The sequence below is a fragment of the Heptranchias perlo genome, chromosome 2 (assembly GCF_035084215.1).
Source record: "Heptranchias perlo isolate sHepPer1 chromosome 2, sHepPer1.hap1, whole genome shotgun sequence".
Classification (NCBI taxonomy): Eukaryota; Metazoa; Chordata; class Chondrichthyes; order Hexanchiformes; family Hexanchidae; genus Heptranchias; species Heptranchias perlo.
In genome coordinates this window covers 72,783,852-73,072,209 of record NC_090326.1, presented here as the reverse complement: position 1 = coordinate 73,072,209, position 288,358 = coordinate 72,783,852, and the positions used below count along the sequence as shown (strand labels likewise).

At 43.4% G+C, this 288,358-nt stretch overlaps 1 protein-coding gene across 2 annotated transcripts; it reads right to left on the bottom strand.

Annotated features, from left to right (window-relative positions):
- Positions 1–64,562: 64,562 nt before the first annotated feature.
- Positions 64,563–276,294, bottom strand: nek10 (NIMA-related kinase 10). Of its 2 annotated transcripts, XM_068002825.1 has the most exons (38): positions 276,209–276,294; positions 269,662–269,773; positions 264,910–264,970; positions 253,795–253,940; positions 250,071–250,169; positions 238,390–238,474; positions 232,092–232,133; positions 231,916–231,994; positions 228,956–229,023; positions 219,288–219,367; positions 219,115–219,201; positions 218,100–218,324; positions 217,180–217,319; positions 216,431–216,492; positions 209,663–209,740; positions 208,946–209,010; positions 202,816–202,918; positions 202,596–202,724; positions 202,369–202,506; positions 192,476–192,521; positions 191,089–191,210; positions 186,216–186,318; positions 164,439–164,514; positions 161,802–161,931; positions 154,770–154,840; positions 151,163–151,376; positions 130,104–130,287; positions 129,547–129,633; positions 124,933–125,064; positions 123,174–123,218; positions 113,163–113,217; positions 108,101–108,144; positions 94,730–94,830; positions 74,795–74,905; positions 74,237–74,345; positions 73,450–73,502; positions 73,088–73,149; positions 64,563–66,495 (listed from the first exon to the last, which is right to left on the bottom strand). In XM_068002825.1, exons 2-38 carry the CDS (start codon positions 269,733–269,735, stop codon positions 66,444–66,446), a joined length of 3,558 nt encoding a protein of 1,185 aa, XP_067858926.1. In that variant the 5' UTR covers positions 269,736–269,773; positions 276,209–276,294; the 3' UTR covers positions 64,563–66,443. The 2 variants fall into 2 exon arrangements, with proteins under 2 accessions (XP_067858926.1, XP_067858918.1); XM_068002817.1 differs by lacking the exon at positions 73,088–73,149.
- Between the last annotated feature and the right edge of the window lie 12,064 nt (positions 276,295–288,358).

Below are 288,358 nucleotides of genomic sequence, written 5' to 3'. Positions count from 1 at the left end.
GGCAATCGGGAGGGGGGCGAGCGCAGGCATTAGAGATGAACTGAGTGTAAAGAATGGCCTGATATTCAAGGAAGTTTGAGTCGTTACACCACATCATATGAGAGATGAATTAAAGAGTTCATTCAAGCAACACTGCAATCCAATGTTATCTTGGAGATCTAGTGTGTGATTTATTGTTATCTGATAAGCAAAAACATCAAGACGTACATATCAAAGAGTGATTATATATAAGCAGTTTCAAGATAGCTACCAAATACCTGAAAGGCTCTGGAAGAAAATAGGATATCTGTTGGAAGCTGATGGAAACAATTATCTCAGATGTTCTCACTACTACTTTGATCTCTTTGAAATTGGCAGACTGAGAAAAAGGGGAAAGAAGTCATTGCTAAGATGAATGTTTATTTTGCTCACTATGGCATTTCAAACGAGGTCACGTCAGTCAATGGACCACTATTTAACTCAAGGGAATTCCAATTGTTCAGTCAGCAATATGAGTTCACCAAGGTGCCACCATAAACACTGTTAAAATTACAACAGCACTTCTGGCAAAAGTTGGCATACTTCACTCTTCTTGACTGGTACAATACACCAAGTGAGATACTGGACAATTCACCAGCTCAAAGATGATTTGACAGAGAGACCAAGATACTCCTCTCTACACCAAGATGATTTCTGAAACCAAGGCTAGCAAGTAATGTAAAAGAAAAAACTTTAGCTGAGAAAAATCTTAACAGGCTCAGTTCTACAATATGATGCTAAAGAACTTGATAAACTTGGAGGAAAAGAGGTTGTTAAAATTCAGCCAACGGGAAAATGGAAAAGTACAACAGCAAGTGGATATCAGTTACTACCTTGCCGGAACCAAGAATAGAAAAATGTTAAAGAGGAACCAGACACTTTTAGAAAACAGTAGAGTCGAGATTTGTGGCGAGACCTCAGAATCAGGCTACACACCCCATAATACAAGCAGATCGATCCAGACAGTCCACAGTCAAGAAACCACAACAATTGAGCACAGCAGAAGAAAAGATCGTGGCTGGTCATCAGCAAAACAGTGAGGCAGAACTGAAACCAGCATAACAACAAACCCCAGAGGGTAGAGGCTCACGTCAGCACCACAAAGAATAGGTCCCTACCATAACGGATTGTCGTAAAAACCCATCTGGTTCACTAATGTCCTTTAGGGAAGGAAACCTGCCGCCCTTACCCGGTCTGGCCTAGATGTGACTCCAGACCCACAGCAATGTGGTTGATTCTTAATTGCCCTCTGAAATGGCCTAGCAAGCCACTCAGTTGTAAAATCTCGCTACGAAAAGTCATAATAAGAATAAAACCGGACGGACCACCCGGCATCGGACCACTAGGCACCGGACACAACAACGGCAAAACACCAAGCCCAGTCGACCCTGCAAGGTCCTCCTTACTAACATCTGGGGACTTGTTCCAAAATTGGGAGAGCTGTCCCACAGACTAGTCAAGCAACAGCCTGACATAGCCATACTCACAGAATCATATCTTTCAGCCAACGTCCCAGACTCTTCCATCACCATCCCTGGGTATGTCCTGTCCCACCGGCAGGACAGACCCACCAGAGGTGGCAGTACAATGATATACAGTCAGGAGGGAGTGGCCCTGGGAGTCCTCAACATTGACTCTGGATCCCATGAAATCTCATGGCATCAGGTCAAACATGGGCAAGGAAACCTCCTGCTGATTACCACCTACCGTCCTCCCTCAGCTGATGAATCAGTCCTCCTCCATGTTGAGCACCACTTGGAGGAAGCACTGAGGGTAGCAAGGGCACAAAATGTACTCTGGGTGGGGGACTTCAATGTCCATCACCAAGAGTGGCTCGGTAGCACCACTACTGACCGAGCTGGCCGAGTCCTGAAGGACATAGCTGCTAGACTGGGCCTGCGGCAGGTGGTGAGCGAACCAACACGAGGGAAAAACTTACTTGACCTCGTCCTCACCAATCTACCTGTCGCAAATGCATCTGTCCATGACAGTATTGGTAGGAGTGACCACCGCACAGTCCTCGTGGAGATGAAGTCCCGTCTTCGCACTGAGGACACCATCCAACGTGTTGTGTGGCACTACCACCGTGCTAAATGGGATAGATTCAGAATGGATCTAGCAGCTCAAAACTGGGCATCCATGAGGCGCTGTGGGCCATCAGCAGCAGCAGAATTGTATTCCAGCACAATCTGTAACCTCATGGCCCGGCATATTCCTCACTATACCATTACCAACAAGCCAGGGGATCAACCCTGGTTCAATGAGGAGTGTAGAAGAGCATGCCAGGAGCAGCACCAGGCGTACCTAAAAATGAGGTGCCAACCTGGTGCATGCTAAACAGCGGAAGCAACATGCTATAGACAGAGCTAAGCGATTCCACAACCAACGGATCAGATCAAAGCTCTGCAGTCCTGCCACATCCAGTTGTGAACGGTGGTGGACAATTAAACAACTAACGGGAGGAGGAGGCGCTGCAAACATCCCCATTCTCAATGATGGCGGAGTCCAGCACGTGAGTGCAAAAGACAAGGCTGAAGCGTTTGCAACCATCTTCAGCCAGAAGTGCCGAGTGGATGATCCATCTCAGCCTCCTCCCGATATCCCCACCTTCACGGAAGCCAGTCTTCGGCCAATTCGATTCACTCCACGTGATATCAAGAAACGGCTGAGTGCACTGGATACAGCAAAGGCGATGGGCCCCGACAACATCCCAGCTGTAGTGCTGAAGACTTGTGCTCCAGAACTAGCTGCGCCTCTAGCCAAGCTGTTCCAGTACAGCTACAACACTGGCATCTACCCGACAATGTGGAAAATTGCCCAGGTATGTCCTGTCCACAAAAAGCAGGACAAATCCAATCCGGCCAGTTACCGCCCCATCTGTCTACTCTCAATCATCAGCAAAGTGATGGAAGGTGTCGTCGACAGTGCTATCAAGCGGCACTTACTCACCAATAACCTGCTCACCGATACTCAGTTTGGGTTCCGCCAGGACCACTCGGCTCTAGACCTCATTACAGCCTTGGTCCAAACATGGACAAAAGAGCTGAATTCCTGAGGTGAGGTGAGAGTGACTGCCCTTGACATCAAGGCAGCATTTGACTGAGTGTGGCACCAAGGAGCCCTAGTAAAATTGAAGTCAATGGGAATCAGGAGGAAAACTCTCCAGTGGCTGGAGTCATACCTAGCACAAAGGAAGATGGTAGTGGTTGTTGGAGGCCAATCATCTCAGCCCCTGGGCATTGCTGCAGGAGTTCCTCAGGGCAGTGTCCCAGGCCCAACCATCTTCAGCTGCTTCATCAATGACCTTCCCTCCATCATAAGGTCAGAAATGGTGATGTTCGCTGATGACTGCACAGTGTTCAGTTCCATTCGCAACCCCTCAGATAATGAAGCAGTCCGAGCCCGCATGCAGCAAGACCTGGACAACATCCAGGCTTGGGCTGATAAGTGGCAAGTAACATTCGCGCCAGATAAGTGCCAGGCAATGATCATCTCCAACAAGAGAGAGTCTAACCACCTCCCCTTGACATTCAACGGCATTACCATCGCCGAATCCCCCACCATCAACATCCTGGGGGTCACCATTGACCAGAAACTTAACTGGACCAGCCATATAAATACTGTGGCTACGAGAGCAGGTCAGAGGCTGGGTATTCTGTGGCGAGTGACTCACCTCCTAACTCCCCAAAGCCTTTCCACCATCTACAAGGCACAAGTCAGGAGTGTGATGGAATACTCTCCACTTGCCTGGATGAGTGCAGCTCCAACAACACTCAAGAAGCTCGACACCATCCAAGATAAAGCAGCCCGCTTGATTGGCACCCCATCCACCACCCTAAACATTCACTCCCTTCACCACCGGCGCACTGTGGCTGCAGTGAGCACTATCCACAGGATGCACTGCAGCAACTCGCCAAGGCTTCTTCGACAGCACCTCCCAAACCCTCGACCTCTACCACCTAGAAGGACAAGAGCAGCAGGCGCATGGGAACAACACCACCTGCACGTTCCCCTCCAAGTCACACACCATCCTGACTTGGAAATATATCGCCGTTCCTTCATTGTCGCTTGGTCAAAATCCTGGAACTCCCTTCCTAACAGCACTGTGGGAGAACCATCACCACACGGACTGCAGCAGTTCAAGAAGGCGGCTCACCACCACCTTCTCGAGGGCAAGTAGGGATGGGCAATAAATGCCGGCCTTGCCAGCGACGCCCACATCCCGTGAACGAATAAAAAAAACAACCACAGTAGTCCAAAAGCACTTAACAATGGTTTCATGTACCAGTAACTTAGTGATTGTTTGAACTGTTCACACTAGAATTGTTAGACTGTTGAAATGTTATCATTTAATGTTAATTAAATGCTCTTCTGTGAAGGTTTATTTTCTTTTGAGGAGGGAGATGTATTGATATTGAATTGAAATTTTGTTTCAAAAGTGAAGCACAGGCAGTTCCCTGATTGTTCCTTCTGATCTGGAAGTTGTCGGTATGACTGACAGCTGCAGTGTAGAATTATGATCTGTGCACACTAAAGAGCACATTTATTTAGCTGTTACATCTTTGTTGATTATTACTGACTGGTATGTTACAACAAATGCTATAGACCATGAACCATTCCTTCTTGGCACAATGCTCTGTGCCATGATGCAACCTCATAATATTCTGAGAATTAATTTTCACTCTTTATTCCTTTTTAATGCAGAGGAGCCCAGTCTTTAATACTCTAATACTTTATTGTTTGTGATTTGCTTCTTACTTTCCTCCACTACCATAAACATGAATCTCAGCCAAAAAAAACATTTTCCACCACTACATTGCAGAGTAAGGATGGGGTTTTAGCAGTGACTCAATACAATTTCTTGAAAATTGCAGTATACTTTTTTTAAGCCTGAATTTGACAAGTAAAGCGAATCAAAATGTACCATTGCTGTATCGATTCCGTGGTTATGAAGACTATTTTTCTTTACATTCAGCCATTGTGCAAAAACTCAGGCTTTCTCACTTAAAAAATCTAAAGATTAAAGAGAGGCAAATGCTGTTGAAGCAATAGACCAGTGAATGAAGAAATAGATCAACTGCAGTGCATAGCTATAGAGAGAACACCTACACAGCAGTGTCAAACTCTGCTTTAACAGAAAAATATAAATGTACTTCCTAGGGTAAACCTTAATAGAGAAATCTGCTAATGGACAACTCTGGCATTGTGGCAATGCACCAAAAATATTCAGATGCCTGGCCATTAGACTTTATGTATTGAAGCAGCCAATTTCATCCATCACTGCCAAAGTGTAATGGCCAGTGTAGATACCCAAGAGGTTTGCAGTCCTTGTTACTCTTTCAAATATTTCTGTCATCTTGTGTTGGACAAAAGCAAAGTCATAGCAGTAGAGCTGGAATCTCACACCACTAAGGACAGAATGACATTAATGGTTGGAGTTTGTCCGCCATTCAAGGAATTTATTCTCATTTCCATGGCACAGAAACAACCATCTTCTAACTGGCTTCTAACTAGTAGTCCAAACAGTACAAGGTGCAAAACCAAGTGGTGTTTTGGTTGACCTGTTCCCTCGGAAACGGGTCTGTTCATCGCATTCAGGCTCTCGCAGTAGTCCTCTGTTGGTGTCAGTCACAAGAGGGGGAATAATGTACATTTGTTCTTGGTGGTGTTATGCCGCTATTGCATGTCATGAAATCAGGATATCACATGTAGCATCCCCGATCCTTGCCATCACACACTACTTATAGAGTGGCTCACAGTACTTCTGAAATATAAGGGATGATTCTGCACTCCCATGCTCCCAGTTACAATATTATAGCCCTATCTCTGACCTGGGCTAATAGGGTGTGTATCAGAGACAGGACTACAACATTGTAACCCCACTTCTCTCCCTGCGCTCCCTGTGCATGTAGCTCCCTGTTGAGAGTGTCAGTTTACAGAATCACAGCTCCAGTTATAATTTAATGTCAGCTTAAATTATGCTGAGGTAATATCTGCGTACAATCCATGTATGAGGAAGTAGTTCTAGTGTTCTATTAGTTTGAAGCACTGAAAATATATTGTCAACACGTGGTGATCTGGATCAATAGGGGTATTGTTCAACTTACCGCTGGAGCATAAAACCAGCGGGTCAGGTGCCCGTTATAGAAACTGCCTGATTTTCCTTTCCACTGATTTTAATGAAAATCATCCTCAACATTTCTAAAACTTGCACCTTAAGAATATCATAAAACATTGAATAAGCAGAGTTAATTCATCTCAACTAATTTGTTTCTTCCACAGACTATGTTCAATTTGCACTATTATGGACTCTATTCAATTATTTAACCTCCTGAATAAAGCACCAGCCTTAGGAAAGACAGTTATGTGAAATTTCTCTCTGACCCCTTAAATCTAGTAAAACTCTAGCAAGTTAACAATTTAAATAGTACATATTGAACTCTAACCAGTGGCATTCCATACTTAACAGCTTTAACAGTAATGCAGGAACCATCAAGTTTCATCTTTCTCTATATTTATTCTTATAACCTTTAATCCCACCTGTAACCTAAAGTTGATCCATTGTATCACAAAATTTTAAAGCACAGAAAGAGGCTATTCATTCCAATCTGTCTGTGTTGGCTCTCTGAAAAAGCTATCCATTTAGTCCTATTTGCCTGCCTTTCCCCAAACCCTTTTAAAATGTTCTTTTTTCAAATATTTATCCACTTCCCTTTTAAAAGTTATTGTGGATTCTGCTTCAGACTGTTTCTGGGAACGAATTCCATGGTTCTAACAATCCCTGATGTAAAATAAATTCTCCTAACCACTCTCTTCATTCTTTTGATGATGATCTTAAACTTATTCCCTTTAGTTATCGACTCACCGACCAGTGGAAATAATCTTTTCCTACTTACCTTGTCAAAACCTCTTATAATGTTGAACAGTTCTATCCAATCTCCTCTTAACCTTCTTTGATCTAATGACAAGAGCTCCAGTTTCTCTAGTCTCTCCTCATAACTAAAGCCACTCATCTCTAGTATCATCATAGTGAGTCTCTTCTGCACTCTCTTCGTGGCCTTAATAGCTTTCCTAAAGTAAGGCACCGAAAACTGTACATGATTGATATAGGTTGAACATTACCTCTTCGCTTTGGTACTTGTGGCAAATTGAATTTTGTCCGAGCTGGATTTTTTAAACCTATAATATTTTGGTAATACTAGATTCAGTACTTTTTCTCAACAATAAACCAACAGCCTGAAACTTTGTTTAGGCTCATGTTGTATTTTGAAGCGTTAATTCGCTATATGGAGGTAGGATCATTATCTACAATCTCAAACATATCAGCCTGTTATGAGAAGATCATTCCTGAGGGTCCAGGTGTCATTCCATTCCATTCTCACAGTGGGAGCTTAGCTAAGACAGGTACTGGCAGCCTCCTACTGCCCCACTGAAGGGGAGGTATTCTCTTTAGGGTATTAACTGTGATTGATAGCTCAGTGGACTATGCCCCCATCTCATCAACAAGGGGGACAGTTCCTAGAGGACTATCTCTTTCTCCCCCCAAGACACAGGGGTAAATTTATATCCTCACCGCATGGGCAGTAATCTGGCGGAGCGGCTCGCCCAGCTGTTATAGAATCTGACAGATTATCATTCCATTGTTTTCTATAATGGGCGAGAAACCACTCTGCCAGATTACCGCCCATGCAGCGAGGATGAAAATCTACCTCACAGAGTGATCTGTGTTTTTGTAGCAGTAGCAAGAAGCTGTCTGTATTTTAAAACTTTGACCTAGCTAAGATTTGAAAGACTAAGCTAGAGGAGGTAAGTTACATCTTTATCATTTTTCATAACTGATGAGCATAGGGAAATAGATTGTAGTGATTTTCAGTCCACCTTCCATAAAGAAGGGAATTCGGGGGAAAAAGCATGATCCGCTATTAACTCGCCCTCAATGGCCCCTGCGCAAGCCGGACGAGAACTCCGTCTGGCCTCAGCACTCACCGTCAAGCTGCGTTGAAACCCAGGCCTTGCACGTCGATTCAATGCAATTCGCACTTTCCACCAGCAGGGGAAGCTCTACCCTCTTAAAGGCAGGCTGTCCCTTACAATCTCTTAAAGGTAGTCGGTACCTGTTATTTGCTAGGAGATCAGATATCGCACACGTAAAATACAGATGCAGGTTCCATCCCTATGTTTACACACTGATGAGTTATGTTAAAATATTGAATAAAGATTGCGCACTACTAAATCACACATCCTCCAATCTGCACACCAGACCTCACCAATCTGCCGATCTGAGTTGGTACCAGGCCTGCGAGTGTGCGTGCACCAAGGTTCTCAGCTGATGCACTAGAGGCCTTGGTGCAAGAGCTGGACAGAAGGAGGGGCATCCTATATCCGCAGGGTGGTGAGGGGTGGGGGGGTGTGGGCAAGAGGCTCTCCAGACATATAGCCAAAAGGCAGTGGGAGGCAGTAGGGGACGAAGTCAATGCCAGGCCACGAACATGGATGCAGTGCAGGAAGAAGTTCAATGCTTTGACACGAGTGGTCAAGGTGAGTGAGGTCAACTGTCAAGTGGCGTCTCCTACCAATTATACCACTAGCCGCATCCACTGCTCCACACACCACACCCCCCATCACCCACACACCAACAAACTCTTTCCATCAGTATTCAATTCTTCCAATCAGAAGCTTCCTCTCGCCCTTACACATTACCACTATTGCAAGCTGTCCATCCGCAACTCACAGACCACACACACTGGCAGCTATTCAACCATGACAGGCACATCACTCAGACACACGTTCCGCTTTCTTGCAGAAGGTGGCGCATATCAGGAGGCAGCAAGTGGCAATGGCATTTAGCCCCTCGAGCCTGTTCCACCAATCAATGAGATCATAGTGGACCTGTGACCGAACTCCATAGACCCACATTAGCCCCATATCCCTTAATACCCTTGGTTCACAGAAATCTATCAATCTTAAATTTAGAATTCACAATTGAGCTAGCATCAGCTGCCATTGAAGAAGAGGGTTCCAAACTTCTCCACCCATTGCGTGTAGAAGCATTTCCTAACTTCACTCCTGCACGTCCTGGCTCTAAATGTTAGGCTATGTCCACGCGTCCTAATATTGAAGTCTAGGAAACCTCCAAAAACAGTTACAAATGTCTCGGCAGCCAAAAGCAATAATCCAACCACTAACCTGTAAATCCTGCATGGTCCCTTTAAATAGTCCTGGTGGGGGGGTCCTCCAGGCACTCTAAGACACGTTCAGATGGTCGTGGTTAAGACTGTGCGTTGAGTCAAGCGTTAAGTGCCAAAATGGTGTCTATCACTTTAAATCAGCGTTGCAGACTGATTGTATCCATTTTCTCCTTACTTTACATGCTTCTGGCGTTCGGTATTTGTGCATGCGCTAACTCATATACCAAGATGGTGTCCAGCGCACGTCACGCTGGAAACATGCGTGCGCAGCCAAGACACCATCTTGGATGTTCGAGGGGCCGCGTAGCGCCTACACAACGCCCTTCATTTGGTAGGACATGCAATATTTCAGTTGCGGTATAGGGAGTAAGATTTTTCTGTTACAATCAGCGGGTCATTGTTTGTTAACTAGATATTGGGCAGGAAAAGGTGCATGCTGAATCATAGGGATACCAGGTCCATTTGCAAGAGTGACCAGTGATTCTGAACCCAAGAGAATATCTAGTGTAATAACTCAAAAACTGTCACTCTAAACGCTTATTTATAAAGCCTAAGATCCCATATGCTATTTTATTATTTTGTCAGATTAAGTGATAGGCACTTCATTTAAAGGAGTAAATAATAAAGAAATAACTGCATCCATGTATTTCCTTAGCGAGAAAAAAATTTCTTCCAATTGTAACAGGAGACAATATGGGTGATTCCATGTTCCAGCCCGCCCAGCAGGGAGTATCAGTGGCAGGGAGCACATCTCAAGAAATCACAGGCCCATTACTTTTTTTCCATTCATTTTAAGGTATTTCAGATCACAGAACCTCTCAACCCAAATCTCTCAGGGCACACCATGACCTCTAATTACCAAGTCTGGATTTAGCGTTGGACATGGCTGAGTAAAGCAAAATCAGTTTACAAACAGCAGCAGAGGAGTGGATATCATTTTGGTTGCACTCCTCCTTACCTTCTCCAGGCTCTCATTATTGCTGGTCATGTATGGGGACCAAAATTGGACACAATACTTCAATTGCAGTGGTACCAAAGCCTTGGGTAACCTAAATTTAGCATTCTTAGGTTTGTCCTAGTAATTCTACCGAAACCCCTATTTGCCTTCCCAATGGCGTGCTGTGGACCTTCAATGATCCAGCAACAATGTCCGTCTCCCATTCCATGACCTGTAGTTGGTACCTTTGCATTGCATACACAGGTTTTTGAGATCCAAATGCATAATACTGCACTTACCCACATTGAAGGCCATCTGCCACACATAGGCCCATTTCCCAAAATCAGCCTGCAACCTATTTATTTGGTCTAAATTCCCAACTCCTGTGCACATTTTTGTGTCACCTGCAAATTTATGAAAGGTCACATTGGTGCCCTCAGCTAAATCATTTACAAAGATGATGAATAGCAGTGGTTCAAAGAGTTATTAAACATTTGAGCCAGTGGCTTACATAATACATCTCCCATTCCCTTCAGCACTCTGGAGTAAATGGCATCAGTGCCAGCAGCCAGATCAGCCTTGAGTGCTTTATTCCTAGTTAAGACCACTTCATAGAATCTTACAGTGCAGAAGGAGGCCATTCGGCCCGTTGTGTCTGTGGCGGCTCTTTGAAAGAGCTGTCCAATTTAGTCCCACACCCCAGCTTTTTCCCCATAACCCTGCAAATTATTCCTCTTCAAATACATGTCTAATTGCCTTTTGAAAGTTCCTATGGAATCTGCTTCCACCATCCTTTCAGGTCGTGCGTTCCAGATCTTAACAACCCTCTCTGTGAAAAAATTTCTCCTCATTTCCCTCTAGTTCTTTTGCCAATTATTTTAAATCTATGACCTCTGGTTACCGACCCACTTGCCAGAGGAAAAATTCTTGCTGTACCAAAACCCCTCATAATTTTGAATACCTCTATTAATAACATAAAAACATACAAAATAGGAGCAGGAGTAGGCCATATGGCCCCTCGAGCCGGCTCCACCATTCAATAAGATCGTGGCTGACCTTCGACCTCTATATCACTTTCCCGCCAGATCCCCATAGCCCTTGATTCCCTTAGAGTCCAAAAATCTATTGATCTCAGCCTTGAATATACTCAACAACTGAGCATCCACAGCCCTCTGGAGTAGAGAATTCCAAGGATTCACAACCCTCTGAGTGAAGAAATTTCTCATCTCAATCCTAAATGGCCGACCCCTCATCCTGAAGCTATGCCCCTAGTTCTAGACTCTCCAGCCAGGGGGAAACAGCCTCTCAGCATCTACCCTGTCAAGCCCTCTAAGAATCTCATTTGTTTCAATGAGATCACCTCTCATTCTTTTAAACCCCAGAGAGTATAGGCCCATTCTACACAATCTCTCCTCATAGGAATCAATCTAATGAACCTTCGTTGCACTGCCTCTAAGTCAAGTATATCCTTTCTTAGGTAAGCAGACCAAAACTGTACACAGTACTCCAGGTGTGGTCTCACCAAAGCCCAGTACAATTGCAGCAAGACTTTCTTACTCTTGTACTCTAACCCCCTTGCAATAAATAGCATTTGGCTTCCTAATTGCTAGCTGTACCTTTTTGTTAACTTTCTGTGCTTCATGTACAAGGACACTCAAATCTTTCTGAACATCAACATTTAATAATATTCTGTTTTTTTATTCCTCCTACCAAAGTGAATAACCTCACATTTCCCCGCATCTGCCACCTTCTTGCCCACTCACTTAATCTGTCGGTATCCCTTTGCAGACTCCTTGTGTCCTCCTCACAGTTTACTTTGCCACCTGGCTTTGTATCGTCAGCAAACTTGGATACATTACACTCGGTCCCTTCATTTAGGTCATTAATATAGATTGTAAATAGCTGAGGCCCAAGGCATGACTTGTTTTTGTATGCAGTGCCCCTTAAGTGTCCCATATGCATTCTTCACCGGCTTATCAACTTGCCCTGCCACCTTTAAAGGTTTGTGAATACGCACCCCTAGGTCCCTCTGCTCTTGCACCCCCTCAAAATAGTACCGTTTAGATTATACTGCCTCTTCATGTTGTTCCTCCCAAAGTGCTTCACCACACTTATCCACATTAAATTGTATTTTTTTTTATTAATTCATGGGATCTGCCATGTGTCTGCCCATTTCACCAGTCTGTCTATGTCCTCCTGATGTCTGCTACTCTCCTGCTCACTATTTACTACATTGTCAAGTTTTGTATCATCCACAAACTTCGAAATTGTACTCCCTAAACCCAAGTGTAGGTCATTTATATATAACAAGAAAAGCAGTGGTCCTAATACCGATCCCTGGGGGACCCCACTGCATACTTCTCCCCAGTCAGCAAAGCATCCGTTCACCGCTACTCCCTGCTACCTATCCCTTAGCCAGTTACGTCCCCAAGTTACCACCGTCCCTTTGATACCATGTGCTTCTATTTTCCGAATAAGTCTGTTTTGTGGTACTTTATCAAATGTCTTGTGAAAGTCCATATATTCAACATCTACTGCACTACCTTCATCAACCAACAACAGCAACAACAACTTGCATTTATATAGCGCCTTTAATGTTGTAAAATGTCCCAAGGCGCTTCACAGGAGCTATTATCAAATAAAATTTGACACCAAGCCACATAAGGAGATATTAGGACAGACGACCAAAAGCTTGGTCAAAGAGGTAGGTTTTAAGGAGCGTCTTAAAGGAGGAGAGAGAGGTAGAGAGGCAGAGAGGTTTAGGTAGGGAACCCTCATCAAAGAACTCAATCAGGTTAGTCAGACACGATTTGTCTGTAACAAATCCGTGCTGGCTGTCCCTTATTAACCCATGCTTCTCCAGTGAGAATTAATTTTGTCCTTGACAATGGTCTCTGACATTAGATTGTTTGGCCTGTAATTGCCGAGTTTATCCCTCTCCCCTTTTATGAACAGAGATGTAACATTTGCAATCCTCCAGTCCTCTGGCACCACTCCCATATCCAAGGAGGATTGAAAGATTGTGGTCAGAGCTTCTGCTATCTCCACCCTAATTTCCCTCAGCAACCTAGGATCCATTCCATCTGGACCGGGTGATTTGTTACCTTTGAGTGATGCCAACCTGTTTAGCACCTCCTTTCCATCTATTTTTATCCAATCCAATATCTCTACTCCCTCAAACCCCACCCCCCCCCAACTACTGTGACATTAACTTCATCCTCTTCTTTTGTGAAGACAGATACAAAATACTCATTCAGTACCTCCGTCATGCTCTCTGCCTTCACAAGAAGATTTCCTTTTTTGTCCATAATCGGCCCCTCCATTCCTTTAACTATCGTTTTATTTTTTATACGTTTATAAAAGATTTTTGGGTTCCCTTTTGCACTTCTGCAGTTACTTCTATGGAATCATGTTTTGAAACTACACTATCTGGCACCACAGGGACCTTAACATCATCTTCAGTAGCGAAAACAGATCAAAGTATCCATTTAGCACTTCAGTCAGATCCTGGTCCTCAAACCTAACCTCCTCGCTAATATCACTCAAAGGACCTATGTGGTGCTTAATAATTTTTTAGCTTCAGACATAAATGGAAAAGTTTTAGCCTAACTACCACACCTGCCTCCAAGCATTTTTTCTAATGCCTTTTTGGTATTTCTAATGGTGACTTCAGTTATCCTCAAATGTATTGTACATCCGTCTCTTGATAAAAATAGATAGAAAGCTATGGGACTACATATGGGACTATGGTTGGCATCACTCAAAGGTAACAAGTCCTCTGGTCCAGATGGAATGGATCCTAGGTTGCTGAGGGAAACTAGGGTGGAGATAGCAGAAGCTCTGACCACAATCTTTCAATCCTCCTTGGATATGGGAGTGGTGCCAGAGGATTGGAGGATTGCAAATGTTACACCTCTGTTCATAAAAGAGGAGAGGGATAAACTCGGCAATTACTCGGCAATCCTAATCTCTTGAAAGTTAATCACTTTATACCACTCTTGGAGGCACAGCACTAGGACTGTATTATCTGCCTTTCAGGTTCAGGCCTTACAGTGACATCCAACAAAACAGATAAGGTAGATGACAGTGGACAATGTTGCCTCACTCCTCTTTCAAGAGAAATCAGGGTGGTAAACTGGAGTTGATTGGCCACCCGTTGTAGAAGCCATCTGGTTTTCATTCGGGTTCTATAAGGGCAGGCGATCCACTCCAGATTACCAGCCAGGCAGCGAAGACTAACATTGCCCCATAGTTTCTTATCTATCCTTATATGGATCTTGAAGCTGAAGTGCATCCAGATAAAATCCAAGGTTTGGCTTTGTAGTCTCATAGCTTTCAGTTTCTTCGTAAGAGCTGCATGAGGCACTGGGTTGAAAGCCTTTGGAATATCAAAAGTAATGCAAGTGGGTTTTCTCTGACTGACAACATGCTGCAATCTCAAATAAAACCACAATCTGTGCTACAGATTCTTCACTGGAGCAGAACCCAGCCTGTTCCTTTCTGATTACTTTGTGGGCCACCACAGCATCCAATATAAATGCTATGGCAACCCACTTTAACATTCATTGATATCAGTAGTTTCTGGGCTCACAAGGATCATGAATGATAGAAACCACAACTGCGGTTTAGAACATTGAGGGTGTGTGCCTCAAAATGAATCCAATTTAGTAGACTCAGGAGAGCACTTCAATGTGAATTTACAAGACTATTACTGTTCTTCCACCTTTCACCTAAAGCAGCTTTTAGAAATTCAGAATAAATATTGTCCAGGCCTGCTGTCCTCCCATTAGCTGAGCGATGCAGTGTGGAGTCTACTTCCTCCCATCAAACATGTTCACTAAGGCATCCCGTCTCTGCAGCACACCCTCACAGGTTTCTTTGACCTCGTGGAGAAGGTCCTTACTACAATCTTATGGGTCAGAGGCCAACTTAATATAGTGCTCTTTCCAGATCCTAAAGATACCCTCACACATCTGTTGAAGAGAGGAATTATTTTGATCATGATTGACAACAGACCTTAGCCAAAAGAAAAACAATTTTGGATAATTTTTGTGGAATTGTGAGTCTTTGTGGATGAATGCACCCCACTGATCCCACTTCAAAGGGGTGATTTTAAACCCCAAGAACGGATGGGTTGGGGGTGGGTGGGAGCTGAAAATAGTTGTTTTTTGGGTCACAACCGCAACCCGGCGTTATTACCGGATTTAACGTCGGCGCGGAAATGTACAGGCTTCCCACTGGGAATGCCAAGTCCGAAAATTTTGCGGTCGCGACCCAAAAAAACAACCATTTTCAACTCCCACCCACCCCCAACCCACCCGTTCTTGGGGTTTAAAATCACCCCCTATATCCCTATTGACTCCTGGCCTCACAATGTATTATATCATAATCTTTTTTAAAATTCATTTTTGGGATGTGGGCAACATTTATTGCCCATCCCTAGTTGCCCTGGGTATAACTGAAAGGCTTGCTATGTCACTTCAGAAGGCAGTTAAGAGTTAACCACGTTGGAGTCACACATAGGCCAGACCAGGGTAAGGATCACAGGTTTCCTTCCCTAAAGGACATTAGTGAATCTGTTGAGTTTTTAGGACAATCTCTCAGCATCATAGTGACTTTTACTGATACCAGCTTTTTATTTCCAGATTTTTTTTAAACTGTCATAGTGGGATTTGATCTCACATTCTCTGGATTATTAGTTCAGGCCTTTCGATAACTAATCCAGTAACATAACCACTACGCCATTGTACTTTTACGGCAGCTCTCGATTGCAGTGAAGCCTCTTTGATTATACAACTATAGCATGTGTTATAATTCCACAGGCCTGCAACAACAATTTATCAAGCTCTGTGTTGTATGGTATAACAGCATAGTGGTAAATACTTGCTCATGTTCCCTTAAAACGTTACCAAACTTTATAGGTGAAATGTAGTTGATCTCATCAGAGCTTTGCTGTAATCAGAATCTGCTGCAAAGTCTCTCAAGATGCCGGTTTCACTTTCTCTTGTTCCTGACAATGCAAAATTGAGTAGTCACTTAATAGTAGGCTCACACTCCATCACAGAAGGCAACTAGTGAAGGTACTGTCAGCATTACACAATGGTTATTTATAGCACATACTTCTGCCATTTTCCATTTACCTATGATTTCTATCCAGCTCAGTTGAAACACAAAGATTAGGAATGTCACCTATTACTTAATCTGTTTGATTTTTGTATATGCATGGACCTCTGCTGAAACCAGAGTAGACACACATTGAAAATGCATTCTCCAACAATATTAGGGGGAAAATTAGAAAGACTATTCTGTTAAACTAAATGGATTATCTCAAGATTCATACTGAAGAGTGTAGTTTGTGTGGAGCTTAAGTATATGAATTTTTGGGAAATTGTCCATAATGCAGCTCACGTAAGCATTCACAAACCCTTTCTATAGGGAGAAAAAGGACATGAAAGATGGAACAGTTTAGAGGCTAATCCTGTGGGAATTCCTTCAGTGAATCTGATTCATCAAGTTATAAATCTAGCACTATCTAAGTATTATTTACGTCTATAAATTGGTTGTTTAATCATTAATATTTTAACTTATTTGCAGTGACTATTTTACTTTTTAACAATTTTAAAAAATCATTATTTTGCATCACTTCTGCACTGAGGCCTTTTTTCCTCAATACTGATTACTAGCACTTTCAAAATGTTCCGGTATATGTAGCAACCTTTCATCTTTTTCACCCTAAATTCTTTAATATCTGCATCTAGAAATTGTTTTGCTTGTGTCAGGTAAGTTACCATTGAATATATTATTGTTGTATTTGATATTGTCTCTTTAGCCCTTAGTATTCCATGGTCTAGTTTACTCACCTGGACAGGCTGTTGCTCTGGGGGCTACAGATGAGTTAACCATTTGGCAGACATCATTCCTAGTTTGACAAATTATATCTTTTTGGCATTTGGTGCTCAAAACCCATGTTTTTGAAAGTTGTTCTTAACTCCAAAATTGGAAGAAACAAGAGGTTTGAACAGATTAAATATATGTAATGTTGACATATGTTTGTATGAAATTTGTTTGGTACTTTTACAATGCCCAATAAACCTGTTGATTTTAATTTAATTTTAAACAGGTTAATGCCTTTGTTAAAATAACTGTCAGGAATTTAATATGAGCAGTTTAACACATTTGTTACTAATATTGCACTGTGTGATTTCAACCCTTACGTAAGTAAAGATTTTAAAATTGTTAGAAATCCAGGTCTATAAATACCTTCTTGGGTACAGTGGTGTCGGTCGCTTCTGTAAGCATTCTGAGCATTTTACTTTTATGGGAATTGATTCAAACTGCCCTATATCTACTTGCACACGATAGTGTAACCCAGGGGTGCAACAATAGTATCCTCTTGTAATCTGGACTGGATAATTGTGTCTTTTGCACAAGTGCCTCTTCAACCTCTCCAAATGTGACCTGAGCAAATACTTGGTGAGTTGAGGCCTGACACGAATTGATGAGCTGCTTTATTTTATAGTAAGATGAACATACAGACTTGTAGTTGTGATTAATCTTACTTAATTCAAATTGTACAACTTATCTGCAAGTACTGATACAAAGAAAAGAACATCCATGCTTTTCCACATCAGTGGATTATCTTACTTGACTTAAGCAAGATGACTCAAACTATTCCCCCAACATTTCTGACCTCTTAGTCTCTGTGAAACATTTTGAGGCATTCTCCTTAAAAACCAGACTGCCTGCGTCTATCTCTTGCTGCTCACAGCCATAATAAGGGATCAAAGACTTACCAATACAAAGGGTGTGAGGTATATTTTGAGTGCCGAAACTCAACAAATTACTTATTATTTAAGGAAACAGCATCAAATCTAGTTCATTGGTATCTTAGCTACCTATCGCCTCTTCCATTTTCAACGTCTCGGTGTACACTATTCTTTTAAAAACCCAACATTAAAAGTAACATTAAAATATAACTTTTTTTCCAGATCCTTCCTCTGGAAAAATGGCCAAAAATACTGAAATGTGACAGTTATTTTTAAAGTTAGGGAAAAAATTAAGCTAATATGAAATAAATGAAAAAAGGGAAAATAGAGAATGCATGAGTTGAAAACTTACAAAAATGTCTGACCTAGTATAAGGGTTAGGACAGTTCTATGATATAGGCCCAGAACTGCTGTAATAGGGCAATGAACGGCACCTGCCGTCAGTTAGGCTTGCCCTTCCCCGTTTAATCTCGGTGACATTTTGTGCCACAAGTTGCTGGAAGTGGGAGACGGAAACGGCATGCGCCCTCTACAGGGCATCTGGGACCTGAGTGAACAGGACAAGGAACTGTGTAACTTCTTAACCAATCAGATTGAAGGATTGCGAAATTAACAGTGCAAGTGAGAATGGTAAGTTAGAATGGTGAATTCAACTTCAAATCAGGTACAGAGAGAGAAATAAAGAGGGAAAGAAAGATTGGATTAAGAGAGAAAGAAAAGAGACGGAAAGGAAAAGTTAACAAAAAGCTATTTTAAATTTTTCTTAAAAACTTCAACAAAACCTGAAGGAATGAGACTCCGCATTTGTAATAGTTAATTTTCAGTGCTAGAGAGGTTGACTGGCAGTAATTAACACTTATCAAATCGTTAAAAGGGTACTTAGATTTGAAATGATTTGACTTAATTTTCTATGGCGAGTTTAGTTTGTATCTACTGCTCAAATACAGGAACTTCAAGCAATTGAATGTATTTCAGTGGTGAGGCAGACTGCGAGATGCCATTGTCGGAAAGCTAACGGTGGAGTGGCGCATCTAGAAAAGCCACATTTAGATTTTCGGGTTTAACCGCGCATCTGCCCTCGCCTGAAGATGCTGTACGATTTGCGCATATATAACGGTGAGTGCTATTAGCCGCACTGTTATTTTGGCAGCAAATTCTGGGCCATTATAATGGCAGATAGTTTTATTTATTGTTCTGTATTGCTCCATAATTCTGTGATTAGATCATAGGGTTTGTACTTGTAAGACCCTTATCAAGCTGAACATAGCAGAAAATAGGAATATTTCAAGATATTGAATATCTATTGAGGGTGAAAAATATTAAACCCTACTTCTTATGTAATTAATATTTCCCATATTTAGCCCACAAACAACTTTCTAATACTTGGTGTAACTGCATTTTTTTCTAATGCATTTTCTGTATTCCATTCCAGCCTGGTTTAAAAGTATACAGAATGATCCAAGAATATATCTTTTTGTAAGTAAAACTGAACTGATTTCATTGTTGCTTTATACGATGAATGAACTGCTTCCTGGAATTTACAATCCATAGATTTATTTATAGCCCCAGATTTTGCATATGCACAAATCAATTTTAAATGCATCAATTACTTTAACTTGTCTTGAATTTTAAGCATTGAAGCCAATTAAGCTGCTTCTCATCAAGAAGCTTTGATGACATTGTAAAAAATGTTTTGTTGATACTTTCACAATAAAATACAGGTTATAACAAATTTATCCCCTAACATTTATTCCCAAATCTGTAGTAAAACAAAATCTATTGCAAAAGAAACAGGGGCCTATCTTTCACTTAATTTGGTTATCCTGACATGTTCTTGATTACAAACTTTCGCCTGTGTTAAATTTAGATCATTGATGGAAAATTGAAAGGTTGTTTGCTGAATAACATGAACTGAAGCAATAAGATTTTGGTATCTTTCTTGCGATGAGATATTTTTACCTCCTAACTAGAGAATCTATGAAAATTAGATATTCTCAAAGGGATGTCCTTATATCCCTTGTACGGTGATGAAATGAACTATAGTATTTTCTTGAGGTAGAGGCATAAAGCTAAAATTTTCAAGGTCATTCAGCAGAATCATGTTGCAGTTTGTAACCTTGTTCATTAAATTCCCCAATGTCGTATATAATGCTTTCCATTAAACTCCTGCAAACAGATTTAATCCCAGTGAAATCATTAGAAGCATCCAATAAACTATGATTTCTAATGACCGAATTAAATCGTGAAATCGTGCATGTCATTGTTAAATAAGATTAATATGAAAACTAATTTTAAATGGATCCTCGAGGCATTTGAAAATCATTTGAGATATACTGATGTTCTAAATAGAAATGCCAGCCTTTTCTGTTAACAAGTGCTTGTTTACTTAACCTTTTGTGGACTGCAGCATTATTTTGGAACAATAGAGATTGTTTTTTTTCCCTAAATGCCCACACTCAGAAATTGTTACAATTATTCTATATAATTTTAACTTCTGAGCCTTAAAATTATACAGTGCCATACTAACATGCAAATGCTTTTTTTTATTCGTTCATGGGATGTGGGCGTCGCTGGCGAGGCCAGCATTTATTGCCCATCCCTAATTGCCCTTGAGAAGGTGGTGGTGAGCCGCCTTCTTGAACTGCTGCAGTCCTTGTGGTGACGGTTCTCCCACAATGCTGTTAGGAAGGGAGTTCCAGGATTTTGACCCAGCGACGATGAAGGAACGGCGATATATTTCCAAGTCAGGATGGTGTGTGACTTGGAGGGGAACGTGCAGGTGGTGTTGTTCCCATGTGCCTGCTGCCCTTGTCCTTCTAGGTGGTAGAGGTCGCGGGTTTGGGAGGTGCTGTCGAAGAAGCCTTGGCGAGTTGCTGCAGTGCATCCTGTGGATGGTACACACTGCAGCCACTGTGCGCCGGTGGTGAAGGGAGTGAACGTTTAGGGTGGTGGATGGGGTGCCAATCAAGCGAGCTGCTTTATCTTGGATGGTGTCGAGCTTCTTGAGTGTTGTTGGAGCTGCACTCATCCAAGCAAGTGGAGAGTATTCCATCACACTCCTGACTTGTGCCTTGTAGATGGTGGAAAGGCTTTGGGGAGTCAGGAGGTGAGTCACTCGCTGCAGAATACCCAGCCTCTGACCTGCTCTCATAGCCACAGTATTTATATGGCTGGTCCAGTTAAGTTTCTGGTCAATGGTGACCCCCAGGATGTTGATGGTGGGGGATTCGGCGATGGTAATGCCGTTGAATGTCAAGGGGAGGTGGTTAGACTCTCTCTTGTTGGAGATGGTTATTGCCTGGCACTTATCTGGTGCGAATGTTACTTGCCACTTACAAGCCCAAGCCTGGATGTTGTCCAGGTCTTGCTGCATGCGGGCTCGGACTGCTTCATTATTTGAGGGGTTGTGAATGGAACTGAACACTGTGCAATCATCAGCGAACATCCCTATTTCTGACCTTATGATGGAGGAAAGGTCATTGATGTAGCAGCTGAAGATGGTTGGGCCTAGGACACTGCCCCGAGGAACTCCTGCAGCAATGCCCAGGGGCTGAGATGATTGGCCTCCAACAACCACTACCATCTTCCTTTGTGCTAGGTATGACTCCAGCCACTGGGGAGTTTTCCCCCTGATTCCCATTGACTTCAATTTTACTAGGGCTCCTTGGCGCCACACTCGGTCAAATGCTGCCTTGATGTCAAGGGCAGTCACTCTCACCTCACCTCTGGAATTCAGCTCTTTTGTCCATGTTTGGACCAAGGTTGTAATAAGGTCTGGAGCCGAGTGGTCCTGGCGGAACCCAAACTGAGCATCGGTGAGCAGGTTATTGTTGAGTAAGTGCTGCTTGATAGCACTGTCGATGACACCTTCCATCACTTTGCTGATGATTGAGAGTAGACTGATAGGGCGGTAATTGTCCGGATTGGATTTGTCCTGCTTTTTGTGGACAGGACAGGCAATTTTCCACATTGTCGGGTAGATGCCAGTGTTGTAGCTGTACTGGAACAACTTGGCTGGAGGCGCAGCTAGTTCTGGAGCACAATTCTTCAGCACTGCAGCTGGGATGTTGTTGGGGCCCATAGCCTTTGCTGTATCATGTGGAGTGCATGTATGTGAAGTTCCTCTGCTATTTTAACAAAGAATTAACCCAATTAAAATAAACAGCTTAATACCGGTGTTAAAATATTGAACAAAGGAATTTCCTACATATACGTTCAGCATTAGTATGCTAATGTCACACAGTGTAATTTCAAGGCTATGGTGTAAGTACAAAATTTCATGGCAAGCCAGTAACATGTAATTTTCCGAGTTTGTGTTCCCAGTGCAGAGCCCGGCCCACCAGGAGTAAATATCAGGCATGCCCTCCCTGATTCTCCATAATTTTAATGGATGGAACATCATGGTGGGGAGTGTTTGATGCCCCAATTCACAAAATTTGCTCCAGGTGGGTAAGGCGCACAGCAGAAGCACAAACTCTTGAAATTAGCCCTAATATCTATGACTGGTAAAATGATGGAATTAGTCATTCGGAACCACTTTGAGGATTACTTATGTGTAAAGTACCTAGTAAATGGCAACTAACACAGTTTCAGAAGGGCAGACAATGCCTGAAAACCTCAGTGGGTATTGGAAAGCTCTATGCCGTAATGTACCTAAACTTCCAGAAAACCTTTGATAAAGTTCGACATGAAAGATGAGAGAACTTGAATTTATATTGTGCCTTGTCACATCTTCAGGGCATCCCAAAACGCTTCACAAGCAATAGATTACTTTTGAAGTATAGTCACTATTGTTATGCAGACAATTACAGCAGCCAATGTGCACACAGCAAGGTCCCACAAACAATAAACAAATGACTACATAATCTGTTTTTAGTAGCATTGATTGAGAGAAGAATGTTGGTCTAGGATTCTGGCAGAACTTTCTGCTTTTTTCAAATAATGCCATGGGAGCTTTAATATTTGTCTGGGCAAGCATACAAGCCTCAGTTTAACATCTCACCTCGCAGTACTGCAGTGATTATGTGCGCAACTCTGCATTGTGCCTTGAACCCACAGCCTTCTGACTCAGAGGCAAAAGTGCTAACAATTCAACCAAGCTAGCTGCTACACAGGTCTTTGATAAAACTTGGAGATGAATAAGAAATCGTCTGAAAGAGAAGCAGTAGGAACTGGGAAGGTGGCTGATGAGTGGCAAATGGCATTTAATGTGAACAATGCAATATAATGAGACTCGGGAAGGGAAACAAACAGTGGGAATATAAATGGCTATACACTACAGGACAGAGCACAGGAATCCAGGCCACACATAGCAGAAAATAGGGACATTTCAACTTAGTGAAAGATATTAAACTCTTCTTCATATGTAACTAATATTTCCAGTATTTAGCCCACAAAAAATCCCATCCTTGAATAATTGGTATAACTGCATTTTTGCTAATGTGCAGTATTCCATTACAGCTTGATATAAAAGTATACAAGAAATGTGAAGAATTAGTAATTACTATTTGTGTTGCATTAGTAATGATGGTAATATGCTACAAAATGTGGTAAACGCCCAGTAATATTACCACAGACAGAATGATCAGGAATATATCTTTTGGTAAATACAGTGACTAAAACTGACAACTATACTCCATATGTGACATCATTGTTAATTTATAGGATAATAGAACTGCTTCCTGGAACTTACAATCCATAGATCTATTTATAGCCCCAGATTCTGCATGTACACAAACCAATTTTAAATTAATCAATTTCTATAACTTGTCTTGAACTTTAAGCATTGAAGCCAATTAAGCCGCCGAGAGGTGGCGAGGTCATTTAAACCAATAGCTCAGTATGCCACAGCAGTAAGCAAAGTTAATGAGGTCATGGGATAGAGCACAACTCTTGGGAAGGGATAATGAATTTGTGCAAGGCACTGGCACAAGGATATCCAGGCATTGGAGGAAGAGTAGAAGAGGGCAACCAAATTGACACCTAGCTTAAGGCAGCTAAGTTGTGAGGAGAATTTGAAGAACTTGGGATTGTTTACTCTGAAGAGAAAGCTCAGGGGAGATATTGGCCCAGATTTTGCTGGGAACTTGCACCATTGTAATGGCACATCTACACTGTAGAGACCCTTGAAAGGAGCAAAAGAAAGAGGAAATTATGTGGTAAGTGACTTACGCCATTAATTATGCCAGTCCATATTGTCCGGGACTTTTGCACTGCTCCGCCATTACCTTTACCAAAAACAGTTAGAAGCTAATTATCATAGTTCTGCCCTCAATGGTGATTGCGATTTTCCTGCAGTTAAGCCAGTTTTCATGCTGCTGTCACTTAGACCTAAAAATAATAGTGCTGGCAGCGATGTGACTTATTGCTCCAATAATGGGCTTAAATATTAAAAATATATTACTGTTACAGACATTAAACAAATAGGATCTTTGAATATCCACTTCCTGCACCTGGGAGTTTCAATTTTAATATTGCCACACCATACATCAGGAGCCCATTCAATTTATGAGATTGTTTTCAGAATTTAAATGGCCTCTCCTCTATGTTCCCCCAGTCCTCAACCTCACTAAAGCTAATAACGCACCATACATATCTTTTCCAATAACTCTAATTTGCTTATTAATCACTATGTTTCAATCAGTTATGAGTAAATTGATGTACATATACCTCAAAAACATTTTAAGCCCATATACTCAAGAGGAAAGTCAGCATTTTATGCAAATTTTTGCTGTCCACAAAGATTTGCGATCTCCAGTCTCATTCAAACCGAACTTTTCAATAAGTTAATAATTCAAGGATAACTTATTCATGGATTATTAGGGCATAAAATGGGCATCAAAGTCAATAATTATTTTATTCTTAACTTATCAATTTATAATGTAGCGACTTGGAGTGGCCTTAACTCATTGATCACACACAGCAGTTAAACTGATAATAATCTCGAAACTCGAAAAGGGACATTGCAGCGCAAAATAATTGTCGATGAAAGTTTATTTAAGAAGTTACACCCATTCACTTAAACCCTCTGCAGCTCTGGATGGTGAATATGCTGTCACTCAGCTCTTAGGTCGGCGCTGAGTGCCTGATTTGCCACAATGCTCGCTGTAAAAGATCAGCAAAATCAGGAGCAAGTTAGCAACAGCGAGACTGTGTACTAGACGGTGAGATTAACGATATACATTGCCAAACTCACCATTGCAGGAAAATCGGTGTCATTATTCAAGATCCTTAAAAGTACAGATAAACTGAACCCCGATCATATGTTCGAGATTGTAACATTCTGGAACCAGTGAACATCGGCTCAAATTTAGAAGAGGACAGGTGCAGAAACAGTTCGGCCTGGAAATTCCTTGGGGGTACAATCTCGGCAGGTGTACGGGATTGCGCCAACTGGTGAACTCTGCTGAAGTTCGTGGGGTTGGTGGGAAGGGCCAAGGAAAGTAGAGCTTTGGCGGGTTGGGGTGGGGGGGCGCATCTGCGGTGCCCTTCTGCCAGATAGGCCGTAAATGCCAGCCAAAACTTGCTGGAACGGGGTAGAGATATGCAGATTCCTCCCAAAGAGGTACTCATCCTCTCCCTAGAAGCCCCCAGTCAGAGTTTGCTTTAAAAATAATTTTTAAAAACAATGCCAAGGAGGACCATGATGGTGATTCCTAATAGTCCAAAATTTTACACTCTTCCACCTCAAAAGGAGGCAAATGAGAGGGGATCTTAAACAGGTATATAAGATACTAAGTAGATTAGAAAAGATTAATCCTAAGCACTATTTCAAGTTAGCACCATAACTGTAGAACAAGAGGGCGTAGGTATAAACTCATAAAAGGCAAGTTCAGGGCTAATGTCAGGAAGCACATCTTTCAAGTGTTCCTTGATATCAGGAATGATTTCTGGGTAAATTAGTAAATTCTAAAATCATTCACAAGGCAGTTGAATGTTGTGATGGGGGGGCGGGGGCTATAGGTTTCTACGGAAGGATAAGCTAGATGGGTGAATGGTCTCATTGTATTGAAACAGGATAACTATCTCTTTGATGTTGACTATAACCTCCTCATGACTATCATTTTTGAGTTCTCTGCTGAAACTTAGTTGTGAGGATATTTATCTTATCAAATTGCCAGACATAATATATTCTCTGAGGACTATATCAACATTAATAAACAAGGTAATAAGTTATTATAAACCAGAGTCCTTTTTTAAAATTTACCCTATTTACTGAACTTGTTAACATTGATTTATCAACTAGTTTAACCCCGCAGTGACCTGGGCCCAAGTTCCTCTGGGAGGGCTTGGGCAAGATATCTGCCACCAAGAGTCTACTGTTGTGAAGGAGGAAATGCAGAGGAGGAGGCCATGATAAGTTAAAGAGGGAGAAGCGATCCTGAGAGACGGCTACGGAAAGGGGGGCATCGTGGGGGTGATTTTAAAAAGTTTCTTACCTTTTTTGAGTGGTCTCCAGCGTTACCTTTAATTACCAATGGGTAAACCATGCGTGGTTCACACTCCCCCCCACTGGTACCTAAAAATTGCATCAGGATCCTATTGATGTCATAGGACTCTGATTTGCATGGCTAATGAGGTGCCTGCCTGTTTGCAACAGACACCTGGGCTATTTCAAGGACCCCACCAAGATAGCAGCAGCCTGTACATGAGCAGGAACGGGGAACTATGTTTTGCACTCCAATTTTCCTTGTGTTACTGCCCCGAAAAAAGTTGCCCCATGAGATGCCAACACAGTCTGATTGGAGGGAGAGGGTCATTTCATCTAAGACAAAGGCCCTGATATTACCGGGGAGGTGGGATGGCAGCTGGGGGTGGGGGGGCGATTGGGCGGGTGAGTAACCCGCCCAGTAAAATCTGTCCATTCCCCACTTAACGTGGCTTCCGGGTTTCCCATCGGAAACCTGCGCAGTGGGCGGACTGCGCACCCGCATCACAGGCTGTCAGCTGGGGGAGCCCTATTTAAAGGGGCAGTCCACCTATGGCTGCTCCTGGAGCAAACACCCAAATTACACAATGGAGCAGCCCAGGGGAAAGGCTGCTCCGAGATTCAGTGATGCCTCACTCCAGTTGCTACTGGATGGGGTGACGAGGAGGAGGGATGTCTTTTACCTGGCGGACGGGAGGAAGTGGCCTGCCTCTGCCACCAAGACGGCCTGGCTCAAGGTGGCAGAGAGGGTCACCAGCAGCAACATCTCCTGCACCTGGATACAGTGCAGGAAGTACTTCAATGACCTAACTACGTCAGCCAAAGTGAGTACACTTACTCATTCTCCTACAATTTGTCTTCCACATCACCACCCCTACCCCACAACTCCTTCTGCACTGCCAAAACTACTCTATCATATCACTCCTCACACCCACTCAAAGCTCATCCTCAACTTACCTGCACTTACTCACCTCCCCAGTACTCATCCCACCACTACCACTCAATCCAATCCTCATACAATGTCATGGCTCTGTCTCATGCTCACCTTCTCATGCATCTCTTTCACGGTCAGCCTCACCCAAACCAATGCATTCAGCGGTTGGCCACATCATCATCATCACTCACTCACGTCTATCTACTTTCTCCCCTTATAGGAGAAGAGAGCCCAGAATGCACGGGAGAGGGTGAGGACCAGAGGGGGGCGCTAGAGCTAGTCGTCCTCACAGTCTGAGCCGCACCCTCGAGTGCCTGTCCGTCGGGGACGCCGAGACTGGCACCCAACAGATGGCTGGTGACAGAACTTTAACATTCAGCACACACAATATCAATTGATTTGAACATGCCTTGCCATCTTCAGCACCTCAACATCTGTCATCGTGCTTAATATTGCCTTCTGTTCTCTTACAGGGCCTTCAGCGACTGCTGTGACGGCGGAGGGCGATTCCTCAGAGGACACCTCGGTGGTTCCCCGTCCTATGTTAGTTGGGGTCGCATATGGTGAGTCACCACACAAGTGAGCACGAGCAGATACTGGTGGCAAGGGCAGCTGTGGAGAGTCCACGTCGGTGGGAGCACTCTTCTCCAGGCTCTGCTCAGCTGGACACAGATGCTGAACCCTGGGGGCCATCCATGAAAAGGAGAATGATCGAGGGGCAGCAGCGCATTTGCGAGGTGCTGGAACAGGTGCCTCGTGCACTCTCCACAATCGCGCAGAGGATGGAGGAGTCCAACTCCTGCATGAGTGGAATGGTGTCACAGGTACAGGAGGGAATCTCTGAGATACTGTCACAGGGACGTGAGGTAATCTCTGAGATAGTGTCGCGGGTAAGTGCGGGAAAGTCTGCAATGGAGGGAAGGCTAACCTCCATGGAGCTTCAAGCACGGCTCACAAATGAGTCCATTCAGGCCCTGACAACCGCCCTTCGAACTCAGGGTGAGCAACATTCTGCCGCCTTAAACAGGCTGACAAATACTCTGGCACTGGCCTTACAACACTTCACACATGTCCTCCAAACTGTCATCTAGCAGAGTGGTAGGAGTGGTGTGGGCCTGGCCCAGGGGAGGGATGATGGCGAAAGGGGACATGGAAGTGGGGACGCCACTCAAAGCGCCCCCATTCTCACCTGTTGCCCCCCTCTGAACCAGTACCCGCAATGCTGCCTCCTCTCCAGGTGGCCGAGTCTGCCCCTGCACAGGTGCAGGTGGAGCAGCATTGGAGGGGCCCTCACGGGCACCAAAACCCAGAGGGCGTCGGCCCAAAGCATCTAATCGGTCAGGGCATGAATAAGAGCAACCTGCCACTTCCTAATGCAGCCACAGGGGAGGCACCACGTAGAAGTAGTCTGAGGCAAAAGGCAAAGGTTTTGTGAGCACAAAAGGGATGCACAAGGTGTTCGACGGTTGGTCATGTTTTTTATTTATATTTGCTTTTTGTTAAATGCACATTAAATATTATTATTGTCACCACTACTGCCATGTCTTGGCCATTCTTGACTGGCTTCTGTAATAAGACCCTTTCATGAGGTTCACCATGAACGCCCACACTTGATGCCACCCATTGGGTCACTCTACAGTGGGTGTATGTGTAGTTGCAGGACTGTTTCGTGCAGGGGGCAAGGGGCTGGTGTGGCCGCTGCTCTGTCCAGGTGGTGAGGATTGGACTCTTCACACTGTCTGATGTTAGGAGAACCATTCACATATCAGTGACTCCATGGCCTCACGAGCAGCCAGGTGAGCCACTGTTCTGCCCATGGGTTGCCCCTCCTCTTCCGCCTCCTCCTCCTCAATGTGGGTGGCAGCTGTGGATGGGACCTCCTCCAGCGGCACCCTCTCTGTTGTGCCATGTTGTGCAGGGCACAACACACGACTATAATGCGCCCCACTCTGTCTGGTGTGTAATGAAGTGCTCCCCCAGAACGATCAAGGCACCTGAAGCGCATCTTGAGCAGCCCTATAGCATGCTCAATTGTAGACCTGGTAGATGTGGCTGTTGTTATATCAATGCTGTTGCTCGGAGGTGGGGTTCCTCAGAGGTGTCATGAGACACGTGCAGAGGGTATCCCTTGTCCCTAAGGAGCCAGCCCTTGTGGGTGTTCGGTGCGTGGAAGAGGGGCAGGATGTTGGACTCCCAGAGGATGAAGGAATTGTGGCAGTTGCCAGGATATCTGGTGCACACGTGAAGGAATCTCTTGCGGTGGTCACAGATGAGCTGAATGTTGATGGAGTGATAGCCCTTTCTGTTGATGAACAGTCCTGGCTCGTGTGGAGGTGCTCGTATTGCTATATGGGTGCAATCGATTACACCCTGCATCCATGGGAAGCCAGCCACAGCGTGGAATCCCACTGCCCTCTCCCTCTGGCTGAGGTTATGCATGGGGAAGTTGACGTAATGCGAGGCCCTGCGAAACAAGCCATCGGTGATCTGCCTCATGCACTTGTGTGCAGACGACTGAGAAACCCTGACGATATCCCCAGTGGCACCCTGCAACGATCCGGAGGTGAAGAAGTTGAGGATGGTGGTGACTTTGACAGCAACAGGTAAGGAGATGCTGCTCGGGCCAGCCGGGAGCAGCTCGGCATGAAGGAGGCTGCAGATGTCTGCGACAACCTGGCGACTGACTCTGAGCCTTCGTATTCACTGCTCTTCAGAGAGATCCAGGAAGCTGAGCCTCGGTCTGTAGACCCTGTGGCGAGGGTAGTGCCTCCTGCGACATCGCCCTCTCTGTTGTTGCCCTCCGTGCTCTCGTGCAGGTGCCTGTGGCGCAGCACTGTGTTGTGGAGCTCCATGTTGCGGAGGTGGACGTGTGCCTAGCGAGGCTGGTGATGTTGCTCATCCTCGGATGAAGTGATGAATGCAGCTATGGCGCACCCTCATCCTGACGGTGTGAGTTTGAGGGGGTCCGCAAAGTAGGTAAATGTATTTGCACGGCAGAGTTTTGGGTGGAAAGTAAGAATTTTGAGTGAAAATACAAAGGTCTTGCAGCCAAAACTTTGTCTGAAGTGACAGAGTGTCCTGCTGCAATAAATGAGGCTTTTCCCCCTACCTGTCAAATAATCCTTTGCATCTCTCACTGGGCTGCTGGCTGAAACACGTCTGCTCCAACAGGGAGTGTTACCCACAGCAGGGGAAACACGCTGAGGATCCGTCAAAATTGCACCCCTCCCAAAATGTCCACTCAATGAGGTCTTTCAAGTCCCTCAACTATCTGACTAACTATGTCTGTAGACCCTGTGGCGAGGGTAGTGCCAGTGGGAGTCCCGCATTCGGGAGGTGCGTGCGCACCCGAACGTGTCACTGGGGAACCTGGAAGTCAGCGGGTTGGAGCCGGGCTCCGAACCCGCTCTGGATTTCTGCCATTTTACAAGCCCTCCCCACCCCCAACGCACCCACTCAGCCATCTGAAAATTGGCCCCAAAGAGAGGGCCCTGGAGCCTCTGGCCCTAGAATTAAGAAAGGGAGTGGGTGAAGGAGTGATTGAAGGCCTCTCTCTGATTCATGACTAGTATCATCCTTCGTTTTTCTTTCTCTCTTTACTCATTCACTCGTTGCTGCTTTACACAGACATACAGTGCACCAGTGCAGCATAACACATTGGAATGTCGTACTGTAAGCTCTGTTTCAAGTGGTGATTTATTGCCATCATTCTAAAGTATGTTCTCCTGCTCTCTAAGCGTCGAAGAATAGAAGGTAGCTGAGCTCAATGACCAGCTACATCCGGTCACCTCACAGCACCACGTTCCCCACACCTGCACGGGCCAAGCATCAGCACAGATACATCCGTGGGAGACAGTTAGTGAATTGCAGTTGGTGAATCAGAGAGCACAAGTGAGAAAGTGCAATTTCAGGTGGCACAACCTGCCAGTTGTAGGGCCAGCTTGAGGGGACAGATTGGGGATAGCTATGGAGGAATCAGAACCTGTATTGTACAGTACCTGACTGAGTTGCAGACTACGAGGGAAAGTGTGGCCATTCCAGGGCCCTCTACAGCCTCAGCCGCGATCCTAAGCTCAGGCATTGTCTCAATTACTGAGCTCGAGACCTTGGGCTGTAAGCTACAAAGTTTGTCTCGTCTGCATTCATCATGTTGAGGAATCAGATTCAGACAGCCATCAACATAAGGCTTCAACAATCTCATTTTGCTCAATCCTCTGCTCCCACACAGACCTCTGGTTATACTGAAATGGCTAGCAGCAAGGGAATAGTAGGACCTAGCACTGATGATATGTCTCTCAGAACAATGCAACATTGATACTATTGGGAGGGTCTCAGTTACCTTTGATGGTGCCATATATGGCAGACTTTCCACTGTGCTTCCCCCTCCTCCTCTTCGTTGTCTTCTTCCTCCAGCAGAGGTATTACGTACCGTGGTATTCCCATGGGGAAAGCCCATGTTGCAGCTTCTCCAGGTGGAATACAAAGTACTCTAGTGGTACACTCACTCCAAAATTAACACAAAATCCAAAGCCTCAGATCTCCAGTAAAAAAAAATTAGACCAGTAATTATCAAGTTATGAGCAAAAGTTTCCAAAGTAAATCCGGTCTTCAATCCTGCCCCTTTAAGAAACCATTTCCATCTTGATCAGCTGGTCCTGAAAAGCACACCTGCCTTGTACATCCATAATTTGCAAGGGCAGAAATGGGGAGAGTTTTTGAACAATTACATCATTGCTTCACAATACAATCATTTCCATAAATCTGCTGGGAGGGGCATGGATGGTTCTTCCCCTGCTTCCGGTGGAATTTCTCCAAGATTTAAACCAAGGCAGAAAGCCAGCAGATCCTGGTTCCACCCAATTTCCTGCCCCTTCCACTCCAAATGCACTGCAACTGTACCCTCAAAAAGACAGGATTTTTTGGGCCACACTGCGTGCAGACACCAAGGGCATGATTTTACCATAGGGCCGGGTACTGAGTGGATGGGTAGATTATCACATGGGAAACCTGGAAGTCAAATGAGTGCACAGGACTCTGTGATCTCAACTCAACTGAAGGCAACTGATTTCATTTCCAGGTTTCTCTCACGACAGCCAGCCAGATTGACAGGCTGACTGTCAGGAGGGAAAGCAGCTGGGATTCGGGGAGGGAGAGAGGGAGGGAGAGATCATGGGTCGTGGAGGACATGTGGTGGGGGTGGGGGGGGGAGATCTGATGCCGGAGGTGACCATCGGGGGTGGGGGGGGTCTCAGCATGAACGCTGGTTTGATATCCTAACCAGCAATTTCTGAGATGGGGTGAATGAGAGATTGTGATCCTTTGCCAGAATTCCTGCTCAGTGGTGGGGAGGAGAAGGTTTGTTGTACTAAACTGGGCTTATAGTCATTTTTTCGGGGTTCCCAACCTTTGCTCTGTGGGGTGGGTTTTGTATTTTTTTTTGCTCAGTTGAGTGGGAGCCATGTTTATTATTCTACCGGGGGATGTAGAAAGTGATGCAATGGTGGTGGCGCGGGGGAGAGATTTCTTTTCATTGGTTGCAGTATTTGCTACTTGATCTCCCATGGCATTGAACATGGAGAGTCAAAACCAATGCAACATTTCAGGTCAACCAAGGGAGATATTTGAACCAAGGCAGGGAGGGGAGGGGAGGGGTAAGAGAAAGGGAGAGGGTGAGAACAGTGAAGGCAGACTGAGTGAGGGGGAGAGGAAGGGTAGGGAAGGGAAAGGCAAGGGGGGAGCAATGGGGAGGAGAAAGATGGCAGATAGAGGGTGAGGACCAGGGACGGTGGGTGAGGGAGAGATGAGGGGAGAGGAGGGTGGTAAGGGAGAAGAGAGAGGGAAAATGAAAGAGATGGGGAGGAATACAAAGGGAGCAGAAGGAGGGGAGAGGGAGAGCAGGTGAGATGGAGAAGGAGAGAAGTGATTTCATGATCAGTGCAATATAAATAACCATCATTTTTTGAACTTCCTAACAGCACAAGCACAAACATTAACAAGATGAAAACCATAACGGATGTCCCTGGCAGGTATATTCCGCTGCATATGGAAAATGTGGTGGATTCAATCAAAGGGTCACTGCTGAGGGAAGTCTCAGCTGAAGAAAAAGAAAGACCTTTAGGAGCTCTGGTATGGAAACTAGATTTATTAGAGCAGATATAACAGAGAAGGAGAAAATTAGAGAAAGGGATGAAGTATTTATTGGAAGTGAGGTGGGAAGAAACACAATCCATATAGATGTGGGAGTCCGAGCTTGTAATAAATATCTATGGAAAGCCTATTGCCAAAGATGGAGAGAGAGAAAGCCAGAAAAAGGGAAGAGGTGGATCACACAAAGGCAAATAATAGATGAGACCTGGAAACACATTTGGAGTTCTATAATTTTTTTATTAGCAAAACAGCCAAGTTCTTATAAAATGTTATGATTCTTTCAAGTAACTTGAATATTCCAATATTTCAGATGTTGACATCATTCTTAAAAATATAAGTTTGTGCACACACTCAATATTGATTCAGGATGTTAACAATTGATTATTTTCAGTTTATTTAATTTAATTGAGTGATGGCTGGAAGAGTGAATAGAGACCCAACACAAACAATTCTCAGCCAAATGTTTGCCTGAGAGAACTGAGAGACCAGCTGCAATTCCTAAGCTTTTCTTGAGATGTGTCGATCACAGATTTAAAGGGCCAAATCAACCTCAGCCTGAATCTCGCCTTTGTTTCACTGGCGAGTTTGAGAAGCCATGGGAAACCCGTACAGGTAAGGTACAATTAGTTTCAGGTTCAGAATCCACAAAAAATTATCTATCTTAAGTATCTGAAGTAGGTAAATTGCCCTTTTAATGATCTGCTCACCAGCATTAACAGGGGACGCAACTTCTGGGTTTTGAATGCATCTGCTCATCCAAACGCTCCCGCGTTAAACCCGGAAGTGGGTGCGTTGGAGCCGGGTTGCAGTCCCGCTGATGAAATCAACAATTTTTACTGCCCACCCATTCTTGGGAGTTAAAATTACCCCCTAAGTAGTTGCTTTCATATGAATACTCCTCATGTTTTGCAAGACTTATATAAATTAAGGAATTGTTTATATGAAAGCACACAAAACATTAACAGCTGATAACAGTGCTGCAGTACCAGCAGCAGTTTGACTTTAAGTCAAAGAAAAAGCATGATATTTTCATACTCAACACTAAATATTAAAAGAAAAATGAATCACTAAAATAATTTGTCATTCTGCAGTTCACTGATTTATCTTCTATCCTTGGCCTTTTTACTTGCTTCCCTTACACCAATATCATCATCTTGGCAGCCTGTTCAGGTTTTCTTATTGTCTGTGTACATCAGTTTATCAAAACATGCACAACGCAAACCAGTAATTGCCCCCAGGTGGGTTAGCATTCAGAAGCAAATAGTTTGAGAAACATTTGCGTCTCAGTTAAATTTAACAGCAAAGTGCTGGCTGTTGCCTTCTTCCAGGTCAAACACAAAGATCAGGATAGCAGCTTCTAGCCTTTGGAACTTTCAGAGAATGTCAAACCATTGACTTTACATTTTATAAAGCTCAAGAAGGAAGCAGCCATGGTAAAAACTATGCAATTTGTCTAAAATAATGTAGAGCTTCAGCTGCAGGGATTTTAGAACACATCATTCAATTGTAACATCTTTTCTAGGCTTTGCGTAAACGTGTCTGACACTTGCAGAAACCCGTCACCATGTTTAAGAGTTTCCAAATCAAGCTATTAAGAAATGCATGCAGATAGAGTTTCTGTTTACCCAAAATAGACTGCACAGTCTCTCCCCATAGTGACACATCCCACTTACTTAAGTCCAAAGATCTTTGGAACAATTTGCCCTGAGCCAAAGCTTAAGAACCCCCCAAGGCTGCTAGAGTTTAATCAGCTACAACCATGCTGCTTACCAACACAGAGCTTGTCCAACCAGGGTCACTCTACCCATTAGGGCATTAGTGTACAAGGTTATCTGTAGCTAACTGGAATGGGTCCCAACCTCCAGTGACAGGTCTACGCTTCCAGGTCCCATTAGCAAGCTAAGCTGCCTGGTCAATCATCAATAATGCATTAGAGTTTGGTGGACATGTGGTGCTCAGGTATCAGATTACCAAGTCTGCTACACAGCTTCCAATCTCCCATCATCAAAGATACCATCTTGTCATCTGAACCTCAAAGAGACACACTTAACTCCTTCCCAAAGAGGAGAGTCACTAGTGGGTCATTAGGCAACCACAAGTGTGATTTTGAGCCCCCAGTAGGCAGACAGCAGGCAACAGAAGCTCCTCATGATGGGAATGGTGAGCATGATATGTTGACGGTGTGAGACGAAGTAGGGAGGGAGGACGCTCGTATGTAGCATAAACACCGGCATAAACCCGTTGGGCCGAATGGCCTGTTTCTGTGCTATAAAATTCTATGTAATTTTATGTAACGAGAGGATGTATAATGGAAACCTTGGGACAGGCTGCCTATTCCACAAGTATAAGAAGCTACAAGTTATTCCTCATTTTTTCAATGTGATTTTGTTACCATTTCCCCCTTTTGGCCTAACCTCACAATGCATTGTCCCATTTTAAGTAGATGGGTAGGAAATCTTCTTCTAGGCCCAGCCAATATCTAACAACAACCACCCTCTGGGAGTTATGCAGAGCAGCCTCAGGTGTCACTTCCTGTGATTTTCGTTGCGTCCCTGTGAGGATGCACCTAACCAATTTTTAACATATTCTCACAATGGCACGACTGAGTTTGGGACCTGGATGTGCTTAGAGTCATGGGTATGGAACCATTTTTTTTTTCATTGCACATTCAGTTTACACAGCATTCATTTTAGACACATGCATCTGTAATACACTTATTAAAATGTTACCTATAATCATGTGAAGGCATAGGCATTGAGACTAATTGAGCTTCTTTTGGATTGTAATTACAGGGTCATTTTTCACATCTCACCACAAAAGCAGAGGGGCAGGAGCACAAAAAATCACAAGCTACATATCTTGTAGAGAATTATATTTGGTTGCAATTTACTTCAACTGTATCGGTGAGTTTTCTAGTGAGGGTGTACCATATGAAATCATTGGTACACATAGTCATTGAGTTAGTGCAGGGACCAATATTACTGAAGCTGTTTAAGACCATTGCATTGTGCACATATGCAGAGAGGACTGTTAACGCATTGGGCAGAAGGTCGCCTCTATCAGACCTTGCTGTATGCATCTTTCTCCTGCAATGTTGTTTCAACAAAGATATATTCTATCCGATCATCAGTGTCTTGCTCTGCCCTTGGTAGCAGGTGGGCCTCCTCCTCCACCTGCTTCATCGTTAAGCCTCTTTGACAAGCAAAGTTGCACAGAATGCAGCAGACTGTAATAAGCTCGGAAAGCCTGGCTTGGCTGCATTGCAGGACACCTATGGATGGTCCAGAAATCTGAACACTGGTTCAAGATACCTATAATGTGTTTGATAATGAAGCTGGTGGCTGTATGAGACTAATTGTTTTTTTATTATTCGTTCATGGGATGTGGACGTCACTGGCAAGGCCAGCATTTATTGCCCATCCCTAACTGCCCTTGAGAAGGTGGTGGTGAGCCGCCTTCTTGAACTGTTGCAGTCTGTCTGGTGAAGGTTCTCCCACAGTGCTCCAGGGAGTTCCAGGATTTTGACCCAGCGACGATGAAGGAACGGCGATATATTTCCAAGTCAGGATGATGTGTGACTTGGAGGGGAACGTGCAGATGGTGTTGTTCCCATGTGCCTGCTGCCCTTGTCCTTCTAAGTGGTAGAGGTCACGGGTTTGGGAGTGCTGTCGAAGAAGCCTTAGCGAGTTGCTGCAGTGCATCCTGTGGATGGTACACACTGCAGCCACAGTGCGCCGGTGGTGAAGGGAGTGAATGTTTAGGGTGATGGATGGGGTGCCAATCAAGCGGGCTGCTTTGTCCTGGATGGTGTCGAGCTTCTTGAGTGTTGCTGGAGCTGCACTCATCCAGGCAAGTGGGGAGTATTCCATCACACTCCTGACTTGTGCCTTGTAGATGGTGGAAAGGCTTTGGGAGTCAGGAGGTGAGTCACTCGTCACAGAATACCCAGCCTCTGACCTACTCTTGTAGCTACAGTATTTATGTGGCTGGTCCAGTTAAGATTGTACCTTAGCTCCACTGTTGCTCCTAGCTGTTTCACAGTGTCATAGACCAGGGTCACAGCCTTGGTCTCCTACAAGTGATCCTTACTGGCTGCCTACTTTCTCCTTCCAATAGCACAAGCACAGAGGCTAATCTTAAGATATAGGTATCATAACTGCTGCCTGGGAAGTGGGCAGGAATCTGTGCTACTGATCACTGACAGCCTGGACATTAATGGAGTGGAACCCCTTGTAGTTCATGAAGACCATGGGATTTCTGTCTTTCGGATGAGGCGTTAAACTGAAGCCCTGTCTGCCCTCTCAGGTGGTTGTAAAAGATCCCATGGCACTATTTCGAAGAAGAGCGGGGGAGTTCTCCCCAGTGTCCTGGCCAATATTTATCCCTCAACCAACATCACGAAAACAGATTATCTGGTCACTATCACATTGCTGTTTGTGGGACCTTGCTGTGCGCAAATTGGCTGCTACATTTCCTACATTACAACAGTGACTACACTTCAAAAGTACTTAATTGGCTGCAAAGCACTTTGGGGCATCCTGAAGTTGTGAAAGGCATTATATAAATGCAAGTCTTTCTTTCTTTTGTGTATACAAGGGCCTGGATAGCAACATGTAATGAACCTGTGGTATAAATGTTCTGGGCTTTGGTGATTTTGACTGCCACTGGCATTGCCATCCCTCTGGTAGAGGTTGTCTGCAGGTCAACTTTGGCCAGAGGTTTATCACCACTGCCAAAGTTGAATTTTGCCCCCCACAACTCTAACTAATGCTGCCCCCCTGCTGAAGTACAGCCGGAAAAGGTGGTTTTCCTAATGTCCCTCCTACAAATATTCTAACCTGATATGTTTATTTTCCACTGCTGCTCAGTAAGTGCATGTCCAAGGTCTTAGTGACAGTAGTCACAGCGTTTGTGAAAGCTCACTGTTCCGTAATTGATCTCTCACTATTTTGGGGGTCCCCTGTGGAAGTCGAGGGGCCTGGGTCTGTAGACATGATGCATGAGCGGGTGGGGACAGTCAGTCTGTGGAGAAATTTATTCTGCCTCGTACCCCTACTTTTATCCTCTTATTTATCCTTAAATAACACAAAACGGAATCACTACTGGAATTCCCATATCCAGTTTACTACAGCAAAGGTAAAAATCTAGGCAAAACCCTCCAAGAATGAACAAAATATCAAAAAAGAGTAATTCAACTGTCAGAAATCGAGATCAAGTCCAATTTCACATATGGTCTTGATAAGCTTCTGCCTTTTAAGCAGTGATTTCCTCAGCCGTGAAGGTGCCTGATCTGATTGCCCATTTTATAGCAGCAATCATTTTCCATGAGAACATTAGGAAATCACCCTGCATTCATTTCAATATAATTTGCATTGATTGTAATATTAAAATGAGGCTTTTACTGCTGGGCAAGAGCCCTGTAAGTCGGTTGATTCAGAAGCACACGGCATTAGCTTCAGCCTTAGTGTCCGCCAAGAGCAGGACACAGCACTTGTCTGAGAATGTGTAGCATAGCGCCTCGGGCATCAGTACTGCTGCAACAGGGACATGCTCAAATGCAGTTTTATGGAAAGAGCGACACCTTCACAGGGGAGCCCCAAAACAGTGAGGGGTCAAGTACAGAACAGTGAGTTTTCACAAGCGCTGTAACTGCCGTTATTGTGACCTAGGACATGCGCTTACTGAGCAGCAGTGGAAAATAAACATATCAGGTTATTACATTTTTAGGAGCAACAGAATAGGAAAACCACCTTTGCCAGCTGTACTTCAGCAGGGAGGCAGTGGTAGAGTTGTGGGGGAGATATTGGGGAGGGGGTAAATCATTAGGATTTTGCCTGGTATGAGGAAATACAAACACAATAAAAGACTTGAAAAACCGGGGCTGTTTCCACTAGAAGAGAAGATTATGGGGATAATTTGTTAGATTTGGGGGCGATTGGATAGAGGTGTTCAAAATTATGAAGGGATGGGATAGATAGATAGAAACAGGCTGTTTTTAGTGATTGAGGTATCCAGAATGAGGGGACACAGATATAAGATTAAATGTAAGAGGTTTAGGATAGGAAGCAGAATATATATATATATATATATACACACTTTTAAACACAAAGGGTTGTGAAGCTGTTGAATGCATTATCAGAGTTGGCGATTGAAGCAGACACCATGTCAACTTTTAAGAATAAGTTTGATTGGTGGTTGAAGGAAAGGGGGATAAAGGGATATTGGAATAGGATGGACATATAGGATTAGGACTGCTGCTTGTGTAAAGGATAAACACCAATATAAGCGGTTTGATCTGAATGGCCTGTTTCCATGTTGTAAATTCTACATAACTTACAACAATCGACACCTGAGTGCACAGATTTAGAGATAGTTTGGAAACAGCACTGACAGCAGGCTTGACTCACATTGTAGGAACCCTACCACTGTTCGTGTACAGATACCAGGCCTCCAACTACAATGCCCGGCATCAGTGGCACGGCCGCAAGGCCACTGAGGTTGCTTCATCTTAAGGTGGCTGCACATCCTCCCACTCTAGCCTGGCTCCACAAGTGCCCAAGAACAGGCGGATGCAGACAGGAACTGAATTTTCACATTAGGCTCCAGCTGTGGCAGGGACATCCCTCTTTTGGTCCTCAGAATTATTTACATTTGACACCACCTGCACACTGATGAAATGAAAGCATTTCCTATTCATGTACACCATGGGATTGTTGTTAGGGGCCTTGAAGGCCACATGTGTACCATCAATGAGGCCCTGAACTTTTGGAATGCCTGTCACCCGGATAAAAGTGTTACCCATGCTCTTGCTATTGCCTCCTTTACATGGGAAAGTGATGACTGCATTTTTGTTTTCATTTGTTTTATGCGTTGGTCAACTAAAGACTGACTGATGTAATAAATGTCACCACTGGTGGCTTAAAAGATTGTTGGATGAAATGAAAGTTGCATGAAATTTAAATGCTGTGGTAAACTTTCACAGCCATGTGCAGGGCTGTCCCCATCTGGAGATTGGTCACAAGGAGATAAAATCATAGAAATTTACGGCACAGAAGGAGACCATTCAGCCCATTGTGTCTGTGCTGGCTGAAAAAGAGCTATCCAGCGTAATTCCATTTTCCAGCTCTTGGTTCATAGCCTTGTGGGTTACAGTGCTTCAGGTGCATATCCAAGTACTTTTTAAAATGGGTGAGGGTTTCTGCCTCTACCATCCTTTCAGGCAGTGAGTTTCAGACCCCCACTATCCTCTGGGTGAAAAAAATTCTCCTCAACTCCCCTCTAATCCTTCTACAAATTACTTTAAATCTATGCCTCTATGACCTCTCTGCTAAGGGAAATAGGTCTTTCCTATCCACTCTATCTAGGCCCCTCAAAATTTTGTACATCTCAATTAAATCACCCCTCAGCCTCCTCCGTTCCAAAGAAAACAACCCCAGCCTATCCAATCTTTCCTCATAGCTAAAATTCTCCAGTCCTGGCAACATCCTCGTAAATCTCCTCTGCACCCTTTCTAGCGTAATCACATCTTTCCTGTAATGTGGTGACCAGATCTGTATGCAGTACTCAAGCTGTGGCCTAACCAGTGATTTATACAGTTCTAGCATAACATCCCTGCACTTATATTCTATGCCTCGGCTAATAAAGGAAAGTATTCCGTATGCCTTCTTAACCACCTTATCTACCTGTCCTGCTACCTTCAGGGATCTGTGGACATGCACTCCAAGGTCCCTCTGTTCCTCTGCACATCTCAGTATCCTACCATTTATTGTGTATTCCCTTGCCTTATTTGCCCTACCCAAATGCATTACCTCAAACTTCTCTGGATTGAATTCCATTTGCCACTTTTCTGCCCACCTGACCAGTCCATTGATATCTTCCTGCAGTCTACAGCTTTCCTCCTCACCATCAACCACACAGCCAACTTTTGTATCATCTGCAAACTTCTTAATCATGCCCCCTACATTTAAGTTTAAATCATTGCTATATACCACAAAAAACAAGGGACTTAGTACTGAGCCCTGCAGAACTCCACTGGAAACAGCCTTCCAGTCAGAAAAACACCATTGACCATTACCCTTTGCTTCCTGCCACTGTGCCAATTCTGGATCCAACTTGCCATTTTCCCTTGGATCCCATGGACTTTTACTTTTTTGACCAGTCTGCCATGTGGGACCTTGTCAAAAGCCTTGCTAAAATCTATGTAGACCATATCAAATGCGTTATCCGCATCAACCCTCCTTGTTATCTCCTCAAAAAATTCAATCAAGTCAGTCAGACATGACCTTCCCTTAACAAATCCATGCTGACTGCCCTTGATTAATCCATTCCTTTCTAAATGATGATTAATACTGTCCCTCAGAATTTTTTCCAATAATTTGCCTACCACCGAGGTTAGGCTGACTGGCCTGTAATTATTCGGTCTATTCCTTTCTCCCTTTTTAAACGAGATAGCATAACTCCATGACTGAGTCCCTCATAAAGCATAGAAGGCAAAGGCAAGTCTCTTCAAATATATTTGCCTAGGTCTGAAGATGGGATGATGCCAAGTAGGATCCCACACCTAGTCGCACCTGCCTTTCTTCCTCTGCGTGAGCTCCTCCAAATCAATCACTGATATTGGAATGACCAATGGAATTCCCATTCTGAACACTATAGTTGCTGCTAATGAAACAACTGCTGGCAGCAACAGTGGTATGGGAAAATGTAACTGCAAAAATAGCATTGTAACTCAAAAGTGCAGCAGCAATTTATACACCAAGGATAATACAGCTACAGATAAAGCAACAAAAAAATTAAATGCCACAGTAAACTGTCAATCATACCTTTTAGAAACAAATTTCTGAAGGCCAAAGAGAAGAAATCCCAGCAGTGTTTGTTTTATACAGACGAGCTACATTGAAAAAACAAACAGGTGAAAAAGATGGTGGATTTCAGCATGGGACCAAGTTAAATACAATTAACGAAATGAACTCTATTAACTAAAATGGAAGCTAATGAGGCTCACACACATTTTGTACGAGGCCTCAAAAAAGTTGGAAAATTTTTACTTCATAGAATTTGAAACATCGTAAATCAGGTGCTAAGACCTAGTGGCCCAATTTAGCAAGGCACCTTCCTGGACTGCATTCACATAGTGAACTATCACTGAATTGGCCCTTTAACGAAGACATTTGTGATAGTAGTTGGCATCACCTACACTGGCATCCTCACAAGTTAGTCCTGTTTCCATTTTGTATCCTTGAACAATTTATCATAAATATGATCTGGAGGGATCAGTGCTTGCGCCCCAGCTATTCACAACATATATCAATGAATTGGAAGAGGGAACTAAATGTAACATTTCCAAGTTTGCAGACGACACAAAGCTGGGGTGGAATGTGAGCTGTGAGGAGGATGCAAAGAGGCTCCAATGTGAATTAGACAAGTTGGGTGAGTGGGCAAGAACATGGCAGATGCAGTATAACGTGGATAAATGTGTGGTTATCCACTTTGGTTGTAAAAACAGAAAGGCAGATTGGGAAAAGGGAAGGTGCAGCGAGACCTGGGTGTCCTTGTACACCAGTCGCTGAAAGCGAGCATTCAGGTGCAGCAAGCAGTTAGGAAGGCGAATGGTATGTTGGCCTTCATTGCAAGAGGATTTGAGTACAGGAGCAAGGATGTCTTACTGCAGTTATACAGGGCCTTGGTGAGACCACATCTGGAGTATTGAGTGCAGTTTTGGGCTCCTTATCTGAGGAAGGATGTCCTTGCCATGGAGATAGTGCAACGAAGGTTTACCAGACTGATTCCTGGGATGGCAGGACTGATGTATGAGGAGAGATTCGGTCGACTAGGCCTATATTCACTAGAGTTCAGAAGAATGAGAGGTGATCTCATCGAAACATATAAAATTCTAACAGGACTAGACAGACTAGATGCAGGGAGGATGTTCCCGAATGGCTGGGGAGTCCAGAACCAGGGGTCACAGTCTCAGGATACGGGGTATGCCATTTAGAACCGAGATGAGGAGAAATTTCTTCACTCAGAGGGTGGTGAACTTGTGGAATTCTCTACCACAGAAGGCAGTGGTAGCCTAGTCATTAGATGTATTCAAGAAGGAGATAGATATATTTCTTAATGCTCAAGGGATCAAGGGATATGGAGAAAAAGCGGGAACAGGGTACTGAGTTAGACAATCAGCCATGATCATTTTGAATGGCAGAGCAGGCCCGAAGGGCTGAATGGCCTACTCTTGCTCCTATTTTCTATGTTTCTATTTTTCTATATAAGTGAATGTACAGTCTACTGTTTCAAGGACATTAAGGAATTCTGCAAGGGCACAGTACTTCTATTTAGTATGATGTTTTTACAACTTAGGTCAGCAATTCCCTATTTATAAAGGGAGTATTTTACTGGCATGTCTGACTGATGCAGAGTGTCACTGTGGGACAGCAGACTCTCAGGCTAGTAATTCTGCTGCCGCCTTCTCTTCAAAAGCGCCAACTTTTGCAACAATTTCTGAAAGGCACTGTCCTGTAATCTGCTCTCTGCCCTTTAATCCACCTGTCGTATACGTAGAATAGTTTGTAACGGCTGCAAGTCATTTTATTCTGGTTCCAGAAAAGTACATTGATTTGAAAATAGCATGTAGGGTGTAGATGCACAGGATTTGCATGAAAATATCTCCAAAACCCTAAAAACAATAGCATTTACTTTTGACACAGAGCTTTGCAAAATTGTATATTTAGCGACTGAAAATACATTGCAAATGCAAATTCGTAAGAGATGCGTGAATGTATCTGTCACCTGTAAGAATGTTAATCACCCCATTACGAGATTAATCATCACCTAATACTGATAATTGAATCTGATTTAAATATTTGGACCTGTTCAGTCTATTAGCTAACAATACAGTGTTTTAAACATAACCATTCTTACCTTTTCTGATCTCAGTTATAGTTCTCTGTTCAGATAGTCCTATTCTGTTCTTCAGGAGCACCCACAGTTCCAGCTCACACATTTTTAACCTCAGTCTTTATCATGAAAGAAATTAAATAATTGTAAAAGATATCGGTCCATTTTAATAGTAGGAGTCAAATTTCCAACCAGTGTCAACATTCCCACCAGTGTGATATGGAACTCTAGGGACTGGGAAGTTGAACATCCAGCAGTCTCATCAGTCTCTGCAGGAACACTCCATCCCATCCTCTGCATGTATGATTTCTCTTTTGGGCTTAATATCTGTAACATATTGATGTTTTAGCCACCCTTCCATTGACCATCGAATGTTTAGACCAAGCAGATAGCTCTTACACCCAGCGTTCTAACAGTGCAAATGGCAGGAAACAAAATGGAGGCTGCGTTTCCTTCATTTGCATGTGGGTAACATATATCCACTCAGATATGGGTGGTCTCGGTTGCATGTAGTTAACCTACCCTGAGTGGCTTTCCCCCCCTGCCTGCCCCAGATCCATTGAACAATCATGGGGGCAGGAATGCCTAGCCAATCAAGTCTAAGCCCCGGCTTTTGGGAGAGATTGAGGCCTTCAAGTAAAATATTAATAAAGGCATTACAAGATCCAAAAGACAATTCAGTGGATACTTTAATCATGTTATTGTGCAATTCATCATTTTTTGAATTTTTATTTTGTTTCAAACCTTGTTTTGGACATCAAGGGGTAGAAGTTGGTACACTTTGTGCCAGTTTTTTGGGTGTAAAATGGGCACAAAGCATACCAATTTAGTAGTGGGACGTCCTGCGCCCAATCTGCGCAGGCGTTGCTCTCTACTGAATACATAGTGATTTTTTTTTAGGCGTCCCAGGCGTCTGTTTAAGGATCCCTTTATAAAGCTGGTTATCGATGAGCAGGGCAGCACTCAGGATTCTTCAGCGGCCCGTGCAGCCACCAGCACAAGGTATGCGTTAGGTGTTTTTTTTTATAATTATATTTTCTGTGAAGCCAAGAAAAGCAGGTGTGCTCCACCTGACTCCACAGTCCTGACCATCGGCCCCCTCCATTGCCCGATTCAGCCCCCTCCCGGAACTTACCCGAGGGCCGCTGCCAGCTGCCTGAAATTTATTTGTCCTCGAGGGTTAAGCTGCCTGTGGAGGCGCAACAGGCCCCGAAAATGTAGGTAAGGCCCGATGCCTGATTTGGGCCGGCCTTGGGCCCAGTCAAATTTCTACCCCATGGAATTTCAGTTACTGAGAAAAAAGCATCACTCAAATATTTTTTCAGAAAGCATTTTTAGTGATTTGTGGACATCTCATCTTGTTCCATCCTTTTGCCTCTCCTTTATAATCCTCATTGTCTACTGTTCCCACAAGCTCCACATCGAGTTTTCTCCACGAGATTATCCTCCCTCCTTTCCTCCCTCAGCCCCTGCACTGAGCAACTCCTCATCCTCAAAGACTTCAATCTCCATATCTGTTCCCCTCTGAATTCATCACCCGCCTCTCCTTCCTGAATCTCTCCCTCCATACAAACTCTCCTACTTATATTTAATATTATTTCTTCAATCTTGCCATCTTCCATGGCTTCTCTTCTCCCATGGTCACAGTCATTGACGAGGTATTTCCAACTACTTCCCTTGTATCCCTCACCACCCACATCCTCCACCACCTTCCTTCTGTGTTCACTCCTAGAAACAAGCTCTTTCCCCCATGCCACTTAGAACTGCACTTTTAAGCTCCCAACTGCATATTCTTTGGCCATGATACCACTGCAGCTGCCAATTTGTTCAACCACTCCCACACAAATCCACCTTTGATGCCCTTGTTATGGTCTCCCATCCTGGTCTTTCCCCTGGTATGGCCCTCATCTTTGCTCCCAGGATGTGCAGAATGGTACATATCTGATGCACAACAAGCTTGGCTACCCATCACCAGATCTGGCTGGAACACATCAAGCTGTACCATGCCTTGATCTCCTCTGTCAGAACCTCCCATTGATCTAGGATTGTTTTGGAGAGCAAAGATAACCTCCAGGTCATAAATCCTTTCTTAATCTATTTATCCCCATCATTTCATATTCCAAGAAACACCTAGGAACTTCAGAACATTCTTCATCCAAGTTTCAGGATGCAAAACAAGTTGTTCATAATGTACTGGTAAACACTCATTAAACCAAGTTTCCAAACACTGGTTATACATGGTCTCAATGGCACAGTTCATCTCATCTCCCCTGCCTCCTCCACCCTCACCTCTAACATAGAAACATAGAAAATAGGAGCAGGAGTAGGCCATTCAGCCCTTTGAGCCTGCTCCACCATTCAATATCATGGCTGATCCTCTTTCTCAATACCATATTCCCGCTCTCTCCCCATACTCCTTGATGCCTTTTGTGTCTAGAAATCTATCTATCTACTTCTTAAATATATTCAGTGACTTGGCCTCCACAGCTCCTGTGGTAGAGAATTACACAGGTTCACCCCCTCTGAGTGAAGAAATTTCTCCTCATCTGAGTCCTAAATGTCCTACACCATATCCTGAGACTGTGACCCCTCATTCTGGACCCCCCAGCCAGGGGAAACATCCTCCCTGCATCCAGTCTGTCTAACCCTGTCAGAATTTTATATATTTCAATGAGATCCCCTCTCATTCTTCTAAACTCGAATGGATACAGGCCGAGTCAACCCAATCTCTCCTCTTATGACAGTCCTGCCATCCCAGGAATCAGTCTGGTGAACCTTCGCTGCACTCCCTCTATGGCAAGTATATCCTTTCTTAGGTAAGGAGACCAAAACTGCGCACAATACTCCAGGTGTGGTCTCACCAAGGCCCTGTATAATTGCAGTAAGACATCCTTGCTCCAATACTTAAATCCTCTTGCAATGAAGGCCAACCTACCATTTCCCTTCCTAACTGCTTGCTGCACCTGCATGTTTGCCTTCAGTGACTGGTTTACAAGGACATCCAGGTCCCTTTGTACACCAACATTTCCCAATCTATCACCATTTAAATAATACTCTGCCTTTCTGTTTCTCCTTCCGAAGTGGATAACTTCACATTTATCCACATTATACTGCATCTGCCATGTATTTGCCCACTCACTCAACTTGTCTAAATCGCCCTGAAGCCTCTTTGCATCCTCCTCACAACTCACGATCCCACCTAGTTTTGTGTCGTCAGCAAACTTGGAAATATTACATTTGGTTCCCACATCCAAATCATTGATATATATTGTGAATAGCTGGGGCCCAAGCACTGATCCCTGCGGTGCCCCACTAGTCACTGCCTGCCACTCCAAAAAAGACCCATTTATTCCTACTCTATGTTTCCTGTCTGTCAACCAATTTTCAATCCATGCCAGTATATTACCACCAATCCCATGTGCTTTAATTTTACATACTAACCTCTTATGTGGGACTTTATCAAAGGCCTTCTGAAAATCCAAATATACCACATCCACTGGTTCTCCCTTATCTATTCTACTAGTTACATCCTCGAGGATGTAACATGCGAGGAATCATGGATTTCTTTGTCACCAAGATAGAGACCATCCGTTCAGCTGCCTCTGCTACTTCATCCCCTTCCCACTAAGCCAAACCTCCCTCAAGCCCTTTAGCTCTAGTCCTGAATCCCCATATCTGTCTAGTTTCTCTCCCATTCCCCCCTCCCCCAAAACCCTGTGATTTCTCTGAGCTCATTTTGTCCATGAGACTTGCCACTTGCTCCCTTAATAAAATAACGGCAACCCAACTTCTATTCCTGACCCCCATGCTTTCTGACATTGTAAATGGTTCTCTCTCCTCCTCCCTTTCCAAACCTCCATCATCAGCCCCACTCTTCAAAAAATATCGGCAATCCCTCTTTCCCTGCAAACTACTGCTCCATCCTCAACCTCTCCTTGAACATATTGTTGCCTCCTAAATCTGCATCCCAACTCTTCCAAAACTCCTTGCTTGAATCTCTCCAATCAGGTTTCCACCAGAAATGGCCCGAACCAAAATAACAAACAACATTTTATGTGACTGTGAATATGGTACATTATACTTCTTCAGCCTATCCAGCCTTTGACACGGTTGGCTATACCATTCTCCTCCATCTCCTCTCCTTCATTATTCAGCTTAGTGGGACTGACCTTCCTTGGTTCCATAATTACCTATCCGATCGTAGACAGAGCATCTCCACAAATGGCTTCTCTTGCACCTCCCGTATCTTTACCTACTGCATCCCCAAGGATCTATCTTTGGCCCCTCCTCTTCCTCATCATCATGCTGTCCCTTGCAACATCATCCTCAGTCATGGAGTCAGCTTCCACATGTACATTGATGACACCCAGCTCTACTTCTCCACCACCTCTCTCAACCCCTCCACTGCCTCTGTGCTGTCAGACTGCTTTGCCACATCCAGTATTGGATGATGCATCATTTCCTCCTGACAAACATTGGGAAGGTCTAAGCTATCATCTTCAGCCCCGCCACCAATTCTGTACCCTTGCTAACAACTCCATCCTCCTCCATGGCCACCATATCAGCCTGAACCAGACTGTTTGCAACCTTGGCACCCTATCTAACCCCAAGTGAGTTTCCCACCCCTTATCCTCTCCATCACAAAGATCATCTACTTCTGTAACATCACCCGCTGTTGTCCCTACTTCAGCCCATCTGCCACTGAAATCCTCATCTATGCCTTTGACATCTCCAGATTTGACTATTCCAATGCTCTCCTGGCTGGCCTCCCATCCTCAACCCTCTATAAACTTCTGCTTATCTACAACTCTGCTGTCCGTATTCCATCCTGTACCAAGTCCTGCCTGTCCCATCACCCCTGTCCTTGCTGAGTTACATTGGCTCCGATTCTCCAAATGCCTCAAATTTAAAGTAGTAATCCTCATGTTTAAATCCATCATGGCTTTGACCCTTCCTATCTCTGTAACCTCCTGCTACCCTACAATCTCACCCCCCCCACCCCCACAAACTCTCTGCTCCTCTGACTCTGGCCTTTTGAGCATCCCAACTTTTGCCCAACCATTGGTCACAAGCTCTGGAATTCACTCCCTAAGCTCCTTGGTCTATCAAACTCTCTTTTCTTTCTTTTAAGGCCCCCCTATACTCACCTCTTTGACCTTCCTAATATCTCCTTCTTTGGCTCGGTGTCTGTTTTTTGATTACACCTCTGTGAAGCACATTTATGCAACTGGAACGTATTACCTCCCTATAGTGGATAAAGAAAACAGTATTTACGTTCCAGTAATCAATCAAAAAAACATTTACTTAATTTTCTCCGAGGTCATCTCTTAAAACCCTCCTTCCGAATTCTTTCATTGGAAATGTGCATCTGACTCCCATTCCATACCCACACCCACACAACTTCCGACTCACATGAGTAGCACCACAGATCTGCTTTGGACAAACAATGGAATCTGCTTAATGGAATAATTGAATCAAGGGAACATACTGTTCACTACAGGGTGATCCCATTAAAAGACTTGCACTGAGAAACATCAGCAGCCTTTGACAGCCACAAGAGAAAACTCTTAACATTGTTTTTCTGTTCAATTTTTTCTTTTGTTTGTGTGTGTCTGAATCAGAATTCCAGGAAATCATTTCCTGGAAATGCTTTTTATGATGAAAAATGACAGTAGGTCATATGGGCAAAAGGACTGACCTAAGAAAAATGATACACTGCATCCAGGCCTCGGGCCATGCTTGTCTCCGATGTAGCTGATACTGCCTAAATTGTTAAAAGTCTTAGAGTTTTTAAATGCGTGATCTCTGTCAAAACCATTTGCTCATACACATTTAATGTAAGCATTCAACTCCATTAAAAATATGAACAAAATATCTGCATGCTGCTAAATATCAAACAGACACCAGTCATTCTTACCCATCTTCATTGGAGAGGTTTTTTTTTCAATCTGGTTGCAGCAAATTATTATCGAACATATCGAATCTGTCATATTGAATCTGTCAGCATTTATAGAGAGAAAAGATTGGTTAACGTTTCGGGTAGCAACACTTAAGTCAGATCTGTGTATTTCCAGCATTTTTGTTTTCATTTCACATTTTCAGCATTGGCAGTTTTTATTATCTTGGATTATTATTTTATTTTAAATAACATCTAATCCCATGAGTTTACCTTTTTTCTTGTCTTAAAATAACAACTTGACAGTCAGTGAATAGAGTTTAGTTTGTGGCAATGCTTAGTTTTAATGAGTGCATTGGTGAATAGTGTTACTATGGCAGCTTCTTGATTAATAACCACTCAGAAAAAAATATTGACTGTGAATCTCCAGCCTTTTCCTTTCTTAATTACAGAACAGTGAGGTCAGAAGTCAGTAAGCTGATAAACACTAAGTCACATATCAGTGTAGGTGATTAACTCTTTTCTGTGAGTAATCCTTTCATGAGTGCTTAGAGTGCTATCAATAAGCATTTTTAAGTCAACGCCTTTCATCTGCCCTCCGTTAATAGTATCAAAATATTTTGTAAATTGCAATATATCTATTTAATTTGTACTCGTATCTGAAAAGACAGGAAGTCAATATAATCAGCATTAGATTAGCCTAAATCTCTGGTTATAAATGCTCAATTAACCATTTTAAAAAGCACTAGGTTTGGATGCTAATGGACATTAACGTCAATAATTTTAAGTAGAGTATTTTACAATCATTCAGCTTTTATATTTTAATAATAAGCATTATAATTAGTTTGGGGTCTTTGGAAGGTAAGATTTCCATTTTTTTCAATCATTTGATACAAAAGGTGGGTTATTTGTACTTTCAGCTTCTGAACATCACAAGATGGAAAATTTCAATAATTATTCTTATGTTTTAGACTGACTGCTTGTTTGCTAATGGAAATGCCAATTTTAATCACTATATAAAAAAAACTTTGCTGTTTTCCCAGAACTAGTATCAATTCAAAACTGTGACTTTGACATCAAAACATTTGAATTGTATCCCAGCAGACTTCCTGTGGTGTTATTCAAGGGTTTGGAGCAAGTTTGTGATGTTTAGCTGTAAACATCTTGTACAAATGTAAATAGGTAAATCCATCCAAAAGTTAAATATATACACACAAACACCGCTGAGATCAATCAGAGGGCATTTGTAAATGATTGTAAATTTCAGGCTCCAGGTCAGTAACTGGCTTTCTTTTTAACAAATTATGACACTTTGAATAGTCTGATATAGATGGATGCTTTTGTGGTTATGTATTATGTTTAGTTACTAAATTATATTAATGATGTAATCAGTCATTTGATTTAAGGAATGGTCAGATGTCAATTAGTTACAATAGAAATGATATGATTTAGAGGCAAATATTTAATGTGATATCATTTAACATTGGAATTGCACACAAGCATATTCACTTAAGAGTAGTTAAGGCCAGACACTCAACTGATTAAAAAACAACTAGATTATTTAATTGGTAGATGATAGAGTTGTTATTCTGGAAGGATGAAATCAAATGGGCAAATCACATTCTTCATCCAAATCTATCTTATGATCATTTAAGACCCATGATACGATGACTGGATAGATGAGTTAAAATGGGACAAGGAGGCTCTATCATCTTCATTTATCTTATTGTTTTGTTATCACTCAGAGGGTGGTGAACCTTTGGAATTCTTTACCCCAGAGGGCTGTGGAGGCTCAGACATTGAGTACATTAAAAACAGAAATCGATAGATTTCTAGATATTAAAGGCATTGAGGGATATGGGGATGGTGCAGGAAAATGGTGTTGAGGTAGAAGATCAGCCATGGTCTTGATGAATGGCAGAGCAGGCTCGAGGGGCCGGACGGCCTACTCCTGCTCGTATTTCTTATGTTCTTATCTGACTATATAATTAAAAGACTTGCATCCTGCATGTATCTATAGCATCACACCTCTTTAAGGTATCACATCTCAAAGGCATTACACATGCCTAGGAAAGAAATTCTGATTGGCTCAAATAACCACTATTTGTTAAATTAACCATGCTGACTGGCTCAAATATAAAATTGACTAAATATGAACCAATCAAAATCTAGCTTGATTCACTAGCCAGGTAGGAAAAGCTACCAATAAATATCCAACCACCATATAATCAACAAACCAAATTATTCAGGCTTTTTTTCAAAGCTACCATACACAAACTACCAAGTATTACAAAACCATCCCATCAAATGGTGCAAACAACTTTGCTTTGGCTTTTTTTGATGGCCATGTTGCTTTATTGAGCCATTATATATAAATATATATAAAAATTAAATTTACAACAAAATAACCAAAGTAGTCAGTAAACTTAGCCGCAAACTTATTTTACATAGAAATTAATGTAACATCTTTCCTCCACATTGACTTGGCCTTTAATCTAGAGGCTGGGCTAGAGGTCTAACAGGTTTTCAGTACACAGTGTTTATCTGAAATTGCTACCAATATTTCTGGGCTCTGAGCATATTCCATCTCAGTTTCCAGCCTGGATTTGCAGCTTGTGGCAATTAGGTGGCTGACGTTTTCATGTCTGCCAAAATTCTCACCCTCCACTGCTGCAACAAATAAATAAAGTAGGGAGTTTGTGCAACCCAACTTTCTTTGATCCAACTGTGGATGCTTCAAAAATAAGTAAATAAAGACAGGAGCTAACACAGCCTGACCGTATTTCTGAAACCTCCATTGCTGAAGGAAATAAAAGAGAAGTAGCTCAAACTCCTACCTTTATTTGTTTAAGGATCACTTTCATTTAACCAGCACATTATAGAAGAGGAGATGTCATACAGGCCCATGCATCCGCTCTTGAGTACTGTCAGACCTCCCCGCTCTGAGTGCTCCTAGGGCCTTTTTTCACTGCTCCAAGTGCTGAAAGATTCCAGAATACCACCGGATTGCTTCTAGCTTCCCTTTCCCTGACTACTCTACTGTCCTAGCCCCTGTCCTCAAGTGATCCATGGCCATTGCCCTCTTGTCGCCAGAGTGATCTTGGACCCGCAATACTATTAGGCACCAACCTTTCTCTGAAAGTTGCTGTCCAACTCCAGGCATTACTGCTGAGTGCTGCTCGGCCCCAGATTCCCCCTCTCCCCCCAAAAGTGGTGCAAGCCACAATCTCTCTCAGGCGGTGGAAGGTCCCACGCCCAAATTTTGCCAGGCCACAGGCTGTCCAATTCGCTACTAAACTCTAGTCTGAGCTCAGGCTGATCACTACCTCCCAGTCTCCCACAGTCTCTATAAGTTCCATCTCTGGTACCAACTCTAGGCCATTGGTGCCCCATTCCTTCTCACCTACAAAGAGTAGCCATGCCCAATCAATAACCTACTATGCAATACTGTTGGAGACTTTTTAGAATTCTAATATACAACATCAACAGGACTGCCATTGTCTACTATTCTGGTCACTTCCTCAAAGAACTCAATCTGGTTAATGAAGCAAGACCTACATTTCTGGTAATCATACTGGGAATCCCTATTAACTGTTGAACTCTAAGTGACCATAAATAATATCCCGTATGACGCTTTCCAGCATTTTCTCTACAACCAGTGTTAAACTGACAGATCTATTATTCCCAGGGTTTGATTTCTTCCATTTAAAAAAAAATTGTACCATGTGACCCTCCTTCCAATCCAAACCTCAATAAGCCATTGAATTGATGAAACAGTGGCACACATACAAATTTCCCCACTTCCTTAAGCACTTTGCAGCAAATCAAATTAGGTCGACAACACAATCAGCTTTTATGTGCCTTAATCTTAGCTAAGGTTTCTGAAGTTACTTCTATTGAAGCAACTCCAGCTGCACACCTATGTAGTATTACTGGACTGTAGCATCATCCTCACAAGTGAAAACTGATGAAAAGTATCTATTTAGCCATATCTTTATCTTCATAGCTAGCCTGTCCTGATAAATCGCTCGATGGGCCAATGAGATCTTTAATTGTTCCCTAACTTCTAATCTAATTGGAAAAAAGCCTTCCTGGCACTATCATAATTGTCTTATACTACCTTTAATGGCATTTTAGCATTCCTAATGCAGACTTTAGTTATCCTCAGCTATGTTTTAATATTTGCCCCTACTTTCTTGCTGTTGTTCCTTTTATACCTAGTGAAATACTTTTTAAGTTAATGTTTCCATAAACTTCTCTGTTTAGCCATTTAGGTTTCATTTTACCATGAATCCTCCTTTTAATCCTGGATATATACAAGGTTACCTTGTCCATCAGCATAGATTTAAATAAACAAAATGTTTCTTCATTATTAGAGTCGTTTTTGCCTAGCAGCATACTCCAGTGTACCTTTCCCAAATCGTTTCTCATAAGTAAAATCAGGTACTAACATTAAGTTAACAATGGCATTAATTTGCTTTTGACAAGGTCCCACATGGCAGACTGGTCAGAAAAGTAAAAGTCCATGGGATCCAAGGGAAAGTAGCAAGTTGGATCCAAAATTGGCTCAGTGGCAGGAAGCAAAGGGTAATGGTCGATGGGTGTTTCTGTAACTGGAAGGGTGTTTTCAGTGGGGGTCCACAGGGTTCAGCACTAGGTCCCTTGCTTTTTGTGGTATATATTAATGATTTAGACCTAAATGTAGGGGGTATGATTAAGAAATTTGCAGATGACATAAAAATTGGCCGTGTGGTTGATAGTGAGGAGGAAAGCTGTAGAACTGCAGGAAAATATCAATGGACTGGTCAGGTGGGCAGGAAAGTGGCAAATGGAATTCAATCCAGAGAAGTGTTGGGTAATGCATTTGGGGAGGGCAAACAAGGCAAGGGAGTACACAATAAATGGGAGGTGTAGAGGAACAGAGGGACCTTGGAGTACAAGTCCACAGATCCCTGAAGGTAGCAGGATAGGTAGATAAGGTAAGATGGCATACGGGATACTTTCCTTTATTAGCCGAGGCTTAGAATACAAGAGCAGGGAGGTTATGCTGGAACTGTATAAAACACTAGTTAGACCACAGCTTGAGTACTGCATGCAGTTCTGGTCACCACATTATAGGAAAGATGTGATTGCACTAGAGAGGAGATTTACGAGGATGTTGCTAGGACTGGAGAATTTTAGCTACGAGGAAAGATTGGATAGGCTGGGGTTGTTTTCTTTGGAACAGAGGAAGCTATGGGGTGATTTAATTTAGGTGTACAAAATTATGAGGGGCCTAGATAGAGTGGATAGGAAGGACCTATTTCTTTTAGAAGAGGGGTCAGTGACCAGGGAGCATAGATTTAAAGTAAGAGTAAGTAAGAGGGTGATCGAGGTCTGGAACTCACTGCCTGACAGGATAGTAGAGGCAGAAACCTGCAACTCATTTAAAAAGTACTTGGATGTGCACTTAAAGTGCCTTAACCTGCAGGGCTAAGGACCAAGTGCTGGAAAGTGGGATTAAGCTGGATAGTTCTTTTTCAGCCAGCACAGACACGATGGATTGAATGGCCTCCCTTCTGTGCCATTATTTTCTATGATTCTATGAATTTGCCCATATCCTAACTCACACCAAGTCCAGTTCATCCATCACCCCAATGTTCACTGACCCTACAATGGCTCCTGGTTCAGCAATGCCTCGACTTTACAATTCACATCCTTGTGTTCAAATCCCTCCATGGCCTCATCCCTACCTATCTCTGTAACCTCCTCCAGCCCTACATCCCTCCGAGATCTCTGCACTCCTCCAATTCTGGCCTCTTGCGCATCTTCAATTTCCATCGCCCCATCATTGGCGGTTTGTGCCTTCAGCTGCTTAGGCCCTAAGTTCTGGAATCCCCCCCATAACCTCACTTCCTGTAAGATCCTCCATAAAACCTACCTCTTTGACCAAGCTTTTGGCCACCTGTCCTAATATCTCTTTATGTGGCTTGGTGTCAAATTTTGTTTGGTAACGCTCCTGTGAAGCACCTTGGGACATTTTACTACGTTAAAGGTGCTATATAAATGTTGTTGTTGTTGTTGTTGTTGTTGTTGTTGTTTGTCTAACCAACTGAAATCTAAAGATGCAGTAACTGCGCCATTGTACGTTTAAGTTATACTCCTCCATAACCTTCTGCAATCTGTAAATCCCCTTTTTGAAAGAATCTACTAAATCATGCACTATATTATGAAGTAGCATTCTACAAGTCAATAATCTTTGAAAAAAATGACTTCTCAATAATCAGTTTGTTTGTAGCTTCCTAATTTTCTGTGTTAGATATCAGATTAAGTTCAAAATATCCAATAGTTTATTTACTGATTCCCCTCATTATTCTTGAATTACATCTCTTTGAAACTCAAAAACCCTTTGGGCAGTAAAAATTACAGGGTGAGGCCAATTTACAGAGAGATTGGTTTACTGACTAAATCAAAAAAACATTAAGTTAATATAGGTAGCTCATCTGGATCTCAATGAATCACTCCCACCAGATACCAGGGACAAACAATACATTAAAATATTAATTCCATACAACTAATCATATAAGCTCATAATGCACATCTCAACTTTAAAGGCCATGTAGTGCCTTTGGATCTTCTTGGTTCAGCTGTGAGCAGACTGGTAGCAGAGCAGATTTTAATCCTTAACCTGAAAATGTTCCCAACTGAGTATTTTTTGTACTTGGTCTTTACATGGTTGTGTCTCTGTGATGAGGTGCTCTACCTTGGACACAATGGTGTGTTTCCTTGGAGTACTAATCTTATTGACTTAAGGATGAGGTTAGAAGAGAGGCTGGCCTCCTTGCAGCATTTTTTTTTGAAAGTACACAAACAGGGTTTCTAAGGGTGTGGAGCCTATTCTTATGAATGTTATGATGAGGAATACGCCAAACCAGTAACTTGGCCTGAGACAGCTCAGGCTTATGGCCATTCTAGCTTGTTAGCATTTCCTTAAGACTGAAGTCCTCTCTTTACCATTAATTATCTGTATGAGGTATTATTTACTATTGTCTGCTGGCACAGTTCAGGATATTTTATTTTTATAAGTCTGTGAGGTCAATTACATCTTGCCACTAGTTTTCTAAAGAGGGCAACTGTAGTTAGTTTAGGTTATCCAGAGAACACATTAATTTTAACAGGAGACATAATCAACCAAATACAAACTGGGAAACCCCCAGTTGTTTAGAGTCAGATATGGTTGATGTAGTGCATAACTACTTCTCAACCTAGTGTATCAAGGAAGCCATGAGAGACAATGCTCATCTTGATACATACGAACAATGATAGACAGGAAAAGATCCTCTTGTCCATCCAGCCTGACCCACACAATTGTGATGCCTTGTGTGTCACAATATATACACTCCCCACCCTACACTGCCGAAAAACCAGATTAAAACCCAGGCCAATTTGGGGGGAAAAAATCTGGGAAATTCCTCTCCGACCCCTTTGGCAATCGAAATTAGTCCAGAAGATCACACTGGCCCTCATAATTCTATGCATTACATTACCTACCTTTTGTAAGAGGTGATTTCTGCCCCAGACAGAAACAGGACCAGCTCTCGCTTGAAGGAATTCAGTGAATCGGCGTCCGCCGCACGAGCTGGCAGCCTGTTCCAGAGGTCCAATATTCTCTGGGAAATGAACCATCTCCTGACATCTAACCTAGATCGGGCCTTGTACCACTTAAAATTGTGACCCCTGGTCCTCCCTAATCTATTTAATTGGAACAAACTGTCAATTGGAACACAATCTATTCCTTTCATCATCTTATAATCCTCATCAGATCGCCCCTAAGTCTACACTTCTCTAAAGTGTAGAGGACCCATCTCTTTTAGCCTATCTTGATAACTAAGATGTTTTAAGCTGAGAATTAGTCTAGTGGTCCTCCTCTGCACCCTTTCCAAACCCTCAATATCACCCACCATTTGAGGAGACCAAAACTGGACACAGTATTCTAAATAAGGCCTGACCAAGGTCTTGAACAAGGACAAAATAGTAAGTTTTGTCTTATCGTCAATTGTCCTATAAATGCACCAAATCTCTTTCTTTCTCCACCTGCTTTAATTCTTTTCCCTGAAGGGATGTCTACTGGGCTTCCCTCATCCACCATCTTGGTGACTTCTTCAAAAAATGTAATCAAATTTGTTAGATATGACCTCTTTTTTTTGAAGCCATGTTGAGTGTCCCCAATATGTCCCTCTCTAATGATACCCTCAAGCATCTTTCCTATTACTGATGTCAAACTAATGGGCTTATAGTTACCCAGGTCAGTCTTGTCTCCTTTTTTTAAAGATAGGGACTACATTAGCCTCCTTCCAGTCTACGCGAGCTGTCCCAGAGTGCAGTGAGTTATTAAAAATACAGGTAAGGGGCTTGCAAAGCACGTGTCCCATCTCCCTGAGGACCGACCCAGCTGCTTTATCTATTTTCACTTTCTTAATTCTATCTAAAACAATATGTTCCTCTATGTTAACATTACTAGTTTTATTATCATTAAATTGTAACAGTCGAGCATTGTCTTCAAGAGTGAAGACCGATGCAAAGTACTCATTTAATATTTCTGCCATACCCAGTGAGTCCTTCGTAACCTGTCCTTGAGCGTCCTTCAATGGCCCCATTCAGTCTTTGATCTGACCTACAAATGTACAGGAAATGGAAGTCTTAGGAACCCTGGGTATAGTGACCATATAACGATAGTATGATCTGGGAATCGGAAATACCCAAGACCAGGAGCCAGATATATAATTTTAAAAGGGTCAAATTCAATGAAATGAGGGAATAACTAAAGCAAATAGATTGGGGAAATTGTTCAACAACACTTCAATAAAAATATGGAACACATTTAAAAGGTATGAGCATGCAGAATAAATACATTCCCAAAATCAACGAGTTCAGACTAAACAAACGTAACCCTAAATAGATCAGCAAATAAATTAAAAGTAAGATAAGGAGTAAAAATTTTATGTATAAATCCTACAGGAAGAAGAAGGGACTCACCAGGATGAGTACAACAAATTGCAGAAACAGGTTAGAAAGTTGACCAGAGATGCAGAGAGACCTGGAAAAAAGCACAGCAGCTGTGACTAAGCATAAAAGTAAAAAAAAATTATTTCAGTACCACAACAGGAAGAAGTTAGTCAGAGAAAAGATGAAAACCGTAAATGGTCTTGAAATTGAGGACAAGCACAAAATAGTAAATACTCTGAATGACTACTTCCTCCAAATATTCTCAAGGGAAGAAATGATCAACATGCCCTTTCCAAACAAAGATATCCCAAACAAAATCAATGACATTCTTATAAATGAGATGGAAGTCTCATGAGGGGTTTTGATTGAGTAGATTGGGACAAACTGTTTCCAAAGGCAGGAAGGTCAGTAACCAGAGGACGCAGAGTTAAGATAATTGGCAAAAAATTCATGGGGGAAATATTTTTATGCAGTGAGTTGTAACGATCTGGAATGCACTACCTGAAAGGGTGGTGGAAGCAGATTCAATCGTAACTTTCAAAAGGGAATTGGCTATATATTTGAAAAGAAGAATTTTGCAGGGCTATAGGGAAAAAGCAGGGGAATGGGATTAATTGGATAGAGCCGGCTCAGATATGATGGGCCAAATGGCCTCCTTCTGTGCTGTATGATTCTATAATTTTAAATCCTAAACAGGCAAATTGGGCTCAAAACAAATAAATCCTCATGGATAGGTGGTATTTATTGCTGAAAGAGACTAGGAAAGATATTTGTGAAGCACTGACAATCATTATGAGTCTTTGGATATTGGAGAGGTACTAGAAGATTGGCTATCGTGACCCTGGGCCCAATACCAGTGGCATGGCAGGAGTTTACTGAAATAATACCAGTGTAGCAGTGCACGCCAGCCCTCCCACCAAAGCCCTTCAGGGAGCTAATCAAATAGCACATAGGAGGTAGGCCGCCCAAGCAGCTTAAAGGATGTGGCCCATAGCAGGTCCTTCCAATATTAAGCTGCCATGAAGTGATACCTCTCTCAGTCCCAAGAGGCTCCTGGTCTATGTGTGCAGTCAATTACCTCTTGTAGCACTGGCCCATAGGTTGCACTTGTAAGAAGCACTATGCTTGGTCATAGGAGCAGCCATGGATTCTGGGAGATATCTACCTCTAACTGGTACATCTTGCATACAATCTTACTGCGGATCTTCAGCTTTAAAATTGGTACGGGATATAAACTAACTACGCAGCTAAAGGATTATATATAAAGTAAAGGTCATTCATTTATGGTTTTCATAGAACAATCACACAGCCACATTGACTGGTTGGTAAAATTGATGTCTGCATCAGGGCAACCATTGAGAAAATGATGTTAGGGACACCAGAGGCCTGTGCAAACCAATGCCCTACCCACACCCATTCCTCTCACAGATGCCTTTGCTCAAATCTTGCTACAGCCAATTGTCCTTTACAAAAATGTAAGCAAAGCTATCATCTTCGGTGGTTCTCAAAACTTTTTCCTGTTGGGGCCCTGCCAAAATAATTCTCAGGGGGGCCATTGTCATCTACCCATTTATGGTAATGGGACCAAAATCGCATGGAGGATTGGCACGCCGACTTGCCGTTGGACATCCACCTGTTCCAATTTGCAAGACGACCTTCATTTCGGCAGCCATAGCTCCTGTTGGAAACAGATGGAGAGCCTCATTAATGTAAGCCGGTGCAGTTATGACCCCAATGCCATTTACACCTCAATCCTGCTCACAGGCAAAATGCTGGAAAGTTCTGGGAGACATTTTGCTGATATTACAGTCTACTTAGACTATGTAGTGTCTGATAATTTCTGAATTTTAAGAGGTTACTGGCAATGCACATTTTTTCTTCACAAGGTCCTCTGGCAATTCCATTCTGGCTAGAGGATGAGAAGGATCAGCAACAAGACGAAGTAGCAAACAGAGCTGCAGTAGAAGGGAGACCAAATAGAAGGAGGCATGCTTGCAGGAATAGGAACATAGGAACAGGAGTAGGCCATTCAGCCCCTCATGCCTGCTCCGCCATTTGATAAGATCATGGCTGATCTGTGATTTAATTCCATATACCCGCCTTTGGCCCATATCCCTTAATACCTTCGATTGCCAAAAAGCTATCTCAGATTTAAATTTAGCAATTGAGCTAGTATCAATTGCTGTTTGCGGAAGAGAGTTCCAAACTTCTACCACCCTTTGTGTGTAGAAATGTTTTCTAATCTCACTCCTGAAAGGTCTGGCTCTAATTTTTAGACTGTGCCCCCTACTCCTAGAATCCCCAACCAGCGGAAATAGTTTCTCTCTATCTACCCTATCCGTTCCCCTTAATATCTTATAAACTTCGATCAGATCACCCCTCAACCTTTGAAACTCCAGAGAATACAACCCCAATTTGTGTAATGTCTCCTCGTAACTTAACCCTTGTAGTCCGGGTATCATTCTAGTAAACCTACGCCGCACTCCCTCCAAAGCCAATATGTCCTTCCGAAGGTGCGGTGCCCAGAACTGCTCACAATACTCCAGGTGTGGTCTAACCAGGGTTTTGTATAGCTGCAGCATAACTTCTGCCCCCTTGTACTCTAGTCCTCTAGATATAAAGGTCAGCATTCCATTAGCCTTATTGATTATTTTCTGCACCTGTGCATGACATTTCAATGATCTATGTACCTGAACCCCTAAGTCCCTTTGGACAGCCATTGTTTTTAACTTTTTACCATTTAGAAAGTATCCTGTTCTATCCTTTTTTGATCCAAAGTGGATGACTTCACATTTGTCTACATTGAATTCCATTTGCCACAGTTTTGCCCATTCACCTAATCTATCAATATCGCTTTGTAATTTTATGTTTTCATCTACACTGCTTACAATGCAACCAATCTTTGTGTCATCGGCAAACTTAGATATGAGATTTTCTATGCCTTCATCTAAGTCGTTAATAAATATTGTGAATAATTGAGGCCTCAAGACAGATCCCTGCAGGACTCCACTAGTCACATCCTGCCAATGTGAGTACCTACCCATTGTCTCTACTCTCTGTCGCCTTTCGCTCAGCCAACTTCCTAACCAAGTCCGTACTTTTCCCTCGATTCCATGGGCTTCTATCTTAGCTAACAGTCTCTTATGTGGGACCTTATCAAATGCCTTCTGGAAGTCCGTATAAATAACATCCATTGACATTCCCCTGTCCACTACTTTAGTCACCTCTTCAAAAAATTCAATCAGGTTTGTCAGGCACGACCTACCTTTCACAAATCCATGCTGGCTCTCTCTGATTAATTGAAAGTTCTCGAGGTGTTCAGTCACTCTATCCTTAATTATAGACTCCAGCAATTTCCCCACAACAGATGTTAGGCTAACTGGTCTATAATTCCCTGGTTTCCCTCTCTCTCCCTTCTTAAAAAGCGGAGTGACATGTGCAATTTTCCAATCCAGAGGGACAGTTCCTGAATCTAGAGAACTTTGAAAGATTATAGTTAGGGCATCTGCAATGTGCTCACCCACTCAACAGAATGTATAGACCCAGGCCAACACACTTACAGTTCTCGGAGCAGCAGTGCATAAGGAGGCTGTCCTTCTATAGGGAACTGTCACATAGTTGTGTCACCTCCTCCACTTCTTTTCCTTTGGCTCCTTCCAGGCTCCTTGCCACAGGGGAATTAGTAACATAAGTCAATCTGCAGTTCATACTTGCATCAAGCAGGTGACTAATGCCGTGTTTTTCTTCGAGCGAACACTTTCATCACTTTCCCCATGGACAATTGGAAGCAGCAAGATGGTGCTCTGGGGTTCGCACAGATTGCTGTTTCTCCCGAAGTCCATAGCCTCATTAACTGCACCCATGTCCCCCTGTAAGCTCCTTCACACGACCTGCAAATCCTACAGGTATATCTACTGGCATTTTTAAATATAGTTTGCGTTTTCTAAAGAGTCCAGCAACTCTGGATGTCTCTTTAATACAGACAAGAGCATAAATTAGTGCAATTGAGACAGAAATGACAGAAAATGGGACATATGGCGCACGATTTTAAAAGGGAAAAACAGGCGGGTGGGGCGGGGCCTAACCCACACATTTTTGAATGCGACTCATGCAAATCTGTGTGCATGCATACAGCAGTCACCAGGAAGTCCCACCCCCACTTAAATCCGGCGGGCTGATAATTAAAGGAGCAAATGTACCTCATTAAGGTACTTAAGGTAATTTGTTTTTTGTGTATTGGATAGTTAAAAAGATTTTAATGTTACCTGGTGGCTTTCCCAAGGCCTTTCATTCACACCTGGTGAAACCAGATCAATGAAAAATAAACTAAATAAATTAAATAAAATTACATTTCCCATTGTAAACAAATTAAATAAACATACCTTAAAAACGATGTTGTCTATACCCCCCCGCCTCACTCTGATCCCGATGTCCGCTCTCTGATCTTTGTTGCACCCCCCCCCCCCCAATCTCTATCCTAACTACCGATGAGGGGTCTCTCTTTCTGCCCCTCCCCCCGGGATGTGCAGCTCCTGTTGGCAGCCAGCGTGTCAACCAGGCTGGCTGCTGAGCGCAAAACCCGTTAGAGGCTTTGATTGGCCTCATTAATCGCAACCCACCTACTTCCCTTCTGAGTTTGGCGCCCACAAATCACGCCCCCACCCCCCCAGTCTCTTCCCACCGGCATATTAAAATTGTGCTCATGATGTCACTATGTCATTATTGCCTGATTTGCCGAAATGGTCAAGTGCTTCTCCTAGTCATTGAAAATCATAGAGGAAAATTGGGCAGGCGCTAAAATGAACAAAGCTCCATTTGAACACAACTCCGGCCATTTTCCTATCCAGGCACCCAGCTTTACATTGGTAAAGTGGGTGGTTCTGATCGGAAAATCCAGGCTCGTCATGTAGATGACCACATCGGGTGTTGATGAAGATCATAAATATGTATTGGTAGGGTTTGCCCTTTCAACACAAATTAAACACATTCAATTTACCTGATTCTTGAACTTAATTGATTTCTGATCAAAAGCAAGCAACCATGTGCCCATAGCTAAGATTACACCAGCTGTCATAATGAAGTATTGAAAATGCAGATTCCTTTTTGAAAAAATTAGTTATTTCTTTTAAAGCTGTTTTATGTCACACTTCCTTCTGCATGAACAGACACGGGAGCAAAGTGGTTCTGGTTAATATAAATCACAGAACTCTTAATTTGATATTTTACAACTTAAATGGTAACTTGACCAACTGATAACTATTAGTTTTAATCAATCTTTTAATTAAAAATGGAAATTACGCTAAACAGGGAAATGTTCATTATAGATTTTATTTTTAACCATTCAGTACAATATAGAGAATTTTCAGGTATAACAAAAATAAAACATACCAACTTTTGTAAATGTCTCTTAACATATTGCTGTACAAGTTACAAACATGAACAAAAACTTATTTTTAAATACACTATTCACTCAATTTGCACAGCATAGGTGAGTAATATTTAAATTTCCTTAAAGATCTATTTAAATGCAATACCATACCATTATTGTTACATTAACAATCAAAAAGTTAATAAATGGGTGACACTTTTCCAACTCTTTTTTGTTGCTTAAAATTATGTGCCTGAGTCACAATTAAGTGACCGGTTTTCTATGTGGACTATCAAATCCGAGAAGCCATTAGACTTTGAAGAATTAGTGAAAACTGTAAATGATGATCGAGTCACAGAGATCAGAGGTCTAGGAAGCTACTTGAGTCTTTTGGGCTCTAATAATACTGGTACATTCACAATGAGGTACAGCTTAAATCAGAAAGTAAGTCACATATGAGCAGCTATTACTAATGAACATTCAGTAACATTAGTGCATCTTATGATGTGAGCTCAATCCTTTTAGCTTTATTCTGAAGCAGCAAAGTATTTTGAAACTAAGAGTTCTACTTTTGTGTTTGAAGTACATTAGTGGTACTAAAATGAGGAAAGAGAAAGCCATCACCTATAGCTACATTCTTTATGGGTGCAGGTATAGCCACAGCCAGTACTGGTGTTGCATCTGAATCAACACTTACAGCTACATTACATTGAGTAATATAGTAATAACATGCTAGCAAAAATATGAAAGTAACCCCTTTCCCCCATGTCATTTTCTACTTCAGTTTGATTAATATACTGTCACTTTTAGATAAACTCTAATGAAGAAATGGTTGATGCTTCTGCACATTGAAACCAATTATATATGCTATTGCAGATACACATCAGGCAGCAGAGGTATAAGATTTTAATAACACAAGTAAATCAGACTAGATAACCTACAGATAGAGGAGATAAATAGTATTAATTGAAAACAATCAATATTTTTAATTTTCAATTGAAATTTTCTGTAGCTGGTTTTCTTTTTTCTCCTAGTTGAATTAGAAAGCAATATAATGATAGTGTTACAATATCTGCTCAGCCCATATGGATCTATTACACTGATTATCTAATCATACCTGTGGAGAATTCTGTATTCTAATGGGTTCACAACTATCCTTTCACTCTTCACTGAGAACACCTCAATGCAGCTGAAATTGTCTCATGAAATAAGCTGCTACTGTGCTTTATGCTGTTTGCACTGGAAGGGAAACTGTTACTGCTTTTAAACACAAGATAGGACTAGTTTCTTCACCAAAAAGTCATTATCTTCAAAATTTTGAAGGTGTGATTGAAAAGCATCTGTATTATATAGATGTTGTATGTTACTAAACATGATGATAATCAGTCCTTTAAGATGATTCCTCATAGTTTATCAGGTTGTCTCATTTACAGACAACCAGATAATATAGAGAATGCATTTTTATAGGTTGAGTCTATTGTACCAATTCAAGCAAAAAGCCATGAGAAGAAAACAACATTGTTATTTAGCTGTGACATCAGTGGTAGTCTGAGCCCACATTCACAATACTTTGTTGCATACCAATCTTAAACCTTTACCATTTTGAATAAACAAGAACTCCACACAAGTAACACAATAATAAATGAATCAACTTATTTTGCATTTTAAGCAATAAATGCAGAAATCCCTTTGAAGTAATTCAGTTCTTCCTATAAAGAATACATTGGATAGGAAATATTTATGGTATACACTGCATAGTAATATAGTTCAATTTGCATTTCAAGCAATAAATGTGTATCCAATAACCCCTTCCTATAATCCTGTGTGAAGGTAGTTCTGTTGTGCATTTCTTGATGATTTCTTATGAAACTCTGAAAGGAAGGCTATCGCCTTACAGTCATGTGGTTCTTGATTGCCCATGGGTAAGTGTGATTCCTGAAACAGAAAAATTGAGAGAATTACTGTATTGTGGGTCTAGCAAAAAGGAAAATGGAATTATTGGTAATGGTCTTTGAAAGAAGAAACCAGGCACTATTTCTGGTTAAGATTGTACAAACTCATTCCTTTACAATTGAAGACATTTCTTTGAAACTGCTGAACACAAATAAATAATTCTATTTCTTTAACAAAAATAGAAAATGCTGGAAATGCACAACAGGTCAGTCAGCATCTGAAAGAAAAAGAAGATGGGGTAATGGATATAAACTCAGATTTACATCCATTCCTCTGAAAGACCTGTTGTGTATTTCCAGCATTTTCTGTTTTTGTTACAGATTTCTAGCATTTACAATTTTAAACATTTTTTGATTCTACTTTAATATTTAATCTCTTTTTTTTTAAAAAGTGTATTTTTTCTTATGCTCTTCAATGCTGGGGGAAAAACATCTTTTCCATTCCGCTGCCCAGCAACAAGTGCTCCCAGGTCAACTATAGTACAATCTGCTGGAACACTTTGGTTCCTGTCTATTTGTTTCATTCTACACTGTTGAATCAAAAGTAGTTCCTGATAATGATACTCAACTCACGTGGCCTCGTTTGGGGCCAGCCTGCTGAGATCCAGTTAGTCCTGTGCTGTTTAATCTTTCTAGATTTCCCTGATTAATTGTATTCTGGGAGGTCTTGCGCAACAAATCTGGAGTCTCTTTGCATGCTCTCATAAGATATAGGTCCTCCTCCCTATGTAGCCTTGTCACAGATCCTGGTTTGGATTGCAGAACCCCTTGTTCCAGCACAATGCAGAGAGAGTCTGTTACCAGCTGTACTGAAACTGTCTTGGCTTGGCTATCCCATATGATTTAAATTGTTGCCCAGCATTATGTTCAAAATTAGTGGGGCTGATTTTACTGCTTTAAAGCCCACCTGAATCTCAAGTGCAAATAGCACACTTGCATAATTATTCATAACTCCAAGTGTAAACTCAGACAGGTCCAGAGAGAGAAAAAATGTTTATAAGTCAAAGTTAAAGAGATGTGGACAATTAAAGGGGGCTGTTGCAAGGATGGAGATAAAAATTCTGGAAGCATCTGAAGAGCATTAAAAGGTATCTCAAGCCATTAGTAGTCCTTGCCGATGTTGAAGGGGCAAGGAATTAAGATGCAACAGACCAAGATGAAAGGAAAGGGACTCAGAGCTGCAGGTATGAGTCTGAGGACAAGTGATGCCACAGCCCAGCAACCAGTCTCCTCTTTAATGGCTGAAGTAGAAGTGGTGCTGCATGGGATGTTTGCCCTTTGTGCCAACTCCACAGCACCATCCCACAAGTCAGCTCTGCAGTATACCTGCAAGAAGATGCAGCCAAGTTTCAGGCCACAGTTGACCGTTACTGTCCCTGCACATGTGCAAATTGATGCTGCATGTTAGTCACAGGTGTCCTAATAGCAGAAGGCATAGCTTGGTATCTACCTCTCTGCTGACCCAGACCCTGAAAAGGCAGGTTCCCATGGTCATTCCCAGGTAGGTTTTCCAGGGCTTGTAGAAACAGTTGGTGGTACCTTGGCAGGTATAACCAAATAGGTAGCGCTGATTCCTAATCACTCTGGCATGCTTTCTTTCATTTGGTAACATATATTGGATGGCATGCTATGATTGGGATGCTTCTGAAGCACCTTCCAGCATAACAGTTACACAGGCATGCACATCTTGAAGTGATATGATTGGGTGTCTGCTAGCGCATTCGCCATCGGGTAGAGGAGCCCCGACCAGCACAATGTCTGCCAATGTATAGACCATTTGAGTTAAACAGAAAATCTCTGTTCTTGCTAATTCAATTTGCATATGTAAATGAGGGCTTATTCAAATAATTTATTAGATGTCCAACTCTAATAGCATTCTGAATATATCCTTCAAGTCTTGTAAAAATAGATTTGTTTTTTTTGTTCCAGGCAGAAGTAAACATTCTATTGGACCTATTTCAATCAACTCTAATTAATATAATTAAATTGTATCACTCAAATCACAATCGTATTTATATTTAAAATGAAAATAAATGTACATAAGAGTTTTAAAACAACACTGTATTGAATAACTTCTGCGTGCTCAGGGGGTTGTAGTTTGATTATATAAGATTGGCAGCTTGCCATGAACCACAACAACCTATTCATTCAACAATCACAATTCAAACACCAATATCTTTTCTAGAAAAAGGTCTTATTTTGTAAAGAATGGAAGTTCACTGTGTAATCATTTTCCAAAAGGAACACAGAGAGCCTTCAACAAATTTCAGGTTGGTCTTGGATATTCTCTCGGGTTCAGCTGGTCCTTCCTGTAAGCTGATTCTGTGTCTCTTATATACAAGAGTTTGTCAGTACTGTCTAATATCTGATTATACAACAGTGTAACCCAGAAGTGTAACAATAGGTCCCCATTGTCATCTCAACTGGTATCGTGTCCTTCACATTAGACCTCACAGGCACTTCTCCAGTCTTTTGGTAAGAGGCCTGATTAATACTTAAGTGAAGAGAGACTGATACGAACTGTTAAGCTGCTTTATTTACAGCCAGCAAGTGAATATACAGAGCACCAGCTGTAACAAAATCTCAGTTACTTCAACTAACTTCAGATCCATCTTCACAAACAAGAAAAATAACAAACCTCACCGGATGTTTTTTTTTTGTTTGTTCTCATTATGTGGCCGATGCTGGCAAGGCCACATTTGTTGCCTATCCCTCGTTGCCCTAAGAAAGTCTTGAATCGCTGCAGCCCAGTGGTGCTAAGTAGGAAAACCAAGGCTTTTGATCTATGATGATGGAACAAGGGTATATGTCCAAGTCAGCATGGTGTGTGACCTGGAGGGGAACAGGGAGGTGATGGTGTTCCCACAACATTGTTGTTCTTGTCCTTTTCAATGGTAGAGGTCACAGGAGAGGGAGTTGCTGTCATAGACACCTTGGTGAGTTGCTGCAGTGCATCATTATGTAGACTGCAGCCACAGTGTGCTTGCAGTAGAGGATGTGAATATTGGGTCCAATGGCAGGGGCACTGATCAAGCAAACTGCTGTGTCCTGGATGGTGTCAGCCTTCTTCAGCGTTGTTGCAGTTGCACCCATCTAGGTGAGTGCTAAGCATTTAATCATCCTCCTGATGAGCTTTGTAAATAGTGGAGAGGCTTTGAGAGGTAAGAAGTTGAGGCACTCATTGCAGAGTAACCAGTCTCTACCCAGCATTTGTAGCCATGGTGTTGATATGGCTGGTCTAGTTAATTTTCTGGTCAATGATGACCCTCAAGATGTTGTTGATGGGGGACTTGGACATGGTGGTACCATTGAAGATCAAGGAGATAGCTGGGCTGCTTGTTTGAGATGGGCATTTCACTTACGTGGTGCAAATATTATTTGCTACTTGTCAACCCAGGCTAGATGTTATTCAGGTGCTGTTGTAGACCAGCATGGGCTGCTTCATTATCAGAGGAGTTGTGGAATCATCAGTGAACAGCTCCATTCCTGACCTTATGGTAAAGGGGACAGGACACTAGAAGTCCCTTGCTCTTCTTCAAATAGTGTCATGGGATTTTTTTACATCTTGACCATCTCATCCTCAGACAATGCATCAATCCCTCAGAATCCCTTGATTCTGTGTTTAAGTCTATGGAGTGGGGCTTGAACTCATGACCTTATGACTCAGAGGCAAGAGTGCTACCACTGAGCGAAACCTGATGCCTTAAATTTAAAAGCACCTCCTGTAATGTTATCCAAATCCGTTCCATGGAAAAAGGTGAAAATTCCCAAAATACAACAGTGCTCAAAATCTAGCTTCATGATAAGTTCTGTACATTGTACGGGTTAATTTATGAAATCACGCTCCCAGTATGGAGCCTTATTTTCTGGGAGTGCTTTTCAGGAATTCAGGTGCATGCTTCCCACAATTTTCTATTCATAATGGATGGCTGAATTCCTGGTATGCACACAGAATGAGTGCACCAGGACCACAATTTCATAGAATTACCCCTAATATGTCAGTTGTTTTTTTAGTTGAGCAAGTTTAATTGATGACCATTCCCAAGGAAAAGCAGTTCAGGGATACTGCTAAATAAGACAACAGTGCAAATGTGGCTGAAACGTGTCATGATTACAGAGCAAGAAAACAAAAATATAATAGAGTAGTCAGCACGGATTTCAGAAGGGAATGTCATGCTTGACCAACCTCGTTGAATTCTTCGAAGAAGTAACAGGAAGAGTAGACAAGGATAATGCAGTAGATGTAATATATTTGGACTTTCAAAATGCCTTCGAAAAGGTGCCGCATTGTAGACTCATGACTAAGGTCAGAGCATGTGGAGATAGAGGACAGGTAGTAGAGTGGATAGCAAACTGGCTACAAAACAGAAAACAGAGACCAGGGGTTAAGGATAGCTGCACAGACAGGCAAAAGGAAGTGGTTTGTCACAGGAATTGATGCTGGGATCACTGTTGTTCACAATTTACATTAACAATTTGGACTCGGGAATTGGAAGTACAATTTCATAATTTTTGGAGGGTGGGGGGGGGGGGGGGGGGAGTTAACACAAAGGAAGATTGCATCAAAATGCAAGAAGACATTAATAAACTTACAGAATGGGTGTGTAATTGGCAAATTAATTTCAATATAGATAGGTGTGAGATGGTGTATTTTGGTAGGAAGAATAAGGAGGCCACATTCTGCTTGGATAATAAGAGTTTAAATGTGATGGTGGAGCAAAGGGACCTCGGGGTACAGATACATAAATCACTAAAAGTAGGTCATGCAGGTTAATAAGGCCATAAAAAAGGCAATCCAAGCATTGGAGTTCATATCTAGGAGGGATAGAATTGAAAAGCAGAGAAGTTATGCTAAACTTGTACAGAACCTTAGTTAGACCACACTTGGAGTACTGTGAACAGTTCTGGTCTCCATATTATAAAGAGGATATAGAGGCATTGGAGAAGGTGCAAAAAAGATTGCCAAGGATGATACCAGAATGGAGAGGATATCCTTATCAGGAAAGGCTCAACCGGCTGGGGCTCTTTTCTGTAGAAAAGAGAAGGCTGAGGGGTGACCTGATAGAGGATTTTAAGATAATACAAGAGTTTGATTGGGAAAATGTAGAGAAAATGTTTCCACTTGTGGGGGAGTCCAAAACTAGAGGTCATCAATATTAGATAGTCACTAATAAATCCAATAGGGAATTCAGGAGAAATTCTTTACCCAAACAGTGGTAAGAATGTGGAACATGCTACCACAAGGAATAGTTGAGGCAAATAGCATAGATACATTTAAAGGGAAACTAGATAATCACATGAAGGAGAATGGAATAGAAGGGTATGCTGATACGTTTAGATGAAGTAGGGAGGGAGGAGGCTCGTGTGGAGCATTAACGCTGGCATAGACCAGTTGGGTTGAATGGCCTGTTTCTGTGCTGTAGTCTCGATGTAACTAACACAACAAATAATGGTTCATGGTTTTGTTACATTGTCTGTAAATAAGAGTGGTCAAAGTTGGATTTTTTTTTATTAGTCTATTTCCACCACCCTTACTATGGAGAGGCCTGCTTGACCGATATCCAGTACCGGATGAGCAAAAATTTTCTCCAACTAAATATTGGTAAGACCGAAGCCATTGTCTTCGGTCCCTACCACAAACTCCGTTCCCTAGCCACCATCCCTCTCCTTGTCCACTAACTGAGGTTGAACCAAACCGTTCGTAACATTGCGTCCTATTAGACCCTGAGATGAGCTTCCGACCACATATCCGCTCCATCACCAAGACCGCCTACTTCCACCTCCGTAACATCGTCCATCTTCACACCTGCCTCAGCTCATCTGCTGCTGAAACCCTTTGTTACCTCTAGACTTGACTATTCCAATTCTCTCCTGGCCGGCCTCCCATCTTCCACCCTCCATAAATTTGAGTTCATTCAAAACTCTGCTTCCTGTATCCTAACTCGCATCAAGTCCCGTTCACCCATCACCCCTGTGCTCGCTGACCTACATTGGCTCCCGGTCCAGGAACGCCTCAATTTTAAAATTCTCATCCTTGTTTTTAAATTCCTCCATGGCCTCACTCCTCCCTATCTCGATAGCCTCCTCCAGCTCTACAACCCTCCGAGATCCCTGCGCTCCTCCAATTCTTGCCTGTGCCTCCTCAGTTTTAATTGCTCCAGCATTGGCGGCCATGCCTCCAGCTGCCTTGGCCCTAAACTCTGGGATTCCCTCCCTAAACCTCTCCGCCTCGCTACCTCTTTTAAGATGCTCCTTAAAACCTACCTCTTTGACCAAGCTTTTGGTCACCTGTCCTTATATATCCTTATGTGGCTCGGTGTCATATTTTGTTTGAGAACACTCCTGTGAAGCGCCTTGGGATGTTTTACTATGCTAAAGGCGCTATATAAATGCAAGTTGTTGTTGTATTGCTGTAGCTTTAACTTTAACTAAATGGATATCATTGTGATTGAAATAAAATGTGTTTCTTTATAGCAGTTGCTCTAATAATTACTGTAAACCAAAGTGAAACAGCAACAAAACAGTGTCTTCAAAACCATTAGTGAACAATAGTGGAACTCTGTGTATAAACTCGCCTGTTAACAGTGTTCAGGATATCGTAATAACCACTTTCAATTAGAACTTCTTCAATCATGGTCTATATATGAATCAAACAGAAAAAGTGTAAATAAACAAAAATAGTATTTTTTAACTCCGTGTCTTTCAAAAATATAAATGTTTTTAAATTAAATATTTGTAAAAATATTTTTTTTACTTAAATTTGTACTGAACATTGTACAACTAGGAGAATTAGACAGAATCCAACATTTTTGCTAGATCAAGTTTTTGAAACAAAACAAATAAAATGCGGTGTCGCTAAATTTTTCAAATTAATTAAAAGTTAAACCATTGTTAAAAAGTCAAGTATAGTTCAACAGGCATATGGTGAAACACTAACCTGCATTTGCTCGTATGTTATTCCTTCCTCATATTCATAGCTGTAGGTATTCACTGGAGTTTGTTGAGGAGGAATAATAATAATCAAAAATAACACAGCAGCAAATAAATTCACAGGTTCATGTAACAGATGTGCAAGGGACTGGCCCACTACTACATGACTATTTGGCATTCCATTTAAAACATTATGGCATTACTTACGGGAAAGGAACGGGGTTGGGGGGGGTCATAGCAGCTGGGAAACCCGGAAATGCAGGTAATGCAGAAGTCCTGCCGAATTTAACGAACATTTAATGGTCTATATTCTCACATCATTACAACATAAGTTCATTTTGCAACAAACATTTTAGTTGGTAGGGGTCTTGCATTATTATTAAGAGTCATCTCAGCCCTATTCTCCGGACCTCCCTCCCTAAACCCCTGTGCTTTGCTGCTTCTCTCCCCACCTTTAAAAGCTTCCTCAAAATTTATCTCCTCAACCATACTTTCAGTTATTATGTTAAAGGTGCTACATATAAATGCAAGTACTTCTTGTTTTTACACCTCACAAGCAAAATATTTTGGTTGTTTTTGTAATTAGGCAATTTGTAATCATTGTGTATACAAGATATTTTATTTAAAATAAACAGTTGCTTGATCAGAGTAGTTCCAAAGTATAGACAATGCATTACAAGTAAAATGACAGGGCATTTGATCACAAGTTGTTTGGTTTTCCTCACTCATAAATAACACTGCAGAGTTCAATAAGCTTTGTGAGATAGGCCAGGTTTCTATTAAATGATTATTACCTGCCCGGTCTCCAGGGAACGCTGCATTCTCTCTTGATGTCTGACGCATTAAATTACAATCCGCTGTCACGAAGTTCAGTTCAATCAGTTCAGGAGACCCTTGAAAGAGCTATCGGAAAAATACTATTAGGATATGTTATACATCTGCTAACAGCATGATTTAGGCAGTCAAATCTGCTGCACAGAACCAAGGTATGTAAGAATGCACTAGTGAAGAAGTACATTTTGTTTGATATTTGTAATCTATACTCATTTGGTCATCTTTCCACAATATATTAATCCAATTTGGAATTAGTTATTAAGAAAAGTCACTGAATATTTAAATACATTAACTCATTATACAAATGATTCAGATTCCAGGTTATATGTGGATTTAATCTCTTGCACATCAGTAATTTGGGCAGATGCTTTCTGTGATTTTTGACATGTGAAATTACCCCATTATAATCCGTTCACGTTGAAGATCTCTGTGGTTTAGAAGTATATCTTTGAAATGACTGAATATTGAACTTTCAGATATTTGCATCTGATCATTTTATCTGTGTTATAACAACAAACCTTTTTAAGCTCTGCCTTCAAGTTGCAGGGGTTGCTCTGTGGACTGAATAATGACTTTTTAAATCTTTCAATAACACTTTTTCGAAAGTTGTGATGTAAAGTAGGTGGAAGCTGTGAGGAAAGAGGAGAAAAATTCTTAAAATGTGAGAGCTTTTCACTAATTCATACTTAGAGAAAAATCAATATAGTTTCTCAATATTGGAGTCTGGAGATACTGCATTCAACAATTTTTATACATCATAATGCACAGTATGTATTGTGATCTCATTAAACAATCCAAAAGCGCCAAACATGCATTACGAAATGTAACCTAAGTTTCAAAACAAAACATGAATGCAGGAATGTCAAAGCGGCATCACTTCATGCATGTGATGTGAAAAGTATAGCAGTATCACTCATTCTGTATTTATTTCCATTTATAACTGCCATTGGGGAACATCAGGAACAATACAATCACCATACTGTTCTTACGATCACTTACCTCTTTGTACAAAATTTTTTTTAAAGTTTAAAAAAAAATGAATTGTCCTCAACTGGGTGATGCAATGAGGTTAGCTTACTGCTCTTTTCACCTCTGGGGCCTGGGTTTGAATCCAAATCAGACATAAAATGAAGGTCTCCTCTCTCTGCTAATGATTTAGTGAAATGTGTTTGAGTCGCCTCAAATGAGGTTCTACTGGTTCAGCTGCAAAGATGCCCCTATTGAACCCTAATTGTCAATCTCACACTCAGAGAGGCCATAGAATTGCTGGTGTGAATTGGAAATGTCACGCTGGTGCACTAGAAGATGTTGTTCAGAGATTGGATTTGAAGTGGTGTAGAGAGTTTGACTCGCAGCTGGCTGACCTGAGAATGGTTGATGCTAACATTTGCTTGAAATGAAAGCACCTTTTACTTTAATGAGCATGAAACCTGTCTTTTCACTTGATAACTTCCTCTTGCATTCTTTCTAGTAGTTTATATTTTCAAGAAAAGATTACAATTTCTTAATAAAATGAATTGTTTCTCTTCTTAGAAACTATGATGAAAAATTAAGTTTTTGCCTTGCAGGAGTGATAATTTAACACGGGCAGTCCAGCTTCCCTTGGGATACTTCAAATGTATTTAACTTATGAAATTACAATGAAAATAAAATACCTAAACTAAAATTTACTAGAATTGTTAGAGTACTAGCTTTTGTATTTTGACAAATTAAAAATTACATTATGTTAGATGCTCATTGTGAGAGATTTTAGGATTGCTAAAGATTTTAATTTTTGTCAAAAGTTTCAGCCTATGCAAATAATTTAAGAAAATTAATCTCCAATGCAAATCCTATCATACTATGGTTCAAGCAACAATTTATGAAAAGACATTCCCAGACTCTATTATTAATCTGTACTGTATATTAAATGAACAATAATTTACTTCTTTATTCAATAAAAAACAACAGGGAGTGGCACAACATTGAGGTGCGTCAGAAAAGATAAATTTACCATTGCAGGCCTTTACTTTGCATTCATGCCGAATCCATAATTTATAATCATTTTAAAATTAGATATTTTGTTCCTTTTTAAAATAAAACCTCCAGCCACTGTGGAGAGTTAAAGGGGTAGTAATTGGTTACGCCTCGTTCTTGGGCGCATAACCAATACCGCATCCCTACTGGGAGGCCCGAGACCAGCCCGAAATTGGGTCTTGGGCCTCATTATTACTTGCGCGATCTGCTTGTGCCTGGCAGCACACGCATTTGAAGGCAATGAATGTAGGGCTCCATCCCTTGTTGGCAGCGGCCCAAAGAGAAGTTGCGGGAGGGCGGGTAGTGCGGCATCGGGGACGGGGTGTGGAGTCCGAACGCAAAGACTGTGGAATATATAAAAATATGTAAAATAAAAGCAAAATATTGCAGATGCTGGAAATCTGAAATAAAAACAGAAAAGCGGGAAACGCTCAACAGATCAGGCAGCATCTGTGGAGAGAGGAACAGAGTTAATGGGCCCGATATTAGGAGGGCGGCGGGTTCACAGCGGGGGGTTGACTGGGCGCGTGGGTAATGCGCCCGGTGAAATGGGGGTGCTCTGCATGCAATCGCAGCTTGATTGAAGGTACTTACCTTTGCTTCCGGGTTTCACGCTGGAAAGCTGCGCAGTGGGCGGACTGCGCATGCGCAGCATAGGCTGTCAGCTGGAGGAGCTCTATTTAAAGGGGTAGGCCACCAATGCTCCTCCTGCAGCAAACAACCAATTTTGAACCATGGAGCAGGCCAGAGGAAAGGCTGCCCCAAGGTTTTCAGACTCCTCACTCCAGGTTCTGCTCGAGGGGTGAGGAGGAGGAGGGAAATCCTTTTCCCATCTGATGGGAGGAAGTGCCCTCCCTCCACTACCAAGAAGGCCTGGCTGGAGGTGGCCGAGGAGGTCACCAGCAGCGGCAATGTGCCACGAACCTGGGTGCAGTGCAGGAAGAGATTTAATGACCTAACCAGGTCAGCCAAAGTGAGTATACTTACGCATTCTCCCACACTCCGTCTTCCACATCACCTCCACGACCACACAACCCCTTCTGCACTGCCACCACAACGCTCTCGCATCACTCCTCACATCCACTCAACTATCATCCTCACCTTGCCTGCACATACTCACTGCCCCTGTTCCCATTCGAACACTACCACGCATACAATATCATGGCTATGTTGCACACGCACCCTCCCATGCATCTCTCTCACGCTCAACCCTACCCACCCAATGCATGCAGCGGGTCACCATGCAACCATCACTCAATCACGCCTCTGTGTTTTGCCTTGATAGGAGAAGAGATGCCAGAATGCCCGGGATAGGGCAAGGACCGGAGGGGGCCCGCTACACCAGCTGGCACTAACAGACACGGAGCAGCAGGCACTGGAGATAAGCCGCACGCTGGAGTGCCTGTCTGTGGCGGATGCCGAGACTGGGATTGCACAAGCAGCTGGTGACAGAAAGCTAACACTCAGCACTCATGATAGCGAATGATCTTAACATCACTTGGCATCTGCAGCATCTCAACATCTGTCCACATGCTTAATATCGCTTTCTGTTCTCTTGCAGGCCCATCTGCGACCGCCATGACCGTGGAGGGCGACTCCTCAGAGGACCTGCCGGCCTCTGAGGGTCCATCGTCACATCTGAGCCATCCATCCACCAGCGCAGATACATACACCTCGGTGGGTCCTCTTCCACACTTAGTTAGGCTTGCACATGGTGAGTTACCACGCACGTGAGCACGAGAAGACCTTGGTGGCAGGGGCAGCCGTGGAGAGTCCGCGTCGGTGGGAGCACTCTTCTCAGCTGGACCCAGATGCTGAACCCTGGGGGCCAGCTGTGAAAAGGAGAATCATCGAGCGGCAGCAGCACATTGCCGAGGTACTGGAATAGATGCCACGCGCACTCTCCACAATCGCGCAGAGGATGGAAGAGTCCAACTCCTGCATGAGTGGAATGGTGGCACAGGTACAGGAGGGTATCTCCGAGATAGTGTCACGGGTAGGTGCGGGAATGTCTGCGATGGAGGAAAGGCTAGCCTCCATCGAGTGTGAAGCACGGCTCAACAATGAGTCCATTCAGGCCCTGACAACGGCCGTTCGGATTCAGGGTGAGCAACATTCTGCCGCCTTAAACAGGCTGACAGATACTTTACAACTGGCCTGCCAAGGCTTCACACAAGTCCTCCAAACTGTCATCCAGCAGGGTGGAAGGAGTGATGTGGGCCTGGGCCAGGAGAGGGATGATGATGAAAGGGGACATGGAAGTGGGGATGCCACTCAAAACGCTCCCACGTCTCACCCGTTGCCCCCCCCTCAACCAGTACCCGCAATGCTGCCCCCTCTCCAGGTGGCCGAGTCTGCCCCTGCACAGGTGTAGGTGGAGCAGTCTTTGGAGGGGCCCTCACTGGCACCGAAACCCAGAGGGCGTCCGTGCAAAGCATCTAATCGGTCAGGGCATGGACAACAGCAACCTGCCACTACCTCTGCTGAAGCCACAGGGGTAGCACCACGTAGGGGTTCCCGTAAACGCAAGGCGAAGGTTTCGTGAGCACAAGGGTGTTTGACGATTTGTCATGTTTTTTATTTATATTTGTTTTCTGCCACATGCACAATAAATCCTATTATTATCACCACTACTGCCACATCTTGCCCATTCTTGACTGGCTTGTGGAACAGGTCCAATTCATGGGGTTCACCATGAACACGCACACTTGATGCCACCCATTGGTCATTCTACAGTGGGTGTAGGTGTAGTTGCACCACTGTTTCGTGCAGGGGGCAGGGGAGGGGGCTGGTATGGCCGCTCCTCTGTCCAGGTGATGAGGACTGGACTCTTCACATAGTCTGATGTTAGGCGAACCGTTCACATATCAGTGACTCCTTGGCCTCACAAGCAGCCAGGTGAGCCGCAGTTCTGCCCATGGGTCGTTCCTCCTCCTCGTCCTCCTCCTCCTCCTCCTCAATACGGGTGGCAGATGTGGATGGGGCCTCCTCCAGCAGCACCCCTCTCTGTTGTGCCATGTTGTGCAGGGCACAACAGACGACTATAATGCATCCCACTCTGTGTGGCGCGTATTGAAGCGCTCCCCCAGAATGATCAAGACACCTGAAGTGCATCTTGAGCAGCCCTATAGCATGCTCAATTGTAGACCTGGTAGCGATGCGGCTGTCGTTATATCGACGCTGTGGCTCGGTGGTGGGGTTGCTCAGAGGTGCAATAAGCCACGTGTGCAGGGGATATGCCTTGTCCACGATGAGCCAGCCCTTGCGGGTGTTGGGTGAGTGGAAGAGGGGCGGCACGGTGGACTCCGAGGCTGAAGGAATCGTGGCAGCTGCCAGGGTATCTGGCGCACACGTGAAGGAATCTCTTGCGGTGGTCACAGATGAGCTGAATGTTCATGGAGTGATAGCCCTTCCTGTTGATGAACAGTCCTGGCTCATGTGGAGGTGCTCGTATTGCTATACGGGTGCAATCGATTACACCCTGCACCCGTGGGAAGCCAGCCATAGCGTGGAATCCCACTGCCCTCTTCATCTGGCTGAAGTCATCCATGGGGAAGTTGATAGAGTGCAAGGCCCCTCGAAACAAGCAGTCAGTGTCCTGCCTTATGCACTTGTGTGCAGACGACTGAGCGACCCCGGTGATGTCCCCGGTGGCACCCTGGAAGGATCCAGAGGCGAAGACGTTGAGGGCAGTGGTAACTTTGACAGCGACAGGTAAGAAGATGCTGCTCGGTCCATCCGGGAGCAGCTCGACATTAAGGAGGCTGCAGATGTCCGCGACTACCTGGTGACTGACTCTGAGCCTCCGTATGCACTGCTCCTCAGAGGTCCAGGAAGCTGAGCCTCGCTCTGTAGACCCTGTGGCGAGGGTAGTGCCTTCTGCGACGCATCTCTCTCTGCGGTTGCTCTCCCTCCTGCTGTGCAGGTGGATGTGTCACAGCACTGTGTTGTGGAGCTCCACGTGTCAGAGGTGGACGACGTGGCCGGCGAGGCTGGTGATGCTGTTCGTCCTCCGAGGAGGTCATGACTGCAACTACGGCGGCCCCCATCCGGAAGATGTACGTTTGAGGGGGTCCGCAAGCTAGGTAAATGTGTCCGCACACCGGGGTTGAGGTTCCAAGTTGGTGAATTGTAACGTTAGGAGGAGGGTGGTGGAGGCCAAACTTTGTCCAAAGTGACAAAGTGGCCTCCTGCAATGAGTGAGGGTCTCCACCCCCACTCCACCTGTCAAATGGACCTTTGCAGCTGCCACAGGCTGATGGCTGCAACAAGTCCGTTTCAACTGGGAGTGTTTCCCCCAGTATGGTAAACAGTCTCAGTTCATTTCAAAATCCCAACCCTCCTAAAATATCAGGTCAATCATGTCTGTAAACGACCTGAAGTACCTGGTTAATTACCTTAAGTGGCATCCTGCCGCCTTTAATTGCTGGCGGGAGTCCCACATGCGGGGGCTGCGCGCGCATGTCAGCGCCTCACTGGGGAACCCAGAAGTGGGCGGGTTGGAGCCGGGCTCCGTACCCGCCCCGGGAATCCCCGATTTTCGCAGCCCCCCGCCACGAATGCACCCGCTCGGGGGTGCGAAAATCGAGCCCAATGTTTCAGGTCAATGACCTTTCATTAAAACTGGATGAAGTAAAGCTTTAACAGTTTTTAAGCAAGTGCAGAACCCCTCCCCCCTTTGCCTGGCTTTGTAATGCTTATAAACTGTTAAATCTTTAACTTCTTCCAGTTCTGATGAAAGGTCATCGACCGGAAACGTTAACTCTGTTTCTTTTTCCACAGATGCTGCCTGACCTGCTGAGTATTTCTAGCATTTTCTGTATATATATTTTCATGGCAGCTGCTGCTTAGGTTGCAGTGACTGACGAAGAATCCTCAGTGGAGCAGGCCTGGGACCTGACAAATTTAGCAGTGGCCCAAATCCATGCGCAGATCAGGTATGGACCATGCCACAGCCTAATTTGTCATCATTGTGCCCGTTTTACGCCTGAAAAATGGGTGCAAGGCATACCAATTTCTACCCCAAACTCTCTTTCCAGCCTTTAAATGTAGAGGATGGACATTCCATTGGGAATTCCTCTAGCTCTCAGGGAGCTGGAGGATGAGGAGGAGTTCCACAGGAACAAGGCGACAGGTTCACCTGCTGCTTATGTACTCTGCTCTAAGCTAGTGAGTCTACAGACCCTGTCATAATTGTTTGGGCAATCTAGGCTTAACCAGGGAGACAACCTCAGAGCTTTGTGATCTTCTGTTGCCCAACTTAAAAACTTCATCTGGGACTGGAGCAGCCTATGGCTTTAATAGTCACTCCTGCTTTGAACAGTACGGTAGCATAGTGGTTATGTTACTGAACTAGTAATCCAGAGGCCTGGACCAATAACTCAGAGACATAAGTTGAAATCCCACCACGGCAGCTGGGGAATTTCAATTCAGCTAATTAAAATAAATTTTTAAAAATGCTAGTATCAGTAATGGTGACCATGAAACTACCGGATTGTTGTAAAAATCCATCAGGTTCACTAATGTCCTTAAGGAAAGAAACCTGCCATCTTTACCTGGTCTGGCCTATATGTGACTCCAGACCAACAGCAATGTGGTTGATTCTTAACTGCCTTCTGAAATGGCCGAGCAAGCCTCTCAGTTTTACAATCCCGCGACAAGAGGACATAATAAGAATAAAACCGGACAGACCTCCCGGCATTGGACCACTGGGCACCGGACATGACAAAGGCAAACCAAGCCCTCCTCACTAACATCTGGGGACTTGTACCAAAATTGGGAGTGTTGTCCCACAGACTAGTCAAGCAACAGCCTGACAGAGCCATACTCACAGAATCATATCTTTCAGCCAATGTCCCAGACTCCTCCATCACCAGGCCTGGATATGTCCTGTCACACCACAGGATAGACCCACCAGAGGTGGCGGCACAGTGGTATACAGACAGGAGGGAGTGGCCCTGGGAGTTCTCAACATTGACTCCGGACCCCATGAAGTCTTGTGGCATCAGATCAAACATGGGCAAGAAAACCTCCTGCTGATTACCACCTACCGCCCTTCCTCAACTGATGAGTCAGTACCCCTCCATTTTGAGCACTACCTGGAGGAAGCACTGAGGGTAGCAAGGGCACACAATGTACTCTGGGTGGGGAACTTCAATGTCCATCACCAAGAGTGGCTCGATAGCACCACTACTGACCGAGCTGGCCGAGTCCTGAAGGACATAGCTGCCAGACTGGGCCTGCGGCTAGTGGTGAGCGAACCAACACGAGGGAAAAACCTACTTGTCTTCGTCCTCCCCAATCTACCTGTCGCAGATCCATCTGTCCATGACAGTATTGGTGCGAGTGACCACCGCACAGTCCTTGTGGAGACGAAGTCCCGTCTTCACACTGAGGACACCGTCCATAGTGTTGCATAGCATAGTTTCAAATTCGAATAGATTCAGAACAGACCTAGCAGCTCAAAACTGGGCATCCATGAGGCACTGTGGGCCATCAGCAGCGGCAGAATTGAATTCCACCACAATCTGTAACATTATGGCCCGGCATATTCCTCACTCTACCATTACCATCAAGCCAGGAGATCAACCCTGGTTCAACGAGGAGTGAAGAAGAGCATGCCAGGAGCAGCACCAGGTGTACCTAAAAATGAGGTGCCAACCTGGTGAAGCTACAACCCAGGAGTACATGCATGCTAAACAGTGGAAGCAACGTGCTATACACAGAGCTAAGCCATCCCACAACCAATGGATCAGATCAAAGCTCTGCAGTCCTGCCACATCAAGTCGTGAATGGTGGTGGACAATTAAACAACGAACAGGAGGAGAAGGTTCTGTAAACATCCCCATAGTCAATGACGGGACAGCCCAGCACGTGAGTGCAAAATTCAAGGCTGAAGTGTTTGCAACCATCTTCAGCCAGAAGTGCCGAGTGGATGATCCATCTCGGCCTCCTCTCGAGATCTCCACCATCACAGAAGCCAGTCTTCAGCCAATTCGATTCACTCCTCATGATATCAAGGAACAGCTGAGTGCACTGGATACAGCAAAGGCGATGGGCCCCGATGACAACCCAGTTGTCGTGCTGAAAACTTGTGATCCAGAACTAGCCGCGCCTCTAGCCAAGCTGTTCCAGTACAGCTACAACACTGGCATCTACCAGACAATGTGGAAAATTGCCCAGGTATGTCTTATCCACAAAAAGCAGGACAAATACAATCTGGCCAATTACCACCCTACCAGTCTACTCTCAATCATCAGCAAAGTGATGGAAGGTGTAGTCGACAGTGCTGTCAAGCGGCACTTACTCACCAATAACCTGCTCGCCGATGCTCAGTTTGGGTTCCGCCAGGACCACTCAGCTCCAGACCTCATTATAGCCTTGGTCCAAACATGGACAAAAGAGCTAAATTCCAGAGGTGAGGTGAGAGTGACTGCCCTTGACATCAAGGCAACATTTGACCGAGTGTGGCACCGAGGAGCCCAAGTAAAATTGAAGTCAATGTAAATCAGGGGGAAAAATCTCAAATGGCTGGAGTTGTACCTAGCACAAAGGAAGATGGTAGTGGTTGTTGGAGGCCAATCATCTCAGCCCCAGGACATTGCAGCAGGAGTTCCTGAGGGCAGTGACCTAGGCCCAACCATCTTCAGCTGCTTCATCAATGACCTTCCCTCCATCATAAAGTCAGAAATGGGGATGTTCGCTGATGATTGCACAGTGTTCAATTCCATTCGCAACCCCTCAGATATTGAAGCAGTCCGTGCCCGCATGCAGAAAGACCTGGACAACAACCAGGCTTGGGCTGATAAGTGGCAAGTAACATTCACGCCAGACAAGTGTCAGGCAATGACCATCTCCAACAAGAGAGAATCTAACCACCACCCCTTGACATTCAACGACATTAGCATCATTGAATCCCCCCACCATCAACATCCTGGGAGTCACCACTGACCAAAAACTTAACCAGCCATATAAATACTGTGGCTATGAGAGCAGGTCAGAGGCTGGGTATTCTGCGGCGAGTGACTCACCTCCTGACTCCCCAAAATCTTTCCACCATCGACAAGGCACAAGTCAGGAGTGTGATGCAATACTCTCCACTTGCCTGGATGAGTGCAGCTCCAACAACACTCAAGAAGCTCGACACCATCCAGGACAAAGCAGCCCGCTTGATTGGCACCCCAACCACCACCCTAAACATTCACTCCCTTCACCACCGGTGCACCGTGGCTGCAGTGTGTACCATCCACAGGATGCACTGCAGCAACTCGCCAAGGCATCTTCGACAGCACCTCCCAAACCCGCGGCCTCTACCACCTAGAAGGACAAGGGCAGGAGGCGCATGGGAACACCACCACCTGCACATTCCCCTCCAAGTCACACACCATCCCGACTTGGAAATATATCGCCGTTCCTTCATCGTCGCCGGGTCGAAATCCTGGATCTCCCTACCTAACAGCACTCTGGGAGAACCTTCACCACATGGACTGCAGCGGTTCAAGAAGGCAGCTCACCACCACCTTCTCAAGGGCAATTTGGGATAGGCAATACATGCTGGCCTTGTCAGAGATGCTCACATCCTATGAATGTGTTTAAAAATAAACTTCTATTTAAAGAGCTTCTTTCAAGCTACCTCAGGGACATTTCATAGTATCATAGTAGACACAGCACAGGAGGATATTCGGCCCATAATGCCTGTGCCGGCACTTTGAAAGAGCTATCCAATTAGTCCCATTCCCCTGCTCTTTCCCCATAGCCCTGTAATTTTTACTATCCAATATTGCTACTACCTCTTCCTTTACTGATCCTTTGGCAGCATCCTCTTCTGTAAGACAGACGCGAAGTATTCATCCAGTACCTCAGCCATGCCTTCTGCCTCCACAAGAAGTTCCCCTTTTTTGTCCCTAATCGGTCCCAGGCTTCTTTTGTCTACCCTTTTACTATTTATATGTTTATAAAGACTATTGGGTTCCATTTTATGTTAGCCGGTAATCTATTCTCATACTCTCTCTTTGCCCCTTTTATTCCCGTTTTTAGATCTCCTCTGTACTTTCTGTATTCAGTCTGGTTCTCTACTGTATTATGAAGCATACATTCATCATAAACCTCCTTTTTCTCTGTATCTTTAGTCATCTAGGGAGCTCTAGCTTTGAATGCCCTTCCTTTCTCCCTCGTAGGAATGTGTATACTTTGTACCCAAACCAACTCCTCCTTGAAGGCCTCCCTTTGTTCAATTAATGTTTTGCCTGCCAATATTTGATTCCAATCCACCTGGGCAAGATTCCTTTTTAACTCAATGAAATTAGCCTTCCTCTAGTTAAATATTTTCACATTTGTTTGTTCCTTGTCCTTTTCCATAAATATTCTAAACCTAATGATATTAGGTCTGCAGTATATTACCGCTTGCATCAGGTTACTGATGACTTGGTTAGGGTAAATGACTTGATCACTTTTGTAACCAATATTCACCAGCAACAGGGAAGGATTCTGCAGTTTTTCAGGATAGCTGGGTTATTAAGAGTGCAGGGTCTCAATGATGAACCCCATCTAGCCATATGGGCTCCTTTTACCAATGCTACATCATTTAGCAATAAAAAGTTCTATTTAATCAATGTAGAGGCTGTGTGTGATCAACCGTATGCATCATATCATGCAGGTGGATGACAAGGACCCTGGAAGCTACTATGATACTTACATTCTACATCACCATTATGTAATATCTAGACTGGATGGATCCTGGAAACCAGGGATATCCTTTTCACTCATGGCTCATGACATCAGTCCAAAACCCACAAACTGTGGCTGAACTCAAATATAATGAGGCACATGCCTCCACAACAATACAAATAGAGGATACCACAGATATACTGCAGTAAAATTTCCACTGTCTGGAAATGTGCAATTGCAAAGCTTGGCAAAAGTATCCAAAATGATAATGATGTGCTATGTGTTGCACAATTTTGCTATCAGAGGAGGAGTCACTGCACAACAAGTGTAAGGAGGCTCAGGCCATCCCTGAGGAGGATAACAATACGTCTGAGGCTGAAGAGATGCTTCCTGCACTGGCAGCAGCCAGGAAGACAAATCGAATAAACAACAATTTTTATTAAACATCCAAGTCGCACCAGAAAAAGCATTCTGAATACATGTCCCCAATGAACTGTCCCTGCAAGAACTAAATGCCCACTATTATTCTCCATTTGACCTCATCTACCTTGCATGCTCCTCCATTCACATCCTGCTGCAGAAATCCGCCCCAGTAAAAATGAACTCTGAGAACAAAGTGGAAATGTAAATCAAATAATTTATTTGCCTAACAGTGAATTTGTTCTGCAAGTTATTTAACATTTCGGAAGGATAGGAAAATAAGTAAAGGTGGTGGGATAGCTCTGTTAGTAAAGGATGAAATTGGTATAATAGTGAGAAGTGATCTTGGCTCAGAAGATCAAGATGTCGAATCAATTTGGGTGGAGGTAGGAAATAGCAAGGGAAAGAAATCACTGATGGGAGTAGTATATAGGCCCCCCAACAGTAGCTACACTGTAGGGCAAAATATTAATAAGGAAATAAGGGGGGCTTGTAAAAAAGGTAATGCAATAATCATGGGCGATTTTAACTTTCACATAGATTGGACAAATCAAATTGGCAAAAATAGCCCTGAGGAGGAGTTCATAGAGTGGATTAGGGACTGTTTCTTAGACCAATACGTCAGGGAACAGGCCATTTTGAATCTGGCAATGGGTAATGAAACAGGATTAATTAATGATCTCAAAGTAAAGGATCCCTTGGGAAGCAGTGATCATAACATGATAGAATTTCGCATCCAGTTTGAGAGCGAGGATCTTGGGTCTGAAACTACTGTATTAAACTTAAATAAGGGCAATTATAAAGGAATGAGGGTGGAATTGGCTAAAGCAGACTGGGTAAACAGATTAGATGGTATGATGGTGGATAAGCAGTGGCAAACAATTAAAAAGCTATTTTATGACTCGCAACAAAAATATATCCCTGTTAGGAGGAAAGACTCCACAAAAGGGATGAACCAACCATGGCTAACTAAGGAAGTAAAGGATGGTATCAGGTTAAAAGAAAAAGCATACAACATGGCAAAGATTACAGGTAAGCCCGAAGATTGAGAAAACTATAAAAAACAGCAAAGGATGACTAAAAGAATAATAAAGAGGGAGAACATAAATTACGAGAGTAAACTAGCAAGAAATATAAAAACTGACTGTAAAAGCTTCTACAAGTATATAAAAAGAGGTTAGCTAAAGTAAACATTGGTCCCTTAGAGGATGAGACTGGGGAAATAATAATGGAAAACAAGGAAACGGCAGAGGAATTGAACAGATATTTTGTATGTCTTCACAGTAGAAAACACTAATAATATACCAATAATAGTAGAAAATCAAGGGGCAAAGGGGAGAGAGGAACTAAAAACAGTTATTATCACTAGAGAAAAAGTACTAGGTAAACCAATGGGTCTAAAGGCTGACAAGTCCCCTGGACCTGATGGCTTGCATCCGACGGTCTTCAAAGAAGTGGCTACAGAGATAGTGGATGCATTGGTTGTAATCTACCAGAATTCACTAGATTCTGGAAAGGTCCCAGTGGATTGGAAAACTGCAAACATAACACCCCTATTCAAGAGGGAGTGAGACAGAAAGCAGGTAACTATAGACCAGTTAGCCTAACATCTGTCATTGGGAAAATGCTAGAATCCATTATTAAGGAAGTAGTAGCAGGACATTTGGAGACTCATAATACAATCAAGGAGAGTCAACATGGTTTTATAAAGGGGAAATTGTGTCTGACAAATTTATTAGAGTTCTTTGAGGGAGTAACGGGCTGGGTGGATAAAAGGGAACCAATGGATGCAGTATATTTGGTTCCAAAAGGCATTCAATTAGGTGCCACATAAAAGATTACTGCATAAGATAAGAGCTCATGGTGTTGGCATGGATGGAGGATTGGCTAACTAACAGAAAACAAAGAGTCGGGATAAAAGGGTCATTTTCAAAATGGCAATCTATAACTAGTGGGGTGCCGCAGGGCTCAGTGCTGGGGCCTCAACTATTTACAATATATATCAATGACTTGGATGAAGGAACAGAGTGTCTTGTGGCCAAATTTGCTGATGATACAAAGTTGGTGGAAAAGCAAGTTGCGATGAGGACACAAAGTATCTGCAAAGGGATATTGACAGGTTAAGCGAATGGGCAAAAATTTGGCAGATGGAATATAACGTGGGAAAATGTGAAGTCATCCACTTTGGGAGGAAAAATAAAAAAGCAAAATATTTGAATGGAGAAATACTACAAAATGCTGTGGTACAGAGGGATCTGGGTGTCCTCATACATGAAACACAAAAAGTCAACATACAGGTGCAGCAAGTAATCTGGAAGGCAAACAGAATATTGGCCTTTATTTCTAGAGGGATGGAGTATAAAAGCAGGGAAGTCATGCTACAACTGTACAGGGTGCTGGTGAGACCACGCCTGGAGTACTGTGTACAGTTCTGGTGCCCTTATTTAAGGAAGGACATACTTGCATTGGAGGCAATTCAAAGAAGGTTCACTAGGTTGATTCCGGGTATGGAAGGGTTGTCTTATGAGGAAAGATTGAACAGGTTGGGTCTATACTCATTGGAGTTTAGAAGAATGAGGAGATCTTATTGAAACATACAAGATTCTGAGGGGACTCGATAGGGTAGACGCTGAGAGGATGTTACCCCTCATGGAGGAATCTAAAACTGGGGGGGGGGGGGGGGGGGGCGCATAGTCTCAGAATAAGGGGCCGCCCGTTCAAGACGGAAATGAGGAGGAATTTCTTCTCCCAGAGGGTTGTGAATATTTGGAATTCTTTACCCCAAAAAGCTGTGGAGGCTGAGTCATTGAATACGTTCAAGGCTGAATTAGACAAATTTTTGATCAGCAAGGGAGTCAAAGGATATGGGAAAAGGTGGGAAAGTGGAGTTGAGGTAAAAATCAGATCAGCCATGATCTCATTGAATGGCGGAGCAGGCTCGTGGGGCCGAACGGCCTACTCCTGCTCCCATCTCTTATGGTCTAAGTTAATAGGGGTTAAATTGGGTCACGTAGCACCCGTTGTGTAGGCGCTACATGGACTCCTAAGCCCTGAAAATGGCATCAGAGATGCGCGTGCACACTTCCGACGTAACGTGTGCAGGACGCTATCTTGGTCTTGGTCAAGGTGGCTGCGCGTGCGCACCTAACGAACGGCGGCAGCATGTAAAATAGGGAGATTATGACATAGATCAGTGTGCAACGCTAATTTGAAGCAGCCGATGCCACTTTCGAACTCCCCGCTCCAGCCAACGAACTGTCCTAACCTTCCACACCTGAACAGGAGTTAAAGGGCATGAAGGACCACCCCCTGCCCCAACCAGTGCTATTTAAAGGGATCATGCAGGATGAGTTATTCTGGCTGCTGGCAATTGTAGGTGTTTGTGGAAGTTTCCTTTTCTTGGATAAAGTTGCAATACTATATAGACAGTGGTCTGGGTCATTTTGCAGTACTGTTAGTAGCATTTAAAATAGTGTGCTGACCAAAGTTGCTTCCAGACATGGGTGGCCTGCTAGGGCTTCCTCTGGGAATTGAACAATGACTGCGAGCATGCAGAGAGGCCACGCAGAGCAGGACAAGCTGCTAGAAGAGGGAGGAAGAGACGGAGGAGGAAAAGATGGAGGAGGACAAGGAAGAGGCAGGGAGGCAACAAGGTCGACAGGCCCTGTCTGCCAAGGCTCTACGTGATCAGTTTATGAATGAGAGCTATCAGCAACCTCAAGGACACCTCCCCATTCACCAAAAGTCCCACACTCCTTACCTTTCCGCTCCCACATGACCATTAAATTGTCCTCCTTATGATTACACATTGCTTCCTCCCTTAGTTCATTGCAGAAATGAAAGCCAACACCAAATGCAAATCCAAATCCAAATTTATCAATTAAATATGCAATAAAGCAAACAAAATGAGACTATTCACCGTTGTGCATTCCCTTAGTGCCCGTCGTTCGTGTGCCTTTTCCTTTCCTGGTGCTCCTATGAGGTGCATTCCCAGAGGCTGGAGCATGGGTGGTAGAAGGCTGCTGACCTTCAATGGAGGTGAGGGCAGATGGTCATGGAGGACGACCTCGAGCAGCTCCGGGTCGGGAGGGCCTGGCTGCAGACAGCGTTCTCTCGTTCTGAGCTGCAGCAGTCTAGCTTGGCTGGCTGACAGCCAACAGCAAAGGCAAGTGGAGTGGCAGGGGTGGGAGCAGGAATGCTGTCATCCTGAGAGAGGACAGAAGATTCAACTGCCATGGCATCACTGCCACTCTCCCGGGACGGCGCCTCAGTAATCCTGGTGATCTGCTGGAGAACAGATTGCTGGAGTGCTGTGAAGCCCTGGAAGCCCCATTCCACAGCGGCACCCAGAGCCACGACAGCAGCAGTCTGAGCCTGTAATGAAGCATTCTGAACTTCCAAATGAAGCATGCAGACCTTTGATGGCAGCTGTTTGTGCTGCGATGGAAGCTGTGACATCAGTCATCAGACACTGCATCATGGTGGATTCTACAGGTGTGCCGATGGAGGTGACCACCCGTTCCACATGGGAAAGGTTGGGCTCCAAGCTCTGCGCAAAGCCCTGTGCCAAGTTGGAGCTGGACTTCTCCATGCCCCTTGACATGGTGCGCAGGCTTTCTACTGCACCAAGTATTTGGCTGTGTACACCATCAGCCGTCATCTGTAGCCTGGCCCATCGAAGTCATCATCTGATTCCTCAGCAGCAGAACTAGTGTGCAATCTCGGCCTCTGACAAGCTGGCACCTGTGGTATCCACTCCCCCCGCCCCAGCTCCTGCGCACTTGTGCCTGGTGTCTCACCACGTGCAGATCCCTCCTCTATCCTAGCCTCTAAAGTACATGCAGTGGCAGTATCTAAACTGGTGGATGGGAGTGTAAGATCGAGTGACGATGTACTAGCATCATCACTGTTATCTTCCCCTGCCTCCTCTGACGGTGCCGGTCCCAGTTCTTGGGTATCTAAAATGACAAAGGGACACAGGTTATGTTGTGATGAAGGGAGAGGAATGAGTAAGGCATGTTTGCTGACACCATCTGCAGCATGCGAGTCAAAAAAGATTGTGGGCTGAGGGAGAAGTGGGAAGTGAGAAGGAGGATTAGGTATGCAGAGACCCTCATCATCGATCCCTCCAGCACCGCTAGTGGCCACAACGACGGCCCACCCAATGATCGCCAGCACAGTCTCCTCCGTGGGGGTGAGGACATGTAGGCGCACCTGTCCTCCCCCAGGTCTTTCCTGCTGCCTGTCGTTATGCGCCACCTTCTCTTGCAAGAAAGAGGGAAGTGTGTCAGTGAGTATCCTGCAAGATGTTTGGGTGATGTGGCTGCCATGGTTGAATAGCTGCCAGTGTGTGTGAGCTGTGAGTTGTGGGTGTGCAGCTTGCAAGAATGGTAATGTGAGAGGGTGAGATGCAGCATCTGATTCGTGGGGTTGCGTACTGATTGAAAGAGTTTGTTGGTAGGTGGGTGATGGGGGGAGCAGTGGATGAGGCTAGTGGTGCAGCTGGTAGGATATGCCACGGCATATGGCAGGTTAGTATCCATCACTGATGTTTATTCTCCATCCCCTAATTTTTCACACGTACAAGCCCTCTGTCTTTCACGAATTTAGCATGCACCCCAGCATCATGTCACACCATGTGTTGGCTGGTCACATTTGTTACAAGGACTGTGTTGCTAATTTTGTTGTAATACTTATTCCTCTTCTGTTTCTACAGGTGTCTGCAAGAAGAGGCAGCAACTGTCACCCCAAGAATACTAACCTGAAGGTGCACAATATCCCCCAGCATGACCCCTGATGATTTTGTTTAACACATTCCAGCTCCATTATTTCTCTGAACCTAGCTAGAGTTAGAGGCTTCAGGTAAAATGGGCCGTGTCTGGCTGCTGGCATCACTCATCTGTTATGGGCTTCTTTTTCTTGCAATGAGAATCAATTTAATGAAATGCTGTATGGTTGAAGAGCTCTGACATAGTAATGCATGTGGCCACCCTGCCTCCAAAACAGGTGTGTGATCCTGAGTATGTACAATACAAGCTGCTATTGGTGAAAATATTAGCAGATCTCAATTTACAAATGAATGAGTTACAACATAAGATTTCTGTGAACATGGGATATCTTGATAATGTGAGTACAGTTAGGTTTCCCAAATTAAGAACAGCGCTCTTACATTGGGAGATCCTCTGCCAGTGCATCCTCTGCTCATGGCAATTGAGAGCACTGGAAGCACACAGAAGACATCCAGAAATTAAAAGTAATCACCACACACAGACGGCTATCCCTGCAGCCAGTCCACATCCCTCCTGTGTGAGCACGTTCCAATACAATTTTGATGTTGAAATTTGTAGGTGATATGAAATTGGGGGTATAGCTAATAACGTGCACCAAAATACAGGAAGACAAACAGGCTTGCAGAGTGGGCGGATAATGGCAAATGAAATTCAATATATTAAAGTGTGAGGTGGTTCATTTTGGTAGGAGGAATAAGGAGGCCACTTATCCTTTGGAAGGTAAGAAACTAAATGGAGTAGAGGAGCAAAGATAACTGAGAATACAGATAAATAAATCAATGCCATGCTCAAGAACCCCACACAAGTTGATAGTGGACTCCTTCACAATCTCTGACGTGTTGCGGAAGCTCCTTAGAAGGCAGTCCAATACATTTAGTAATTGCGGTGGATAGAAGTTACTTTTCTTTTAAAGATTTGGCCCCTAAAGTCTGCATCTCTGTCCTCTTCAGCTGAGCTAGAAAATGAGCTGGCCCTCTGATGAGCCGTTTCCTGGACTGTCCTTTCCACTTGCACCAGCTCACTTGAGCTTGTGAATCACCAAGTGCGGACCCCTCTAACTCACTGTCTATACCACGCAGGGTGCTGATTTCTGTCCTGACAGGTGAATGAAAAAGAATGCTATTACAATTAAAACAATAAAATTAATTAAATTATATTTTCATAATAGCGTACAAATACTTACATAAAGCAAAATTCTATATCATGGTATCATAGTAGGTACAGCACAGGAAGCAGCCATTTGGCCCATCATGCTTGTGCCAGCTCTTTGAAAGAGCTATCCAATTAGTCCCATTTCCCTGCTCTTTCCCCATAGCCCTGTAATTTTTTTCCCTTCAAGTATTTATCCAATTCCCTTTTGAAAGTTACGATTGAATCTCTTCCACCACCTTTTCAGGCAGTGCATTCCTGAGCATTACAACTCGCTGCATAAAAAAAATGTTTCCTCATGTTGCTTCTGGCTCTTTTGCCGATCACCTTAAATCTGTGTTGTCTGGTTACCAACCCTTCTGCCACTAGAAATGGTTTCTCCTTGTTTACTCTGTCAAAACCATTCATAATTTTGAACACCTCTATCAAATCTCCCCTTAACTTTCTCTGTTCTAGGGAGAACAACCCCAGCTTCTCCAGTCTCTCCACATAACTGAAGTCCCTCATCCCTGACACCATTCTAGTAAATCTCTTCTGCACCCTCTCTAAGGCCTTGACATCCTTCCTAAAGTGTGGTGCCCTGAATTGAACACAATACTCCAGCTGAGGCCTAATCAGTGTTTTATAAAGATCTCAATCAAGATGGTCAAACACAATTTTCTTTTAACAAATCCATCCTGACTTTCATTTATTAGTCCATATTTTTCCAAGTGCCAATTTATTTTGTTCTGCATTATTGTCTCTAAAAGTTTCCCCACCACTGACATTAGGGTGACTGGCCTGTAATTTTCAGGTTTATCCTTCTCCCCTTTTTTGAACAGGAATGTGACATTTGCAAACCTCCAGTCCTCTGGCACCATTCCCATATCTAAGGAGGATTGAAAGATTGTAATCAGAGCCTCCACAATTTCCATCCTTACTTCCCTTAGTAATCTAGGATGCATTCCATCTGGACTGGGTGACCTTTCTACTTTGAGTGCTGCCAATCTTTTAAGTACGTCCCATTTATCTATTTTTATCCTATCTAATATCACTACTACCTCCTCCTTTACTGCTTAATATGTTCTCTCTTCTGGTACAATGATCCACAAGGAGAATATTGCTTTCTTTAGAAACTTACTGCCATGAATCATGTGGTTATTAACCTTCACCACACAGACTGCAGCGGTTCAAGAAGGCGGCTCACCACCACCTTCTCAAAGGCAATTAGGGATGGGCAATAAATGCTGGCCTCGCCAGCGACGCCCACATCCCATGAACGAATAAAAAAAAATTAAGTGAAGGTTGTGCTTTTTAAAAAATAAATCCATTGTTTAAACAGCATTTATTTAAAATGAAAGCTGAACAGATGTAAATATAACAAGAACCAATAATAAAAGAAACGCAATGGATCAAATTAATTGGAACACATACCTGTGTAATATAAATAATTTTGTGCAGCTGAATGAGAATCTGTTGGATTGGGTCACTGATTTGACGTACTTTCCTTTGAGACACTGCTATTCCTGCAGATGCTATAGATGAGAATGTCATAATCAGATAAACTGTCCACTTGGATTTCCTATTATAAATATATGATGGCAATACTATCAGAGTAGTGCCCAGATATAACTGCATTTGAGGATAGAACAGAAGAGGTGATGTGGTTACAGAGACACTTAGTTTAATTTAAAAAGAAGGAAATCAAGTTGCTGTAAATTTCTAGGAGGACTTGTTTTACACTGTAATACCAGCACAGCATCACATTAAAACAGTAAACTCTATCAATGAACCTGCCGATGGGTTATGAGTAATTTTCCTACAACTACTGGCATGAATAAATTGCCACAGAAAATTACAAAAACATGTCAGCTAGCACCCAAAGGACTTACATGTCAGGGATGGTATGTTGCCTCCCTGGTGCTAGGGTCAAGGATGTCACGGAGCGGCTGCAGGGCATCCTGGAGGGGGAGGGTGAACAGCCAGTAGTCGTGGTCCATATTGGTACCAACGACATAGGTAAAAAAGGGATGAGGTCCTGCAAGGCGAACTTAAGGAGTTAGGAGATAAATTAAAAAGCAGGACTTCAAAGATAGTGATCTCAGGATTACTACCGGTGCCAATAATATTGGGACAAAGGATCAGGATAATGAAACAGTTTGGGTAGAGATAAGGAATAATAAGGGGAAAAAAACACTAGTGGGCGTAGTATATAGGCCTCCTAATAGTTGCAACTCTGCTGGAAGAAGTATTAATCAGGAAATAGTCAGGGCATGTAATAAGGGAACAGCTATAATTATGGGGGATTTTAACTATCATATTAACTGGACAAATCAAATTGGGCAGGGCAGCCTTGAGGAAGAGTACTAGTGAGTATAGGAACAGGAGAATAGACAGGATGAATGCGTGGCTCCAGGGATGGTGTAGGAGGGAGGGATTTAGATTCCACGGACATTGGGACCGGTTCTGGGGAAGGTGGGACCTGTACAAGCGTGACGGGTTACACCCGAGCAGGACCGGGACCAATGTCCTCGCGGGGGTGTTTGCTAGTGCTGTTGGGGAAGGTTTAAACTAGAGTGGCAGGGGGATGGGAACCTGAGCGGGGAGTCAGAAGGGAATAAAATTGAGAGCAGCAAGAGAGGGGAGGACCCAGGGGAAATCTACAATACAAATAGTACAAACAGTTGTTCAAGAACAAGTGAAAGGGAAAAGCGTAGATCAGCGGAAAGAAAGTGTACTTTAGGCACGACAGATAAAATAAAAACTAGAAGGCATAAGGCGATTAACCCAGCATCAAAGCTGTGGCAGGGGGTTGGGAACCTGAGCAGGGAGACAGAGGAAAGCGTGTCAGGAAGGGACAGAAGGGATGGAGTAAAAGGTAAAGTGTTAAAAAAGGAAAAAGCAGGAACTAAGTGTCACAAAGCATATTTGAAAGTTCTTTATCTGAATGCACGTAGCATTCGTAACAAAATGGACAAGTTAACGGCACAAATAAGTACGTCTGGGTATGATCTTGTGGCCATTACAGAAACATGGCTGCAGGGTGACAACGACTGGGAATTAAATATGCCAGAGTATTTAACAATCAGGAAGGACAGGCAGGAAGGAAGGGGAGGTGGGGTGGCTATGTTAATAAATGAAGGAATCACTAATACAGAGAAATGATATTGGGACAAAGGATCAGGATAATGAAACAGTTTGGGTAGAGATAAGGAATAATAAGGGGAAAAAAACACTAGTGGGCATAGTATATAGGCCTCCTAATAGTTGCAACTCTGCTGGAAGAAGTATTAATCAGGAAATAGTCAGGGCATGTAATAAGGGAACAGCTATAATTATGGGGGATTTTAACTATCATATTAACTGGACAAATCAAATTGGGCAGGGCAGCCTTGAGGAAGAGTTTATTGAGTGTATTAGGGATGGATTTCTTGAGCAGTATGTAACTGATCCTACAAGGGGGCAAGCAACCTTGGACCTGGTCCTGTGTAATGAGCCAGGATTAATTAATAATGTCCTAGTTAAGGATCCCCTTGGAATGAGTGACCATAACATGATTACATTCCATATCCAATTAGAGGGTGAGAAGGTTGGTTCTCAAACAAGCGTACTGAGCTTGAATAAAGGAGACTATGATGGTATGAGAGCGGAATTGATTAAAGTGGACTGAGAAAATAGATTAAAGGGTAAGACGGTACATGAGCAGTGGTGTTCATTCAAGGAGGTATTTTACAACTTTCAAAAAAATTATTCCACTGAGGAAAAAAGGGTGTAAAAGAAATGACAGCCATCCGTGGCTAAGTAACGAAATTAAGGACAGTATCCGACTAAAAACAAGGACATATAAGGTAGCCAAACTTAGTGGGAGGATAGAAGATTGGGAAGTCTTCAAAAGACAGCAAAAACTAACTAAAGGATTGATTAAGAAAGGGAAGATAGATTATGAAAAGAAATTAGCAAAAAATATAAAAACAGATAGCAAGAGTTTCTACAGTTATATAAAAAGAAAAAGGGTGGCTAAGGCAAACGTAGGTCCCTTAGAGGATGAGACCGGGAAATTAATGGTGGGAAACATGGAGATGGCAAAAATGCTGAACAAATATTTTGTTTCAGTCTTTACGGTAGAGGACACTAAGAATATCCCAACACTGGACAAACAGGGGGCTCGAGGGGGGGGGAGGAGCTAAATACAATTAAAATCACTAAGGAATTGGTACTCAGTAAATTAATGGGACTCAAGGCGGATAAATCCCCTGGACCTGATGGCTTACATCCAAGGGTCTTGAGGGAAGTGGCAGTAGGGATTGTGGATGCTTTGGTAATAATTTTCCAAAATTCTCTGGACTCGGCAAAGGTCCCGGCAGATTGGAAAACTGCTAATGTAACACCCTTATTTAAAAAGGGTAGTAGGCAGAAGGCTGGAAATTATAGACCAGTTCGCCGAACATCTGTGGTGGGTAAAATTTTGGAATCTATTATTGAGACAGTAGCGGAACATTTGGATAAACATAATTTAATAGGACAAAATCAGCATGGCTTTATGAAGGGGAAGTCATGTCTGACAAATTTGCTCGAGTTCTTTGAGGACATAACATACAGGGTGGATAAAGGGGAACCAGTGGACGTAGTGTATTTAGATTTCCAGAAGGCATTCGACAAGGTGCCACATAAAAGATTATTGCTCAAGATAAAGAATCACTGGATTGGGGGTAATATTCTGGCATGGGTGGAGGATTGGTTATCTAACAGGAAGCAGAGAGTTGGGATAAATGGTTCATTCTCGGACTGGCAACCAGTAGCCAGTGGTGTTCCGCAGGGGTCGGTGCTGGGTCCCCAACTCTTTACAATCTATATTAACGATTTGGAGGAGGAGACCGAGTGTAACGTATCAAAGTTTGCAGATGATACAAAGATGGGAGGGAAAGTGGAGAGTGAGGAGGACATAAAAAACCTACAGGGGGATATAGACAGGCTGGGTGAGTGGGCAGAGATTTGGCAGATGCAATATAATATTGGAAAATGTGAGGTTATGCACTTTGGCAGGAAAAATCAGAGAGCAAGTTATTATCTTAAAAGGCGAGAAACTGGCAAGTACTGCAGTACAAAGGGATCTGGGGGTCCTAGTGCAAGAAGATCAAAAAGTTTGTATGCAGGTGCAGCAGGTGATCAAGAAGGCCAATGGAATGTTGGCTTTTATTGCTCGGGGGATAGAATATAAAAACAGGGAGGTATTGCTGCAGTTATATAAGGTATTGGTGAGACCGCACCTGGAATACTGCATACAGTTTTGGTCTCCATACTTAAGAAAAGACATACTTGCTCTCGAGGCAGTACAAAGAAGGTTCACTCGGTTAATCCCGGGGATGAGGGGGTGGACATATGAGGAGAGGTTGAGTAGATTGGGACTCTACTCATTGGAGTTCAGAAGAATGAGAGGCGATCTTATTGAAACATATAAGATTGTGAAGGGGCTTGATCGGGTGGATGCGGTAAGGATGTTCCCAAGGATGGGTGAAACTAGGGGGCATAATCTTAGAATAAGGGGCTGCTCTTTCAAAACTGAGATGAGGAGAAACTTCTTCACTCAGAGGGTAGTAGGTCTGTGGAATTTGCTGCCCCAAGAAGCTGTGGAAGCTACATCATTAAATAAATTTAAAACAGAAATCGACAGTTTCCTAGAAGTAAAGGGAATTAGGGGTTACGGGGAGCGGGCAGGAAATTGGACATGAATTTAGATTTGAGATTAGGATCAGATCAGCCATGATCTTATTGAATGGCGCAGCAGGCTCGAGGGGCGATTGGCCTACTCCTGCTCCTATTTCTTATGTAGTTTGAGATTGTGATTGGAGGCTACTGCCCACCAAAAAATATCAGAAGTGTACCACAAACAACATTTTACCTGTGACAGTTTCCCACAGTCTGATTTTTTAACAGCACTGCATTATTAGAATCATTCCACTATGAATTACATCTATGGAATAACTAATTATATTTCTGGGCATACCTAATCTAATCTGAATATACATCAGCTCTCCATTTCCAACAGTGAACCTTTGTTATATTCCATCTCAGCTGGAATAAAGCCTGACACAAACTAAAACATAGTTATCTCAAAATGATTTAAATATGAAAATTTACTTCATATCGCATTAATGATTTCTAATCTGTTATCTATGTTTCTATGTTATGTCTTACATCCTTTATATATCTTGAATACAATTGTAGATTACTTATTATAGTTATAGCATTCATCATTTTTAGACTGAGGTTCAACCCCAACATACAATCAGGAATTCTGATTCTTGTCATCTGACTGGGGGAGGGAGGGAAGGCAACAACACTGACCTTTTACAAAAGCTGTCCCATTGGTGCAAAGTGATCTTCACTCTCGACCCACCCCCGCCCCCCAGTTGCATTGCATCACAGCCTCTCTGATGCAATTCCTCAGTTCTTTGCCCAGAAGAGGCAGCAGTGATGTTTTTGAGACCAGCAACCACACAAAAACATGTGTTAACAAGTCCCAGTAAAATTGTGGTAATCACCAACAATGATAGTAAATTTCTGATAAAACTAGCGCAACAGTAAAACACAGTAAGATACACCTCCAAACCACAGCATATTACAAGGAAAGAGAGAGGTATACCTGGAAGGAACTTTCTATGTAAAGGATGAACTTCAGTGAAAATATGAGGAAGATTGTACACATATGGTAAGGAGTCTTCCATATTTATTCAACTTCTACATACAATCACCATAGGACAGGGTATACAGGAAGAAATAATAGGGGCTTGTGAGAAAGGAACAGCGATAATCACGGGTGATTTTAATTTACATATAGATTGGAAGAATCCGATTGGCAAAGGTAGCCTGGAAGATGAGTTCATAGAGTGCTTTCGAGACAGTTTCTTAGAGCAGCACGTTCTACAGCCAACCAAAGAGCAGGCTATTCTAGATCTGGTAATGTGTAATGAGACAGGATTAATTAATGACCTCATTGTAAAGGAGTCTCTAGGTAGCAGTGATCACAATATGATTGAATTTCGCATCCAGTTTGAGGGAGAGAAGAGTAAGTCTAAGACTAGTGTTTTAAACTTAAAGAAGGGCAATTATGAGGGCATGAAGACAGAGCTGGCTAAACGGAACTGGGAAATTTGGTTAAGGGATAGGTCAGTAGAGATGCAGTGGCAGACATTTAATGAGATATTTCATAACACTCAGCAAAGATTCATTCCAGTGAGAAAGACAGACTCTAGGGGAAGGATGTACCATCCGTGGCTAACTAAGGAAGTTAAAGATAGTATCAAATTGAAAGAAAAAGCATACATTTCTGAGAAGATTAGTGGCAGGTTAGAATATAAAAAACAGCAAAGAATGACTAAAAGAATAATAAGGAGGGAGAAATTAGAGTACGAGAGAAAGCTAGCTAGAAATATAAAAACAGATAGTAAGAGTTTCTACAAAGTTTCTTTAAAAAGGAAAAGAGTAAGTAAAGTGAGCATTGGACCTCCAGAGAGTGATTCTGGGGAATTAATAATGGAGAATAAGGAAATGGCAGATGAATTGAACAGATATTTTGCATCCATCTTCACTGTAGAGGATACAAATAAAATGCCAGAAATAATTGTGAATCAAGAGGTGAAAGGGAGGGAGGAACTTAAAACATTTACAATCACCAGGGAAAGGGTTTTGAAAAAATTATTAGAACTAAAAGCTGATAAGTCCCCAAGTCCTGACGGACTTCATCCTCGGGTCTTAAAAGAAGTGGCTGCAGAGATAGCAGATGCATTGGTATTAATTTTCCAAAATTCCCTAGATTCTGGAAGGGTCCCATCAGATTGGAAAATAGCAAATGTAACTCCTCTATTCAAGAAAGGAGGGAGACAGAAAGCAGGAAACTACAGGCCCAGTTAGCTTATTATTATTAAGGAGATTATAGCAGGGCACTTAAAAAATCTCAATACAATCAGGCAGAATCAACACGGCTTTGTGAAAGGGAAATCGTGTTTGACTAATTTATTAGAATTCTTTGAGGAAGTAACAAGCAACGTGGATAAAGGGGATCCTGTGGATGTGGTGTACTTGGATTTCCAGGAGGCTTTTGACAAGGTGCCACATCAAAGGCTACTACACAAAATAAGGGCTCATGGTGTAGGGGGTAACATATTAGCATGGATAAAGGATTGGTTAGCTAACAGGAAACAGAGAGTAGGCATAAATGGGTCATTTTCAGGTTGGCGAGATGTAATGAGTGGAGTGCCACAGGGATCAGTGCTTGGGCTTCAACTATTTACAATCTCTATCAATGACTTGGATGAAGGGACCGAATGTATGGTTGCTAAATTTGCTGACGACACAAAGGTAGGTAGGAAAGTAAGTTGTGAAGAGGACATGAGTCTGCAAAGGGATATAGATAGGTTGTGAGTGGGTAAAAATTTGGCAGATGGAGTATGTGGGAAAATGTGAACTTGTCCACTTTGGCAGGAGGAATAGAAAAGCAGTATATTATTTAAATGGAGAGGGATTGCAGAACTCTGAGGTACAGAGGGATCTGGGTGTCCTAGTACATGAATTACAAAAATTTAGTATGCAGGTACAGCAAGTGATTAGGAAGACAAATGGAATGTTGTCATTTATTGCAAGGGGAATGGAATATAAAAGTAGAGATGTTTTGCTACAGTTGTACAGGGCATTGGTGAGACCACATCTAAAATGTATAGTTTTGGTCTTCTTATTTAAGAAAGGGCATAATTGCTTTAGAGGCGGTTCAGAGAAGGTTCACGCGACTGATTTCTGGGATGAGGGGGTTATCTTGTGAGGAAAGATTGGACAAGTTGGAGTTTAGAAGAATGAGAGGTGATCTTATTGGAACATACAAGATCCTGAGGGGACTAGAAGGGGTAGATGCCGACAGGATGTTTCCCCTTGTGGGAGAGACTAGAACCAGGGGCCACAGTTTAAAAATAAGGGGTCTCCCATTTAAGACAGAGATGAGGAGAATTTTTTTCTCTCAGAGGGGCATGAGTCTGTGGAACTCCCTTCCCCAGAGAGCAGTGGAGGCAGGGTCATTGAATATTTTTAAGGCTGAGTTAGATAGATTCCTGATTAACAAGGGAGTCAAAGGTTATAAGTAGGTAGACGGGAAAGTAGAGTTGAGGTCGCAATCAGATCAGCCATGATCTTATCAAATGGCAGAGCAGGCTCGAGGGGCCGAATGGCCTGCTCCTGCTCTTAATTCGTATGTTCGTAATCAGGAAGAATATCACTTTAGTACAAAAACATTAGAGGTACGGGCTGTTAGGATTTCTTCCAATAGATTGCATATCTCAGACATCCTACAGGTCTAGCAAGCTTTGGAGAAACTCTCACAATAAGGATTCTGTGGAGTCATTTCTATCTCAATGAGGCAGCCATCAATTAACGGCATTTTGTTAAGGTGAAGTCAAATGGCAGCTAGTTGTACTGGTACTTGACCCTGCTGATGTGGGACCTGTAGATTTGCTTGACTTCATTGTGGAAGTGTACTTCAACTTGACTGCAGCCAGCCAGGTCCCAGGCCTCACTTGTTGGATGATCAGGGTGACAATTTTGAACACCTCCTTCATATTGAAAGCAATCAACATGCAGAAGTACAAGATGGTTGAAACCCTTCATGCTTTTCAGGATTACAAATAGTTTTCCTGACCACGGAGGAACTCTTTGATATTCCAGCCAACAAAAGCATTGTAAATTCATTTTGGAAAATCTTCCTGAATCTGAGAAAGGAGCTGGAGAAATAGAGAGCATTGCCCTTCTTACCATTCCTGCCAGTTATGCATCAAATGAAATGAACATTTGGTGGGAGGGACAGCAACAAAATTCTCCTATCGAGGTCATTGCTGGCCTCTGCCAGGATGTATAGTTCCCAGCCAAATTCTTTACAGGAGCAAAAGGACAACTGTTTTTTTTTTTGGTTGGGGGACAAACTCACCCTTCTGGACCTAGACTTAAGTTGACATTATTGGGACCATACTGATGATTGCACAGTGTTCAGTTCCATTCGCAACCCCTCAAATAATGAAGCAGTCTGAGCCTGCATGCAGCAAGACCTGGACAACATCCAGGCTTGGGCTCATAAGTGGCAAGTAACATTCGCGCCAGATAAGTGCCAGGCAATGACCATCTCCAACAGGAAAGAGTCTAACCACCTCCCCTTGACATTCAACGGCATTACCATCGCCGAATCCTCCACCATCAACATCCTGGGGGTCACCACTGACCAGAAACTTAACTGGACTAGCCATATAAATACTGTGGCTACAAGAGCAGGTCAGAGGCTGGGTATTCTGCGGCGAGTGACTCACCTCCTGACTCCCCAAAGCCTTTCCACCATCTACAAGGCACAAGTCAAGAGTGTGATGGAATACTCTCCACTTGCTTGGATGAGTGCAGCTCCAACAACACTCAAGAAGCTCGACACCATCCAAGACAAAGCAGCCCACTTGATTAGCACCCCATCCAGCACCCTAAACATTCACCACCGGCGCACTGCAGCTGCAGTGTGTACCATCCTCAGGATGCACTGCAGCAACTCGCCAAGGCTTCTCCAACAGCACCTCTCAAACCTGCGAACTCTACCACTTAGAAGGACAAGAGCAGTAGGTACATGGGAACAACACCACCTGCACGTTCCCCTCCAAGTCACACGCCATCCCGACTTGGAAATATATCGCCGTTCCTTCATCGTCGCTGGGTCAAAATCCTGGAACTCCCTTCCCAACAGCACTGTGGGAGAACCTTTACCACACGGACGGCAGCGGTTCAAGAAGGTGGCTCACCGCCACCTTCTCGAAGGCAATTAGGAATGGGCAATAAATGCCAGCCTCGCCAGCGATGCCCACATCCCATGAACGAATAAAGAAAAAATGAATATTTTGTTGGCTCTTTTTTAATCTTTCCAGCATAACTTTGACATGCTTTACAAAGAGGTTCCTATCCATCTGACAATGCTGGAAATGTTTAGCCACACAAAAAGCCATTCCCTGCCTGGGACTTGTATTTAAGGTATCCATAGTGGTCTGCTGCAGGAAGTTTCAATGTGGCCAATGTTCAGAGACTTGTGGGATGCAATGCACATGATACTTATGGATGAGGAAGACCATTTGGTCCATTTTAGCTCATCAATAAAAAATAACCCTATACTTCCCTCATTTTTGCATCTAATTGTTTCTTAAATGATTCCAGGGTTTCACCTCCACTCCTCTGCCTGGAAGCACATTCCAAGTGTTGATCACTCTCTGTGTGAAGAAAAACCTGCTGATATCAGTCCTAAAATTACCTTTCACTAGTTTGAGCCTATGTCCTGTTGTTCAACTCCTACGGTTTAATTTAAAGTAATATTCTCGATTAACCTTTTCCATACCATTTACTATCTTATAAGATCAGCTTTCAGGCACCTTTCTTCCAGGCTGAAAAGCCCAAGTGTCATCAGTCTTTTCTCTGACACTAGGGATCAGCCTTTTTTCTGCACTGCGCTTGAATATCACATTTGTTTCTTAGTGCCCAGAACTGGTCACAGTACTGAAGGTCCCGTTTGACCAGAGCACTGTACAGTTTGACCACAACTTCCTCTGATTTGTATTCTCTTGTTTTGTTTATGTAGGTCAACATTCTATTTTGCTTTGTTGATTGTGGCTTTGCATTGTTTGAACATGTTGAGCATTTAGTCTACTGAGGCTCCCAGAGCTCTTTTATCCTTTGCTATTTCAACAGCATTTACTGCAGTCATATGATGCCCATTTTCCTTCCTATGTGCAATATTTACACTTGTCTGTATTAAATTTCATCTGCCATTGTTTATCCCATTCACATACTTCGCTTAACTCATTCTGTAATTTCTGAGCTGCCTCCTTCGATTCCACTGCCCCTATTAATTTGATATCGCTTGCAAATTTGACCACTTTGCATTGAGTTTCTGAATTCAAGTAATAGATGTAAATTAGAAACAGTACATAGGAACATAGAAACAGGAGTAGGCCATTCAGCCCCTCGAGCCCGCTCCGCCATTTGATAAGATCATGGCTGATCTGTGATCTAACTCCATATACCTGCCTTTGGCCCATATCCCTTAATATCTTTGGTTGCCAAAAAGCTATCTATCTCAGATTTAAATTTAGCAATTGAGCTAGCATCAATCGCCTTTTGCGGAAGAAAGTTCCAAACTTCTACCACCCTTTGTGTGTAGAAATGTTTTCTAATCTCACTCCTGAAAGGTCCGGCTCTAATTTTTAGACTGTGCCCCCTACTCCTAGAATCCTCAACCAGCGGAAATAGTTTCTCTCTATCCACCCTATCTGTTCACCTTACTATCTTATAAACTTCGATCAGATCACCCCTTAACCTTCGAAACTCCAGAGAATACAACCCCAATTTGTGTAATCTCTCCTCGTAACTTAATCCTTGAAGTCCAGGTATCATTCTAGTAAACCTACGCCGCACTCCCTCCAAGGCCAATATGTCCTTCCGAAGGTGCGGTGCCCAGAACTGCTCACAGTACTCCAGGTGCGGTCTAACCAGGGTTCTGTATAGCTGCAGCATAACTTCTGCCCCCTTGTACTCCAGTCCTCTAGATATAAAGGCCAGCATTCCATTCGCCTTATTGATGATTTTCAGCACCTGTTCATGACATTTCAATGATCTATGTACCTGAACCCCTAAGTCCCTTTGGACATCCACTGTTTTTAACTTTTTACCATTTAGAAAGTACCCTGTTCTATCCTTTTTTGGTCCAAAGTGGATGACCTCACATTTGTCTGCATTGAATTCCATTTGCCACAGTTTTGCCCATTCACCTAATCTATCAATATCACTTTGTAATTTTATGTTTTCATTTACACTGATTACAATGCCACCAATCTTAGTGTCATCGGCAAACTTAGATATGAGAGTTTCTATGCCTTCATCTAAGTCGTTAATAAATATTGTGAATAATTGAGGCCCCAAGACAGATCCCTGCAGGACTGCATTAGTCACATCCTGCCAATGTGAGTACCTACCCATTGTCTCTACTCTCTGTCGCCTTTCGCTCAGCCAACTTCCTAACCAAGTCCGTACTTTTCCCTCGATTCCATGGGCTTGTATCTTAGCTAACAGTCTCTTATGTGGGACCATATCAAATGCCTTCTGGAAGTCCATATAAATAACATCCATTGACATTCCCCTGTCCATTACTTTAGTCACCTCTTCAAAAAATTCAATCAGGTTTGTCAGGCATGACCTACCTTTCACAAATCCATGCTGGCTCTCTCTGATTAACTGAAAATTCTCGAGGTGTTCAGTCACCCTATCCTTAATTATAGACTCCAGCATTTTCCCCACAACAGATGTTAGACTAACTGATCTATAATTCCCTGGTTTCCCTCTCTCTTCTTTCTTAAAAAGCAGAGTGACATGTGCAATTTTCCAATCTAAAGGGACAGTTCCTGAATCTAGAGAACTTTGAAAGATTATAGTTAGGGCATCCGCAATGTGCTCACCTACTTCCTTTAAAACCCTGGGATGGAAACCATCTGGTCCTGGGGATTTGTCACTCTTTAGTGCTATTATTTTCTTCATTACTGTTGCTTTCTTATGTTAATTTTATTGAGTCCCTGTCCCCGATTCAATACTAGTTTTCTTGGGATTTCCGGCATGCTATCCTCTTTTTCTACTGTAAATACTGATGCAAAGTAATTATTTAACATGTCTGCCATTTTCCCAATGTCAATGACAATATTCCCACTTTCAGTTTTTAAGTGGCCAACACTGCTCCTGACCACCCTCTTTTTCCTAATGTAAATGACTATAATAGCTTTTCCCAATCTATGTGAAGGTTAAAGTCCCCCATTAAGACCACTATGCCTTTGTTACATGCTTGTCTAATCTCTGCATTCATACAATCTAGCACTTCTGAGCTGCTGCCAGGGGACCTATACACAATTCCCACTATAGTCTTAGATCCTTTCCTATTTCTCAATTCAACCAATAAGGTCTCTGTTGGCTGCTTACCTCTCGTTATATCCTCCTTTATCATTGAAGTGATTTCACCTCTAATCACTAAGGCTACTCCTCCCCCTCTTCCATTTTCCCTGTCTCTCCTGTAGACCTTATAACCTGGTTCTAGCTCCAACATTGAGCCTTGGGACACCCCACTCAGTACTTCTCCCACCCCAACATTACCCCACTAACCAGTACCCACTGTTATCTATCCTTAAGCCAATTTCTTATCCATTCCCATGATTTGCGCTGAATGCCCACATTTTTAAGCTCAACTAATAACCTTTCATATGGAACTTTATTAAATCTTTCTAATCCTTCCACATTATGTCTATGGTTTTAATAAACTAGGAATAGAAACTAAAAGTAGTAATTGCCTTCAAAAGATTCAAACTGTTTCTTGATAGCTACCTTCATTTTTACAAAGATAAATTTTTCTCCAGAATGTAATAATGCTTGGACTCTATCATTTTTTTTGTTTTCGCTGTATATTTTCCCCTAACTTCAGTTTCCCTTGATTATAATTTTACATAACTACCATGATCCTTAAGCCTTCGAAGTACTATATCTGGTAGACTATGGCACTGCCACCCTGAACTTATGGAATTTCCTGTTCTTTTCGGGCAAGCTCTGATCCCAACTGAAGGTAATGGCAGAAGTAAGCCTAGTTGTAGGAGATCTAAACAAGCAAGACAAAGAAAAGACTAAGACATCATCTCAACAAGTGAGTATTTACAAATCGAATATTAAAAATTTGCATTACAGTAATTATGGTTTCAAACGATGCTTAATTACCTGGTCTAGATTTGGTGTTTGATCGCCTTGGCTTTCCCCCAGGTCTGCAAAATAAAATTGCAGTCAACATATTTTCTAGTTTATAATCTTATACATAAGCTGATGCTGTGTTTGCAAGTACAAGTGGGATTCATTGTCACACTGCTGAACAATACCTGAAGAACTGTAGCACAATCTCACTGATAGAATGCCAATGGAGACAGCGGACAAATCAATGGCTACATTTACCTGAAGAGGTAATTTGGCAAGAAGGAAATAATAATGATATTGTCCAGCACTCAAATCAATTTAAGAATTGTACAATGTATAATTCCATACACATGCTCTTCCTATGTCAATAGCCTATTCAAATTAGGAGAGAGAATCCCTTCGAAAATTCAGTGCAGTCCACCTGGATCCTGATAAAAGATCGTTCCATATGAAAACGGAGCTCAAGCAGAATTAAAATTTCCTTTGGCATAAGGGAGTAATTCAGAGGATCTTTACATTTCCTACTGTGAACTTCTGCAAAACTCCAGAAACAAATGGGATTAAAAGAAAAGTATATTTTAACTTCACAGCACTGAGAAAATTAAAAACACACCCACTGTCCAAATTCAAGTGGAAAGTATCTTCATCAGAGACCTCAGAATCTTCAGGAGACTCAAACATAACTGCAACAAAAACCATTGTCCAGTTCCTGTCTCCCTAGAAAAATGTCCTGACAGTTGAAACAATCAGTTTGCACTTTGAATACCCTCTCTTTGTTGGACACAGATAGAAACTTATGCCTTGATCATGAACTTCTGGCATTTCCTAGCTCACTTACATAAGTTGCACTGAGCAAATAACCAGTATATTTGGACAGCCTACATAAGCCTTTCACCAGAAGTGAAGACCCAGCTTCGTTATGCTGAGTTCCTAAGGATTAGAACCTTCACTTCTCAGCCAACTAGCAAGCCTAAACATATAGAATGAAATGGAGTCTCAATGTAGATCCACCAAGACTGTGCAATGATATAGTCAACTGATGCTGTAATCAGAGGCATCCCTTTGAGACAGTTTGTACTTTTTCACCATGATGGATGAGATCACATACTGGCCTTATAAGGCTTGAATGAAGGATGAAAGCAAACATGCAGATGCAGCAAGCAGTCAGGAAGGCAAATGGTATGTTGGCCTAGTTGTAAGAGGATTTGAGTACAGGAGCAAGGATGTCTTACTGCAGTTATACGGAGCCTTCGTGAGACCACTCCTGGAATAGTGTGTGCAGTTTTGGTCTCCTTACCTAAGAAAGGATATACTTGCCATAGAGGGAATGCAACGAAGGTTCACCAGACTGATTCCTGGGATGGCAGGACTGTCGTATGAGGAGAGATTGGGTCGACTCGGCCTTTATTCACTCGAGTTTAGAAGAATGGGAGGGGATCTCATTGAAACATATAAAATTCTGACAGGGCTAGACAGACTGGATGCAGGGAGGATGTTTCCCCTGACTGGGGGGTCCAGAACGAGGGGTCACAGTCTCAGGATACTGAGGGGTAGGACATTTAGGACTGGGATGAGGAGAAATTTCTTCACTCAGAGGGTGGTGAACCTGTGGAATTCTCTACCGCAGAAGGCTGTGGAGGCCAAGTCACTGAATATATTTAAGAAGGAGCTAGATAGATTTCTGGACACAAAAGGCATCAAGGGGTTTGGGGAGATAGCAGGAATATGATATTGAGATAGAGGATCAGCCATGATCATATTGAATGGCGGCGCAGGCTCGAAAGGCCGAATGGCCTACTCCTGCTCCTATTTTCTATGTTTCTATGATCTAGCAATAGGTGAGGTATTACTGTATTAGCAAAGATAATGGAAGTCTTAGAATCCAAAATCAACAAAGCACATCAGGATGCCTAACAAACATATAAACACCTATGTAAGACAGGTGGCCCTGGAAATATCATCGCATCAGGGCTCATACCACCCTCAGCTAAAACTTCCTTTTTCAAATATGGTGATTAGAAGTCACCCTTGTTGATATTGGACTGCAAGAATTCAAAACTTTAGGAAGTTGAGAAATCTGTGAAGCATGAGATTCTTTAATCACTGCAGCGTTAAACTCCACCACTTGAAAACAAACTGGAGTAGGCACTGAAATCTCTCTAGGCAGTTATACAACAATTATCATCAATAATTTATCAAAAGGCTTGGGGTTCAGACCAGATCAAAGAATAGGATTGGTATTAATCTGAGTAGTCAAGAATTCTCATGCTGCTGGGTCAACCTGGATTCACACACTAAAGGTTCACAAACACTGGACATTTTCTAGGAGGACAGACCTGATGAAGGTGGCTACATTTTCATCTAAGCCCTTAAGGACCATGATAGATCTAATAATCTTCCTGTCCACTTTCTGACAGGAAGTATCTGGAGTAGTAACCTCTGCCTTGGTTGAGTGCCATTGCTGTAGATCAGAAAACCCCAGACTCTTGGTCAACAAGGTATCATGTAAACCTGCACCTCAGACTCGTGAGATTTAGGCTAAATTTTCTAGGACCCCACACCACTTACAGGGCCTCATGGGCACTTGGCGGCCTACTGGAACATCATAGTGCACTGCTCGCAGTTTTTTGCCTGTTGAAATCAATGGATAAATTGCTCGCTGCATGTGAGGCCTCAAAATTTAGTCCTAAAATAAAGCTCTAGGCTATTGCCTCTTATGCTATCGGACATCCAGTGCCTTTGTTCCACTAACAATGTAGAAGCCTTTCCTACTTTTAGAGCGCATTATTGCTTAGCTGCAATCAATGGAATTGAAAGGCACTTCACATAAGAAAAAGGGTGGCTGTCCTCATCCTGTAGCAAAAACAAATATGCCCTTCAGTTAACCCAATTCTTCTCCAGCATCTTGCTCAGTTGCTTCAGTAAAAATGTAGAGTTGAGAACAATCCTTAAAGACAATGTAGGTTATTAGAAGCTTTTCCAAGGAAATATTTAACAATTCTATTCAAGAGCTAACCCAGCATCCATCAGCAATGGGATACCATTGAGAGACTATCCCAGCATCCATCAGCAACGGGATACTAACTAAATATCCATCAGCAATGGGATGCTAACCTAACATCCATCAGCATTGGGATGAATTCCAGCATCCATCAGAAATGGGCTGTCTTTGGGATACTATCCCACCATCCAATGGAGCAGGGAAGGCTAAGAGGAAATTCAATAAAGGTTTTTAAAATTATGAATAGCTTTGATAGAGTGAAGAGAGAATGACTATTTCCTCTGGTTGGGGAGTCAGTGACGGGGGGTCATCAATGTAAAATTGCAGGTATTTCTTTATACATAGGGCTGTTGGAGCATGGAATTCTTTGCTACAGGAAGTGGTTCAGGCAGACTATTGTATTTTTAGAAGGTTATACTGATAGGGTTCAATGAAATAGGGTGGGAGGAGGCTCGTGTGCAGCATAAATGCCAGCATAGACCAGCAGGGCCAAATGGCCTGTTTCTGTGCTGTAAATTCAATGTAATTCTATGTAATTTCCAAATGGGATGGTAGCCTTGTAAGAAATGGAGGTAATGACTGTATAAAACTGATAGGTGACTTTCCAATCTTTTCAAGACCATTGGACCAAAGAGCCATACAACTCCTTGGAGAAATCCTTTGAGGAATTGTTGATCTTAGCTCAATTCTTGAATCCAGATTATGATGACTGAGATTCCCGTTAGATTGGTGGTATTGCAGCTTTCGTACCTTCTGTCTCTAAGTACCCTGATCCCAGTGGATGAACCTCATTTGCATGCAATTGGTGGGCTCTCGAAGCGAGCTGCTGGGTCACTCGTCTCGTCTCCAGGTTTGGTGGGGGGGAATGGTTGCACCAACTGTCGGACTGTGGCATGGCTAGTGACACTAGCTGAAGTGCAAAAATGCTTTCTCATTTATTTTGAATCTCCCACATTACCTAACGCAATCAACTGCAGAGCAGTCATTTACACTAAGCATTATGGCCCTTTAAATTTTAACCTCCTCACCACCACCACCACCACCACCACCCCCCCATCTTAGTAACACTGAATGTCAGGACTGCAATGAGTTGCTGACATCTGATAGTACTAAGATATTAACAATAGGAAATACATGATGTATTCCTGTCATTAACCTATTATTTACATACAACTGACCAAATACCGGTGGCCATATTTAATGTCCATTGTCGTTATGGCAGGAAATCTTAAAAATGGTGATAGAATGACTCCTCATCACACTTCCTGCTGCAATCCGCTGAGAAGCTGCTTGAAAATGGGCAGCAAATCATAGGAAAATCTAGCTCCACATTTCTATTCTCTGAAACTAATGGGTTAAGAGCTGACTGACTTTGCTTCAGTTCTAATTGGTTGTCTTTCAATCTACAACAACAAATTTGCATTTATGTAGGGCCGTTAACGTCCTAATATGCTTTACAGAAGTGTATTCAGACAAAAATGGACAGCAAGCCAAAGAAGGAAATATTAGGAGGAGTGACTAAAAGCTTGGTCAAAGAGGTGGGTTTTATGGAGAACAGGGAGGTGGAGACCTAGATGGCTGAAGGTACGGCTGCTAATGATAGGGTGAAAAGAGTGGGGGATGCACAAGGGGCCAGATTGGAGGAATGCAAAGTTCTCAGAGGGTTGTAGGGGTGAAGGAGGTTACAGAGATAGGGTGGGGCGAGGCCATGATGCGATTTAAACAAGAGGATGAGAATTTTAAATTTGAGGCACTGGGGACCAGGAGCCAATAAATATCCTGCAATTTTTGATTAATCATCAAGTTAAGGTTATATTTCTTTTACCCGAGATGACATAACAATTTAACTTCTGCTTCCACAGGAAACCTAAGTTTATTGTATTTTTTGTTTTGATGTAAAATGTGGAAAATTATTATGGCTCTGCTAGAAGCTTTCACTGTATCCAACATAATTTTACTAGGTGTTTAAGGAATGTAGTTGATCTTGACAAATTCACAAATCATCTCTTCGAGGCCAAGAGAAACACTTGCTAGTGATACATCTCACATTCTTCCGTCTGAGCACCAACATCTTAAAAAGTGAATACTTACTCAGCCTGATGTTGACTCTCTGTACCAATAGAACTGACACTTCTTGGTAAAGTAGCTGCAAGAAGAAAAAAGAACAGAACAATTTTGCTTCTTCACACTAACATTATCCATTCTTTTACAGAATTAACTTACCTTACCCGGAAAGTGTTTTAACATATGCAAGGAAGAATTGCTCTAGTCACTATGTGTAGCTAAATCATAAATCATATTTTATGAACATGCATGATTTCATGAAAACCCAATGCTCTTCTTCATAAAAATAAACAGTACAAAAATAATCCCCTAAATGATGAGTTTTCATAAAACATCTTATAGCGACCTCAATGTGTAAAGATCCCAACCGAATGTAACTGCAAGTTGAATTTGTCCAGTTTCATTTGTAAAAGAATGAAGTGCTCAATTGATTTTAGCATGCCTGCAGTCAAGCTGGTCTCGAACTCTCTCCACATATACCTTCACATCTCCTGTGGAACGGTTCATGGTAAACCAGAAGAAAGGCTAAGGGTGTTATCAAAATAAATGTGACAGGGGACGTATTAGAAAGTAAGTATAATACTTACAGGAAGTGTGTGTTATATGCAAGGCCTTAACATATTACTAGTTGATCTCCTGTGGCATTGTTAATGGCAGTCAGAGGTTTTAAAGGAACAGGGGTGTTATGCCAAGTAGTAATAACTGGAGCACTAATTTATCAGCATTGAAGAGACACTGGAATCTGAAAGCACCAGGAAGGAAACCTGGGGTCTGGTAGTACTGGGATGGGGTCTCGGTCAAGCAATATTTTGAGAGTTGCCTCAGGTCCTAGGAAGGAGTCAAAGAATCATACGGCATAGAAGGCCGCCATTTGGCCTGTCGTGCCTGCTCTTTGAAAAAGCTGTCCAATTTAGTCCCACACCCCAGCTTTTTCCCCATAACCCTGCAAATTAGTCCTCTTCATGTATATGTCCAATTGCCCTTTGAAAGTTCCTTTGGAATCTGCTTCCACCACCCTTTCAGGTCGTGCGTTCCAGATCTTAACAACCCTCTGTGTGAAAAAATTTCTCCTCATTTTCCTTCTCGTTCTTTTGTCAATTATTTTAAATCTGTGACCTTTGTTTACTGACCCACTTGCCGGAGGAAACAGTTTCTCCCCACTTGCTCTATCAAAACTCCTCATAATTTTGAATACCTCTATTAGATCTCCCCTTAACCTTCTCTGTTCTAGGGAGAACAATCCCAGCTTTTCCAATCTCTCGGCATAACTGAAGTCCCTCAACTGTGGTATCATCCTGGTAAACCACCTCTGTGCCCTCTCCAAAGTGTGATGCCCAGAATTGTACACAATACTCCAGCTGAGGCCAAACCAGTGATTCGTAAAGGTTTAGCTGTCATCACCTGCAACCCACACTCAAGTTGTGATAATGGCCACGATTTTATCTTTGAAGTCCGAGTGCATTGGGGTGGGGGGCAAACAAAATCAGGGATTTCCGGAGCGCGAGGGAATCCCAGCTCCAACCTGCTGAAAAACGCGCACGACCCAGACCCATCTGGGTGCGCGCGTGCTTCAGGAAGCCGGAAGTCCTGCCGGCTTTATTTAAAGCAGGAATTAAGCTATTTAATCTTGTTGAAATGGTGATTAATCCCGTTATTGATGCAGGGAAATGATTTCAACGCTGGCTCAACGTGTTTCCCATGCTGTGTGAAGCATGCCATGGGAAACTAGGCAGTTGCAGCCAGCAGCCATTTGGCCATTTAAGTCCCTGTTTGACAGATGGAGATAAAAGGTGAGTTATTGCAGCAGGGCACTCAGTTCTCTCAGACAAACTTTTGACTGGGAGTTCTTAGTGTTTAGACTGAGAATTCTTGGTTCACACTCAGAATTGTTCTGTTTACACATATTTACCTACTTTTTGGACCCCCTCAAACTGACATCAGGATGGGGGGCACAATGGCTGCAGTCACCAGTACATCTGAGAAGCAGGCACGGCGTACAGTTCTGCCACTTGCAGTTCCACAAGACAGAGGTACGCCACAGGACCTGCTCAAGAGCAGAAAGGGGAACAACAGAGGGCCCGACATTGCAGGAGGCACTACCCTCATGAGTGTGTCTACAGACCAAGGCTAAGCTTCCTGGATCTCTCTGAGGAGCAGTGCCTACGAAGGCTCAGAGTGAGTCGTCAGGTGGTCGCAAACGTCTGCGTGCTCCTTCATGCAGAGCTGGTCCTGGCTGGGCCTGGTGGCATCGCATTGCTCGTGGCTGTTAAAGTGACCACTGCCCTCAACTTCTTTGCCTCCGAATCTTTCCAGGGCGCCACCGGTGACATTGCTGGGGTCTCTCAGTCGTCTGCCCACAAGTGCATATGACAGGTCATCGATGGTTTGTTTCACAGGGCATCCCCTACATTAACTTCCTCATAGGCGACCTCAGCCAGATGGAGAGGGCAGAGGGTTTCCACTCTCTGGCTGGGTTCCCACGGGTACAGGGTGCAACTGATTGCAAACACACGTAGCAATCTGAGCACCTTCACATGAGCCAGGACTGTTCATCAACAAAAAGGGATATCACTCCATCAACGCGCAGCTCGTTTACAACCACTGGAAAAGATTTCTTCGTGTGTGCGCCAGATTTTCTGGCAGCTGCAATCTCATCTCAATTCAATCTCATTGAAAAGTATAAAATTCTGACAGGGCTAGACAGACTGGAGGCAGGGAGGATGTTTCCCCTGGCTGGGGGGTCTAGAACGAGGGGTCACAGTCTCAGGATATGGGGCAGGACATTTAGGACTGGGATGAGGAGAAATTTCTTCACTCAGAGGGTGGTGAACCTGTGGAATTCTCTACCACAGAAGGCTGTGGAGGCCAAGTCACTGAATATATTTAAGAAGAAGCTAGATAGATTTCTAGACACAAAAGGCATCAAGGGTAGAGCGCGGGAATATGGTATTGAGATAGAGGATCAGCCATGATCATATTGAATGGCGGAGCAGGGTCGACGGGCCGAATGGCCCACTCCTGCTCCTATTTTCTACGTTTCTGCCAGGATTGCTTCATTCTGCGGGAATCCAACATCCCGGCCCTCTTCCATGCACTAAACAGACTTAAGGGATGGCTCCTCGGAGACAAGGGATACCCCTGTAGACGTGGCTCATAACACCTGTGAGAAACCCCATCAGCGAGACACAATGTTGATACGATAGTCACATCACCACCAAGTCTGTCACTGAACACGCGATAGGACTGCCCAAGATGCGATTTCGGTACCTGGATCAGTTTGGGGGAGGGCTTCAATATGCGCCAGCGGGCGTGGGTAGAATTATAGTAATATGTTGTGTCCTGCATAATATCGCGCAATAGTGAGGGCTACCGGTGGATGAGGCCCCATGCCATCATCCATCATCCAGCATCCACATCTGCCATCAACATTGAGGAGGAGGATGGGCAAACCATCGGCAGAGCAGCGGCATACCTGGCTGCTCGTGAGGCCAGGGAGTCACTAATATTTGACCAATTCTCTTAAGGACATCTGCCAAATGAGGATAGTGCAGTCATCAGACCACCTGGAACAAGCACCACCAACACCAGCACAAAACAGTCCTACAATTACACATACACCCACTGTAAACGCACCCACTGGGTGGCATCAAGTCTCACCGTTCATGAAGAAGCACATGAAAGGACACTATCACAAAAGGCACTCAACAACAGGCAAGATGTGGCAGTAGTGGTGAGAACGCTAACATTTAATGTGAATTTAACAAAAAACAAACATAAATGAAAAACATGACAGTTTGTCAGACCCTTGTGCATACCCTTTGTGATCACAAAACCTTAGCCTTTCGCTTCCTACTACTTCTACGTGGCGCATCCCCTGTAGCTGTAGCAGAGGTAGCGGCAGGTTCATGCCCTGACTGGGCCTACGCTTTTGGGTTTTGTAGTCCATGAGGGCGCCGCCAAAGACTGCTCTGCCTGCACCTGTGCAGGGGCAGACTCAGCCACTTGGAAAGGAGGCAATACTGTGGGGACTGGTTGAGGGGGGGGCAACGGGTGAGACGTGGGAGCGCTGTGAAGGGCGTCCTCACTTCCATGTCCCCTTTTGCCATCATCCCTCTCCTGGGCCAGGGCCACAACACTCCTACCACCCTGCTGGACAACAGGTTGGAGGACACTTGTGAGGCCTTGTAAGCCCACTTGTAAAGTATCTGTCTGCCTGTTTAAGATGGCAGAATGTTGTTCACCCTGAGTCCGCACGGCCGTTGTCAGGGCCTGAATGGACTCATTTGTGAGCCGTGCTTGAAGCTCAATGGAGGCTAGCCTTCCCTCCATCGCAGACATTCCCGCTCTTACCTGTGCCACCAGTTCACTAATGCAGGAGGTGGACTCCTCCATCCTCTCCCCTATTGTGGAGAGTGTGTGTGGCACCTGTTCCAGTACTTCGCAAATGTGCTGCTGTCTCTCGATCATTCTCCTTTTAAAGGATGGCCCCTGGAGTTCAGCATCTGCGTCCAGCTGAGCAGAGTTTGGACTCTCCACAGCTGCTCCTGCCACCAGTGTCTGCTCGTGCTTACTTGTGTGTGGTGACTCACCAGGTGCCACCCCAACTAACTAACTACTAGGATCCACCAAGGTGTGAGTATCTGCGCTGGTGTATGGCTCACTAAGATGTGACGGTGCGTCCTCAGAGGCCAAGAGCTCTTCTGAGGAATCGTCCTCTTCTGTCACTTTGGTTGCTGAAGGGCCTGGAAGAGAACAGAAGGCAATATTAAGAATCATTTTTAAAAATATTCGTTCATGGGATGTGGGCGTCGCTGTCAAGGCAAGCATTTATTGCCCATCCCAAATTGCCCTTGAGAAGGTGGTTATGAGCCATCTTCTTGAACCGCTACAATCCGTGTGGTGATGGTTCTCCCACAGTGCTGTTAGGTAGGGAGCTCCAGGATTTTGACCCAGTGACGATGAAGGAACGGCGATATATTTCCAAGTCGGGATGGTGTGTGACTTGGAGGGGAACGTGCAGGTGGTGTTGTTCCCATGTGCCTGCTGCCCTTGTTCTTCTAGGTGGTAGAGGTTGCGGGTCTGGGATATGCTATCAAAGAAGCCTTGGTGAGATGCTGCAGTGCATCCTGTAGATGGTACACACTGCTACACTGGTACACACAAGCAGGGAACATAAAAACTGACTGTAAAAGCTTCCATAAACATGTCAAGAGAAAAAGATTAGTGAAGACAAATGTAGGTCCCTTACAGTCAGAAATGGGGGAAATTATAATGGGGAACAAAGAAATGGCAGAACAATTAAACACATACTTTGGTTCTGTCTTCACAAAGGAGGACACAAATAACCTCCCAGAAATGTTAGGGAACCAAGGGTCTAGTGAGAGGTAGGAACTGAAGGAAACCAGTATTAGTAAAAAGAAAGTGCTAGGGAAATTAATGGGGCTAAAGGCTGACAAATCCCCAGGGCCTGATAATCTACATCCCAGCGTACTAAAGGAAGTGGCTCTGAAAATAGTGGATGCATTGGTGGTCATCTTCCAAAATTCTACAGACTCTGGAACAGTTCCTACAGATTGGAGGATGGCAAATGTAACCCCACTATTTAAAAAAGGAGGGAGAAAAAACAGGGAATTATAGACCAGTGAGCCGAACATCAGTAGTGGGGAAATGCTAGAGTCCATTATAAAAGATGTGATAACAGAACACTTGGAAGGCATTAATGGGATTGGACAAAGTCAGCATGGGTTTATGAAAGGGAAATCATGCTTAACAAATCCACTGGAGTTTTTTGAGGATGTAACTAGTAGAATAGATAGGGGAGAACCAGTGGATGTGGTGTATTTGGATTTTCAGAAGGCTTTTGATAAGGCTCCACACAAGAGGTTAGTGTGCAAAATTAAAGCACATGGGATTGGGGGGAATATACTGGCACAGAATGAGAATTAGTTGACAGGCAGGAAACAGGGATTAGGAATAAATGGGTCTTTTTCCGAGTGGCAGGCAGTGACTATATATATATAAAAATGATTTGGATGAGGGAACTGAATGTAACATTTCCAAGTTTGCAGATGACACAAACTGGGGTGGAATGTGAGCTGTGAGGAGGATGCAAAGAGGCTCCAATGTGATTTAGACAAGTTGGGTGAGTGGGCAAGAACATGGCAGATGCAGTATGACGTGGATAAATGTGTGAGGTTATCCACTTTGGTTGCAAAAACAGAAAGGCAGGTTATTATCTGAATGGTGATAGATTGGTAAAAGGGGAGGTGCAACGAGACCTGGGTGTCCTTGTACACCAGTCGCTGAAAGCGAGCATTCAGGTGCAGCAAGCAGTTAGGAAGGCGAATGGTATGTTGGCCTTCATTGCAAGAGGATTCGAGTACAGGAGCAGGGATGTCTTACTGCAGTTTTGCGGGGCCTTGGTGAGACCACATCTGGAGTGCTGTGTGCAGTTTTGGTCTCCTTATCTGAGGAAGGATGTCCTTGCCATGGAGGGAGTGCAACGAAGGTTTACCAGACTGATTCCTGGGATGGCAGGACTGATGTATGAGGAGAGATTGGGTCGACTAGGCCTATATTCACTAGAGTTTAGAAGGATGGGAGGTGATCTCATTGAAACATATAAAATTCTAATAGGACTAGACAGACTAGATGCAGGGAGGATGTTCCCGATGGCTGGGGAGTCCAGAACCAGGGGTCACAGTCTCAGGATACGGGGTATACCATTTAGAACAGAGATGAGGAGAAATTTCTTCACTCAGAGGGTGGTGAACCTGTGGCATTCTCTACCACAGAAGGCAGTGGAGGCCAAGTCATTATATGTATTCAAGGAGGAGACAAATATATTTCTTAATGCTCAAGGGATCAAGGAATATGAGGAAAAAGCGGAACAGGGTACTGAGTTAGACGATCAGCCATGATCATTTTGAATGGCGGAGCAGGCCGGAAGGGCCGAATGGCCTACTCTTGCTGCTATTTTCTATGTTTCTATGCATCCATGGTGTGCCGGTGGTGAAGGGAGTGAATGTTTGGGTGGTGGATGGGGTGCCAATCAAGCGGGCTGCTTTGTCCTGGAAGGTGTCGAGCTGCTTGAGTGTTGTTGGAGCTGCGCTCATCCAGGCATGTGGACAGTATTCCATCACACTCCTGACTTGTGCCTTGTAGATGGTGGAAAGGCTCTGGGGAGTCAGGAGGTGAGTCACTCACTGCAGAATACCCAGCCTCTGACCTGCTCTTGTAGCCACAGTATTTATGTGGCTGGTCCAGTTAAGTTTCTGGTCAACGGTGACCACCAGGATGGTGATGGTGGGGGATTCAGCGATGGTAATGCTGTTTAATGTCAAGGGGAGGTGGTTCGATTCTTTGTTGTTGGAGATAGTCATTGCCTGGCACCTTGGTGCAGGGGAGGTGGTTAGACTCTCCCTTGTTGGACATAGTCATTGCCTGGCACTTGTCTGGCACGAATGTTACTTGCCACTTATCAGCCCAAGCCTGGATGTTGTCCAGGTCTTGCTGCATACAGGCACGGACTGCTTCATTATCTGAGGGGTTGCGAATGCAACTGAACACTGTGCAATCATCGGCGAACATCCCCATTTCTGACTTTATGATGGGGGGAAGGTCATTGATGAAGCAGCTGAAGATGATTGGGCCTAGGTCATTGCCCTGGGGAACTCCTGCAGCAATGCCCTGGGGCTGAGATGATTGGCCTCCAACAAACATTATCACCTTCCTTTGTGCTCGGTATGACTCCAACCACTGGAGAGTTTTCCCCCCGATTCCCATTGACTTCAATTTTACTAGGGCTCCTTGGTGCCACACTTGGTCAAATGCTGCCTTGATGTCAAGGGCAGTCATTCTCATCTCACCTCTGGAATTCAGCTCTTTTGTCCATGTTTGGACCAAGGCTGTAATGAGGTCTGGAGCAGAGTGGTCCTGGCAGAACCCAAACTGAGCACTGGTGAGCAGGTTATTGGTGAGTAAGTGCTGCTTGATAGCACTGTCGACGACACCTTCCATCACTTTGCTGATGATTGAGAGTAGACTGATGGGGCGGTAATTGGCCGGATTGGATTTGTCCTGCTTTTTGTGGACAGGACATAACTGGGCAATTTTCCACGTTGTCGGTTAGATTCCAGTGTTGTAGCTATACTGGAACAGTTTGGCTAGAGGCGCGGCTAATTTCGGATCACATGTCTTCAGCACTACATCCGGGATGTTGTCGTGGCCCATAGCCTTTGCTGTATCCAATGCACTCAGCCATTTCTTGATATAACGTGGAGTGAATTGAATTGGCTGAAGACCGGCTTCTGTGATGGTGGGGATATGGCGAGAAGGCCAAGATGGATCATCCACTCAGCACGTCTGGTTGAAGATGATTGCAAACGCTTCACCCTTGTCTTTTGCACTCATGTGCTGGGCTCTGCCATCATTGAGGATGGGGATGTTCACGGAGCCTCCTCCTCCCATCAGTTGTGTAATTGTCCACCACCATTCACGACTGGATGTAGCAGGACTGCAGAACTTTGATCTGATCCATTAGTTGTGGAATCGCTTCGCTCTGACATCATAGCTGTCATGTTGCGATGAGCATACTGAGGTGTTCAACATGCCAATCATTATTAACATCAAATCATGTTGCGTGTGATGAATGTTAAAGTTGTGTCACCGGACGTTTGTGGGGTGCCAGTCTTGGCATCCCTGACGGACAGGCCCTCGAAGGTGCGGCTGATCTGCAGGGCCTCCTCCTCTGCCTCTGAGAGGACCACTATTTGTTGTGGTCCCCCTTCAGTCCTCGCCCTCTCCCATGCATTTTGTGCTGTCTTCTCCTACAGGGGAGATAGTACAGATGTGTGAGTGAGGGTGAAGTAGTCAGCCGATGAATGCATTTCTTTGGGTGAGGCTGACCATAAAAGAGATCCATCAGAGGGTGACTACCAGACAGAGACATCAGGACTGGGGTGAGTGGTCGTGGTGGGTTCACAAATGGAGAGGTGAGGAAGTGCTCAGGAAGTGAAGGTAAGTTGACGATGAGCTTTAAGTGGATGTGAGGAGCGATGCGATGGGGTAATCTGGTCAGTGCAGAATGTGAGGGAGTGGTGATGATGTGCACCACAGAATGCAGGAGAATCAGTCAGTGTACTTACTTTTGCTGACCTAGTTAGGTCATTGAAGCACTTCCTGCACTGCACCCAATTGTGGGATATGCTGCTCCTGCTGGTGACCTCCTCTGCCAATTTGAGGCAGGCCTTCTTGGTGGCAGAGGCAGGGCACTTCCTCCTGTCCACCGGGTACAATATTTCCCTCCTCTCACCCCAGCCAGCAGCAGTAAGGCATCACCAAATCTTGGAGCTGGCTTGCCCCTCTGCTGCTCCATTCTGCCCAGTTCCTCCTTTGTCCAGCAAAAGCCATTGATGCAATGGCCTATAAATGGCGCAGCTTTCGGACAACAAACCCGGAACCAACGTTAAGGGCCATCAATTAAGTCTCGATCGCGTGGGGATAGGTAGGGATTTATTTTTAGGGTTTCCCACATGCCCATTGACCCCCCCCCCTCACCCGCTGCCATATTAAAATCATGCCCCCTGTCCCTCTTAGAATCCCTTGACATTCAAACACTGATTCTTGGAATTGCTCCAAATGGCACATGAGAACATGAAAAACTTGTTGGGTGATGTTATTACGGGATTCCCTGACATTTCCCAGAAGTTAAGGATTTTACAGGACCATTATTTTTGTGTCACAAACTCAGGACACCCCAAAGCAGTTTACAGCCAATGAAGTACTTTTGAGGGTAGTCACTGTTGTAATGTAGGAAACCGTTTACCCTACCTCTTTGCCAGTCAACCAACTTTCTATCCATGCTACAACATTTCTTCTTATACCATGTGCCTGATTTTTTTCCAACAAACCTCTTGTAAGAAACCTTACTGAACGCCTTTGGAAGATCTCTATATACTACATCTACTACAATCCCGTTCTCTATCACATTGGTCACTTCTACGAAAAATTCTATTAAATTTGTCAAACATATCTTACCTTTACTAAATCCATGCTGGCTGTCCTTGATTAACCCATGCATTTCTAAATATATATATAAATATAATTACAGCACAAAGCATCAAAACACATTTTCTATTACAGGAAATAATACATCTCCTCTTATAAAACAGTGGTCCTGATATTTATAGGGAGGCAGGAAGGGAGTGGGAAAGCATGTTTGCAGGGGGAGCACCCAGAAATCCAAGGAAGGCAGACCTCATTATCATTTTTTTACTCCGTTACCCGCCTGGTAGCCAGCCAGATTGTCAGACTGGCCGGCTGCCGTGGGGGAAAGCCTACGATAGAAGGCTGCAGTCGAGGAGTGTTGGGGACAGTCCTCAACAACCGGGAAAGATCTGGGGTTGGTGGGTTGGTGGGGGGGGTCGGACCATCAATCGGGAAAGAGGGGGAACCGGGAGAATTCGCAGGGGAAGGGGGTTGGCCGATCGCGGCAGAAGATTTGCTTGGTGGGGTGGGGGGGAAGCACTCCTGCTCCTCCTGGCCTACAAGCAGTGCTCTAGAAAGCACTTAACTGCTTGATCCGGCTGCTCCCATCTCCACCTTGCTGCCGGGTTTCCCAGGTCCTAGGAAACCCGGCCCGCAGCTGTTAAATTTAAATCAGGCTCCTACCTGCACTGTGGGAGCCTTTTTAAATTTTATAATGAGGCATCCCACCTCTCGAGAGCGGGACACAGATATGGCTCGCAACCCACCACCGTAAAAATGGCGGCTGGCGCTTACGTGGCGGGTGGGGGTCGGGTTACACAATTTTTTGATTATAACCCCCACCCCCGGTTAAAATTTACCCCAGTGTGTCCTGTAACTATACAGGAAAAAATGTAATAACAAAAAGGCATACCTCTTTTGCCAGAACAAAGCTTAGTATGAATAGTATAAGAAACATCAAAAGAATTTTCTAATGGTTGGATTTATGATGTAACTGTTCTTTATCTTAACATTGTCATTTCTTCAAGATTTATTTTTAAAAGAACTTTCCACATCATTATAGCTCCCGAAGAAGCCATATTCCGATTTTCCATGCCAAATGGCTTCAGTCCCCTGGGCTGGAGAAAGGAAATTTCCAGGGTTCCCACTACTAATTATTGTTCAGCAATGCCTGCTGAAAAGTGCACAGTGTATGGACTTCAGTGGCTTGACTATGAGACCAGTCACTGTCTACGCTCACACATAAAGAATGGCTATTTAGGTGAAGGAACAGAGGGCTGTAGACATCTGTGTAATCATAACCCTTCTCCTCTGAAGTGTCAGTACCTTCAAGAAAGGAGGGAAGAAAATGGGCAAAGAAAACCACGATAACCAGTTGAATTATTTTCAAGCACAATTGTAAACACAAGCAATCTTTAAATAATTAAGTATTAGGTTGTAAATTAAATTATTTACAGCATCTGAGGCTATGGCATAAGTTTTATAAATGGCTCTTGTATGATGGAAATATCAACTATATAACTATATCTGGTGAACTAGCTAGATTTGGTGAACTATTACTTTAAGGCTAAGAAAATGACAGTGGGGTAAACTGGCTTCCCTGCCTGGGTGGTGAAGACCCAGTGTATGTAATAATGGGCAAAAGCCAAATCTCACTTTGTAACTCCCAAGATAAAAGTTGGTTGGAAATATTTTTTCTTTCTTTGAACACAACAAAAGACTTGGTCCTCAAAGGGACAAATTAAGTTCAAACACTTTAGTCATCACTGCAATAGATAGTTGTGAAAACGATACTACAAAAGAATTGCACCTGTTATATCAAGGCAGTCAGAGCTTCCAAGGGAATAAGATTGAAGACTGTTGCTAAGGTGTGCTGTTTCTGCTCTGGATGGTGATTGAGGCAATCGTCCCTGACTAATCAAATTAGAGGAAGAACTATGACCTGTAAAAAAAAATTAAAACATCACACAAGATTGTGGATTTGATTAACAATTCGTAACTGAACTGATCAGGTAACTGATAAGATATTTTCAGGCTATTCAAGGATTGATATATATATAGTTATATATTTAATTGAGGAGAATATTATACAGAACTACTGATGCCATATGCTCCAGTACCGTACCCATGCGGCGACTCTTAAATTTGCTGACTGTTGTTATTTTAATGCTGATGTTGACTCATTCATTTTAAAATAAAACTGATGGGAAAATCTAGGCCTGATCGTCAGCAGGACACAGCCATGGAAGGCATCAAAACTGAACCTGATCCTGTCCTTAACTAATGTTTCACACACGAACACTTTTTAGCAGGAGTCTCTGCATATCAAATACAATGATAATTCCAAGGCATGTGTAGCCTTGGAACAGGGAAGAGTGTGAAGATACGATAAGACAACTGCAATAGTGATCAAGATTGGGAATGTTAGCTAATTTTTCCCTCTCTACAGTGCAAGGGCTCCAAGGCTAATGTTTTTGACCCCTCTGCCAAACTGGCCAAAGTCAACTAACATCACAGACTAGGAATCAAACCTGGGAACTTCTTGTCTGTATAGCTTGGTACTACATTGCTTTTAACCACTAGGTCGTCAGTGGGGCTTAGTTCTTCCCAATTGTACATTCAACACAACAGCTTACATTTCACTCCAGGTCAGCTGGAGTTACAGACCCAATGGTGAGCTTACCGAGGTTGTGACTTTTCCAAGGGCAGGCTGCTGAATGTACTGAGGTTGTAAGTGTGCAACAGTATGTAACTGTAGTTAGCTCACAACACTTAGAGTGAAAAAAATCACACTGATCCAGAACAGTAGACTCCAGAGAATGAAAAAGCAATTTAAGGGACTGCTCTGATAGCTCAGCCAGTTTATTCAGTGAGTAGCTGGACCATACAAACAAGGAAGATCCTTGGTTTGTTACATAGTGTATGAGAGCTAGTTCATCTCAGTGGGGGCAGCAGTAGTGGAATTCCAATTAGCTTAATGCCTCTGGGTGAGAGAGGGGCAAACAAGGCTCATGATCTCCTATCCAGCATCCCCTGCTGAAAGTGTAGATGTATGAACATTAGGTGACAACAGGCTTGGCTCCTCTGTTCCATCCACCCATAATCAAATAGCCTGCCAAACTTACTACCAATGCCCAGACATGAATAATAGTCATTTGGGTGAGCTACTAGAGGGGAACTGACATCATGGAAACATACATCAAAGTTTTCTGGACAGAAGGAAAAGGAAAATATTGACAAGAAAAATGTTTTAAAAATATTTCTCATTAGCTAGTTCACCACCAACAATGCAACTAAGGAAAATAACTCCTTTTAGGTTGACATTTAAGGTAGATTGTTATTAATTCCCAGTTTACATGCATCAAATCATTTTATTGAAAAAATATTTACTTTGTCCTCTTTTACCTAATTATTCAACATTGCTTCTAACTGTCACTTTTCACTGTATTCTTTGATGTCTGTCAAATATATACAATATGCTGAAGCTGAAGAATTGATTTTAAAGAGAACAACTTTCAAATAGTGCACTCATTGGCATCATCAGAAAATAATGTAAATAAGATTGTTACTTCTTCTGTTTCAATTTTTGTCAAGATGTTAGTCAGGTATGTCAAAATTGAGTTACACTGTGCTCCAAGATTTTAAAAATATTGGAAATCCTTGGATAGAATGCACTAATAACTCAACAAAAATTGACTGCTAACACAGTGTTGTTCAGCAGCACCATGTATACAGCCCATTAATAGTGATGGATTACAAAAATAGCAAATAAGTGATCCAATGCCACCTCTATTACATTTGAGCCTCTAGGGTCATAGAGTACTTGAAAGAAAATCTATTAGAAAGAGCTACATTTTTAAAGAAAATAATGCATTTGGTTAGACTAGTAAACTAATTTGGCAGGGGGTTGGGCACCAGAATGAAATATTAGAAAGGAGAAACAAGGTGCACGGAGGGCTGGGAGAGACAAATAGCACTAGAGTAAAGAATAGTTCAGAAATAGGAGAGATCAAACATGGGGCAAATGCGAGGCAGTCCAAGATGAGTTTGGCGTGCATGTGCGAAAATGCACGTAGCGTGGTAAAGAAGTTTGGTGAGCTGTAGGCACAAGTCGACACATGGGACTATGGTATAGTGCCAATAACAGAGACCTGGCTCAAAGAAGGGGAGGATTGGGTACTTAATATTCTTGCTACAAGGTATTCAGGAAAGACAGGGAAGGAAAGAAAAAAAGGGAGGGGGGTAACAGTATTGAACAAAGAAACTATTATAACTCTGGAAAGGGATGATGTAGTTGTTTGGTTAGAATTAAGGAACAATAGAGGAGCTATTAGGCAACTGGGTGTATACTATAGACCACCAAATAGTGGCAGAAGGGTCAGTAACCAGAGGACACAGATTTAGGAGCCAGAGGCGACATGAGGGAACAGCGAGCAGTTATGATCCGGAATGCACTGCCTGAAAGGGTGATGGAAGCAAATTCAATAATAACTTTCAAAAGGGAATTGGATAAATACTTGCAGGGAAAAAATGTACACAGCTATGGGGAAAGAGCAGGGGAATGGGGCTAATTGGATAGCCCTTTCAAAAAGCTGGCACAGGCATGATGGGCCAAATGGCCTCCTTCTATGCTGTAACATACTATGATACCACGATAGTGGAGTCAACATTCGATTAAACCCTTTTATACCAACAACAGCTGTCACTTCTAGACTTGACTATTCCAATGCTCTCCTGGTCGGCCTCCCATCTTCCACCCTCCATAAACTTGAGTTCATCCAAAACTGTGCTGCGCACATCCTAACTCGCACCAAGTCCCATTCACCCATCACCTCTGTGCTCGCTGACCTACATTGGCTCCCAGTCCGGCAATGCCTCGATTTTAAAAGTCTCATCCTGGTTTTCAATTCCCTTCATGGCCTCACCCCTCCCCACCTCTGTAACTTCCGCAAGCCCTCGAACCTTCCGAGATCCCTGCGCTCCTCCTATTCTGGCCTATCGTGCATCCCCGATTTTAATCGCTCCACCAATGGTGGCCATGCCTCCGGCTGCCTAGACCCTAAGCTCTGGAATTACCTCTCTAAACATCTCCGCCTCTCTATTCTTCTTTAAGACACTCCTTAAAACCTACCTCTTTGACCAAGCTTTTGGTCACCTTTCCTAATACCTCCTTAAGTGGCTCAGATTCAAATTGTGTTTGTTAACACTCCTGTGAAGCAACGTGGGATGATGTACTATGTTAATGGCGCTATATAAATGCAATTGTTGTTATTGTGCCTTAAGCATAGCAAATGCCTAAAGTCACTTCACAGAGGAGAAATCAATGCTGAACAGTGTCAGGAGAGATGACTTAATGCACAGTCAAAACTGTGGGGTCCTTCTTTAAATATGATGTCTTCAGGATCTGACTGTTATTTTAACCATGGGCCTGAATAGGGAAGTCTTTTTACCTTTATTGTGGGGCCAGGAGGAGCAGGAGTACTCCTCTATGGCCCACAAAGATGGTTTAGGCCACCCCTGCCCTGGGCGCGCTCTCCCACCCACCACTGCACCCCCCCCACCCAACCAAAGACAGTTCCATTGGACCCAGGTGGAGGGCAGGAGTGATTAAATGACAAAAGGGATGATGGTGCAAGGCAAGGAGGGTGGTAATGGGACGAGAAACAAAAAGTGGGTGTAGAGGAGCTATAAATGGCAACCATCATCCCTTTTGTCATTTAATCACTCCTGCCCTCCACCCTATCACAGACCTTCCCTTTTGTTCTTTCCTCTCCTCTCCTCCCCCCTTTCCCTGGCGCTGTATTTGCTTAAAAAATGTTTAATCTTCAACTTCTTCCTGTTCTGACGAAGGGTCATTGACCTGAAACATTAACGCTGTTTCTTTCTCCACAGATGCTGCCTGATTTGCTGAGTATTTCCAGCATTTTCTGTTTTTATTTCAGATTTCCAGCATCCGCAGTATTTTGCTTTTGATTTAAGAATATATTGCTGTAGGTTTGGTAGTGTTATCTGGAAATGGTGTTTTGCAAATTAGAGTGTTTCACTAACTTGGGAAAAGCCATCTAAAATGAATTACCAGTTACTTATGCCTACATTCCATATTACAGGGATAATTTTACAAATTATTGATGCAGAGTTCCGCCTGCCGGAAGTGTACATCAAGAATTCAGCACATTTCCCATGACTTTGAGTTCATAATCAATAGGCGTAGAAATATATTTCCAGCCTGAGAACCTGTGAGCCAAGAGCGCAAATTTGTAAAATCACTCCTTACAGTTGCTTTTAATACATAGGATGTTTTACAAAAGTGATAGAAATTCCAGAATCCATTTATTTTACAAATTGATAGATGTGCACAAGCACTTCTAGATAACAGAAAGCTAGTGTAAATGCTAGTGTTTTTATTACAATCCATTACACTTACTCAGGGTAGAATCTTTTATGGGGCTAGGACTGGAGCTGCTGGAGTGATCCAAAATGTCCAACTCATCATCCATTTCTGCACACCTATCTGCAGTACAACAGAAAGAAAAGCAGACACATTTTAAACTGAAGACATGGTTACAAAGAGGGTAGTAGTAGCGTTTTACAGTTTCACTGGTTTTATATCAGTATCATTTTTTAGAATTTTCATATCCAAACCAGATAACCATTTTACATGATCAAGTATGACTGTGACATTAATAATAACTCATATCATTAAGGATATTACCAAAAGAGATCATTAATACATATAGCATCATAAATCAAGTCTTATATTCTAATGCTTGCATACAAAATTTCTGAAAGGTTATTTGACAAATCACATTTTCAAAATTTGTCAAAAAATAATTTACAATGTAAAACACATTTCAACCAAATTAATCATGTCTGTTTGTCCAACTGCCTCATTAATTCTGTATTAAATAATATTTAGATGGGTTAACCATTTATTGCAGTACATCATTTCTACCTATTGAATGTTAAGAACCTCGACTGTACCTTTCTCTGTGTTCTCTACAGAATTAACATTCTCAAGAAATACTGTGTCATTCAGTCTCTCATCGCCATCTTTAATATGCAGTGCATGTAAGTCATCCAATGGGCTGTCAGTTGTTTCTGATGACTCGCTCTTCAGACTGGCTGTTCCACTGCTGCTTCCCAGACTTGACTTATCATAATGCTCCTTTAATGAAGAAAGATAACATGAATGAAGAAAGATAATTTAGCATTTTACTGCACAATTTACTACACAATACATCAATAAATATTAGTCAGGAGGTGAGCCTATTGCCGCAGACTATCCAGGCTCTGACCAGCTCTAGTAGCCACCGCGTTTAGGAGGCTGGTCCAGCAGAGTTTCTGGTCAGTGGTGACACCCAAGATATTGATGGTAAAGGACATGGCGATGGTAATGCCATTAAATGTCTTGCGGGGGGGGGGGGGGGGGGGGGAGGTGGTTAGGCTCTCTCTTGTTGTAGATGGCTATTGCCTATCACTTGTGTGGTGTGAATGCTACTTACCACTTATTAGTACAAGCCTGGATGTTGCCCAGGTCTTGCTGCATGGAGCTGAACACTGTGCAATCAGCAGCAGACAGCCCCACTTCTGTCCTTATGATGGAGGGAAGATCATCGATGAAGCAGCTGAAAGTAGTTGGTCCTAGAATGCTGCCTTGAGGAACTCCTGCAGCAATGTCCTGGGGGGAAATGATTGGCCTCCAATAACCACAACCATCTTTCTTTGTGCTAAGTATGACTCAAACCACTGGAGAGTTTCCCCCCCTGATCCCCACTGACTTCAGTTTTACCAGAACTCCTTGGTGCCACACTTGGTTGAATGCTGCCTTAATGTCAAGGACAGTCATTTTCACCTCACCTCTGGAATTCAGCTCGTGTCCATGTATGGACCAAAGCTGCAATGAGGTCTAGAGGTGAGTGGTCCTGATGGAACCCGAACAGCATGGATGAGCATGTTATTGGTGATTAAGTGCCACTTGATAGCACTGTTGATGACACCTTCCATCACATTCCTGATGATTGAGAGTAAGCTGATGGGACAGTAATTGGCCGGGTTGGATTACATAGGAGTAGGCCATTCAGCCCCTTAAGCCTGTTCCGCCATTCAATTAGATCATGGCTGATCTGTACCGTAACTCCATTTATCGGCCTTGGTTTCGTAACCCTTAATACCCTTGCCTAACAAAAATCTATCAATCTCAGTTTTGAAATTTTCAATTGACCTAGTCTCAACAGCTTTTTGGGAGAGTTCAAGACTTCCACTACCCATTGTGTGAAGAAATGCTTCCTGACGTCACCCCTGAATGGCCTAGCTCTAATTTTAAGCTTATGCCCCCTTGTTCTGGACTCCCCCACCAGAGGAAATAGTTTCTCGCTATCTACCCTTTAATCATTTTAAACACTTCATTAGATCACCCCTTAATGTTCTTTACTCAAGGGAATACCAGCCGAATCTATGCAACCTGTCCTCATAAGTTAGCCCTTTTAGCCCCAGTATCATTCTGGTGGATCTGTGCTGCACCCCCTCCAAGGCCTATATATTCTTCCTGAGGTGCGGTGCCCAGAACTGAACGCAGTACCCTAAATGTGATCTAACCAGAGCTTTATATGACTGTAAGATAACTTCTACTTCTTTGCATTCCAACCCCCTTGAGATGAAGGCCAACATTCCATTAGCCTTTTAAATTATTTTTTGTACCTGTCCACTAGCTTTTAATGATTTCTGTACTTGGACCCCTAAATCTCTCAGCTCCTCCACAGTTCCTAGCTTCTTGTCATTTAGAAAATACTCTGATCTCTCTCTCCTAGGTCCAAAGTGGGTGACCTCACACTTCCCCACATTGAATTCCATCTGCCACAATTTTGCCCACTCACTTAATTTATCAATGTCCCTTTGCAACTTTCTGCTCTGATCTACACTATTTACCGTGCCACCTAACTTGGTGTTGTAAGCAAACTTGGATATATCGCTCACTATTCCTTCATCTAAGTCATTTATAAATATAGTGAAAAGCTAAGGCCCGAGTACAGATCCCTGGGGGACACCACTAATCACATCCTGTCAATTGGAGTACATACCCATTATCCCTACTCTCTGTCGCCGACCTCCTAACCAATTCCCTACCCATGTCAAAAGGTTGCCTCCAATTCCATGTGCGCTCATTTTTGTTAACAGTCTCTTTATCGAAGTCCATATAAATAACATCCATAGACACTCCCTTACCTAACCTGTTAGGTACCTCCTCAAAAAATTCGACTAGGTTCCATTTTAAAATCCATGCTCTGATCAGTTCATGTCTGTCGATGTGCTCAGTCACCCTGAACCTAATAATGGATATTAGTCTAAAAGGCCTATAATTTCCTAGTTTATCTGTCATACCAATGAGGAGTGACATTGGCAATTTTCCAATCCAAAAAGGACAAATCCTGAATTGAGACACTTTTGGAAGATTATGACTAGAGCATCTAAAATTTCCTCACCTACTTCTTTTAATACCCTGGGGTGGAAACTATCAGCTCCTGGAGATTTGTTTATCTTTAGTCTCGTTATTTTCTTCATCACCATTTTTTAAAAACTTACATTAAATCTAGTAATTTCCTCCAGTTTATTTATTTTTTTAACCAGGATTTGTAGTGCTTTTTGTGGACAAGATATACCTGGGCAATTTTCCAACATTGTCAGGTTGATGCCAATGTTATAGCTTTACTGGAACAGCTTGGCTAAAGGCATGGCTAGTTTTGAAGCACAGGTCTTCAGCACTACAGCCAGGATGCTGTTTGGAACCGTAGTCTTTGCGCTCAGCTGTTTCTCGATATCACGCAGAGTGAATCAAATTGGCTGAAGACTGGTATCTGTGATGGTGGGGGTCTCGGAAGGAGGCCGAGAAGGATCATCCATTCGTCACTTCTGGCTGAAGATGGTTGCGAACATTTCAGCCTTGTCTTTTGCACTCATGTGCTGGGCTCTGCCATCATTGAGGATGGGGATGTTCATGGAGCCTCCACCTGTTAGTTGCTTAATTGTCCACCAGCATTCATGATTAGGTGTGGCAGGAATGCAGAGTTTTGATCTGATCTCTTGGTTGTGGGATCACTTAGTTGTCAATAGCATGCTGCTTCCACTGTTCAGCATGCATGTAGTCCTGTGTTGTAGGTTCACCAGATTGGTACCTCATTTTCAAGTACACCTGGTGCTGCTCCTGGCATGCTCTTCAGCACTCCACATTGAACCAGTGTTGGTCACTTGACTTGATGGTGATGGAGGAGTGAAGGACTCGTCGGGCCATGAGGTTACAGATTGTGGGAGAACACAATTCTGCTGCTGCTGATGGCCCACAGCACCTCATGGATGCCCAGTTTTGAGCTGCTAGATCTGTTCTTAATCTATTCCATTGAGCATAGTGATAGTGCCATACAACACGATAGTGGGTGTCCTCAGTGTGAAGACTGTACTTGGACCCCACACGGACTGTGCGGTGGTCATTCCTACCAATACTGTCATGGACAGATGAATCTGCAATAGGTAGATTGGTGAGAATGAGGTCAAGCGGGTTATTCCCTTGTGTTGGTTCTCTTACCTCTTGCCACAATCCCAGTCTGTCAGCTTTGTACTTCAGGTGCCGGCTAGCTCAGTCAGTGGTGGTGCTACCGAGCCACTCTGGGTGATGGAGATTGAAGTTCCCCCACTCAAAGAACATTCAGTCACCCTTGCTACCTTTAGTGCTTCCTCCAAATGGTGTTCAACATGGAGGAGTACTGATTCATCAGCTGAGGGACGGTGAAAGGTGGTAATCAGCAGAAAATGTCCTTGCCCATGTTTGACCTGAAGCCATGAGACTTCATGGGGTCTGGTATCAACATTGAGGACTCCCAGGGCCACTCCCACCTGCCTGTATACCATGTGCCTACCTCTGGTGGGTCTGTCCAGCCGGTGGGACAGGACATACCCAGGATGGTGATGGAGCAGTCTGGGACCTTGGCTGATAAATATGATTGTGAGTAAGGCTTTTCAATGTTAAGCTTTGCTAACATTGATAACACGGTAATATGTTGCACCGTAACATCTTACTGCAAGAACAAACTTGTAAATGTCTGCACCATCACAAGACCACTCTGCGGCGAGTAACTCACCTCCTGACTCCCCAAACCCTACCACCATCTACAAGGCACAAGTCAGGAGTGTGATGGAATACTCTCCACTTGCTTGGATGAGTGCAGCTCCAACAACACTCAAGAAGCTCGACACCATCCAGGACAAAGCAGCCCTCTTGATTGGCACCCCATCTACCACCCTAAACGTTCACTCCCTTCACCACCGGCGCACAGTGGCTGCAGTGCGTACCATCCACAGGATGCACTGCAGCAACTCGCCAAGGCTTCTTCGACAGCACCTCCCAAACCCGCGACCTCTACCACCTAGAAGGACAAGAGCAACAGGCACACGGGAACACCACCACCTGCACGTTCCCCTCCAAGTCACACGCCATCCCGACTTGGAAATATATCGCCGTTTCTTCATCGTCGCTGGGTCAAAATCCTGGAATTCCCTTCCTAACAGCACTGTGGGAGAACCTTCACCACATGGACAGCAGCGGTTCAAGAAGGCAGCTCACCACCACTTTCTCAAGGGCATTTAGGGATGGGCAATAAATGCTGGCCTTACCAGTGACGCCCACATCCCATGAACGAATAAAAGAAAATGAAGAAATCTTGCTATTAAGGGTAGGCCTCTTACTTTTAAAAAAAAAAGTCGGTACTTCTTCAAACTTGAGATGTTGGAACCTCTTCACTGTTTGAAATATCAGGGTCCATTCATTTAAAAAAACAATTGTGGCCTCTGCAATGTTAGAAAAAGTTGAGGCCTCTTCATTTCATAGGATCTTACAGCACAGGAGGCGGCGATTCGGCCCATCATGCCTGTGCCGGCTCTTTGAAAGAGCTACCCAAATAGTTCCACTTCCCTGCTCTTTCCCCATAAGCCTGCAATTTTCTCCCCTTCAAGTATTTATCCAATTCCCTGTTGAAAGTTACTATTGAATCTGCTTCCATCACCCTTTCAGCCAGTTCATCCCAGATTATAATAACTCACTGCATTAAAAAAAATTTTAATCTCACCTCTGGTTCTATTGCCAATTACTATAAATCTGCATCCTCTGGTTACCAACCCTTCCACCAGTGGAAACTGTTTCTCCTTATTTACTCCATCAAAACCCATCACGATTTTGAACGCCTCTATTACATCTCCCCTTAACCTTCTCTGCTTGAAGAACAATACCAACTACTCTAGTCTTTCCACATAACTGAAGTCCCTCATCTGTGGTACCATTCCAGTAAATCTCTTCTGCACCGTCTCCTTGGCCTTGACATGCTTCCTAAAATGTGGTGCCCAGAATTGAACACAATACCACGGCTGAGGCCTAACCAGTGATTTATATGGTTTAGCATAACTTCCTTTTATTTGTACTCTATGCCGCTATTTATAAAGCCAAGGACCCCGTATACTTTTTTTCTTAAAAGCAGCCTTCTCAATTTGTCCTGCCACCTTCAAAGACTTGTGTACACTAATGTCCTTTAGGGAAGGAAACCTGCCTTCCTTACCCAGTCTGGCCTATATGTGACTCCAGACCCACAGCAACGTGGTTGATTCTTAATTGTCCTCTGAAATGGCTTAGCAAGCCACTCAGTTGTAAAATCTCACCAAAAAAAGTCATAAGAACAAAACCAGTTGGACAACCCGGCATTGGACCACCCGGCATCGGACACGACAAAGGCAAATCAAGCCCATTCGACCCTGCAAAGTCCTCCTCACTAACATCTGGGGACTTGTGCCAAAATTGGGAGAGCTGTCCCACACACTAGTCAAGCAACAGCCTGACATAGCCATACTCACAGAATCATACATTTTAGCCAATGTCCCAGACACTTCCATCACCATCCCTGGGTATGTCCTGTCCCACCGGCAGGACAGACTGACCAGAGGTGGCGGTACAGTGATATACAGTCAGGAGGGAGTGGCCCTGGGAAGTCCTCAACATTGACTCTGGACCCCATGAAATCTCATGGCATCAGGTCAAACATGGGCAAGGAAACCTCCTGCTGATTACCACCTACTGCCCTCCCTCAGCTGATGAATCAGTCCTCCTCCATGTTGAGCACCACTTGGAAGAAGCACTGAGGGTAGCAAGGGCACAGAATGTACTCTTGGTGGGGGACTTCAATGTCCATCACCAAGAGTGGCTCGGTAGCACCAGTACTGACCGAGCTGGCCGAGTCCTGAAGGACATAGCTGCCAGACTGGGCCTGCAGCAGGTGGTGAGCGAACCACGAGGGAAAAACTTACTTTACCTCGTCCTCACCAATCTACCTGTTGCAAATGCATCTGTCCGTGACAGTATTGGTAGGAGTGACCACCGCACAGTCCTTGTGGAGACCAAGTCCCGTCTTCGCACTGAGGACACCATCCAACGTGATGTATGGCACTACCACCGTGCTAAATGGGATAGATTCAGAACAGATCGAGCAGCTCAAAACTGGGCATCCAAAAGGCGCTGTGGGCCATCAGCAGCAGCAGAATTGTATTCCAGCATAATCTGTAACCTCATGGACCAGCATATTCCTCACTCTACCATTACCAAAAAGCCAGGGGATCAACCCTGGTTCAATGAGGAGTGTAGAAGAGCATGCCAGGAGCAGCACCGGCATGCCTAAAAATGAGGTGCCAACCTGGTGAAGCGACAACTCAGGACTACATGCATGCTAAACAGCGGAAGCAACATGTTATAGACAGAGCTAAGCGATTCCACAACCAACGGATCAGATCAAAGCTCTGCACTCCTGCCACATCCAGTCGTGAATGGTGGTGGACAATTAAACAACTAACAGGAGGAGGAGGCTCTGTAAACATCCACATCCTCAATGATGGCGGAGTCAAGCACGTGAGTGCAAAAGACAAGGCTGAAGCGTTTGCAGCCATCTTCAGCCAGAAGTGCCGAGTGGATGATCCATCTCGGCCTCCTTCCGATATCCCCACCATCACAGAAGCTAGTCTTCAGCCGATTCGATTCACTCCACATGATATCAAGAAACGGCTGAGTGCACTGGATACAGCAAAGGCTATGGGCCCCGACAACATCCCGGCTGTACTGCTGAAGGCTTGTGCTCCAAAACTAGCTGCACCTCTAGCAAAGCTGTTCCAGTACGGCTACAACACTAGCATCTACCCGACAATGTGGAAAATTGCCCAGGTATGTCCTGTCCACAAAAAGCAGGACAAATACAATCCGGCCAATTACCGCCCCATCAGTCTACTCTCAATCATCAGCAAAGTGATGGAAGGTGTCGCCAACAGTGCTATCAAGCGGCACTTACTCACCAATAACCTGCTCACCGATGCTCAGTTTGGGTTCCGCCAGGACCACTCGGCTCCAGACCTCATTACAGCCTTGGTCCAAACATGGACAAAAGAGCTGAATTCCAGAGGTGAGGTGAGAGTGATTGCACTTGACATCAAGACAGCATTTGACCAAGTGTGGCACCAAGGAGCCCTAGTAAAATTGAAGTCAATGGGAATCAGGGGGAAAACTCTCCAGTGGCTGGCATCATACCTAGCACAAAGGAAGATGGTAGTGGTTGTTGGAGGCCAATCGTCTCAGCCCCAGCGCACTGCTGCAGGAGTTCCTCAGGGCAGTGTCCCAGGCCCAACCATCTTCAGCTGCTTCATCAATGACCTTCCCTCCATCATAAGGTCAGAAATGGGGATGTTCGCTGATGATTGCACAGTGTTCAGTTCCATTCGCAACCCCTCAAATAATGAAGCAGTCCGAGCCCGCATGCAGCAAGACCTGGACAACATCCAGGCTTGGGCTGATAAGTGGCAAGTAACATTTGCGCCAGACAAGTGTCAGGCAATGACCATCTCCAATAAGAGAGAGTCTAACCACCTCCCCTCGACATTCAACGGCATTACCATCCCCGAATCCCCCACCATCAACATCCTGGGGGTCACCATTGACCAGAAACTTAACTGGACTAGCCATATAAATACTGTGGCTATGAGAGCAGGTCAGAGGCTGGGTATTCTGCGGCGAGTGACTCACCTCCTGACTCCCCAAAGCCTTTCCACCATCTACAAGGCACAAGTCAGGAGTGTGATGGAATACTCTTCACTTGCCTGGATGAGTGCAGCTCCAACAACACTCAAGAAGCTCGGCACCATCCAGCACAAAGCAGCCCGCTTGATTGGCACCCCATCCACCACCCTAAACATTCACTCCCTTCACCACCGGCGCACAGTGGCCGCATTGTGTACCATCCACATGATGCACTGCAGCAACTCGCCAAGGCTTCTTCGACAGCACCTCCCAAACCTGCGACCTCTACCACCGAGAAGGACAAGAGCAGCAGGTACATGGGAACACCACCACCTGTACGTTCCCCTCCAGGTCACACACCATCCCGACTTGGAAATATATCGCCGTTCTTTCATCATCGCTGGGTCAAAATCCTGGAACTCCCTTCCTAACAGCACTGTGGGAGAACCTTCACCACATGGACTGCGGTAGTTCAAGAAGGCGGCTCATCTCCACCTTCTCAAGGGCAATTAGGGATGGGCAATAAATGCCGGCATTGCCAGCAACGCCCACATCCCATGAACGAATAAAAAAAAACCCAGGTCTCTCTGTTGCTGGACTCCCTTTAAAAATGTACCATTTACTTTACATTGTCTCTCCTTAAAATTGATAAAGAGGTACTTGAAAGGCTAGTTGTACGTAAAGTAGATAAGTCACCCAGTCCAGATGGGATGCATCCTAGGTTGCTGCGGGAAGTAAGGTTGGAAATTGCAGAGGTACAGGCCATAATCTTCGAATCATCCTTAGATACGGGGGTGGTGCCAGAAGACTGGAGAATTGCAAATGTTACAGCCTTGTTCAAAAAAGGGTGTAAGGATAAACCCAGCAACTATAGGCCAGTCATTTTAACCTCGGTGGTGGGGAAACTTTTAGAAACGATAATCCGGGACAGATTTAACAGTCACTTGGACGAGTGTGGATTGAGTGGGGACAGCCAGCATGGATTTGTTGAAGGCAAATCATGTTTAACTAACCAGATAGAGTTTTTTGATGAGGGACCAGAGAGGTAGATGAGGGCAATGCAGTTGATGTGGCGTATACGGACTTTCAAAAAGTGTTTGATAAAGTACCGCATGGTAGGCTCGTCATCAAGATTGCAGCCCATGGAATAAAGGGGACAATAGCAAAATGGATACAGAACTGGCTATGTGACTGGAAACACAGAGTAGTGGTGAAAGCTTGTCTTTCAGACTGTAGGGAAGTGTACGGTGGTATTCCCCAGGGAACGGTGCTGGGACCACTGCTTTTCTTGATATATATTAATGACTTGGACTTAGGTGTATAGGGCCAACTTCAAAATTTGCAGATGACACGAAACTTGGAAGGGTAGTGAACAGTGAGGATGATAGTGATAGACTTCAAGAGGAGAGAGACAGGCTGATGGCATGGGCGGACACATGGCAGATGAAATTTAATGCAGAAAAATGCGAAGTGATACATTTCGGTGGGAAGAATGAGGAGAGACCTTATAAACTAGAGGGCACAATTCTAAAAGGGTTACAGGAACAGAGAGATCTGGGGGTATATGTGCACAAATTGTTGAAGGTGGCAGGGCAGATTGAGAAAGCAGTTAAAAAAGCATACGGGATCCTGGGCTTTATAAATAGAGGCATAGAGTACAAAAGTAAGGAAGTCGTGATGAACCTTTATAAAACACTGGTTTGGCCACAACAGAAGTATTGTGTCCAGTTCTGGGCATCACACTTTAGGAAAGATGTGAAGGCCTTAAAAAGGGTGCAGAAGGGATTTACCAGAATGATTCCAGGGATGAGGGACTTGAGATACATGGATAGACTGGAGAAGCTGTTCTCCTTGGAACAGAGGAGGTTGCGAGGAGATTTGATAGAGGTGTTCAAAATCATGAGGGCTGTGGACAGAGAGAAACTGTTCCCATTGGCGGAAGAGTTAAGAACCAGAGGGCATAGATTTAAGGTGATTGGCAGAAGAACCAAAGGTGACATGAGGAAAAAATTTTTTACACAGCGAGTGGTTAGGATCTGGAATGCATTGCCTGAGGGGGTGGTGGAGGCAGACTCAATCATGGCCTTCAAAAAGGAACTGGATAAGTACTTGAAAGGAAAAAAATTTGCAGGGCTACGGGGATAGGGCAGGGGAGTGGGACTAGCTGGATTGCTCTTGCATAGAGCCGGCGCGGACCCGATGGGCCGAATGGCCTCCTTCCATGCTGTAACCTTTCTATGATTCCTCATTCTTCCTACCAAAATTAATCACTTCACACTTCTCTGCATTAAATTTCATCTGCCATGTGTCTGCCCATTTCACTAGTCTGTCTATGTCTTCCTGAAGTCGCTTACTATCCTCTTCACTGTTCATTCCATTTCAGAGTTTCGAGTCATCTGCAAGCTTTGAAATTTTTATACCCAAGTCCAGGTCATTAATATAAAATCAGAAAGAGCAGTGTCTCAGCTGCACAGGAGGGGAGGAAAAAGAATGGGAGAGCAATAGTGATAGGGGATTTCATCGTAAGGGGAACAGATAGGCGTTTCTGCGGCCGCAGATGTGACTCCAGGATGGTAGTTGCTTCCTTGGTGCTTGGGTCAAAGATGTCACGGAGCGGCTGCAGGACCTTCTGAAGGGGGTGGGTGAACAGCCAGAGGTCACGGTCCATATTGGTACCAAAGACATCCGTAAAAAAAAAGGGATGAGGCCCTGCAAGCAGAATATAGGGAGTGAGGAAATAAATTGAAAAGCCGGACCTCTATGGTAGTGATCTCAGGATTACTCCCAGTCCCACGTGCTAGCGAGAGCAGAAAGAAGAGAATAGACCAGATGAATGCATGGCTTGAGAGATGGTGTCGGAGGGAGGGGTTTAAATTCCTGAGGCATTGGGACCAATTCTGGGAAAGGCGGGACCTGTACAAGCTGGACGGGTTGCACCCAAGCAGAACCGGGACCAATATCCTCGCGGGGGTATTTGCTAGTTCTGTTGGGGAGGGTTTAAACTAGTATGGCAGGGGGATGGGAACCAAAGGGCAGGTATAGATAGGACAAATTAAGAACAGGAAACGGGAAGTAGAAAAGCAGTTAGTGACGTAGTTAGCGACTCAGAAAGGCAAAAGAAGCAAAGGTTAAATAGTGTTCAGCACAGGAATTTAATGGGGTTAAAGGGTATATACTTCAATGCAAGGAGTATTACAAACAAAGCAGATGAGCTAAGGGCACAGATAGACACATGGCAGCATGATATCATTGCTATAACGGAAACCTGGCTTAAAGAGCGGGATTATTGGCAGCTCAATATCCCTGGATATTACGTTTTCAGGCAGGATAGAGTGGGTGGTAAAAAAGGAGGGGGGTAGCATTATTGGGTTAAAGAATCAATTACTGCTGTGAGAAGGGATGATATGCTAATTGAGGCCATATGGGTTGAGCTAAGAAATAAAAAAAGGGGCAGTCACACTACAAAGTGTGTACTATAGACCCCCGAATAGCGACAGGGAGATAGAAGAACAAATATGTAGGCAAATTTCTGAGTACAAAAATAAGAGGGCAATAAAAGTAGGGGACTTCAACTACCCTAACATCAACTGGGATTCAAACAGTGTGAGGGGCACAGAGGGTGCAAAATTCTTGATCGGTGTGCAGGAGAACTTTTTTAGCCAGTATGTGACAAGCTCAACAAGAGGGAATGCAATTCTAGATTTAGTCCTGGGAAATGAAGATGGGCAAGTGGATGAAGTGACAGAGGGTGACGATATTGGGGATAGTGACCACAATTCAGTTAGTTTTAGCATTATTATGGAAAAGGACAGAGTTAAATCAGGACTAAACGTTTTAAATTGGGGGAAGGCAAATTTTACAGAACTAAGAGGTGATTTGGCAGAAGTGGACTGGACATAACTACTTGGAGAAAGCAGTGGCAAGCCAGTGCGAAGTACTAAAAAGTGAAATTCTACTGGTACAATGCAGACACGTCCCCGCAAAGAAAAAGGTGGCACTGCCAAATTTAGAGCCCCCTGGTTGTCTAGAAGGATACGGGGGAAGATAATGCAGAAAAAGAAAGCTTATGACTGACACAGAAACTAAATACTGCAGAAAGCCTAGAGGAGTATAGAAAGTACAAGGATGACGTAAAAAAGGAAATATGGAAAGCAAAGAGAGGGCATGAAAAAATATTAGTTAGTAAGATTAAAGAAAATCCAAAGATGTTTTACCAGTACATTAAGAACAAGAGGATAGCTAAGGAAAAGATGGGACCTATCAGGGATGATAAGGGTAACTTGTGTGTAGAAGCAGAGGATGTGGGTAGGGTTTTCAATTAATATTTTGTCTCCGTATTCAGAAAGGAAAGGGATGATCTGGACGTAGTAGTTCAAGAGGAGAGGTGTGAAATACTGGATAAGGTAAACATAATGAGAGAGGAAGTACTAGAGGGACTGGAATCCTTGAAAGTTGATAAGTCAGCAGGGCCGGATGGATTGTTTCCTCAGCTATTGAAGGAAGCCAGGGAGGAAATAGCGGATGCTCTAAGGATCATTTTCCAATCCTCACTAGATACAGGGGAGGTACCGGAGGACTAGAAGACTGCAAACATAGCACCATTGTTTAAGGGTACAAGGGAAAGGCCGAACAATTATAGGCCGTTTCCAGTGGTGTGCCACAGGGCTCAGTGTTGGGTCCCTTGCTGTTTGTGGTATATATTAATGACTTGGACTTGAATGTAGGGGGCACGATTGGCAAATTTGCAGACGACAAAAATTGGCCACGAAGTTGATAGTGAAGAGGATAGCTGTAGACTCCAAGAAGATATCAATGGGTTGGTGGAGTGGGCGGAAAAGTGGCAAATGGAGTGCAACCGCGAGAAGTGTGAGGTAATGCACTTAGGGAGGGCAAACAGTAAAAAGGAATACGCAGTAAACGGGAATATATTGAGAGGGGCAGAGGAAGTGAGAGACCTTGGAGTGCATGTGCACAGGTCCCTGAAGGTGGCAGTACAGGTAGATAAGGTTGTAAAGAAGGCATACGGAATGCTCGCCGTTATTAGCCAAGGTATAGAATAGAAAAGCAAGGATGTAATGATGGAACTGTATAAAACTGGTAAGGCCACGGCTGGAGTATTGAGAGCAGTTCTGGTCACCACATTACAGGAAGGACGTAATTGCTCTGGAGAGAGTGCAGAGAAGATTTACAAGAATGTTGCCAGGGCTTAAAAGTTGCAGCTACGAGGAGAGATTGGATAGGCGGGGTTGTTTTCCTTGGAGCAGAGGAGGTTGAGGGGAGACTTGATTGAGGTGTACAAAATAATGAAGGGCCCAAAATCATGAGGGGCCCAGATAGAGTAGACAGGAAGTACATGTTTCCCCTAGCGGAGAGTTCAAGAACTAGAGGACATAGATTTAAGCTGATTGGCGGAAGGATTAGCGGGGACATGAGGAAAAACTTTTTTTTACTCAGAGGGTGGTCAGTGTATGGAATTCGCTGCCCGAATTGGTGGTAGAGGCAAGGACCCTCAACTCTTTTAAAAGGTACCTGGACCTTCACCTAAAGTGCTGTAAGCTGCAGGGCTACGGACCGGGTGCTGGAAGGTGGGATTAGAATGGGCACCTGGTTGTTCTTTGAGCCGGCGTGGACACGATGGGCCGAATGGTCCCCTTCTGAGCTGTATCTTTTCTATGGTTCTATGATTCCAACACCGACCCCTGGGGTACACCACTGCACATTTCCCTCCAGTCTGAAGAACAAACGTTCACCACTACTCTCTTTCTGTCCCTTAGCCAATTTCGTATCCATGCAACAACTGCCCCTTTAATCCCACAGGCTTCAATTTTGCTAACAAGTCTATTATGTGGTACTTTATCCATCTTTTGAAAGTCCATATACGCAACATCAGCACTACCCTAATCAACCCTCTCCGTTACTTCATCAAAGAACTCAATCAAGTTAGTCAAACACAATTTGCGTTTAACAAATCTGTGCTGGTTTTCATTTATTAACCCATATTTTTTCCAAGTGCCAATTAATTTTGTCTCAGATTAATGTCTCTAAAAGTTTCCTCACCACCAACATTCGGCTGACTGTGTTAATTGTATCCATGTGATTTATATCAATGAGTGTTAATTGTATTCAGGTGGTGCGTATCAATTGGGGATTCTCTTGTATCCATTTATAAGAGAGCTTATCTAGGGTGTGTTGTGTTGATCTCTGTGAATAAAGGCTTGGAAACAACTGAAGACCAGGCTCTAGTATTCTACCTGTCACCGGCTAGCTACCCAATTTATAACAGACTGGCCTGTAGTTGCCGGATTTATCCCTCTCCCTTTTTTTGAATAGGGATGTAACATTTCCATCCCCCAGTCCTCTGGCACCACTCTGAGAATTTGAGGATTGTGGCCAGAACCTTTTCAATTTACACCATTACTTCCCTCAGCCACCTAGGATGCATCCTATCCAGACCGGGTGACTTTTCTACTTTGAGCACTGCCTCCTCTTTATCTATTTTTATCCTATCCAATTTCTCTACAACCACCTCCTTTACTGCTACATTGTCAGCATCCTCTTCTTTCCTGAAGACAGATATGAAGTACTCATTTAGTACCTCAGCCATGCCCTCTGCCTCCACAAGATGATTTTCTTTTTGGTCCCTAATCGGTCCCACCCTTCTTTTCACTATCTTTTTACTATCTATATGTTTATAAAAGGCTTTTGGGTTCCTTTTATGTTGCCTGCTAATCGATTCTCATACACTTTCTTTGCCCATCTTATTTCGTCTTTCAGTTCTCTCCCGTACTTTCTGTATTTAGCTTAGTTCTCGACTGAATTATCAACCCAACATTGATTATACGCCTCCTTCTTCTGCTTCATTTTAATCTTTTGTCATCTAGGGAGCTCTAGCTTTGGATGCCCTTCCTTTCCCCCTCATGGGAATGTGTCTAGTCTGTACCCAAATTATCTCCTCCTTGAAGGCCTCCCATTGCTCATTTACTGTTTTTCCTGCCAATCTTAGGTTCCAATCCACCAGGGCCAGATCCCTATTCAACTCACTGAAATTAGCCCCCCTCCAGTTGAGTATTTTCATATTTGATTTTTCTTTGTCCTTTTCCATAACTACTCTAAACCTAATGATATTGTGATCACTGTTTCCTAAATGCTCTCCCATTGAAACATGCTCCACTTCATTCTCCAGAACTAAATCCAGCACCGCTTCCTTCTTCATTGGGCTGGAAGCATACCGATCAAGAAAGTTCTCTTCTACACATTTCAGGAATTCCTCCCTCTCGTTGTCCTTTTAACTGTTATTTTCCCAGTCTATATTAGTAAAATTGAAGTTCCCCAGTATCACTACTCTATAGTTCTTGCATCTTTCTGTAATTTCCCTCCAAATTTTCTCCTCTATCTCCATCCCACTATTTGGTGATATATAATGAATACCAGCAGTGTAATAGCTCTTCTATTGTTCTCTAATTCTAACCAAATAGATTCTGATTTTGAACCCTCAAGTACATCATCCCTTTCTAGTGCTGCCATCTTCAAAGATTTATATAAGTAAATCCCCAGATCTCTGTTCCTGCACCCCCTTTACAATTGTACCATTTAGTTTATATTGCCTCTCCTCATTCTTCCAAACAAAATGCATCACCTCACACTTCTCTGCATTAAATTCCATCTGCCATGTGACTGCCCATTTCATCAGTTTGTATATGTCCTCATGAAGTCTGCTACTATCCTCCTCATTGTTTATTACTTTTCCGAGTTTCGCATCATCTGCATACTTTGAAATTATGCCCTGTATATACAAATCCAGGTCAATTATATATATCAAAAAGAGCAGTGGTCCGAATACCGACCCCTGGGAGATCACAGTATACTTCACTCCAGTCTGAAAAACAACCGTTCACCACTGCTCTCTGCTTTCTGTCGCCGAGCCAATTTTGTATCCACGCTGCCACTGCCCCTTTAATCCCATGGGCTTTAATTTTGCTGACAAGTCTATTATGTGATAGAAAAGGCGTTTGATAAAGTAAGTCCATATAGATAACATGAACTACACAACCCTCATCAACCTTCTCCATTACTTCATCAAAGAACTTAATCAAACACGATTTTCCTTTAACAAATCCGTGCTGGCTGTCTTTGATTCAGCCATGTTTGTCCAAGTGCCAATTAATTTTGTCCTGGATTATTGTCTCAAAGTTTCCCCACCACCGACATTAGGCTGACTGGCCTGTAGTTACCTGGTTTATCCCTCTCCCCTTTTTTGAACAGGGCATAACATTTGCAACCCTCTTGTCCTCTAGCACCACTCCAATACCCAAGGAGGATTGGAAGATTGTGGCCAGAGCCTCCGCAATTTCCCCCCTTACTTCCCTCAGCAATCTAGGATGCAACCCATCCGGACCGGGTGACTTTTCTCCTTTGAGTGCTGCCAACCTTTTAAGTACCTCCTCTTTATCTATCTTTTTTTACCCAATTTCTCTACTACCTCCCCCCTAACTGTGACATTGGCAGCATCCTCTTATTTTGTGAAACAGATGCAAAGTACTCATTGAGTACCTCAGTTGCGCCCCTACCTCCACAAGAAGATTTCCTTTTTAGTCCCTTATCGGCTCTACGCTTCCTTTGACTATCCTTCTACTATTTATGTTTATAAAAGAATTTAGTGATCCCTTTTATGTCATTCGGTAATTTATTCTCATACGCTCTCTTTGACCCTCTTTTTCCCTTTTTCAGTTCTCCTCTGCGTTTTTTGTATTTAGCCTGGTTCTCGACTGCATTATGAACCTGACATATATCATAAGCCTCCTTTTTCGGTTTCATTTTAATCTCCATACTGTTCGTAATCATAGAGCTCTAGCTTTGGATGTCCTTCCTTTCCCCTTGGTGGGAATGTGTCTAGTCTGTACTCGAATTGTCTCCTCTTTGAAGGTCTCCCATTGCTCATTTACTCTTTTACCTGCCAGTCTTTGATTCCAATCCACCAGGGCCAGATCTCTTTCCAACTCAATGAAATTAGCCCTCCTCCAGTTGAGTACTTTTACATTTGATTGTTCCTTGTCCTTTTCCATAACTACTCTAAACCTAAAACTTTACATTTGCTGATAAATCCGAACTCTTCATATTTTCACCAATCTACCTGTCGCAAATGCAACTGTCCATGACAGTATTGGTAGGAGTGACCATCGCACAGTCCTCGTGGAGACTAAGTCCCGTCTTCGCACTGAGGACACCATCCAACGTGTTGTGTGGCACCACCACCGTGCTAAATGGGATAGATTCAGAACAGATCTAGCAGCTCAAAACTGGGCATCCATGAGGTGCTGTGGGCCATCAGCAGCAGAATTGTATTCCAGCACAATCTGTAACCTCATGGACCGGCATATTCCTCACTCTACCATTACCAACAAGCCAGGGGATCAACCCTGGTTCAATAAGGAGTGTAGAAGAGCATGCCAGGAGCAGCACCAGGCGTACCTAAAAATGAGGTGCCAAACTGGTGAAGCTACAACTCAGGACTACATGCATGCTAAACAGCAGAAGCAACATGCTATAGACAGAGCTAAGCGATTCCACAACCAACGGATCAGATCAAAGCTCTGCACTCCTGCCACATCCAGTCGTGAATGGTGGTGGACAATCAAGCAACTAACGGGAGGAGGAGGCTCTGCAAACATCCCCATCCTCAATGATGGCGGAGTCCAGCACGTGAGTGCAAAAGACAAGGTTGAAGCGTTTGCAACCATCTTCAGCCAGAAGTGCCGAGTGGATGATCCATCTCGGCCTCCTTCCGATATCCTCACCATCACAGAAGCCAGTCTTCAGTCAATTCGATTCACTCCACGTGATATCAAGAAACGGCTGAGTGCACTGGATACAGCAAAGGCTATGGGCCCCGACAACATCCCGGCTGTACTGCTGAAGACTTGTGCTCCAGAACTAGCTGCGCCTCTAGCCAAGCTGTTCAAGTACAGCTACAACATTGGCATCCACCAGACAATGTGGAAAATTGCCCAGGTATGCCCTGTCCACAAAAACCAGGACAAATCCAAACCAGCCAATTACCAGCCCATCAGTCTACTCTTAATCAGCAGCAAAGTGTTGGAAGATGTCGTCGACAGTGCTATCAAGCGGCACTTACTCACCAATAACCTGCTCACCGATGCTCAGTTTGGGTTCCGCCAGGACCACTCGGCTCCAGACCTCATTACAGCCTTGGTCCAAACTTGGACAAAAGAGCTGAATTCCAGAGGTGAGGCGAGAGTGACTGCCCTTGACATCAAGGCAGCATTTGACCGAGTGTGGCACCAAGGAGCCCTAGTAAAATTGAAGTCAATGGGAATCAGGGGGAAAACTCTCCAGTGGCTGGCATCATACCTAGCACAAAGGAAGATGGTAATGGTTGTTGGAGGCCAATCGTCTCAGCCCCAGGACATTGCTGCAGGAGTTCCCCAGGGCAGTGTCCTAGGCCTAATCATCTTCAGCTGCTTCATCAATGACCTTCCTATAAGGTCAGAAATGAGGATGTTTGCTGATAATTGCACAGTGTTCAGTTCCATTCACAACCCCTCAAATAACGAAGCAGTCCGAGCCCGCATGCAGCAAGACCTGGACAACATCCAGGCTTGGGCTGATAAGTGGCAAGTAACATTCGTGCCAGACAAGTGCCAGGCAATGACAATCTCCAACAAGAGAGAGTTTAACCACCTCCCCTTGACATTCAACGGCATTACCATCCCCGAATCCCCCAACATCAACATCCTGGGGGTCACCACTGAAATACTGTGGCTACAAGAGCAGATCAGAGGCTGGGTATTCTGCGACGAGTTACTCACCACCTGACTCCCCAAAGGCTTTCCACCATCTACAAGGCACAAGTCAGGAGTGTGATGGAATACTCTCCACTTGCCTGGATGAGTGCAGCTCCAACAACACTCAAGAAGCTCGACACCATCCAGGACAAAGCAGCCCGCTTGATTGGCACCCCATCCACCACCCTAAACATTCACTCCCTTCACCACTGGTGCACAGTGGCTGCAGTGTGTACCATGCACAGGATGCCCTGCAGCAACTCGCCAAGGCTTCGTCGACAGCATGACCTCTACCACCTAGGAGGACAAGAGCAGCAGGCACATGGGAACAACACCACCTGCACGTTCCCCTCCAAGTCACACGCCATCCCGACTTGGAAATATATTATCGGTCCTTCATCGTCACTGGGTCAAAATCCCGGAACTCCCTTCCCAACAGCATTGTGGGAGAACCTTCACCACACTGACTGCAGCGGTTCAAGGCGGCGGCTCACCACCACCTTCTCACGGGCGATTAGGGATGGGCAATAAATGCCGGCCTCGCCAGCGACGCCTACATCCCATGAACGAATATAAAAAAATAACCACGATGCCCCTCCCACTAAGGTACTTTTCCACCCTCCACACCCCCTACCCCCACCACCCTTCCCTCCCCTGGCCACTTTCCCTTGTCCCCTTACCTCCTGACTCTCACCACCGTCCTCTCCCCTCCTTTGCACTCCTCCCCCTAACTCTGCTTGGCCTGAAGACAACACTTGGTCTTAACTACCCATGTGCAATGCCATGGAAGATCTACTTGTGTAACAAAAAAAATGAAGGAGAATCTTATATATTGGATTTTATGGTAACTGTAATTTCAACACTTGCACTCTGATCTAATATGAGATTGTGTTACACAGCTTTAATACCTTGTAACAAAGCAGAACTTTCTGCAGGCACTGATTCAGGAGGAAGCTTTCTTGTAGCACGCCCCTCTTTTCTGTTTGGTTCTTCTCTATATTCAACACACCAATAAAGTGTGACAATAGTTTAACTGTTCCCATAACAATTAAACTTTGCATATGTTCCCTGATGTTTTCTTACCCCATTACACACAAGAAACATTTTGATCCAAATGTTATAATGTAATATTTTTTGTATCTGATTTTATTGCTGTCCTTGTTTCTCAACAACTAGTTACTTAGTACTGCACTCTTCATTTCTCCCTGATTTTCTTGCACCTTGCTCTCTGCGTTTCCTGCTTTCTCTATCATTTGTTCCTTCTGTTCTTTATTTACCACAATCCCTCACCCTCCCCACCACCACCATTGTCCTTTCTGTCTTGAAAGTGGAGAAATTGCTGCAAGGGTAGCAGTCGCCCTCCAGTATATCACCCAAGAGGTCATTGTTCATGTGTAAGCCGAGACCGTGAACAACAACGACTCATTCAACTCCAGAGACCATCACAGCTGATCCCATTCTGTCCTCACTTTTCGGGACCAATTGCTTTGCTTGTCATGTGTAATAACATTCTAAATGAATTCACAAAGATTTCTTCCAGTAAAGTATTTATAATAAAGTTAACAGACTCAAAAAGAATGTGCTTATGATTCATGTAGAAATACGGATCAAAGAAAGCATGAATGCATTTACAAAGCGAATGTATACAAATAGCGACTAAAGCAATTCTTCCCCCTTCCACGTTGGCTTCCTTTACCTCTACCAGATAGCACCATATCGTAGTCTATAAGGCCAGTATTTTTCACAAACTGTCAATTTTTCCTGAAATGCCAAACTACTTGAAAAATTTTGCAAAGATCAATTTTTAAAAAATCATAAGAATAACCAGAGTTCCAAAAATACCGATAGCACTGTATCAGGTATCTGTTTTTATGCAGCAAGATTCATTCTATTAACTTTAGCCAATTATATACACTAACAAAGGCAGAGAACACCACAAAAAGTCTTCTTAGTATCTTACCGCCTTCTAGATCGTTACCTTTCAGATATAAGCCTAGTGACAAAAAATGATTCCCAGAATTTACAAGGCAACAAAAAGACAGGCTCCACACAAAAAGAGGTCACTGACTGAACATTTTCCTAATTCTGCACACACTCTAGCAGCTTAAAACTTCCACTAACATTTCAACATAGAAAACTATAATGCTTACTTGTGATATCATGGAGAGCTGGTGGTGGTACGTCATTACATTTCTGTTAGCTTCCATGAAATACCTCTGTGTGCGCCTTCTCTCCCGATCAAGTTTCTTCTCCATAGTTAGCTGCATCATGCATAAGTTGTCCATGTATTTCATCATAATATCAGAGATCATCGCACTTACTTCGACAACGTCTGGTCGTGCTTCTGCATCAGGGGTCAAACACCTGTAGGAATTAATAAATATATAAAAAATACAAAACGAGTTTCAATTTAAATCAAAATGCCATGATTTTTAAAGTTGCACATATTCATTTATATACACACATTTGCATAAATACACATACACCTAACATACATTCCAGCATCACATACTGTACCACTAGATACACTGAAGTACCTTTGACTAGATTGAGGTGGCAAACATGGACATCCTGTATGGATGCGGAGTATTTTATTCCCCGAAATATTAAGACAAAAGTTTGATAATTTGCTAATACATTGACATATGTTAATAAAACTTTCTAGCAAGGACAATTTAATAGTGGCAAAATCTGCATTTCTTTAGTGTTCCAGGCCGAGAAATCTGTCTGAAACAAACTGTGGACCCCACTTCCATCGTTGAAAAGAACTGCATACCTGCCTCTTGCTAGTAGTACGGTACATTGCGGACGCCAGAGGCGAAAGTAGTGGTAATTCCACCGAGTGACAGCAGCTGCCAGTCCTGCCTCCATTTCGGGCATCAGGCTGTAAGGGGCAGATGTAACAACCTCACCACCCCCTGCCCCCAAAAGAAATCCGAACACATCAACAAATAGGACGCGACCCGGCATGACTGGGTCCCACCACAAGTCTCCACCCATCCAAATGCGTTGAAAGCTTGGCAGATTTTCAGGGCCATGTTTTTTTATATTGGGATGTACCTCCATAATTAATAACCACAATTTCAATTACAAATGAATAAGCTCACACATCAGCTCCTTGGCTGGTTCAAAATATTGCTTCAATAAATTATTTTCATAACACTTCCCAAAGAATGTCTGGTAGTCGACTCGAGACTGGCAAGAATGCATCTCTGTGCACTTGACTTCCGCATAGTCAAGCCTTAATCCCCTCCTCACAATGAGTGCTGCCCACTCCACTCCCAAACCCGAGCTCTAGCCATTACCTCTCAGGCCTCCACTGCCTCCCTCCTACTTCATCGCACTAAACCCAGCCTCACATTCTCTCCTGATCTCAGTGCCGTGTTGAAACACCCATTTCTCTCTCTTGTTGCAATAGAACTTATATAACACGCTGTCTATTTCTGGGTATAACATTTCTGGATATTTCTATATGATTAAAAATTGTTGGTTTAGAGCCCCAGTCTTGGTCTGATAGTTTGTTTTTTTTTGAAAAGAGGAGAATCATGTGACTCCAATAGTTGGATTACAGAATATTGCTTACCTAGATATTGGGGAGTAAAAGGCACACTCCCGATCATAGGGAGCACAAGATCTGCTGATGTGAAGGACCAGTGATGCTGAACTCTAGAAGATATATAGCATAAAAGCCCAAACATAGTGTGGTAACCTTCACTTCTACAGAAAGAGATGTTCCTGATCCAGATGTTGTTCGTAGATCATTGGGCAGCAGATGGCATAACTCTGTGGCAGCCTATCTTGTAAAGAGGAAGTGGAAAAGACAGGACTCCTCTGACATACCCAGATCCTGGGGTAGTGATATGTTTGGCCAGATGGAGGCTGGTCCTCCCCCAGTTCTGGTCTTCTCATGGCTGTGAGCCATCATGTCCTGCAGAAAGAGTGGAAATTTGGTAGTGTGCATTTTGTTGTAATGGGATCAGCAATGAGGCAGCTTCATATGGTGTGCATGTAGAGAGAGAGAGAAGCAGCAAGTTGTGAGCATGATGGGGAGGTGGTTATGTGCAAGAAAGTGGCTCCAGTGTGAAATATGAAAGCAGTTAGTGGAGGACTGAAATGCTTTCCAGTTGCTTGTAACTGTTTTGAGGAAAGCAGCATAAAATGTGTTAATGGGTTGGTGCAGTGTACCCTTGTGATTGGAGAAGCAGGTGGAATGGGGGAAGGAAGTGCTTAGAGTGGGGGTGGGTGGGGGAATTCTGTGGAAAAATCTAATGTTGAGGAATAGAGATATCAACCCATCATTCTCATTCTTGCTGTGCAGACAAGGTCGTTAAACGTCTTGCGGCACTGCATCCATGTCCTAAGGATGATGCATCTGACATTTACATTCTCTGCCATCTCCCTACATGCCTTCTGCAGTGTCTGCCTGGGCACCATCCTGCATCTGAGGGTAAGAGGACCTGTCGGTGGGTCCTCACCTGCTCCATCAAAACCGCCACTTCTGCATCACTGAACCTTGGAGCTCTTGAGACGTGGCTCACCCCAAATCTCTGAATCACAACAACAATTTCAGAAGAGTACAATGACATTCGTTTTATGTGGTGCAAGCACGCTTTAAATAGGCACCACACCCGCCAAAAATCTCACCCTCAAATTCGGCGAGTTGCCCATCATTGCAGAAAATGCAGAAGTTGCTCGCCAATGAGAATCATAAGAGGCCTGAACTGGTTCAGGCCTCTTCCTGATGGCATTGGGCGGGTAGCCTGATCATTCAACTGAAGTTCGCCAATAGTTAAAATCAGCCACATCATTTCTGGAAGTCAACAAGTTGGAGTCAAGAAATACCCTTAAATCTTTAGTTTAGTAGTGAGCCAATATCTACCAACAATTCAAGAAACTGAGTTGAACAGGTCACACAGAAAGTACTATAAATTCCGATATAAAAATGAGCACCACAATGACACTTAGAAACCTCTGTTCCCTGAACTGCCTGCATAGTAGAAACCATAAGGCTTTCTCCTACATTGACAGAAAATAATTCTCCAGAAGTGATTATGTGGAGATTTATGCAAAAACTGCCTCTGATATGAAGGCCCAATTGATGGAATATTTTGGACACAAAATGTTGTTAAGTTGACTCCCCTGATTAGCTACAGAAAAACATGCCACCACTGAAACTTGGTGGGCTGTAAATACTGAAAATATCTCTTGTGAATACCCTTGATGTAGCATAAATACCGAAGGGCAGCACCTTTAACTAGTAGTGCTTGCCAAATTCTAAAACTTTTGACATTATAATCTTACTGATACAATATAAAAATAAGAAACATTCATCTCTGGTTTTCAATTAACTTTCTGAAAATATACTGCTATAGACTTATGGCACACATCACCTTTACTGAGGGGCTAAGTAAATCAACAGTATCTAGTTGACTGCTAGTGAGAATATTTATTAAGACTTTTCCTTAATAGATACTCATTTATTGTGCGGTTGATTGCTTATTCTAACACAAACACTTCATCCCACAAAGTATCCCTTATACCTTTGTCGCTCTATTGGAACTGGATGAAGACTCAACATACAGTGGTCAGTTAGATTGCTTTTTAAACACTGTCTAAAAGCAACTTCAACCATTTTTAGTAGTTGTTTTCTTTATGGCACATGCAGTCTTGAGGATTCGTGATTTTATTGAGAAAAATTCAGTTTGAGTCAGGTAAGAATGCTCTTTTAATAAGTACTTGACAATAAGCACTCATTACCTTTTGATAGTCTCTATTACTTTGTAAGAGTAGAGTCCTTCTGGTACTGGTTCATATGCTGCTTCTACAATCTGTTAGAAATAAAGTTTAGAAAATTATTTATATGCAAAAAAAAATCCAAGAGTTTTGAGAGTAATTTTGTCTGCAGATCAAAATCAGATCTAAGTGGTTAGGATCTGGTGCAAATCCCATCTGAAAGGTAAAGTGCTAATAGCACTCAATTCTCTAATGTAAGCTAATGCGCATAATTATTCCAGGTGCAGGTCTGGGGAGGATCAGAGTGATGGGCGAGAAAAACTTAGTGCAAGTCAAATTTAAAGGAATGGGGACAATTAATAATGGGAGACAAAAATTCAGAGCAACAGAAATTCATTTCAACCTATCAGCTGCCTTTGCCAAAGTTGAAAGGACAGAGAATTAAAAATTGCGAGGTAATTTTTTTTTAATATTCATTCTTGGGATATAAGCCCATCTCTAGTTGTCCTGAGGTAGTGGTGGTGGGCCAGCTTCTTTGACTGCTAGCAGTTAAGGGCTTGCTAGGCCACTTCAGAGGGTAGATAGAAGTCAACCATGTTGATGTGGGACTGAATATACATATAGGCCAGACCACATAAGGACGGCAGGTATCCATCCCTAAAGGATATTAGTGAATCAATTGGATTTTTACGACACTGATAGATCACTTATTTTTAACTGATACCAGCTTTTTATTTCCAGATTTTTTTTAAAAATTGAATTTAAATTCCATGGAGGGATTTGAACTCACTATCTCGGGATTAATAGTCTAGGCCTCTGGATTACTAGTCCAGCTACCATACTTTGAAAAGTAAAAGAGAGCTCACGGTGCTGTAAGTCTACAGGCAAGAAGCAGAGCAACCCAGCACATGATCCTGTTTGATGTCTACTTATGTAGAGGTATGATTGTATGAGACACTTGCAAGGAAGGTTGTCCTCTGTTTCACGCCATGGTGTCATCCTCATAGGTCAGCATAGTATTCCTGCAAGGAGTTGCACCAAATTTCTGGCCACGCTAATCATTACTGGCTCTGCATGTGCCAGCCCTGTGCTGTACAGTAGCCGCAGGTGTCTTTGCAGCAGATGGCACTGCTCTGCATCTGCCCCACTGCTGACCCAGATCCCAAGACAGGTTCCCACAGTCACTGTCAGGTAGGTTTGCCATGGCCTGCAGAAGTGGCTGGTGAGCATGGCCAATCAGACAGTACTGGCTCTTAATCACCCAGCGATGTCTTTTTTCATGCAGAATCACGTAAAGCATGTGATTGGCTTGCCTTTGAAAAACCATCCAGCAAAATAGTTAGTCAGGCATTCACATTTTGTAGTCATAATATTGGGGGTCTGCTGGTGCAGCTTCAATAGGAACAGGAGCCTCCACTTTCACTCCATCAATCAAAATGAGCTGATTTCATCTCTCTCTGCAGATGCAGGTGTGCGTGGGCTGGCAGGATGACATGGAGAACCTCTCGGGAAACTTGACCTGTCTCACATTCCTTCATAGGTCCTCCTCTTATTCTGAACATGTTGGTTCGGATGATTCTGATTAGGGAACCCATTGGTGCCAATAATGGTGCTGGCACCAAAAAAAAAGGGCAGCTGACTGAAAAGTTCACAGAAGCCTAAGTAGCACCAGAAACAAAAATAGGCTACAGAAGCCACAAAAACACTTATTTTTTTTAACATTTTGTAACTTTTAAATAATCTTTTATATAAGGGGTGACCGCCAGGCAGAGTAAAAGGACTAGGCAGGTAGAGCAGGAGTCCCCTGGGGCCATCTCCCTCTCAAACAGATATTCTGCTTTGGATACCGTTGGGGGAGATGGCTTATCAGGGGAAAGCAGTAAGAGCCAAGTTCGTGGCACCACAGGTGGCTCTGCTGCACAGGAGGGGAGGAAGAAGAGTGGCAGGGCTATAGTGATAGGGGATTCAATTGTAAGGGGAACAGATAGGCGTTTCTGCAGCCCGAAACGTGACTCCAGGATGGTATGTTGCCGGCCTGGTGCTAGGGTCAAGGATGTCACGGAACAGCTGCAGGGCATTCTGGAGGGGGAGGGTGAACAGCCAGTAGTCGTGGTCCATATCGGTACCAAAGACATAGGTTAAAAAAAGGGATGAGGTCCTGCAAGGTGAATTCAAGGAGTTAGGAGATAAATTAAAAAGCAGGACCTCAAAGGTAGTGATCTCAGGATTACTACCAGTGTCACGTGCTAGTGAGTATAGGAACAGGAGAATAGACAGGATGAATGCGTGGCTCCAGGGATGGTGTAGGAGGGAAGGATTTAGATTCCAGGGACATTGGGACCAGTTCTGGGGAAGGTGGGACCTGTACAAGCGAGACGGGTTACACCCGAGCAGGACCGGGACCAATGTCCTCGCGGGGGTGTTTGCTAGTGCTGTTGGGGAAGGTTTAAACTAGAGTGGCAGGGGGATGGGAACCTTAGCGGGGAGTCAGAAGGGAGTAAAGTTGAGAGCAGCAAGAGAGGGGAAGACCCAGGGGAAATTTACAATACAAATAGTACAAACAGTTGTTCAAGAACAAGTGAAAGGGAAAAGCGTAGAGCAGCAGAAAGAAAGTGTACTTTAGACACGACAGATATAGTGAAAACTAGAAGGCGTAAGGCAATTAACCCAGCATCAAAGCTGAAGGTCAGGCTAGGGTGTGTGGCCCAACTAAGATGCACGGAGTATAAGGAATAAATTAAATGAACTACAGGTTCAAATTCAAATTGGAGGGTATGACATGATAGCTATTACTGAGACTTGGCTGCAGGATGGTCAGGATTGGGAACTAAATATACCGGGTTATAATGTCTACAGGAGAGATAGGGAAAATGGAAGACGGGGAGGAATAGCCTTAGTGATTAGAGATGAAATCAATTCAATGATAAAGGAGGATATAACGAGAGGTAAGCAGCCAACAGAGACCTTATGGGTTGAATTGAGAAGCAGGAAAGGATCTAAGACGATAGTGAGAGTTGTGTATAGGCCCCTGGCAGCAGCTCTGAAGTGCTAGATTGTATAAATGCAGAGATTAGACAAACGTGTAACAAAGGCATAGTGGTCTTAATGGGGGACTTTAACCTTCACATAGATTGGGAAAAGCAGACTAGCAACTGTCAGAAAGGTAGTGAATTTCTTGAGTGTGTCCGGGATAGTTTTCTACAGCAGTATGTCCTAGAGGCAACAAGGGGGCAAGCCATACTAGATTTAGTAATGAGTAATGAACCAGATTTAGTTAACAGCTTAACTGTGCGTGAACATCTATCCAATAGCGATCATAATATGATCGAGTTCAATGTAGTGTTTGAAAGGGAATAAAGTGAATCAGCTGCTAAGATTCTAGACTTGGGCAAGGCCGACTTCAATGGGATGAGACAGAGACTGTCCACAGTAAACTGGGCAAATCTGTTAATGGGTAAAACGACTGATGATCAGTGGGAAATGTTTAAAGAAACATTTAACGAAATACAGAACTGGTTTATACCCCTGAGGGGCAAGAACTCTACTTGCCAAAAAAAACAGCCATGGACAACTAAAGAGGTAAGGGACAGTATAAGACATAATGAAAGGGCATACAAAAAGGCAAAAAATGGCACAGATCCTGGCAAATGGGAAAGATACAAAGATCAACAAAGGGTCACAAAACAGATAGCAAGAGCTACAAAAAGAGAGTATGAAAAGAAACTCGCAAGGGATATCAAAACCAATACGAAGAACTTTTATAGTTATATTAGGAAAAAGAGGGTGCTCAGGAGCAGTGTTGGCCCCTTAAAAACTGAAAGTGGGGATATTGTCATTGACAATGGGGAAATGGCAGACATGTTGAATAATTACTTTGCGTCAGTATTTACAGTAGAAAAAGAGGATAGCATGCCGGAAATCCCAAGAAAACTAGTATTGAATCGGGGACAGGGACTCAACAAAATTAACATAAGTAAAACAACAGTAATGAAGAAAATAATAGCACTAAAGAGTGACAAATCCCTAGGACCAGATGGTTTCCATCCCAGGGTTTTAAAGGAAGTAGGTGAGCAGATTGCAGATGCCCTAACTATAATCTTTCAAAGTTCTCTAGATTCAGGAACCGTCCCTCTAGATTGGAAAATTGCACATGTCACTCCGCTTTTCAAGAAAGGAGAGAGAGAAGGAAACCGGGGAATTGTAGACCAGTTAGCCTAACATCTGTTGTGGGGAAATTGCTGGAGTCTATAATTAAGGATAGGGTGACTGAACACCGAGAATTTTCAGTTAATCAGGGAGAGCCAGCATGGATTTGTGAAAGGTGGGTCGTGCCTGACAAACCTGATTGAATTTTTTGAAGAGGTGACTAAAGTGGTGGACAGGGGAATGTCAATGGATGTTATTTATATGGACTTCCAGAAGGCATTTGATAAGGTCCCACATAAGAGACTGTTAGCTAAGTTAGAAGCCCATGGAATCAAGGGAAAAGTACGGACTTGGTTGGGAAGTTGGCTGAGCGAAAGGCAACAGAGAGTAGGGATAATGGGTAAGTATTCACATTGGCAGGATGTGACTAGTGGAGTCCTGCAGGGATCTGTCTTGAGGCCTCAATTATTCACAATATTTATTAACGACTTAGATGAAGGCATAGAAAGTCTCATATCCAAGTTTGCCGATGACACAAAGATTGGTGGCATTGTAAGCAGTGTAGATGAAAACATAAAATTACAAAGGGAGATTGATAGATTAGGTGAATGGGCAAAACTGTGGCAAATGGAATTCAATGTGGACAAATGTGAGGTCATCCACTTTGGATCAAAAAAAGGATAGAACAGGGTACTTTCTAAATGGTAAAAAGTTAAAAACAGTGGATGTCCAAAGGGACTTAGGGGTTCAGGTACATAGATCATTGAAATGTCATGAACAGGTGCAGAAAATAATCAATAAGGCTAATGGAATGCTGGCCTTTATATCTCGAGGACTGGAGTACAACGGGGCAGAAGTTATGCTGCAGCTATACAAAACCCTGGTTAGACCGCACCTGGAGTACTGTGAGCAGTTCTGGGCACCGCACCTTCGGAAGGACATATTGGCCTTGGAGGGAGTGCAGCGTAGGTTTACTAGAATGATACCCGGACTTCAAGGGTTAAGTTACGAGGAGAGATTACACAAATTGGGGTTGTATTCTCTGGAGTTTCGAAGGTTAAGGGGGTGATCTGATCGAAGTTTATAAGATATTAAGGGGAATGGATAGGGTGGATAGAGAGAAACTATTTCCACTGGTTGGGGATTCTAGGAGTAGGGGGCACAATCTAAAAATTAGAGCCAGACCTTTCAGGAGCAAGATTAGAAAACATTTCTACACACAAAGGGTGGTAGAAGTTTGGAACGCTCTTCCGCAAACAGCAATTGATACTAGCTCAATTGCTAAATTTAAATGTGAGATAGATAGCTTTTTGGCAAAGGTATTAAGGGATATGGGCCAAAGGCAGGTATATGGAGCTAGATCACAGATTAGCCATGATCTTATCAGGCACGAGGGGCTGAATGGCCTATTCCTGTTCCTATGTTCCTATCTCCCGCCTGAAGGTTTGCCCCTAGCAACCCTAACCACTAAGTGAGTTGGACAGGCAGCCTGCACACCAGCTTGCTGAGAAATTGTCCAGGGGACTTCCATGCTCCCTTTTGCATATTGTAATTAAATTACCACCTGCCTCAGACAAAAACTTCTACTGCCCACTCCAGACCCAATCAGAAATTTGAGCGGGGCAAGATATAAGTATATGAACATAGGAATTGGTAGGCGATAAAAGAATCAGGTCCATCCAGTTCACCTACCACCATTCTGGTAGTCGCAAGATACAACGATACTGGCGTTTACAGCCGTTTTTAAAGCAGAAATTAGAACTAACTTTTTCCTAGGTTAGCGTTCTATTAAACGCTGCCTGTACCCATTTCTGGGACATAATGAAGACGAAACTCAGCCCATTGAGGTCTGCAACTTATTGAAAGATCTTTATTTGATGAAACTATAGTAGCTTCCTTTATGTAATCATATAGTCATGTCTCAATCTTCACCTCTCCGAACATGTGGATGGACTTCATAAACAAACAGTTTTTCAGTGCTGAGTCTATTTAAATTAAGATAGTGATATGTTGGCAACTTGTCCACTGAGATAAAAAGAAAATAACTGCAAATGCTAGAAATATGAAATTAAAACTGAAAAATGCTGGAAATACACATCAGGTTCATTTGCATCTTTATAAGGCTGACCAAAACAAAGAGTAGGCAGCAAATTAAAAGATAAAGATTCTGGTTCAAATCTGTTAAATATTAATACAAAGAAGCAGTTGATGGGTTAATAGCCTGTGAAGAAATGTTTTTGAAGGGCTGGAAAAGTGAAAGACAAAGATCTTCAGTTCATCTGGGAGAAAGTTTTAGAAAAGATAAACAAAACTCCAAAGTAGAAAGGAGCAAATGTAAATGAGAACACTAGCAGGTCAATGGGGGAGATAGTTGAGGCCTGAAGTTGCTAAAGTCAATATTCAGACTAGCGAGCAGTAGAGTATCCAGAAGGAAAATAAAATACTGTCCCTTCTAGCATATACGTGTAATCAAGTAGTCACATTTGTAGTCATAGCTGTTTTTTAAAAAAAAGCACCAAACTATATTGGTTATGTGAATGTAATTAGCATATTGTATTTTTTTTTAAACTGCAGTGATTATGTGCAAAAGATAGTTTTTATGGGTATAACCATTGAGAAATTAATGGCTAATGCCCACTGCTACCTATGAGGGAGGGATGGAAGAAGGAAGGAAGCATTTATAATCACACCTTTCACAACTTCAGGACTTCCCAAAGTACTTCAAAGCCAATAAAGTATATGTTAGGTCTATGTTACATTTTACATACACATTTACAATTTTTGTTGCTCAGAGCTGTTAACAATCATATCAGCTATAACAGATTAATATAAATTTGCATTAGCTGCTCTGGTTATACTTTAATTACAAAAGCTTTTTTGTAACACTGGGAGACTATTCAATATTCCTACCTTTGTTGCCAAGGAAAGCATGTTACTGCTGTAGAAAGGAGGAGTCAAAGTTGCCATTTGATACAGGATGCATCCTGCGGCCCAAATGTCTGCCTTCTCTCCATATGGCTCGCTCTTCACTATCTCTGGACTAAAGGGGTTAACAGCTATTAGTAACTTAAGTACCCAAAGGAATTTATTTTCATTACTAATTCCACTCTCCCCCACCCCCCCCCCCCCCACCCCCCATGGAGGCTACTTGATTTATCACTATGGACCCTCCCAAGGAGGGAGAATGTAAATTCCAATATAACCAAGATGACCTGGAAAATTTCTGTTTTTTCCCTTTCTTCGGGTGCCTGGCATTTCTGAAACTCAAACTTACAACAGTTGATTGGGAGTCAAACGATCAACCACATAAATTAAAATTCCTCCCGAGAACTTAATTTTCCCCTATTTATTACAGTTTGCTAAAGATTTCATTGTTCATACAAATTTATTCATTAAAATTTGTGATAATATTCAATAGTACATTTGTAGGGTAAAAAATGGTCAGAATGTATTCTAAATTCAGAAAATGCTGGAAATATAGAACAGGCCTGACCAAGGATTATATCTATAAAGTTAACCTGTCTTTTTTCTTTATTGATGCTGACTGGCTTGCTGTATATTTCCTTTTATATAACTCCTCTCTCTGCTCTTCTGTATTATAAGGCTATCAACTATGAATAATGAACATTAAACTTCCAGGGCCAGAACTGCACAAGGAATCCTGATGTTGTCAACTATAAAAATGAACAAATCATATCTTCTCATCCTTTTAAGATGATTTTACTAGCGACAATAATTGACACAGGCAGCTGTTCCTAAATAAACCCCTACTGTGTGAAGTAATTAACTTCTGGTTAAATCAATATTCTCCCTTAATTATCTTAATCTTTGGTACAAAGTATTGTAATGAACTTTCACTACATGAGATAATGATTGCACTTAGAAATTAACCAACATTTTAACACAAAAGAAATCAAACCATAAATCTACTGAAATTCTAGTAAATGGTATTTTGAGAGCTGTTGGAATCATTTTAGAGGGGCATCTGGCATAACTTTCCTTTTCAATTGTTTTACATTGAAATCAACAAAAGGGGACATTGGGTCTGATTATATTTTGTATTTGTGTGTTGGTATACTCAGTGTTGGAAGATTATGTTCATGCCGGAAAATGTTACTTAGCAATTTTCTCTACTACAAAGTAAATGTCACATAAATATTAGATTCTTATGTGACCTTCGCCGAGACATCAAAGCCATTTTTTCCCATGCTATCCCAAGGTGGAAGTTAAGAGCTCATTTGTCATGTTCTATTTTTCAAATCGCAATTTATTTTTTTTAAAGTTACTATTTTGAGGATTTAAAGAACACTGCAGGCCTAGTTCTAGTAAACTTTTTTTCATTGAACTGTTCCTTTTCCACTTTCCAGCCAGCATGTCACTAAAACACTTCCATTTTTTTGTCAGTTTCTTTCCCAACATTGCTTTGTTTTTCAGGGGTTTTTTTTACTGCCAAGATTATTTTATTTATTTTTTGGCAGAGCTTTTTGCATCTGAACATTGGTGGATTTTCCCTTTGCTGTAGGATATTCAAAATTTAATGACATCTAAAATTGAACCCAATAATTAATCCCAAAGAAACTCAGATTTGCATTCCTACTTAATGCAGGAGCTGAATTTCAGCATACGGTGTTCCTTTCACTGAGCAAAAATATAAAGGCAAGCCCATCCAATAAGTTTATAACTTTTTATATATTAAAGCCCAACTGAGGCTGCCATTAAACAGACAAACTTCTTTAAGGCAATAATAAAGTGTCAGCTTGGCATAGTCAAGTCAGAAGGTTGAGAGTTCTAACCCCACAGCAGACTTGAGCACATAATCTGGGTTGACATTTCAGTGCAGTACTGAGGAAATGCTGCACCGTTAGAAGTGCCATCTTTCGGGTGAGACCCTGTCTGCCTGCTCAGGTGGACATAAAGGATCCGTAGCACTACTTAAAAAAGAGCAGGGAGCTTTATTGGTGGCCGAGCCAATATTCCTCCAAAAAACAGATTATCTGGTTATTCATTCATTTGCTGTTTGCAGGACCTTACTGTGTGCAAATTGGCTGCCATGTTTGCCTACATAACAATAGTGACTGCACTTCAAAATGTAATCCATTGGCTGTAATGCGCTTGGGATGTCCTCAGAACATGATAAAGCACTACATAATTACGAGTTCTTTCATTCATTGATGGTAACCTATTAGGAACCTGGTGCAAAGTTTCTTCGCTATTTCAGGAGAATTCTATCACTTGTGTGCAGTTCAACTCCCCAAAATGGATTTGTTCTGAGCCGCTCCTTTTATTAACTCCTCACCATCACTTCAAATTAACAACATGCTCTGTTGAACTACATGCTACTGCACAAGTAAAATGACAGTTGGCTCCTGTCAAGCACCCTCATAATCTTATATGTTTCAATGAGATCACCTCTCATTCTTCTGAACTCCAGAGAGTTTCGGTCCTTTCTACTCAACAAGAATGCATTATTTTTTGTAACGCACACTCATCCTGTAGTTAAACAAGCTCAAAGGAGCAGCTAAAGTTAAATTCCAGCATTCGGCTTACCATGAATACAAGATAGTCCCAACAACTGAAGTCATCTTGCTGTTTTCTTGCTTCTGTTTTGCAAGGCCAAAATCAGCTACAATTCAAAACATGCAGTGAGCAAATATGACACAGTACACAATTACCAATTGAATTGAATGCTACAATTTATCACATAAATCTTGCCAATACTATTATATCAATGGGTTAAATAGAAGTTACTGGCAAAATTTGTTAGTGAAAATGCATGTTTACAAGAAGTAATGTATATGTATTTTTGAAATAGTTCCAACCAAACAATGTGCAAAGTTAATTTGAAAATGAAGATATAACCCACAATATAAGAGAGTACCACATGAACTGTATGATTCCAGAAACTCCTCAATAATCATATCAAGGTTGCATGGCTGAGTTGGGGCTCCTATGCTTTTTTTTAAAAAAATGAAATGTAAATTGAAAACTATTTAAGGCCAAAAAAAATGAAGAAATCACATTTTTGGAAAAAAAAAGAAAACTTTTAAAGTAAATAGAGACCCACAAAGAACAGATGATTCTAGATCTCTTCAATAATCAAATCAGTTTACAAAAAAGATTGTAAACTGAAGTTAAAAGGTTACATTTTAAAAATAATTTTACAATGTTAAACTGTCAGAATATAAATCAGTATAACATATTGGAAAATATTAACTGCAAATGTGTAACATGAATTTTGAAATAGATAAATGATTTTCAAATCATGACAAATAATCACCCTTCAAGGAGTTTTGGGAGGAATCGTCAATGCCTGTACCATCTGGATAATATGCTCCCATACCAGCTATCAGATGATGCCCCAACATTTCTTCAAGAATGCTGAATCTTTAGTGGTCGCAGTGACATGCTGGCTGGATAAGAAAGCGGTTTCATGGACGGACAGGCATGTATGTCACATCGACTGTGGTGAACATACTGTAACACACTGAGGTTCGAATAGCATGGATGGAGGAAGTGACTGGGTCAATGCTGACACTCAGCTTTATTGCACTTGGGTACAAGTGAAAAAGATTGCTGGTATCTAGAAGAAAGCTGTAAGTGTACCTACCTTTATACACATTTCTATTGGGGTCCAGCACATATGGCACAAAGTCAATTTGTGACTTAAAGCACCTCAGACAGGTAGCATCTAAACCAGTAGAAACAGTCTCCTTTTCTACACAGTCTTTAAAGACAGAAAAGCTGCTAACAACGGTTTTAGTGGTGCACACTTGCATGGCGACAGCTAAATGTTGAAAGGTGTACTCACAACTAACACTGCCACTGGAACCATCAGGCATGTTGCATTGCAATTCAATCACATAAGGAGTAATATAGACTGGCCACACGTGTGATTCTCTGTGTGTTCTGCAAATCTTTAACACTTAGAAGTCTTGTGTGCACAACTACTATGAGCATGCGCCTTCAAACTCTCCCACTCCAGCTCCTTCCACAATATCCAGACCCAAGGATTATCTTCTCAAAGTCTCTGTAACCCTTTAAATAATGCAGGCAGCATAGACTGGTGCATAATGAAGGATTCACGGCTGCTGCTGGGATAATGATGTTTCTGTGATCAGGCACCATCTGAACATTAATTGAATGAAAACCTTTTGTTCATGTAGGCCACATGGTTTATATAAAAGAGTTCTAATACCCGTATTTGCAGCATGGACTTTTTGGAGCCCTGCCACCATGTGAACACTATGCCCCATCCAGCTGATGCCCCTTCCCACAGAGAAAATGACAATGCTTGCCTCTTCCAAACGCTGCATGTCACTTGCTTAATATACGTGTTCACTACAGACAGGTTAATCTAGCAGATGTCGCTGCAGTGACTTGGAAGGATAGAGTAGCATAAATGCCTACTTCTGTGGTAACTTTCACTGCTACAAAGAACATGTCTATTCAAGATATCTGCAGTTCAGCATGTAGCATATGGAATAAATCTATGGCACCCTCTCTTGCAATGTAAAAAAGATGAAGGTAGGTCTGACACGATGAGGTAAGAACATAAAAACATAAGAAATAGGAGCAGTAGTAGACCATGGGGCCCATCGAGCCTGCTACGCCATTCAATAATACCATGGCTGATCTTCTACCTTAACTCCACTTTCCTGCCCTATCCCCATATCCCTTGATTCCTATAATGTCCAAAAATCTATCAATCTTAGTCTTGAATATACTCAGCCACAGCCCTCTCGGGTAGAGAATTCCAAAGATTCACAACCCTTTGAGTGAAGATTTTTTTCTTCATCTCGGTCCTAAATGGCCAACCCCTTATCTTGAGGCTATGACCCCTAGTTCTAGACTCTCCAGCCAGGGGAAACAACCTCTCAGCATCTATCCTGTCAAGCCCTCTAAGAATTTTATACCTTTCAATGAGAACACCCCTCATTCTAAACTCGAGAGTATAGGCCCATTCTACTCAATCTCTCCTCATAGGACAACCCTCTCATCCCAGGAGTCAATCTAATAAACCCTATTTGCACCCCCTCTAAGGCAAGTATATCCTTCCATAGGTAAGGAGACCAAAACTGTACACAGTACTCCAGGTGTGGTATCACCAGAGCCCTATATAATTGCAGCAAGACCTCCTTACTCTTATGCGCCAATCCCCTTGCAATAAAGGCTAACCTACTATTTGCCTTTCTAAATGCTTGCTCTACTTGCATGTTAACTTTCTGTGATTCATGTACAAGGACAACCAAATCCCTCTGACTACCAACATTTCTTAGTGTCTCACCTTTTAAAAAATATTCTGCTTTTCTATTCTTCCTACCAAAGTGGATAATTTCACATTTCCCCACATTGTACTCCATCTGCCATCTTCTCGCCCACTCACTTAACCTGTCTGTATTCCTCCTCACAGTTTACCTTCCCACCCAGATTTGTATAGTCAGCAAACTTGGATACATTACATATTGCACTTATGTTCTTATGTCCCCTCATCCAAGTCATTAATATAGATTGTAAATAGCTGAGCCTCAAGCACCAATCCTTGCGGCACCCACTAGTTACAACCTGCCAACCCGAAAATTCCTACTCTCTGTTTTCTGTCCATTAACCAATCCTCAATCCATGCTAATATATTACCCCCAATCCCATGAGCCCTAATCTTGTGTAACAGCCTCTCATATGACACCTTATCAAATGCCTTTTGAAAATCCAAAATATACTACATCCACTGGTTCCCTCTTATCTACCCTGCTAGTTACACCCTCAAAAAATTCTAATAGATTTGTCAAACACAATTTCGCTTTCAGAAAACCATGTTGACTCTGCCTAATCATATTATGATTTTCTTAATGTCCCATCACCACGCCCTTGATAATAGATTCTAGCATTTTCCCTACTATTGATATCATACTAGCTGGCCTGTAGCTCTCTGTTTTCTCTCTCCCTCCTTTCTTGAATAGCGGGGTTACATTTGCTACCTTCCAATCCACTGGGACTGTTCTAGAATCTAGGGAATTCTGGAAGATCAAAACCAATGCATCCACTATCTCTGCAGCCACCTCTTTTAAAACCCAAGGATGTAGGCCATCAGGCCCAGGGGATTTGTTGGCTTTTAGTCCCATAAATTTCTCTAGTACTTTTTCTTTACTAATATTAATTACTTTAAGTTCCTCCCTCTCATTAGACCCTTAGTTCCCCACTATTTCCAGTATGTTTTTTATGACTTCTACTGTGAAGACAGATACAAAATATTTGTTTAACCTCTCTGCCATTTCCTTATTCCCTATTATAATTTCTCCTGTCTCAGCTTCTAAGGGGCCCAGGTTTACTTTTGCTAATCTCTTCCTTTTCATATACTCGTAGAAGCTCTTACAATCTGTTTTTATATTTCTTGCTAGTTTACTCTCCTATTCAATTTTCTCCCTCTATCAACTTCTTGGTTATCCTTTGCTGATTTCTATAACCCTCCTAATCCTCAGGCTTACTACTCTTCTTGGCAACATTGTAAGCCTCTTCTTTTAATCTAATACTATCCTTAACTTCTCTAGTTAGCCACGATTGGATCATTTTTCCTGTGGAGTTTTTATTCCTCAAGGGAATGTATATCCATTGGGGGTTCCAATAATGCGGCATGATTTAAATGAGGAAGACAAGTTCATGAGGGTTCAACAAATGCAGATACAACAACATCGGAGGAATTATATCCACAACCATCACTATCCTAGGGCATGCATTTACAGACCCTGCCACATCTACTTGATCTATTTATTGAAACCGCCATCCATCCATCCATGAAGTTGTTGGGGAGAATGATCCTGAAGCTTAACAAGATGTTCCAATGACTTTATCGACCTTAGTGGCAATAATATTCTGCCATGGAGATGGTCCTTGGTGAGAGGCATTTCGCCTTTTGTACCTAAGCTAAATCTTGTAATTTTACATCTGTTTTACAATGTGGAGAACTTCAATTTTTGCCACGTTCCTTTAGCATGCGAGTAATGGAAAAAAATAATTTGGATAGGCAAATTTCCTGGCTTGTTTCCAGCAGTAATGGGGTAATCTATAATGATTACAACTATACCTGTAGGGGGAGCAAATATTATTACTCTGCACCTGATACATAAAACAGTTCAAGTGCAAATTAAATTGGGCATCTTTTAAACCGTAGAGATATATGGTAGTAATTCAATCCAGCTTGTATATACATAGGAAGGAAAAAATATCTGAACCTCTGAGGTACATTCCATATGCACAAAAAGCATTCTACCATCTACTCCATTATTGCACATTGTATTGTGACCTGCAATTTTCACCTTTATTTAGGATGCAAAGTGACTGAAAAAAAGGCTTGTAGTTAAAACCTAATTGAAGAAGCTATTTCCCTCTTTTTAGTATTTTTGATCTTCCCCACCAAGAAAAATTGGGAAAGATATTTTGGGGGGAAAAAAAAGAGAAAAAAATGGGAGAAATTGAGATTTACCTTCAAAGTCGGAAAGAAAGAAAAGCTTCCATTTATAAAGTGCCTCATCATGTCTCATAAGCATACCAAAGTGCTTCACAGACAATGAATTACTTTGAAGTGTAGTCACTGTTGTTTTGTAGGCAAACTTAGCAGACATTTTGTGCACAGCAAGATCACACACCTGGCAATGAGATAAATAACTAGTTTATCTGTATTTGGTAGTGTTAATTGAGGGAGGAATATTGTACCTCAGCTTAATGTCTCAACCAAGAATGGCATCTTTGGCAATGAAGCACTCACTCAGTACCGCACTGATGTGTTAGCCTAGCACACCATGGGATTATTTGCCCAATAATCCATCTCTTCCTGTAGGGAAATGGCTAGCCTCGAGTAGCCAGCTACATCAACTGTATAGCCAACATCAAACCCACAATATGGGCAATACTGGGAGCAAACTCACATCCTACTATTCTGCAGCTCGATTCACTATCCTACTATTCCGTTGCTTGTGGATGGGAGGAATTTAATGACTAAATGCAGGTTATATGCTGCATTAAACTTTTCTTTCCATTTTTCTACTGAATCAATTGTGAACGTGCAGCCTACATTTGAATGCTTTATTTGGTGAAATTGTTGTTTTCAGCTTTTTATCTAATTTATTTTCGTCCAGAAACCCTTTTCATGATGTTAAATTGGTGCAACACCAAACTTGAGAAAGACAGGAGTTATGTATGCCATCTCCTAGCTTAAATTACATTTTGTAATTCCTCCATCAAGTATTTAACATTTAACTTTATTAAATGCATTAAAAATTGTAATGATTCTTTGAGACAATAGAAACCTTAGATCAAAAGCAAAAATACTGCGGATGCTGGAAATCGAAAATAAAAACAGAAAATGCTGGAAATACTCAGCAAGTGAGGCAGCATCTGTGGAGAAAGGAACAGAGTTAACGTTTCAGGTCGATGACCTTTCATCAGAACTGGAAGATGTTAAAGAGTTAAAGTTTTTAAGCAAGTACAGAGCCAGGCAAAGGGGGGAGGAATGGGAGGGGAGCGGAGGAAAGAACCAAAGGGAAGGTCTGTGATAGGGTGGAAGGCAGGAGTGATTAAATAATTAATAGAAAATTTCTGAAGAAGCTGAGAAAGGACATCCTGCAAACTTTGTTAATTGACTGTTGGCCACCTGCTAAGTCCAGCCATGAAATAATGAAATTGAAAAGCCTGCTGCTCATTCACTTATTCGAAGGGTCACAAATGAGTGGAAAAGTAGTTCAGGACATAGAAAGGGGAACAACATGTACAGCTCTGATTCAGAAGGCAATATCTGATAAGGAGTATGTCAAACTCGTGTGGCTATAGTCACTTGGTTGAGTGTTTGGAATGAGATGATGGCTTTTGTACAGTTGAATGGCAACTTTCAGTTTTCATTTTCTGTGATATGCTATTTGCATGTTTTGGCTTTTTGCCATCAATATCTGCATTAAAAAATTGTTCAAGATTTACTGATACTAGGGAATGATGACAAGCAGATTTATCTGCTAATAAGCAACTGATTGGTTTCCTCATTTCATTAGACAGAATTCAACTTATAACTATAGCTGTACTATGGGATTTGTTGTGTGGAAAGAGCCAAGAAATGTTGTTGGTTACCTTTTACAGTTTTATATTCTAACTTGAGCCATGCTTAGCACAGGAGGAGGTGCCGGAGGTATATACCTTACTGCAACAAAAAAGGGAAAGCAAAGTAATAGGGATCAGGCATTCCCCTTCAACTTGGAGGGGAGGAGGATTGTTGATCCTCTGCTTTCGATTTTGGCTGCGATTTGTTGCAGTACAAGATCTATCTTCTGCACTATGGTCTGATCTCAAAACAGTAGCACATTTTTCAAGACTGACCCTGGGTTTAGATCCTTCCCCATTGTGTAGTTCTTCCTGGTTTGGTCCAACAGGTCCCTGGGGTCAGCAGTGGGAGAAGGAGTAAGGACCAAATTCAAGCAGGAACCCACGCTCTGCCTCCCTGCCATCATTTACATGTAGCAGGGTGGTCTGGTCTGAGGCGGCCTACTTCCTTTGATGGTCAAAGAGGAGGCAATCCAGGTCAGCAGTAGGAAGGGAGGAGATATGGTCGTAGACCTCCTAGCCTATTTTCCTTCATCGATGGTATAGTAGAAGAGAATCCAGCCCTCTGTATTTATGATAGGCTGAATACAAGCAAAGAATTGGTAGACATGAATTTCTGGTGCCACCTGAGACAAGAATATGAGGTATAGATTGACAATTTGGAGTGCCTGAGGTAAGGTGAGCGGACGTGGTTGGAGTTCGGGGCGGAGCGCCGGATCGGATAAAGAGTTCGGGGCTTCAGGGAGAGAGGTAAGAAAATCAAAAGTTGTGTCAGCAGAAGAGAAGGAGCTGATTGGCTGCTAGCTGGTGAGTGTTTCTTTTACCAGTGAGTGTCTTTTTCTTTTAAGTCTTTAGTTTATTTCAGTTAAATTTAGTTAATCTAACAAATTGAGGCATGGCAGGGCAGCTCAGACCCTTCGACTGCACATCCTGTGCCATGTGGGAACTCCAGGATACTTCCTGTGTCCTGGACAACCAAAGGTACAGGAAGTGTTGTCAGCTGGAGGAGCTCGAGCTCAGGATTTCGGAGCCTGAGCAGCAGCTGGTGTCACTGCATCCCCGAGGCTGAGAGTTTCGTGGATAGCACGTTTCAGGAGGTGGTCATCCCGCAGCTTAAGAGAGTGCAGGCAGAGAGGGACCGGGTGACCACCAGACAGACAAGGAGGAGTAGGCAGGTAGCGCAGGAGTCCCCTGAGAGCATCTCACTCTCCAACCAGTATTCAGTTCTGAATACTGGTGAGGGGGAGGATTCCTCTGGGGAGTGCAGCCAGAGCCAAGACCATAGCACCATGGGTGGCCCAGCTGTATAGGGGAAAGAAGAAAGGTCAGGAGAACAACAGTTTCGGGGATTCTATGGTTAGGGTAGCAGACAGGCGTTTCTGCGGCCACAGACGTGGTTCCAGGATGGTTTGTTGCCTCCCTGGTGCCAGGTCAAGGATGTCACTGAGCGGCTGCCGAACATTCTGGGAGGGGAAGGTGAACAGCCAAAGGTCGTGGTCCATATCGGTACCAACGACATAGGTAGAAAGAGGGATGAGGTCCTGCAGGCATATTTTAGGGAGTTAGGAAAGAGATTAAGAAGCAGGACCTCAAGGGTAGTAATCTCTGGATAATTCCCAGTGCCACGCACTAGTGAGTATAGAAATAGGGGGATAGAGAAGATGAACGCTTGGCTGGAGAAATAGTGCAGGAGGGAGGGCTTTAGATTCCTGGGGCATTGGGACCAGTTCTGGGAGAGGTGGGACCTGTACAAGCCAGATGGGTTGCACTTCAACAAGGCCGGGACCAATATTCTTGCGGGGAGCTTTGATAGTGCTGTTGGGGAGGGTTTAAACTAGCTTGGCAGGGGGATGGGAACCTGAGTGTAGATCCAAATGGGACAGAATCACAACTGGAGATGGAAGGCAGAAAATTAGTAAGTGAGTTTGGAAGGCAGAGGAAACAAAGGTTAGAAAATAAACAACAAAGGAGTTTGGCAGTACTTAAAGGTATATACCTCAATGCAAGGAGTATAGTCAATAAGGCAGATAAGCAGAGGGCTCAGATAGACACATGGCAGTATGATATGTTAGCTAATACAGAAATATGGCTTAAAGAGGGGCAGGAATGGCAGCTCAACATCCCTGGTTGCAGGGTTTTCAAATGAGATAGAGGGGGAGATAAAAAAGAAAGAGACGGTGGCAATTTTGGTTAAAGAAACAATTACAGCTGTGAGGAGGAATGATATGTTAAAAGGATCATCAAATGAGGCCATATGGGTTGAGCTAAGAAACAAAAAAGGGGCAATCACACTACTGGGGGTGTACTATAGACCCCCAAATAGTCAGAGGGAGATAGAAGAGCAAATATGTAGGCAAATTTCTGAGAAATGCAAAAACAATAGGGCAGTAATAGTAGGGGATTTCAACTACCCTAATATTAACTGGAATACAAACAGTGTGAAGGGCATAGAGGGCACAAAATTCTTAAACTGCATTCAGGAGAACTTTTTAGCCAGTACGTAGCAAGCCCAAGAGAAGGGGCAGTTCTGGATTTAGTTTTAGGAAATGAAGCTGGGCAGGTGGAAGGAATAGCAGTGGTAAAGCATTTTGGTGGTAGTGATCATAATTTAGTTAGATTTAGCATAGTTAGGGAAAAGGACAAAGACAGAACAGGAGCTAAAGTTCTCAACTGGGGAAAGACCAACTTTACTAAGCTGAGAAGTGATTTAGCAAAAAAATGGACTGAAAACAGCTACTTGAAGGTATCAATGTCAGACCAGTGGGAGGCATTCAAGGGGGAGATTCAAGGGATTCAGAGTAAACACGTTCCCACAAAGAAAAAGGGTGGGACTGCTAATTATTGAGCCCCCTTGATGTCAAGAAGCATACAGGGTAAGATAAGGCAGAAAAGGAAAGCTTATGTCAGACACCGAGAACTCAATACTGCGGAAAGCCTAGAGAAGTATAGAAAGTGCAGGGGTGAAACTAAAAAGGAAATTAGGAAAGCAAAGAGAGGGCATGAAAAAATATTGGCACTTAAAATAAAGGAAAACCCAAAGATGTTTTATAAATACCATAAGTGCAAGAGGATAACTAAGGAGAGTAGGGCCTATCAGAGACCAAAAAGGTAACCTAAGTGTGGAGGCGGAAGATGTGGGTATAGTTGTTAATCAATATTTTGCGTCTGTCTTCACAAAAGAGAGGGACGATGCAGACATTGTAGTTAGGGAGGAGGAGTGTGAAATATTGGATGCGATGAACATAGTAAGAGAGGAAGTATTAAGGGAATTAGCATCTTTGAATCACCAGGGCCGGATGAAATGCATCTCAGGCTATTAAAAGAAGCAAGGGAGAAAATAGTGGAGGCTCTGAGCATTATTTTCCAATCCTCACTGGATACAGGCGTAGTGCCAGAGGATTGGAGGACTGCTAAATTTGTACCATCGTTTAAAAAGGGAGCGAGGGATAGACCGAGTAATTACAGGCCAGTCAGTCTAACACGATAGTGGGCAAATTATTGGAATCAATTCTGAGGGACAGGATAAACCATCACTAAGAAAGGCATGAAGTAATCAAGGGCAGTCAGCATGGATTTGTTAAGGGAAGGTCATGTCTGACTAACTTGATTGAATTTTTTGAGGCGGTAACAAGGTGGGTCAGTGAGAGCAGTGCATTTGATGTAGTCTACATTGATTTTAGCAAGGCTTTTGACAAGGTCCCACAAGGCAGACTGGTCAAAAAAGTACAAGCCCATGGCATCCAAGGGAGAGTGGCAAGTTGGATCCAAAATTGGCTCAGTGGCAGGAAGCAAAGGTTAATGGTTTCTGTGACTGGAAGGCTGTTTCCAGTGGGGTTCCGCAGGGCTCAGTACTGGGTCCCTTGCTTTTTGTGATATATATTAATGGTTTGGACTTAAATGTAGGGGGCATGATTAAGAAGTTTGCAGATGATACAAAAATTAGCTGTGTGGTTGATAGTGAAGAGGAAAGCTGTAGACTGCAAGAAGATATCAATGGACTGGTCAGGTGGGCAGAAAAGTGGCAAATGGAATTCAATCCGGAGAAGTGTGAGGTAATGCATTTGGGGTGGGGAAACAAGGCAAGGGAATACACAATAAATGAGGGGATACTGAATGGTGTATACCTGGACGTGCACCTGAAGTGCCGTAATCTATATGGCTACAGACCAAGTGCTGGAAAGTGGGATTAGGCTGGGTACCTCACTTTCGGCCAGCGCGGACATGATGGGCTGAGTGGCCTCCTTCTGTGCTGTAAATTTTCTATGATTTCTATGATTGTGGTATCCTGATCAGGTAATGGGCTATGATTAAGGCACGGAGCTCATCAACTCATCCAGCTGAAATCAGCTATTCGTTTTCTATCATAAAAAGCTCTAAGCATATAATGGTTGGGGTGAAGGTTGCATTAGCTTGCACAAGCCTACAGAATACCAGGTTCTCTCCATAAATGGCTAAAAAAGTTGATATAATCTCAAAGAATTCTCGTGCAATACCAGCTGTTGCCTATTGCATTATACAACTGGACTTAAGCCTTGTATTCTGGAGTATCTGAAAGCAGTTCAAGACCTGAGTAACTTTGCAAAGGAAGGAGTGACAGTCTCTGTCAGTGCTACACTTAAAATGCTTTAAATGCATTTTATAATTATAAATAAAATCATTGTAGGCAGCTACAACAATCTGAATTCCTATGTCCTTATTCTTAACTGATCCTCGAGTTGGAATCATACCTTTTCACATCCCTGGTCTGGAACCTTACTCCAATATCTGGGACCTAAAAGCTACTTTGTAGATTTTATTTTCCGAAGGGGAAGAATTTAAAAATTTTCAGCTGAATCTTTCTAAAAGATGCATCTAAAATATGAAAAGCAGTATGATGTTTTGATGTAGCAGCTGACCATTTAAGGAGTCCATTTTGATAACTATTAGCTTCTTTAGTAACTTTGGTTCTCTTTTAGAGTCAATATGTGAAGTTTTTGTTACAGTAAACTGCGTTACATCTCAAAATATTTTACTATATTAAGGAATGGCACAGAAAATGTTCAAAGATAGACCGAATGGCCTCCTTCTGTGTTGTATCACTCTATGATTCTAAGAAAAAAAGAGTAAGTTGACAAGTCTTGTACGGAGCTATAATGCCACCTAGTGGTAGGAAGCATTAAAATCAAAAAGCAAAATACAGCAGGTGCTGGAAATCAGAAACAAAACAGAAAATTTTGGAAACACTCAGCGGGTTAGGTAGCATCTGTGGAGAAAGAAAAAAGGTTAACATTTCAGGTCTATAACCCATTGTTAGAACCAGATGATACAAATGAACAGCTTATGAGGACGAACAGAGCAATGAAAAATAGGGTAGGAAGAAAGTGAGCACATACACAAGAAAATAAAAAAATGATCTGTAAAGTGATTGGGTGAAGTACAGGATTTGATTAAATGAGAGATGTGATAATAGCGCAGGACAAAAGAGAGCACGATGAGAGAAATTAGAGAAATTAAAAATTTATGAGACCCAGAGGATGGCTGAATAGTTAAAGCAGAGGGGGAGGGAAGCATGTCAAAACTGGCAAAGCTGAGAAGGCTCCAGTGGCCAGAGAATGTGGTGGAACAAAAAGCTTAGGTAGACAACAGGGTGCAGACCACCACGCTGGCCATGTACCGAGCATCCCAAGCACCAACACACAACCACTCCCATCCCCAGAAGTGCTGGTACACCCATCCTACACTGCTGTCAGAGAAAACTGGAGCTATGGTTGCAGTCTGAAGTTTTTAAAAGTCACTTAAGGCCAAAGAGCTGCAAAATGCCTAGTAGAAAGATGAATTGCTGTTCCTCGATCTTGTGTTGAACTTCTTTAGAACACTACAGAAGGCTAAAGACAGAGGTCAGCCTGGGATAAAAACGGAAAATGCTGGAAATATTCACGCAGCATCTGCGGAGAGAGAAACAGAGTTAACGTTTCAGGTCAATAACCTTTCGTCAAAACTGGAAGTAGTAAAGATTTAACAGTTTTTAAGCAAGTACAGAGCCAAGGAAAGGAGGAAGGGGAGGAAAGAACAAAAGGAAAGGTCTGTGATAGGGTGGAGGACAGGAGTGATTAAATGACAAAAGGGATGATGGTGCAAGTCAAAAGGGGGTGGTAATGGAACAAATAAAGAAACAAAAAATGAGTCTAGAGCAGCTGTAAATGGCATCAGTAGAACCATTACCAGCACCTACTGTCCAAAAAAAATGGGAGCAGCGGTTATGATCTGAAGTTATTGAAACCAATGTTGAGTCCGGAAGGTTGTAAAGTGCCTAATTGAAAGATGAGGTGCTGTTCCTCAAGCTTCATTGAAACAGTGTAGGAGGTCGAGGACAGAAATGCAGAGTATTTTTTAAATGGAGAGAGATTGGGAAATGTTGATGTTCAAAGGAACTTGGGTGTCATTGTACGTGAGTCACTGAAAGCTAACATGCAGGTACAGCAAGCAATTAGGAAGGCAAATGGTATGTTGGCCTTTATTACAAGAGGATTTGAATACAGGAGTAAAGATGTCTTACTGCAATTATATACGGCCTTGGTGAGACTGCACCTGGAGTATTGTGTACAATTTTGGTCTCCTTACCTAAGAAAGGATATACTTTCATAGAGGGAGTGCAACTAAGGTTCACCAGACTGATTCCTGGGATGGCCAGATTGTCGTATGAGGTGAGATTGAGTAGACTAGGCCGGTATTCTCTAGAGTTTAGAAGAATAAGAGGTGATCTCATTGAAACGTACAAAATTCTTACTGTGCTCGACAGGGTAGATTCAAGGAGGATGTTTCCCCTGGCTGGGGAGTCCAGAACCAGGGGTCACAGTCTCAGAATAAGGGGTAGGCCATTTAGGACTGAGATGAGGAGAAATTTCTTCACTTAGAGGGTGGTGAATCTTCGGAATTCTCTACCCTTGAGGGCTGTGGAGGCTCAGTCATTGAGTATATTCAAAACAGAGTTCGATAGATTTCTAGATAAAGGCATCAAGGGACATGGGGATAGTGCAGGAAAATGGCGTTGAGGTAGAAGATTAGCCATGATCTTGTTGAATGGCGGAGCAGGCTCAAGGGGCCGGATGGCCTACTCCTGCTCCCATTTCTTACGTTTTTATGAGAGGTCAGAGTGGGAGTAGGATGGGGAATTAAAATGGCAAGCGACCGGAAGCTCAGGGTCACACTTGCAGACTGAACAGAGGTGTCCAGCAAAGCGATCATCCAATCTGCACTTGGTCTACCCAATGTACAGGAGACCGCATTGTGAGCTGCGAATATAGTAAATTCAAAGAAGTACAAGTAAATTGTTTTTCCACCTGGAAGGAGTGTTTAGGGCCCTGGACGGTGGGAAACGAGGAGGTGAAAGGGCAGGTGTTGCATCTTCTGCTCTTGCACGGGAAGGTGCCGTAAGGAGAGTGGGTGGTGGGGTGATGGAAGAGTGGATCAGGATATCACGGAGGGAACGGTTCCTTCGAAATGCAGAAAGGGGAGGGGAAGATGTGTTTGGTGGTGGCATTGTGTTGGAGGTGGCGGAAATAGCAGTGGATGATCCGTTGAATCTGGAGGCTGGTGGGGTGGAAGGTGAGGACAAGGGGGACCCTATCGTGGTTCTGGGAGGGAGGGGAAGGGGTTAGGGCAGAAGTGCGGGAAATGGGACGGACAGGGTCAAGTGCCCTGCCAACTACAGTCGAGGGGGATCCTCGTATGAGGAAAAAGGTGAGGGAGGGAACCTGGGTGGGACTGGAACAAAGATTGTTCCAAGACATGGTAGCTATTACTGAGACATGGCTGCAAGATGGTCAGGACTGAGAACTGAATATACCAGGTTATAAGGTCTACAGGAAGGACAGGGAAACTGGTAGAGGGGGAGGAGAAGCCTAAGTGATAAAGGATGAAATTACTTCATTGATAAGAGAGGATATGATGAGAGGTTACTAGGCATTGGAGACGTTATGGGTAGAATTAAGAAATAGAAAAGGAATTAAAACTGTAGTGGGAGTTGTGTATAGGCCCCCTGGTAGCAGCTGTGAAGTGGCAGAATGTACAAATGCAGAGATTAGACAAGCACATAGCAAAGGCAGAGTGGATTTAATGGGAGATTTTAACTTTCATATAGATTGGGATAAGCAGCCAAGCTCATGACAGAAAGGTAACAAATTTCTTGAGTGCGTTCAGGTCAGCTTTCTGCAACAATATGTCCTGGAACCAACAAGGGGGCAGGCCATTTTAGATTTAATAATGAGTAACGAGCCAGATTTAGTTGACAGCTTAACAATGTATGAACATTTATCTAATATTAATCAGAATATGATCAAGTACAAAGTTGTGTTTGAAAGGGAGAAACCCGTATCAGCTACTAAGATTCTAAATTTAGGTAAGGCCGACTTCAACGGGATGAGACAGAGACTGTCCACAGTAAACTGGGCAAATCTGTTAATGGGTAAAATGACAGAAGATCAGTGGGAGGTGTTCAAAAAAGAATTTAATATGACACAGAGCCAGTTTATACCCCTTAGGGACAAGAGCTCCACTTGTCAAAAAAAACAGCCATGGACGACAAAAGAGGTAAGGGACAACATAAAACTAAAAGAAAAAGCATACAAAAATGCAAAAAATAGCACAGATTTTGGCGACTGGGAGAGATACAAAGAACAGCAAAGGGTGACAAAACAGATAGTAAGAGCAACAAAAAAGGAGTATGAAAAGAAACTTGCAAGGAATATCAAAAAGTTTTTTTACAATTATATTAGGAAAAAGAGCGTGATCAAGAGCAATGTGGACCTCTTAAAAACTGATAATGGTGATATTGTAAATGAAGAAATGGCAGACATATTGAATAATTACTTTGAGTCAGTATTTACAGTAGAGGAAGTGGATAGCATGCCGGACACCCAAAGGAAATTAATTTTCAGTCATTGAAGGGGACTCACCATAATTAACTTAAGCAAATTAACAGTAATGAAGAAAATAATGACACTAAAGAGTGACAAATCCCCAAGACCAGATGGTTTCCATCCCAGGGTATTAAAGGAAGTAGGTGAGAATATTGCAGATGCCGGAACTATAATCTTCCAAAGTTTTCTCGAATCAGAAACTGTTCCTTTAGATTGGAAAATTGCATGTCACTACGATATTTAAGAAAGGTGAGAGGGAAATCAGAGAATGAAAGACGAGTTAGCCTAACATCTGTTGTGGGGAAATTACTAGAGTCTATAATTAAGGATAGAGTGATTGAATGCCTTGAAAATTTTCAGCTGATCAGAGAACCAGCATGATTTTGTAAAGGGTAGGTCACGGCTGATCAACCTGATTGAATTTTTTGAAGACGTGACTGAAGTAGTTGACAGGGGAATGTCTATGGATGTTGTTTATATGGACTTCCAGAAGGCATTCGATAAAGTCCCTCAAAAGAGACTTTTAGCTAAAGTTGAAGCTGATAGAATTGAGGGCAAATTATTGACCTGGTTAGGAAATTGGCTGAACGGCAGAAGACAGACAGTGGGCATACCAGAAATAGTGAGGAACCAAGAGGCTAATATGAGTAAGGAACTTAGTGTAATTATTTTTTTTTTTATTCGTTCACGGGATGTGGGCGTCGCTGGTGAGGCCAGCATTTATTGCCCATCCCTAATTGCCCTCGAGAAGGTGGTGGTGAGCCGCCTTCTTGAACCACTGCAGTCCGTGTGGTGACGGTTCTCCCACAGTGCTGTTAGGAAGGGAGTTCCAGGATTTTGACCCAGCGACAATGAAGGAACGGCGATATATTTCCAAGTCGGGATGGTGTGTGACTTGGAGGGGAACATGCAGGTGGTGTTGTTCCCATGTGCCTGCTGCTCTTGTCCTTCTAGGTGGTAGAGGTCGCGGGTTTGGGAGGTGCTGTCGATGAAGCCTTGGCGAGTTGCTGCAGTGCATCCTGTGGATGGTACACACTGCAGCCACAGTGCACCGGTGGTGAAGGGAGTGAATGTTTAGTGTGGTGGATGGGGTGCCAATCAAGCGGGCTGCTTTATCTTGCATGGTGTCGAGCTTCTTGAGTGTTGTTGGAGCTGCACTCATCCAAGCAAGTGGAGAGTATTCCATCACACTCCTGACTTGTGCCTTGTAGATGGTGGAAAGGCTTTGGGGAGTCAGAAGGTGAGTCACTCGCCGCAGAATACCCAGCCTCTGACCTGCTCTCGTAGCCACAGTATTTATATGGCTGGTCCAGTTAAGTTTCTGGTCAATGGTGACCCCCAGGATGTTGATGGTGGGGGATTCGGTGATGGTAATGCCGTTGAATGTCAGGGGGAGGTGGTTAGACTGGCCCTTGTTGGAGATGGTCATTGCCTGGCACTTATCTGGCGCGAATGTTACTTGCCACTTATGAGCCCAAGCCTGGATGTTGTCCAGGTCTTGCTGCACGCGGGCTCGGACTGCTTCATTATTTGAGGGGTTGCGAATGGAACTGAACACTGTGCAACCATCAGCGAACATCCCCATTTCTGACCTTATGATGGAGGGAAGGTCATTGATGAAGCAGCTGAAGATGGTTGGGCCTAGGACACTACCCTGAGGAACTCCTGCAGCAATGCCCTGGGGCTGAGACGATTGGCCTCCAACAACCACTACCATCTTCCTTTGTGCTAGGTATGACTCCAGCCACTGGAGAGTTTTCCCCCTGATTCCCATTGACTTCAATTTTACTAGGGCTCCTTGGTGCCACTCTCGGTCAAATGCTGCCTTGATGTCAAGGGCAGTCACTCTCAACTCACCTCTGGAATTCAGCTCTTTTGTCCATGTTTGGACTAATGCTGTAATGAGGTCTGGAGCCGAGTGGTCCTGGCGGAACCCAAACTGAGCATCGGTGAGCAGGTTATTGGTGAGTAAGTGCCACTTGATAGCACTGTCGATGACACCTTCCAACACTTTGCTGATGATTGAGAGTAGACTGATGGGGCGGTAATTGGCCGGATTGGATTTGTCCTGCTTTTTGTGGACAGGACATACCTGGGCAATTTTCCACATTGTCGGGTAGATGCCAGTGTTGTAGCCGTACTGGAACAGCTTTGCTAGAGGTGCAGCTAGTTCTGGAGCACAAGTCTTCAGCAGTACAGCCGGGATGTTGTCGGGGCCCATAGCCTTTGCTGTATCCAGTGCACTCAGCCGTTTCTTGATATCACGTGGAGTGAATCGAATTGGCCGAAGACTGGCTTCCGTGATGGTGGGGATATCGGGAGGAGGCTGAGATGGATTATCCACTCGGCACTTTTGGCTGAAGATGGTTGCAAACGCTTCAGCCTTGTCTTTTGCACTCACGTGCTGGACTCCGCCATCATTGAGAATGGGGATGTTTGCAGAGCCTCCTCCTCCCGTTAGTTGTTTAATTGTCCACCACCATTCACGACTGGATGTGGCAGGACTGCAGAGCTTTGATCTGATCCGTTGGTTGTGGAATCGCTTAGCTCTGTCTGTGGCATGTTGCTTCTGCTGTTTAGCATGCATGTAGTCCTGAGTTGTAGCTTCACCGGGTTGGCACCTCATTTTTAGGTACGCCTGGTGCTGCTCCTGACATGCTCTTCTACACTCCTCATTGAACCAGGGTTGATCCCCTGGCTTGTTGGTAATGGTAGAGTGAGGAATATGCCGGGCCATGAGGTTACAGATTGTGCTGGAATATAATTCTGCTGCTGCTGATGGCCCACAGCGCCTCATGGATGCCCAGTTTTGAGCTGCTAGATCTGTTCTGAATCTATCCCATTTAGCACGGTGGTAGTGCCACACAACACGTTGGATGGTGTCCTCATTGCGAAGACGGGACTTCGTCTCCACGAGGACTGTGCAGTGGTCACTCCTACCAATACTGTCATGGACAGATGCATTTGCAACAGGTAGATTGGTGAGGACGAGGTCAAGTAAGTTTTTCCCTCGTGTTGGTTCGCTCACCACCTGCCGCAGGCCCAGTCTAGCAGCTATGTCCTTCAGGACTCGGCCAGCTCGGTCAGTAGTGGTGCTACCGAGCCACTCTTGGTGATGGACATTGAAGTCCCCCACCAAGAGTACATTCTGTGCCCTTGCTACCCTCAGTGCTTCCTCCAAGTGGTGTTCAACATGGAGGAGGACTGATTCATCAGCTGAGGGAGGACGGTAGGTGGTAATCAGCAGGAGGTTTCCTTGCCCATGTTTGACCTGATGCCATGAGATTTCATGGGGTCCTGAGTCAATGTTGAGGACTCCCAGGGCCACTCCCTCCTGACTGTATATCATTGTACCGCCACCTCTGGTGGGTCTGTCCTGCCGGTGGGACAGGACATACCCAGGGATGGTGATGGAAGAGTCTGGGACGTTGGCTGAAAGATATGATTCTGTGAGTATGGCTATGTCAGGCTGTTGCTTGACTTGTCTGTGGGACAGCTCTCCCAATTTTGGCACAAGTCCCCAGATGTTAGTAAGGAGGACCTTGCAGGGTCGACTGGGCTTGGTGTTTTGCCGTTGTCGTCCGGTTTTATTCTTATTATGACTTTTCGTAGCGAGATTTTACAACTGAGTGGCTTGCTAGGCCATTTCAGAGGGCAATTAAGAATCAACCACATTGCTGTGGGTCTGGAGTCACATTTCGGCCAGACCGGGTAAAGGCGGCAGGCTTCCTTCCCTAAAGGACATTCGTGAACCAGATGGGTTTTTACGACAATCCGGTAGTTTCATGGCCATCATTACTGATACTAGTATTTTAATTCCAGATTTTTATTTAATTAATTGAATTTAATTAATTAATTGAATTTAAATTCGCCAGCTGCCGTGGCGGGATTTGAACTCATGACTCTGGATTTTAGTCCAGGCCTCTGGATTACTAGCCCAGTAACATAACCACTATGCTACCGTACCCGGTATGATGATTTTCTAAGTACGCTGTTACCACTTCCTTAATAATGGATTCCAGCATTTTCCCGACGATTGATGTCAGGCTAACTGGTCTGTCGTTCCCTGTTTTCTCTCTTCCCTACAATATAAGGACTCATGGGATTGGGGGTAATATATGAGCATCGATTGAGGATTGGTTAACAGACAGAAAACAGAGAGTAGGGATAAACGGGTCATTTTCACATTGGCAGGTTGTAACTAGTGGGGTGCTGCAAGGATCGGTGCTTGGGCCTCAGCTATTTACAATCTATATTAATAACTTAGATGAAGGGACTGAGTGTAATGTGTTCAAGTTTGCTGACGATACAATGCTAGGTGGGAAAGTAAGCTGTGAGGAGGACAGATTCTGCAAAAGGTTATAGACAGGTTAAGTGAGTGGGCAAGAAGGTGGCAGATGGAGTATAATGTGGGGAAATGTGAGGTTATTCACTTTGGTAGGAAGAATAGAAAAACAGAATATTTTTTAGAATGGTGAGAAACTATTAAATGTTGGTATTCAGAAAGATTTGGGTGTCCTCGTACAAGAAACACAAAAAGTTAGTAGGCAGGTACAGCAAGCAATTAGGAAGGCAAATGGAATGTTGGCCTTTATTGCAAGGGGGCTGGAGTACAAGAGTAAGGAAGTCTTACTACAATTGTACAGGGCTTTGATGAGATCTCACCTGCAGTACTGTGTACAGTTTTGGTTTCCTTATCTAAGGAAGGATATACTTGCCTTAGAGGGGGCGCAATGAAGGTTCACTAGATTGATTCCTGGGATGTGAGGGTTGTCCTATGAGGAGAGATGGAGTAGAATGGATCTATTCTCTCTGGAGTTTAGAAGAATGGGATATGATCTCATTGAAACATTTAAGATTCTGAGGGGGCTTGACAGGGTAATTGTTGAAAGATTGTTTCCCCTGGCTGGAGAGTCTAGATCTAGGCGGCATAGTCGGAGGATAAGGGGTCAGCCATTTAGGACTGAGATGAGGAGGAATTTCTTCACTCAGAGGGTTGTGAATCTTTTGAATTCTCTACCCCAGAGGGCTGTGGAGGCTGAGTCATTGAGTATATTCAAGGCTGAGAAAGATAGATTTTTGGACTCTATGGGAATCAAGGGATATCGGGATCGGGCGGGAAAGTGGAGTTGAGGTCAAAGATCAGCCATGATCTTATTGAATGGCAGAGCAGCTCGAGGGGTCGTATGGTCTACTCCTGCTCCTATTTCTTATGTTCTTATAATGGGCAGGTACTTACTCCTGTTCCTGTGTTCCTAAAAATGAGTCTCTCACTGATTATCATATGCAAGAAAAGATTATAAGCTTGAAATCACTCTCTTAAAATTGTTATTTTAAAATCAAGACAAAATTGTATGGTGTTCATTATTTTCAGTCTTCTTCAATTAGCACTTCTTCAGAGTGATTTCTGGCTTGCATGATAAATGTTCCTGATGGTCATTTAAAAGAGAATGCCATGGAATAACCTTTTACGTTGAAACTGTTTATTTGCATTGTGAGTTATGAAAGAAAGAAATTTATTTTTATGCCTTATCAAATATCTCAAAGTACTTCAAATTACAACGCATTAGTTTGAAGTGCAGTGACTGTTATGTAGGTAAACATGGCAGTCATTTTGCACACAGCAAGATCCCACAAGCTTAATATAAAATAAATAAAAGACACTAAGGGGAATGTTTTCTGCTGTTAATGGCAATGTTAGAGTTGGGCATTAAAACGGGTGTAAAACTGGGAGAGATAAACTGAAACAGCCAGATTTTTCCTTTTCTGTGCTTGACCCCGTTCCGTCTGCTCCCCAAAAGAGTGAATAAAAATTGTAGATTTTCTAAAAAAAAAAATCTGCTCTTGCTGGTTAATAAGTTTTCAGAGAAAGATGTAGCATTTTTGCTTAGCTCAGGGGCACTTTAAAGAGATAGACAACCTCTGATGCAGTGTTCTAAGATATATTTCATTCTCCATTATGGGAAGGCAAACATCTCAAGGTTTGGATGTTTTATAAAATCATTACAACTACATTTGGTTTTGGTCAGGTGGGTATCTGATATGTGCAGAAACCCATCCCCATGCTTAAAATTCTCCAAACAAAGGTACTGAGAATTTCACATAAGGAGTTTCTGTTTGTTCAATATGAAGTGAAATACTCTCTTCTTATTAGGTACACATCCCATTCACACAATTCCAAAAAGCTTAGGCACAGGTGTGGCTTAGGGACTTCCAAATTATGTTGCAGTTAATCCTAATAAAATGTTAAAAAAGAATTTCACTTGTACACCTGTGCTTTCTCTTACTGTATCTAACCATTAGCTTTGAAAGGCTGACTTGCACCAATATTAAGTTACATACTTACTTATTGTTACCTTGTCTTGCTCACCCAGCATGATATTGTTGGGTGTGAGATCTCTGTGGACAATTCTTTTTTCTTTGTGCAAATAACGCAATGCAAGGCATATCTTAAAAAAAATAAATTATTGAGTAGAATTATTTGTCAGAAAAATACATTTAAAGTATGATGCAAAGGTTATCTAAACATTTAAGACTGCGTGAGTAGAGTTCTCCATAAATAATACATTTAAGGCTGCAAACTCTAAAACAGTCTTTGATTTGGAAAAGTAAATAAATGATTAACTGGACAGAGATTGATGATCATGTTAATGATGTCACATGCACTTCATTGCGTCTTTTTAAACTGAAACAATTAATTTAGGCAGACCACAGGCTGGAAAAGTTAATTCTGAATTGGACAATGCAAGTTTTATCCAGTAAAAACAGTATAAAAAAAAACATTGGTGCACATGCCATTCGTAGCCATATTACATTTATCATATGGGAGTCATGTGGCATGTCTATAAGAGACATATACTTCAGATTACCCTATACAAGATTCCAGAAAAAAAACTAACACTGGCTCCTCCAATATCAAAACAGTTTGCCCTCTACTCAAGTGCCATCTCCTCTAGTAAAGTGTATACACAATTCGTTCAGTTTACAATCTGCATAAAGGAAGTGTCACAGAGATAAGCTAACTATGTACTCCTTGGCATGACTGAATGGTGTTTTTAACCCAAATCGTGTGTAGGTTCAGTGCTCATCATGTAGTATCTTAAAAGGTGACATAAAATGATCAGCTTCCCTATTACTGTCACTTGTGAATTTGATTGACTTTTGATAGCAGCAAGTATCAAAGTCTCAGTACCTCTGGTGGGCTTTACTGAAAATATTGGCATAAATCTAAACTGCAGTAGAAACAGAAAACACACCAAGGATAAATATTAGAAAGAATATTTATTAAATTCATTGTTCAAACCCCGTATCAGATCAGATTCACGTTTGTTAATTTTGTTCTTGAACAAATATTGGGCTCGATTTTAAAAGGGCGGCGGGATGGCAGTGGGGGGGGGGCGGTCAATAGGCACGCGGCAAACCCGAATAATAACTTACCATTCCCCACCTGATCGTGACTTCATTGGTGCCCCTTAACCTTGTTTCCAAATTTGCCGTCTGAAAACTGCGCAGTGGGCGGACTGCGCGCCGCATGGCAGGCTATCAGCTGGAGCGTCTACATTTAAAGGGCCATTGCACTGATGGATTTTGCTGGAGCAAAGAGCAAGGAGACCCAATGGAGCAGCAGAGGGGCAAGGCCGCTCCAAGATTCAGCAATGCCTTACTTCAGCTCCTACTGGTGGGGTGGGGAGGAAGAGGGAACTATTTTACCCGGCTGACAGGAGGAAGCGCCCTGCCTCTGCAACCAAGGCCTGTCTTGAGGCGGCAGAAGAGGTCACCAGTAGTGGCAACATCTGCTGCACCTGGGTCCAGTGCAGGAAGCGTTTCAATGACCTAACTAGGTCAGCAAAAGCGAGTACACTTACTGATTCTCCTGCATTCCGCTTTGCACATCACCCACCCCGCATTTCATTCTGCACTGCCAAGACTACTCTATCTCATCACGCCTCACACCCACTTAAAGCACATCCTCAACTTACCGGCACTTCCTGAGCACTCCTCACCTCCCCATTTGTGACCCCACCACTACCACTCTCCCCAGTCCTGATCCATTGTGATGTCTCTATCTCATAATCACCCCCTGATGCACCTCTTTCACGGTCAGCCTCACCCAAAGTAATGCATTCATCGGTTGACCACTTCACCATCACTCACTCAAACGTCTGTACTTTCTCCCCTTCTCGGAGAAGAGAGCGCAAAATGCACGAGAGAGTGCGAGGACTGGGGGGGGCTACAACAAGTAGAGAGGCGGAGGAGGAGGCCCTGCAGATCAGCCGCACTCTCAAGTGCCTGTGAATCGGGGATGCCGAGACTGGCACCCCACAAATGTCTGGTGACACAACTTTAACATTCATCACACACAACATGAATTGATGTTAACAATGCTTGCAATGTGGAACACCTCAGTATGCTCATCGCAACATGACACATCTGTGATGATGCTTAATATTGCCTTCTATTCTCTTCCAGGCCCTTCAACGACCGCAGTGACAGCAGAGGGTGATTCTTCAGAGGAGGTCCCGGCCTCTGAGGGCGCAGTGTCACATCTTAGCGAGCCATGCACCAGCGCAGATTCTCACACCTCGGTGGGTCCGAGTATTCAGTTAATTGGGTTGGGACCTGGTGAGTCACCACACACAAGTGAGCCAAGAGCAGACACTGGTGGCAGGAGCAGCTGTGGAGAGTCCGCGTCAGTGGGCGCACTCCTCTCCAGGCTCTGCTCAGCTGGACGCAGAAGCTGAACCCCGGGGGCCATCCTGTAAAAGGAGAATGATCGAGGGACAACAGCACATTTGCGAAGTACTGGAACAAGTGCCACACACACACTCCACAATAGCGCAGAGGATGGAGGAGTCTAACTGCTGCATTAGTGGAATAGTGGCACATGTACGGGAGGGAATCTCTGAGATAGTGTCACAGGGACGTGAGCAACTGTCTGACGAAGTGTCGCACGTAACTGCGGAAATGTCTGCGATGGAGAGAAGGCTAGCCTCGGTTGAGCTTCAAGCACAGCTCACAAATGAGTCCAGTCAGGCCCTGACAACGGCCGCTCGGATTCATGGTGAACAACATTCTGCCACCTTAAACAGGCAGACAGAAACTTTACAACTGGGCTTAGAAGGCATCAGACATGTCCTCCAAACTATTTTCCAGCAGGGTGGTAGAAGTGATGTGGGCCTGGTCCAGGAGAGGGATGGTGGTGAAAGGGGACAGGGGAAGTAGGGACGTCACTTATAAAGTGCTCCGACGTCTCACCCGTTGCATCCCTCTCAACCAGTACTCACAATGCTGAGTCTGCCCCTGCACAGGTGCAGGTGGAGCAGTCTTTGGAGGGGCCCTCACGGACTCCTAAACCCGGAGCACCTAGGCCGAAAGCATCTAAGCAGTCCGGCCATGGACATGAGCAACCTGCCACTACCTCTGCTGCAGCCACAGGGAATGCACCACATAGAAGTGTTAGGAAGAGAAAGAATAAGGATTTGTGATCATGAAGGGTATGCACAAGGGTGTGTGACAGACGGTCATGTTTTTCATTTATATTTGTTTTTTTATTTAAGTCACATTAAATGTTATAACTCTCACCACTACGGCCACGTCTTGCCCATCCTTGACTGGCTTTTGAGATAGCGCCCTTACATGTGCTTCATTGTGAACAGCGACACTTGATGCCACCCAGTGAGTCGCTTTACAGTGAGTGTATGTGCAGTTGCAGGACTGTTTTGTGCAAGTTTGGTGGGTGGGGTGCTGGTTTTGGCGCTGCTCTTTCCAGGTGGTGTGCGGATTGGACTCTTCTCACTTTCTAATCTTATGAGAACCGTTCACATATGAGTGACTCCCTGGCCTCATGAGCCAGGTGAGCAGCTGCTCTGCCCATGGGTTCATCCTCCTCCTCAATGTGGATGGCAGGTGTGGATGGTGGCTGAGGGCATGGGGCCTCATCAACCAATGCCCCTCTCTGTTGCACCAGGACAGAACATACTACTATAATGCGAACCACTCTCGCTAGTGCGTATTGAAGTGCTCGCATCGATCGCACCCTGTACACGTGGGAAGCCAGCCACAGAATGGAATCCCACTGCCCTCTCTGTCTGGCTGAGGTCATCCATGGGGAAGTTGACGTATTGCAAGGCTCTGCGAAACAAGCCATCGGTGACCTGCCTTATGCACTTGTGTGCAGATGACTGAGGGACCCCAGCGAAGTCACCAGTGGCACCCTGGAATAATCCGGAGACGAAGAAATTGTGGGCATTGGTCACTTTAACTACGATAGGTAATGAGATGTGGCCAGGCCCAGCCGGGAGCAGCTTGGCATGAAGGAGGCTGCAGATGTCTGCGACCACCTGGCGACTCGCTCTCAGCCTCCATATGCACTGCTTCTCAGAGAGGTCCAGGAAGCTGAGCCTCGGTCTGTAAACTCTGACGAGAGTACTGCCTCCTGCGACATCGCTCCCTCTGTTGTTCCCCTGTGCTCTTGTGCAGGTGCCTGTGGTGCAGCACAGTGTTGTGGAGCTACAAGTAGCGGAGGTGCACGCCGTGCCTGGCGAGGATGGTGATGTTGCTCGTCCTCAGATGTACTGGTGAATGCAGCCATCGCGCCCCCCATCCTGAAGGTGTCAGTTTGAGGGGGTCCAAAAAGTTGGTAATTATGTGTAAACAGAACAATTCTGAGTGGAAACCAAGAATTTTCAGTGTAAACACGAAGATCTCCCAGTCAAAAGTTTGTCTGAGAGAACTGAGTGCCCTGCTGCAATAACTCACCTTTTATCCCCAACTGTCAAACAGGAATTTAAATGTCCAAATGGCTGCCGGCTGAAACACGACTCGTTCCCCATGGCATGTTTCACACCGCACGGGGAACACGCTGAGTCAGCGTTGAAATCGCTTGCTTTCACTCAATTAGATTTATGTACATTTCAAGTACTTTAACTTCTTGAATTCTTTGTTAAATATTGTCCAGCCAACTTTAATTGCTGGCGGGACTTCCGGGTTCAGGAACGGCATGTGCACCCAGATGACTCTGGGTCGTGCGCGTTCTTAGGCGTGTTGGAGCCGGGATTTCTGCCCACTCCTGGAAATCCCGATTTTCTTGACCCCCCCCCCCCCACCCCAACGCAGTTCCGCTTTAAAATCGAGCCCATCTTATCCAATGAGTCTCCAGTGTACCCTCCATTTCAGTGTTAAGATCATTACAACATATAAAGAACATTAAAGATTCTTACTTGTATAAATATATTCCATATTCTTTCTTCTGTAAACTCTTGCTGCTTTTCCTTGAGGGAATTAAAGTGCTCACCAAGGGGTGCTCCTTCAATCAATTCCATAACTATATACAATCTGTCATCTACAAAGAACACCAATATATAACAGAATCTTTAGACAGAAGTACAGAACTATCCTTATTTCACCCTCTGTCAATATGCCAGAAATATATGTAATTTTTGACAAAACATTTCTGTAGCGTTCTGGTGAGAAAATTGGCAAAACAAAAGAAAAATGAAAGGAATTATCAGCTAAGATAAATCTGAAAATTGTTATTCCTACAGTAAATTATCAGATATATATTTAACAGGCAGGTGAAAATATATAAGGCAGTCAACAAACTGACAATAAACCTCAATGTTTGTTAAGATGGTGTGAATCTGAAATTTTGCTATAGTGTGGTAGCTTACATAACATACTAAGCATCGGGTAACTTAGTGGGTTGAAGTTCAAACTTGAGGCCAGGAGGTCCTGAGTTTGAATCCCAACATTATTTGGTCAATTTTTCATCTTTCCAAGGCAAATAAAATAAGTACCATATCGAAGGATGTGGGATGAGACTGTACACACATTTGCCACATGGTCACAGAATTTATCCTTGGATTCAGCGCCATACCCAGCAGACATTCATGTCTAAAAGAGCCTGACTTCCATGGATATTCTCTCTCTTCTAATGCACTATTAGCCATATGATATTTCATATCATTATATTCGTTATAAAACCTATATTTGCTGCAGATATACTTCAATGAAAGTCTATCTTGTGACAATTAGAAGGATGGTACAAACATTATGATTAAAATAGTAATAATGTGCTTCATCACATGACAAAAAGGAGCATGTCACAAAGTTATATTTTTGAAGTTTTACCAGGGCAATCACCATCTTCAGTAAGGAGTCTTACAACACCAGGTTATAGTCCAACAGCTTTATTTGGAATCACAAGCTTTCGGAGCTTTCCTCCTTCGTCAGGTGACTCACCTGATGAAGGAGGAAAGCTCCGAAAGCTTGTGATTCCAAATAAAGCTGTTGGACTATAACCTGGTGTTGTAAGACTCCTTACATTTGTCCACCCCAGTCCATCACCGGCATCTCCACACCATCTTCAGTGACATAGTTTACATTTCTAAAGGTTTAATTTAAGACAAGACACATTTGTATTTATAATTTACAGGGCCACTGCATATTTATATGCAAATATACTGTAGTTGAATTTCTGGGGTTCAAATACATTATGATCCAACAATATGAATATGCAATAGCATAAATGAAGTAAAATATTTAAATAAGAAAATAAGTACATTGTTATGCCAGTCTTTTCTCTTTTATATGCAAAATTATACTTACTTTCTACAAAAGTCTTGTAATATCTCACTACATTTGGATGATGGAGCTGCAAAAGATAAATATGTTGCATTACCAGAAATTAATCTAAAACAAACTAGCTTAACAATTATTTTTGCTGAGCCCTGTGCACTACTGTTCAGTCCATAGTCTTCATGTTATAAAGTCCAATTGTGGTGTTATTCTTTTTAAAGAAGCTATTAAAATGTAAATGTTATCCAAGACAGATTTTTATTTAAATATATACCAATCACTAGTTTGTTTTGAGCATTTTGTACCATCTGAAATATACTTGTAGTTTCTGCAATTGATTTGATTGTTTCATTGTGTGACAGCGATAATCATGGGTGATTTTAATCTACATATAAATTGGAAGAATCTGATTGGCAAAGGTAGCCTGGAAGATGAGTTCATAGAGTGCTTTCAGGACAGTTTCTTAGAGCAGCACGTTCTATAGCCTATTCTATTCTAGATCTGGTAATGTGTAATGAGACAGGATTAATTAATGACCTCATTGTAAAGGAGTCTCTAGGTAGCAGTGATCACAATATGATTGAATTTCACATTCAGTTTGAGGGAAAGAAGGGCAAGTCTAAGACTAGTGTTTTCAACTTAAATAAGGGCAATTATGAGAGCATGAAGACAAAGCATGAAGTGAACTGGGAAATTAGGTTAAGGGATATGTCCAGTAGAGATGCAGTGGCAGACATTTAATGAGATATTTCATGACAGCAAAGATACATTCCAGTGAGAAATACAGACTCTAGGGGGAAGGACGTACCATCAGTGGCTAACTAAGGAAGTTAAAGATAATATCAAATTGAAAGAAAAAGCATACAATTCCACGAAGATTAGTGGCAGGTCAGAAGATTGGACAGAATATAAAAAACAGCAAAGAATGACGAAAAGAATAATAAAGATGAAGAAATTAGAATACGAAAGAAAGCTAACTAGAAATATAAAAACAGATAGTAAGAATTTCTACAGGTATTTAAAAAGGAAAAGAGTAAGTAAAGTGAACATTGGTCCTCGAGAGAGTGAGTCTAGGGAAGGAATAATGGAGAATAAGGAAATGGCGGATGAATTGAACAGATATTTTTTTTTTTTATTCGTTCACGGGATGTGGGCTTCGCTGGTGAGGCCAGCATTTATTGCCCATCCCGAATTGCCCTTGAGAAGGTGGTGGTGAGCCGCCTTCTTGAACCGCTGCAGTCTGTGTGGTGAAGGTTCTCCCACAGTGCTGTTAGGAAGGGAGTTCCAGGATTTTGACCCAGCGACGATGAAGGAACGGCGATATATTTCCAAGTCGGGTTGGTGTGTGACTTGGAGGGGAATGTGCAGGTGGTGTTGTTCCCATGTGCCTGCTGCTCTTGTTCTTCTAGGTGGTAGAGGTTGCAGTTTGAGAGGTGCTGTCAAAGATGCCTTGGTGAGTTGCTGCAGTGCATCCTGTCGATGGTACACACTGCAGCCATGGTGCGCCGGTGGTGAAGGGAGTGAATGTTTAGGGTGGTGGAAGGGGTGCCAATCAAGCGGGCTGCTTTGTCCTGGATGGTGTCGAGCTTTTTGAGTGTTGTTGCAGCTGCACTCATCCAAGCAAGTGGAGAGTATTCCATCACACTCCTGACTTGTACCTTGTAGATGGTGGAAAGGCTTTGGGGAGTCAGGAGGTGACTGCAGAATACCCAACCTCTGACCTGCTCTTGTAGCCACAGTATTTATATGGCTGGTCCAGTTAAGTTTCTGGTCAATGGTGAGCCCCAGGATGTTGATGGTGAGAGATTCGGCGATGGTAATGCCGTTGAATGTCAAGGGGAGTTGATTAGACTCCCTCTTGTTGGAGATGGTCATTGCCTGGCACTTGTCTGGCACGAATGTTATTTGCCACATATGAGCCAACGCCTGGATGTTGTCCAGGTCTTGCTGCACGTGGGCTCGGACTGCTTCATTATTTGAGGGGTTGTGAATGGAACTGAACACTGTGCAATCATCAGCGAGCATCCCCATTTCTGACCATATTGATGAAGCAGCTGAAGCTGGTTGGGCCTAGGACACTGCCCTGAGGAACTCCTGCAGCAATGTCCTGGGGCTGAGATGATTGGCCTCCAACAACCACTGCCATCTTCATTTTTGCTAGGTATGACTCCAGCCACTGGAGAGATTTCCCCCTGATTTCCATTGACTTCAATTTTACTAGGGCTCCTTGGTGCCACACTTGGTCAAATGCTGCCTTGATGTCAAGGGCAGTCACTCTCACCTCACCTCTGGAATTCAGCTCTTTTGTCCATGTTTGGACCAAGGCTGTAATGAGGTCTGGAGCAGAGTGGTCCTGGCGGAACCCAAACTGAGCATCGGTGAGCAGGTTATTGGTGAGTAAGTGCCGCTTGATAGCACTGTCGACGACACCTTCCATCACTTTGCTGATGATTGAGAGTGGACTGATGGGGCGGATTGGATTTGTCCTGCTTTTTGTGAACAGGACATACCTGGGCAATTTTCCACATTGTTGGGTAGATGCCAGTGTTGTAGCTGTACTGGAACAGTTTGGCTAAAGGCACAGCTAGTTCTGGAGCACAAGACTTCAGCACTACAGCCGGGATGTTGTCGGGGCCCATCGCCTTTGCTGTATCCAATGCACTCAGCCGTTTCTTGATATCACGTGGAGTGAATCGAATCGGCTGAAGACTGGCTTCTGTGATGGTGGGGATATCGGGAGGAGGCCAAGATGGATCATCCACTCGGCACGTCTGGCTGAAGATGGTTGCAAATGCTTCAGCCTTGTCTTTTGCACTCAGGTGCTGGACTCCGCCATCATTGAGGATGGGGGATGTTTGCAGAGCCTCCTCCTCCCATTAGTTGTTTAATTGTCCACCATCCTTCACGACTGGATGTGGCAGGACTGCAGAGCTTTGATCTGATCAGTTGGTTGTGGAATCGCTTAGCTCTGTCGATAGCATCTTGCTTCCGCTGTTTAGCATGCATGTAGTCATGAGTTGCAGCTTCACCAGATTGGCACCTCATTTTTAGGTACGTCTGGTTGGCACCTCATTTTTAGGTACGTCCTGACATGCTCTTCTACACTCCTCATTGAACCAGGGTTGATCCTCTGGCTTGTTGGTAATGGTAGAGTGAGGAATATGCCGGGCCATGAGGTTACAGATTGTGCTGGAATACAATTCTGCTGCTGCTGATGGCCCACAGCACCTCATGCATGCCCAGTTTTGAGCTGCTAGATCTGTTCTGAATCTATCCCATTTAGCACGGTGATAGTGCCACACAACACGTTGGATGGTATCCTCAGTGCGAAGACGGGATTTCATCTCCACGAGGACTGTGCGGTGGTCACTCCTACCAATACTGTCATGGACAGATGTATTTGCGACAGGTAAATTGGTGAGGACGAGGTCAAGTAAGTTTTTCCCTCGTGTTGGTTCGTTCACTACCTGCCGCAGGCCCAGTCTGGCAGCTATGACCTTCAGGACTCGGCCAGCTCGGTCAGTAGCGATGCTACCGAGCCACACTTGGTGATGGACATTGAAGTCCCCAACCCAGAGTACATTGCGTGCCCTTGCTACCCTCAGTGCTTCCTCCAAGTGGTGTTCAACACGGAGGAGGACTGATTCATCAGCTGAGGGAGGGCAGTAGGTGGTAATCAGCAGGAGGTTTCCTTGCCCATGTTTGCGTCTGTCTTCACTGTAAAAGATACAAATAACATGCAGAAATAATTGTGAATCAAGAGATGAAAGGGAGGAAGGAACTTAAAACATTTACAATCACCAGGGAATGGGTTTTGAAAAAAATTATTCGAACTAAAAGCTGACAAATCCCCAGGTCCTGATGGACTTCATCCTAGGGTCTTAAAAGAAGTGGCTGCAGAGATCGTATTAATTGGTATTAATTTTCCAAAATTCCCTCGATTCTGGAAGGGTCCCATCAGATTGGAAAATAGCAAATGTAACTCCTCTATTCAAGAAAGGAGGGAGACAGAAAGCAGGAAACTACAGGCCAGTTAGCTTAACATCTTTCATAGGCAAAATGCTAGAATCTATTGTTAAGGAGGATATAGCAGGGCACTTGGAATATCTCAATACAATCAGGCAGAGTCAACACAGCTTTGTGAAAGGCAAATCGTGTTTGACTAATTTATTAGAGTTCTTTGAGGAAGTAATAAGCAACGTGGATAAAGGGGATCCTGTGGATGTGGTGTACTTGGATTTCCAGAAGGCTTTTGACAAGGTGCCACATCAAAGGCTACTACACAAAATAAGAGGTCATGGCGTCGGGGGTAACATATTAGCATGGATAAAGGATTGGTTAGCTAACAGGAAACAGAGAGTAGGCATAAATGGGTCATCATAGATGTTTTGCTATAGTTATACATATAGCTCTTGAAACATTTGCCTGAGGAAGGAGAAAATCTCCGAAAGCTTGTGAATTTAAAATAAAATTGCTGGACTATAACTTGGTGTTGTAAAATTGTTTACAATAGTTATACAGGGCATTGGTGAGACCACATCTAGAATACTGTGTGCAGTTTTGTTCTCCTTATTTAAGGAAGGACATAATTGCTTTGGAGACGGTTCAGAGAAGGCTCACTCGACTGATTCCTGGGATGAGGGGTTATCTTATGAGGAAAGGTTGGACAAGTTGGGCCTGTATAAATTGGAGTTTAGAAGAATGAGGTGTGATCTTATTGAAACATAAGATCCTGAGGGGACTTGAAGGGGTAGATGCTGAGTGGATGTTTCCCCTTGTGGAAGAGACTAGAACTAGGGGCCGCAGTTTAAAAATAAGGGGTCTCCCATTTAAGACAGAGATAAGGAGACATTTTTTCTCTGAGGGTCATGAATCTGTGGAACTCCCTTCCCCAGAGAGCGGTGGAGGCAGGGACACTGAACATTTTTAAGGCTGAATTGGATAGATTCCCGATTAACAAGGGAGTCAAAGGTTATAGTAGGTTGACAGGAAAGTAGGGTCGAGGTCACAATCAGATCAGCCATGATCTTATCAAATGGCAGAGCAGGCTCAAGGAGCCGAATGGCCTACTCCGGCTCTTAATTCGTATGTTTGTATGTTCATATGTACCTGATCTGAGGCATCCTCTGCCATCCAAGGCAATTGGACCTAAAATCAGCCCTTTTACATTGACAGATTTCATATTTAGAATTAGATTACACAGTAAAGAAAGAACTTGCATTTATACAACCTCAGAACGTCTCAAAGTGCTTCACAGCTAATGAAGTACATTTGAAGCGTAATCACTGTTGCAATGCAGGCAAATGCAGCAGCCAACTTGCACACAGCAAGGTTCGACAAGCAGCAATGAGATATATGACCAGATAATCAGTTTTTGATGGTACTGGTTGAGGGATAAATGTTGTCCAGGACACCAGGAGGACTCTGCAGCTCTTCTTCGTATTGTGCCATGGGATCTTTTATGTCAGGGGGTGCATCAGGAGTGTGGTGTCTGGAAAAGCTGGAGGATAAGTCCCTCAGGATTTTAAACCACCTTCCCCTCATTCCCTTCTCACTTAAGACTCACCCTCATATACTATGCATGACAAATTGCTGCTGCTTTCAGAAGCCACTCATCGGTCTCTGTTTACCTATGCCAACAAATGCTAACTGTTGTCCCATTTCAGGTCCAGAAGCTCCACACAGCCCCCAGGGAGCAGAAGGAGGAGGAGGGTCACTTGATCTTGCACTTGCAGACACCAGCTCAGAGACTGGCACCCTGCGTAGTTCAGACAGGTGGATAGAGGGGTGTGCACGGAAGATGCACCCAGCACTAGTGCGCAGGTACAAGGCAGGGGGATAGGACTGCCCAGGAAGTAGCTCGCTGTGGGGATAGCTCACATCCTAGCCCTGCTGTAGAAGGTACAGATGAAAACATTGAGGCCCCACCATACATTCTAAGTACACTGATCTGCCTGCCTGCAAGCTTGTGCATAACGACAGAGAGCATGGAGAAGTCCAGGTCCAACCTGTTTGCTGCCTTTGCACATGGTATCAAGACCATGCATTCAAACACGGAGCGAGTGGTCAGCTCTATGAGCACTGCAGAGGGCCCCACAATGATGGAGCCTCTGGTAACAACTCTGAAATCTTCAATGGGAGCTCAAACTGCTGCCATTTTGGATCTGGGGCTATCATCTCCTCTGGTTTACAAAGCCTGAAAGAAAGCATGGATGGCAGCTTCCAGAGCCTCCCAGCATGCGTACACTGTGTTCTCACACAGGGCAGTGAGTGTTGAGGCTAAACACGCAGAGTGCCATTTGCTCCATGGGAGAGCCATGCTGGGCCAGCAGCCAAGTCCCAGCAGCCTGGTCCTCAATGACAACAGCCCCTCCAGGTTGCCCACCATGGCCATCTCAAGTGCCCTCAGTGAAAATTCTGCAGCCTTCTATCTCCCAAACTGTAGCCACTGGGGAACCACCTCGTAGGAGCACTAGAATAGGTAACCGAGCACACAAGACAGGCACTCGGGTGATTTATAGATAAGTGTAAATTATGTCAAAGTAGTGAAGTAAAATAATTTGTTTTGGTATAGTTGTTGATCTTCATCTTCATCATCTTAGTGATGTAACAGGATCACTCATGAAGTTGTACAGTTTGAGGGCAATGATGGGTGTCAGGACTGGGCTTGATGAAAGGAGGGAGTTCTGGCGCATTGGGAAGGGAATGGGGGGGGTTCAGGAGAATCTCGCCTCAGTAATTTTCTGCCTTGCAGCTCGCAGCACAGCTGGGCAGTGCTCTTCTTCTGCATCTTCCAGTTCCTCACCCCCTTCTTCATCTTTCCGCTCCTCTTCCTTCTCAGAAAGCTACCAGGCAAATTGCACATTCTATTGCAAGATTGTGAAACACACGGAAAATGATTATGAATCTTGAGACTCGCTCTGGGCTGTACTCAAGGACTCCTCCTGAGCTGTCCAGACAGCGGAACCATTGTTTCTGGATGCTAATGGTTTGCTCAATCGGAACTCTTGTTGCATGGCTGTCATTATAATCAGGGCTCCACATCTATGCCTGGGTTCCTGAGAGGAGTCATGAGTCTGTTAGTGAGGGGATAGCCCTTGTCCCCCAGTAGCCAGCCTGCCATCCGATGGCCTGGGTGGAACAGAGGGAGAATTAAGGACTGACGCAGTGTGAAAATATCATGACTATTGCCAGGAAACCGGGCACAGACCTGCATGACGCGCTGTGGTTACAAACAAGTTGAACACTGAGTGAAAGGCAGCCATTCCTGTGGAGAAGAAGTGCTGGTTCGTGATCGGGGCTACGTGTGTGCAATCTATGATGCCAAGCACCTGTGGGAATCCAGCAAATCCCAGTGCTGATTTTTCCTGCTTGTCAACCTCCAAAGGGAGCTGTTGACATCTTGCAAACAGTGCAGCAGTGACCTGCCAGATCACCATATGCACAGCAAACTCACTGATGTTGCTGATGTCACCAGAAGTCTAATATTTACAGCCACGATAACCTTCACTGTCACACACTGTGCAGTACATGCCTTGATGTGGGGCTCCAATTCTTGCCCCACCAGGTGACTGTCTCCCTGTTGAAACACAGCTGCCTTTCATACTGCTCCTGTGAGGTTCAGGTATGATGTTCTGTTTCTCAATACTTGCATGCTGAAATGCCTTCTGTGTCCTTGCCTCCTTTACCCTCTTCTTGCAACCTGTGCAGCAGCTGCAGCCTCCTCCTCCCCCTCCCCCTCCCCCTCCTCCTCCTCCTCCTCCTCCTCCTCCTGATTTTGGAGCCTCAAGTGTAAGCCCAGCAGCACACTCATGTTTACCAATTGAGAACAAGCAAATCCTGTGAAACACTTCCTGCTCTCTACAAATTCAGTCTGCAAATGTATCTCAAAAGACAAACATTTGCTAAAAAAGCCAAAAACCTAGCCCAAAAGCATCCTAGAAGCATAAAACAATTAACCAGAGACTTAATAAAGTGAGGAACTCTTTAAATACTGTTTGCGAAAGCTGCTTACCAACTGTTTCTGCCATGATTTGCTGGGTGGGTTAAGGAAGTGATGTTTCAGATGCGTGCAGACACCAATTTCAAGAAAGAGGCACAGGACCCTAATTAACATATTTAAATAATGACTGCACTTGTTTCAGGTAGCTGCCAAGGACACCCAATGATGTTGGGCATACATTCGGCAGGCTGCAGAATTAGACTTCGTGGCCCTTGATTTGGACCTGGCTAGCACAATGTGATTTAATTTCCTTACCTCCTCTTCCAAGTTCAGTGATCTAAAACCTCAAATCATTTTTTGTTTTACTTCTCTGAACCAATCCTATTCCTTTATAACCCTGTACACACCAGAAGTCTGGAAATATTTGTCATGTTTCCATGCTTATGAGATCCAAATTATTTATTGGTAAGATTTTTTCCCATTATATCAATCAACTTTTATAACTGAAGTTCAGCCAAATCCAACTGCCAAGCATAGAGTCTTGGCTGCAATAATAGATAGAGCTACCTCAGCCAAAAATATAACTAATCTCATTATCTCAACAAAGTTAATGGGTTGTTTTGAACTTTCTACACTGTAACACCATAAATGCAGAGAAAAGTTGCACTGTAATTTTTTTTACAGCAGTGTTATATTAATTCAGCATTACATTGCTGGAACATGTCATCCAATAAAAAAAATGTGGAAGATAGATTTTGAGGGTAATACTACCAAAAGCTTTATCTTCCCATTTTAGATATGTATAAAGAACTACATTGATTTCAGTGCACAAGATTCAGATTTTAAGTGAATTGAATAAGTTACCACTCTGGATAACATCGACAGTTCTGCACTTGTGGTCTATTGTGCTGAATTGAGGTGGTTACCATTGGTTTAATTTCCATACAGAATGACAACAGGTTTTGTGCATGCTCGTGCGTGTCATGATGAATCCATTTGATATTTGTTTTGTTCACATCAACTCATTGACTTAATAATAAATATTCCATTTGGCACTAAAATGACCTCATGAATTTTATATTTCATTAAGGGGATTTAAAGATGGAAACTACTTGTGGAGAGAACCAACTTTCCATCCTCTTCCAATATCTCTCCTCTGCAGTCTACCTCTGGAGTGATTCTGCTGTCACCCAAGCCAGCACTAAGTTGTTGGCAACTGCTTCCCCTCTTCTACTCCCATGGTCACCTCTGGTATATCCCAGAGATCATTCCTGTTCACTATCTACATGCTATCAAGAGTCAGATTCCACATGTGTACTGTTGACACTTAGCTTTACCTCAGTGTCTCCTGCAATGACCCAAAGGTTGATGCCACACTCTCAAATTGCCTAACTGATATCAAGACTTAGATGAGCCAAAACTTTCTCCAGTTGGAGGTCAGCAAAACTGAGGCCATCCTCTGCCTCCCATAGCATCTGTACCTCTAACCTCGTCAATTGACCTCTGCATAACTTACAGAAATAAGTTTCATTTTAAAATATACAAATATTGACTGAATTTTCAATATACAATTTGGTCTATGATTTATAATGTTAATATGCAATAATCGTGTTCTTTTTCCAGCTGATACTCTGGGAAGCTTACAACTCACAGGTAACAAAGATTATTCTGTATCACAGGAATATGTTTGTCCAATCATATTTAACCCAAAAGGTAGAATGAGAATTATATTTTAAGAGCATAAAACAAAAATTGCCTCTTTTCACTTATATCTGAGTTCACATCTGATTTGCGCAATGTGTTGATGCATTTTTTTCTAGAAACTTCAGTATAAATGGAGTAATGCCCATTCAGTGGACAGTCTCCATTCTAATACAAACTCACAGCTCATTGAAAACGACCATTAATAATTTTTCAATATACTCTATATACAAAACAAGGACAGTCATTTTTACTTTTTAAAAAAATTAAGAAAATGCACCTGTTCTCTAATTATCGTTAGCTCAGACACAATTTTCTCCACACTGCTATCACGGTCTTTTTTGTCTTTTCCAAAAGCTGGGTTGTGCAAATTAACTTCTTTCATAGCTAGCAGATTCTGTCCACTGTATTTCCTAACCTGTAAATTCAAGAAGAGATGTGAAGTATACATTTATTGTTTCTGTAGCATAAAGCTAATAAAACATTACAATACAAGGAATAGCTTACCTTAAAAACATTCCCAAATGCTCCACTCCCAAGATAGTCTAAAATGGCATAATTACCGATAAATTTTGTTGGAGCTTTATTTTGGTTAACTCCTTCAATATTTTCAGTGATTTGTTTTAGTTCATCAGTCTAGACACAAAATTGCAAGAGAGATTACAAACTTTCTGTGGAAAGGTAAAACCTTGAAAATATCCAAATGTAATTAGAGTTCTTCACTTACAGGTAAAGAGTTCAACTTAGTTACCAAGTTTTCATATGCATGGATGTCACGCACATAATGTCCAACATCAATGAACATCTCAAACATGTCTGGAGGAAATAGCCTGCATTAAAAAATCTGATTAGTGAGAGTCAATCATGAGAATTTTGACATCAAACAAATTAAACAAACCTGTAGAACAGAAAAAATACGCAGTATTCTTCTACAATCAGTAAAATCCATGAGGGCTATTCATGTATTGTTAGAGATTAAGAGAGTTTTGCTGTAGCAAGTACTTAACCTACTCTAATGAATGTAATGTCATACACTAATTGAAGTAAAGGGCAGCAAAGCCAAATTGGAAAGACAATCACATTTCTCAGAGACTCAACTGTTTAGAACCATAGAACCATATTTAGTTTATTTTGGTCAATTATTTAATTCAACTTAGAAGGTACCCTTTTTGACAAAAATCTATTCCCTGAACCAGAGATCCAGTCAAGAAAGCTTGGACCATGATAATGGATAATAGGACTGATCTTCCTTTCCTAACACTGTCCAGAAGCAATTATTGCAGAGTGCTCCAGCAGACTAAAAGTGCAAAAGCAAAATACTGCAGATGCTGGAAATCTGAAATAAAAAGACAGAAAATGCAGGAAACCATTCAGCAGGTCAGACAGCACCTGTGGAAATAGAAACAGAATTAACGTTTCAGCTCAATGACCTTTAATCAGAGCTAAAAGTGCACTCTCCTGGACTGCAGAGCACAGCACCCAAACTTGTTCTCAGGCTTAATTAAAATAGAGGGGCTACATGGGCACACTATTAGACACAACCATGGAGAGAGTAGGAAGACTGGGTGATTCCTGGGCCTTAAAGGCACCAGCACCATTAAAGGGGCAGGCACAGATGAAGCCCCTTGGGAGAGACAAAAGGATTTTGTTACTTTGTAGGTAATGGGCAAAAATTATTATCTGGATATGTTTTGATGAATAAAGGTTGTTTTTAAAGTAATGTATGCATGTCAGAAGCTGTGAATTGCATGTTGGTGGAATTCATGTTTATTTAGAAGGTTTCGTCCCAGAAATAATAGAAATGCCTTTTCATAATGTGTCTCTTAATCTGCTTGCTATCAGTTTGTAAAGTCATGGAAGCACATGAAATGAATTCGATGTCCATATTAGTTGGTTCTGCCATGATGCTTGAATCCTTATTATAAGGAAGCACCTGTCTTTGGCTAACTTCAATGTGGATTTGAAGCAAAACTTATCCCAGGATTTGTTTGCCAAAGATCCCCTTGCTTTAAAGGACATCTAGAGAAGCTTTTGCTGCAATTTCAGAGAGAAACTAGATAAAGGCAGCTAATCAAGCCTCCAGAGCAAGATTCCCTGGTTAATAGACTGTCTAGGGCATCGACCGCAGCCTGCTTTCTGCAGTGAGGTGACCTGGAGTACGTTCAACCAGCAACAGGAATTGCTCTCTGAAGGATCGCTGAGCAGTCTTTGCCACAACCTAAAGCGGAGATGACACCTGAAAAGAAAATTCAGCTCAGTGAAATTAGTATCATATAATTCAGATCTGTGGTCAGTGCAGCAGGTCAGCCAAGGCACGACACACCTGGGAGGTCCTGTTTACTCTAGCTGTGACCAAGTGTCACTTTTGAAAGTCAGTGCAGACTTCTTTGCACTGGTCCAAAGAGATGTGGGTATCACAAAGGTTGAATATTTGGGAACTTTAAGATAAAAAGCAGGGGCTCTACTGGTCCCCCTCCACTTAACTGGTTTAGTGGTTAGTAGTGTTTTTAGTGGTTAGTCTGATAGTTAAAAAGCCTTAAAGCTTCACAAACACTAACAGTTAAAAAGAGCAGGAAACCAGAGCAGTTAAACAAACCCAGTGAAAAATCTCAAAAGGTGATGTGATAGTCAGCACGGTGGGCGGCTGCGGTGGAACCCGAGGAAATTAAACTAAGTCTTTAATTTGCTATACACATTCTATCTTTAACTATAAACTATAAATAAATAGTTGAATAAGTCAATATTCAGAATAATTAATTAAAAATCAAGCTAAAATCCATCTATTAAATATAATCTAGACCTTAAGTGTTTCTATTGGGGAGAGTAACAAGATGGACAGGACATTAGAAGAAGAGGTCGAAAAAGATATTAAAACATTTAAGATAGAAAGAGGGGAGATGATTGATAAACTAATCAAACTAAGGGAGGATAAGACCCCTGGTCTGGGTGGATTGCATCCGCAAATATTAAAAGAAGTTAGGGAGGAGATAGCAGAGGCACTATTACATAGATAGTTAACAATTCACTAGAAAAGGGAAAGTGCCAGAGTACTGGCAGACAGCTAATGTTATTCCTATATTTAAAAAGGGAGATAGAACAAGTCCAGGAAACTATAGACCAGTTAGCTTAACATCGGTGGTAGGAAAGATAATGGAATCTTTACTCAAAGACGTAATAGAAAAACATCTAGAAAACGAAAATATAATAAAGAATAGTCAACATGGATTTCAGAAGGGAAAGTCATGCTGGACTAACTTTACTGAATTCTTTGAAGAAGTAACAGAAAGGGTAAACAAGCGTAATGCAATAAATGTAATATATTTGGATTTTCAAAAGGCCTTCGATAATGTACCGCTTTGTAGAATCATGGCATGTGGAGTCAAGAGACAGGTGGTAGAATGGATAGCAAGCTGGCTACAAAACAAAAAAGAGTAGGGGTTAAGGGTACCTACTCAGACTGGCAAGAGGTGGGAAGTGGTGTTCCACAGAGATCGGTGCTGGGACCATTATTGTTCACAATTTACATTAACATTTGGATTCGGGAATCAAAAGTACAATTTCAAAATTTGCAGACTACACCAAATTGGAGGGTGCAGTTAATTCAAAGGAAGAATGCATGAAAATGCAAGGGGACATTAATAAACTTGCAGAATGGGCATATAATTGGCAAATGAATTTCAATATAGATAAGTGTGAGGTGGTGCATTTTGGCAAGAAGAAGGAGGCCACATACTGCTTGGATAATAAGAGTTTGAATGGGACAGAGGAGCAAAGGGATCTAGGGGTACAGATACACAAATCACCAAAAGTGGCGGCACAGGTTAATGAGGCCATAAAAAAGGCAAATCAAGTAGTAGGGTTCATTTCTAGAGGGATAGAATTGAATAGCAAAGAAGTTATGTTAAGCTTGTATAGAACCTTGGTTAAACCACACTTGGAGTATTGTGCACAGTTCTGATCTCCATATTATAAAAAGGATGTAGAAGCTTTGGAGAGGGTGCAAGAAAGATTCACAAGGATGATACCAGAACGGAGAGGATATCCTTATCAGGAAAGGCTGGACAGGCTGGAGCTCTTTTCTCTAGAAAAGAGAAAGCTGAAGGGTGACCTGATAGGATAGAAGTAGAGAAATTGTTTCCACTTGTGGGGGAGTCCAAAACTAGAGGTCATCAATATAAGATAGTCGCTAATAAATACAATAGGGAATTCAGGAGAAACTTCTCTACCCAAAGAGTGGTAAGAATGTGGAAAACGCTACCACAAGTAGTAGTTGAGGCAAATAGCATTGAGGCATTTGACGGCAAGCTAGATAAGCACAAGGGAGAAAGGAATAGAAGGGTATCCTGATAGGGTTAGATGACGTAGGGAGGGAGGGGGCTCATGTGGAGCATAAAGGCCGGCATAGACCATTGAGGCAAATGGCCCGTTTGTGCTATAGTTTCTATATCACTCGCTGTAATACAAAGACTTTCAAATTGAGACATTCTAACTTCTAGGACACTTAGTGTTGAACATATCAAACATCAAGTGGTATGCTACAGGATCCTCTGGGTGATTATCCTCTTCCTCCTTGGGTATCGTCTCATTGGACTGTCAACAACACTGTACCTCTGGTGCCAGCCAACACAGATGAAGATCTTCAGCCAGCACCATTTGGCGACAAAGCAGTGGTCTAGGCTGTCGGTAATGCCATGAGATGTTTCCGTGCATCAATGGGGCCACTGCAAACTTGCAGTTTTTCTTAACTGGAGTAGTGCTTGCAGATGAGATTGGGTTCTACCTGCTGCGTGATACCTAATGGTATCAAAGTGCCAGTGGTGACTGGCTAAAAGGCAGAACTGATGTAGGAGGAAAATCTCTTGGTATTTCCTTTTCATTTCACTCTTATCCTGCAACATGCTAATTATCTGCTGGATTCAGTCCCAGAAGATATGGGCTAAGAATCTCAAACAGGTTTGGCACATAGCATCATGCTTACAGGATTGGCAAAGTTTGAACCCTTTTGCTATATCAAAGTTAGACACAACGATACTTGATGCTCCGTGCCGAGTAGGGCCATGTGCAGGTTGAAGATTATTGATGAAAAATATGTATGGACAATGATGACTGAAACAAAAAAGTGTCAGCCAGTACAATAAGTTGATCTAACACTGAATGAGATCAAGTGTTTTTTGACATTTTCAAATACACAAATAGTGAAACTACAACAACACTTACGAAACAAAGAGCAAATAGCTATGCGATATTCCCACAGTTTTTGTACCCCACAGGGTACCATATGAAGTGCCAGACATTGGAAATGCCTGAAAGGGAGGTGAATCCTTCACGTGGTTCCCACAGACCATGATTCCAACCTGGATCAACTTTAGGGAAAGCCAAAAAAAGGTTATTTTATGGTCCATCCTTCAGTTTGTAGCAGTCTAAGTATTTGAGATGGACTGCTGCAAGTATGACTGAGATTCAATCTTTGATTTGTAACAGGTAGTTGATTTTAAGAAGCTGTTCAGCCAAGTAGGTTGGTGTGGTTCAACAATAGAAGAGAGTGATAAATACTGAAAAATTAGCAAGGTTAATTTTTACAATTCCTTCTTTATGTTGAGTTAAGTTGATCTCAGACAAGGCAGGGGTAAGGATGTTCAACATGTCCTCATATTTAAAAATTCATTCTGGGGATATGGGGATCGCTAGCAAGGCCAATAGGTATTGCCCATCCCTAGTTTCCCTTGAGAAGGTGGTGGTGTGCCTCCTTCTCAAGGCCAACTAGGGATGGGCAATAAATGCTGGCCTTGCTAATGATGGTCATATGCCCAGAATGAATATTTTAAAAAAAGAGTACATGATGTTGCGGGGACGGCGTGATGGGTAGAAAAATCACACAGGGCTCCCGCTCGACTGCTCTCCAGGCTGGAAAGTGTGCATTTGTGAACAATAGACGAGCATATGATCCCAATCAGCTGCGAAATCTTCCACAGTTGAGAGACCTGTCAATACTCACTGTCAAAAAAATATTGCCCACTTGGTTGAAGTATTGGAGGACAACTGATGCATGTGGAACCATATACCAGTAAGGAATCAATACCTTAAAAGAGAAGTGAGGAGGGAGATAAATGGTAGAGAAGATAAAAATGTAGGAAAGAATAGTCCACGAACATCTCTATTGTTGGTCAGATGAGTGAAAAGTAAAGACATTCAGAATTGCCTATTGAATGAATAATGTGCAAGTTATTAATCTGTGAAATCACTTCTTCATGCTGGAAGGAATAGCAACAGTTGCAATGTTTTTTGTGTTCATTGCAGGACTCATTTTTCTTCTCACTTGTGTATTGATCACAGCTCCCAGGTGTTTTCTTGTGTACTTTATTGGTAAAATTCAAAAAAGTAGAAATCAAATATGTGAATTCAAAACAGCCTAATCAGACCCTAGTTAATGATGTTGCGGATTTAAAAAATTATAATTTGCAATTTAAAAGCATGTTTTAGTAGAACAGTGTATTTTTCAAATCAGAGAATCAACTCCAGGCTGTTGATGCAGACCTCCTCGCAGATTATCCAGAGTAGCAGTGGCAGAAGGCATTGTCACAAGTTACATATCTTGATTTTATAGCTTGTTTGATAGCTTTTGTTGTTTTTTTTTATATTGGTGGTACTAAGTTTTCAATCTCAGTTCCATTGCCATCATGAAGTACCAAACAGATAACAGGACACTTCTCTGAAGAGGTGAAAATCAGAAGAGATTTTAAAAAACTGTACAGTACTTTGTATATTTTAACTTGGTTGAGGGGTTACTGAAATTTTGGCACAATGGCATTACCTCTATATTCAATTGTGTAAGTGTCCAATGCATTTATATGCTGTACCTTTTGAACAATTGTCTGTTCCTTTCCATACTGAAGAGAAAACGTAAAGCTCTAAATGCGTAACACTGTAATGAAAAAGTTATAAACATTGTATCTAAGTATATACATATTACTGAAATGAACAGACATATCACACATGTTGAAACATAGGCAAGTACAAATCTATAAGAATATAATAAAAGGTGTATGTTACTATAACAAGTCAAAAACAGCCAATTACTTTGAGACACATGAAGACAAATCAAAGCATTTTTTCCCAGAAATTTCATACTGGTAATAGTAACATTTGCACAACTAAAAACAAAACTTGGTCTAACTTCCATTGAAATCACTGTTCCCAGGAAGACGTTTGTATAAATGAACAATTAAGCCACAGAAACCAATTTGCAATATTTTACGGCAATCACTTTTTGTTGTAATCGAAGAAATTAATCTTAATTTTCAGCAAGCGAGGCAGTTACATATCATCAGTATGATCACCCCAATTTAAACCATGGGGCTTAGAAACCCAATGTAATTCATTGCTCCATTTAGAAGCTGGTAAATAGAATGAAAACACTAATTAGTGATTGCATTCATACATGTAACAATGCAAAACTCGGTCAGCGTCTAAATTGATTGTTTGAAACATATAAATCAAATTCACCCTCCTGTGGATGTTTTTTTCCCCAATAAACAAAAGTATACGGCTTTAGAAAAATAAAATTGGTGTTGTACCTGCAAGATATCTGCTTTTGATGCATTCCTTTGTTTGCTTGGTAGAATTAACTTTCCTATCACATAAATGCCATTCCCCTGCATAAAGAATTTAAAGAACTATGACATCAGAGATTTATTTCAGGTGTTAAGCAATATATTCCTGAGATTCTACTGAATGTTCAGAATGAACTTCCCCAATGGTAAAGATTCCAAGTTTGATTCTTGGGCAATACTGAATCAGCTGGTCTCAGCCAGGATATCAGTAGGGCCAATACATCACAACACGCTGGCTAGTGAGGATAGGGCTTTTCTACTCCTGATCGCTTTACAGTGGCCCTTGCTGGAAAGCACACATGTAAGACACTGGATGAGGATAGAATCGGGCTCAGCTATGATATTCTCTACAGTCAAGTAGTTTGTCAACATAAGGCTCACAGATGAAGAAGGTATGGCTTTTTTCAATCTTTGACTATGTATTCTCGACACAACTTATAGCCTAGTTTGATAAGGTCTTGGAAAATCCATGTGCTGATCAGGCATACTTCCTCATGATGTTGTAAACCAGCAGTCATACATACCCCTATTTCTGTATTGTATAAAGTCCCCAAACCTGCATCAGTTTGAAGTTGAAACCTGCTTAACACTAACATTACTGTACAAGGCCTGTGAGGATAGATGGTTGGAATTGCAGTGTGTAGAGGATGTATATCCTTCAAAGAATTAAGATATCCTTGCAAGGTAATTAATGAATCTTTCTTCTCCATTCCAACCCTCTGCACGCTACAGGAGCATACCAAAGTAGTACAGATTTGAGAGATGGGGGGGTGCCCATCACAGAGAGAGGCAGAAACATCCAGAAGGCAGAGAGAGCCAGCAAATATAATGGGTCATTTGCTGGCTCTCTCTGCCTTCCGGATGTTTCTGCCTCTCTCTGTGTTTTTTTTTCTCTGTTTTTTTTCCCTGTTTGTTTTTTTGTTGAATGTGTATTCGGGGGTTCTGCAGATGACACCTCTCTGTCTGAACACGGTGATTGCCTTGGCAACGGGCAGTTGCAGGGGCAGTCTGTAAACACCATGTATTATTCAATATGTATAAATGCGTAGGCTTCAAGGAGATCTTGAAACATTTACCTGAGGAAGGAGAAAATCTCCGAAAGCTTGTGAATTTAAAATAAAATTGCTGGACTATAACTTGGTGTTGTAAAATTGTTTACAATTGTCAACCCCAGTCCATCACCGGCATCTCCACATCATGACCAGCTTTCTAGACCAATCTGCCAATGCATTATCTGTGCTGCAGTTAAATCTGAAGAATAATATTCAGTAAATAGATGAGGATTTTTCCATGTGGCACTTTCGCATACGCTATCAATTCGAACTTGATTGAGACGCCCAGGAGGCATCCATGACAGAGGTCAAATGACCTGGAGCCTGCCCTCTGAGTTTCTTCCCTGCAAAATAGCACTAGTGTAGGATGCACTCAACCATGTATGGCTATCTGCTGTTTTGTCACTAGTCTGCCTTGGGTCGCTGCACCACAGGAAATTAATTATTGTCATAACTGCTTAAATTGCTTTGTATGGGAACCATAATAACACAAGATCCATGAGCATCTATATCATGGAAGAAAAATTCCATTCCTAATGTATGTGGCTAATTAAAAAAAATAGGACAATAATACAATGACAATAAAGGTGGGAAGTGACATTAGGTAAAAACTCTGGATGAGTACGTAAGATCACCTGGCTGGAATGCAACATGAAATTCCATTGATTTATAATAAAGGCCTGAAATTTACTATTTCTGCAAGTCCAAATTAACACTAACAGTGCAGTTTTTCACGTAAAGAAATTTGGGGAGGGATTCTCCTCCGCATTCACACCATAAATCAGGCAGGATTGCAGTGAACATTGCTAGAAAATACCGGTGGTGAAGACTACCGCTGCCTTGCTGCCCAACTGGTACTTCCTGCATGCAAATGGCGGTGGGAGTATAGGGCCTGAGTTCCTGGTGAATTTTCCTTCTTTTCATCCCACCCCAGTGCCATCTGGGAAGTGGCTCTAAGTGGAGATAAAGGTTCATGTTCCCTCAACAAAGACAGATGACCTTGTAGCAGCCACCTCTGCAAGCAAGAATTTACTGTTTTCTTTGAAAGCGGTCAGTAACTTGTTCTCACAGTCATATACACACACCTGCATTATTGAGTGAATACAAATTCAGGTCTTCTTTTTATTGGCTTTGGAGTCCTGTTTCGCTATGGTCATTTTGTACACAGGTGCAGCTTTGTATATTGTTCAAAGCTCTATCAACCAGTATGTGCTGTGCCATGTAAAATCCAAAGCCATCCAAACTGAAAATCAATTTGGATCCATGTATGCCTACATCAGATTTTCAAACTATGGAACCACAGTTCTGATGGCATTTTCTTTTACAAGCTTGGGTGACTAGCCATTAAATCAAACTCAGACATCTTTTGGAGTAGGAGACTTTGAAAATGCTCCTATATGGCATTTACGCAGCAAACTAGCAATATTTAGTAACACAAAGGAACATAGAAAACCTCAAAGTCAGAAAAGACCATGGCCTAAATTTTAAACCCAGAAGAACAAGGGGTGGGGGGGGGGGGGGGGGGGCAGTGAAAATCAAACCCGACCCCAACTCGCCCACTAAACGGAGGCAGGACGAGGGGCGGGCGACCAACCGCTCTTAGGAGCCGGGTCGGTCACAAAGCTTCCGAGGAGGCTGCGGCCACCATTTTTACAGCTTTTTCATTTTTAACCCCTGGGGGCTGGGATTCCCGGGCCTTCTACTTCACGCCACGTGAGAGGAGGTGAGAAGGCCCGAAACAGCAGGTAAGTGCCTTTATAGCACAGCTTGTGGGCCAGGAGGCGCAGGAGTGCTTCCCCCAGGCCTAACAAGCTTACTTTTTAAAAAAAATTCGTTCATGAGATGAGGGCGTCGCTGGCGAGGCCAGCATTTATTGCCCATCCCTAATTGCCCTCGAGAAGGTGGTGGTGAGCCACCTTCTTGAACCGCTGCAGTCCGCCTGCTGAAGGTTCTCCCACAGTGCTGCTCGGAAGGGAGTTCCAGGATTTTGACCCAGCGACAATGAAGGAATGGCAATATACTTCCAAGTCGGGATGGTGTGTGACTTGGAGGGAAACGTGCAGGTGGTGTTATTCCCATGTGCCTGCTGCCCTTGTCCTTCTAGGTGGTCGAGGTCGCGGGTTTGGGAGGTGCTGCCAAAGAAGCCTCAGCGAGTTGCTGTAGTGCATCCTGTGGATGGTACACATTGCAGCCACAGTGCGTCGGTGGTGAAGGGAGTGAATGTTTAGGGTGGTGGACGGGGTGCCAATCAAGTGGGCTGCTTTGTCCTGGATGGTGTCAAGCTTCTTGAGTGTTGTTGGAGTTGCACTCTTCCAGGATAGTGGAGAGTATTCCATCACACTCCTGACTTGTGCCTTGTAGATGGTGGGGAGTCAGGAGGTGAGACACTCTCCGCAGAATACCCAGCCTCTGACCTGCTCTTGTAGCCACAATATTTATATGGCTGGTCCAGTTAAGTTTCTGGTCAATGGTGACCCCCAGGATGTTGATGGTGGGAGATTCAGCGATGGTAATGCTGTTGAATGTCAAGCGGAGGTGGTTAGACTGTCTCTTGTTGGAGATGGTCATTGCCTGGCACAAATGTTACTTGCCACTTATCAGCCCAAGCCTGGATGTTGTCCAGGTCTTGCTGCATGCGGGCACAGACTGCTTCATTATTTGAGGGGTTGCAAGTGGAACTGAACACTGTGCAATCATCAGCGAACATTCCCATTTCTGACCTTAAGATGGAGGGAAGGTCATTGATGAAGCAGCTGAAGATGGTTGGGCCTAGGACACTGCCCTGAGGAACTCCTGCAGCAATGTCCTGGGGCTGAGATGATTGGCCTCCAACAACCACTACCATCTTCCTTTGTGCTAGGTATGACTCCAGCCACTGGAGACTTTTCCCCTCGATTCCCATTGACTTCAATTTTACTAGGGCTCCTTGGTGCCACACTCGGTCACATGCTGCCTTGATGTCAAGGGCAGTCACTCTCACCTCACCTCTGGAATTCAGCTCTTTTGTCCACGTTTAGACCAAGGCTGTAATGAGGTCTGGAGCAGAGTGGTCCTGGCGGAACCCAAACTGAGCATCGGTGAGCAGGTTATTGGTGAGTAAGTGCCGCTAGATAGCACTGTCGACGACACCTTCCATCACTTTGCTGATGATTGAGAGTGGACTGATGGGGCGGTAATTGGCCAGATTGGATTTGTCCTGCTTTTTGTGGACAGGACATACCTGGGCAATTTTCCACATTGTTGGGTAGATGCCAGTGTTGTAGCTGTACTGGAACAGTTTGGCTGGAGGCACAGCTAGTTCTGGAGCACAAGTCTTCAGCACTACAGCCGGGATGTTGTCAGGGCCCATAGCCTTTGCTGTATCCAGTGCACTCAGCCGTTTGTTGTTATCACATGGAGTGAATCGAATTGGCTGAAGACTGGCTTCTGTGATGGTGGGGATATCGGGAGGAGGCCAAGATGGATCATCCACTCAGCACTTCTGGCTGAAGATGGTTGCAAACATTTCAGCCTTGTCTTTTGCGTTCAAGTGCTGGACTCCGCCATCATTGAGGCTGGGGATATTTATAGAGCCTCCTCCTCCCATTAGTTGTTTAATTGTCCACCAGCATTCACGACTCGATGTGGCAGGACTGCAGAGCTTGCTTCTGCTGTTTCGCATGCATGTAGTCCTGAGTTGCAGCTTCACCAGGTTGGCACCTCATTTTTAGGTACATCTGGTGCTGCTCCTGGCATGCTCTTCTACACTCCTCATTGAGCCAGGGCTGATCCCCTGGCTTGTTGGCAATGGTAGAGGGAGAAATATGCCGGGCCATGAGGTTACAGATTGTGCTGGAATACAATTCTGCTCCTGCTGATGGCCCACAGCGCCTCAGGGATGCCCAGTTTTGAGCTGCTAGATCTGTTCTGAATCTGTCCCATTTAGCATGGTGATAGTGCCACACAACATGTTGGATGGTGTCCTCAGTGCGAAGACGGGACTTCGTCGCCACGAGGACTGTGCGGTGGTCACTCCTACCAATACGGTCATGGACAGATGCATCTGCGACAGGTAAATAGGTGAGGACGAGGTCAAGTAGGTTTTTCCCTCGTGTTGGTTCGCTCCCAACTACCACAGGCCCAGTCTGGCAGCTATGTCCTTCAGGACTCAGCCAGCTCAGTCGGTAGTGGTGCTACCGAGCCATTCTTGGTGATGGACATTGAAGTTCCCCACCTAGAGTACATTCTGTGCCCTTGCTACCCTCAGTGCTTCCTCCTAGTGGTGCTCAACATGGAGGAGGTCTGATTCATCAGCTGAGGGAGGACGGTAGGTGGTAACCAGCAGGAGGTTTCCTTGCGATGTTTGACCTGATGCCATGAGATTTCATGGGGTCCGGAGTCAATGTTGTGGACTCCCAGGACCACTCCCTCCTGACTGTATATCACTGTACCGCCACCTCTGATTGGTCTGTCCTGCCGGTGGGACAGGACATACCCAGAGATGGTGATGGAAGAGTCTGGGATGTTGGCTGAAATGTATGATTCCTGCAGCAACTCCTCACGATCTCCAACGCCCACCCCCCTCCCGATGACTCCTGACCCCCCCCAATCCCGACAACCCCCACCCATGACCGACCGAACCCCCCCGACCAAATCTAAAACTTACCTTCTCGCATCCGCTTCCTTCCTCTTATCCCATTCAACTGGCCTGTCGGATGGAAAACTGACAAAAAAAAAGACGTCCTTACGTCAAAATCGTAAGGACGTGCGGGAAACCCACACTCCCGGGTTTCCCAACAGGAAATCATCCTCCCCCTGCTGTCTTCGCAGCTTCGTGTTAAAATTTAGGCCATACGTCCATCTAAGCTGCCCTCCTGCTGTCCTTTCAGCTGCAACCAATGATCCATTTTTCTTTACGATATGTCCAATTTGACCATGTTAATCTAATCTACTTGCCCCTACAACATCTCTAAATAAGCTATTCTGAAAACCAACCACCCTCTCAGTGAATGCTTTCTTACATCACACCTGAATCTACCCCTTTTCAGCTTATACTCTGGTCACCTTGTTCTGCTACCACATACCAAGTGAAATATCTCTACATTCCTGAGCCTCAACACCTCCATCATCCTGTCCGTCTTCTCAACTCCAATGAGAGAAGTCCCAGTTTCAAGAGTCTATCCTCATATGCTTTACTGTCAAGTCCATTAATCATTCTGGTATGGTCTCTGCACCTTTTTCAGGTCAGTGCAGTGAGGGCTCCAGACTCTCTAATCTGAGGAATCCTTAAATATTTGTGCCATTTGTTCTACCAGCACATCATTGAGTTTGCCAAGAAACCTAGGATGAATCCCATCCAGCCCAGTTGCTTTACTCACTCATATCATATTCAAGTATCCAACCACCAACTCTGTCGTAATGTTAATTTTATTACACCCCTCAATCTGAGTATCTTGGTACAGCCACTTTGCTACAATCCACGTGCTGGTTCCGTAAATACAGAACTAAAGAACTCATCCAATTTTTCAGATATGTCCACATCTTCATTAATCTTAACACTCTTTCAGAAGCCAACAATCTGTACTCTTGTTTTTTCTATTTTCTCCTTTTATTATCACATGGTTCATTATGATTCGACTCTAATTAAAACCAATATTTCTTCTAACAAATAATAGTTGACCTTAACTTTGAGCGTACTAACCTGTACAACCTGTTGAGCATTTGTATCATTAAGCACCAGCTCAGTAATAGCAGCACAACACGCTGAAATGACAAAATAGTCAATAAGGAATTGATGTTAGATAAAGGGTAGCGCACAGTTTTGGCACATCAAGGGGTTCAAATATCATTCCAGCAAGGAATGTTTTACATCCTTGGAACACATCTCAGACTGTTCCTTATTCTTTATAATGTAACAAACTTAACATTACTTACTACTGTTTACCATTTTAGTGATTTTTTTCATTTTGGTTACAGGGGTGCCATGGCGCACAGCAACGGATGATTGACTCCCACAGTTAAACCATGTGACAGAAACATCAGTAGTATTGTTGAAAAAAAGTTTATAAAAATAAAACCAGATGATTCAATTGTGTCATTATTAGAGTTAATCTTTTTATGAAGAACATTTTGAGAGTTTTCTGTATGAATGGGTGATTGATATTTCATAAATACTATGCAAAAAGGCACACAAAGTCAACTGGACAGTTGACTTGGGTGGTGCACCAACTCATGTTCCATGCTTGAATATATTCCTCAACTAATTATATTTCAGTAATGCAAAATATGTAATACTACCAATTTCATAATATCGATGCTTCTATTAAAAACAAAGAAACTCACCGAATCTATTCAATGTAAGAAAAAGTTCTGCCTTAATCATTTATTTATCAAAAAATGTCAACAATTAATCTATATGCTGGATCTTTACTTCAATGAAAAATGTGGTACCTTCTTGCAAGGATAGAGTATTTTCATGAATTTCCTGAGTACTCAGTTTCTCAGACAGTTGAAATTGTCGAATTCTCCCTGAGGCATTAGCACTAGACAAACTTCCAATTGAAGAACGATCGGATACAAAATTTCTATCTCTAACAAAAACATACAAAAAGAAAACAGTTCTAAAAAGACACGCACACTCACACAGCGAAACAGCTCTGGCACAATTTGACAGATATGGTTATTCAATCTATCTGAAACACTGGATAGATGCTAGATATCTTACTCTGTGTTTTACATTAACCCTCCATTTCCAAATACTAGTTTCTCTACTATGGTGGGGACTGAACATAACCAGCTCACTATAAAGACTGAAATTATATGAATTAACGTAACAATGTCATGCATCTAACTTAATATCAAACATACTAGCCAGCGATATTCAGAAGTTACAATCTAACCTTCACTAGTTCCAAATTTATTTAACTTTTCAAAATTCTTATAAATTTTCCAACTATTTGAACTTCAGGGTAAAGCATATTAAACTGTACAACAAAATCAAAAATTACTTTTTAAATAATCTTGGGTGATGTCATGGCAGAAGAGATTCTACACAAAATGTCTCCTCATAGGATTTTTCTAATGAGTAATTTGACAGTACAAAATAAAACCATAAGAACTGAGAAATATTACTTAGTGTATAGGGTATGTAACTTTATAATGTTAAGGAAAATGTGAAAAGTAAGTTGAAATTTCTCCATTAGAAACGGCAGAAGTGCCTATTTCTGAATATATTCATATAACCCTCAATTTGTTTATTTTATGCAAATATCTTCTTCAATTATGACTTCAGTTCATATGTCAGATAACTAATATAAAAGGCTAAAATTAAGTAGTCCTTTACTATTAAGATGTTTTTCTTTTAAGCTCACCCTTGTAGAATGTGGAGGAGTTGCTGGATGCCGCCCCACAAGCGAATCTCGGTGCTGGTATCTGGATCCTCACAGAGCTGAACTAGAATCCAAACAACACTCCATAGCAATTTCAGGTGGTCAGAATGCAGCAAACTGAGCATGATGGGAATCCCTTCATAGATCTTCACCTGTTCTCTCACTTGAGCGTCTGCACAGAGTAGACGAAGCAGCTCAGCAGTCATTCTGTAAATACCATTAGCATTGAGGAAACCAATCAAATACAGCCGTTTGCTTCTAACAAAGGAACAGAAACAAAGCTGTCCACCTCCTCCTTTAAAGCTGAAATCATCAAATTTGTGTTCCAGTAATCAGTAACAACTTCCCCACTAGCCAAAAAAAAAACAATTTTTCCCCCATCAAATCAACACAAAGATAGCACAATCTAGGTAGACAGGGGACAGGATTTGGGGCAGGAACCAGGTTTAGCTGGATTTCCTCCCCCTTTTTCCACCTGTCAAAATTTCCAATTGATGTTAGGGGAAAAACATAATATGCCTGGCTAGATATGGGCAGCCATATACGACACTATGCAAGTGAGGGAAATTACATCATTTGCACCCTAGAAACGCCGAGTACAAAAGATACCTGCATTACTAAGGGTCCCAAAAAGAGAGGTTACATTTTTACTGGCCAATTTCCAAGAAACTGCCAAATTCAAAACTAGGCAGCATTTTCAATCTTTTAAAAATCTTTAGCCAGCACACGGTGCCACAATGGCTTTCTTCCCCCTCACCAATTGCACCATTAATGTTGCTGGCCCCTGACCAAAATATTTAAATACCCTTGACTCCAGGAAATAGACCAAGGTCAAAGATGCAAACAATGGCTGGGAAAGTACCGCCCTGCAGTACTTCCACTGGCGGAGCAGGACCAGTCCTGTACTAAACAACGTTGTGTAAATGAGTACCTCATAGCCTTAACTGCTTCTAAAAAAAAATCATTGAGTTTGAAAAAAAATAAAATCTCAACGTACCTTTTTGATAGCAAGTCATATTCTTGTAAAATTGTTAACAGGTTTTCTACAATAGTGAGTTCCCCTATCTTCACTCTGCATTCGGAACTAAAAAAAGCTAAACATTATTAGCTTGTTCAGTTACAATCACTTATTTAGTGGTATACTTTGTGCTGTTTATTTAAGTGACATACCTTTCAGCTAAGCTGGTAAGAGCAAGGAGAGCACCCAGTAATACATTATTGTCCTTGGCTGCCAGTAGCTTTACTAGGGTCTAAAGAAAATATCTCAAGTTAAAGTGTCTTGGTGTGTACTATTTTGTTTCTTCTTACTTAACGTAATAGCTTTATTTTATTTTATAAACTCACTTGTCACAACTTAATTGCTGGTACCAGTACAAAGTTGGACACTGTGCCTGAAGAATGACAATTATTTAATACTTTTTTTCTGTTTCAGCAGAGACAGATGCAAATTATATACATTAATATATACTTTTACTGCTGTGCACAAGTTAATCTATCAATTTGAGACATGTGCCAGGGAAAAATGGTGCCATCAAGCACCTGGTGAATGAAGAGACCTTTTCTCCCAAGTATGCCTGAGTTGGAAAATTAGTTTTTAATTTTAAAAGCTTTAACTTTACTTCAGTGCATTTTCAATTTTTCAAACAGAATAATTTGTTCTTGAAAAAAATGGCACACAATTCCTCATGCACAAATAACTTTAAACGGGACAAGAAGTCTTATAACTGGTATTTCCACGGAGAACCTTTCTGGGCTTTCCTTATTTTTTAAACTTTTTTTTTTAATATGGTAACTTTTAGTCTCTTCTTGAACTGTTGTATACATCCATTTGTGAAGTGTCCAGTGGAGCAGCTGCTCTGGAGTGACAATGGACAATGGAATTCCCTTGAAGTGCATTCATACCATGTCAGCTTTAGAAACTTATTGTGGGCCAGATGTCATTTCTGCTCCCACCTCAAGTCTCCAGGAAGTATCGGGTAATGAAAACAAACACCCTTGTTAAGACTTCAAAATGACTGCAGTCTCTAATCCCAGAACTGTGGAACAGCATGCTGCAAGGGAATCACAATGCTTTATGTAATTCTAACTACAAACAACAGCATACAATTCTATGGTATTCCTCACATACAGTAAGACATATTAGAGCACTTTATAGGGCAGATGGAAAAAATGGACACCAAGCATGAGAGATAAAAAGGAAACAGAAAGCTTAGAGTGGATCAAAGGCAAAGATGAAAAGAGAAGTTCTAAAAGGCATTCAAAAAGGAGGAAGCGAGGTGGCAAGGGAGGGTAGTTTGCGAGGACAGGGTATGGTGGCTGAAAGAGCACCCACCCATGGTGGAATGGAACGAGCAGGGAATGAGGAGAAAACCGATGTCAGAGCAGCAGAAGGTGTGCACAGAGACATACAGCTGGAGAAGAGAGATTTGATGGCTAGGAAGAGATCTTGAAATGAATTCACTGGAGCATGGAGAGCCGATGGAGTTTGGCAAGGATGACTGTAATGGGAGTATGGGACTTTCTGAAAATCAGGATGTAGTCCATGGAATTCTGGAGAAGGCAGGTTTGTGGAGGGTGGAGGTTGAAATGTTGGCAGTTGAAATGTTGGCAATAAGAAGCTGAGCTTCAAGGTAATGAAGGCATTCATAAGGGATTTCTGCAGCAATGGGTAGATGTGGTGGAGCTGGCTATGCTTAAGGAGGTTAGGGAAAGCAGTCTTGATGACAGATTAGATATGGGGAAGGAAGCTGAGCTTGATCTCAAAGAAACATACCAAAGCTCTCCACCTCTAGACTTAGCCTAAGGTGACAGGCACAGAGGCACATAGATGCTGGCAGAAGCTAAAGAGGATGGGTTCAGTTTTGCTGAGATTAAACAGGAGGAAATTTCCATCATCCAGATCTTAATGCCAGATAGGAAGTTGGAGATTGCAATTGTACCCTTGGGATTAATTGGGGATGTAGAGGTGGATGTTGTCAGTGTACCCCAAGCTTCCCAATGATCTCATCTAAAAGGTACCATATAAATGATGAAGTGGAGGGGACCAAGGGTGGAGCCCTAGGGTACACCAGAGATGACAGTATGGGCACAGGAGAAGTAACTGCAGGATTTTTTAAATATATATATTTTCTTTAATTCGTTCTCGGGATATGGGCGTCATTGGCAAGGCCAGCATTTATTGCCAGCCCTAACTGCTCAAGTAGGTGGTGGTGGGCTTTCTTCTTGAATCTCTGCAGTCCATGTGGTGAACGTACTCTCACAATGCTGTTAGATAGGAAGTTCCAGGATTTTGACCCAGTGACGCTAAAGGATATCATGTCCATGATGTGACAGGTGAGAGTGGAACCATAAAAAAAAGTGACATGAAGATGGACTGCAGAGGAGGATGGGGTGGTTGGAGATATTAAAAGGCAGCAGAGAGGCTGAAGAGATGGAGCAGAGGCGGTAAGCCATCATCACAAACACAGAAGATACTCTTTGTGACTTTGACCAGCGTGATCTCAGTCCTCTAGGTGGGTCAAATGGATTGGAGGGTGTCAAACCGAGAGCAGTAGGAAAGGCCTGCAAGGCATCAATGCATTCCAAGACTTTAGTGAAGGACGAAAGATTGAAGATATTATCAGGATAAAATAGAGGGGTCAAGTGTGGGCTTTTTGAGAAGGGCTGATAACGGCAGTTTTGAGGGTGGTAGGGACAGTGTCAGGCAATAGACACAGATTAATGCTGTCAGTGAGCATCATACTCAGGAGGGAAAGTTGGGAGGGTCAGGAGTGAGATGAAGGAAATTGATACTGAGATTCATGGACAATATCAGAGTATAATGAAAGTTGGGGAGAGATAGAGGAGAAATAAGAGTATGGAAGGGTGAGCTCAGTTAGCAAGAGGCTGGGGAGGGTTGGGAATTAAAGTGGCAGGAGAGGCGAGGGATCAGAAGTAACTTAGCAGTTGGCCTTGACTTTGGACATTCTAGTGTGTCCCTTGTACTATGTACCCATTTCCAGTATGAGGGTAAGATGCCATTCAGGGCTTCTAAAACAGGTTCAAAAGAGTTGCGCATGAACACCACAAATCTTCCTTAAATTAAAACATAAAATGTTGGAAATACACTGTAGGTTCATCGATATCTATAAGCAGAAAGGATAACTTCACACTTTGACTGTCAGAACTTGAAACGTTAAAGGATCTGTTCAGAGAGGGAGGGCTCTATTTTCGCACCCGCAATCGGGTGCGTTCGTGGCGGGGGGGGGGGGGGGCTGCGAAAATCCGGGATTCCCGGGGCGAGCCCGGCTCCAACCTGCCCCACTTTCGGGTTCCCCAGTGACGCGCTCACATGCGCGCGCAGCCCCCGCATGTGGGACTCCCACCGGCAATTAAAGCCGGCGGGGTGCCACTTAAAGTACTTGAATAGGTACTTCAGGTTGTTTACAGACCTGATATTTTAGGGGGGGGGATCGGATTTTACAATTAACTGAGACTGTTTCCCGTACTGGGGGAAACACTCCCAGTTCAAATGGACGTGTTGCAGCCACCAGCCTGTGGCAGCTGCAAAGGTCCATTTGACAGGTGTGGTGGGGGGTGGAGGGGAAGACCCTCAGTCATTGCAGGACAAAGTTTGGCCTCCACCACCCTCCTCCGAACAATCAAATGCATAAACTTGCACACTGACCCCGGTGTCCAGACACATTTACCTACCTTGCGGACACCCTCAAACTTCCGGATGGGGGCTGCCGTAGCTGCAGTCATGACCTCCACGGAGGGCGAACAGCCTCGCCGGCCACCTCTGACACATGGAGCTCCACAACACAGTGCTGTGACACATCCACCTGCACAGCGGAACGGAGGGCAACCGCAGAGAGATGCGTCGCAGAGGGCACTACCCTCGCCACAGGGTCTACAGACCGAGGCTCAGCTTCCTGGACCTCTCTGAAGAGCAGTGCACATGGAGGCTCAGAATAACGCGACATGTAGCCGTGGACATCTGCAGCCTCCTTTATGCCGAGCTGCTCCCGGCTGGCTCGAGCACCATCTTCTTACCTGTCGCTGTCAAGGTCACCACTGCCCTCAACAACTTCTCCTCCGCATTCTTCCAGGGTGCCACCGGGGGCATTGCCAGCGTCTCTCAGTCGTCTGCACAAAAGAGCCCTGCATATACACCTACACCTACTCTGCAATGACACAATGGATGGCATCAAGTGTGCGTGTTCATGGTGAACCCCATGAAAGGGACCTATTCCACAAGCCAGTCAAGAATGGGCAAGACGTGGCAGTAGTGGTGATAATAATATTTATTGTGCATGTGAAACAAAACAAATATAAATGAAAAACATGACAAATCGTCAGACACCCTTGTGCATTCCCTTTGTGCTCACAAGACCTTTGCCTTGCGTTTCCAGGAACCCCTACATGGTGCTATCCCTGTGGCTTCAGCAGAGGTAGTGGCAGGTTGCTCTTGTCCACGCCCTGACCGATGAGATGCTTTGGGCCAACGCCCTCTGGGTTTGGGTGCCCGTGAGGGCCCCTCCAAAGACTGCTCCACCTGCACCTGTGCAGGGGCAGACTCGGCCACCTGGAGAGGGGGCAGCATTGCGGGTACTGGTTGAGAGGGGGGCAACGGGTGAGACGTGGGAGCGCTTTAAGTGACGTCCCCACTTCCATGTCGTCCCCTTTCACCATCATCCCTCTCCTGGCCCACGCCCACATCACTCCTTCCACCCTGCTGGACGGCAGTTTGGAGGACTTGTGTGAGGCCTTGGAAGGCCACTTGTAAAATATCTGTCAGCCTGTTCAAGGCGGCAGAAAGTTGCTCACCCTGAATCCGAACGGCCGTTGTCAGGGCCTGAATGGACTCATTGTTGAGCCGTGCTTGACGCTCGAGGGAGGCTAGCCTTTCCTCCACCGCAGACATTCCCGCGACACTATCTCAGAGATGCCTTCACGCCCCTGGGACACCAACTCGGAGATACCCTCCTGTACCTGTACCACCATTCCCCTCATGCAGGAGTTGGACTCCTCCATCTTCTGCGCGATCGTGGAGAGTGCGCGTGGCAACTGTTCCAGTACCTCAGCAATGTGCTGCTGCCCCTCGATGACTCTCCTTTTCATGGCTGGCCCCCAGGGTTCAGCATCTGGGTCCAGCTCAGCAGAGCCTGGAGAAGAGTGCTCCAACCGACGCGGACTCTCCACGTCTGCCCCTGCCACAGAGGTCTGCTCGTGCTCACATGTGCGTGGTAACTCACCATGTGCAAGCCCAACTAAGTGAGGACGGGGACCCACCGAGGTGTATGTATCTGCGCTGGTGGATGCATGGTTCAGATGTGACGATGGATCCTCTGAGGAATCGCCCTCCACGGTCACGGCGCTCCCAGATGGCCCTGCAAGAGAACAGAAAGCAATATTAGGCATGTTGACAGATGTTGAGGTGCTGCAGATGCCAAGTGATGCTAAGATCGTTCGCTATCATGAGTGCTGAGTGTTAGCTTTCTGTCACCGGCTGCTTGTGCAATCCCAGCCTCGGCATCCGCCACGGACAGGCACTCCAGCGTGCGACTGATGTCCAATGCCTGCTGCTCCGTCTCCGTTAGGACCACCTCGTGTGGCGGGCCCCCTCCGGTCCATGCCCTCTCCCGGGCGTTCTGGCATCTCTTCTCCTATCAAGGCAAACTACAGAGGCGTGATTGAGTGATGATTGCATGGTGAGCCGCTGCATGCATTGGTGTGGGTGGGGTTGAGCGTGAGGGAGATGCATGGGAGGCATTTATTGCCCATCCCTAATTGCCCTCGAGAAGGTGGTGGTGAGCTGGCTTCTTGAACCGCTGCAGTCCGTGTGGTGAAGGTTCTCCCACAGTGCTGTTAGGAAGGAAGTTCCAGGATTTTGACCCAGCGACGATGAAGGAACGGCAATATATTTCCAAGTCAGGATGGTGTGTGACTTGGAGGGGAATGTGCAGGTGGTGTTGTTCCCATGTGCCTGCTGCTCTTGTCCTTCTAGGTGGTAGAGGCCGCAGGTTTGGGAGGTGCTGTCGAAGAAGCCTTGGCGAGTTGCTGCAGTACATCCTGTGGATGGTACACACTGCAGCCACTGTGCACCGGTGGTGAAGGGAGTGAATGTTTAGGGTGGTGGATGAGGTGCCAATCAAGCGGGCTGCGTTATCTTGGATGGTGTCGAGCTTCTGGAGTGTTGTTGGAGCTGCACTCATCCAAGCAAGTGGAGAGTATTCCATCACACTACTGACTTGTGCCTTGTATATGGTGGAAAGGCTTTGGGGAGTCAGGAGGTGAGACACTCACTGCAGAATACCCAGCCTCTGACCTGCTCTCGTAGCCACAGTATTTATATGGCTGGTCCAGTTAAGTTTCTGGTCAATGGTGACTCCCAGGACGTTGATGGTGGGGGATTCGGCGATGGTAATGCCGTTGAATGTCAAGGGGAGGTGGTTAGATTCTCTCTTGTTGGATATGGTCGTTACTTGCCACATATGAGCCCAGGCCTGGATGTTGTCCAGGTCTTGCTGCATGCGGGCTCGGACTGCTTCATTATTTGAGGGGTTGCGAATGGAACTGAACACTGTGCAATCATCAGCGAACATCCCCATTTCTGACCTTATGATGGAGGGAAGGTCATTGATGAAGCAGCTGAAGATGGTTGGGCCTGGGACACTGCCCTGAGGAACTCCTGCAGCAATGTCCTGGGGCTGAGATGATTGGTCTCCAACAACCACTACCATCTTCCTTTGTGCTAGGTATGACTCCAGCCACTGGAGACTTTTTCCCCTGATTCCCATTGACTTGCTTATATCGAGCCCGGAGAAACAGAAGTGAAGGTGGAGGGATGGAAGAGATGCCTGTATAGCACTCTTTTTTAGTATCTTGGGTGTTGAGTTACACATTCGCTGCTACTTTTATTCAGCTCTGCTCAAAGTACTGCTTTGCACTCTAGTCATGGATTTCTCAATGGGATATTGATGTTATGAAGAAAAGAAGGATGAAGACATGGGAAAGGCTAGGTTGGAGGCTCTTAGAGTCAGGTATCACCAAAGGTATCTCTTCCCTAAATGTAGACACTCACTTACCAGGGTGTGTCGACCAAAATGTTTTTACTTCGGCATCCCCACAGCATAAGGTAGGTGCTCTCACTTTCCAAGACTTCGGACAAAATCCTTCGTAAGACAGAAGTCTACATTTCCCCTGCCATCATCCAACTCCCAAATGTTGAAAGCACATACATAGAAATGAACTTACAACTCTGTACGATCAACCTGATTTTATACAACATTAACCAGGAAACACCAACAAAACCAGTTTTCCTTTTCAACTACTTGTCAACACCATGACTACCCTTTGTGCCAGAAAGCTTTCTTACTCTAGTTCCTGCTAACTGGTACTTCTATGACAGGCTCCCTCAGTGAGATGAGGTGGAGGGATGGGTGGCAGGGTTGGTTCCCCTGGAGCCTTAGAGACTGGAGGTGACTCTCCTTTCAGGGTACTAGCAATCCCAGAAGGACCAGCTTCTGGCAGCCTGACGCTTGTAGTAGCAAGAGATGGCGGGTCCATCACTGAAGCTTTCTTGTGTGCAAATTTGAAAGTAAAAAAAAAATGGTGTCAGGGATGAGACACTTCAGTTATGTGGAGAGATGAGAGAAGCTGGGATTGTTGTTCTTAGAGCAGAGAAGGTTAAGGGGAGATTTAATAGAGGTGTTCAAAATTATGAACGCTTTTGATAGTGGATTGGGAGAAACAGTTTCCTATGGCAAGAGGGTCGATAACCAAAGGACACAGATTTAAGATATTTGGCAAAAGAACCAGGGGGGAGATGAGAAGAATTTTTTTAGGCAACGAGTTGTTATGATCTGGAATGTACGACCTGACAGGGTGGTGGAAGCAGATTCAACAATAACTTTCAAAAGGGAACTAGATAAATACTTGAAAAGGAAAAAATTGCAGGGCAATGGGGAAAGAGCAGGGGACTGTGGCTAATTGGATATTCTTTCAAAGAGCCAGCACAGGCACGATGGGCCAAATGGCCTTCTCTGCTGTAAAGAGGGGGCATTCCGGAAGCAGGTTCGCCACTCTGCGTAGAGGCAGTGATATCTGTGCCCACTACTTGCAGCTACTGGTGCTGGGCACAGTTTCTGAGATGCTATTTGTCAATGTCATCAGAAACCAAATAGGCCCAGTTGGTCCTTAGAAGCCCTGTGAAAGCATTCTGTTTAAAGGATCTATTGCAGCACTGTTAGCTGCCACTCTGGAAGTCGTTAATATCTTTAGAAGCTCTTCCTGGTGGAATGATCCTGCAGCAATATCCCGGGCTATCATTCCCCAGGGTATTCTGCAGGTTATGAGAAACTTCCTGCAATGCATTCCAGATGAGAGTAGTGGACCCCTGCCACTTATCCATCATCTCAACCACCTGCATGGAACCGTCGCCACTGCCTGCATGCTAATGAATAGTTATTCTTTTGAAGACTGGGCCCTAAGATCTGGGTCCCTAGGTTCCTCAGTTGAGGTCAATCCTTTTTCACCCCAGTGGAGGAATGGCACTCTCCCCCTCATCCATTCCCAGGTCTTCATTCTCATTACCTCACCCAGAAACAATCCTTCTGACTGTCTAAGTAATTTGTCATGAGTGAGTGTACATGTGCTGGTGCTTGGGCAGGTAAGATGCCAGGCCAGAGTTTGTGAAGACCTGGCAGCAGCTGTAGATCTGGAAGTGCTCCTGTGGTATCAGACTGGCTGGTCTCTTCCCCCTCTAATGTGAAAGACAGAAAACTCTCCAGCCATGGGAAACAGCCTCTCAGCATCTACCCTGTCAAGCCCTCTCAGAATTTTATACGTTTCAATGAGATCACCTCTCATTCTTCTAAACGGCAGAGAGGAGAGGCCCATTCTACTCACTCTTCTTAAAGGACAACCCTCTCATCCCAGAAATCAATCCAGTGACCTTCGTTGCACTCCCTCTAAGACAAGTATATCCTTCCTTAGATAAGAAGACCAAAACTGTATGCAATACGCCAGGTGTGATCTCACCATTGCATAAATGATAGCATCATGTCATTATGCACTAATATAAAAGGCATCTGCCACAAACTGACAGGTGATTAGACCTGATGCAGGAAGCAAAGAATGGCAATGGCTGCAAAATGGACAGGGATCTAGCGTAATGGATCTCCATCCAATTTCCCAATTAATTTTATATCTAAAAAAAAATCCAGGCTCGTCTATTTACTTTTCATTGCAGTGTAACGGGATGATTTCAGGATCTCAGGTTTAAATGGGCCATAATTTTTCTGGCTTCAATAATGCAAACTGGTTAATGAAATTTTTGTGCCAATGATTTTTTTTAAGACAAATTATTCTCATGGAAGGCCCTGCTCTAAATGAGTGTTTAGGGTAAATCAGATATATTTCTTTGGCTTTCAATAGGGAACTGGATAAGTAGTTGAAAGGAAAAAATTTGCAGGGCTACAGGGATAGGGCGGGGGAGTGGGACTAGCTGGATTGCTCTTGCATAGGGCCAGCATGGACTCAATAGGTCGAATGGCCTCCTTCCGTGCTGTAACAGTTCCATGACTCTATGTGTCATGGAATCTGTGCAACTGTTTAATAAAAACTTAGGGCATGGAAATTCTGAAACATTGTAGTCATTTAAATTAAATGAAACAATTTAATCAAGTGGAAATTAAAAATCATAATGTATTTTTGTAACACAAAAATATTTATAGAATAAACACATTAGGAAAAATGACACATTCTGGTGTTACATATCATTACAGGTTATCACGAATGTTACTTAAGCCAGTAAACTATTGAATAAGTTTGTAGGTACCATGGAAATCTCATACCTTGTGTGCTCCACAAAAAATTACCCATTCTCTTTGTTCTACAACAGCTGCCAGTTTTTGAAAAATATCTGAAATGAAAGTCAAATCAAATAGCATCTCAATAATGTCAAAACATGCCTAATGCACATTAAAATCATTAAGTGATTCTGCACTGCAACTTATTATTCTAGTAATGAGCAAAATAATTTCAGTAAAGATTAAGTCCTATTTTAAATGTCTTTTTGTAAGCATTTTCAGATGACAAAATTTATGAAAACTGCAAAAAAATTACAGATACACAATACTGGAGTTTATCAGTGAAACTCTCCTCTCACTATGAGACCATACCAATACTCAGATGCTTCTTACCTGTAGGCGTACAAATGCATAAATATTAAATTCTAAATGTAGTAATAACTGAAATAGAAAAGAAATCAGTAGAATTCAAAACTCCATCCTGCACAAAATAGGTTAAATTTTATATTTTGTTGTGGGGGCACACAATGACACATCTGCTGTGCCATGACAGGACTGGCACTCACATGTAATGTTTTTTTAAAATGCTGGTGTGGACTTGATGACTTTTCCTCTTCCCCCTCCCTTATCCCAGAACTCAAATTTTAAATAACAATCAAGTAAACCCTATCACATAATTAATGAAAATGAGCATGTGTTAATTTCTCTTATGAATGTGGGTCATTTGGTACATATGCTAAACTTTACGCTGTACTTCATTAAGCACCTACAATTCCTCATATCATGAAATTGATGTGAGGAATTATAGATGCATAGTGAAATACAATGCAAAATTTTGCATATGTACATGCCAACTGTCACCGCTTCATGCCAGTGTTTTGCTTACAAAAAACGATGCAGGCTGGGCTTCTCTCCCCTCGAGGTTGTTCTGTGCTAAAATTAGCACACCAATTATGCATTTGCATTAACTTCCTGACTGTGCTGTGATATGAAATAGACCTGTGCATGTACATTCTGCTGGTGGCTGTGCATACATTGTATTGTTGGGTAGGACATACACTAGCTTCTGGGAATTTTAGTCCAGGGTCTCTGGCAGGGAGTTTCAAAATATTATAGTGTATCCTCAGCTCAAAGACCAAAACTCTTGGAACATAATAAAAAAAAAGGCCAAGATCCCCAAGGGGGTGGTTGTTGGACCTGCTGAAAAATGATGAGTGAGTTCACGGGTAGATTTTAATATATTTTTGAACCTACAATTATTGAATTGCTTAAAGCGTTTATTTTCTTATACAAATTTAATTTTCAGGGGCATATAGTGTGGTGATCAAAGAATCAACATAACTGTTCCAAGAACTTGGAACCTGTCTTTTTTTGAGATGTAATTGGTTCCTTTTTTGTCAGAGAATTTTTCATGAGATAATGAAATAGTGCTCAAGTATTGGATATATAATAGACACACACAAAACATTTTCCCTAAGACATGTGCCAGATGGAATGTTTTTAATTATATAGATAATGTACATCACACATTCTGCATTTATCTACACACCACATATCGCACTCTGTTAGAATATATGAAGGGTGCTAGTGCAGTAGATTTCCAGAGAGGATCTGATGTTCTGATTTGTAAGTGAGAATTCTGCTGTGTCCTATTTTTAAATAAAATGCAAACCCTATTTTTAAATGCACAAACTGCAGGCAAAGTAAAACACAACATTTTGTGAGTTGGCTACTTATGACCCATTCTGATTATTGCAACTATCCTCTTGCTAAGTAGAGCTAGGCATATCATGCTTAAAATTTCCAAATTCCAAAGCTAAATTAGGAAACAAAATATACAAACTGTAAGTAATGAGAAGTCAGTTAGATAGTTTAGCCTGAGCTCTGAAGTCTGGCACAAATGTTTTGAATTTAAACAGTACTACAATCCTGGAATTTACCAACCAAATTGCTAATATTTGAAAATTGGTGCAGACTACATTTTGCACTGAACACACTTTCCTGTTTGCTTTAGCATAAAGTTTATGTTGTTACCTCAATTCCATAAAGTTTGCAACAAACCAGACTTACAGGAAACCCATCCCCCAATGCAAATATAAATGGCATAAATAGGACTAGTGGATAAAAATATAATAAAGGCTTGCAATTATGTAGTACTTTTCAAATCCTTAGGATGTCCCAAAGAGCTTCACAGCCAACAAATTGCTTTGAAATATAATCACCCGTTACATAGGCAAATACAGCAGCCAATTTATGCACAGCACGGACCCACAAATAGTGTGATGCATGCCCAGTTGGTGTGCTTTGGTCAAGTTGGTTGAACGATGAACATTAGCCAGGACATCAGCAAAATTCCTTACTTTTCATCAAAACGTCTTTAGAAAATTTGTTCTTGCAATATGGCAAGTATTTATTGCCTATCCCTAGTTGCCCAGAGGACATTAAAACTTAAATCACAGTGTGGGGCTGCAGTCACATGTAGGCCAGACCAGATAGGGATGGAAAGTCCCTTTCCTTAAGGACACTGGTGAATCAGTTGAATTTTTACAACAATCTGGCAGTTTTCATGGTCATCGTCAGTGCCAACCCACAATTTACCAGGTTTATTGAATTCAATTTCCAAACTTGCCAATGGTGGGTTATGAACTCACAACCTCTGCGTTGCTAGTCCACTATCGTAACCACTAGGCTTCCATGCCATGGGATCTTTTCCATCTACCTGAACAGGCAGACAGGACCTCAGTTTAACATCTAATCCAAATGACAGCATCTCAGACAATGCAGCACTCTGTTAGTACTGCACCCAAGTGTCAGCTTAGATATGTGCTCAAGTCCCGGAGTGGGACTTGAATCCATAACTTTCTGACTCAGAAATAAGATTTTCTATCAATGAGCCAAACTGATGCTCTAAATACAAAAATTAAGAGGGGAAAGTTCAGAAATATTGAATAATCGAGCCCTTTGATGTTTCATTATTCACCTGTAGTTAAATGAAATTAACTTACACGTCACAGTGACCAATCTGTCAACAACAAACTGTTGTCCTCCATATCCAAGGTAGCCATGTACCACTGATTCCATATACTACACAGCAGGAAAAGATACAATGATATAAAACATTTGAAAAATGACCAACTGGAAATAGATTTAAAGTGGAATGTTATTAAATATGAAGACATACCTGTGCTAAGCTCTCAACCCCTCCAAGTTCATTGAAAACTTTCTGAAATAAAAATCAACACCAACAAGTGAATGTTCACTCAGCCATCTTAAGTGACACAGCTGGTTGCACTGGGTGAGGCAAATCCCAGTCACATCTAAATTCACAGCACATTAAAAGTGTAATGGTTAATATTAAAAATAAAATGGGCAAAAACTAATGCTGAAGTGGATGATGGATAGATGCATCAAACTTTTCCTTTCTTGTCCTCACCCTTCTCTAACTCAATAACCTCCTCCAGCCCTACAAACCTCTGAGAACTCTGCCTTTGGCCTCTTGCGCATCTCCCCCCACCCCCACTCCATTCGCCCCACCATTGGTGGCAGTGTCCACAGCTGTCTAGTTTTCATGCTTTGCAGTTCCCTCTCTAAACATTTCTGCCTCCTTCTCCTCCTTAAAATTCACCTCTCTGACCAAGCTTTCGGTCACTCCTCCCATCATTTCCTCCTTTGGCTAGACATCCATATTTCTCCAATTATACTCCTGTGCTGCAAAGGGACATTTTACTAAATCAAAAGCAAGATACAGCACGTGCTGGAAATCTGAAATAAAAACAGAAAATGCTGGAGAAGCTTAGCAAATCAGGCAACATCTGTGGAAAAAGAAACAGAGTTAACGTTTCAGGTTGAAGACCTTTCGTCAGAACTGGAAGATGTTAAAACAGTTAAAGTTTTTGTTCAAGTACAGAGCCAGGGAAAGGGGGGTGGGGGGCAGGGGGAAGAGGGAGGAAAGAACAAAGGGGAAGATCTGTGATATGGTAGAGGGCATGAATGATTAAATGACAAATGGGATGATGGTGCAAGGCAAGGAAGGTGGTAATGGGACAGGTTAAGAAACTAAAGATTGATCAGGAGTAGCTGTAAATGGCAGCAGCAGAACCATTAACAGCACTTGCTGACTGAAAAAAAATGGGAGCAGTGATTATGATCTGAAGTTATTGAAATCAATGTTGAGTCCAGAAGGTTGTAAAGTGCCTAAACAAAAGATGAGGCGCCGTTCCTCGAGCTTACGTTGAGCTTCATTGGAACAGTGTAAGAGGCCGAGGACAGAGTAGGAGTAGGAAGGGGAATTAAAATGGCAAGTGACCGGCAGGTCAGGGTCACACTTGCGAACAGAGCGGAGGTGTTCAGCAAAGCGATCACCCAGTCTGCGTTTGGTCTCCCCAGTGTAGAGGAGACTGTATTGTGTGCAGTGGATACAGAATACTAAATTGAAAGAAGTACAAGTAAACCGCTGTTGGACGAGATAGAGGAGCAGCCATGATTATACTGAATGGCGGAGCAGGCGCGAAGGCCGAATGGCCTACTCCTGCTCCTATTTTCTATGTTTCACCTGGAAGGAGTGTTTGGGACCCTGGACGGTGGGAAGGGAGGAGGTGAAGGGGCAGGTGTTGCATCTCCTGCACTCGCATGGGAAGGGGCCGTGGGGAGTAGAGCGGGTGGTGGGGGTGATGGAAGAGTTGGCCAGGGTGTTGCGGAGGGAATGGTCCCTTTGGAATGCTGAAAGGGGAGGTGAGGGGGGAAGTTGTGTTTGGTGGCGGAATCGCACTGAAGGTGACGGAAATGGCGGAGGATGATGCATTGAATGTGGAAGCTAGTGGGATGGAAGTTGAGGACAAGAGGGACCCTATCATGGTTCTGGGAGGGAAGGGAAGTGCGGGAAATAGAACGGACATGGTCGAGGGCCCTGTCAACTACAGTGGAGGGGAATCCTCGGTTGAGGAAAAAGGAGGACTTATCTGAAGCACTGGTCCGGAAGGTGCTATCATCAGAACAGATGCGACGGAGAACCTGGGAGAATGGAATAGAATCCTCACAGGAAGCAGGGTGGGAAGAAGTGTAATCAAGGTAGCTGTGGGAGTTTGTGGGCTTATAAATATATTGGTTGACAGCCTATCCTAAGAAACGGAGATAGAGAAGTCGAGGAAGGGAAGGGAAAGGAAGAGTCCTAGATGGACCATGTGAAGGGGAGGGAAGGGTGGAAATTGGAAGCAAAGTTGATGAAATTTTCCAGTTCGGGACGAGAGCAGGAAACGGCACCGATACAGTCATCAATGTACCGGAAAAAGAGATGAGGGAGGGGACCCGAGTAGGACTGGAACAAGGAATGTTCCATGTATCCCACAAAAAGGCAGGCACAGCTGGGACCCATACGGGTTCCATAGCGATACCTTTCATTTGGAGGAAGTGAGTGGAGTCAAAGGAGAAGTTGTTCAATGCAAGAACAAGTTCAGCCAAGCGGAGGAGGGTGGTGGTGGATAGGGACTGGTTGAGCCTCCGTTCAAGGAAGAAGGGCCCGTAGGCTGTCCTGGTGGGGGATGGAGGTGTAAAGAGACTGGACGTCCATGGTGATAGAGATGGTTAGGGCCAGGGAACTGGGAACTGTTAAAGTGGCAGAGGGCGTCAGAAGAGTCGCAGATGTAGGTTGTAAGAGATTGGACAAGGGGAGAAAAAGAGAAAAGATAGGAGGAAATAAATTGGGGCAAGAACAGGCTGAAAAGATGGGTCTCCCAGGGCAGTCCTGTTTGTGGATCTTGGAGAGGAGGTAGAAGCGGACTGTGCGGGGTTGGGGGACTATGAGGCCGTGGGGGTGGGGGGCGGAGAAAAGAGAAGATCTCCAAAGGAGATGAGGTCAGTGACAGTCTGGGAAACTATGGCTTGATGTTCAGTGGTGGAGTCATGGTCTGGGGGAGATAGGAGGAGGTGTCAGAGAGTTGGCATGCAACCTCCACAGGGTAGAGGTCTGTTCGCCACACAACACCGTCGCCCTTGTCAGCAGGTTTAATGACAATGTCAGGGTTGGACCCGAGAGAATGGAGTGCTGGAAGTTCAGAGGGAGGTAGGTTAGTATGAGTGAGGGGAGTAGAGAAATTGAGACGGCCGATGTCAAGCCAACAGTTCGTCATGAAAAGATCAAGAGAGGACATTTTACTATGTTATTTATGAATTAACTTTGTGCGCATCAAGTGAGAGGTATCTAACGTGGGAATGTCAGATTAACCACCACAGGCTTACTTTTCCACTTCTCTTCTACTCTTTTTCTCTAGATTTATAAAATATGCTGGATGAAGCTGTAATTAAGTAACATCCTGCGATAAATTAATGCTTCTGCTACTCAAATGGTGCAGATGTGTAACACCCAGGTGAGCTGATAAGTTTGTGTTATTTTGGCTAATAAATTATATAAAGACATTGGTATCAGTGAGAGATCATACAAAAGACATCGCAACCCTTATTTTGACCTCCAACTGGCTAGGTTACACGACAACATGGAGAGAAGGTTATGTTTTGTCTTTGCATCTTATTACATAGGAACATAAGAAATAGAAGCAGGAGTAAGCCACCCGGCCCCTCGAGCCTGCTCCGCCATTCAACAAGATCATGGCTGATCTTCTACCTCAACGCCATTTTCCTACCATCCCCATATCCCTTGATGCCTTTAATATCTAGAAATCTATCAATCTCTGTTTTGAATGTATTCAATGACTGAGCCGCCACAGCCCTCTGGGGTAGAGAATTCTAAAGATTCACCACCCTCCGAGTGAAGGAATTTCTCCTCATCTCAGTTCTAAATGGCCTACCCCTTATTCTGTGGCCGTGACCCCTCGTTCTAGACTCCCCAGCCAGGGGAAACATCGTCCCTGCATCTACCCTGTCGAGCCCAGTAAGAATTTTGTATGTTTCAATGAGATCACCTCTCATTCTTCTAAACTCTAGAGAATACAGGCCTAGTCTACTCAATCTCACCTCATACGACAATCCCGCCATCCCAGGAATCAGTCTTGTGAAACTTCGTTGCACTCCCTCTATGGCAAGTATATCCTTTCTTAGGTAAGGAGACCAAAATTGTACACACTACTCCAGGTGCAATCTCACCAAGGCCCTATATAATTGCAGTAAGATATCTTTACTCCTGTACTCAAATCCTCTTGTAATAAAGGCCAACATACCATTTGCCTTCCTAATTGCTTACTGCACCTGCACGTTAGCTTTCAGTGACTCATGTACAAGGATACCCAGATCCCTTTGAACAAAAACATTTCCCAATCTCCCACCATTTATAAAAAACTCTGCATTTCTGGTTTTTCTACCAAAGTGGATAACTTCACATTCACATGCACCATAACTATTTATTTTTTAAAAATATACCACTTGCTGGGTGTAAATCTATTTTCACTGTTTTGAAATAACAGGTGCTCAGACCTTCCAACTTTTTGTAAGTTTTTCCTTTTAATTTTGGATTTGACCTCCTTTCATTATGGTTATTGGTAAATATTGCATTACAAAAGGTTAAAAAAAAGTAATACAATCATGGTACAAACTGCTGATTTACTTTTTTTTTAATATATAAAAACTTCTGCTTTAACATAAAACGTGGCCTAAAACTTCCACTGACCATACTGAGCAGCAGAGGTGTGATGGGACTGCCACTTGCCACTGCCACTTCAGCAAGCAGCTGATCCCGCCCAAGTCCTTGGGATGGGGTCACAAACATTCAAGGCGGCGCCCCTGCCTGTAGAGACGCTGAAGAAGTGCCCATCCTAATGAAGTGGCAAAACTCAGTAACTTGCCACTCTGAGGGGGCATCTGAGGCCCTTATCTGGCCAGAGGAAAGGAAAAAAAATGTCTTCTTGCCAAACCTTCTGGCTATCTCTTATAATATGCAAGGACCTACCCTAGGCCCAGAAGAGGACCTTTGCTTGATCTATCAGATACAGTCCCACTGATCCCATCAGTGGCGAACTGGGTGTAATTTCTAGGGTATCCCAAGAACATTCCCAGTCACACTTCCAAAGTTGTCCCTTGGTGTAATGAGGCAGGTCCAAGAAGAGCCTGCTGCCCTCCCCCACCCATCCACAGCACAATATCATGGGTAAGATGCAAGGATGAGAGAGGCAGAAACCTAATGGAACAGCAGTGAGTTACATTGGAGTGCTGTGCTTTAAATGAACGTGGGTTCATGCAGATTTAACTTTTTTTTGTTTACTGCAATGTTCTGCAGTTGCTAAGATAAAGGGCCCGATATTATACAGGGAGGCAGGGAGGGTGGGGGCGAGACTGAAAACAGCCGAGGAACCTGGCAAGGCTGGGGACGCGGAGGTACTGATGAACTTAGCAGCAGAACCTCATTAACATTTTTAAAACTCCATTTCCTGCCCACCAGCCAGCCAAATAGAACAACCTGGAGGGAGGGAATACCAGGAGGCTGTAGCCGGGAGGTGGAGGGGGGGGAAAAAAGGCCACGACTGGGGGAAGGGGGGGCAGGTGAAGAAGAGAGCCTATGATCAGGAGAGGGGTGAAAAGAGAGCCCGCGATCAGGGCTGGGGGAGGCCGAAGGCTTCCATGAGGGGCCGAGGGAGCACTCCTGTTCCTGCTGGCCCACGAGGATTGCTGAAAAAGGCACTTATCTTGTAGAGGCTGAAGCTTCCGCCTCCCTTTCACTGCCGGGTTTCCCGACCACTGGGAAACACATGCAGCAAGTCAATTTTAAATCGAGCTCCCAATTGCACTGTGGGAGCCTCATTTAAATATGTTAATGAAGTGTCTCACCTCTCCACAGTGTGACACTGACGTCCTGATATCCTCTGTGGTAAAAAAGGTGCCCTGCGCGTGCGCGGTGGATTGGGGTTGTCTTCCCTGTAGTTAACCGTTTAACCCCTCTCCTACCGTAGGATGGTTAATATTGAAGCCAAAGAGTTCATTTGTTAATGGGTCAGGCTTTGAAGATGTGTCTGAAAGCTAGTCAGACCAGTTTGTAGAATATCACGGCTCACAGTGAGACAAGAAGAGTCAATCAACTCAGCCCAGATTAATTAGGGGGGATTTTCCTGGGTCTGACATCAGTCAGCCCCATTAAGTTTGAGAAAAAGTGTGTTAGTAGCGAGACCAAGTGGAAGGAATTGTTTCAAAAATGGTAAAAGTGAATGAAATAAAAATAAGTTGCAGTATAAAAGCAACCACAGCAAAGCTCCACCAAAAAGGGTACATTTTTTTTTAAAAGTAAAGACAAGCTTTGGAGGCACACTATACATAATCCAGTAATTCAGAATGTCAGTAGCAGTCAGAGGCCAGTAAATTGCACACAGTAGTCTGAGAAGGAGTGATAATAAATAATACGATTACCTTCAATTTACTAATGCAATATTACAACAACAGCAAGAAATCTTCAAAATTATGTATATTTACATAAATCACCTACAAAGTACACAAATAGAACAAGAGTTTACGGAAGAGGAAAGTGCATTGCTTATTGTACAAACCTGATAAAATGGATCCCTCATTATTAATCTGAGACAGATTAACACCCGGAGAAAATTAGCAGGTGGCACTCGGTCCACCCACTCTCTGTAACAGAACCAGTTACAAATTCAACTGTAGATGTTATGTTAACAAGGCATTTTCAATGTACATGAGCAAACAATGCTAATTTAGAAATTAGTTACTAGAGGGCATAACAGACTTCTGACTATTTGCCAATCAATATCAAGTTGCCTCTTTCTCTACTACTGCATAGTTTATGAAATCTGCTCTGGAGTTCCATAATGTATATAATACAAGCAAAATTCACACTTGCATTTCGTATTTATTGTAGAAATCTATAAAGGATAGATATATATAAATATTCTTGCTACATTTCTTACAAGAGACAATGCTAAGATGTGAAAATCAGCAAACTATTTTGAGCTTTCCCCTCCACTCTCCTCTCGTGCTCTCCACTTCTCTCTCTTGTCTGGAAAATTCAGTCGGGCATTTACAGGTCATCAACAGTTTTTTCTCCCCATTAAGCTGATCAATGACAGCACACAATGACAGTATCAAGCACTCCCAGGTCACGTATATGAATGAATTTGATGCAAGGTTTCCTCTTACTCTATCCTAAATCCTGGTCTCCTATTCCTGCATGAAAGCAATGTTTGCACTTCTGCCTCTGAATAGCATTGCCAATTTAGTATCAAATCATGTTGATTCCTGTGCTCAGACTTACATCCACGAGTAACTACGCTGAGCTTGTTATAACTCATTTCACTTAGGCCTGTTACCACCAGCAACAAGAGGAGACTTTCATTCTGTGGAGGCCATTTTAACTTTTATTGCATGTTCCCCTCCAAGTCACACACCATCCCGACTTGGAAATATATCGCCGTTCCTTCATTGTCGCTGGGTCAAAATCCTGGAACTCCCTTCCTAACAGCACTGTGGGAGAACTGTCACCACACGGACTGCAGCGGTTCAAGAAGGCGGCTCACCACCACCTTCTCGAGGGCAATTAGGGATGGGCAATAAATGCTGGCCTCGCCAGCGACGCCCACATCCAGTGAACAAATTTTAAAAAAACTTTTATTGCCGGCTAAAAAACGCGTTAGCGAATCGGCAGCCTGTTTTACACCACGGGCGATTTTCTTTTCCATTGAATTCATCAAATCGGGATAGGTGTAAAACTCTAAGAAAAAGGGAGGGGCTGCCAAATCTAGAGCCCCCTGGATGTCAAGAAGCATTCAGGGTAAGATAAGGCAGAAATGATAGACACCGAGAACCCAATACTGCGGAAAGCCTAGAGAAGTATAGAAAGTGCAGGGGTGAAACTAAAAAGGAAATTAGGAAAGCAAAGAGAGGGCATGAAAAATATTGGCAATTAAAATAAAGGAAAACCCAAAGATGTTTTATAAATACACTAAGAGCAAGAGGATAACTAAGGAAAGCGTAGGGCCTATTAGAGACCAAAAAGGTAACCTGTGTGTGGAGGCGTTAGATGTGGGTATGGTTCTTAATGAATACTTTGCATCTGTCTTCACAAAGGAGAGGGATGATACAGGGATTGAAGTTAAGGAGGAGGAGTGTGAAATATTGGATGGGATAAACATAGTGAGAGAGGAAGTATTAAGGGAATTAGCATCTTTGAAAGTGGATGAATCACCAGGGCCGGATGAAATGTATCCCAGGCTGTTAAAAGAAACCTGGGAGGAAATAGCGGAGGCTTTAACAATCATTTTCCAAACGTCACTGGATACAGGCGTAGTGCCGGAGGATTGGAGGACTGCTAACGTTGTACCGTTGTTTAAAAAGGGAGCGAAGGATAGACCGAGTTATTACAGGCCAATCAGCCTAACCTCGGTGGTGGGCAAATTATTGGAATCAATTCTGAGGGACACGATAAACGGTCATGTAAAAAGGCACGGACTAATCAAGGACAGTCAGCACGGATTTGTTAGAGGGAGGTCATTTCTGACTAATTTGATTCAATTTTTCGAGAAGGTGACAAGGAGGCTCAATGAAGGTAGCGCAATTGATGTGGACTACATGGATTTTAGCAAGGCTTTTGACAAGGTCCCACATGGCAGATTGGTCAAAAAAGTAAAGGCCAAGGGAATGTGGCAAATTGGATCCAAAATTGGCTCAGTGGCAGGAAGCAAAGGGTAATGATTGACGGGTGTTTTTGCGACTGGAAGGCTGTTTCCGGTGGGGTGCCGCAGGGCTCGGTACTGGGTCCTTTGCTTTTTGTGGTATACATTAACGATTTGGACTTAAACGTAGGGGGCATGATTAAGAAATTTGCAGATGACACAAAGATAGGCCATGTGGTTGATAGTGAGGAGGAAAGCAGGAAGATATCAATGGACTGGTCAAATGGGCAGAAAAGTGGCAAATGGAGTTCAATCCAGAGGTAATCCATTTGAGGAGAGCAAACAAGGCAAGGGAATACACAATAGATGGAAGGATACTGAGAGGTATAGAGGAAGTGAGGGACCTTGGAATGCATGTCCACAGATCCCTGAAGGTAGCAGGACAGGTAGATAAGGTGGTTAAAGAAGGCATATGGAATGCTTTCTTTTATTAGCCGAGGCATAGAATATAAAAGCAGGGATGTTATGCTGGAACTGTATAAAATACTGGTTAGCCACAGCTTGAATACTGCGCACAGTTCTGGTCACCATATTACAGGAAGGATGTAATTGCACTAGAGAGGGTGCAGAGGAGATTTATGAGGATGTTGCGGACTGGAGAATTTTAGCTATGATGACAGATTGGATAGGCTGGGGTTGTTTTCCTTGGAACAGAGGAGGCTGAGGGGTGATTTGATTGAGGTGTACAAAATTATGAGGGGCCATTTCCCTTAGCAGAGGGGTCAATAACCAGGGGGTATAGATTTAAAGTGATTGGTAGAAGGATTAGGGCGGAAATGAGGAAAATGTTTTCACTCAGAGGCTGGTGGGCGTCTAGAACTCACTGCCTGAGAGGGTGGTAGAGGCAGAAACCCTCAACTCATTTGAAAAATACCTGGATGTGCACCTGAAGAGCCGTGACCTGCAGGGCTACGGACCAAATGCGGGAAAGTGGGATTAGGCTGGGTGGCTCTTTTCTCAGCTGGCGCGGACACGATGGGCCGAATGGCTTCCTTCTGTGCCGTAATTTTTTTATGATTCTATCGATTCGCTATCACCCATTTTTCATCCAGCAGCAAAAGTCTTGGATAGATTTAAACACAAAAGGTAAAAAGACAGTAATAGGAACATAGGAATTGTTAGATGAGAAAAGACCACATTCGACCTAGTTCGCCCTCTACCATCCTGATGGTCACATTATACAATGATAATGGAGTTGTTGACTAATCATAGCAATCAATATCTATCAATTAGTCAACAATAGATCCAGAAATGACATGAGAAAAAATACCATTGGGAAGAACTTTGGGAACCATATTCAACTGTTCCTCCCAAGCATGCTACACTTACCACATGTCTCAAATTACTTACATACTATGTCCCAAAATGTTATTTTCTGAAAGAAATCTATTGGATTTGAACGAATCAATACTAACTGCTTCCACCGTCTCCCTAGGGACTCTGTTCCATTGACTGACCACTCACTCATTGAAATATTGTTTTCACAGATGAGTTTTGAATTTACCCTCCTTCAAGCGTAGGCCATGTCCTCTGGTTCTACTGTTCTGAACAAGGTGAAATAGCTTGTTATGGTCGACATCTAGTCCCTTTAGAATCTTAAAAGCAGCAATCATATCACCTCTCAACTTTCCCTTTTCCAGTGAGAACATGCCCGATTTATATAATTGCTCCTCATAATCTAATCCCTCCATCCCCTCAAAATTCTTTTGTATCCTTTGTAATTAACCTATCGAGCTACCTAATCACTCTGCAGCCATCAATTGCAAAGGTTCTTCACTGCACACACTTTTGCTCTGACAACCTGGGAAGATTTGCCTCATGGAGGCGGAGGCTTTAAAATGTTTAATTAATGTCTGATCAGCAGTTTTTAAAATCATGTTCCAGTAGGTTTTCTCCTGTGCTTTTGGCATTTTGCCCCCAACAGTGCATAATATAAATCGCATATCTATGCACTGGAAAGATCTGCTTATCAATTAAAGGAATACTACAGTGTGCAGCTCTTTTATCAACTGCAGAATACATCCCAATATATAAAAAAAAGTTTCTCGGCATTTCTGAAGCTGAAACATGACTTAGCCTTAACTCCCAGGGTGCGTCTAACTGCTCCATGGAGGCATTGAAAGTTATGGGGGTTAAGCTAAAGTGAACACCTCACCATGATTCCATGTTTAATCTCAGGAACAGAGAAGATTATCGTAATTCTGATTGAGGTTAACACTTCGTTATTAAAATGAAAATCTTTTGTTTAATTTAAATTAGTTATGGAGCGTGTTTTATACTTCATTTCTAAGGATAAAGCTTTAACCTGGATAGTTTATCTAAAGGGTCATGAAAAAGTATTTGGCAAGTCCTTTTTTAAAATTAGGAAATGACAAGAACCAGAAGGATTGATTATACATCAATTTTGTCACAATGGCATCACATATAAGTGATGCAATAGCATACTTTAATAGTATGTGTCATTACATTTATAAACAAAAAAAACATTTAACAAAAACTTATTCACAAAGCTGGTTTCTCTATTAATAACCAAATCTGATTAAAATATTTTTAGTTAATATTCCTTCACTGTTTTAAAATTATCATTCTTCATGGCAAAAGAACCAGACAGAAGATTTTTTTTAATGCAGAGTTGTTAAGGTGGTGGATGCAGATTTAATAGTCACTTTCAAGAGGGAATTGGATATATACTTGAAAAAGGAAACATTTGCAGGGCTATCGGGAAAGAGCAGCGGAATGGGACAAATTGGATAGCTCTTTCAAAGAGCCGGCACAGGCACAATGGGTCAAATGGCCTCCTATGCTGTATGATTCTATGTGTTGTGCTCCACTACATCCCCCAACCTGTTAGCACAATGCCTTGAGACCACAGTAGCATGCTGCTCTTAGGTTTCTGCCAATGTTGTTCTGTGATTGTTTCACTGGAGACACAGACGGCACGATAGAGTTGACTGATCTCTAATTTTTTTTCTTTCACCATATAAGGCAAAGCATCCAGGCTCTCGACTCCATGCCTCTCCAAATGAGCCTGCAGAGGTTGGGGACTCATGGCAAAGGAATCTCAGGCGTTACTCCATATGCTATTATTCTGTAGCAATCTTTTATAACCAAACATGCTCATAGTTCACAAGGGAAGGGCATGTAGCAAGATTAACGTGTAGGAATGATACCAGAACTGAGAGGTTATACCGATCAGGAAAGATTGAACAGGCTTGGGCTCTTTTCTCTAGAAAAGAGATAGCTGAGGAGTGAGCTGATCAAGGTCTTTAAAATTATGAAAGGGTTTGATAGGGTAAACGTAGAGAAGATGTTTCCACTTGTGGGAGAGACCAAAACTAGGGGCCATAAATATAAGATAGTCACTAACGAATCCAATAAGGAATTCAGGAAAAACTCCTTTACTCGGAGAATGGTGTGAATGTGGAACTCGCTACCACAAGAAGTAGTTGAGGCAAATAGCATAGATGCAATTAAGGGGAAGCTACATAGGTACATGAGGGAGAAAGTAAATAGAAGGAAATGCTGATAGGGTTAGATAAAGTAGGGTTAGAGGAGGCTTGTGTGGAGCATAAACACCGTCATAGACCAGTTGGGCCGAATGGCCTATTTCTGTGCTGTACATTCTATTTAATCCTACGTAACACTGATTGCTCCAGAAAATGGGTATGTAGTTTTTAAAAAAAAGGTAATCCATTCTCATTCCTTCATTTGGTCATAGATTTTTCTTTTTTGGAAAGACGCCATTCCTTACATCCTGTGCAAAACCAAAAATAGGTCACAAAGACACACTGCACTCCACTAAAGTGTTTATTACTTGATACAGATGTAGGTCTGTACGGTACAAGATTTAATCTTAAGCCTGCACTAAATGTGTTCAAATTGTAACAGCTGTTAACTCATGCTCCTTAACATAAACATCTTTGTATAGTGTGATATACTTATATGTTCTGAAAATAAATAATTAATATGGTATCATTGCTTAGTGACACATAGGGCTCGATTTTCGCACCCCCCGAGCGGGTGCGTTCGTGGCGGGGGTGGGGCTGCGAAAATCAGGGATTCCCGGGGCGTGTCCAGAGCCAGTCTCCAACCCGCCCACTTCCGGGTTCCCTAGTGATGCGCTGACATGCGCGCGCAGCCCCCGCATGTGGGACTCCCGCCAGCAATTAAAGCCGGCAGGATGCCACTTAAGGTAATTAACCAGGTACTTCAGGTCGTTTACAGACCTGATATTTTAGGAGGGGTGGGATTTTGAAATGAACTGAGACTGTTTCCCGTACTGGAGGAAACACTCCCAGTTGAAACGGACGTGTTGCAGCCACCAGCCTGTGGCAGCTGCATAGGTCCATTTGACAGTGGTGGGGGGGGGGGGGTGGGAAGACCCTCATTCATTGCAGGAGACCACTCTGTCACTTTGGACAAAGTTTGGCCTCCACCACCCTCCACCTAACATTACAATTCACCAACTTGGAACCTCAACCCCGGTGTGCGGACACATTTACCAACCTTGCGGACCCCCTCAAACGTACATCTTCCGGATGGGGGCCGCCATAGCTGCAGTCATGACCTCCTCGGAGGATGAACAGCATCACCAGCCTCGCCGACCACGCCGTCCACCTCTGACACGTGGAGCTCCACACAGTGCTGTGACACATCCACCTGCACAGCAGGAGGGAGGGCAACCGCAGAGAGAGATGCGTCGCAGAAGGCACTACCCTCGCCACAGGGTCTACAGACCGAGGCTCAGCTTCCTGGACCTCTGAGGAGCAGTGCACACGGAGGCTCAGAGTCAGTCGCCAGGTAGTCGCGGACATCTGCAGCTTCCTTAATGACGAGCTGCTCACGGATGGACCGAGCACCATCTTCTTACCTGTCGCTGTCAAAGTCACCACTGCCCTCAACTTCTTCGCCTCCGGATCCTTCCAGGGTGCCACCGGGGACACTCGGTCGTCTGCACACAAGTGCATAAGGCAGGTCACCAAAGGCTTGTTTCACAGGGCCCCGCACTGTATGAACCTCCCTATGGATGACCTCAGCCAGATGGAGAGGGCAGTGGGATTCCACACTGTGGCTGGCTTCCCATGGGTGCAGGGTATAATCGATTGCACCCATATAGCAATACGAGCACCTCCACACAAGCCAGGACTGCTCGTCAACAGGAAGGGCTATCACTCCATGAACACTCAGCTCATCTGTGACCAACGCAAGAGATTCCTTCACGTGTGCACCAGATACCCTGGCAGCTGCCACGATTCTTTCATCCTCAGGGAGTCCACCGTGCCGCCCCTCTTCCACTCACCCAACACCCGCAAGGGCTGGCTCCTCGGGGCCAAGGAATATCTCCTGCTCTCGTGGCTTATGACACCTCTGAGCCACAGCGTCAATATAACGACAGCCACATCGCTACCAGGTCAACAATTGAGCAGGCTATAGGGCTGCTCAAGATGCGCTTCAGGTGTCTTGATCATTCTGGGGGAGCGCTTCATTACGCGCCACACAGAGTGGGACGCATTATAGTCATCTGTTGTGCCCTGCACAACATGGCACAAGAGAGGGGTGCCACTGGAGGAGGCCCCATCCACATCTGCCACCCGTATTGAGGAGGAGGAGGAGGAGGACGACGAGGAGGAGGAACGACCCATGGGCAGAACAGGGGCTCACCTGGCTGCTTGTGAGGCCAGGGAGTCACTGATATGTGAACAGTTCTCCTAACATCAGACTGTGTGAAGAGTCCAGTCCTCATCACCTGGACAGAGGAGCGGCCATACCAGCCCCCTCCCCTGCCCCCTGCACAAAACAGTGGTGCAACTACATCTACACCCACTGTAGAATGACCCAATGGGTGGCATCAAGTGTGTGTGTTCATGGTGAACCCCAGTAGTGGTGATAATAAGATTTATTGTGAATGTAGAAGAAAACAAATATAAATAAAAAACATGACAAATCGTCAGACACCCTTGTGCATTCCCTTTGTGCTCACAAAACCTTTGCCTTGCGTTTACGGGAACCCCTACGTGGTGCTACCCCTGTGGCTTCAGCAGAGGTAGTGGCAGGTTGCTCTTGTCCACGCCCTGACCGATTAGATGCTTTGCGCGGACGCCCTCTGGGTTTCGGTGCCCGTGAGGGCCCCTCCAAAGACTACTCCACCTGCACCTGTGCAGGGGCAGACTCAGCCACCTGGTGAGGTGGCAGCATTGCAGGTACTGGTTGAGAGGGGGGGGGGGCAACGGGTGACACGTGGGAGCGCTTTGAGTGGCGTCCCCACTTCCACGTCCCCTTTCACCATCATCCCTCTCCTGGCCCAGGCCCACATCACTCCTTCCACCCTGCTGGACGACAGTTTGGAGGACTTGTGTGAAGCCTTGGAAGGCCAGTTGTAAAGTATCTGTCAGCCTGTTGAAGGCGGCAGAATGTTGCTCACCCTGAATCCGAACGGCCGTTGTCAGGGCCTGAATGGACTCATTGTTGAGCCGTGCTCGACGCTCGATGGAGGCTAGCCTTTCCTCCATCGCAGACATTCCTGCACCTACCCGTGACACTATCTCAAAGATGCCTTCACGTCCCTGCGACACTATCTCGGAGATACCCTCATGTGCCTGTGCCACCATTCCACTCATGCAGGAGTTGGACTCCTCCATCCTCTGCGCGATTGTGGAGAATGTGCGTGGCAACTATTCCAGTACCTCGGCAATGCCCCTCGATGACTCTCCGTTTCACGGCTGGCCCCCAGGGTTCAGCATCTGTGTCCAGCTCAGCAGAGCCTGGAGAAGAGTGCTCCCACCGACACAGACTCTCCACGGCTGCCCCTGCCACCAGGGTCTGCTCATGCTCACATGTGCGTGGTGACTCACCATGTGCAAACCCAACTAAGTGAGGAATGGGACCCACCGAGGTGCGTGTATCTGCGCTGGTGGATAGATGGCTCAGATGTGACGATGGACCCTCAGAGGCCGGCAGGTCCTCTGAGGAATCGCCCTCCACGGTGAAGGCGGTCGCAGATGGGCCTGCAAGAGAACAGAAAGCAATATTAAGCACGTGGACAGATGTTGAGGTGCTGCAGATGCCAAGTGATGCTAAGATCATTCGCTATCATGAGTGCTGAGTGTTAGCTTTCTGTCACCAGCCGCTTATGCAATCCCAGTCTCGGCATCCGCCACAGACAGACACTCCAACGTGCGGCTTATCTCCTGTGCCTGCTGCTCCACATCTGTTAATGCCATCTGGTGTGGCGGGCCCCCTCCAGTCCTTGCCCTATCCCGGGCATTCTGGCATCTCTTCTCCTATCAAGGCAAAACACAGAGGCGTGATTGAGTGATGGTTGCATGGTGACCCGCTGCATGCATTGGTGTGGGTGGGGTCGAGAGTGAGGGAGATACATGGGAGGGTGCGTGCGCGACATAGCCACGAGATTTTATGAGGATTGGGTTGCGTGGTAGTGTTCGAATGGGAACTGGGACGGTGAGTACATGCAGGCAAGGCGAGGATGATAGTTGAGTGGATGTGAGGAGTGATGCAAGAGCGTTGTGGTGGCAGTGCAGAAGGGGTTGTGTGGTGGCGGAGGTGATGTGGAAGATGAAGCGTGGGAGAATGCGCAAGTATACTCACTTTGGCTGACCTGGTTAGGTCATTAAATCTCTTCCTGCACTGCACCCAGGTTCGTGGCACATTACCGCTGCTGGTGACCTCCTCGGCCACCTCCAGCCAGGCCTTCTTGGTAGTGGAGGGAGGGCACTTCCTCCCATCAGATGGGAAAAGGATTTCCCTCCTCCTCCTCACCCCATCGAGCAGAACCTGGAGTGAGGAGTCTGAAAACCTTGGAGCAGCCTTTCCTCTGGCCTGCTCCATGGTTCAAAATTGGTTGTTTGCTGCAGGAGGAGCATTGGTGGCCTGCCCCTTTAAATAGGGCTCCTCCAGCTGACAGCCTACGTTGCGCATGCGCAGTCCGCCCGCTGCGCAGCTTTCCAGCGCGAAACCTGGAAGCAAAGGTAAGTACCTTCAATCAAGCTGCGATTGCGTGCGGAGCACACCGATTTCACCGGGTGCGTTACCCACGCGCCCAGTCGACCCCCCCGCTGCGAACCCACCGCCCTCCTAATATCGGGCCCATATTCACAGAAGGAATGTGTATGGTTTGGAAGCTCGAGTCAAAGCTATCATTATGAATACTTCTGGTGTAGATGGATTCATTCTATTAATCTGTTTTTACCTAAAATGAGTAGTGCATTATCTAGAAATCAAAAATGGTAGTGGTTTTTTTATCTATATCGAGAAACACAGATATACTGATTTATATGACTATAGAGCAGTTTAATCTACTCCATGATAACAGCTTTGATTGGCAACTACCCTAGGAGTTGGCTTTACTAGAAGTTGGAGGATGGTGCATAAATTTACCTCGTCTAATGGATAGGGTGAGCACTAATGGGCCTGATATTTTTTGTTTCCTCACCTTTTTGTATGTGCGTGTATTCTGTCATTTTGACTTCAAGGACATCAGAAATTATACATAGTTATCTCCCTCTAAGCAATGGAATATCAACGATTGAACATTTTGTTTTCAAACAATAAATAAACTCCTGCTTATATAGCTCCAGCTGCAGATGATAGTTATAGCTAACTGCCCAAAAACAAATCATGGAATCATACAGCACAGAAGGAGGTCATTTGGCCCATCGTGCCTGTGCTGGCTCTCTGAAAGAGCTACCAATTAGTCCCACTCCCCCTGCTCTTTCCCCATAGCCCTGCAAATTTTTCCTGTTTAAGTATATATCCAATTCCCTTTTGAAAGTTACTATTGAATCTTCCACCACCTGTTCAGGCAATGCATTCCAGATCATAACAACTCGCTGAGTAAAAACATTTCTCCATCTCCCCACTGGCTTTTTTGCCAATTATCTTAAATCTGTGGTGTCCTCTGGCTACCGACCCTCCTGCGAGTGGAAACAGTTTTTTCCTATCTACTCTTATCAAAACCCTTCATAATTAATATATGGTATTCATATTTTGTCTTTATGCATATGTGTGTCATCTTTTTTCATTTTATCTTCGTTAAGGAAATATATTTTTGAACCTGAAGTATCCAAATTGAGACAAATCTAGTGAATTATTTCGAACTGACCAACTGGTCACTTTATATTCAGATTTCAGTGGTAATTTCGACTCATTTTAGTCATACTCATATTTACAGTGAGGAAAATCAAAACCTAATACAGTACCATTATTTGCTTCACCCACTCAGTAAAATAGCTTTATTAAAAGAAACTCGGCAACAACAGTTTAGACCAGAGCATAATACAGTTCATACAGGAACTAAGATAAAAATCATTGGCAGCTGGATACATAACACTGGCCACTGATAATGGTCCAGATCACAAGTCTGTAGATTCTCAAAATCACTAGTTGTTTTGCTTCTTGGCTTAGTGGATTAAATTGAATCCATAATACGCTTTAATTTAGCAAAAGATATTATGTTAAAGTTTTGTTGAAGGATAGCTATAAATTTCCACAATGGTTTAGCAATTCAAATGATTAATTCCTACCTGCATGTGAGTCTCTGCTTTACCAGTGCAGTGAAAATCTCCAAAAAGAGTTTGTGGTGAGGATGACTACTAAACTTTCTTTCATTCTTGTAATTGACACTGTAGTGAAGAAATAGAAAGAAAAAAATAAAAAAGAGGGAAAAAAAGTTTTTCTCACTAGCAACATGCTTTATGATGACATAACATCACATAGTAAACTACTTTTCTTTACCTTTTATAAGTCTGGCACTTACAAACTTTATATTGGTAGTACCATTGTAAAGCATGCTGTGCAAAATTGAAGTAGCAAGGGAAGCATTCCTTTCTGCATAGGAACATAAGAGATAGGAGCAGGAGTAGGCAATTCGGCCCCTCGAGCCTGCTCCGCCATTCAATGAGATCATGGCTGATCTGATTTTTACCTCAACTCCACTTTCCCACCTTTTCCCCATATCCTTTGACTCCCTTGCAGATCAATTGCTGATAGTAGCTAATGAAGAATTTAGCAACATAATCTTTTTTGTCTGTGCAGTCAAAGAGCTAAATAGTCACAACGCCTCAATGTAGTAACATTCCAGCCCTGTATTTAACATCACTTTGGGGACTTTCATGTGGGTGGCCAGTTCAGAGCGGAGTGGTAGCTCCTATAGTCACACTCTGTCGTATATAATTAAATGGGAATTATTCTAAAGTAAAACAAATTATTATAAAATGAAATTATCCCTACAGTGCTATATAAGCAGAATCCATAATAAATGGCAGTGGAATAACCAGTTTAACTTACTCATAGAATAGGCTTGATTCACTGTTTTGTACTATGTTTGGTGAATATTAACAATAGCCTGGAATTCACCATCACTGGTAAGATATCCATTTTCAAATTCATCTTTAGTTGTTCACTTTAAGGTTATAGGATGGACATTTTATATTCATCCAATTTTTAGGGCATGGACCCAAGTAGAATCTCTTTTTACTAAATTAACAGCAGAGTACATACATCTTCCCCGCCTCCCCCCACCCCGCCAAGTATATGTTAAGTTACGCTCAAATTTCATCTCCCTCATTTTTCTCAGTATGTTGTCTTACCAAGTCATGCACCTCTTCTGGCCAAACTCCTCCCAAGCTATTACAAGCAATGCTCAAGTGGACCCTCAGGAAGTACATGAATCAGGCTTTGTGATGATTCCACTGCCCAATTACCCTCTCTCCCTGTGGTAGCTGGCTTTTGTTTCACCCTGCGCTACAATGATGCAGCCAAAACCTGAACTCAGCAAAATACAGGAAATGAAACTGCATCCCATCACTTTGTGGCATTATGCAACAGTGCTCCAGCATGCTGCGGGATCATACCTACTACTAGCTCTCTTTTAATTTCTAATTATTAAGTAGAACTTAGTGTATGGCACCCAATTGAGACAACTGACTCTCATTGCATCAGTTTGATACAGACTGTGAGCTGAGACAATCCGTAAATTGGGCCACCTGGCTTTAATACACATCTTCAGTGCCTGCAACACTTTTTTAAACCTTTGTGAATTTGCTTTGTTTTAAAACACAACACAAAACATAACTCAATCCCAATATCCTCAGTGAAGAAAAATAAATGATCAAAAATCTCAAAATATGACCACTATTAAATTTAAATTCTCCCTCTCCACTGTTAATAGGCAGTGAGGGAAGGTCGTAGGAACGAAGGCAGATACAGGAATGACATATGAAGCAAAATATTTGCTTAAGATGACAACAGGACGAGGGAAAATGTTAGGGTTAGCAAATAGGCACTTATAGGAGGAGCTGAGGGAGAGAGCAGGTGGGTGATATAAGGGGCAGCAGACCACAGAGCAGCACAGGATAGCTGTCACGAATTGGGAGCTATGAAGAGATGAGTAGAAAAGGTAAAGCGGCAGCAAGGGGCAAGGTAATGTACCTTGTGAAGGGGAACAAATCAGTGACTGGTGGAAAGACAAATACACAGTCTGGAAGGAGTACTGTTAACAGGAAGCAGCGGAGAAATAAAACAAGATCAATAAACAGAAAAGACAGCAAAAGGAATAAAGGAGAATAGGAAAGACAGGCTACCAAACAGTGGAGATGAGATAGAGATGGGGATAAGCAGACAATTCAGAAAGATGTGCGAGAACAACAGGGCAATAATATTGGGTGATTTTAACAAAACTGGAATAAAGGCAATGCATGTCGTCCAAGTTTTTCAGAATGGATCCAGGACTGCTTCCTAGATCAGTATCAGGGATCATCGCTGAGTCCAATTTTATAGTCCTATTTATAGATGACTTGGACCTAGGCATAAGAAGCACAATCTCGAAATTTACTGACAACACATACGTTGGAGGTTTGGCAAAGTGAGGAGGAATGTAGAAGACATCAGGAAGACAGCAACAACATTGGAATGGGCAGGCAATTTAGTGTGAAGTAATATATTTTGGGAGGAGATACAAGAAATAGAATCATACACTCAATCAAATTATACTGCTGAACGGTGTGGATGAATAGAGACACCTAGGGATTCAAATACATAATTCCCTAAAAGTATAAGTGCAAGTAGCTACACCATAAAAAAAAGGCATACAATACAAGAGAAGTAATGATAAATTTGGACAGACCATTAGTTAGGCCATAGTTAGAATACTGTGTGTAATTCAGGGAGTCCCAGTATAGAAAGGACAACAAAGCCATAGAGAGCATACAGCATTGATTCACCTTGATGATACTAGGATGGAAAACTATCGTTATGAGGAAAGACTTGAGATAGTAACCTAGCAACAGTTTCAGGCTGGAGAAGACCTTTGGTCCATCCAGCCCTCCTATCCACAGTACTCCCTTGGTGCATTTCTAATAATCTTGAATCCCATTTGTTGGCAAGAACCTGTCTAGTTTCTTCTTGAAACTAATTAAGTTTTCCTCTTCCACTACCCGTGCCGATAATCTGTTCCACGTACATTTTAGTAAAAAAGTTCCTTCTGCATTTCCTGTTTTCTTTTGTTGTCCTTAATTTGCAAATATGATCCCTTGCGCTTAAATTCTGTACACAGCAGAAAAGCTTACTTGGATCCAATTTGTCCAAACCTTTCATAATTTTAAGCACTTCTATCATATCCCCTCTCAGTCATCTCTTTTCAGGGTTGTCAATCTTCTCAAACACCATTCCCTTAAGTTCTGGAATCAATCATGATTGGGACAATTTCCACTGCAACAGAGAAGACTCAGAGGAGATTTGAGAGAGTTTTTTTATAATTATGAAGAGTTTTGATAGAATGAATGAGGAAGGAATCAGTGACGAGGGGTCATCAATTTAAAATGGTCATTAAGAGAGTGAGGAGCGAAATCAGAAGAAATTTCTCTGCAGAGAGCGTTGTTGGAACATGAAATGCTTTGCCACAGAAAGTGATTGAGGGAGACTACTGCATCTTTTATGGGAAAATTGGATAAATATTTGAAGCAGAGGAAGACAAAGGGCAATGGAGAGAGAGTGGTGCAGTGGGATTTGTTTTGGATTGCTCTAAGGGCCGGCACAGACACGGTGGGCCAAATCCCCTCTCCTTCTATGGTGATTCCACCGTAAATACTTAGTGCAATTGATTCTGCACATTGTATGGCCACAAATAAAGCCATTGTTCAACCTTTGTACTGGCACTTAAGTTATAAATCTCATGCTGTATAAGAGTACAATTTAAAGCCCAATCTGAAAAACAAACATCAACACTATTCACTTCTAAAGTCTTAATACCTAAAAGTTTCAAGTTCCACAGCCTCAGTTGATTGTTGCTGCTGCTCCCCATATCTGATTCCACCATTTTGCTTTCCCGGAATAGAATGATACTGTTGCGATTTAGTTACAATTCCATGGCCCTTGTCAAAATTTAGAGCTGGCAACTAAAACAACAAACATAAACAAAACACAATGTTCATTCATTACTATTTTACATCATAGTTACCAGACATATATTGAATTTTTTGTTAACAATCATTAATTTTTAAAATTAGAAAAAAAACAGGATATACACTGACAATTTGCACAATGGTTCATTCTGTTCATAAGATAGTTTGCAGGGTCAGATGGTTATGTCAAGTTATTTATACTTTTGTGCATGCATAACAGATATCATATAATTTTGCATTACCTTAGCCATCTATATGTGGTGAAGTAAGGGGCCAGTGGAATTGGAAGTTGTCAAGTGAGGGAACCTAGGGGAATCTTTTCCCATGAGAAATGTTTGATATAATATGGCTTTCTAAGATTTGGACTGGCTGCCATGCCCCCACAAGGAGCTATACATATTGAATTGCTAACCAAATCATAACGATTATTGGTTAATCAGGTTAACTTTTATTCCTAGAATTTATAAAATGATAAGCACCAAATTACAAAATTAACAAATTTCAAAATCAGCAGCATTCTTGGATCATTCTATATTTCACCAACAACCTATAAATCAGCTTTGCTAGAAGCATTCAAAAATCTCTGGATCACTTCTCCATCTCCTAACACCCAGTAACAGAGCAAAGTGGCAAGGCTCGGAGTGGGTCACCTGACTACCATCTTGGTTCCAGATGGTGTTCAGCACAGGGGAAGGGAAAGAGGAAAACACGGTAATGAAAAGTGGGGAAAATACAAATCAATCAACCCATTTAAAAAGGAAATGGTGGGGGGGGGGGGCGGGGGCGGAAAACACGATACGGTTTGGTTTCATGAGATTGGTCATTCAAGACAAAATAAACTACAGTAAGAACTGTAGAAATCCCAAAAAAGTAACAGACACAGATAACAGAGCGATGCATATTGCTGCAGCCACAGTTCCAGCACAAGGACAGCTCTGTTAGTAGCAGTCCAGACTACAGCTATATTGAACCTTTATGTGGCAGGCTCCTTCCAAGCAAGTGTGGGAGATCAGTCACATCTTCCAACCTTCAGTGCACACTTACATCAAGCCAATACCAATGATTTTATCAATTTTCCTATGGAAAGCAACCTGCAACAAGAGCAATCACTCCAATTCCACCACATGGCAGGATTCTCACAAGTGCAGAGCATATTTGCTGCACTCATGTAGTTATATACACCTCTACCCCCAATGCAACTTCATTCTTGAACAGAAAGAACTACCACTCCATGGTCTGTGAATTGTACACATCACTGCTCATTACGCTGGCAGCTCTCACCCTATGGACGTCAACAGACCCAGCATTATTTGAAAGGCTAACAAGATTGCAGGGATAACTGTTGGGAGATCAATAAGGCCTGCAATTGTAGCTCATGACACTACTGCACCACCCAAACACAAGACCTGAGCAGAGGTGCACTGCAGTCCACGCTTCCACCTAGGTCATAGTGGAGCGTATCTTTGCCATCCTCAAGCAATAATTCACTTGGTTGGACAGATCAAGGGGAGTGCAGCAGTGCAGCCCAGCCAAGGCCTCCAAAATTAATGCTGCCTGCTATCCTGAAAAAAAATTGGTCAGTAAAGGCACCGAACCATTGAGCAGGCAAGAAGAGAAGACAGACAGCAACAAGCAGAAGATGATGAGGTCAACCATAAGATAGAGGAACTAGTTTCATTACGAGCAATTCAGTCCTCCAGAGTCATCAGGCAGGGTTTTATCAAATAAACTTTTAATTAAGTGCCATATATCTCTAACATACAACAATCATCTCCATATCAGCCCGATACCTTGCCAAACAAAACATTGCCTCCACTGAGATAAATGACCAGTTAATCTGATTTTGGTGGCATTAGTTTAGCAAAGAATGTTGGCCATGGGGGTCTTTTACATCCATTTGAACAGGAAGAAGGACACCTCAGTTTAATGTTTAATCTAGAAAATAGCACCTCTTACAATGACCTCAGTCCTGCACTTGAGTGTCAGCCTAGATTATGTGCTCTCAAGTCCTGGAACAGGGCTTGAACCTATTAACTTGGACAAGAGTGCTGCCATCTGAACCAAGCTGATACTTGTATAAAGATATAAAAAAGTGTCACAAGTTGGAAAATGGATTGTGGTGTGTGTGAAGGGGTTTCTTAACACATCAAGGGTCATTGCACCTGCATTTGTTAGCCCTCTCCATCCTTTTCCTCATCTCAAATTTTACAAGAATTCAGAACCTGCAAAATAACACCCACCCTCATCTCTTTGCACAGTGCAATTTAAATGCCAACATCAACTGAGTTGCCTGCCAGGTGCCAGGTTTCAGGACATCTGCTCTGGGCTAGAGAGGAACTTGCAGTGGGAGGGGGAGGATCCAGTTGTCGTGGTCCATGTAGGTATCAACGACTTAGGTAGGATGAGGGAAGAGTTCTGCTTAGGGAGTATAAACAGCTAGGGGCTAAATTAAAAAGCAGGACCTCAAAAGGTAATAATCTCTGCATTATTACCTGAGCCACGAGCTAATTGGCACAGGGTAAATAAGATTAAAAAGAGTTAAATTTGTGGCTCAAAGATTGGTGTGGGAGAAATGGGTTTCAATTCATGGGGCACTGGAACCAGTACTGGGGAAAGTGGAAGCTGTTGGGACGGGCTGCATCTGAACCGTGATGGGGCCAGTGTTCTGGCGAATCGTATAACTAGGGCGGTAGAGAGGGCTTTAAACTAAATAGTAGGGGCGAGGAATCAAGTAAGGGAAGATGTGATAAATTAAAGAAAGAAGACAAGGCAAGAGAGCAAGGCAGCAATAAGGGAAATGATAATCAGAAAGCGGCAGGAACAGACAGAGCATGCAAACTTAAGAGTGCGCCAGCAGATAAGGCTAGAGGTTGCAAAAATAGTAAAAAGACAGCAGTAAAGGCTTCGTATCTGAATGCGCGTAGCATTCGTAACAAAATGGATGAATTGACAGCTCAAATAGAAATAAATATGTACGATCTGATAGCCATTACAGAGACATGGCTGCAAGATGACAAAGGCTGGAACCTGAATATTCGACGTTACTTGACATTTCGCAAGGACAGGAAGCTAGGAAAAGGTGGAGGGGTAGCTCTGTTAATTAAGGATGAAATGAGTATAATAGAGAGATGACCTTAGTTCTAAAGACCAAGATGTAGAATCAGTTTGGGTGGAGATAAGAAATAGTAAAGGCAAGAAGTCACTTGTGGGAGTAGTTTATGGGCACCCTATCAGTAACCACACTATAGGACAGGGTATACAGGAAGAAATAATGGGGGCTTGTGAGAAAGGACAACAATCATCATGGGTGATTTCAATCTACATATAGACAGGAAGAATCTGATTGGCAAAGGTAGCCTGGAAGATGAGTTCATAGAGTGCTTTCGGGACAGTTTCTTAGAGCAGCACATTCTACAGCCAACCAGAGAGCAGGCTATTCTAGATCTCGTAATGTGTAATGAGACAGGATTAATTAATGACTTCATTGCAAGGGAGTCTCTAGGTAGCAGTGATCACAATATGATTGAATTTCACATTCAGTTTGAGGGAGAGAAGAGTAAGTCTAAGACTAGTGTTTTAAACTTAAATGAGGGCATGAAGACAGAGCTGGCTAAAGTGAACTGGGAAATTAGGTTAAGGGGTAGGGCAGTAGAGATGCAGTGGCAGACATTTAATGAGATATTTCGTAACACTCAGCAAAGATACATTCCAGTGAGAAAGAAAGACGCTAGGGGAAAGGACATACCATCCGTGGCTAATTAAGGAAGTTAAAGATAGTATCAAATTGAAAGAAAAAACATACAGTTCCGCAAAGATGATTGGACAGAATATAAAAAACAGCAAAGAATGACTAAAAGAATAATAAGGAAGGAGAAATTAGAGTACGAGAGAAAGCTAGCTAGAAATATAAAAACAGATAGTAAGAGTTTCTACAGGTATTTAAAAAGGAAAAGAGTAAGTAAAGTGAGCGTTGGTCCTCCAGAGAGTGTGTCTGGGGAATTAATAATGGAGAATAAGGAAATGGCAGATGAATTGAACAGATATTTTGCATCCGTCTTCACTGTAGAGGATACAGATAACATGCCAGAAATAATTGTGAATCAAGAGGTGAAAGGGAGGGAGGAACTTAAAATATTTACAATCACTAGGGAAAGGATTCTGAAAAAACATTCGAACTAAAAGCTGACAAGTCCCCAGGTCCGGACAGACTTCATCCTAGGGTCTTAAAAGAAGTGGCTGCAGAGATTGTAGATACTTTGGTATTAATTTTCCAAAATTCCCTAGATTCTGGAAGGGTCCCATCAGATTGGAAAATAGCAAATGTAACTCCTCTATTCAAGAAAGGAGGGAGACAGAAAGCAGGAAACTACAGGCCAGTTAGCTTAACATCTGTCATAGGGAAAATGCTAGAATCTATTATTAAGGAGGTTATAGGAGGGCACATAGAAAATCTCAATGCAATCAAGCAGAGTCAACAGCGCTTTGTGAAAGGGAAATCATATTTGACTAATTTACTAGAGTTCCTTGAGGAAGTAACGAGCAACGTGGATAAAGGGGATCCTGTGGATGTGGTGTACTTAGATTTCCAGAAGGCTTTTGACAAGGTGCCACATCAAAGGCTACTACACAAAATAAGAGCTGATTGCTTAGGGGGTAACATATTAGCATGGACAAACGATTCATCAGCTAACAAGAAACAGAGTAGACATAAATAGGTCATTTTCAGGTTGGCAAGATGTAACGAGTGGAGTGCCACAGGGATCAGTGCTTGGGCCTCAACTATTTACAATCTATATCAATGACGGGATTGAATGCATGGTTGCTAAATTTGCTGATGACACAAAGGTAGGTAGAAAAGTAAGTTGTGAAGAGGACGTAAGGAATCTGCAAAGGGATATAGATAGGTTAAGTGAGTGGGCAAAAATTTGGCAGATGGAGCAAAATATGGGAAAATGTGAACGTGTCCACTTTGGCAGGAGGAATAGAAAAGCAGTATATTATTTAAATGGAGAGAGATTGCAGAACTCTGAGGTACAGAGGGATCTGGGTGTCCTAGTACATGAATCTCAAAAAGTTAGTATGCAGGTACAGCAAGTGATTAGGAAGGCAAATGGAATGTTGTCAATTATTGCAAGGGGAATGGAATATAAAAGTAGAGATGTTTTGCTACAGTTGTACGGAGCATTGGTGAGATCACATCTAGAATATTGTGTGCAGTTTTGGTCTCCATATTTAGGAAAGGACATAATTGCTTTGGAGGCGGTTCAGAGAAGGTTCACTTGACTGATTCCTGGGATGAGGGGATTATCTTATGAGGAAAGGTTGGACAAGTTGGGCCTGTATACATTGAAGTTTAGAAGAATGAGAGGTGATCTTATCGAAACATATAAGATCCTGCGGGGACTTGAAGGGGTAGATGCTGAGAGGATGTTTCCCCTTGTGGGAGAGACCAGAACAAGGAGCCACAGTTTAAAAATAAGGGGTCTCCCATTTAAGACGGAGATGAGGAGAATTTTTTTCTCTCAGGAGGGTCCCGAGTCTGAGGAACTGCCTTCCCCAGAGAGCGGTGGAGGCAGGGTCATTGACTATTTTTAAGGCCGAGTTAGATAGATTCCTGATTAACAAGGGAGTCAAAGGTTATAGTAGGTAGACGGGAAAGTAGGGTTGAGGTCACAATCAGATCAGCCATGATCTTATCAGACTCGAGGGGCCAAATGGCCTACACCCGCTCTTAATTCGTATGTTCGTATGTAACTGACAATAATGCAAAAAAAAAGTATTGGCGGGGGTGGGGGGAGAAACAAATTGGAGGACTACCCAGCAAAACCAGGTAAAGAATAAACAAACTAACCTGCATTTACGTAGCACTGTTGCAAGTGTAGGATCTTGCCCTCGATATTCAGTGGTGCTAGTCACTCCTGTAAGCAGTCTGAGCATCTTACGTTTAGGAGTGTGCCTGTACTGCCCAATATCTAATCATACAACATTGTCACCCAGGGTATAACAATACTGCACCTCGTGATAGCAACTGAATATTCATATCTTTCATGTGCGTTCCACAGTGCATCTCTACAATGTTTTTGGAGGCAAACTGAGAAAACACTTTGCAAGACAAAGCTGCTTTATTTCACAGCAAATGAACATATGGAGCAACATTTATGGTCAGGCTCACTTAGTTCAATCAGTAAAACTTCTCTTTACATTATAATACAAAAGTAATGAACATGCTACACTTCTCCACATCAGTAGGTCATCTTGTTTGATTTAAACAAAACAGCATCTAACTATCCTCCTGCATTCTAACCTTCTGAGTTTGGCAAAAGCTTGACATCACAGCTTTCTGTTTAATAACTTGTCAATGAGTGCTTCTGTCCTCATTTTTATTTCACTGTTCATATCTAGAGGTGATGTGGCGATGCCGGTGATGGACTGGGGTTGACAATTGTAAACAATTTTACAACACCAAGTTATAGTCCAGCAATTTTATTTTAAATTCACAAGCTTTCGGAGGCTACCTCCTTCCTCAGGTGAACGATGTGGAAATGAAATCCTCGAAATGAAGTCGCATTTATAATTCACAGAACAATGCTTGGTGAGTACAGACAGTTTTTTCAACTGCCCGTTGCCAAGGCAATCAGTGTGCAGACAGACAGGTGTTACCTGCCAGGTCTCACAGAATATACAAATCACCAAAAAAAACAACAAACAAAAAAAAACAGAGATAGAGAGGTAGAAACATAGAAAAGACAGCAACTGACCCGTTATATTAAAAACAGATAACATTTGTTCGCTGGTGGGGTAACGTGTAGCGTGACATGAACCCAAGATCCCGGTTGAGGCCGTCCTCATGGGTGCGGAACTTGGCAATCAATTTCTGCTCGACGATTTTGCGTTGTCGTGTGTCTCGAAGGCCGCCTTGGAGTATGCTTACCCGAAGGTCGGTGGCTGAATGTCCTTGACTGCTGAAGTGTTCCCCGACTGGGAGGGAACCCTCCTGTTTGGCGATTGTTACGCGGTGTCCGTTCATCCGTTGTCGCAGTGTCTGCATGGTCTCGCCAATGTACCATGCTCTGGGGCATCCTTTCCTGCAATGTATGAGGTAGACAACGTTGGCCGAGTCACAGGAGTATGAACCATGCACCTGGTGGGTGGTGTCCTCTCGTGTGATGGTGGTATCTGTGTCGATGATCTGGCATGTCTTGCAGAGGTTACCGCGGCAGGGTTGTGTGGTGTCGTGGACGCTGTTCTCTTGAAAGCTAGGTAATTTGGACGACAAAGGGTACTCTGTTGGTTGCACAGCAAAAAATCACATAGACCTCCTCAGGAGACTAACACGGGACGCAACCAACAGAGTACCCTTTGTCGTCCAGTACTTCCCCGGAGCGGAGAAACTACGCCATGTTCTCCGCAGCCTTCAACATGTCATCAATGACGACGAACACCTCGCTAAGGCCATCCCCGCACCTCCACTACTCGCCTTCAAACAGCCACCCAACCTCAAACAGACCATCGTTCGCAGCAAATTACCTAGCTTTCAAGAGAACAGCGTCCACGACACCACACAACCCTGCCGCGGTAACCTCTGCAAGACATGCCAGATCATCGACACAGATACCACCATCACACGAGAGGACACCACCCACCAGGTGCATGGTTATTACTCCTGTGACTCGGCCAACGTTGTCTACCTCATACGTTGCAGGAAAGGATGCCCCAGAGCATGGTACATTGGCGAGACCATGCAGACACTGCGACAACGGATGAACGGACACCGCGTAACAATCGCCAAACAGGAGGGTTCCCTCCCAGTCGGGGAACACTTCAGCAGTCAAGGACATTCAGCCACCGACCTTCGGGTAAGCATACTCCAAGGCGGCCTTCGAGACACACGACAACGCAAAATCGTCGAGCAGAAATTGATTGCCAAGTTCCGCACCCATGAGGACGGCCTCAACCGGGCTCTTGGGTTCATGTCACGCTACACGTTACCCCACCAGCGAACAAATGTTATCTGTTTTTAATATAACGGGTCAGTTGCTGTCTTTTCTATGTTTCTACCTCTCTATCTCTGTTTTTTTTTGTTTGTTGTTTTTTTTGGTGATTTGTATATTCTGTGAGACCTGGCAGGTAACACCTGTCTGTCTGCACACTGATTGCCTTGGCAACGGGCAGTTGAAAAAACTGTCTGTACTCACCAAGCATTGTTCTGTGAATTATAAATGCGACTTCATTTCGAGGATTTCATTTCCACATCGTTCACCTGAGGAAGGAGGTAGCCTCCGAAAGCTTGTGAATTTAAAATAAAATTGCTGGACTATAACTTGGTGTTGTAAAATTGTTTACATATCTAGAGGGGCAGACCTACACCAAACAATCCTTGCTATGCGCCCAGGAATATGGAGCTCCCAACAAAATGGATGTGAGGTATTTATTGATTACCAAGACAGACTAATGCTTATTGTTTTCACTCAACAACTTCAATGTCTATCCTATTAGCATCTTAACCATCTTTTGTTTCTGTGTGAATACACTTTGTTTTAAAACCCCAACATTCAATTGTAATTCTTTTCCAAACCCTTTGTGGGAAAAAAAAAATCAAAATATACCAAAATGTGAGACACACAATTCATGTCCTCAGGATGTCTCGAAGTAATTTCTGGCCATAAAGTTCTATTTGTGTTTTGGTGCACCTCATCCTTAAATCCATCAGCTATTACTGAAAGGCAAGGCTGTAATTTAAGGTTATTTTCAGATGAAACTATATAATATTGCTCAGTAAACTCACTGATCCACTTTTAGTTTATAACGAACCCAATTTTGAAGAACTACATATTAAAGAACAACCGATTATGATATAATGAACAACAATCTTTGTCTCAAACACACCAAGTTTCACGTTGTGCACTGGAATGGGATCAAATCTTCCCTTTCGGATCCAAAGTTGTACATCAGATTCCAGTTCCAAATATTCAAGACAACACTTGACAAGGTCACTGTAATGCAGGCAACCAAGTTCTGATGAAGATTGCAAGGGTTTGTTGCACTTAATGCACACTGTAACTAGTGCCAGGGATTGAGTACTCCCTCCTTTGACAACGTGCAAACGTGGGATGGCATTCTTGCTGCGCGTGCGCATTGTAGGTCACCAACTGCCCTCACTGCCATTCACTAAAAGCGTGGATCGGAAGCCAATGGCCAAACACAAAAAATACAGCCATGCAGGTATACCCAAGGGGGAGGAGAACTGAGCAGCAGGGGGGGGGGCCAGGGCGGGAAGCAGAAGCAGGAGCATGGTCCAGACGAGGAGATGGATCACATTCTCCTCCTCCTCCTCCTACTAGACACGGATCACGCTCAAGCATGAAGGGCAGTGAGTTGATTTCTTGCAAAGCCCGGCAGGTGCGCGGCAAGTGATGTCATCGGCCACAGCGTAATGTAAAAGGTCACCACCCATCCCCACACTTTCTACCCAATAAACCTGAAAACAATCCATGGCCTGCACACAATGCCCCATCACTCACCACATTGAGCAGCCTCCCACCTTGCTTTGATTCTGAAAACACTCCACGCCAGGCCAACCCAGCAATTAACTTGTGGGCCACTTCAAATATGTGTCCCCGTGAATGGGCACTGCAAGATCATGCGGAGTGTTTAGTTTGACGGAGTGATTAGCGACAGTGTGGGCACTTCCGGTTTTCGATCGACACGTGACGTCCTCCTGCTGCGCATGCACCGGGCCACCCAATGACGTCACTCTCAGCGCATGTTAAAAAGCTACAGCTCTGCTAGTGACGTCACTTCCAATTATGTCACCCTCACCTGTTCTCATTGAATGAAATGCACCTCACAAAACCAACCCAGCAACTCAAATTATGTAAAATAGTCGATGCTGTAGATTTGTCAAATTCAGCCTCAGAGAAATGGTTACAGCACTCCACATGATCTTGCTTATCCAACATCCAGTCCTGGATGAACTGCAAATTCATCCAATTAAACATTGGGAAGACCAAAGACATTGGGCACGATTTTAACATTGAAAAACAGGTGGGTTGGGGGCAGGGGGCAGGGGGGGGCATTCAAAAATCGCAACCATTTCAGACCCGCCCCCAACCTGCCCACTTCCGGTTTTCATGGATGCGGGACGTCGGGCGGGCGACCAATCCGCTCCCAGGAGGCAGGTTGGTAATTAAAACTTTTCAAGGAGGCTGCAGGCCTCCATTTTCCGATTTCAACCCTTGAGGGCCAGGATTCCCCGGCCTTCTCCTTCACGCCACGTGAAAGGAGGCAAGAAGGCCCAAAACTAAGTGCCTTTCTGGTACAACTTGTGGACCTGGAGGAGCAGGAGTGCTTCCCCCAGGCCCAACAAGCCTACCAGCAGCAACCCCCTCAATGATCACAACACCCCCCCACTCTCCCATCCCCCCCCCCCCCCCCACCCACCCCGACCTCCTCTCCTCCCCCCGCACCCGATGTGTTAGTTAATATTGGTTGGTTAATGTTAGTTCCACCACAGTGTGGTAATAGGCACAACCCTTAATGTAATGAAGAGCTATTTTTACACTATATTATCAATGGTCATGTTTGAGACCAAAGCCTAGAAATTGCCACTGGTGAGATTAGTACCTAAGTACTTAATATACTCAGACGAAATTTGTCTACTATTTTTAACCCATAAATGGTCTGCATTAAGATAGTAAAAGAAATGACATACAAGCAGACTAGCTTTTGCTTACTTATATTTGCCAACATTCATTTCTAGGCTCAAAAGAGTATAATAGGAAACAACTTGAAATGCAGTATTTTGTTAATAATACATAACCAGAACATACACGGTTCATTGTTACAAATGGCCTTCTTTCTATCCTAGTGGAGAATATTCTCTCATTTGAAGTCAAAAAAATCCCATCCATGATGTGCAACATTCCCATTTCTAAAACTGCCACTGCACTGCTGATAACCATACCTGCTGCTTGCTTGCTGGTACATTCAAGAGAGTAAGTAGCCGTTTGAGGTCTGAATGTTCTCTAAAACAGAAAAAACTTGTGAAATATTTTAAAACAATTATTAAATTAAAATTCAGCAAGCCATTTTACCCCAGTTCATTAATGGATATTGTAGCTTTCAAATATGGTACTTTTAAGTTTTCTGCCACTTTACATATACACATTTTTTCTGTAGTTACTATAGTTGCATCACAATTATAAAATTCCTACACAAGTTTCCACTTGTTTTACAACAAACCACTGTATACAATATTACTAATCCAGAGCTACTAGCTGCCATATTATGATTTCCCACCACTAACTTCCTTAACATTAATAAGGTAATTAATGGTTATTTAACTTAGGGGGAAAAAACAAATGAATTGTATTGTCAATAATGGTTGGGAGAGACTAATATACTAGGATAGAAGAAATAAAAGACATCAGAGCCCAAGAGCATAATTTCTCCAAGATCAAGAGTTGACCAATGCAAAATGAAAAATTATTAGCATGATTATTACTCTGAAATAAGGCTCAAAAAATTAAGATCTTGTTGAACATCAAAAGTTGGGACATAGAACAATCTCAGCAGTGATGAGTCTGAGATCAAATGAGAGTCACAGTTCTAATAAATAGGATACAAGTTTATCATCACAATGTAGAAAAGGCTGTGTGCAGCATAATTATTGAATAGTGTTCTTTGTTTTAACCAGACATTGCCAACTGAAGTAACAAATGGAACACAGAAGTATCAAATATACCAATGAAGTGAGTAAAATCAATTTGAAGGAGAGAAAACAACAAAATAGAATATCAACACTCTCACAAACCTGGATTGATTAATAGAAGTATTTAACATTTTTCACTATTGTCAGTTTGATCTTATTTAACCACATGCTGGGTGTTCCTTTAGTGGGGAAATACAATGGCAGATGTTGCTATCATAAAAGTTTTCCCATCTCTACATTTTTAAGAAACTGTAGTGCACGGTCTGAAAAGATCTCACTATGCAATCCAAATTGGAGATTTTGTTTTATTTTGTAAATATAATTTCAAATCACAGGAACATGGCAGATAGTTTCAGTGAAAATAATAATAATGACTGACTGCAATTAATTATTATTTAACAATCCATAACTTAAAAAGAATACTGCATATGACAGAGTGTGTTACAAGAGTTATTTCATTGACATGAAGCACAATAACTCACTCAACACCACCAGCATTGGTTACTTATGTGTCTTTCTCATTTGTCAATCAACATCTGAAATTCCACATAAGTGTTATGTGATATGGTATACGATCACACACCAGTTATAAACTATATATATACATACATACATACACACATCTCTTTATATCTATATTAATAAAAAAATTGAGCAGTTAAGTAATTTTTGAACAAGCCATCAGACAAGACTTATTGCATTCATTTTCTTGAGGCAGAAAACAAAGCTAATTAAACCACCAGAACCTCATTACAATTATTAGATTTTAGCAGTCAAAAAAGAACATTTCCAATTAGTTTCCAGGTCTCCAAAAGCTGTATTGGATATAATTTGCCAGCGTTACCCTCCCCATGTCTAAAGTCTCCCTTCTGTTCTGACATTACAGCAACATCTCATTTCAAGGGTGTTGTACACTGGATACAGCAGACTTGGGAAGGAGTTTGGCAAGAGGAAGGGAAGATCATGATTTGAACTTGTTTAAATATTTTGATATAAAATAATAAACGGACAGCACATCAGAAAGAAATGTTAGCCTGTATAAAATGGACAGTATAATAGACAGGTTGATGAGGTACAGGAGAGATGGAGGCAGTTCAGACAATCCATCTCTTCAATGATAAACGCATGGAGTGTTGGCCCATACCTTATGGCCACTGAAAAGCAAACAAAACTTAGAAGAAAATGACTAGTTGGTAACATGATTGGCAAAGATATCCAAGAATAATTTGCACATACTTGTGTGCATTTGCTAAAAAAAACTTTCACAGCAATACTCACAACCATTGGCATAGCAACTCCAACAGGATAACACTGAGATTATATAGATTAATTTAGAAGCAAATGTCTACCTATTTTTCTTATAGAAAAAAGGATCAAAAGAGAATGAGAAAAGAGATGGAGACAAAACAAACAGATACAGAGATGATATCAAGTGTATGACAACCACACAAAGCAACAAGAGTGGAAGTGAAATGGAAAGAGAGAGAGACAGACAGAATTAGAGACTAAGAAACAAAGTCAGGTTTTTATTTTACTTCATCTATGAGTAAAGCCAAAGTAATCTTAAATGAATGTATTCTGGAAGTTTTCATCTCTCAAATACTACATGAACAGTGACTCACACAGTCCTAAATGATCACAAAAGCTTTAATGTCATTAAACATATTAGACTAAATCACATTCAACATTTTCTGTGTAGGAATCCCTGCATTGATATAGAGTCCAAAACCTCTTGGTACACTGTCATTACAAGACTGAGACCCATTTTATTTAATTTAATGATCGTTATTTGGTGAGGGTGAAATTTGTGTTCACTAAACTGATGCAAGTTGTTGGTGTTAAACAGAATATTTATCTACTTTTTGTATCCAATATTAATATCCAATACTCTATAGTCAGATACAGCACGAGTGAAATGCACAGCAAAACTTCCTCTATTCTGTTCAACGATGCACCTATACCTCAACCTTGATCTACTCAACTCTTCCGACACCAACTGTGCTTGCAGTCTATCCCGAGCCAAATTTTCATAGTCATAATTTTGTTTTTGGATCTATGCCCCCTAGGAACCAGATTGAGAGTGTCCAAACTCATTTCACATAGCACTGTTAGAGTTGTCAGGTCAGAGAAAGGAAACAAAACTTGCATTTGATCAATCTAGGCTAGGTCTGAACCCTGGTCCTGAAAGATGAAAGGTAGTGTTCGCACCCACTATTCTGTTCTGTTCTCCCTTTAAGGGCCATTGAAAAGAAAAGAAAAAGAAACAATTACACTCATTGATACTTCTAATATCTGAGGGCCATTTATCCACCTTCCTGCTTATCTATCAGGAATTTCATGGGACAAAGTTTTCACTATCATTGCATGTCCTGCGAACAAGAATTTCTTCCTGTCTGACGTGAATCAACTTTACGATCTGAGAAAGATTACATTAAATTTATTTGCATTGTACGTGTCTTCATTTTCAGTCCTAGAATTTTGCTGTACCATACATGCAAGTTCAAACTTTGAGGACTCTTGGTAATTTCCATCATCCTGGAAGGGTGGGGACCTTTATTTCTGCAGATAATGGAGCTTCCACTTTATCAAGATAACAGTTTTTCTTTTTCTAAGACACTCAACTGCACTATTAATTACTTTTTCTATTACTTCGTTGAAGATTGGGATGAGGCCAAAAGTGCAGTAATGGTCTGAGCTAGATTTATCCTGTTTTTTGTAGCTAGCACATACATGGACAATTTTCCACTTTGTAGATGGCAAAGTAATAGATTAAAGTTTAACATGTAGTACAAACAAAATCTTTACAATAGCTGCTACAGTAAAACGCTGATTAATTTAACATTGAGTACTGGATTTTGGAACATGGTTAAAAAATAAATCATAATTAGAAGCAAGGTTATAGGATATTTAGGACACACAAAGCTAATTTTGAGCCATTAATTAAATATAATGATGCAACACTAATTAATAAAGCATAGCGGAGTATACATTCAGGACAATTTCTTCCAAATTCTTACATGATATGCAAACCATTTATTAGCATAAACTTTATTTTATGTGAAATTTAGTTTGAAAGACTGAAAATCACACACAATATTACTATTCTTAAACTATGATATTGGGGCATAATTTTCCAAGTTTGTACCGCTAGTGGGGTGTCTCACCAGCTGGCAGTGCATATTAGAAAATTGCAGGCACACTGCTCAGGATTTTCTGTCCATTCATTTTCCAATATGCACCACTGGTGAGCACAAATTCAAAAATTTACCTTTTTCAGCTTTGATGGTTTTTAAAAGAAATGGCTTTGTTGGGTTCTGTAAAACAGGGGCTTTAATTGGACCAATTTTTACAGTTCAATATTACAAAAGCATGTATTATACCAAATTCATGTTGACAACTATTGTTATACTGTGTCTTGTCTTTAGTGTGCTTTTCAAATCCACTATATACACACACAATGACAGAGAGATTCACTGAAACTGAGGGGATGTTTCCACTTGTGGGAGAGACTAGAACTAGGGGCCACAGTTTAAAAATAAGGGGTCTCCCATTTAAGATGGAGATGAGGATAATTTTTTTTCTCTCAGAGTTGTGAGTCTGTGGAACTCCCGTCCCCAGAGAGCGGTGGAGGCAGGGTCATTGAATATATTTAAAGCTGAGTTAGATAGATTCCTGATTAACAAGGGAGTCAAAGGTTATAGTAGGTAGACGGGAAAGTAGGGTTGAGGTCACAATCAGACCAGCCATGATCTTATCAAATGGCAGAGCAGGCTCGAGGGGCCGAACGGCCTACTCCTGCTCTTAGTTCGTATGTGACAGCACATACCTTAGTGTAAAGTCTGTAAAGTCAGAACTAGTAACCAAACAGTCCCAAAAAAAATGGTACTGTATAGTTTCAGTACAAGATCACATCCATTGTTAACAGGTTAAAATTATTTTTATATTCTCTTAAATATTGAAAGATCATGAAAAGCTAGCATTACTGTCGGTTACAGAATAACATACTTGTCTGCAGTTCTTTTGATCTTGGTGTCTGATGTTTTTACTGCAACTTTGACCTTTTTGTCTTGCTCAAGCATTGTAAAGCTTCAGTTAGACAGTGTTAAAACCACCATTTCTGTGGAAATAAAAATAGGTTAAAAATCTTAAAATCTAAATGCAACCTTATTTCTGTTCTGGCAGGGACCTTTGGAAACACAATTTTTATTCTTGCCAGTTTTCTTCCCTATCTTCTGAAGGCAATGACTCACATTGGTTTACAGTACCATAGTGCCAACAGCCTTTTGGTACTTCACTCAAGTGGTCATTCTTCATGTGTAAATTTTTCCAAAGTGCTGGGTGGGCTATTTAACTATGGGGGCATCATAGCCTAATTTTGAGCTAACACAGCACAGACCAGAAACCAAATAAGTGACCTTCTACTCTGTACTGGGTGCTACGCCAGCAGTACATTTACCATCTGAACTATCAGGATGACCCAGAAACACCATTTTATAGTGAATGCAATCATCAAAAACAAATCAGAAGCAGTGAATGCAAACATCAAAAACAAATCAGAAGCAGTGTGTCCATTCATAGAAAGGTTACAGCACAGAAGGGGGCCGTTTGGCCGATCGAGTCCGCGCTGGCTCTATGCACGAGCAATCCAACTAGTCCCATTCCCCTGCCCTATCCCCACAGCCCTGCAAATATTTTCCTTTCAAGTACTTATCCAGTTTCCTTTTGAAGGCCATGATTGAATCTGCCTCCACCACTCCCTCAGGCAGTGCATTCCAGATCCTAACCACTCGCTGTGTAAAAAAGTATTTTCTCATGTCACCTTTGGTTCTTTTGCCAATCACCTTAAATCTATGTCCTCTAGTTCTTGACCTTCCGCCAATGGGAACAGTTTCTCTCTGTCTACTCTGTCTAGACCCTTCATGATTTTGAATTCATTGTTGTTACCTTACCTTACCATGAACCCAAGTAGCTAATTTCAACCCAACATACTGCACAATGGAATCACAAGATATGTGATTTACTTCACAATTCTACACATATTGATTTCAGCAGTTGTGATTTACCAAATTATAGAAGACACCTTTTCAGCTTCACTCAAAGGCTTGCATTTTATTTAGAAAAAAAAAGTCTCTACCTTCTACCATTATAAAGTTAATCTAACTTCATGTTAAACCAACACCACAAAAACAAAGTCCAAGCTAGTAGAATATTTATTGCAGATAATTAGTCAGTTTATGGTATGGTTTCTCATACAAAAAAGTTACTTTTGCCACAATTATTGACAAGATAAAGCAGCCCGCTTGATTGGCACCCCATCCACCACCCTAAACATTCACTCCCTTCACCACCGGCGCACAGTGGCTACAGTGTGTACCATCCACAGGATGCACTGCAGCAACTCGCCAAGGCTTCTTCGACAGCACCTCCCAAACCCGCGACCTCTACCACCTAGAAGGACAAGAGCAGCAGACACATGGGAACAACACCACCTGCACGTTCCCCTCCAAGTCACACACCATCCCGACTTGGAAATATATCGCCGTTCCTTCATCGTCACTGGGTCAAAATCCTGGAACTCCCTTCCTAACAGCACAGTGGGAGAACAGTCACCACACGGACTGCAGCGGTTCAAGAAAGCGGCTCATCACCACCTTCTCAAGGGCAATTAGGGATGGGCAATAAATGTCGGCCTCACCAGCGATGCCCACATCCCATGAACAAATAAAAAAAATATTAACATTGAAATTAATGGTAACATTCAATAAGTTCCAGAATCAAGAAATTAAACAAAATGCAAATCAATTTTATTTGATTTATTTAAATAATTTTATTTAATTACTGAAAACATTTTGCTCAACTTCTCTCCCCTCACAATTAAAGTGTCTAAGAATACAGAACAGAATTATTATTGTTTTTTTTGAAGAAACAGTTTACTAAGTTAGATTTTTGAAGATTTATTTTGCCAGTTCTCATACACTACTTAAACCTTGCAGGGCAACGAGGTCTGCCGTTCACTCTGTTCAAGCATAACATCAGACTTATAGAAAGAATGACGAACGCTCAGTTATATTATGCCTTTCACAACCTCGAAGTCCCAAAGTGCTTCACAACCAATGAAGCACTTTTTGAAGTGTAGTCACTGGTGTAATGTAGGGAAACATAGCTGTCAATTTGTGCACAGCAAGGTTCCAGAAACAACATTGAGATAAACGATAATCTGATAATCTGTTTTAGTGATGATGGTTGAGAGATAAATGTTGGCTAGGACACCAGGAGAACATCCCTGCTCTTCTTCGAATACTGAGGAGGCAGACGGGGCTTCGGTTTAACATCTCATCACGTTCCTCCCTCAGTACTGCATGAAGCCTAGATTATGTGCTCAAGTCTCTGGAGTAGGGCTTGAACCCACGACCTTCTGACTCAAATGTGAGATTTTTACCACTGAGCCAAAGCTGACACATGGTACTAACCACACAAACTTCTTATTTATTCAGTAAGGTTAGATTTAATAATTTAACAAGTAGAATTCATTATTTATACAAAATCACATTAACCAGTTTAGGTGCAACTGTACATTATTCATTAGCTACATTAAAACACATGCTTAGTCCTGTTATATGATGTTGCATATAGCATAATCTGTAAGAAAGCATGGATTGACATGAGGCTATTCAAAGAAAAATCAGAACTTTCTTCAGCTTAACAACAGCAAAATCAAAACCCTCCTTTTTGGTTCTAGCTAACAACATTGGGCCAGATTTTGCTGTAAAAAATAACGGTGAGGCTAATGTGTAAATTGAATAGTAACTTCCGGTGAACATGCGCAGTTAAACACAGAAATAGAGAAGTTGTTGTTCGAGATGCGATGCTCCTCCAAAAGCTGCGCAATAACAGCATCTCGACGGCTAACTCAGCATTCAAATGTATTGAATGGCGTGAAGTGCCTGTACTGACATCGTAGATACGGACTAAACTCGCCAAACAAGTGAGGGCTTGTCCATTCCAGTGTAAGTACCCTGTTAATGACGTGGTAAGTCTTAATTACTGCCAAACAATCTCTCTGGCACTGAAAATTAACTTTTACAAGTGTGGAGTCTCATTCCTTCAGCTTTAAATTATTGTTGGATAGTTAAAAAGTTAATTTTTTTTCACTTTTTCTTTTATCTCTGTCTCTTAATTCAATCTTTTTTTCCTTCTCTTTATTTTGCTTACTGTACCTGATTTGACATTGAATTCACTATTCTAAACTTACACTTCCTGGTTCTGACTCTGTGCTGTTAGTAACGATTCTTCAATCTGATTAAGGAGATACACAGTTGCTTGCTCTGTTCACACAGGTCCCAGATGTCCTGTAGAGGGTGCCATGTCATTTGGCTGTCCCGTTGACAGTAACTTGCCATGCAAGTCTATGGGAAAGTGCAAGTCTAACGAATGGCTGCTGCCGTTCGTTCGCTCGCAGCTCACAGCAAAATCCAGCCCATTTTGTCTGACTCTAGCACCATCAACCTACGGTACATTCTAGACCATAACCTCTTTTCCACCAACTCCAGATTACTGCACATCTTCCACTCCACCATTGGTGGCTAACCCTTCAGTCGCCTGCTCGTTGGAATTTTGTCCCAAGTCACTTCCCCTTATTACCTCTTTGCTTTCCTTCTAAAGCCTACCTGTTTTATTTTCCCCTTAATATATTCCCTATCCTGTTTGGAGTTCTTTTTTCTTCCCTTTGTAAAACACTCAAACACACAATGAAATGCAAGTTTTGGTGTTTTAATCTTCAGACAAATGAGGTTTATTTGAGGTGCATTTTCCTTCCTCCTCATCCTCAATCTTTCTGCAGCCTTTGACACAGTCAACCACACCATCCTCCACCAACACCTCTCCTCCATCAACCAACTCAGTTGATCTGTTCTCGCTTGGTTCCACTCTTACTTTTCCAATTGTAGCCTGAGCATCTTCAGCAATGGCTTCTCTTCCCACCCAAGTACCGTTACCTCTGGAGTCCCCAAAGGATCTCTACGTGGCCCCCTCCTCTTCATACTGCCCCTTGACAACATCATCTAATGATATGAGGTAAGCTTCCATATGTATGCTGACGACAAAACTCTTATCACCCCACCGACTCTCTCGATCCCTCCACTGCCTCTGTCATCAGACTGCTCATCCGACCAGTCTCGGACGGTCCACAATTTCCTCCAGTAAAACACTAGATAGACCGAAGCCATCGTCTTCAGCCTCCACCACAAACTCTGTACCCTTACCACTGATTCCATCCCCCTCGCCAGCCACCGTCTCAAGGTGAAGCAGATTGTTTGCAATCTTGGCGTCATTCCTCGAGCCTCTTCTGCATCCTTTCTCCCTTCACCCCACCAATGGCAACCCTGCCTAAAATGCTCCCGCTCCCTATCCTCCTTTAAGGCCTTCATTAAAACTCACCTTTTTGACCAATATAGGTCAGCGAATACAAGGGTGATGGGTGAACGGAACTTAGTGTGCATTAGGATACAGGCAGCAATTTTGGATGAGCTCAAGTTTATGGAGGATGGAAGATGGGAGGATGAGCTGTTCGTCACCACTAATTTCATCTTTTCAGCATCCACTTTTATCTGATTACGCTTCTGTCAAGCACCTTGGGACTTTTTCTACATTAAACAACAGCTACTTGCATTTATATAGCACCTTTAATATAGTAAAATGTCCCAAGGCGCTTCGCATGAGCGATTATCAAACAAAATTTGACACCAAGCCACTTAAGCAGATATTAGGACAGGTCAAAGAGGTAGATCTTAAAGGAGGAGAGAGGCGGTGAGGTTTAGAGAGGGAATTCCAGAGCTTAGAGCCTAGGAAGCAATTAAAATCGGGGATGCACAAGAGGCAGGAATTGGAGGAGCGCAGTGCTCTCGGAGGATTGTAGGGCTGGAGGAGGTTACAGAGAAAGGGAGAGGCAAGGCCATGGAGGGATGAGAATTTTAAAATTGAGGCATTCCCAAACCGGGAATCAATGTAGGTCAAGCACAAGGGTGATGGGTGAATGGGACTTGGTGTGAGTTAGGAAACGAGCAGAGTTTTGGATGAGCTCAAGTTTATGGAGAATGGAAGATGGGAGGCCAGCCAGGAGAGCATTGGAATAGTCAAGTGTAGAGGTAACAAAGCCACTGATGAGGGTTTCAGCAGCAGATGAGCTGAGGCGGGGCGGAGACCGGCGATGTTACAGAGCTGGAAGTAGGCGGTCTTGGTGATGGTGCGGATATGTGGTCGGAAGCTCATCTCGGGGTCAAATAGGATGCCAAAGTTGCAAATGGTCTGGTTCCCAATATTTAGTTGGAGGAATTTTTTTCTCATCCAATACGGACAAGCAGTGTAACAGATCAGAGACAGTGGACAGTTTGAGGGAGATGATGGTGAGGGAGAGCTGGGTGTCGTCAGTGTACATGTGGAACCTGACGGCGACAACATCCGAAAACACGACGAGGGGCAGCATGAAGATGAGAAATATGAGGGGACCAAGGATAGATCCTTGAGGGACTCCAGGTAACAGTGTGGGAGCAGGAAGAGAGGCCATTGCAGGTGATTCATTGGATACGACTGGATAGAGATATAAGAATGGAACCACGCGAGCGCAGTCTCACCAGACGACGGAGGAGCGGCATTGGAGGAGGATGGTGTGGGCAACCATGTCAAAGGCTGCAGACAGATCAAAAAGGAGGAGGAGGGATAGTTTACCATAGTCACATAAGATGTCATTTGTGACTTTGATAAGGGCTGTTTCGGTACTGCAGCAGGGACAGAAACCTGATTGGAGGGATTCAAACATGGATTAAAACCACTATATAAATGCAATGATATTACAAATTGTAAGGAAGGTTGTGCAATTCGGAAAGACAGACCAAACTGCTTTTCTAATTGAATTTTTTCTTAAGCCTTTATGCTCTTCTATATCTCAGCGGTCAACCTCTCTCACTTAGCCACATACCCAAAGATTTTCTCAGTAGGAGCAGGAAGGGGGAGGGGGGTGGTCGTGAGCAGGAAGTGAGTGGTCATGAAACTCACTCTCAAAGTTGAGGGGAATTACACCTTGTGTGGTCAGGGTTGGGGATGGGGTCATCCCACGAAACATGGTTGGAGGGAACCAGGTCAACTCCTTGAGACAGGGCTGGGAGGAAATGAAACTCTTTATAGGCGTGTTGGGAAAAGAAATGGTCTAGAGAAAAGAGCACCACCTTGTTCAGTCTTTTCTGAGATTTATAACCTCTGAGTTCTGGTACTATAATTTTAAACCTTCTTGGGTGGATACAAAGCAAGACTTTCTGTGGTCTTGAGAGGAGAGGCTCCTCTGGTGTAGGCTGGGCGGAGAGGGGTTCTTACTGCGGAGCCGCTGTTACCTCGCCTCCCTCTTCAGCTCCTGGGTTAGAAAACCCGTCACTGGCGGCAGCTCGGTCCCCGAGTGACTCTCGCCCTTGGGCAGCTCGGTCCCCGAGTGACTCTCGCCCTTGGGCAGCTCGGTCCCCGAGTGACTCTCGCCCTTGGGCAGCTCGGCCCTTCTCTTACTTACCGGATTCCCATTTTCTCGGCGGTTCGCACCCCGCTCCTCTTACAATCCGAATCTACTCCGTTTATTTTCCGCCTGCCCTTAGACCACCAGCCGCACCACCTCGCCCGCCAATCGTAGCGCCGCGTACTCCGCCAGCGAGCTTCCCTAATCCAATCAGCGCCGCCGGCACTGCGATGTTCTCAGCTCCATGGCGAGCGCTGACGCCGCCGGCCCGGTTGCCATGGGAGCGAGAGTGAACGGTTATAACTGTCTTTAAAAAGTCGCTGCGTCACCGCCTGGCGAGCTCACCCCACCGAAGAAACGGCGATCGTGACCACCGACCTCGGCTCGGCAGCATTTCTCTTAGAAACTTATTGTGGACTTAGCTTCGCGTCCAGTGAACATTTGGTAACAGCACCGAAGAGCCGCTGAAACTATAGAAGTGTAGGTATTTAGTAGAACTGAAACCAAACCTCCTGAAAAAGCACCGTCCAGGGACGATACGTTATCAAAAGCGGGTTTTAATCCCAACCACCAACCACTAACCCTTACATCCCGAAACCACATGGTGTCAATAGCGGTTTCTAACCCTAAACATAACCCCAATCCATCACCACTAACCTTAGTCCTAACTATGAACCTCAACTCGTAACCCGAAATTGTGCAGTGTCAATAGCGCAACGCAGGTCGGACGCGTTGCCAATAGTCACTTCACAAATAAAAACCCTCCCAAAAATAATGGTGTTAGAGAAGATTCAAGCAACAGTTTTTAAAACAGCAGCAAACCTGATCATGAATACAAAGTACAGGTGGGATTGCCATTCTGCATTCAACCTCTTTACACCAGCCTAAGAGGAAGCAAAAACGGTAATCAAGATTTTTTTTAAAAGTCAGATTTCCCCTTCTTACATCATTTGGAGATACATCTCCTGGACTGAAGTGTCCGTTCTTTTTACTCGTTATCAGAATTTGAGCACCGCCTACTGACCCCCCTCTCATCTTTTCAGTCACTAGCATGCACAGTTGGTACCTGAAATGCTTGTCTGATGCTGCATAGCCTCCTCCACTCCACTCCAGTTGTCATAAAATCAATGGAATCACAACATAAGATGCAGCAATCATGTTGGTCTGGTACTACCTCCTTAACTGCGGCTACCTATTCGAATCTAATTTCCCTTTCAAATACTTATCCAGTTCTCCTTCAAATCCAATCTGGCCAATTTGATTCACTCCACGTGATATCAAGAAATGGCTCAGTGCATTGGATACAGCAAAGGCTTTGGGCCCCGACAACATCCCGGCTGTAGTGCTGAAGACTTGTGCTCCAGAACTAGTCGCGCCTCTAGCCAAATTGTTCCAGTACAGCTACAACACTGGCATCTACCCGACAATGTGGAAAATTGCCCAGGCTTGTCCTGTCCACAAAAAGCAGGACAAATCCAATCCGGCCAATTGCCGCCCCATCAGCCTACTCTCAATCATCAGCAAAGTGATGGAAGGTGTCATCAACAGTGCTATTAAGTGGCACTTACCAATAACCTGCTCACCGATGCTCAGTTTGGGTTCCACCAGGACCACGCGGCTCCAGAGCTCATTACAGCCTTGGTCCAAACGTGGACAAAAGAGCTGAATTCCAGAGGTGAGGTGACATCAAGGCAGCATTTGACCAAGTGTGGCACCAAGGAGCCCTAGTAAAATTGAAGTCAATGGGAATCAGGGGGATAACTCTCCAGTGGCTGGAGTCATACCTAGCACAAAGGAAGATGGTACTGGTTGTTGGAGGCTAATCATCTCAGCCCCAGGACATTGCTGCAGGAGTTGCTCAGGGTAGTGTCCTAGGCCCAACCATCTTCAGCTGCTATTTATAAAGCCCAGGATCCGTATGCTTCCCTCCATCATAAGGTCAGAAATGGGGATGTTCGCTGATGATTGCACAGTGTTCAGTTGCATTCGCAACCCCTCAGATAATGAAGCAGTCCGTGCCTGCATGCAGCAAGACCTGGACAACGTCCAGGCTTGGGCTGTTAAGTGGCAAGTAACATTCGCGCCAGACAAGTGCCAGGCAATGACCATCTCCAACAAGAGAGTCTAACCACCTCCCCTTGACATTCAATGGCATTACCATCGCCGAATCCCCCATCATCAACATCCTGGGGGTCATCATTGACCAGAAACTTAACTGGACCAGCCACATAAATACTGTGGCTACAAGAGCAGGTCAGAGGCTGGGTATTCTGCGGTGAGTGACTCACCTCCTGACTCCCCAAAGCCTTTCCACCATCTACAAGGCACAGGTCAGGAGTGTGATGGAATACTCTCCACTTGCCTGGATGAGTGCAGCTCCAACAACACTGAAGAAGCTCAACACCATCCAGGACAACGCAGCCCACTTGATTGGCACCCCATCCACCACCCTAAACATTCACTCCCTTCACCACCGGCGCACTGTAGCTGCAGAGTGTACCATCCACAGGATGCACTGCAGCAACTCGCCAAGGTTTCTTCGACAGCACCTCCCAAATCCGCAACCTCTACCACCTAAAAGGACAAGAGCAGCAGGCACATGGGAACAACACCACCTGCACGTTCCCCTCCAAGTCACACACCATCCCGACTTGGAAATATATCGCTGTTCCTTCATCATTGTTGGGTCAAAATCCTGGAACTCCCTTCCTAACAGCACTGTGGGAGAACCTTCACCACACGGACTGCAGCGGTTCAAGAAGACGGCTCACCATCACCTTCTCAAGGGCAATCAGGGATGGAAAATAAATGCTGGCCTTGCCAGCAATGCCTACATTCCATGAACGAATAAAAAAAAACATGTTATAGTCTCTGTATCAATTATTATGGGACTGCTCCCAAATGTACTAGGATTTGAAATGGGGTCAAGAAAGGGCAGAGCCCTGGCAGGTTCAGGTTTCACCCCAAATTCTAGCCAGTTTGATGGCACCTAAACCTCTACGTCACGGGAATTTTGGAGCCTAGAGGTTTATCCAAAACTGATATATGATGGAATGACCTATAATTTCTGGGTTTGTCCCACTTCCCTTTCTTGAATACGTATATAACATTTTCCACCCTCTTGTCTTTGCATCCACTATCTCTTTACCAATCTCTCTCATTATTCTGAACTGCAAACCATCTGGGTTTGGTTACTTTATTTGCTTACAGTCCCATTAGAATCATAGAATCATACTTCTATCAAATCTCCTGTCAACCTTCTCTGTTCCAAGGAGAACAACCCTAGCTTCTCCTAGCGTAACTAAAGTCCCTCATCCCTGGAATCATTCTAGTAAACCTCTTCTGCACTTTCTCTCAGGCCTTCACATCTTTCCTAAAGTGCAGTGCCCAGAACTAGACACAATACCCCAATTGTGGCCGAACCAGTGTTTTATAAAGATTCATCATGATGTCCTTGCTTTTGTACTCTATACCTCTATTTATAAAGCCCAGGATCCGTATGCTTTTTAACTGCTTTCTCAACCTGCCCTGCCACCTTCAACGATTTGTGTACGTATACCCCCAGATCTCTCTGCTCCTATACCCCTTTTAGAATTGCGACCTTTAGTTTATATTGCCTCTTCTCATTCTTTCTACCAAAATGTATCACCTCGCATTTTTTGCCTTCAATTTCATCTGTCACGTATCCGCCCATGCCACCAGCCTTTCTATATCCTCTTCAAGTCTATCACTATCCTCCTCACTGTTCACTACACTTCCAAGCTTTGTGTCATCTGTAAATTTTGAAATTGTGCCCTGTACACCCAAGTCCAAGTCATTAATATATATCAAGAAAAGCAGTGGTCCTGGTACCGACCCCTGGGGAACACCACTGTACATCTCCCTCCAGTCCAAAAAACAACCGTTCACCACTACTCTCTGTTTTCTGTTATTTAACCAATTCTGTATCCAGGCTGCTACTACCCTTTTTATTCCATGGGCTTCAATCTTGATGACAAGCCTATTATGCGGCACTTTTTCAAACGCCTTTTGAAAGGCCATATGCACCACATCAACCGCATTGGCCTTATCTACTCTCTCTGTTACCTCATCAAAAAATTCTATCAAGTTAGTTAAACACAATTTGCCTTTAACAAATCCGTGCTGGCTTTCCTGAATCAATCCACACAAGTGACTGCTAATTCTGACCCGGATTATCATTTCTAAAAGTTTTCCCAGGTTAAACTGACTGGCCTGTAGTTGCTGGGTTTATCCTTACAACCTTTTTTGAACAAGGGTGTAACATTTTCAATTCTCCAGTCCTCTGGCACCACTCCCGTATCTATGGATGTTTGGAAGTTTATGGCCAATACCTCCGCAATTTCCACCCTTACTTCCCTCAGCAACCTGGGATGCATCCCCTCCGGACCGGGTGACTTAAATACTTTAAGTACAGCTTGCCTTTCCAGTACCTCCTCTTTATCAATTTTTATCCCATCCAGTATCTCAATGACATCTTTCTTTACTGAGTACTTTGCATCTTCTTCCTTGGTAAAGATAGATGCAAAGTGTTCATTTAGTACCTTGGCCTTGCCCTCTACCTCCATGAGTAGATCTCCTTTCTGGTCCCTAATCAGCCCCACCCCTCCTCTTGCTACCTGTTTACTGTTTACATGCCTATGGAAGACTTTTAGATTCCCTTTTATGTTGGCCGCCAGTCTATTCTCATACTCTCTCTTTGCTCCTCATGTTTTCTTTTTCACTTCCCCTCTGAACTTTCTATATTCAGCCTGGTTCTCACTTGTGTCATTAACCTGACATCTGTCATACGCCCTTTTTCTCTGCTTCATCTTACTCTCTATTTCTTTTGTCATCCAGGGAGCTCTGGCTTTAGTTGCCCTACCTTTCTCCCTCATGGGAATGTACTTAGACTGTACCCGAACCATCTCCTCCTTAAAGGCCACCCATTGTTCAATTACAGTTTTGCCTGCCAATCTTCAATTCCAATTGGTAAAAAGTTAAAAACAGTGGATGTCCAAAGGGACTTAGGGGTTCAGGTACATAGATCATTGAAATGTCATGAACAGGTGCAGAAAATAATCAAGAAGGCTAATGGAATGCTGGCCTTTATATCTAGAGGACTGGAGTACAAGGGGGTAGAAGTTATGCTGCAGCCATACAAAACCCTGGTTAGATCGCACCTGGAGCACTGTAAGCAGTTCTGGGCACCGCGCCTTCGGAAGGACATATTGGTCTTAGAGGGAGTGCAGCGTAGGTTTACTAGAATGATACCCGGACTTCAAGGGTTAAGTTACGAGGAGAGATTACACAAATTGGGGTTGTATTCTCTGGAGTTTCGAAGGTTAAGGGGTGATCTGATCGAAGTTTATAAGATATTAAGGGGAACGGATAGGGTGGATAGAGAGAAACTATTTCCGCTGGTTGGGGATTCTAGGAGTAGGGGGCACAGTCTAAAAATTAGAGCCAGACCTTTCAGGAGTGAGATTATAAAACATTTCTACACACAAAGGGTTGTAGAAGTTTGGAATTCTCTTCCGCAAATGGCAATTGATACTAGCTCAATTGCTAAATTTAAATCTGAGATAGATAGCTTTTTGGCAACCAAAGGTATTAAGGGATATGGGCCAAAGGCAGGTATATGGAGCTAGAGCACAGATTAGCCATGATCTTATCAAATGGCGGAGCAGGCATGAGGGGCTCAATGGCCTACTCCTGTTCCTATATTCCTATGTTCCTAATTTACCGGGGCCAGATCTGTTATCATCCCACTGAAATTGGCCCTTCTCCAATTGAGTATTTTTACTTTAGAGTGGTCCATGTCCTTTTCCATAGCTATTCTAAACCATATGACACTATGATCGCTGTTCCCCAAATGTTCCCCACTGACACTTGCTCCACTTGGCCCGCCTCATTCCCGAAAACCAAGTCTCCTTCCTTGTTGGGCTGGAAACATACTGGTGAAGAAAGTTATCCTGAACACACTTCAAAAATTCCTCCCCCTCTTTGCCCCTTATGTTATTACTAGCCCAGTCTATATTAGGATAGTTGAAGTCTCTCATTATCACTACTCGATGGCTTTTGCACCTCTCTGTAATTTCCCTGCAAATTTGCTCCTCCTTATCCTTCCCACTAGTTGGTGGCCTATAGAATACACCCAATAGTGTAATGGCATCTGTTTTGTTTCTTAACTCTAACCAAATAGATTCTGTCATTGACCCCTCCAGGACATCCTTTCTCTTCAGCACTGCAATATTCTCCTAAATCAATACTGCCAACCCCCTCCTTTCTTATCTTCCCTATCTTTCCTGAACACCTTGTATCCAGGAATATTTAGTACCCAATCCTGCCCTTTTTTGAGCCAGGTCTCCATTATCACCACAACATTATATTCCCACATGGCTATTTGCGCCTGCAGCTCACCAACCTTGTTTACCACAATTCGTGTGTTTACACACATGCACTGCAAACCAGTCTTAGACTTTCTTGTACTCTCTAATACTGTACTATTTCTGATTCTAGTACTATCTTTTTCTCTCAATCCTTTGTGCACCTTGTTTCTCCTTTCCAATGCTACATCCTGGTGCCCACCCCCCTGCCAAATTAGTTTAAACGCCCCCCCCTCCCCCCACTCCACAGCACTAGCAAACCTCCCCGCGATGACATTGGTCCCAGCTCTGTTGAGGTGCAACCCATCTGGCCTGTACAGGTCCCACCTCCCCCAGAAATGGTCCTATTCAGAACTGAACACTGGTTAGAGAGTGAGTCGCCCTCAGGGGACTCCTGCACTACCTGCCTGGTCCTCCTTGTCTGTCTGGCAGTCATCCAGTCCCCTCTGCCTGCGCTCTCTTAAGCTGCGGGGTGATCACCTCCTGAAACGTGATATCTACGTAGCTCTCAACCTCGTGGGTGCACTGCAGTGACACCAGCTGCTGCTCAAGGTCCGAAACCCGGAGCTCGAGCTCCTCCATCTGACGACACTTCCTGCACCTGTGGTTGTCCAGGACACAGGAAGAGTCCTGGAGTTCCCACATGGCACAGGATGTGCATTCGACAAGTCTGAGGTTCCCTGCCATGCCTCGGTTTACTAGATTATTAACTAAACTTAACAAAAATAAATTTACTCACCAATCAGCTCTTTCCCTTGTGCTAACGTCACATTAGGTGTTTTTTCACATCTCTCCCTGCTCCGGCTCCTCCTTTTATCGCTGATCCCACTCTCCGCACTCTCTCCTCTCTCGTTCCTCCTTTTATCGCTGATCTCGTGCTTTCTCTCCTTTTATTGCTGATCCCGCCCTCTACACTCTCTCTTCTTTTATCGCTGATCCTGCGCTCCGCTTTCTCTCTCTTCTCTCACTCATCCTATCAATGAATCCTGCGCTCCGCTCTCTCTCTCGCTTCTCCTTTTCTTACTGATCGCGCGCTCCACTCTCTCTCTCTTCTCTCCTTTTATCGCCGATCCTGTGCTCCACTCTCTCTCTCCTCTCTTGCTCCTCCTTTTATTGCCGATCCCATGCTCTGCTCTCTCCTCTTGCTCCTCCTTTTATGGCTGATACCGCTCTTCACTCTCTCTCTCCTTTTTTCGCTGATCCTGCACTCCGCTCTCTCCGCCTTTTATCGTTGATCCTGCGCTCCGCTATCTCCTCTCTCGCTCCTCGTTTTATCACTGATCCCGCTTTCCACTCTCCAGCTCCTCCTTTTATCACTGATCCCGCTCTCCACTCTCCAGCTCCTCCTTTTATCGCTGATCCCGCACTCCGCATGCTCTCTCCTCTCTCGCTCCTCCTTTTATCTTAAATTAAATTAACTTTTTTAATTTGGAGAGGAATTTCCCAGCTTTTTTTCCCCCCAAATTGGCCTGGGTTTTGAATCTGGTTTTTCACCTCTCCCAGCAAATCACATGGTTTTGGGTGGAGTGGAGAGTGTATATACTATGATACACAGTATCACAATTGAGTGGGACAGGCTGGATGGAACAGAGGGTCTTTTCCCGCTGGTAATTGTTCATATGTTCGTAATAGTTTCCTTTTGAATGTTTATCTCCACAACTGGCTCTTCTACATCATCCCCAGATACTCACACAGTCCCCTTTCACTTTCAACTGTAACAACTGAGGTGAAATGCTGAGTATCACTGCCATTCATTCACCATCAGTTGCAAGAGGTGGGACCACTGTTGTTCACAATTTACATTAATGGGAATTGGAAGTACAATTTCAAAATTTGCAGATGACACCAAACTGGGGGGTATAGTTAATACAAAAGGAAGAAAGTATCAAAATGCAAGACAACATTAATAAACTTGCAGAATGGGCGTGTAATTGGCAAATGAATTTCAATATAGATAAGGAGGCCACGTATTGCTTGGATAATAAAAGTATAATGGGGTGGAGGAGCAAAGGAATCTCAGGGTACAGATACACAAATCACTAAAGGTAGCGATGCAGGTTAATAAGGCCATAAAAAAGGCAAACCCAGCAGTGGGGTTTCATATCTAGAGGGATAGAATTGAAAAGCAGAGAAGTTATGTCAAACTTGTATAGGATTTTGGTTAGACCACACTTGGAGGACTGCACAGTTCTGGTCTCCATATTATAAAAAGATTTTTTAAAATTCATTCATGGGCTGTGGGTGTCTCTGGCAAGGCCAGCCTTTATTGCCCATTCCAAATTGCCCTTGAGAAGATGGTGGTGAGCCACCTTCTTGAACCACTGCAGTCCATGTGGTGAAGGTTCTCCTACAGTGCTGTTAGGCAGGGAGTTCCAGGATTTTGACCCAGCGACGATGAAGGAACGGCGATATATTTCCAAGTCGGGATGGTGTGTGACTTGGAGGGCAACGTGCAGGTGGTGTTGTTCCTATGTACCTGCTGCTCTTGTCCTTCTAGGTGGTAGAGGTCGCGGGTTTGGGAGGTGCTGTCGAAGAAGCCTTGGCGAGTTGCTGCAGTGCATCCTGTGGATGATACACACTGCAGCCACAGTGCGCCGGTGGTGAAGGGAGTGAATGTTTAGGGTGGTGGATGGGATGCCAATCAAGCGGGCTGCTTTGTCCTGGATGGTGTCGAGCTTCTTGAGTGTTGTTGGAGCTGCACTCATCCAGATATAGAGACATTGGAGAAAGTGTAAAGAAGATTTACAAGGATGATACCAGAACTAAGAGGACATTCTTATCAGGAAAGGCTGAACAGGCAGGGGCTCTTTTCTCTAGAAAAGAGAAGGCCGAGGGGTGACCTGATAGAGGTCTTTAAGATAATTATAGGGTTTGATAGGGTAGACGTAGAGAAAATGTTTCCACTTGTGGGGGAAGACCAAAACTAGAGGTCGTAAATATAAGGTAGTCACTAATAAATCCAATTGGGAGTTCAGGAAAAACTTCTTCCTGGTATGGCCCGCATCTCTGCTCCCTTAAGTCCAAGGGACGCAGACTTGAACGTTTATGGCAGACAACTGGTTTAGCCATTCATCGCCAGATCTGGCTGGACCACAAAGTATTATCGGGTCCTGCTCTCCTCTGCCAAAACTGTGATGTGGAGATGCCGGTGATGGACTGGGGTGGACAAATGTAAGGAGTCTTACAACACCAGGTTATAGTCCAACAAATTTATTTTAAAATCACAAGCTTTCGGAGATTATCCCCTTCGTCAGATGAATGAGTGAAAAGGTTCTCAAATCGCATATCTTATACTAGGCTGGGACAGCATCACACCAATCAAAAGGTGTCGTCGTTATTCAAACAGGCCAGTCACGGAGAACAGCACGTCCCAGTACACTGGATATACATTGTGTCAATTACACAGACAGGCAGAAAGAAACCCAAAATGGCAGAGAGAGAGAGAGAGAGAGAATATTAAAAAACATAATTTTTTTCCCCCTTTTTGCTGGTGGGGTTACGTGTAGCGTGACATGAACCCAAGATCCCGGTTGAGGCCGTCCTCATGGGTGCGGAACTTGGCTATCAACTTCTGCTCGACGATTTTGCGTTGTCGTGTGTCTCGAAGGCCGCCTTGGAGAACGCTTACCCGAAGATCGGTGGCTGAATGTCCTTGACTGCTAAAGTGTTCCCCGACTGGGAGGGAACCCTCCTGTCTGGCGATTGTTGCGCGCAAGGACATTCAGCCACCTATCTTCGGGTAAGCGTTCTCCAAGGCGGCCTTCGAGACACACGACAACGCAAAATCGTCGAGCAGAAGTTGATAGCCAAGTTCCGCACCCATGAGGACGGCCTCAACCGGGATCTTGGGTTCATGTCACGCTACACGTAACCCCACCAGCAAAAAGGGGGAAAAAAATTATGTTTTTTAATATTCTCTCTCTCTCTGCCATTTTGGGTTTCTTTCTGCCTGTCTGTGTAATTGACACAATGTATATCCAGTGTACTGGGACGTGCTGTTCTCCGTGACTGGCCTGTTTGAATAACGACGACACCTTTTGATTGGTGTGATGCTGTCCCAGCCTAGTATAAGATATGCGATTTGAGAACCTTTTCACTCATTCATCTGACGAAGGGGATAATCTCCGAAAGCTTGTGATTTTAAAATAAATTTGTTGGACTATAACCTGGTGTTGTAAGATTCCTTACATCTGCCAAAACTGCTCACTATTCCAGGATCATCCTGCAATGCAAAGATAATCCCCAGCTTCTCTTCACCACAAACAATTTTCTTAAACCCCCTCTCTCCCCTGCCTCCGCCACCCTCACCTCCAACGAAAAGTGTGAGGAGCTCATGGACTTCTTTGTCACTAAGATTGAGACCATCTGTTCAGCTGCCTCTGCCGTTTCCCTCCCTTCCCCGAGCCCACGAAGCCAAACTTCCCCTACGGTTTCTCCCTGTCTTAGCCCTGAACTCACATCTTTCTCTAGTTTCTCTCCTATCTCCCCTCATGCCCCCTCAACCCTATTCCCACTAAACTGCTGACCACCCAACTTCCCTTCCTGGCCCCCATGTTAGCTGATATCGTTAGCGGTTCCCTCTCCTCAGGTACTGTCCCTCTCCTCTTCAAATATGCCGTCATCACACCCCTCCCCAAAAAACCCGCAATTGACCCGTCCTTGAAAACTAATGCCCCATCTCCAACCTCCCTTCCACTTCAAAGTTCTTGAACGTATTGTTGCCTCCCAAATCCGTGCCCATCTTTCCTGCAACTCCATGTTTGAATCCCTCCAATCAGATTTCCGCCCTGCCACAGTACTGAAACGGCCCTTATCAAAGTCACAAATGATATCCAATGCGACTGTGATCGTGGTAAACTATCCCTCCTCATCTCTCTCGTCTTGTCTGCAGCCTTTGACACGGTTGACCACATCATCCTCCTCCACCGCCTCTCCTCTGTCGTCAAGCTGGGTGGGACTGCACTCACCTGGTTCCATTCTTATCTATCCAGTTGTAGCCAGAGAATCATCTGCAATGGCTTCTCTTCCCACTACTGCACCATTACCTCTGGAGACCCCCAAGGATCTATCCTTGGCCCCCTCGGCGACATCATCCAAAAACACAGGTTCCACATTTACACTGACGACACCCAGCCCCACCCCACCTCACCACCACCTCCCTCGACTCAGTACTGGACAAGCGAACGTTTCCTCCAACTAAATATTGGGAAGACCGAAGCCATTGTCTTTGGTCCTCGCCGCAAACTCAGTTTCCTAGCCACCGATTCCATCTCTCTCCGTGGCCACAGTCTGAGGCTGCATCAGAACATTTGCAACCTTGGCGTCCTATGCGACCCTGAGATGAGCTTCCAACCATATATCTGCCCCATCACAAAGACCATCTACTTCCACCTCTAACATCGCCGCTTTAGGGCTCCCGCACGTGCTGTGATAGGCTGTAGAGTTCAGATGTCAGAGTATCTTGGTATCAAAAGCAGCATTATTGAAGTCCACTGCAACTGGGCAATTTTGTGGGTGCAGCCAGCAGCAAATACTGAACAGGAAGTTGCAAGGGGCCAGAAGTGCATATGATCAAAGTAGAACAGCTGCTGGCCCCAAGTACTTAACACCCACCCATCCCATGACACCATGTCTTTCTGGATGTTTAAAGCTATTAGAGACCAATTTTACATGCATCCTTGTGCTGTATCCAGGCAATGTGATATTCCTGATTTTGCTGCATCAAAGCTCAGAAAACCATGTGGTTTGCTATCTGTCAGCCATTTTTTTACTCCTGAATGTTCATCATGATTTCCCCGACAGATGTCTCTGACTGTTCCAG

Excerpts from the sequence above, each read along its gene's own strand:
- nek10 (XM_068002817.1), bottom strand. The coding sequence starts at position 269,735 with ATGCTTGAGCAAGACAAAAAGGTCAAAGTTGCAGTAAAAACATCAGAC. Across the intron at positions 219,368-228,955 it reads TTTTTTGTGGAGCACACAAG|ACCCTAGTAAAGCTACTGGC; the intron begins GTATGAGATTTC and ends TATTTTCTTTAG. Across the intron at positions 74,346-74,794 it reads TGAAGGCAGAGCTTAAAAAG|CTCTTTCAAGGGTCTCCTGA; the intron begins GTTTGTTGTTAT and ends TTTTTCCGATAG.